Source organism: Manis pentadactyla, chromosome 5 (genome assembly GCF_030020395.1).
Source record: "Manis pentadactyla isolate mManPen7 chromosome 5, mManPen7.hap1, whole genome shotgun sequence".
Taxonomy (NCBI): Eukaryota; Metazoa; Chordata; class Mammalia; order Pholidota; family Manidae; genus Manis; species Manis pentadactyla.
This window is the reverse complement of record NC_080023.1, coordinates 35434251-35722608: the sequence shown is the minus strand read 5'-3', so window position 1 is coordinate 35722608 and position 288358 is coordinate 35434251. Positions and strand designations below refer to the sequence as shown.

Genomic DNA, 288358 nt, shown 5'->3' with positions numbered 1-288358 from the left:
TTAAAAAGTATACAAATTGGCACTGCCCCTGAAAAACATTGATAAATAAAGTCCCTAAAGAAAACTATTAAAAGGTTTGGCAGAGATTACTAACTGTGTTCCAGTATTCATCATGCCCAACTTTTTTGGTAATAGAACAACCAATTTTTAGCTAGGAATGAGGTTGCCCAGAATAAAATTTACATTTCACAGTCATCCTTATAGGTAGACATGGCCATGTGTCTAGATTCTGGGTAATAGCATATAAGCAGAAGAGGTCTATGCAAACTCCAGGAAGTATCCTTTCTTAGAGAGAGGGGTGCACCCTTCCTCTTTCATGCTGGCTGAGGACAGATGTGAGATTTGTATCTGGAGCAGCCATCTTGGACCTTGAGTTGGAAGGTATGTGTTAAGACAAAGAGATCTGATAGAAGGAATCCCTCGCAATTGCGGAGTTTCTTCATTATTTGTGGATTTCCCACTCCTGCTTCTTGTTTATGATAAAGAGAAATAAATCTCTACCTTCAAGTTACTCTCATTTTGGGCTTCCTGTTAATCCTCAAGGTTATAAATATTAAAAACATATTGTTCTACATTCCCAAAAGCAACAGAAGGGAATGTACACAATATAAATATCTACTTCTATGAAAAAAATTAATGCATAATTAAAGGACTTTCTTGGAAATCAGCATCACAGGTCAGTAACATTCACAATACCTCAAAAACAATGGTTAGTTATTTCTTTCTCTCCTGTTTTAGTTCTCCAAATTACTAATCCTGTGATCCATGAAAGTTCCTCAGTCATATACTCTTTCTTGATTCATTAAAAAAGCAGTGAAATCACCAGTTTGTTATTTTATGGTGTACTTTGGAGAATTAACTTAGCCTCTTATGTTATAAGAGAAAATTTAAAAATATAACTACTTTCAAAAATCAATTGTAAAGCTTTACAGTGCCATAACAAATCTGGCAATTGGCCCAGATTGAAATGTATTGAATATTTTATTATAACCAGAAAACATGCTCCAGCTGGATGGTATGAGAAGAGAAGGAGCTGATGTATACATTTCCTACTCTCTCAATGCTTGAGTTCTAAAGAGAAATTGCTTGATGAAAAACTAATTTTAAGAAAATATTGTTAGGTACCCTAACACTTGCCTCAGGCATATGACCCACTGAAAGTATAAACAATGGTAGAATTCAGGCATGTCTCCAGGGTAGCATGTTAGGCATCAAAAAGAAACAAGACATCTGGTCTTTCTGGTACAGTAATGAAGCATTTGGAATGGAATGGAAATGGAACAGACACAGCCACTGGAGAGTAAAAAGGATTCAGGAGACTGAGGGAATTTGGTTGGCTATAAATGACCTACACCTAGAAATATTACACTTACATATACATAAGGAAACCAAAAAAAAAAGTTCAACAGGCATGTTTAAAAAACAGACTATTTTCAGTGAACCACCATCATTTCCCAGATTCTCCTTAAAGAATTTAAACAATTTCAGGGTAATTTTAAGATTGTGAAACCCATCAGCAATCACTCTTAGCAAAACAATAATGGCAATACAAATTTTCACAAAAACTGGTTAATTGTTAAAATATCAAAGTCTGATCAAGAAATAGACTAGTTAGCTCTTGCTTTGCCTTGCTTCCTTCAAAAGTAATGAGTTTCAAATTAAGAAGTAATAAGGAAAATCAGCCACATTAATAACAGTCAGCAATGTTTGAAACTGAATTTTAAAAACCTCATTTAAAATGGAGTTGGAAGGCCAAAAGGTGGATCTCTCACACTATACCACTGTCATCACTTGCAGAATCCAACAGAAAGGAAAGAGACATACCTTATATTTCCAACAGTAAGAAATCTACTTAACTACCCCAGCAGGAGGAAGATTTTCTCCTTGCCCAGCAACATCACAGCCAATGAGAGACTTTCACAACTCAGCCAATGAAAAGTTACTACACTTTGAATTCCAGTCAGATGAACATTTTGTTTATAACAGTCCCTCCCAACTCCCCCATTTCCTCTATGAAAGAGTGTCCCTCTCCTTTGTTCTCTGGTCTTGTCTATGGCTTTTACTAAAGATTGTCCTAAATTGCAATTCCTTTGCTGTTTCCAAATAAACACATTTTGTTGGTAATATAACTGGCTGTTTTACTTCTAAGGTCAACATTACTTGGTACCAGAAAAGTGCGATCCAGAGAAGTCCCCCCAAAATTCCAAGGCTGGTGAGCAAACAGGTGCCTGTAACCCCTGTGCCCACTGAGATCACTGCTTTCTCCCTGACACTCAAATTTTGAGGCTGTTTTCTCCTGGACTTGAGCTCCACTCTTTTTGCATTTTGAGCTCTGCAGGCTTTTGGAATCTGTTCTCCCCCTTCCCCTCCCGCTCCTTAGAATTTGTACTTCTTGTGAGTACTCATTTGACATTTGACCTGACTCCACTGGAACCTAGCTGTTCTTATCTGAACTCTGCTAATATTTGGCCTGACTCTTTTGGAATCAAGATGTTTTTAAGGAACTCATCTTTTGCTCTAGATAAAAATCTCTGGGAAATGGGATCTCAGTCCTCTAAATACTTTGAGGGCACCTCCTCTTCAGGGACCCCAGTTGGCATTATGTTTAAAAACTATGGTTCCTCCACATACACATTCTTAACAAAATGGGTCAATTTAGCTAAAGATAATTTAGAACTGCAATGGCTATTATGAGGAACTTTTCATCTCCCCAAACTTGTTTTCCCCAAAATTAAAGTATAAAGCCACAGCTGAAATTAAAAAGAAGAAGAAAACCAGAATGGGTTGCCTGTTTTGATCGGTACTTTGAGGCTTCCAAATGTTTTCAGCATTTTAAAATCACCTCTTTGCAAAATACTACAGCTGACCCTTGAACAACACAGGTTTGAATTGCATGGGTCCCCTTATAGGTGGATTTTTAAAATAAAATATTGGAAACCTTTGGAGATTTGCAATTTTGAAGTTTTTTTTATTTTCTCTAGCTTACTGTATTATAAGAGTACAGTATATAATAAATATACAAAATATATGTTAGTTTGACTTTATGTTATCAGTAAGGCTTCCATTCAACAGCGAGCTAATAGTAGTTAAGTGTTTGGGGAGTCAAAAATTATATGTGTATTGGCTGCAGAGGGTTCAGTGCCCCTAACCCCCATATTGTTCAAGGGTTAACTGTATTTCTAAATAACCGAGGCAAACGATTGAATGAAGTCAAAATGTGTTCTGAGGACCTCTTTTCCCATCCCCCATCTTCTCTATCTCCAGATGTGCTTCAGCTTTCTGGTGCTCAGGCCCACCTCTAGCACCATGTCCATCTGTGCCCTCTATACAGTCCCCTCCTCCTCTATACCCCTGCTGCCTCACTCTGATCTTTTCCCCGAACTTCCCTTTTCCTCGCATACCCCCCACCCGCTCTGCTCCTTTACCTATTAAACATGTCTCCTTAATGTTGTTTTCTGAGGACCCAAATAAACCCGATTTCTTATATTCCCTGGCCTAAAGATGAGCTGTGAGCCATAACTAAAGAGTTTCCTAAAGTAACTGAGGGCCCCATAGGTTTGCTGAAGAATTTGACAAGAGTCGCTCAAATTTATCAATCTGGTTTCTCAGATTTATATCAGTCCACATGCATGTTGGTGAGGATGGGCCAAACATGGGGTGAAAATAGCCCAGTGGAAACATCTTGGAAGGGTTTTAGAGAAACTGACCCCTAACTTTTGGCAAGATGCTAAAACACTCACTGAAAATCTCCACTGAGCAATTACGGTATGAGCAAAAAAATGATGAGCAATTTTCCTAAGTCTGTTGACGGGAACAAAAGCCTAATGAGCCTGTTCATGACTATTACAATTGACTCCAGATTATCTTCAAAAAAAATTGTGTTCTTTCTTTTGATGTTAAATCCACTCAGGTAGCATCTAATTCTATGTTTATTAATGGGCTGAACTGGGATCTTTTGTCTTTCAGTTTAAAGGACCAGGATGGAATGTGAAACTATATCCACTCCAGATTTAGTTAATTTGGCAAATCAGCTCACCCACACCCCAGATGATTCAACTAAAAGAAAAATCAATAAATTCTTGATTTTCAGCTCTGGCAAATGGAAGCCCCTACAGAAAACCAAAACCATGATCACTGCCTCTGCTACTATTGCAAAGAGTCCTTTTGTTTAGGTTATTTGAGAGATACTCACCCTTTTCTAGTTCCTCTGCCTTGTTCATATAGTGGACACAGATTTCTTGGAGAATTATCATGCTGGAATTTCTTTGCCCCAAAAGGGGGAAATAATTCTGGAGTTTGACAGAAATAATCAAAATAGCCAACCAAGTGAATTAAATGATGCTTCAATGTCTTTTATTTGCTCCATCTCTGACAGCACTATGGCCAAGTCTGAGAACACTGATCTGATTAGCTACCATCCTCCTTATGCACAAAATCTTCATCTGCTATTGGCAGAACTCATCGTGCACGTCCCATCAAGATTCAAATAGATCCCTCAAAAGCTCTCCCCAGGATTAATCAACACCTTATTAATAAAGAAACCCTTCAAGGCATCAAGCCCATAACAGAAGATTATGAGGCTCAGGGCCTCCTTATGTCCCATACTAGCCCCTCCAATACCCCTCTTGTGCCTGTGGGAAAACCCAATGGCCTAAGATGAAGTTTGTCCAGGGCCCCCCATCAAGTAATAACATTATGACCCCCTCAGCACCTGTTGTTCCTTACCCCCATAAGTTACTGATATCCATTCCCAGTGAAAGTAAATTTTTCACTGTAATCAATCTATGCAGTATGTTTTTTAGTATTCCAGTCTGTAAGGATAGTCACTGTCTTTTTGCATTCGCTTGGGAAGAACAGAAATATACCTGAACAGTAAAGCCCCAGGGTTTCACAGAGAGTCTTTACTTTTCACAAACCTTAAAAGATGATTTGGGTGATATAAAATTTTTGTTATAATATATATGATCTGCTGCGCTGCTCTCCTCTCCCAAACCTCTTCACTGGAAGACAGCATCTACCTGTAAACTTTAGACCTTAAAGGGACATAAAGCCTCCAAAGAAAAATTATACTTCTCTCTAACTCAGGTTTGATACTTAGGGCAACTGATCTTGGAACAAGGAGAGCATTTGGATCCAGGTAGGGTTCATGGCACCCCCAAACCTAAAACTAAATGTCAGTTACAAGGTTTTCTTGGACTAGCTGGCTGCTGTTGAAATTGGATTTCAAACTTCTCTCTTATAGCCTTACCTCTATATACTTTACTAAAAAACAACAAACTTGACCTTATTATTTGGAAAGATCAGGATTATATAGCTTTTGAGACTTTAAAGAAAAGCCTAATAAAGCCCCATCCTTGAACAACCTAATTATCAACTTCCCTTTTTTCCTCTTTATGTCAAGATTGGCACAAACCTCATGTGCTTCCTAACACAATGCAACAGGAAGCATACAAACAGAGTGGGACATTCTTCTAGACAACAGCCTGCACTCCAAAAATGTCAAGGGCATGAAAGCAAAGAAAAGAAAGAGGGGCTGCTTTAGATAAAGGAGATTAAAAAAGACATGACAGCAAAATGCATAGCATGACTTGAATTAAAGAAAACATATAGGACTTTTTTCCTTGATAATTGGGAAACTTTGAACATGGACTACATATTTGATTATATTATTGAACCAGTCTATTTGATGTGCTAGTAATATTGTGATTGTGTAAGAGAAAGTTCTCATTCTTAGAGATAAATGCTGAATTATTTAGAGGTGAACTGTTTAATATCTGAAACTGACTTCCAAATAGTTCAGAAAAGTGTGTGTGTGTGATACACAAACATATACACATGCATATATACACAGCAAGAGAGAGATAAAGTATATGTGGAAAAAATGTTACCTGAAACTCTAGGTAAAGAATAGTGTTGCTAATTGAATTATTCTTTCACCTTTTATAGCATTGAAATTTTTCAAAATAAATTACAGAAGAAAAAGAGCTAAAGGGAAAAGGAAACAAAGTTGGTTATCTGGAAGCTCTTCCAGATAGTTCTACATACAAGGTGGCTCTTCTATGTTAAAGGCAAAATAATTATAAAATGTGATATATGATATGACATTATATGACACATTGCATGACATTATGTGATAGTGTGATCACCTCTGGAGAAAGTGTCCAAACTGAAAGATCAAATTCAGTTAACAGGAAATAGCATGGTGCTTGGACTCTACAACCATATAATGGTGAATTTTAACCTCAGTTTTGCTATTTACTAGTTGTGTGATTTGGAACATTATACTTAACATGAACTTGACATTTCTTGGATTTCTTTTCTGTGAAACAAAGGTAATAATACTTAACTTGTATGGCTGCTCTGACAGATTCCATAAAATCAAAAATCCCTGTTAATGGTGCCTATTAATACTGTTCCCGTGAGTAAGTGAAGTTGGCCTCCCTCTGCTTATGACTCTCCCAACAGCACCAGCTGATAAACTCCCTCAATTCAACACTCCCTAGATTCCAACCCAAGGGGATCAGCTGGAAATACACTTGGGAGTGAATGAGCTCTGGAATTAGTCTGTTGCATCAATGCCTGTGTGTAGGGTGTTCAGAGTGAACTGCCTCTTGTGGTTCCTTCATGAGCATAAATCCCAGAGCCAGTTCACCCACATAGATGTCTGCCCTGATTCTTAATTTTCATCTGTTTCTTGATGGACAAAAAGTGTGCATGTGACTATCAGCCTGATTGTATTAGATCCTTCTCACCCTGCCCCAAGGGCATGATCTCAGGGTAGTCAGAGGAGTTAAATTCCCAGGACTGGACTGCGTGAATCAGAAAACTCACTGCTGTAGATCTCATGTGGCCCAACATAGACCTCCTTTTCATACCACAGCCCAGATCAGTTTCAAGCTTACTCTATATTCTGACTTGGATTTTTGGACCTTGACTCCTCGTGGATGCTTATCAGAGGAATAGCATAACACATTGTAAAGAGCATGGGATCCAGAAACCCAAAGACTTGTTAGAATCCTAGTTTATTTACTAGCTAAGAGGTTCCTGACCAAATTACTTAATGTCACTTGAGCCTCAGTTTGCTAATCTGTGCAATGGGAAAAACAAAACTTCTTGATTCATAAGATTAAATGAGTTGATGTATATGAACTCAGTTTCTGACTACAGTAAGCATACAATATGTTATATTTTAAAAATTATAGTGATGATGAAGAGGATAATGGCAAATGATAGAAGGACAGGGAAGAAAAACATTCCTATTACGAAGTTCTTTCTCTATTCACTGGCCAGCTTTTGCCCTGCATTTAACCCTCCACCTTAAACTCCCACCATGCATCATAGCCCATATTAGGGCTTTGAAAACTAAATTAAAAAATATTTCCAATTGCTGTCTTAAACCTTAAGATCTATGAATGAGTATTCTGTTCTTTTAATTGTAGAAAGGACTTTTAAAAAGTAATGGAGACAATTACTAGGCTTCATGGAATTTCTTAATGATGGAGTGTAGAAGAAAGTCATCAAGAAGATGTGCCCGCCAGGTGACCCATGAGCTGGATCCAGGCAGTCGGAGGCCCCTCCTCCCCTCCCCAGTCCTTGGAATGTGGGTTCTGCCAGCTTCCCCTGCTTCCAAAGGCTGCCTCAAGGACCTAGCCTTGAGAAGTGATGTAGTGTTAAGACCACCTGGACTGTATACATAACTGAACCCAGTTAAAGCTTCTGAAAAACCTTTTAAGTTTCAGCAGGTGGGTGCAGAGACCTACTTGTCTTGCAACTGCCCAAGATAAGATATGTAAGTTCAATTGGCTTATTAAACCTGCCACCTACCAACCCAGAGAGGCCTGCCTCTTCCTTTGGCCTCTCCCTGCCCTCTGCATATGGGGGCTGGTTTCAGATAGCACCTGAGCAGCTCCCGAGCAGCTTACAGACCATCATGGGGATGTTCTCAAAAGCCCTTTTATGTAGGGCCTTGAGTTTGGAAGTTGAAAACATTGCCCCTAACAAAGTTAGGCCACAGTGTTCCATTCTGCAGTCTCGTGAGATGGGACCCTTAGTGGGGGACAATATGCAGTAGATGAAAGAACAATGGACTAAAAGTCAGGACAACTGGATTTCAGTCATGATCTCTCACCAATAACTAGTTGTATGGCCTTGAGAATTATTATGGAATACTCATTTGCCTGTGTAAAATAGACACTCACTCTGTAAGATCTCTTCTACTTTTCATAAGTCATGGTTATCTCTGTCTTAACTTTGGCCCTAGACTAGCCTTTCAGAAGAATCATATGATTCACATATAGGTTTGCCAATCCCACAGTTTAATTCATGAAAGTACTGACATTCACCCAGTAGCTGGCATCAAGAGCTAGAAACATCATTGTGATGAACCACCTTCAATAGGGCACAGATGAAAATAATGCTTCATTACAGTGATTTTTGTGAAAGGCAGTCAAAAACCTCATGGATATACACTTCTTGTATTGACATTCTGTAGTTCCATTTATGCCCTAAAGAATAAAAATAAATGCTTTTAACCATTAAGAAAAGCTATAATCAGTAATCAGGTAACAAAACAGGTGCACAGCATGATTTGATTTTTAAAGAACATATATAGAGTTGTACACACTAAGGTAATAATGGCATTTATCACTCAGGGATAGTTGTAATTTTTAATTTTTTCTTTTTTTGATTGTCAGTATTTTCTAATTTTCTACCATGTGCATTTTGTAATAACAAACAAAACACAATATTCTGAATCCTGCTTCACTCTCTGTCTGGCATTGTTTTATAGTTTCTCTGCCTAGAAAATAATTCAGAATACCACACTTCTCACCTTTCCATACATTAAAAAGAGAAAAGCCATTCTTAGCGCCCTAGGGTGCTTTCCAAGCAGAACATCCTTTTTTTTCATTAAGCTCTATCCCAGTGTTGAAAAACTCCCTTGCTGAGTTGCCCTTAGGTTACTATCCTTAACTGTGACTATTTCTCATAATGAAGCAGTATGTGCTCAGTCCATCAAAAAAAGGTTGCAGGTTTCAGAGCTCAGATTCATCTTCTCTTCCTGAAAGCAATTCTGGAGGTCTTTACAATTGAGTCCCAGATTAAAGGAGGCAGAAAAGAGAGAGAATTGACTACATGGATTCAAATTTGACTCTAGGTTGAATCGTGACTCTGTTATTCTCAAGCTGTGCTATCCTGTGCCCTTTACTCAACCTTCAGGTTTTCAGTTTTCTCATCTGCAGAATGTATATCCAATATTGTTAGGAATAAATGAGATCCTACTTGTAAAGAGGCATAGTTTGGTACTTGGAAAACAACAATTGCTTATTGGAGCATTTGATGGCTCAATAAATTTAACTATAATTAATTCTAAAATAAATATTCCCCTTTCCAAATAACTTCAGAAACTTACTTACTTTGTTAGTACAATACAAAATCCCATCCCATCTTCATCAGCTTTTTCCCATTTCTTACAGAAATAAATATACTTGAAGAATACTTTTGGGCAATTTTTTCTGCTTTGATTTTATTATATCAAAACGCTACCTACACAATGTCTCAATGTGAAAATCTTTTAAATGTTCAAGTTAGCAACTTTTATTTCCTAATAAAAAGATTATTATTTCTCAGAAGAATGAGTATCTAATCAATCCAACTATATTTAGAGCTGGAAGGAAATTTAGAAGTAGCCCTGTCTTTTCTATTCAGACAGATGCCTGTTAATATAAACTCATGTTTGCATATTCAAAAAACTATTTTTTGAGTCCCTAACACTGAAACACAAAGAAACACTGTTAAATGTAATATTCAAAGGGGATAGTACAGCATCTGTTAGTATGGAAACTTAATCTTTCTTAATTAGCAAGCTATTTGCAACTGAGTGGGGCAGTGCACTAGAAAATGAGTGAAGAGATGTTGAAAGGGCCACTCCCATTACCTTAAATGTCACTGATTTATTTGTAGCAGAAATGAATCTATTGATTATTCTTGCTAATAACATACTTGCCCTCCTATGTGAGCAGGGAAATTACTTAGCCCATCTTTAAATGGGTTTTATAATACCTACTTCAGAGAGATATTAGGAGAATTAAATGAGAAAATATATAAATCATTTAACAGAATCTGAATAGAATAAGGGCTCATTAAATGTTAGACATTAATATTTTTTATTACTGAGAAAATATGAGCACTGCAGAAGTTAACTTCTCAAGGTTTCTTTAAAGAAGACTGCATCAAAATAGATTAATTTTCCATGAAAATAGCAATTTACCCTGCTCTCTTTTCAAATTTCATTTCTTGACAAATTAATTCCCCTTGCTACTGCCTTGGCCTGGTTAGACGAAATGTCTTCAATTCGCTTCAGTTTTACCCTAATGGAGTTACCTTCACCTGGTTGAACTCAGCCCTTCACAGTGGGTGATTAGCAATTTTTTTTTCTTTTTAACTATGAAACCATTTAGACATGTAAGAGTCCAAAAGACAATGTGAAAGAGACTTGCAAATGTCACAAAGCTAAAATACCAAGACTAAGCATATGTTAATACTTTTGCTTTCTTTACTTCAATTCTCTTGTTTTTTAAAAAATGAAATGTTACAGATTCATCTATATCCTCAACCCACTACCTTCCTCCTCAGCAGTAACCACTATCATAATGCTGATGGGTATTATATTCATGATGTTTTTCTACTTTTATTACGTATATAGCATCCATATATATTTTTGAATTTTAAATAAATGTGTTTTTGCTTTAAGTATCCTTTGCAACTTCCTTTTTTTACTCAGCATTGCATTTTTTAAATTAACCATGTTTGCTTATGTAGATCTGGACCATTCATTATAAATCTTGCATAGTAACAGTTTGAATGAACCACTTATTTATGTTTATATATTCATTCACTGTTAAGTGGATTATTTCCCTTATTATAAACTTGCTCAAAGAATCTCCCTGTGCAGAAGTGCCTTGGTTTTTCTAGGGTAGAGAAGTGGAATAGTGAGTTGGTAGGGTAGGTAAATCTTCATCTTTTTACTAAGTATTCCCAAATTGCTCTCCAAAGTCATCAAACCAATTTACACTCCAAGCAACACATACGTGATTTCATCCTCCCCCATGTCCTCACTAATGCTTGGTATTACTATATACTTATAATGGATTTTTCCTGTATTTTGTTGATATATATTTTCTCATCTGCATGAATTATTTGCCAAGATCATAATGTCATTTTCTGGAAAAAGTCTTTTTAATACAAGAGAAAGAGCAAATGAATGCATGATGCTAACAATTCAAACATTCATGAAGGATGTTTTAAAATAAAAAGACAAAGAAAACTGAGGAATGAAGGGGATGAATCAACATCTGAAAGTATAAATATGAATCAAATAACATCTTCTGTTGTAGCCAGAGGTAAACCAACAGAAAATAAATCCTAAAGTTCAACTCCTGCTCTGAAATTTAGGATCAACTGGATTGTACTAATTCTTTAATAAATCACAAAAGTTTTATTAAGTAATAAATTACTTAATAAAAAGTAACTTCCTTTTTGTATCTTTCAGAAGCAGGGTCAAAATCTGTAAAACCCTAGTAGAAATTAATAAATATTGTCTTTTGAGATTTCATATTCCATTTAGCAGGCAAATCAAGATTAGCTCAATAATTTATACATCAGATGAGGAGAAATTAATGAGCTCTGTGTACTAGGTTGCTTTTATATAAAGGGAATTTAATCCAAATCTTTCATTTACAAATGTGCTTACTACTGGCCATAAAAATAGAAGCCACAGTGGTCCTATGAATATGAATGCCAATATTGTTTAATACAAAGGAATATTAAACAGCAATAAACTATTACAGTAATAAACTATTACAAATTCTTATCTACCAGTATTATACTCATCTCCAGATAAAATTATAAATAACCCTTGATTTGATAAATGCAATTTTAAGATTTCAAATTTGTTTTTCTGTTGCTGCTGTTATCATTTTTGTTTGGTTTTGGTATTTTATTTATGTTTGCACTTTCTACCATGAAAAATAATATTCAGATGTATAAACTGTGTCTTTATCTGGTCTAATAACTGGAATATAGTCTAGTTACCTATATCACAAATAAAATGGAAACTCCTAGAAATAATGTCTAAATAAGTACATAAAAATATAAAGCTAAAGCCTGGTACTGGCACATTACACTCTAAGGTAGCCATGAGCAACTTTGATCTTGATCTAAGTAAGACTTACTGCCAAATATTTTAAAAATTTCCTAGAGATTTCTTAATTTCATGTTAGATAAAAATATATTACATGTCTTTTCATTTTCATAACTTATTTCAAAGAGGAAATAGGAAAAAGACTACCTTGATTTAAAAATTGAAATTGACAGTACTTAATCACTTGTAATTCAATAGTCAATGACTCAACAAAAATTATATTTGCAATCATTTACTAATAATGATTTTTTAAAACCAAATGTGCATATCATTGATAAATCAATGCAATGACTTTAAGTAATAATTTTGAAAACAAAGCTGTCATTATATTTCTTTTATAAATGCCATTTATGAGAAAAATCACACACAAAATAGCTATAAGTTTGTCTTAGGTGAAATCATGTTAACTAGTAAAAGAAAACAGAATCACTGGAAAAAAGATGGCGGTATGAGACGTGAGGCAGAAATCCCCTCCCAAAACCACATATTATATGAAAATACAGCAAATACAACTATTCCTAAAAGAGTGACCAGAAATAAGATTACACCAGCCAGTCTACGTCTGGGAAAAGAGAGCATCTCATGGAAAAGGGTAAAGTAATAAAGCTGCAACCTGGTGCAATGCAAGCATGCCCCACACCCAAGCTCACCAGTGGGAGAAAGAGAATCAGAGCAGGGAGGGAGTAGAAGCCAATGATTGCTAAGTACCCAGCCCTATAAATCTACTGTGGGAACACAAAGCCATTGCATGGTGCTCTGGAGATTAGAGGGGTTGAAAACCAAAGTCAGAGACTGACTCCAGCCACATATGGCAAACAGGTCCCAATAACCAGCTTCCCTGAGACAAAAGAAAGGCAGGTGCTTTGAAAGACTTCCCAACAGTGAGAGGGCGGCTAAAGGGGCAAGGATTCAGGAGAAGGAAAAGGTGGACAAAAGCGTCCCAGCACACACAGCCCAGGAGGTTGGGAACTTTCAGGAGCTTCAGGTGCTACATCCCCTGGCTGGCAATGAAGCCCTGAGGCCCCAAACCACAATAAGAAGCCTGCCATTTCTTCCTCTTCACTGGCACCTGCATGCTAATGCCCTGCTCCTGCCATGGATCCAGAACAGCCAGAGGGCAGCCCCACCTACAGCAACTACACCACTTAATGCAGAGGCTGCTCCCTGTGCATGGCTCACTGGTCCTGACAGCAGAGGCAGGCACTGTGGCTGGGAAGAAGGAAAGGGCTCTCTCCTTCCAGTAGGCACCAGTGCCATTCACCTGCAACCACTGCCATCACTCCAGATTACTAGGCAGCTCTGAAGAGCAGAGCTTCTGGGCACTAGAGGGTGCCGCCTACACAAACCTAATATTTCTCACTATGCAATAGGATTATGAAAAGGCAGGAGAACCTTGTTCAATCCAAAATCTCTCAAACACCAGAAAGAGGGCTCAATTAAACAGAAATCACCAATCTTCCTGAAAAACAATTCAAAATAAAACTCATAAGCATGCTAATGGACCTACAGAAAAATATTCAAAAGCTAAGGGACAAATTCAGGAGGGAGACAGACACCTTAAAAAATATAGGAGCTGAAATGAAACATACAAATGAGGGATTTAAAAGCAGATTAGATGAGGTAGAGGAGACAGTAAATGGAATAGAATTAGAGAACAGGAATACAAAGAAGGTGAGGCAGAGAGAGAATAAAGGATATCTAGGAATGAAAGAATATTAAGAGGGCTGTGTGACCAATCCCAACAGAACAATATTAGCATTATAGGGGTACCAGAAAAAGAAGAAGAGAGAAAAAGGATAGAAAGTGTCTGAAGAAATAATTGCTGAAAACTTCCCCAATCTGGGGAAGGACATAGTCTCTCAGACCATGAAAGTTCACAGACCTCCCAATACAAGGGACCCAAGGAAGACAACACCCATACATATAATAATTAAAATGGCAAAGATCAAGGACAAGGACAGAGTATTAAAAGCAGTCAGAGAGAGGAAAAAGATCAACTACAAAGGAAAACCCATCAGGCTATTATCAGCAGAAACCTTACAGGCCAGAAGGGAGTGGCATAATATATGCAATGCATTGAAACAGAAGGGGCTTGAATTAAGAATACTCTATCTGGAAAGATTATCATTTAAATTTGAAGGAGGGATTTAACAATTCCCAGATAAGCAAAAGTTAAGGGAATTTACCTCCCATAAAACATCTCTACAGTGTATTTTAAAGGGACTGCTATTAATGAAAGTGCTCCTATGGCTAAATACCTGTCACCAGAGAAAATAAAACCACAATAAATGAAGTAGACCAATTAATTACAAAACAAATGCAAAACTAAATCCGCTACCCAAAAAGTCAGTCAAGGGATATGCAAAAAGAACAGAATATGACACCTAACATATAAAGAGTAGAGGAGGAAGGAAAATAAGGGAGAAAAAAAATCTTCAGATTGTGTTTATATTAGTGTAATACACAAGTTAAGTTAGACTATTAGATAGTAAAGAAGCTGCCCTTGAAACTTTGGTAACCACAAATCCAAAGCCTGCAATGGCAATAAGTGCATATTTATTGATAATCACCCCAAATATAAATGGATGGAATGCACCTATCAAAAGACAGAGTTACAGAATGGATAAAAAAGCAAGACACATCTTTGCTGCCACAAGAGAATTCAAACCCAAAGACACACACAGACTAAAAGTGAGGGGATGGAAAAAGATATTTCATGCAAAAAATAGGGGAAAAAAGGAGGAGTAACAGTACTTATATCAGACAAAATAGATTTCAAAACAAAGAAAGTAACAAGAGACAAAAAAGGACATTACATAATGAGAAAGGGGCAGTCCAATAAGAGGATATCATCATAAATACCTATGCACCCAACATAGGAGCACTCAAATATGTGCTACAAATACTAACAGAATTAAAGGTGGAAATAGAATGCAATCAATTCATTTTAGGAGACTTGAACACACCACTCACTCCAAAGGACAGATCAATGAGACAGAAAATAAGTAAAAAGACAGAGACACTGAACAACACATTAGAACAGATGGATCTAACAGACATCTACAGAACACTCCACCCAAAAGCAACAGGATACACATTCTTCTCAAGTGCACATGGAATATTTTCCAGAATAGATCACATACTGGGCCACAAAAAGAGCCTTAGTAAATTCCAAAAGATTGAAATTGTACCAACCAACTTCTCAGATCACGAAGGTATGAAACTAGAAATAAATTGTACAAAGAAAACAAAAAGGCTCACAAATACATGGAGGCTTAACAACATGCTCCTAAATAATCAATGGATTAATGACCAAATTAAAACTGAGATCAAGCAACATATGGAGACAAATGAAAACAACAGCCCAAAGCCCCAACTTCTGTGAGACAGAGCAAAGACAGTTTTAAGAGGAAAGTATATAGCAATTCAGGCCTATTTAAGAAAGGAAGAACAATCCCAAATGAACAGTCTAAATTTACAATTAATGAAACTGGAAAATGAGGCCCAAAGTCAGTAGAAGAAGGGACATAATAAAGATCAGAGAAGAAATAAATAAAAATGAGAATAATAAAACAATAGAAAGAATTAATGACACCAAGAGCTCATTCTTTGAGAAAACAAACAAAACAGATAAACTCCTCACCTGACTTATCAAGAAAAAAGAGAGTCTACACACAAAAGCAGAATCAGAAATAAGAAAGGAAAAATCACTACAGACACCACAGAAATACAAAGAATTATTAGAGAATACTATGAAAAATTATATGCTAACAAACTGGATAACCTACAAGAAACAGACAATGTTGTAGAAAAATACAACCTTCCAAGACTGACCCAGGAAGAAACTGAAAATCTGAACAGACCAATTATCAACAATGAAATTGAATTGGTAATCAAAAAACTACCCAAGAATAAAGCACCCAGACAAGATGGCTTCACCACTGAATTTCATCAGACATTCAGAGAAGACCTAATACCCATTCTTTTTAAAGTTTTCCAAAAGTAAAAGAGGAGGGAATACTTCCAAATTCATTCTATGAAGCCACCATCACTCTAATACCAAAAAAAAGGCAGACATCACCAAAAAAGAAAACTACAGACCAATATTCCTGATGAACACAGATGCAAAATTCTCAACAAAATATTAGAAAATCAAATTCAAAAATACATCAAAAAGATCATCCATCATGATCAAGTAGGACATTCCAGGGATGCAAGGATGGTACAACATTTGAAAATCCATCAACATCATCCACTATATCAATAAAAAGAACAAAAATTACAAGATCATCTCCATAGATGCTGAAAAAGCATTTGACAAAATTCAACATCCATTCATGATAAAAACTCTCAACAAAATGGGTATAAATGGCAAGTACCTCAATATAATAAAGGACATATATGACAAACCCACAGCTAACATCATACTTAACAATGAAAAGCTGAGAGCTTTTCCTCTAAGATCGGAAACAAGACAAGGATGCCCAGTCTCCCCACTTTTATTCAACATAGTACTGTAGGTCCTAGCCATAGCAATCAGACAACACAAAGAAATAAAAGGCATCCAGATTGGTAAGGAAGAAGTTAAACTGTCAGTGCTTGCAGATGACATGATATTGTACATAAAAACTCTAAAGAATCCTCTCCAAAACTACTAGAACTAATATCTGAATTCAGTAAAGTTGCAGGATACAAAATTAATACACAGAAATCTGTTGCATTCCTACACACTAACGATGAACTAGGAGAAAGAGAAATCAGGAAAACAATTCCATTCACAATTGCATCAAAAAGAATAAAATACCTAGGAATAAACCTAACCAAGGAAGTGGAAGACCTATACCCTGAAAACTACAAAACACTCTTGAGAGAAATTTAAAGAGGACACTAATAAAAGGAAATACATCCCATGCTCTTGCGTAGTAAGAATTAATATTGTCAAAATGGCCATGCTGCCTAATGTGATCTACAGATTCAATGCAATCCCTATCAAAATACTGACAACATTTTTCAACAAACTAGAACAAATAAATCTAAAATTCATATGGAACCACAAAACATCCTGAATAGCCAAAACAATCCTTAGAAGGAAGAATAAAGCTGGGGGGGTGGTTACGCTCCCCAACTTCAAGTTCTACTAAAAAGCAACATAAACCCACACATATATGGCCAATTAACATATGATAAAGGAGCAGTGGACATACAATGGGGAAATGACAGCCCCTTCAACAGTTGGTGTTGGCAAAACTGGACAGCTACATGTAAAAGAATGAAACTGGATTACTGTCTAACTCCACACACAAAAGTAAATTCAAAATGGATCAAAGACCTGAATGTAAGTCATGAAACCATAAAACTCTTAGAAGAAAACATAGGCAAAAATCTCTTGAATATAAACATGAGCAACTTTTTCCTGAATGCATCTCCTTGGACAAGGGAAACAAAAGCAAAAATGAACAAGTGGGACTACATCAAACTAAAAACCTTCTGTACACCAAAGGACACCACCAGTAGAACAAAAAGACATCCTACAGTATGGGAGAATATATTCATAAATGAAATATCCAAAAAGGGGTTGACATCCAAAATGTATAAAGAGCTCACACACCTCAACACCCAAAAAGCAAATAACCCGATTAAAAAATGGGCAGAGGATCTGAACAGACACTTCTCCAAAGAAGAATTTCAGATGGCCAACAGGCACATAAAAAGATGCTCCATATCGCTAATCATCAGGGAAATGCAAATTAAAGCCACAATGAGATATTACGTCACACTAGTTAGGATGGCCAACATCGAAAAGACAAGCAACAACAAATGCTGGTGAGGATGCAGAGAAAGAGGAACCCTCTTACACTTATGGGAGGAATGTAAATTAGTTCAAGCATTGTGGAAAGTAATACGGAGATTCCTCAAAAAACTAAAAATAGAAATACCATTTGACCCAGGAATTCCACTCCTAGGAATTTACTGTAAGAAAACAGGATCACAAATTCAAAAAGACATATGCACCCCTATGTTTGTTGTAGCACTATTTACAATAGCCAAGACATTGAAGCAACCTAAGTGTCCATCAGTAGATGAATGGATAAAGAAGATGTGGTACATATACACAAAGGAATATTATTCAGCCATAAGAAGAAAACAAATCCTACCATTTGCAACAGCATGGATGGAGCTAGAGAGTATTATGCTCAGTGAAATAAGCCAGGCAGAGAAAGGCAAGTACCAAATGATTTTACTCATCTGTGGAGTAAAGCAAGAAAGCAAAAACTGAAGAAACAAAATAGCAGCAGACTCACAGAACCCAAGAATGGACTAGCAGTTACGAAAGGGAAAGGTGTTGGGTAGGGTCAGTGTGAAGGGAGGGATAAGGCGATTAAGGGGTATTATGATTAGTGCACATAATATAGCCGGGCACGGGGAAGGAAGTATAGCACAGAGAAGACAAGGAGTGACTCTATAGCATCTTATTATGTTGATGGACAGTGACTGTAATGGGGTATGTGGTGGGGACTTGATAATAAGGGGAAATGTGGTAACCACAATGTTGCTCATGTGATACCTGATCATAAGATTATATATCAATGATACCTTAATTTAAAAAAAGAGAAAATAGAATCAACACCAAAGATAATTTCCTGGGTGTATACAGCTCATATAATAACTAAACAGCATGGTACACTTTATAGAACTATTGAATACATTCTGTGTTAAAAGAAAGAAAATAAGAAAGTACAGAAGTTTTCCATAGTCTTATATTTTAATCTGATATTTTATATTCTTAAATCATTTCAAAGAAATAAACCATTCATTTATGAATAGTTGCATCCCTGGAATAAGCCCCAGTTGGTCATGCAGTGTAATCCTTTTTTGTATATAGCTGAACTCTATTTGCTAATATTTTGTCAAGGATTTTTGCATCTATATTCATGAGGAATATTGTTTATGATTTTCTTTCTTAGTATTGTTTTTGTCTGATTTTGGTATAAGGGTAACACTAGCTTTGTAACAAATTGAGAAGTCTTCCCTCTCTTCTATATTCTAGAAAAGATGGTGTAGAATCAGTATTAATTTTTCTTTAATTGGTTAATAGAATTGTCCAGTGAAACCAGATGAGCTTGGAGATGTCTTCCGGGAGATTTTTTCATTACAAAATTAAATTTTCAAGTTCAATGTTTTTAATACTCACAGGGCTATTCAACTTATTTATTTCATATTGGATGAGTTGTGGTCATTTGCGTTTTTCAAGGAATTGGTCCATTTCAGCTAAGCTGTCAAATTTATGTGTGTAGAATTGTTTGAATTCCCTCATTATCATTTTAATGTCTGGTCTGTAGTAATAGCTGGTTTCCTTCCTGATATTGGTTATATGTGTCCTCTTTTTAACTTTGACTGTCTTGCTAGAGGATTATCAATTTTATTGATCTTTTCAAATATCTAGCTCTTTATTTCATTGATTTTCTTTTTGCCTATTTTTAAATTCATTGATTTTTTGCTCTTATCTTTATTATTCCTTCCTTCTATTTGGTCTGGATTTACTTTGCTTTTCTTTTTTCCAAGTTGTTGAGGAAGGAGCTTACACTATTGATTTGAGAATCTTCCTCATTTCCAATATATGCATTCAGTGCTATAAATTTCCTTCTAAGTGCTTTGGCTGTGTCCCACAAATTTTGATATATTGCATTTTCATTTTCATTCAGTTCAATGCTTTTTCTTTTGCATTTCTTTTGAGACTTCCTTTATAATTATTTAGAAGTGTGTTGTTTAATTGGAGTATGTTTTTAGTTTCCAATGTTCTGGCAATTTTCCCTCTTTTTGTAAGGATATCAGTCATACTGAATTAGTCATACTCTAATGTAGTACAATCTTATTTTAACTTAGTTATATCTACAAAAGCCCTGTTTCCAAATAAGGTTACATTCACATGTTATAGGGTTAAGGACATGGATATCTTTGAGGGCCATTATTCAACCTGCTACAGGGACTTCATTTTGACTCTAGAAAAAAATACTGGGAAAAGAATCATCCTCCTTTTTAATGAATTACAAACTATGTCAAAAAACATGTAGCACCTTTTACTCACAATTGCATACAGGATTATGATGGGTGAAATTAGAGAAGAGAGACAATAAATTGATAACTACCAAAGAATTCACTTTAACTAGAAAGTGTTTTCTTTAGTCAGCTTAATGATAAACACAGAATATTCCAATTAATACACAGTGTACATTTCTTTTAGAGCAACATCAAATTTTGTAATAATGCATGTATCCAAGTAATTATTATATTAAAGCATGTCTTTCCACTAGAGATTAACCTTGACAGCAGGACCCTTCACTGATGGATTCTCAGGACCTACCCTAGTGCCTAATATATATTAGGACCTAAGTTACTATGTGTTCAATAGATTGAATAAATGAAAACATAATGTGATGATAGTATTTTCATGAATTCCTTTCATAAGATCAATGAAATCCTCATCCACGAATGGTTATGGCATTGCTTCTATCTTGGTCCTAGCCCAGCAACTCTGCTCTAATTATCTAATTGTCCAATTTTAGATCCCACTCAGATCCATGACAGTCTAGCCTTTTCTGATTTAAATGCTGACATGATATACACAAGATAATCCAAATCTTATTGGATTAAAACCCTCAAAAATTCAGTCCTAAAAATGAAAATTTCCTCATCAGTTAGAGTTGTCATTTTCTTCATTTTTCACTTTTTTACATTTTCATTTTGTGGAATTTTGAAAACACAAAAATATAATGATTGAGATGGCAAACATCCATAGTCCAGCTATTCATGGTTGTAGCCAGTCATTTTTAAAAAAGAAATCAATCTAGACATAATTAATATCCACTTTAGCTTCTCCAGTTCCACTTTACTCCCCAGCTCCCCACTCTGTCTCCTCATTATCATGACGTTGGGCTGTATACTTCTAGTTCTCTCTAAATATATGTTTACATTGAGATCTTCTATCCATCTTTGTTCTTTCTTACACAGTTTGAGTAAAGAACTATTCTAATTTTTAAATATGGAGAGCCCCATGCAATGTTTACATATCCTTCACTCAATGATTTGTAATGTTACATTTTTTAATAAAACCTTCCATTTACATTGATGTCTCCTGAATTCTCTTTTCTATTTCATTGGTCTTTTAGTTGCTCTCTGGACAATAGGACAGTGCTTTAAGTACACTAGTTTTATAATTAATATTGGTACCTGGTAAGGCAATTGCCCTAATCTTGTTCTTCATCTTGGTTATTCTTGGATCTTTATTCTTCTGTGTGAGTTACTCAATCAGCTCATCAAATTTTACTGCAAAAAAAACCACATTTGGTATTTTGCCTGCAAAGGAACTTATTTACAATTTAACTTAGGAGATTTACATCATTATGATACTGGATTCTTTTATTCTGTGAACATGGCATCTCTTCATTTTCAGGTCTTGTATTTACTACATATAAAAATTTAATTTAAAATACTTTTTAATGTTTTGCATTTTCTGCATAAATATCTTTAACAGACTCCAGCCATCTTGTAGATTTTTCCAATATTGAGAATTACACTATTTTTATATGTTTTCTAAATTATTATTGGAATATTAGCTAATGCTTATTGAGTGATTATTAAGTCAGGCACTGTTCTCAGGACTTTACCTATGTTAACTAATCTATCCTCATAAAATAATTCTAAAAGATAAATAGTATTATTAGCACCCACTTTATAGATAAGGAAATTGAGACACAGAGAAGCTAATTATCTGCCCCAAGTCACTCATCTACTAAGTGGCAGAGCTTGAATTTGATGATATATATTTAGGATTAGAAAATAATTATGGTGTCCTGGCATTAGGCTATGAGAGAGTGCATCTGCTGGAAGATCTTAGGTAGCACTGGAAACAAAGTAAATGGCTGTAAATGGAGTGAGTAAGAGGGCCTTTTATTGCCCAAACACTGTGATAAAAATCAAGTTTATTGTGCTTTTTCACTGTTGTTTAAAATTATAAGCTCATATTAAAATTTTAAAAATAAAATTATAAAATGTGAAGTGATAAATAGATAAATATCGCTTTAAGATTTGTGTTATCTAGAATAGTAAATCATTTTACAGCTGCATGGCCATCCAACAAGAACTGAAGAATAGAAAATTATTTTTTAAAAGAACAAAACATTCCTAAGTTCCAAAGGTATGTTCTAATGGGAAAGGACATTATACTAAATATGCCAATATTTATTTATATATAGCAATGCATATCTTTAAAGAAGTTATACAGATTGCTACCATGTGCCGCTAAAATGGGGGAAAATGTAATCTCTTTATAAGGCAAAAATTAATTATCATTAATTATGCCTTGAGTAATAGCTAAACTCAGTATGTCCATTTTTTCAAGTTGATGTCTCCAAAATAAACATACATACTATTATTATCTGTTTTGTAATTTTGTTCAGATAGGCCTGATTTATTCACGTTAAATTTGCAGAGTTCTCTTCATTTGTAAATATAAAAAAAATATTTTCTAATCACAAAACCCAGGGTCCTTCTATGTGTTCTTTTGAAACCAGCCTTCTGGTTCTGAGACTGCCTGGCTCTTCAGTCATCATTACAAACTATTAAAGCATGTGAGCTCCTGCTGGGAACAAATTGGAGAAATGAGATCAAATTTCTCAGTAAGGCTCTGCAAAACTTAATTAAGAATAACCTCAAACCTTCATCTCAAAAATAAGCAATTGCTAGGAAGTCACACCATCTCTCTTTCTTCTTATTCCTTGCAGTCTCTCATTTTTAAGATATTTGTATTTATGCACCAGCCTTAGATTAATTCCATTATTTCAAAGAGCTCATATTATTCAAAAGGTAAAGTAAGAGTAAGTCTTCTGTATGGGCTCATTTGTAGCATATCTTCAAAGATTATTTTTAAAATAAAATATCTTTTCTAACCATAGCTTTATCTGTCTTAGGCTGTAGTTTATTGTCCTGCACTATTCTATAACATTTTATAATAACATTCATCTCCCTATTAAATTAACTTTTCCAAATACAAATTAGTTTGCATTCCTATATGTCAGATTTTCAGAATACCTGTATCTCTCTAAGGACCACTCTCTCCTAAGTGGTCCAAGAATCCATCAAAGTGACTCAGGCAAAAGACACAGGTCCTATTTCAGTGAGACACTATCAGCTGCTGTGCCAGCAGTTCTGCTTCTTCCTTCTAACAGAACCTTGATTTCATGAGTTGCCTTCCCTGTAGCTCTTTCCTTCAAGGAAGACAGGATCCAGCTCCCTTCCAGCAGGTGATTCTGATTGGTGGGGCCAGTCATGGTTGTTTCATCCCTCTTGGCAAATGTTTGGTTGGGTGTGGTCATGTGACCCAATTCTGTCCAATGAGACATGAGGAGTAATCTGTGGAGGGACTTTGGGCATTCCTTCTCTTAAAAAGAAACCCAAGATAGAAATATTTCTTTTTTCTCTTCCTCTTGACATTGATATGAAAGCATGCAATGTCTGGCACGGCTGCAGTCATCAAGCAGCCATAGGGTAATCTGCTGTCATGCAGGAAATGGAAGAATAGAAAGATGGCCAGATCCTTGGTTTCTGAAGACTTTGTTGAGTCACTGAATTAACCAACACTGTAAGAGTCCTTCCTACCTTACAGAATTCTGATTACATGAGAGAATCACCTAAGGAATGCATTCATATTAATAGAAACCCCAATGTACAGGGGTTTAAAAAAATAAAATTTTATTTTCTCTTTCAATATTAAGTCTAGAGGTAGGTACAGAGTAAACTTGGAAGATGACTGCCATAGGGTATTGTGGAAGGGGCCTGTGTTATAGATATTTAGTGATATAGAAATAAAAATAGAAGTTTACAATAGGAAAGTAAATGTGAATTAGCCAGACCACAAAGTTTGGTCTAGAATGGTGACTTGGACCACGGTTAAGATTGTGTTTACTTCAGTTTACTAAATAGCCAAAAAGGCAATTGAAAAGATAAACATGAGATCAGGGGAAGAAGTGAGTCAACATAGCTCCCTGTTATGACCCTGTTGCTCCAGAAGGGCATCCAAAGTTATCCACACTTTAATAGAGTGAGGACTCCATCACACTGCAAAAGGTCAGAATCGTGAGCTTTCTGCCTCTTATATTATTGAGCTAAGAAGGAGAAGCTCAGAAATCAAGGATCTACTCTGTTATAAAAGGAAAAAAATTCTACCAAGAACAAATATCTTGCTAGACCTAATTCTGTCAGTGGCCATTTCAATGGCTTACACAGGATTTTAGAACTATATTGATAAAAGACAAGACTAGCTTCTAAGAAATAGATATACAAGAAGGTAGATCCAAAAACACCAGGTCCTTGGAACAAGATTCCTGAGTGGAGGAGGCTAAAAACCCAAGTCAGTGGTGTGCCAGAGTTCACTGTGTTGTATTACAAACTGATGGGTGTAAAGCCCTCAACATTAAGAAGAGAGAAAAGTGGCATTTGATGGAAATTTTAAATTCATTAAGCTTAGTTATTCAATGCTTTTTCTATGTTAAAATAAAAAGAAGTAACGTGCAAAGAAATAAGCAAGCTCCTAGCCTATTTAATGAACCAAAATACACCAGGGAACTGAGCAGTTAAGTGAAAGGAACCTCTAAGTGGCAGTTGTTGCCGTAAAATACACAAATTCAACACCACAGGAGGTGGGCTACGTTAGTTTTGAACATGTGTACAATAGTGTTTGAAAGCAAAAGAACACACTCGTAGCTTCAAGTGGCAGCTGAGAGGAGAGGGCAAAAAAAAAAAGAAATTGTCATTAAAAATACCGTGGAGTCATTTTGTGTAGAATAGTAGTTCTCAAAGTTTGATCTCTGGGCCAGCAGCTTCAATATTACTTAGCAACTTTGATTTAAATTCTTGGCTTCCACACCGGAACTATTGAATCCGAACTTCAGAGGAAGAGGCCACCACTGTAGCAAATAGGCTAACAAGCCCTCCAGGTGATTCTAAGATACACTCAAGTTTGAAAACCACTGGTGTGGGGCAAGGAGTTCTAGCCACCAGGCAGTGTGGTGAGGTAAAGAACACCAGCTCTGAAGTCATGCAGCCCTGAAGCTGCATCTCAAACCTTTCCTTCCAGCTCTGTGCAGCTGCGCATGTATTTAAAACCTCCTAAGCCTATTTATAAATATATATATATCTTTACAGTAGAGATTAACAATAATATTCATGAAATCTGCTCAATAAATAATATTAATATTTATAACACCAATAATAATAAACACTACCAGCTAGTACTTCACCATCAAGGTTGTGATAGCACTGCCTGAAGGCATAACTATATTATTTCTCTATGTATGAAGCCACTGAGTACTCAATGCTCAACATGTCCCATAAAATTAAAAAAAAAAGGTGGGTGCTATTTTATAACAAGATTTGTACATGAATGGTTGAATTAATAATAACTCTTCTATGATTCAACATATTTGGCGTTGTTCTAAATGCTTTACATATACTAACTCATTTAATCCTATGTTTCTCAATGATAAAAACAAATCTTGATTTTTAAGGCAGAAGTTTGAGCTATCTAGAAGACACACTTACATGGCCTATCTCATTCTCCAAGGGATCAGAGAAATAAAACATTCTATCCCTATTTCTGCTACCTGTTCCGTAAGCATCTCTTCTGTGTGCATCAAATGCACCCAATTTGTCCATAGACAAGCTTGTAGCCTGAAAAGTAGGATGCCTGCTCCCCCTAAAATGGCAGGAAGAAAGAGAAGCAGAGTGAGTGGGAAAATGCACTGAGTTCCTCAGCTTCTAATTGCCTCAGTGCAAGGGCACTGCGGGATAACAGAACAAACCATTACCCTCTGGCCGCAACAGTATGTCAGCTATGTCTGAGTCAGATGCTCAGACAGTTGACTGCACTGTAAGGAAATAAGAGAACAGAGCTCAAGGGAACAGACTGCACTGCTTCGAGCTGCACTCTACACACCTGAGCAAGATGCCTGGATGCCTGCATCTGGTGGGAGGAAGCAGTTTCCTTGACCTTGCTTGACAGATTTTCCTGGGGATGTGTCAGTGCATTAAAAACTCTTCAGTGCTCCAAACAAGAGAGTTTGGACTCCACAGCTGCAACAAAAGGAGGCAGCCTTTTGGACAGAAAGCTACAAGACAGATCAATTTTACCTTTACCTCGTTCCCTCTCTGGCCTTTGAGTGCCTGCCAAATCCTTAGGCTTCTTCAAGGGGACCAATCCAAATCATTCACTCACAGTTTCAACACTCAATTGTCAGTAGTTGCAAGTCACTACTGTATTTTGTTAAGAAAAAACAGAAATAAAAACCTCCCTATTTACTTCCTGTGTCAGAAAACAATCCAAAATGAAACTGAGAAAATATGAGATTAGTTTTCCTCATTATTTAGGATGAAACATTCACTGGACCAGGTTTTTGGCAGAACAGAAATTTCAATAAGCATGCTGCTCCTCTTTTACCTCTAAAAATAGCATCTCTCTTCTCATATACACATTTCCTGAACATCTTATCTAATACATTATAGAAACAGACATTAAAAAGGAAATACCTATGCTTTACTCTCTAGGCCTTTCCACTATCTTGTCTATAAAGAAAAAACTAAAAGCAACAAAATTTCTTGTCAGAGTAAAATGTTTCCTTTCACTATGCTCATTTATGCTAACACTGAGAGTTTTTCTTTGATGAGAACATGTTCCCTAGCTTTACATCCAACATAACTGCAAATTGTGGAAAGTAAAAGAATTTTGGCTTTTATTATATATATAATAATACAAAAAATTACTTTTAATTTTTAGGTGTGGTAATAGTATTTTTCAAGTTCAGTGACTTGGAGCTCATTGAGCAGGAACTAAGTTTCCCATACAACCAAAGAGGAGGAGTTTGTAAGGTCTACAAAACATTGCCTCCATATCTTTTGCAAGAAAGGTATTAGTAAATTATTCCTAAGAAAAAAAAATTTTTTTAACTTTTTTATTGAACAGTTGACAAAGAAAAAGCTTTCTTAAATGTCATAAATTAAAAAGAAACATCCTCTATTTTTCACTTTATATTACCCTTTCAGTAACCCCTGAAACTCCACTGAAGTATATTTCGTGTCATTTTTTACAGTTGTGTTCTGGAAACTGACAAGATGGTGGGATAAGGGGATTTGTGGGTCCCCTCTCCTCCCTCCCAACACTCTGCTAAAGTCAGTGTGGACAGGCCTGGATCAGAGAAATACAAGGTGGGCACCAGTGATAGAGCTAAGAGTAGGCATGTGGACAAGGAGTAGATCTGGGGAAAAAAGGAAAAGAAACCCAACATCTTTTTCTCAATATGTACAGTCGAATTATACTGTATGACTTATTAAAAATGTAAAACTAGTCTCTCTACCAGATACTACTAACTACAAAAGGGTGAATAGTAACCTTATAGTGGAGCAACCAGGAAGTCACCACCTTAATTAAGTGATCAACATTAACATTACAGTAATGGGGTATCCACATCATGTGCCTCCTGATGGGATGCACTGAGAAGAACACAGCAATACTTCTGTAGTATTCCTGCTGAAACCACAAGGAGATGTCTGACAAACACAGACTGAGGGAGACTGTATTAAACAACTGGCCTGTACTCTTAGAAATATCAATGCCAGGATATACAAAGAAAGACTGACGATCTGGTCCAGATTAAAGAAGAGCAAAAGGAGACTGTAATATGCAATCTAGAGTACATTAACCAGACAAATGACAAAGTCTGAATAAGGGTGGTAGATTATACAGCAGTATTACTTTAATATTAAATCCTGATTTTAATCATTGTATTGTGGTTTTATAAAAGTACACACTTGTTTTAATAAAAAACACTCTGAATTACTTAGGACTTAGGTGACATGTCAGCAAATTACCCTCAAACTGTTCTGAAAAACAGCAGATAGAAAACATAGTAACATGTTCTTTGTTATATTCTAACAACTTTCTGTACATCTGAAACATGCCAAAATTATTTTAAAACTTTGTACGTAAAACAAATAAGTATGATGTTTCCATAGTCCAAGGAGAAAGGGGATAAAATAGCCAATCCCCTAGCTATTAGGGAATAGCTCCTAATCCCTCCATGGGGAGTCTCTGTGAGGAAATCCTACAGTTTTTAGACTTGCTTCCCTGTTCTGCTGTCCATTCTTCTTTTTCCCCCAAATGCTTAAACCTTTAGTGCCAACTTCCACGTCTACTTGTAGAGACCCTCACTCTCTCAAAATAGTCAATACAATACATTGGACTCAGTAACCTATTTCCCAAATACTGAATAACTCAGACTAGAATGAAATAAAGGGAGGTTGTAGATGGATGAATAGACGTACTTTAGGGACCTGCCTAGTATAACACCCTTCCATTGGTGTGAGGTAACACCAAGCTTCCTCTTTCTTACTGCTTAATTAAAAAATTAAAGTTGTATCAAACCTGCACACTTCTCTCTCTCTTTCTCACACACATTTACATCCTAAGAGCAAGGGATAACTTCAGAGACAATACAGAACAGATTCATGCTGAAGAAGAGATAATTCCCTAAAACTGAGTAATCTTCACAGTCCCCCTTTCAGCAAGAAGATAGCACTTTTCACTATTAATGTGCATTCCAACTACTCATTTCATATTCATCCTCCAGTTTCCCAAACACGGGAGGGGCCTGTTGGTAAGAAAAATCCATCTTTTCAAACAACACAGCTATCTGACCTCGTTTGCCAAATTATGGCCACCAAAAGACCCAGGGGAAACTGGAATTACAGTTTTTCTGTACCTTAGTCCAGATGAATATTCTAAATTGTGTCTCATAGGATCAACAAGAGAGCACATCATCATCTATCTCTGAGAACTGCCTGCGGGTTGTTGGGGGCAGGTGTTATGGAATGAGGGTTTGGAACTACCAAGCCCCCACCTCCCCACTGAGGTCTCTGTTCAATGTTTCTTCTAAGAACCCATCCCCACCCTTAATGTCTACTCTCTATTCTCCCTTTCTGACACCTTCCCATTTCTTTCTTTGTTCCCAGTCCAGTTCCCACCACCCTCATTCAAGGTTCCTTGACTGTAAGATTAGACCTCAAACCTAAAAGGAACCAATTAGAAAATGCCTTGGAAGACAAACAAAATCCAATCCAATGTCATTTAAAAGAACTATACACATTTGTGTCAGTGGGAAAAAAATATGAAAAGAATTAAACAAATAGTAGATTAGTTGTAAACCAACCAAAGGGAGCAAATATGGACTTTGGTACATAGAAGTACTAGGTAGTGGATGGCTTGAATCTAGAGGATTGAGGCCCATTGACAGATAGAGATGTTAAGAAAATTGAAGTGTATGTGTAGTTCAGTTCTAGAGCTTGGAAGTCCCAGAAGCCATCTCCGGTTAATATTCAACCTGAGCTAATGTGGAGTTGTAACCTCCAGAAGTGCTTGGAATGCTAACCCTAAAATTATTTGGATGATATAATCGTTTCCAAGAGGATTAGGAGCTTTGAACCTGGAAAATTAAGTATATATATGATGAGTAAATCAAAACTACTATACTAATATTTTTAGTAAAGTTTAGAACCAATTAATGTACTTAAGAGAATTTTACCTGTTACAGAAATATTTCCTCCTTGTGATTCCAAATTATATTGATGGGACTGGGTAATTATTTCATATCAAATATCTTTTGTTGAACTCCTTCAGTATTAGAAAATTTTAAAAAGCCTATGACTTATTTTTATGTTGAATTTTTCCTATTATAATGATTACTTAGATACTTGGAAGGCTCTTTCAGATCTGAAAGACTTTAAAAGAAAATAAAGTTTATCAACTTCATAAGTATAGTTCAAAATGCTTAAGGGAGTTTTAGTTTAGAAATGGAATCAAACATTAACTAACTACCTCCTTGAAAGTAGTTCTTAAAATTTGCTAGTTAAGTAGAATAAAATGATTAAGTTGAATTTCAAAGCTTAAGGAAGAAGTATGTTTTTAACACATAACTTTAATACATTGAATATTAATCTTTAAAAATAAAGATTGCTTTGCAAAGTCTTTTTGGGTTCCAAAAGTAAAGCCATCATTGAGAACATAGAAAACTCTCACTGACAAGGCGGCCACATGAGCTTCCTAATGTGTGATAGGGCTTTTCGCTCCCAGTGTCGTCTGTAAACAGCTAAAAGACTGATGTGCCAAAATGCTGTTATGTAACACCTCTCCAGAAATCTCTAATTCTATTATTTTTTTCCCTTTTCTGGTTTAAGCAGAGAAAAAGCTGCAATAGAAGATCTTTGTATGTTTTTACTTCATCCATTGCTTTGCTAAGTCTCTTATTCACCTCTAAGATTCTATTTGTTTTTAACCAGGAATTCACCTTAATAACCAAGTTACTACCTCATTAAATTAATTTGCTCCTCTATTTTTCACTGTACTCAATTCACTATCATATTCAATTAGCATTTAATAAGTTCTTTTTTAAGTCCCAGCAGTTTAAAATCTGTTTCATCAAGCCTATTTCTAAGATGAAGAAAACTCTTTCTCTTTTTTGTTACAAATATTTAAAAAACACAGTTCTAACAAAATGTAGTTTCATTACTATGTCCATGAAGAACTTAGTATATTAATAAAGCAACCTTAGGAATGATTTCTGAGATTTATGGGAAAGTATGGCAGAGAACGCTGGCTACCAACTATCAAATCTGTCCTCTCCTTCCTCACTGGTATCAGAATCCCAAATTTTATCCAGGTACATTGTCAGCTAAATAAAAAACTAAATTTACCAGCCTCCCTTTCAGATAGGTATGGCCATGTGGTTAAGATCTAGACAGTAAGATAAGCATAACTTTTATGTGAAACATCAGGAATGGGTGATTAAACAGATCTGACTCAGCATACAGGGGTCTCTTTTCATCCATATTCCTTTTCCCATCTTCCAATGTGGATGTTACGGCTGGCACAATGGATGCTAGCTAGGGCCATGAGATGACCTTGAGGGTGGCAGCCATATGTCAGCATGGCAGAGCACAAAGGGAAGCCCCTGGGTCTCTGATAGCAGTAGGGAGCCTCTTCAGACTTCTATATGACAGAGAAATAAACTTCCACCTTGTATAAATCACTGTTATTTTGTGGTTTTCTATTATTTGTAGTTGAATTGCATTCTAAGTAATATAAAAAGGCAGATTTGTTTTAACATTTAATAAATATTACTGATGGGTATTCTTGTAACAAGTCTCTTGAAACCAATAATAGAACACTGCATTAAAATTACAGATCTCACATTTATGCTGTCATACAAATGATAGATTAAGTAAACTTGTATTTTTGACTATACAAAGAAAGGCATTATTGAGGAAAATGACTCTAGAACCTAAAATCATTAAATTTTAATCACTCAGAGTAGCAAAATATGTTGGGTGCACTAAATGATTATAGTAGTGAAAATTTGTACATTGTACATTGTGATAAATTATCTCATGTACTTCCCACAACAGTCCTATAAAATGGGCATTACATTTGTTCATTTTACAGATGGGGAAGCGAGGGAAACAGGGAAGTTAGATAACTTGGCCAAAGTCATACCACTGGTAAGTGGTAAAACCTGGATGTGAATGTAGCTATTTGATTGCAAAGCTTGCACATTAACCCACTAAGCTAATGTTCAGGGAAAAAATTTAATGATATTCTCAAAATCAAACCACCAGAAAGGGCCAGAACTGAGATGCAAACCAGATCTTCTGATTCCAGTTCTTTCCATTAAGTCAGGTTTACATCAATGAGATTTTTAGATACCATAAATTTTTTTCAGACTACTGAAAGCTATAGCAGCATTAAAAGGCAAATACTCTTCCTTTAATTAAGCATATGCTCAAATGTATCATATACTTGGTATCTTTCAAAGAAAGCAGCAAAATTAATCTCCCCTTTTTGAATGTCAGAATTTTTGATTTAACAAGAAATCAACTAAACATCTAAAAAGTTCAAATAAAGTCCTATCTACATCTATACTTATATCTATAGCTACACAGAGATTATCCAGGGTTTTTTTCAGGTAAACCGGTTATCACCCTTTACTCTCCATAGTCTCAAAAGTATTACTAAAAATGTCCCACAGTACATTCAAGCTTAATTTTTTTAATCACTATTTCATCTGTTAATTAAACAAATCTTTATAAACCCCAACTTGATCTGTCTACTTCTAATCCATGCTCTGTATTCTGTTACCACCACAAGAATCATTTTTAAACACAATTTTAGCCTCTGTCCCAAGGCGTACAGTGCCTCCCTTTCATTTTGTGCATTCATTCCATTACCTTTTGTGATTTAGGTCATCCTCTATAATTTGGTTCCTGGGTATTTATTCAAATGTATTTCTCGATATTTCCCAAACTACGGGTCTCCCTTTGCCTCCTGAACTGTCATTTTAGGTCAAGAACAAGTGAGAAGCCAACAGGGTCCAGAACTAGGAATAAGATTAAAACAACTGGCATTGAAAACTTTGAGGGGCTATGCAGGCAACAGACTGCAGCCGCTTCCGTTAGAGGGTATATGGCTTCTGAAAGCAGCAGTGGCAAGCAGAATCAGAATAGCACGGATTTATGGACAGGAGGAAAGGAGTTCTAATTTAACAGGCTAAGGTCAGTTTTTAAGAGTTCAGACCACATTTAAAAAAAAGACGAGAGAGTACAGGCAGGGAAGAGGAACTGACATTTAAAGTCTGGCTTTGGCACGCAGCTCTATGCCAGAGGTCTTAGCCTCTGCCCTCACCCCTGGGACTAGCTCACTTTTCTCCTACCTGCAGTCTTCCAGCTTCCACAAACCCTTCATATCTCTTTCTTTACAGTATTTTTCCCCCTGGCTTCTTTCTTTGGGGAAAATACTAAAATGCAATCCTGAATTAAGTATTGATTCTCCTTCTTCATTTGGTGCATTTCCTCAGAGTTCAAAGTTGGCAGGATACATGACTCTTCTTTCCAGCAAATGTTGTTTCTGAGATTTTTTTGGAGTCAGGGGGGTGGGGGAAGCACTGTGATTTTCCAATAAATTTGCTAAACACTGCAGTGAATTATGAACCTGAGCAGACGATTTATCATCCAAAAGGCCCAAACACAACTGGCAAATATTTCACATTTGAAAGGTATGGCTTATTTCAATTAATCAGAAAACCATCTTGTTTAAGCCTTGCATTCTTTCTAAAGTCAAAGTTGGGAATTAAAAAATTGTATTTGATAATCATGTTTACTTATCTCATTTATTGCTATACTCAATTTTTAATAAAAATTCTGGGTTTTTTTCATCTCTTGCAATACTTTTTACCTCATTATTGTATCCTTTCCTCCTGGAAATAGCACCTAATGTGACATGGCAAGGAAAAAGTGAGATTTCCTTGGGAGTTTCTTTTCATTTCAAATATCAGCTTTCTGATCAACATCAAGGAAATAAGTTACAATGAAATTTCTTGTCTTCACTGGTTCTGCTTTCCATATAACAAACATCACACTCTTTTCAAGATAAAAGCCATAACATCCAATTTAACAAAAATATTAATGTACATTTTTAGATCTATCACAAAGTTACATATAAACAACTTAAATGAGCTCCAGATATAAGTGTGAAAGTCCAGAAATACTTTGAAGTACAATGAGTATATACCTGTGCACACTATTTTTCCTTTAAAGTAGGATATACAGTTGTGATTTTGTATTTATTTATTTACATAGTTATTTGATTAATGCCACAAGGTCTATATGGGAACCTATTTGTTTTAGCTGACCACTCAATCTCCAAAACCCAGCTCACTACCTAGAACCTGGTGAGCACTCAATAGATTGTGTTGAATGCAAGGAAAAAGGGTACCGTTAATTACTCTAGTTACATAACAACCATACCAAGGGCAAGAGAAAATTTTTGGAAGTGATGGATATGTGTATTATCTTAAATGTGGTGATGGCTTCGCAGGTGCATACATCTGTCCAACATTGTCAAATTCTATAATTTATACAATGAAAATGTATCGTATGTCAATTATACCTCCATAAAGCTGCTTTTTAAAATGTCAAAATCCATGACAATTCTATGTTAAAGGTATTATTCATTTATTCATGAAGTTGGTGAACTATTTTACAGAGAAGCAGCATTACTGGAATGTTGTTTGTTACCTTTTAGAAAAGAAACAGCACTTCTGAGAGTATTAATTTTCACTTCCTGGCTCTGGTAGGAAGGAAACTTTTCAAGTAAAAATTATACCATTTAGGGGGCGGAAGATGGCGGCGTGAGTAGAGCAGCGGAAATCTCCTCCCAAAACAACATATATCTATGAAAATATAACAAAGACAACCCTTCCTAGAATAAAGACCAGAGGACACAGGACAATATCCAGACCACATCCGCATCTGAGAGAACCCAGCGCCTCGCGAAGGGGGTAAGATACAAGCCCCAGCCAGGTGGGAGCCGAGCGCCCCTCCCCCCAGCTCCCGGCCGGAGAGGAGTGGGCGGGGCGGGAGGGAGACGGAGCCCAGGACTGCCAAACACCCAGCCCCAGCCATACGGGCCGGAGTGCAGGGCCCTCGATACTAGGAAAACAGGGCAGCAAGAACAGTGAGCGGGCACTGGAGGCTGGGTGCCGGAGGACATAAGAAAAGCGCGAGACCATTTTCTTTTTTTTTTTGCTTTTTTGCTGTTTTGGTTTGGCGAGCGCTTTTTGGAAGTCTTAAAGGGATAGGGACACCAATACTAGGGAAACAGGGCAGCAAGACCGGTGAGCAGAGGCCTGAGGCTGGCACCGGAGAATAAAGACAAATGAGCGAGCACCTTTTTTTTTTAATTAAAAAAAATTTTTTTTTTTTTAAATTTAAAATTTTTTTTCTTTTTTTTCTTTTTTTTTTTGGTGGTCATTGTTTTGTTTTGGCAGGTGCTTTTTGGAAGTCTTAAAGGGGCAGGGCGGGACACTTAATCTAGAGGTAGGGAATCCGGGGATCTCTGGGCACCCTAACCCCTGGGCTGCAGTGAGCAGGGAGGCCCCTTACGGAGATAAATAGCCTCCCAGCCGCTCCTGCTCCAACGCGACTCCACCATTTTGGAGTAGCTGCCCGAGCCAGGCCACGCCCACAGCAACAGCGGAGATTAACTCCATAGCAGCCGGGCAGGAAGCAGAAACACTGTCTGCGCGCAGCTACGCAGCATAAGCCACTAGAGGTCGCTGTTCTCCCAGGAGAGGAGGGCCACAAACCAACAAGAAAGGAAGTCCTTCCAGCTGTCACTCGTCCCAGCTCTGCAAACTATTCCTATCACCATGAAAAGGCAAAGCTACAGGCAAAGATCACAGAGACAACACCAGAGAAGGAGACAGACCTAACCAGTCTTCCTGAAAAAGAATTCAAAATAAGAATCATAAAAATGCTGACAGAGATGCAGAGAACTACGCAAGAGAAATGGGATGAAGTCCGGAGGGAGATCACAGATGCCAGAAAGGAGATCGCAGAAATGAAACAAACTCTGGAAGGGTTTATAAGCAGAATGGATAGAATGCAAGAGGCCATTGATGGAATTGAAATCAGAGAACAGGAACGCATAGAAGCTGACATAGAGAGAGACAAAAGGATCTCCAGGAATGAAACAATATTAAGAGAACTGTGTGACCAATCCAAAAGGAACAATATCCGTATTATAGGGGTCCCAGAAGAAGAAGAGAGAGGAAAAGAGATGGAAAGTATCTTAGAAGAAATAATTGCTGAAAACTTCCCCAAACTGGGGGAGGAAATAATTGAACAGACCACGGAAATACACAGAACCCCCAACAGAAAGGATCCAAGAAGGACAACACCAAGACACATAATAATTAAAATGTCAAAGATCAAGGACAAGGAAAGAGTGTTAAAGGCAGCTAGAGAGAAAAAGGTCACCTATAAAGGGAAACCCATCAGGCTAACGTCAGATTTCTCATCAGAAACCCTACAGGCCAGAAGAGAATGGCATGATATATTTAATGCAATGAAACAGAAGGGCCTTGAACCAAGGATACTGTATCCAGCACGACTATCATTCAAATATGACGGTGGGATTCAACAATTCCCAGACAAACAAAAGCTGAGGGAATTTGCTTTCCACAAACCACCTCTACAGAACATCTTACAGGGACTGCTCTAGATGGGAGCACGCCTAGAAAGAGCACAGCACAAAACACCCAACATATGAAGAATCGAGGAGGAGGAACAAGAAGGGAGAGAGAAAAGAATATCCAGACAGTGTATATAACAGCACAATAAGCGAGCTAAGTTAGGCAGTAAGATACTAAAGAGGCTAACCTTGAACCTTTGGTAACCACGAATTTAAAGCCTGCAATGGCAATAAGTACATATCTTTCAATAGTCACCCTAAATGTTAATGGGTTGAATGCACCAATCAAAAGACACAGAGTAACAGAATGGATAAAAAAGCAAGACCCATCTATATGCTGCTTACAAGAAACTCACCTCAAACCCAAAGACATGTACAGACTAAAAGTCAAGGGATGGAAAAACATATTTCAAGCAAACAACAGTGAGAAGAAAGCAGGGGTTGCAGTACTAATATCAGACAAAATAGACTTCAAAACAAAGAAGGTAACAAGAGATAGAGAAGGACACTACATAATGACAAAGGGCTCAGTCAAACAAGAGGATATAACCATTCTAAATATATATGCACCCAACACAGGAGCACCAGCATATGTGAAACAAGTACTAACAGAACTAAAGGGGGAAATAGACTGCAATGCATTCATTCTAGGAGACTTCAACACACCACTCACCCCAAAGGATAGATCCACTGGGCAGAAAATAAGTAAGGACACGGAAGCACTGAACAACAGAGTAGAGCAGATGGACCTAATAGACATCTATAGAACTATACATCCAAAAGCAACAGAATATACATTCTTCTCAAGTGCATATGGAACATTCTCCAGAATAGACCACATACTAGGCCACAAAAAGAGCCTCAGAAAATTCCAAAAGATTGAAATCCTACCAACCAACTTTTCAGACCACAAAGGCATAAAACTAGAAATAAACTGTACAAAGAAAGCAAAGAGGCTCACAAACATATGGAGGCTTAACAACATGCTCCTAAATAATCAATGGATCAATGACCAAATCAAAATGGAGATCCAGCAATATATGGAAACAAATGACAACAACAACACTAAGCCCCAAATTCTGTGGGACACAGCAAAAGCAGTCTTAAGAGGAAAGTATATAGCAATCCAAGCATATTTTAAAAAGGAAGAGCAATCCCAAATGAATGGTCTAATGTCACAATTATCGAAATTGAAAAAAGAAGAACAGATGAGGCCTAAGGTCAGCAGAAGGAGGGACATAATAAAGATCAGAGAAGAAATAAATAAAATTGAGAAGAATTAAACAATAGCAAAAATCAATGAAATCAAGAGCTGGTTCTTCGAGAAAATAAACAAAATAGATAAGCCTCTACCCAGACTTATTAAGAAGAAAAGAGAGTCAACACAAATCAACAGTATCAGAAATGAGAAAGGAAAAATTATGATGGACCCCACAGAAATACAAAGAATTATTAGAGAATACTATGAAAACCTATATGCTAACAAGCTGGGAAACCTAGGAGAAATGGACAACTTCCTAGAAAAATACAACCTTCCAAGATTGACCCAGGAAGAAACAGAAAATCTAAACAGACCAATTACCAGCAACGAAATTGAAGCGGTAATCAAAAAACTACCAAAGAACAAAACCCCCGGGCCAGATGGATTTACCTCGGAATTTTATCAGACATACAGGGAAGACATAATACCCATTCTCCTTAAAGTTTTCCAAAAAATAGAGGAGGAGGGGATACTCCCAAACTCATTCTATGAAGCTAACATCACCCTAATACCAAAACCAGGCAAAGACCCCACCAAAAAGAAAACTACAGACCAATATCCCTGATGAACGTAGATGCAAAAATACTCAACAAAATATTAGCAAACCGAATTCAAAAATACATCAAAAGGATCATACACCATGACCAAGTGGGATTCATCCCAGGGAGGCAAGGATGGTACAACATTCGAAAGTCCATCAACATCATCCACCACATCAACAAAAAGAAAGACAAAAACCACATGATCATCTCCATAGATGCTGAAAAAGCATTTGACAAAGTTCAACATCCATTCATGATAAAAACTCTCAGCAAAATGGGAATAGAGGGCAAGTACCTCAACATAATAAAGGCCATCTATGATAAACCCACAGCCAACATTATATTGAACAGCGAGAAGCTGAAAGCATTTCCTCTGAGATCGGGAACTAGACAGGGATGCCCACTCTCTCCACTGTTATTTAACATAGTACTGGAGGTCCTAGCCACGGCAATCAGACAAAACAAAGAAATACAAGGAATCCAGATAGGTAAAGAAGAAGTTAAATTGTCACTATTTGCAGATGACATGATACTGTACATAAAAAACCCTAAAGACTCCACCCCAAAACTACTAGAACTGATACTGGAATACAGCAAAGTTGCAGGATAGAAAATCAACACACAGAAATCTGTGGCATTTCTATATACTAACAATGAACCAACAGAAAGAGAAATCAGGAAAACAACTCCATTCACAATTGCATCAAAAAAAATAAAATACCTAGGAATAAACCTAACCAAAGAAGTGAAAGACTTATACTCTGAAAACTACAAGTCACTCTTAAGAGAAATTAAAGGGGACACTAACAGATGGAAACTCATCCCATGCTCGTGGCTAGGAAGAATTAATATCGTTAAAATGGCCATCCTGCCCAAAGAAATATACAGATTTGATGCAATCCCTATGAAACTACCAGCAACATTCTTCAATGAACTGGAACAAATAATTCAAAAATTCATATGGAAACACCAAAGACCCCGAATAGCCAAAGCAATCCTGAGAAAGAAGAATAAAGTAGGGGGGATCTCACTCCCCAACTTCAAGCTCTACTATAAAGCCATAGTAATCAAGACAATTTGGTACTGGCACAAGAGCAGAGCCACAGACCAATGGAACAGACTAGAGAATCCAGACATTAACACAGATATATATGGTCAATTAATATTTGATAAAGGAGCCATGGACATACAATGGCGAAATGACAGTCTCTTCAACAGGTGGTGCTGGCAAAACTGGACAGCTACATGTAGGAGAATGAAACTGGACCATTGTCTAACCCCATATACAAAAGTAAACTCAAAATGGATCAAAGACCTGAATGTAAGTCATGAAACCATTAAACTCTTGGAAGAAAACATAGGCAGAAACCTCTTAGACATAAACATGAGTGATCTCTTCTTGAACATATCTCCCTGGGCAAGGAAAATAACAGCAAAAATGAGTAAGTGGGACTATGTTAAGCTGAAAAGCTTCTGTACAGCAAAAGACACCATCAATAGAACAAGAAGGATCCCTACAGTATGGGAGAATATATTTGAAAATGACACATCCGATAAAGGCTTGACGTCCAGAATATATAAAGAGCTCACACGCCTCAACAAACAACAAACAAATAACCCAACTAAAAAATGGGCAGAGGAACTGAACAGAGAGTTCTCCAAAAAAGAAATACAGATGGCCAACAGACACATGAAAAGATGCTCCACATCGCTAATTATCAGAGAAATGCAAATTAAAACTACAATGAGGTATCACCTCACACCAGTAAGGATGGCTGCCATCCAAAAGACAAACAACAACAAATGTTGGCGAGGCTGTGGAGAAAGGGGAACCCTCCTACACTGCTGGTGGGAATGTAAGTTAGTTCAACCATTGTGGAAAGCAGTATGGAGGTACATCAAAATGCTGAAAACAGACTTACCATTTGACCCAGGAATTGCACTCCTAGGAATTTACCCTAAGAATGCAGCAATCAAGTATGAGAAAGATCAGTGCACCCCTATGTTTATCGCAGCACTATTTACAATAGCCAAGAATTGGAAGCAACCTAAATGTCCATCGATAGATGAATGGATAAAGAAGAGGTGGTACATATACACAATGGAATACTACTCAGCCATAAGAAAAGGGCAAATCCAACCATTTGCAGCAACATGGATGGATCTGGAGGGTATTATGCTCAGTGAAACAAGCCAAGCGGAGAAAGAGAAATACCAAATGATTTCACTTATCTGTGTAATATAAGAACAAAGGAAAAACTGAAGGAACAAAACAGCATCAGAATCACAGAACTCAAGAATGGACTAACAGGTACCAAAGGGAAAGGGACTGGGGAGGATGGGTGGGTAGGGAGGGATAAGGAGGTGGAGAACTAGGGGGGTATTAAGATTAGCATGCATGGGGGGGTAGGAGAAAAGGGAGGGCTGTACAACACAGAGAAGGCAAGTAGTGATTCTACAACATTTTGCTATGCTGATGGACAGTGACTGTCAAGGGGTTTATAGGGGAGATCTGATATAGGGGAGAGCCTAGTAAACATAATATTCGTCATGTAAGTGTAGATTAGTGATACCAAAAACAAAACAGAACAAAAGAAAACAAAAAAAAAGGGCAGTTCCTGTGTGGTAACCTCCAATGAGTTCTACACAAGAGTATAAAGGGCATATACAAGTGTAGGCAAAGGGTCTGTTTGCGTTTATACAGAAATCAAAGCCTAATTGGGCTACCCTGAAAATGAACTAAGATACGATATGAAAGAGAACTTCCAACATCAGCACTCTCTGGAAGACTCATGCCAGAAGTTGGTCATCAAGAAATCCCAACAAAGATCAACACACTGCTACAGCTGTAGATGCACTTATCCCACCAGCTCCTGGACTTGCCATGGGAATGAAGGAGATATCTAAGCTGGCCTATGGATACAGTGAAACAACAAATTTGACTGGATTTATACTGTTGGAACTCAACCAAGAATTAGGAGAAGTGCAAATTGTAGTGCTCCAAAATCTTACAACTACAGACTATTTACTGTTAAAAGAACATAAGGGATGTGAACATTCCCCAGGAATGGGTTGTTTTAATTTGTCTGATTTCTCTCAGACTGTTCAAGTTCAGTTGGACAATATCCACCATATCATAGATAAGTTTTCACAAATGCCTAAGGTGCCTAACTGGTTTTCTTGGTTTCACTGGAGATGGCTGGTAATTACAGGTATGCTTTGGTTATGTAACTATACTCCTATTATGTTAATGTGTGTGTGCAATTTAAGTAGTAGCTTAAAACCTATACATGCTGAAGTTACTCTACAAGAAGATATGTCAAAGAAATAATCAAATCTTCCCATGTTTTCTTCCGCCTGCTACTTCTATAGCTTTTCTTCTTCCTTCCTAATTACAACCCTTAAATAGAATTCGTGCCTCATATCAATTTTACCGAGTATCATAATTCTTCCAAGTGGTAAAGATACCTCAAGACAAATGCTGGGCATAGAAGCTACAGGGCATAAATATGCAAAGAAATAAAAAGCTAACCATTTCAAACAATAAGGCTTCTCTCTCACTTACCAACTTTACATTTCCCGGTATGGCCCCAGAAGATGACTGGTTAGCCAGAGACGGGTAAGATTCCTCAAGGGAGGAACAACCTAAGACAGGCACAGTCGCAGGGGGGCCATCAGGTGAGAAATTGGGGATCAACAGAGGTGAGGCTTAGAACCTCACCCCCCCCCCCGTTCTGAGAGAAATCTTCTGCATACGTGGATGTTTTATTGCCCTTGTCTAGCTGGAATTAACACATAGTCTACAGGCACACACCCGATCATCTACATTTGCTCTCTTACAACACTAAACTATGTTTTCTACCTTTATCTTGTATCTACCTACCACTTCAGCATTTTATTAAAAATAATAATAAAGAGAGAAATGTGGTATCCACATATAAATCAAGTATAAAAACCAAATGAGTATTCATATTTGAACTGACTGTTTATAGTTCATAATGCATGAGCAAAACCGAAAGTTTCTGTGATGACTGCCCTTGAACTGTTCACTATGTAACTTATTCATTATGTAAGAATTTGTTCTCCATGTAAGAACTTGTTTGTTATGCCTCAGAATATTGGAGACTGACGAAAATTAGGCTTGGGGTGGATTAATGATTGTGCATTGAGCATTGACTCCCCTATACAGAATTTTATTGTCGTTAACAACCATTTGATCAATAAATATGAGAGATGCCCTCACAAAAAAAAAAAAAAATTATACCATTTAACTAGTCTTTTATCATCACTTTGAAATAATAAATTTGAATTTAACATCTCAATACTAGGATTGTTTTCCCATGAATGTTCATTTACTTCATGAGTTAAATATTCAGAAATGTTTTTTCCTAAAAGATGGCATATGAATTGAATGCTATTTTAAATATACTGGAAAATATTTTTTTAAATTTCTATTAAGAGTTCTTTCATAGACTAGAATTTTTCTATTAATAGTTCTTTCATATACTAGAATTTTAAAATTCTAGTTTCATTTAAACAAGAACAAAGTATTTTCAATTTCAGTATAGCGAAGAAAAAAAAAATCATTCTACTTTTTTTGGCTGAAAATTCCCAGTATACAGAGACGATAATGTTTCAAGTCATTAAAACTTTGAATTAGAAACTTGCTAAGTTGTATGACAAGAGAATGATAACACAGTCACAAGAAATGAATCAGAGGCCTCAGAGGAAAGTACTGATTTTATCATTATGAGTAAGAAAAGTGCCTGGATTATTCGATGAAATGGATTTAGAGCTTCTGGTTGAAATCAGTTTGTTTTTAAAATTTGATCACCTAATTTTGACAAAAGCCAATATGATATTCACAAGATTTTTCTGATATCAAGCACAAATACGCTCTAAATTATTGTATGTCAATGATTCTGACAAAGTAATATAGCACAGTATATATGCTTATGAAGCACATAACTTAATATCTCTTCAAATAAAATGCTACCTATTCCCTATTTATTTCCAGTCTCCAATGTTAGGGAACCAGATCATTCACACTACACATTTTTCAGTTCACTCACTCATTCAACACATACTTATTGATCCTGTGGTATGTGACAGACATTGTTCTTAAAGTTAGACAAATTATAATAAGACAAATTTAGCAAGACTTATTTACCATAAATATGTAAACAAGCAAATAAGAAAACTTCAGATAGAGATAAGTGCTATGAGAAAAACACAACAGGGCAATGTAGTAGAGCTTGAAGTCTGGGGAGCGTAACCCCCCCAACTTTATTCTTCCTTCTCAGGATTGCTTTGGCTATTCAGGGTCTTTTGTGATTTCATATGACTTTTACAACTATTTGTTCTAGTTTGTTGAAGAATGCTGTTGGTATTTTGATAGGAATTGCATTGAATCTGTAGATTGCTTTAGGCAGGATGGCCATTTTGACAATATTAATTCTTCTTATCCATAAGCATGGGATATATTTCCATTTATTGGTGTCTTCTTTAATTTCTCTCATGAGTGTCTTGTAAGTTTCAGTGCATAGGTCTTTCACTTCCTTGGTTAGGTTTATTCCTAGGTATTTTATTCTTTTTGATGCAATTGTGAATGGAATTGTGAATTGTTTTTCTGATTTCTCTTTCTGCTAGTTCATTATTAGTGTATAGAAGTGCAACAGATTTCTGTGTACTAATTTTGTATCCTGCAATATGCTGAATTATTAGTTCTAGTAGTTTTGGGGTGGATTCTTCAGGATTTTTTATGTACAATGTCATGTCATCTGCAGTGACAGTTTAACTTCTTCTTTACCAATCTGGTTGCCTTTTATTTCTTTGTGCTAGGACCTCCAATACTATGTTCAATAAAAGTGGGGAGACTGGGCATCCTTGTCTTGTTTCCGTTCTTAGAAGAAAAGCTTTCAGATTTTTGTCGTTAAGTATGATTTGGCTGTGGGTTTGTCATATATGGCCTTTATTATGCTGAAGTACTTTCCTTTACACCCATTTTGTTGAGAGTTTTATCTTGAATGGGTGTTGAATTTTGTCAAATGCTTTTTCGGCATCTAAGGAGATGATCATGTGATTTTTGTCCTTCTTTTAGTTGATGTAGTAGATGATATTGATGGATTTTCAAATATTGTACCATCTTTGCATCCCTAGGATAAATCCCACTTGATCATGATGCAGGATCTTTTTGATATATTTTTTAATTTGGTTTGCTAATTGTTGAGTATTTTTGCATCTATGTTCTTCAGCAACATTGGTCTGTAATTTTCTTTTTTTATTGTGGTGTCTTTGCCTGGTTTTGGGATTAGAGTGATGCTTATTTCATAGAATGAATTTGGAAGTAGCCCCTCCTCTTCTACTTTTTGGAAAACTTTAAGGAGGATGGGCATTAGGTCTTATCTAAATGTCTGATAAAATTCAGTGGTGAAGCCATCTGGTCAGAACCTTAAGAAATGGCATAAACTATTTTGTGTTTTGAAATAATTGTAACTATGACTTGTGAGATGAATGGGTGACAAAAATAAAAGCAGGGAGATCAGTTAGGAATTTTTTGCAGGTGAGCAATGATGGAGGCTTGTACAAAAATGGTAAAGGTGGAAATGAAGAGAAGTAGATTAAGAGTAAGGTATATTTTGGAAAAAGAGCCTCAAGAGCTTGTGGGTGTATTGAATAGGTGTGCATGTAAGGGATAGTGACTGAAAGAGAGCAGTCAAGATGGGAAGACTTGGGGAAAGTGTAATAATATAATCATATCTTAACCAACACTATCCACTGAATCAACATAGCACTAACTATGCACCAAAAGTAAAAAGCATCTCTTCTTGTGATAACCAGGTAGCTTTGTAATTTGATAGAATTTTCTCTTAGCCTTAAATTTAAACTAAGAGATGCAATTATCTAAAATTTAAGATTAACTTACCCAATTCTTCTGTGCTTCTACAAAAGAGTTTATAGTGGCCAGGACAGTTCAGCATCTGTATTCCATGGTAGTGTGGTTAACAACCTTCCATGCCTCAGTCTCAATCAAAAGCAGAGTTCTCAGGCATGTCTCTAACTACATTCAAGCCAGAAGTTCCCAAAGGACTTCTCCAAGTTAGTAAATTATTGAACATGCCTGTCTCCCTACTTCACTGTGAGTTCCTCCCAAAGGGGACCAATTCTTAATCCTTGATGGGCCCAAACATCAATAAACTCAAGCAACATCAGGTAATCAGTAAATGAAAACCTACCAAGGTAGGAATACCTCTGAAGTTTCCTTTTGAGTTTCTGGATGTGATAATTTTGTGGCTGACACCTTTGAGACAAGTCGTTAACAGCTTTATTAAGACACAGTTCAAATAACAGAATTTGCCCACTTAAAGTAGACAGATTCCCAATGAGAACTTTTGTTGTAGTCAAATTGGTCTCATTGTTCCCCCCAAAAATATGTGCTTTCGTATCATTCCATTTATCTTAAACATTCATCAAACAATCACTATTGAGTACTTACTACATGCCAAACATTCCTACCTGGAAGTTACCTCCTTTTCATTTCTACAGCCTTAACCCCTGCTTCAAGATCTAACAACTGTGTTGACGATCCCAGTTCTTGGAATCTCCCCTTCTCTCAATGCCTGTACTTGTTGCTTCTTGTGTGTTTGGCATCAAGTGTCAGCTGTCTTGTTACATTGCTGGTTAACTTTCACATGTGCATTAAGCATCTCTGCAGTCTAGCACTCGGCTCAGCACCTCACACATGGTATGCATTCAATGTAGATTTTGTGGAGGATGAGAAGCTGTCCCTGATTAACCCTCCTCCTTCCAAGTCCATCAGCAGTGTAGTTAGAGGACCTGAAAGCATTTAAATGATCTTGCTGACATCTGAATTGTACTACAGATTGTGTAACAAGGTTATGGTGCTGGAACCAGAGTTCCCTGCCAGGGGCTGGCAGGCTGTGCTTCTTACAACAATGGAAGATAAGATCAGAGAGGGCTTTGAAATCAGGCAGATGCAGATTAGTGCAATGTTCCACTTCAGTCAGGTGTCTGAACCAATAAAAACGCATATGATTTCTAATCATCAGGAATGAAGTTTTTCAAAAATGAGTTAGTTGGGATACTCTTACCATTATGGATAGAGTGATAGAATAATCTGAGACAGGACACACAGTAAGCTATTGACTATACTATAAAATGTTCTCAGTATGAAACACTATTGTCATTTCCTGTACGAATGACATACACTGTCAACTTTCCTAATGGGTTCTTAACGGGACACACACACACACACACAAAATGGTTGCTCTATGGAAAATGGGTAAGTTCTGGAATTCCCTTCAAACAATTTACAAAGCAGAACTGACTTCAGTTGAAGGTTCATTAGGAATTACAAAGCTGATCCTCATAAACCAAATATTGTCACTACTGTGTATTGATTTTGAATAAAAATAAGTTCTGGCTTTATATGAAGTCACACTTAAAATGTGAATCATAAAAGTGCTGCATTTTCTCTGGTTTCTGTTCACTAACTTTTCAAGTTGATTTTTTAACCATTTTCTTGTTGTACTTACTCTTTGCTTCAGACTTAAGTTTATCAAACCAGGGAAGCCTGCTTTATACAAGGAAGCCCTGGACCTGGAAGGAATAAAAATGGCCAGTAATGACAGACCCAAAAAGGCTGTGTGCTCACTTATTTAGTAAGACTGTACTTATAAATCACGATCATCATTAAAACAAACACATTTATCTTGAGCCCTGCTCTACCCTGCAATGTTTTCTGAACGCTGGAAATACATTTTCTTTGTTCTAATCCCAGCCTCTGAATTAGAGCCGAGTAGAGCAGGCTCTTCATAAATATGCATTGACTGCCTGACTGAGTATTAATGTAGGGTAGGGCTCTGATTAGCAAATGCTACCTGCAGGAGGCAGAGGGAAAGCCACAAATGGAGGTAAGACGCCACTAGATTTTATTTTTTCTTGAGTCTTGGGAATAATCACTTAACTCTCTTTTTAGACCTCTCCAGATCTCTCCCTTCAGGATCCATGTGAGGCCCTCTTCCACTGGGTGCTGGAGAACGCACAAGAGGAAGGGAAGACACAAACGACTTCTAATGTAAATGTTTTCCTTTCTTGGCAGTTCAGCTGCTCTGAGTAAAACTTACATTCTAACTTGAAGATGAGACGAGCAATAAATAAAAAATGTATCATACTTATATTGAAACCTTGTTATCCTAGATCTCGTTATACAAAATAAAACGCAACGATGTTACAATAAACTGAGGTAGGAGGCAAATTAAAATTTAATATTTATGGCTTTTATACTAGGACCTCTACCTTTTTCAGGTGAAACTACTCCACCCAACTTTCCGCAGGTTTGACTAAAAACAACAAAGTCCTTTTTGAACCACCTGGCCCAATAGTTGATGTACTGTGATTCCAGAGTTCTGTCAGGCTGCAGAACACTCACTGCAAGGACGCCCGGGGCCCACACGCAGGTGGGTCACAGAAAGACCCAAGTACCGGGAAGGGCCACCAGCGCCCGGGGACCGGTCTCAGAGCCTGTTGCTCGTGGGCCAGGCGAGGGAGAACACGTGGCTCAGGCCGCAAAGGCCGCTGACGGTGCATGGAGGGTAGGCTTCTACTCGGGCGACGAACGCACCGTCCCGTCCCACGGTACCGGCTGGGACTTAACCCATGGCGTCCCACGTCCTTCCGCCCCTGCCCGCCAACAAGGACCCAACATTACTTTCCAGACCCCGGGCGACTCCATTGTTATTAAAAGCAAGAGGGTAGTAGGGAAGGGGAGAAGCAGGTACACAGAAATCAGAGCATCTCCTGCCCTTTGGCCAAGAAGACGAGTCAGAAAGGCGTTGAGGAAGGACAGAAAGAGCCGAAGTCGCGAGACGGAGCAAAGGCGCCCGAAGAAGCAGGGGGCTGGCTGCAGATAACCCACCCCGCAGGGATGGTACGGTCTGGGGCGGAGCGCAGGAGGCTCTCGCAGGGTTTTCCCCGCCCCTCTCCCGACCTCCTCGCCGTCCAGCCGCGGGAGCGAGTGAGCGCGCGCCCCGGCGTCGCCTCCCCTGGCGCCGGCGCCCAAGCTCCACCCCTTGCCGGGCCGCCCCCTCCGCGGCTGCAGGGCGAGCTCGCCCAGCTCTGCGGACGCCGCCGCCTTCGCTGCCTCTTCCTCCTCCTGCCCGCGTGCGGGGGCCGCGCTGCCCTTGGTGGGCGGTGGAACCCACGCGGCTGCTAAACGCTACGTGCGGCGCAGCCAGTTCCCCAGCCCGCGAGGCGCCGTGACAGGTGCAGGGTGCGGGCTGAGGACCCACCTGCCGCGGCCGCCGCGATGCCCACCATGCGTAGAACAGTATCGGAAATCCGCTCTCGCGCCGAGGGTGAGTAGTGGCTGCAACACGGGGCTCCATGCGGAGCGCGCACGGGGGCACCTCGGGGCCACCCTGGGGTCCGGCTGTGTGTGTGTGTGAGACGGAAGAGATGCCCGGTCTCGGAGTGTGTGTATGTGTGTGTATGTGTGTATTACGGAAGAAATGCCCGGTTCCACCTGGGTAAGTCTGGCTCTTGCGCCTGGTCCCTGGAGGACCCTTCTCTCTGCGCCCCTTCTGATGCTCTTGCAGACCCATCACGGCTTCAGAACCCCAAATTGGTGACCTGGGCTGGAGCCCTAAGGCTTTCTTTACACCGCAGTGACCGTTTGGTCCCTGTGCCTGAGCGCGCTTGTCCTGCCCACCTCCCACATCACTAGCGCACAAACCTCCCAGTCTCCCCTCACCTCCCCACCCTAGTAAACAGATCACAACCCGCCGCCCCCGCCTATGGCGCCCACCTTTTTGCAACCCGCACATCATGGCTCCAGACAACATGGGTTACCTTTCCCAGGCTGCAGGATCCTTCTATCCACAGCCCCTTGCCTGTCAGAGCGCGAGGAGCCCTAATTGGGGTTGGTTGCTCAGTGGATACTGTGCATTTCAGTCTCCTCAATTCTGCCTTCTGCAGCGGAGTCTCATCCAGCTCCCCTCCGAGGTTTTGTTTTCTTTTATTTTGTAGGTGTTTTTAGTTTTTTGCTTTTCCCTTTGCGGGTCCTGTGCACTTTGACCAGATGAGCCGACTTCTTAGCAAAGGTGTAAGGCGTTTTCTTTGCTCCACCCAAGATCAGCTGTTGAATCGCTTCACCTGTCCGCATTGAGCAACAGATGCCTGAGGGTATATAGCAAGTAAGCTTTTGGGGGACTGAGACACCTTTTTCGTCCTGAGGAGCCCTCGGTGTCCTGCCTGGCATGGGCAGACATTCTGTAAATATTCCTGGATTTTGCTTATGGCAAAGCCAAGATTGTACATATTCCAAATTGTACTTTTTTTTTTCTTTCCTATAAACCAGTACCTGAATCCTGCAAAGGGTAGGATAACATGTTTTTGAAAGCTAGTCTATCTTGTCATCATCACTGATTGCCCCCCTTCCCTCTCACCTCACCCTTTAATGTGAGGCAGGTGGTAAAGTAGCTTTGGGGGGAGGGAAGGGAGAATAGGATTCCAGGATTTGAGACAGAGCATTTTATTATTTTTCCTCCTTAGAGTCCTCATGTGAAAAATGGGGCCACTGGGCTCTAATAGCTATGATGTTCTGATTGCAGTACTTAGGAAGCCCTAAATGAAACTGCTCTGAGTAGGTGGCTATGCAAGAGTCAAAACTGACCTGTGTCCTACATAGAAATTTAATACATAGTTATTTCATTTGTAATATAACAAAAACTGTATAGGGCAATATAGTTTTAGATGCACAGTTGAATAAATTATAGTGTTACAATAAAATACACAGTACAAAATGTATTCCTTTTTTTTACACTTCTGGTGAAGTGAAGTTTTCCTAATCATTACTGAGTGAGCCATAGAGGTAATGAAAACATAGTGGTAAAAATGGGAATTGTCCTTTCATATAGTAGCAGAAGATGAATCATATATTGTCAGAAATAAGGAAGAGAGAAAAGACCAGAAAACAATGCAAAACCTGTGGCATGTGAAAGGATTATATTAGTATCGAGAGGCTATAGTGTTGTTTTTGACTGGCATTTCCACAAAGAGTGCTGTATGGACTCTTACAGCACTCCTGGGGGTTGGTGAGGGTGGTGCTGTCTGATGGTTCAGGGAAAAAGCTAGGTTCAGTGACACATTTGTATTAAGAACTCTGGGAAAACAAGAACAGTTTCTTAGTTATTCTTTGTATTTCCACGCGTCCAGCACAGTGTCGGGGGCATAGTGGCACTTGGTGAATGACCCTTCCCTCCCCTCTTGGCTGGTTTCAGTTTATTATGTGCTCAGCATTTTGCTGGGGACTTTGGTAAGGACAGCATAAAAAAATGACTCCTAGGGCTAGAGATGTGGCCCGTTGCCTGCCCTGCCCACACTTTTCTTTCTTAAGGACTGTTCTCCTCTGACAGCTCCCACTGGCTGAACAGCCTTGTTCTGAACTGCAAGCCCTTCAACCTGAGCTGATCGGTATGCTCCCGACCCAACAACAGACAATCCGTAGGTGCTTCAGACACTTGTAACCTTGTGTTTTGGCTCAAACAGATTCTCTGTGGTGATCATCTCTCTTGTGGAAAGAGTTAAGCTTAGAGACATAGAGTGAAAATTGAAGCAGAAAGAACAGAAGGGAACAGGCTGGTAGAGGAGAGAATGGCAGGCTCTAACAGGTCATGTGAAGGCTGATAAGAGGAAGCAGAAACTATGCATGAACAGAGAAGGCTGGAAGAGACACGAGAGTGGGGCAGAGAGACAGCTGCTGAGAGAGGCTAGCCAGCCCTTGGAGCACCTCCCTCGCTGAGTTTTCTAGTCCCAGTTTCCAAGTGATGTTTAAATAGACTCTCATTTTACTTGAAGTGACATGAATTCATTTCTGTTCTCTGCATCCACATTGGCCACATGCATGGGCGTCCTGTGTGCAAGTTATTTACAACCAAACTGGGGCAAAAGGACTTACATGAAATAAGGAATAAGTAGTTAAGAGGAGCTATTACTAACTGAACATTGTGCTTGCTCTGAGCAACCTGTGAAAGGTCAGGACATAACAGCATGAGTCCAGCCTGGCGAACATGTCATTGAGAAAGGATTTGAGATGAGTGCTCACACAAATGCTCCTGAAACTTTCAGTACACACGATTCACTGAGGATCTTGTTACATGCAGATTCTAAATCAATAGGTCTGGGGAGGGGCTGGAGTTGTATTTCTGAGAAGCTCGCAGGTAATTCTGGATAATGCTGACTTGCAAGTTACAGTCGGAGTAGCAAGGTTCTAAAGGATATTCCATCTTTTTCAATAGTAGGGAAGGTGTTAAAGATAGTGACCAATTGACAAAATGGTGAAAGTGAACATGGCTTATTTTAAAGTTGTTAAGGAAATTGGCCAGGAGCAGAGGGAAACTTGGAAGGAGGATATACATTTGGATAGGTAAAGTACTGCTAGATTACAGAGCATTTCAGATGCCAAGATGAGTCATTTGGACATGGAATCGAAAATTTGAAGATCTTAGAGTTCGTCTAACCCAATTTCTCTTTCAAGTATGATGCCAATATATAATATCTCTAACAGGGTCAGTTGGGAGCCAACTTATTATGACATCCTCCAAATGGAGTCATCCCCCAAAGAAGTGTCTTACATAAGTCTGGAATAAGTTTTTATTAAATAAGTTAAAAAAAAGTCTAAAAATGACAAAGACCAGGATTAGTATTGGAATGGAGCAGTAAGAATGGGAAGAAAGGAATCAGATATTTCTGGGTAGAACATTAACACATTCAACAGATATCTATTTAGCTCCTTCAAGTGTTGTTCCAGGTACCCAGGATACATCAGTGAGAAGAATAGAAAAAAAAAAAAAACTCTGCCCTGGAGGTGCTTACATTCTAGTGAGGCAAGAGACAAAAAAAACCACAATAAATTTGCAAATTATAGAATTCATTATGTGGTACTTGCTGTAGGAAAAATAGAAGGTAAAATGCATAATGTTGGTGGGTGGATTGCAGTTTTAAATAGGTTCCTTAGGCTAGTCTTCAATGAAAAGTTGACATGGAGGAGGTGAAAGAGTTAGCCTGGTGGGGATCTGGGGAAAGAGTGTTCCAGGCAGAGGGAACAGCCAGAGCAAAGGCCCCAAGGCAAGGGCATCAGTAGTGGTGAAGGAACAGTGAGGGGGAGAATGGTAGGAAATGAGGTCGCAAAAGTCCCATCATAGGACACAGGAATGTTGTGGATGTGGGACAGGAGACAAATGGATTAAAATAGATGAGCTGCTCAGGATAAACTCGTGTAGGTGAAACGCATTTTGAGGAACTTTGATTTACTCTCTTAAACCTGATTGATTAGGAAAATATTTTAAAAGATAAGGAAATTGAGAAGGAAGGTCAATACCATAAGAGAAGATATACGTTCTAATTTTGAAGTCATTGGGATAGCCAAATGGACATGATTTGAAGATATTTAGAAATTAGTAGGTTCAATGTGGGAAAAATCAAACAGGAATCTTGAGTTCAGAGATAACAGTTGAAACCCTGACAGTAGATAAATTTGCCAAAAAGCAAGACAAGATAAAACAGAAAAGCTAAGATTATTAGATCTCTTCACTTCTACTCCAGCTAAATCAAATGGATCTTCGAATACATTAGGAACACTAGAAATAGGGATTGAAATAATAATGGTTTGCAAAAAAATCGTTTTTCTTAGTTAACACTAGTACGGAGGTAGGCGGTCCAGGTCAGCTATGCCCAATTGCCTAAAGTCATGAGACATTGGCCCCTTATGCATTTCTGTTTAACAATTCTGAGTGCAGAACTTCCCTAAAGTCCTAACACGGTCACTGAGGCCCCAGCCATCATGTAGCGGTTCTAGTTAGGAAAAATGGAAGAACGAGAGAGCAAAGGACTTCCCTGGAAGTACCACACAGACTAACGTTTATTTTGCATTGGCTCCCATCTGCAAGGGAAGCTAGGAAATGGAGTTTTCTAGCTGGCACATGGCTCAAAGTTTTATTACTAACAAGGAAAAAGGAAGAATAGTTCCTGGGTAGGCAACTAACAGGCAGTCACCATCAGGTTCTCAGATCGTCAAAGGCTCTTCTTGTTAGAATTAAATGTCCAAAAGCTCATAATTTACAAAATAATCATTAAATTGTCCACAGACAATACACAAAAACACATATCTACACAATGGTTTTCATTTTATTCTAGATATTATAATGGTAAAATGAAGGCATTCATTTGGTTGTATAAAACGTGCTAAGTGATAAATTCAAGAGTTGCTTAAGGGATTGTTTTCCTAAAGAGGCCTGTATAAATGGCAACTTTAAATGTTTGTGATTATATAGAATACTATGTTTGATTTACTTAAAAGGTAACAAAAGGGGCATTAAAGTAGTAATGTCTGTAAGAACTGTTAAAGGGAGAATTTTAGGAGGCTCTTTCATTAAAAGATAAAAAATGACCAAGATTCTTTGTTCCTTTAATGAACATGTATTATTCACCTGCTGTGGGCCTGCTAATTGGATGATGGGACAAAAACGTGTGAATGAGGGAAATCCCAAAGGAAACATGGAGATGAGTTTAAAGATTTATACCTGACATGGCACTGTGAGAGGGTGTGTAATAATATTTGATAATCCCAAATATATGTCATTTTGCTTAGTGTAATTTTGAAGATATTAAGGGTGGCAGAACAAACTGTTTTATGTTTTCTAACGTGAATATCCATCTAATCTATGTGTCATTCATTTTTTCATTATATCATTTCAAAACCAGTGAAAATTGAATCCTGTGCCTACCTTACAGCCACAGGAAAGTTTGTATAGATCAGAGGATACTTTTGAACTTAGATGTTTTCTGCCTGGGTCTCTAGTCACCCTGTTCCATTAGAATCTAAGTATTGTAAAGGCAACAGCTGCATTCTTCACTCCTCACTGGAGCCCACATCTTTCAACACTCTTATCCTCTGAATAGTGAGCTCTCTAAAGGATTTTTGTCTGTTTGCTTACTCACACTTTGTTCCCACTAGAGATATTGTGTGTTACATAATAGAACCAGGTATTGATTGAGTGAATAAATGAATTGTGTGACCTAGAGATGAGATGACCTAGAGATGTTTTATAATCAGACCTTCTAGATACCATCCTACTGAACTTGAGCACCGCAAAGGGAGCGATTTTTGTTTGATCTGTTCACTGCTGTATGCTCTTCACTTACAACTTTGCCTGCCACCTAGTTGCCCTCTGTCCGATGAATGGGTAACTGAACTGTATGTAATGGAAGAGCTTGACTTTGTTCTCTTGATTGTAAAAGTAACACCTGCTCATTGGCAAAACACTGCAAAGGTGTCAGGAAGACTGTAAAAATCACCCCAAAATATACCATCCAAATATAACTACTGTTAACATTTTAATATATATCCTTTCCAGCTGTTTTTCACAAGAGGGGAAATATATTTATTTAGAAAAATGAGATCATACGCTTCATTATTTTTAGGTTTTTTTAATCCAACTTAGTATTTCATGGACATCCTCGACTATCAAGTATGGATTTATGTGAATTCCATGAAGGAAGAGGTTTTTGTCTACTGTCACTGTTTATATCCTCTGCCTAGAGCAGAGCCTGGTACTCAGTAGGGGCTCAATAACTATTTGTTGGACATATAGGTTATTAATTTTATGGCAGCTCAGCATTTTTAAGTTAGTGTGTAATATGTTACTAAGGAATCCTCTATGGGTAAACATTTAGGTCATTTCAGGATTTTTTTAAGCAAACCAATCTCAAATGCATTTTTATACCTTTTATATTTTTCTGATTATTTCTTTGTTGAAAGTCCCTAGAAAGTGAATTTCTGAATCAAAGGTGTGTACCTTTTTAGTGACTGTTGATACATATTACAGAATACTAGTTTACACCCCCACTGAAAGTGGACAGGAGTGCCTATTTCTCTACCCCTTCTCCAGCACTGGGTAGATGCCTTTTTTTATCCTTTCAAATGTGCAATGCAAAAAATGAATCTCTAAGTTTATATTGCTTTAATTATTAGGTTGAATATATTATGGTAAGCTTTGTGATTATTTTTAACTTTCTCTGAATTGTGTTGATGTTTTTCATTGAATTTAAGACTTCCTCATTTGTTAAAGATATGACTTCTGTTTATGGTTTATCTTTTAACTTTTCATAGTATTTTCTAGTGTATATAAGTTTATTTTTTCAAGTATGTTTCAGGTTTTATGTTTCTGCTTTAATATCATTTCTTATTTCAAGAAAATGCTAATTATTCACTTATATTTTTCTTCTAGGACTTTTAGGTTTCATTTTAAAGTTATATGTGTAATTCCTGTGCGATTTATTTTGTTGAGCTATAGGAGGTAGGGACCTAATTTTATTTTTTCTCAGATTATAGTCCAGCTAACATAATCAATTATTCATTAGTACATTCTTCCCATTCTGATTTTAAGTGCTTCTTTTATATACTAAATTAACATATATAGTTGAGCTATTTCTGGAGTCAGTCTCTACCTCACCTTTTCTCTCCCTCCCCCTTTTCTCTATTTGGTCTGTTTCTTTTGCCTAGGGTATCAAATTCCTTTATTGCAGTTAATAAAAAATATACTCATAGCTGGCCTACTCCCACTACTATTTTCTCTAATTTTTTTCTGGCTCTTTTCATGCTCATTTTTCCACTTGAGCCAGTGAATGTATCACTAAAGTTTTAAAATGTGCTGGGATATTTGTTGGCATTGCATTAAGTGTATCAATTTTTATTGAGAGAATTGACATCTTTCACATAAGTGAGTCACACTTTGTTTTTCTCTCTACTTATTGCTATTTCTTTCATGTGCTGGAGAGTTTTCTTAAATCCTGCCCATTTTAATGATTTGTTCCTATGTGATTTATAGTTTATGAAGACATTGTGAATGGGATCCTTTCTAAAATTATATGCTCTGGTTTGTGATTGTTAGCACATGTAAGGTGGAAGCTGTTGATTTTGAAACTGACCATGAGTCTGAAGTCTTGCCTTTTAAATGGTTTTTCAGTTAATTTGCATCTCTGTAGGTTTTTAAATTATACTGCATGCCAGAAAACAAAGTATTTTTTAATGAGGTTTCAATTAATTAGACGTGACCAAGTATTTTTGGTCACACTATTTTTTTTAGCAAGCTTGGTTCATTTTTATCTGCTCAAGAATTTTGGGCTCCAGTTTCCAATATACTTCTTTGAAGGTTTCATATAGTAGCCCTTACAAAAGAGCCAAGATACTACTCTTTTTTTTAATCCTCTGTGCTAGGAGTATAGTTCAAAATTTAGACCAACTGGAACTTCACTAATGATTGCATGGAATCTACTCATATCAAATTGTCATTTGCATTTCAGATCAGCACCGAAAGAAAGAAAATACAAGCTATAAATACTAGACACATATGCAGTTTTAAATATGCTACTAGCCACAGTTTAAAAAATAAACAAGTGAAATTCATTTTAATACTGTATTTGCTTTCAAATATATCCAAAATATTATTTCATATTATCAATATACAAATTAATAATGAGATAGTTTGCATTCATTTTTTTGTAGTATGTTTTCTAAATCTCCTGTTTATTTTTTATTTATGATACATCTCAATTTGTATTAGTCCCATTTCATGTTCCTGGTTCCCATTTCATAGGTTAGGGGCTGCCACTCTAGACTGCACAGCTGTAAATTATACCTCCAGCATGTACTAACATGTTAGAATTTACTAGAGTTTTTCAGAATATAGTGATTTTATAATGGAAATCATGGCTCAAAGTATGCTTATTAAAAATACATGTGTGGATATACTTCTTTCTTAAGTAGACATTCAAGCCTTCAACTTCCTTACAAGGGAAGGCAAACACAAATATCCTCATAAAACCTCACACATTATGTTAGTGCCTAGATAATACTGCATTTGACATGGCCCTTGGGACAATTTAGAGGTTTTATATAATCATGGCGTCTTTTGAAGTCTGTTATTTGTTCCCATTTTGCAAAATTCTCTTTTTGAATAGACTTGGTAAGTGAAAACCATCCTGACCTACCTTCCTGTTTTTATTTAAATGTTAACATGAAATGTGTGTACATAGATGGTAACTTCGAGTAGTATGCTTGTCTGTGCAATGATGATCACTCTTGTTGATCTAAGGGACTATAGAACTTGGCTTCATTGGTCATTCATTCACACAGCAAATTGGTCAAAGGGAAATGTTTGTTTTCAGTTGAGCTCCTGTTCATTTTTGCATGTGAGCTATCTCTGAAGATGACTGATCTTATCTATTGGGGGCTCTGCTTAATGTGATCAGGTTAGTTTGGTGGTAGTTTCAGCAGCCAGTGTTCCTAAGAAGGCCAATTCTAGCCTGAGTTCTGGACCAGGAAAGCATTTTAGTGGGCCAGATCTTTTTTGAATATTAGATTGGCTTTCCTGAGTGAAGCACTTGGTAAGCAAACAGTGGTATACAAGAGTGAATCAGAAAGATGTTTGACACCAGTCTAGGATAGTTAAACTTCTGTAATTGGCTTAGGTCTTTGTGCCTAACTCTGCTCCTGAAGGCAGTCCAACTTGATGTAAAAGAAATCCCCTTCCAGCATCTGCAGCTCATCTTCTCTCTTTGCCTCTCTCTCACCACCATGGGGATTTAGCCCTCCTCCAGCCCTGAAAACCTTAGCAGTGGGAGACATTTAAGAGGCTCTGACTTAGCATTCTAGGGGTATGGCAGGAATCACCCTGTCATCATTTCTTGGACCCTGAGTGCCTGTCAAGCAATTCATAGAGCTCCAGAACTGCAGTCCCTGCCTTGGTCTGGGAGAGGAGACCCTGGTCACTGACCCTAGCTTGGACTCCTCACCGGTGAGCAGATCTATGCCAAACTGGGCTTTCCATATAGGGTTCTGAATTTCATTGTGTTCCCTTTCCCCACTGTTGCTCTTGGCCAGCTGGAGCTCTTTAGTTCTGAGTGCACCTATTGTCCTGACCATTTTTCTTGGATCCCCACTCTACCTTTTTATTTTTAATCCAAGCTCTGTACTGTCTGTGACCTAAGACATGGAACAGATCTATCTGTATAGATTTTATCCAAATTTGATGTACTGCTCCATATCGTAAGCTTAAGTTTGGTTCATTCCACCATCAAGTCCAGAATGGTTGTGATAAATGCTCTCAAGTGAACTTACTCAATTTTCATCACTTTATTTTCACAGTTGTGAGTAATGGTTGCAGAAATGACATGAGTAAGAATGACTCTCCATCTTTAAATGCAAACTGTATCCATTGTGGTCAGGGCAATGGGAGACTTATATAATGTGGATTGTTTTATTGCCATGTTGTGTACCTCAGTGCCCAACCATAGCTGTACAGTGAATCAACTAAAGAGCTTTTAAACAACAGTAATACTTGGACGTATCCCAGACCAGTGTAATCAGTCAGTCTGGTCCTTGGGCATGTGGTCCAAACATTGATATTTTATCTCCTGGATAATTCCAATGAGCAGCAGTGTTGAAAATCACTGGTGCAGATCCTTGAATTTACTTGCTTGCAGAGAGGATGAGAAATAGATTGTATAAAGCTGTACAGGTTGACAGCCAAGAAAACAAGAGCATATGGATATTTTTGGTAAATTTCTTTTTGTCTATTGCCCAGTTATCTAAGGGTCTAATTACACTCCTTTAGATTTCCCTTCTCAGAAATGGTGATGTTCATATTATGCTACTCGATTATTAGGTTTCAAAGACTTCCCTTAAAATTCTAAATTAAATACTTAATTCAGTACAACCAAATGAAGAGTAAACATTTATTTTTAGTTGGTGTAATATCTACTCTGGGAGCTTGATGAATTTGAGCCTTTCAGCAGTGTCATTACTTGTTTTTTGCTAACCTACTTAGTTTTAGTATGTTATAGTAAGTAATCTCTTTATTCACCCTGTATTTGTAGCTTACGTATGAAGTCATTTCCACCTGGAAGAAATACCTTATCAGCTTAGTAAAAATCTCTGAAACTTCTGTAACAACTTTATTTTCAAGGAGTCTATTTTCTTTAGTTTACAATTATTGATACATCTTATTATGAAACTAAGTCTTTTGCAGGTTAATATATAGAATATAACTTCCCACAAAGTCCCAATTTACCTGCCCTCCCTGGTTGCTGAGGTGATGCTCGTTTTTGAGACTCTTAATCTAGGCAATGTGATTTCTCTGGCTGCATGGGTGGGTGCTGGGTGTCTGGCTTCAGCCTGTGATTATTATTTCCAGCTCTGAGGGTTAGAAAACAGGCTCCACAGTGCCTTAGATCAAGTGCCTTGTGTCCAACCATTGTGTGAATGTTTTTTGTCATATAGTTCTGAAGTATATGGTAAACTGTATTGCATAGGTTATTGTATAGTTCCTCTATAGTTTCTATTGTATAGCTCTCTAAAAAAAAAAGGGCCACTTTTTTTTTAGGCAGTGATGTGATTTGTACTCTACAGATGGAAATGTTTTTTACAAGGCAGAATCTGACCTAGGAGGGGAGGGAAAGTTCTGAATCACTGGCCAAGTTAACCCAAAATGGCTACTTATTCTTGTCTTTTTGTTTAAAGATCAATGAAATCATTACATGAAGGAGTTTTTTTGTTGTTGACTTCTAAGTAAATATAATTAGCAAAGAAGAATTTTTAAAAAAAAGCCCTCTTAATTTCCCCAGGTGCTGAGATGAATCTCCTGTAATCTTAAGTAATTTTCCCTGTGGAATTTATCCTTATGGTTGGTGAACTACTTTCTATATTTCAGTTTTAACTAAGGCCAAATACCAAGGCCTCAGTCTGAATTAAAAGTTTTCTTTATAAGATGCCAGACACTTGTCCATATTTTAACTGGAATTGTCCCTTTTTCTTTTAAATGCAATTAATGCAAACCAGAATCACCATCTTTACTGTCCACCTGTGCATTATGTTTTTAGTCTATTCCGTACCAGACTATTTGACATAAAAGCCACTTAAAAAGTAGAGTGGCTTTGTTTTGTGACACAGCAACAAAACTTGAGACGACAGCTCATTTAGAGCTGCCCCTACTCTCCTGAGCATCTTAAGCTAACCTTATAAATAATTGAGTTGAGAGCACATGGAATGAAGCACTTGAGGCACCTAGGAGGCTGGAGTGACATCTGATTTCTGGCTTCTCCCAGCTGTGTTTCCTTGGGCAAGTCACATAACCAGTCCAAGACTCTTGTTTTCCTTTGGCAAAATGGTGGTGATACCTACCAGTAAATAATCTGCCTGTTGGGTGAAAAGTAGACCAACCCTGGCTGCACATTGGAATCTCCTGAGGAGCTTTAAACATGCTGATCCCAGAGCCCCACCTTCAGAGGTTTTGATTTTATCTTGGGGGTAGGAGCTGAAACAAGAGCTATTGAGAGTGGCTTGGATTACTAGGTATCAGTGGAAGTGGTAAGAAGTGGTCAGATTCAGGATATAGTCTGAAGGTATATCTAACAGATTTATTGATGGATAGGATATGGAGTGTTAAAGAGTAGAGAATGACTAAAGTTTTGGGCTCTGAGCTCAAAATGATAGCACCATTTACTAAGATAGAAAATACTGGGATGAAAGACTGAAAACATCCTTTGCATCTTAGAGAAGATTGGGAGGATATACATGTGCCAAAATATGTATGTTTGTGTACATTTGTTTTCTTAGAAAGTATTGCATTTATCCTGAAATCAGAATTTCCATTCTCTACTTCCTCCATCTTTTTCCTGTGAATATTCCTTAGAACCTCAGTAAATATGATTATTAGCGTCTTACCTGTTCCCCATTGCCATGAATTTCAGACATGTAGGAACTATGTGGATTTAGTCCACTTGGGATTGATAATTCTATTTCAGAGACTTTCCACTCCATAATCAGTTGATGAGAACAATCTTTCATGTCATCACTGTGTCCTTTTGGCTCTTGGGGTGCTACAGACTACAGGGACATGTTTGGGAGTGAAGAAATTAATGAAAGCACTTGCTATAAAGCAGGTGCTAAGCACATGCTACTTTTATCTGCATCTGGTGGGTAATCAGGATAAGGGCATGCTGTTCACATTTTAGAAGCTGAGCTTTTACCATGCTGGGGTGGTTTGGTAATCCCATGGAGTTTTCTTGTCATGTACAACAATAGGCCCATTGCACTCGGTTCAACAATGGCCACAGGTATCCCAGCAGATCTAAGGGGCTGACTTCACAACTCTAATTAGTAGTGGTTAGCATGTGAGGCACAAACATGGCATAAAGAGGTCTTTTCTGCACTTGTTTATTTATGGTGTTAGAAGGTTCTTGAAGCATCTCATCTGTTAAACCCATCCTCTCATTGTTCTTGTTCCTCCTTTGAACTGGGTAAGGCTGACAGCAGTCTCACACGTGTGTAGGTGTCATTGCATTGATGTCACCCAGCACTGTGTTTAAGTCTTTGCAACCCACCAGCTGTCATTCACACATCCTGGTTATCTGCTTAGAGGAGGTTTCTGTCTTCTTTTTAGCCACATCCTGACAAACTGCAGGATGCCAGCCTGTCAGTTTCGTGCCTTACTTGCTTTATGCAGGTGACTCTTAGATCTTTGAGCCTAGCTCATCTAACCAGTCGTTGTGGGTTATTAAGTACAAGCCATCCCAGAACCACACCCATTCTCAGGGTCACTGTGGGACATGCTTGAGTTCTCTGGTGCTCTTTCATGGATTTCCTATTTTTCTGGACTTGCTCAAATGGACTTGTTGGATATTTGGCATGCCACATTTTTGGACTGCTTGTCATCAATAGGCAGATAAAATTGTCACCCCTTTCATTACCCTAGGCAGTGTCTGGTTCTATAGAGTAAAAAGCTGTTCTTGCTTATGGGCAATTTATGTTGCTGTGTGCACTGCACTGACTTTTCTGCCAAAGTCATAATTAACAAGTAGGTTTTAGGTTTCTCACTGGGTGAGAAATAAAGGTGAATTATTTTTTCTCTCTTGAAAAGTCACAGTGGAGGTAAGAACCAGGTGCCTGTCAGACGCCACTGATTCATTCTGAGAATAATGCAGCAGCAAAATGATGTTATTTGGGTATTTCTGCTGCTTTTAATAAAATGAGAGCTAGTCTGTTGGAACCAATCACGTATCTCCCTGTTTTTATGTTATAAAATGCATAAGGTGATCAAAAAGGAAAAGTTGTAATAATTCAGATATCTTCCATGGTTGTTTATTAGTATTTTTTTCCCCAGTGTGTTTTAAGGGTTCGTTCAATCAGAATATTATTTGTGTCATCCTATGAACACTTTGCTACTGGGATCAGTGGGGTTAACTAGGCCACAAGTATTTTTATCAACTCTTCATGCTTTTTTCTGAATACAAAGTGATTAAAACTTGCTTGTGTATTGACACTGTACCGGTGGTTTTCTGATGACCTCATAATTGCCTTTCAAAAAAATATTTTTTTTCTTAACAGATAGTATCATGGAATTGCAGACTTGGAGGGAACTTAGGGATCCTTTGGTGCAGCATAGTCCCTGACACAGCCTGCCTCCCAACTGGTTATCCAGCTCCTGCTTGAATAGCTCTCGATAAGAATAGTGCCCCCATTGTAAAACAGCCCTTTCCCTCCTCAGCCACTTGTAATTCTCAGCAAGTCTTTTCTTGCTAAGAAAGCAATAAAACCATGTATTTTGCTGGGCCAAATGTTCCCCATGTTGTTTTTGTATAGTTGATTTTTTTAAACCTTAGTATAGGCCCTTCAGTTTAATCAACCTCTTAGAACCTCCTTGAATTCTGCTTCTCTCCTGTCATTTGCACAGTTCTTAGTCATGTCATGTATGTCCTTATACTACCATTGTAATCCAGTCAGGCTGGCTCCAAAGCCCTCTTAAAGTTACATATTTTCTTTAACTCTCTAGGGACCCTCTTGGATCACAGCAGAGCCTCATGGGATTCACTCTGGGGTCACTCATTGTACCCGGTATTGTGTTGTTATTTTCCTCTGTACATCTGCTCTGTTCTCCACTTCATACCTTTAGCATGCACATGGTTTCAGGGTGCTGTGACCCCCCCTCGCCAGCCCCATCCTCCATGATGGGCCCTGCTTAATGCCAAGTCTGCCTGCATCTCTGGAACACACCTCCACCTTCCCAGAAGGGAGCCCATTGGCCTGGCTGGTCAGGTGTCCCGTGTTGGTCCTGGCACCTGTGGCCAGGATACAAAGCCAGGAGCAGAGAGGAGGGGCAGGAGCCAAGGGTACCCCAAGTTAGACTCCTTCAGAAGGGTTTGCAGGCAAGGGGGACCCAAAGGAGAGCTCCCGTGTGAGTCCCCTCTGGATGCTTGCCAGCTGGTTGTGAATCCACATCAGTACATATTCATGTAATCGTGTGTCTCTGTTTCTTAAGAATAGATACCTAGCTGAAAGCTTTGTTGAAATCCAGATGCTAAAGGCTCTATTTTAGGGAGAAAAAAAAGGAAAGAAAGTTAGTCTGTGGAGGCTTGCTGATCCCCAGTGGGCACCTTCCTTTACATCATTCTTTTAATTGTCTACACGTAATTTTTTATTGGTATTGACCTCAGACTCATTGGCCACTAACAGTGTTGTTCAGGCTTAGGTCATGTAAAGGAGCTTTTTTTAAAGGGGGAAATTAGTCTTTGACTAAACATACTGTTTGAGAGCCATATCACTTTTTAAACCATGAAATCATATTCAGTGTTAACTGAATTCACCATACTAAAGTGAAATGTTCTTTTTAACTTTTGAAGTATTTTCAAAATTGTACTGTAAGTCCTTTAGAAACTGTAGTTCCCCTTATATAGATAGGTGAACTCAGGAAGCACATCCATAGTCCGCCATTTTCATAAACAGTAGTTTATAATGTCCAGGACCCATCTTCTTTCCTGCTCAGAACACGGGGACTGTAGTTTCTTATCTTTAGCTCTTGGAACCTCTCTCATTCATCATGGTCCTGTGGTTAGTGACAGTTCACTGAATTCTGTAGATTCTCACGGTTTTGTAGGTTCAAAATTTGTATATATCGTGTGTGTGTGTGTATTTACAAGATATGAATTCATTTAAAGCAGCTGGGTGTTGGCTTTTCTCTTTTCTTTCTTAAAATAATCTCCTACCTTCTCTTTTGCTTTAACTCTTCCAACTAATGTTTGTTCTAACCTTTCTACTCTTAAGATGAGTACCCTTAATGGAGAATAAAATGAAGTAGGAGAGGTAGGAGTGGAGACCTTATGCTTTGTACTTTATTATGTTAACATTGCACCATCTATTCCAAGCAGCAGACCTAGCTCTTCAATTCCTTGTATTTCAAGTGGAAGGAAGAAAACATTTTTGCTTGTCTCTAGCATTTTTAAAAACACCTGTCTTCCATTCTCAGATGTCTAAGCATCTGGTATTATGTACTATTGAATATGTGAGCCTGTTTCTAGCCTTTTCGTGATCATCTTTTACGTGTTCAGGGACTTCCTGAGCAGCAGCAGTGGTCTCTCTGAATTGACCTCCCTTTTCCCCTTTGTCAGAACCTTTCATAATAAGCATCATTAGCAGAGGACTGACATGCCTCTGCTAAAATTCCATAACACAGAAGCCTTTGACAGCCTTCTGGACTTCTGCCCATTTAGGGTCTGGATGACAACTTGAAATATGTCCTTTCAAAGTCCAGAATACATGTTGGGGTTAGGCTGGTGTTCCCCTCTTTGACTGTCAAAAGCTCTTTCATACAGTTTTTTTTCACTATCAATTCTTCTTTATCACTTTTGCATTGATTAGAATCCAACCCGTAGTGACAATTCTTCATCCTGTTTTCTGTACCTTCTCAGAGATGAACTTGATGCCAAAACAAGTCAATGATGCTTTTAGGTAATTGAGACTCCTAGAAGATGCCTTGTAGATGTTTAGCAGTTGAAACCTCTCATTGTTAGTGCAGTCTGTTTCTGTGCCAATTTTTAAATCTATGTTTTAAAACACACTGTTTATTTCTTCTATCTGACCAAGTGATCTATGGGATAGTCCCAAGGGGATATCATTAAATTCCTTTCAAATTATTGTTCTTCTTTTCCTATTAAGCATGACTTGGCATTAATAAATTTTATCAGTGTTATTTCTAGCAACTCAGCATGCCTGAGATGATTATCTTTCTAGGTTAGTATTCCAAGGCTGGCAGCCAGGGAAATGGAGTGCTTATTATGTGCAAGGCCCAACATGAGGCATGCCATAGATTTTCATGTAATGCAGCCTAAGGACAACATTTCATCCTAATGTTAGGAATACTTTTTTTAGTGTCCACCATTTAGAATTCATAGTATTTCTTTTAGGTCTTGCTGCAATTCAGTAGAGTTCAGGACTTGTGAAGCTGTTTTTCTCTCCCTGTTTCAGACAAATGCTGTTAATATGTTTTCACATTTATTTTTAGATCAGCTCCCACCAAAACACTTAAAGAAAAATATCATTTACCATGAATGGTAAAGAGAGGTCCTGATAGGAGAATATATAGCAGGTACCAGGACAAGGACAAGAATATAAATTTCTTGAAATTGTTGGATGCCTGATAAAAGAGAAATTTTAGTAAACATTTATTGGATGCAAGAGACTTGCCTGAAGTATTATACTTATTAAAGTAACATACTTGATAGGTATCTACAGGTGCCCCCATACCTGTCCTATCCTCAGTACATAAGTTAGATACATCTGTGCATCTATTATGATGATTCTCAGTTGCTATATACCTGAGTATATAGATCATAAGGTTAATATTGGAGTGGTCAAAAGCCCACTATTTATTCAAAATTTTATAGGTGAAAACTTCAAGAAAGAATGGTCAGGGAGGGTACTTTGACATCTAAGTAGCATCTGACAAGGCCATGAGGGTAGGAGAGGGTTGTGGTTGGAAAAACCATTGAGATGGGATAGAGCCAGCAGAGGAGAAATAGAGTCAGAGGAAGAGGTCAGGTCAAACTTTATTGTTGAGTGAATGAATGAATGCATCCATCAGTGTTAAAGCTTTAGAACTAATCTGGACTTTATCCATTTCCAGATATTGTCCTGGCTCAGGGACTTACTGGCTCTCTGACCATGAGCAGTTCTCCATGTGAAAAGTGAAGTTTCCTTATCTTCCTCCTTTATAGAAAAATTCTTTTAAAAATAAAACCCTTTTGTAAGATGAAAAACAACCAGTTTTTTTTTTTAGCAGATCACCAATATCAGAGAAAATGGTTATTCATTGTTGTAACATTTTTGTTACACCTTAGATGGACTTGAGGGTAAGGAGCTAGTATCACAGTTGCAGGAACAAGAAGGTAAAGGAGAGGAAGCTAGAGATGTGGAAAGCCTTTTGACTGTTGTGTAAGTTTCTTAGGGTGGAACCCATAGTTATCCCAGAACATGCTGGACTCAGGGCTTGGTCAGGGCAGCTGTTACCATCAGAGGAGATCTGATCTAGCAAGTAGGTCCTGTTGGGGAAGGTTCCAGACAGCTTGGTGACTTGGAAGGCAGGTGGTTGCACTGTGGTTCCAGGTAACCATGCAGTCATAATTCCAGAGCAGAAATCATCCCAGCTATTTAGTGGTTGGTGGCCTGGTCTAGGCATGTTGTCAGTGCCCGTCTACAATAGGCAGGTTTGGGACAGGACTTGGCTTCCAGCAGAGGACTAACATGCTTCTGCTAAAATTCCATAATACAGAAGCTCTGCAGATACTTCAGGTGGAGTAGTTACCAGAATCAAATGAAAAGCATTACAAAAGGGTCAAGAATGATCCAAGGCAGCTTGGCTAGCAGACAGTAACTTTCAGGATACCACAGAATCAGTCATCTGTGCTCAGTTTTTCCCATGTCCAGACTGCAAATTGTGACTAGCATAGAATGGGCCATGTGCCTGCCCACCTTTAAGTCAAAAAAGGGAATGATATTTTGGTAGACCCATCCCTCAGGCTGCCTACAATTGTGGCAGGGGAGTTCTCCAGAGAAAACCAAAGAACTGTTTTCTGGAGAAGCAGGTGCTGAAATGAGCAGCAGTTGTTCACCGCATAGAACCTGAATCAACACCCGGTACAGGGAAGGAATATTGATGCAACTGAAGATTTCATTTCCTCTCTGGCTGTTGCAGTCATTGTCTAGAAATTTGAGACATACCGCTGAATAGTTTCTATTTAATTGCCTTTTTTTAGGAGTGTTAGATTTCTTCAATGCCATATTTGTAAATATAATATGTAAGTCATAGCCTTTGAAGCACCCAGTTCATTGTTTCTGGAGTGACGGTCTCTTCCTTTCATACCCTCTCTGTCTGAACAGCTGCTGTCAGGCTCACGAACATTTGAAATTGCCACTCTGTTACAGCAATGCAGAACACGGGATTTCAAGTCTCTTTTGTAGCTCTAGTAATTGCTTCTGTATTTCTAATTAAATAAACACTATGTATGTAGTAAGATACCATTAAAAACCACATAAGTAAAATACAAACCTCTAAATTATTTAGGCAGAGATTGCTTTGTTCCAGGAAGTTGAGCCAAAAATAATTACTAGACAAGGACTTTTAATTATTATTATTTTTCTGAGAGGACAAAATAAAAACATATTAAACCTTTGGAAAGGACCATGGGTAATACTCATAATTTCTTACTAAGTAGCACCTAATTCTGATCACACCTAAGTTCTATAGTTGTGCCTCTAAAGTCTCTGGCTAGTTTTCCAGTTAATATTCTTTTATTAGAATCCATGGCTATTGCAAGCATGATTGTTTGATGACCTTATTCCAGGTAAAGAAATATGGGCAATGCTTATGGTCTCTTAATGTCAAATATTGGAGCCATTGAGTAAAAGCATATATTAGACTCTCCTGAATGTATTTAAGAGACAATGTAATAGATACTCTGACTTCAATTATAGCTTTATTTATAATTGCAGTGAAGTTGAGTCGGCAAAAACTGAGTGGTTCTATAACCATATTACCAGGCAACAGAATGATTTTGTATCTTGTTCTCTTCTCCCTCCTACTTACCCACCCCTGCTTTTCTGTTGCATAACCCCCACCCATACAGATGACAATTTGGGGAAAACATGTCCTTATTTAATATTAATTAATAAAATTGTAGGGTAAAATCCATTATTTTACTGTCTAGATTTAGTCACTGGTCACAGCTTTAATTAAATATGTAAAAAAATGTAAATGTTAATATCTACGTTAGTGTCCTTAAAATTTCTGTCTTTTCCCATCACAAGTATTTTGAGGGGGAGATTAACTTTATAATCTCTGTGTATAGGATAGGGTGACATTAACTGTTTGAGCGAACAAATATTGTGCTACATTGATAACATAATTTCATTTAATGCTCATAATAGCTACATTCATGCATGAGGGCACTGGGGCTCAGAACATAAAATAATTTGCCCAGTGTTATGTAGAAGTGTCATATCCAAATCTGAACACAGAGCTGACTACAAAGCCTATTCCTTGGTCCTGCAGCCTGCCTTTCTGATTTCAGTAATGAAAATAATAGCTAGGATTTTTGTATGTGCATAAGGGCAGGCTCTGTCCTGAGCGCCTTACATGCTTATGCATTATCTTATTTGATCCCCACAAAACTTGTGACGGTAGACAGCTAGAGTTAAGTAATTGTCTAAGATAGACATGGCACAAAACTGATGGACCTAAACTGTCTCTCTTACCCCATGGTCTGTGCCTGTAGTCACAATTCTGTACTACCTTCCTTGAGTATACCTTATGTTTTCAGTTTTATCAATTAGCATATTATAAAGAGTAAAGGCATGATATTTAAGGGCACAGTTGTTTGACTATAAAGAGAATTCTATTAAGTGGTTTATCGTTTGTTGTATTTAAAATCCTAAATCTCTTTCGAGGCTTGGGCATTTGCTTGCAGGAGCATCAGACAGTGGGTATGTGTGGCATCATACAGTGGTGGAACCATGAGAGATTTGGAGAGGTTATAAAGGTCAGACCAGCTCCACCTCTCACAAAAATCACGCACACATCTATTTCACCTCTGTCACCACTCTTTCATCTAGGCCCCATCATCTTTTACCTGGATTTTCACAAGAGCCTCAAAATGATGTTCCTGCCTAAAAGTTTTCGGTGAAGAATATAGATTCAGGTGTCTTACTGTTTTTCCCAATCTGGCCCTGCCTCTGTTGTTTGATGCTCTCCTGTTCACTGTTTCTGGTCCTCATGTTCCTGGAAACACCAAGCCTAATTCTGGCCTCCAGGGCTCTGTTCCTGCTCTTCCCCAGTTGGGATTACACTGTCCCTTGTCTTTCCTTATTGAGGTTCCAACTCGGCCTCTTCGGAGAGGTCTTCCTGTACCACTGGGGATAAAGCAGGAACAGCAGGAGTGGTAACAGCGACACCAGTAAGGCCAGCTAACTAAATGCTGGGCAGTGTTAGCTACCATGTTAACTCACCAGGTCCTCATACCCCGCTCTGAGGTTGGCACTATGATCATCTCCATTACACAGATGATGAAACTAAAGCACAACATTCTACCTGTCATTCAGTTAATCATGTGTTGTATTTTCTTCACACTTACCCTGATCTGTAAGTATCTTGCTCTTCTCTAGAAAATACATTTCTGAGAGATGGGACCTTATCTTATTTTCTGCATCTCTTCAGCTTTACAAAAGAAAAAAATGCCTGGCACATGGTAGGTACTTATTTCAACTTATGTTGTAATTCGTTGAATGAATGAATGAACTAATGAACAAAGGGTCTTACTGATTGGGTCATGATGTTTGTGATGAAATGGAAAATTTCAGAGATATGTTCCTATAGTGACTGAAAGGACTAAAAGCTTTTCATTTAAAAAAACACTTCCGTGTTTCTCTTCTCTGTTACTTTATACTATGTGCATATAAACATGTGCCCATGAATCTGAGCAGGAAGACTGTATGTCAACATGGCAGGTAACCCAATCACTGGTCAACAGGCCGGTGCCAGAAAGTTGCTGGCAGCAGATTATAGTCCCTATTTATCTTTTCAGATAAGGAGATTTAACCATGATCACAAAGCACTGTTTGACTTTTGACTGAATTCAGGCGACATTATGTAAGGCAGTTCTGGCTGTGAAACATCTGGCTCAAGTATGTAAAAATTTTTTTTTGTTTAATTTCCCTTTTCTGAGCAGATAGGGTATTGACATTTTTTTTCCTGGTGCCTAGTAGATATTAATTTTACAGAATTTCAGGGCTGGAACAGGACATCAGATTATTATTCTACCCTCCTCATTTTACAAGGAAAGAGACTAACCCCGGGATTAAGTGGTTCACACAGGGTCACATAAATCATCAGTAGAAGAGCCGGAGCTCACCACACACCACAGAGTGGGTTCAGTTATCGAGCATTCTTAGAGGAAGATGAACACTTGCTAACTTCAGGCCTGGCCCATCAGCATCCTACACTTTCTCAATAATTAAAATTATTGATGGAAACTGAGATGGTCACCAGGAGGATGTTCCTTATACACCCTTCTTTGGTAATACAAAGTAATGTCTTCCTGTAGCACATTCAGTGTAGTGTAAAGATATGTGACTCTTGATTTCCCTATATTGAAATTATTGGTCCTTCAGAAGTCCTGAAATAGTGTTTGGTCATTTTATAACTAAGAATGCAGAATTGGGCTTGGTTTGGTGTGTGCTCATAGTAGGTCATTTATCATATAAATACTAAGTAATTGTGCCCTTAATTGAAGTAGTAAACCACAATTCAGAAAACAAAACTGCTTTCCTGCTGGGGGAAATAATAATCAGGGGAGATACTACAAATGCTAAATATGGAATTTTCAAGATACCTGGAATTCTGAATCACTAACTCATTATCCACTCTGTTTGGCCTAAATAAGGAAAAGTCTCCTTTCAGTAAAAGCTAGTCTAGAATAGTTTATTTGGGGAGACTGGCTTGATTCTGGCTGGTTTTAAGACATTACAGACGTTGGCGGGCGCAACACTGAAAGAAGCTGAGGAATTTCAGAAGCCACCAGTGAGCCTTGCTCATTTCTGTTCCTTAAAGTCATGGATGTGTGAATGTGCCTCCCAACAGTTTCCCTGTAGAACTTTTAGTTTAAGAAGAGTTACGATGCTATTAGTGGATGTCCAGTGACTGAGTACGCATGGAGGACGCTGGGGTGAATGTCTAAGTGACACTCCTCGGGAATCCAAAATATGGTGGGGAGTGTGTGTCTGGTGTCACTCTCATCATTAGGTTTGTGTATCTGTACTTGGGGCTCATACTGAGATGCCCCCAAAAACTTGAAAGTGAGGAAACGAGCTTGTCTTCTTACAGTTTTATAAGACTGACACACGAATGAAGCAGTCTCCTGCAAGAGGGGCAGATTTGAGTCTAGGCCTGTAGGGTTTGAAGGTAATCCCACTGGCAGACTGAACGTCAGTCAGAATGGGAGGTAGTCAGGAAGGGGTGAACCGGAGGGGTGGCGTTGGCAGCACTGCTCTCAGCTCTGCAGAAGAGAGAGAAATGTTGGCCACCAGATTTGAAGGATCGTGGCCCCATGGCCAAAGTGTTCCAACAGACTGTGAAGATTTTGGTTCTACGGGCCCCTCTACTGCTGTTGTGGAATTGGGTCCATTAAGCTGTGCTTGCCCAAGGTTGTTAGAGTCATATCATCTAACTACCAGTGGCATAGGTAATTCATCAGATGCTAAGGGAGTCTGGAATGATATGTCCAGACCTAACTTGCCTATTTCTGCAATGTAAGGTAAGAGTCCATTGGAAATTCTAATTGTAACAAGCTCTCAAATTCCAAATTAGTATGAATGCCAGGCTTTTTCCCAGATACCTTCACAGAACATTCCTGAGTATCTCTGAGGTTGGGTGTGTTCACTGACATACTCGCTATACCTGCTCACTGCTAGCTTGTACCACCTGCTAGGAGCAGAGAATCAGATGCAAGCACAAGGTGGTTCCCGCAGCCTCTGGCTGTCAGACATCCCGCAACAGGGCCTCAGGTGCCTGTGGGTGTCTGTTACTGTTGATGGAGGAAGATATGTGGCTGAGCTTTCTGGGGCCCTGAGGAGATGGGGTGGGAGTGGCCACCAGTTCCCCCTGGCTGAGTGCCTGACTCCCTGCTTTCAGGGCAGACGACCTTTCCCCCTTCAGTATCACACCTGCTCAGGGAATCCCACTGCCTGAGCCCCAAGGGTTTTGCTTTGTCAACTCAGCTTCATGTGTACCATCTTTCCATGGCACCTGAATGAAGAAGGCCTACAGAATAAGCAATTTTCTTTGCCTGGAACCACCCAGCCCCTTTACTGACCCTACTCTAGAAAATAAGTCACCAGTTTATCTAGGCTTTTCACCTCATTTTGGTGACTTTTTTTTCAGAGGTCTCTTATTATCAGACCTTGGTTGAGGCTCTGCTAGTTCATTAGGATTGTTTTAACTACTCTGTATTCCCATTTAAGGGAAGGGGTTGATTCTAATCTCTTTGTCCCAGGACAGCCCTGTATTCCATAGAAATTCTTGAATACAAATTAATATGTGTGGATGGCATGTGATGTCCATTTCCACAGACAGCATTTGAGACCCCAGTATAAATGGATATGTCAGGTGAGGAGTAACACCTAAATTCCCAGCTAAGAACATCCAAGGGACAGGCCCTCAGAAGTCCAGTTACAGAACTACAACTGAAGACATTATTTCAGAGCAGAGTGGAGAGCTGGTTTTCCTGAGGCTCTTTGTCTGGTCAAGGTGTCAGGAGCCACTATGGTCTCTGTGCTGTCATTAAGAAAAACCTAATAAAAGATTTTCAAGAATTTTTAAGATTAATGAGCCGCTATTTGATAATCCATGTTTTATTCCATTTGGACTGCTATATGAGAATACCATAGACTGGGGGCTTACGAACAACAGAAATTTATTTCTCACAGTTTTGGAGGCTGGGAAATCAAGATCAAAGCACAGGCAGACTCACTGTCTCATGAGGGCCCACTTCCTGGTTCGCAGACAGATGTTTTCTCACTGTAACCTCACATGATGGACAGGGCTGGGGAGCTCTCTGAAGTCCCTTTTATAAGGGCACTTACCCATGACCCTCATGACCTAATCATCTTCCAAAGACCCCCCCCTTCTAATACCATAACATTGGGGTTTGATTTCAGCATATGAATTTTGGGGAGACATATTCAGTCTATAGCAATCCATATGAAAAATGTTGATTATATAAAACTAGGGGGGCAAGCTTGCATCTAATTTAAAACATGATGTAGTGAAAGATAACTATTAACCATGTGACCCCCGACAAAGCTGCTGTGTCTAAAACTGTAAAATGGATATGACAGTACTTAATTTGGAGCCATGTGACCTCAAGTGATGAGTATAAAATGTGACTCTTTCTCTGTCTCTGTGCTTGGAAAGCTTTCAGTAGCTCCCTGCCAAGCCGAGGATGTGATCCAGACTTCCTCAGGAGCAGGAGAGGCCCTTGGAGCGCTGGTGTGCGTGCTTTCTCAGCACCAGGCCTCCCTGCCTCCCTGTCCTTTGTACGTCAGCACTACCACTCTGGGTGCACGCCCCTGCACACCCTGCGCCGGTCCTCACCCCCGTGGCCCCTAAGTTCGCATGCCTCTCCTGTGTAGAGAGTCCAAATTGTTTTTCTGATCTCATATAGCAACAGGACCCCACAGGCAGGTTTTTCTTGAAGAGTGTTACCAGCACTGGGCTGTCACTAGTGTCTTTATCAGTGAGTGGAGAAGCATTTGCTTGGCCTAAAAATAACGGCCGAATAAGCACTCCTTTATCATCTGGTATTTATTTATTCAGCAAACATTTATTGGGCACCTGCTGTTTGTTGGTACTAGTGTTAGAAAGATGAGTAACATCCCATCCATGGCCCCAGAGAGTTCCTGTTCGAGTGGAGGGAGACTGACTCACAAGCAGGCAGCAATAAAGCCTGTTGGTAAGTGTTTTCTGGGGACGAGGAGGGTACCAAGGGCTCTGGGAACACACAGAAGGTTCACTGCCTTTGCATCCAGAATGCTTCAGAAGACACCCCAGGTCCCATGGAGGAGTTATCTTTGGCTAGGAAGAAAGTAGAAGAAAAATGGGTATTTGAGATAAGGTAATGTTGGCCATGATCCTGTCCAGGAAAGGGGCGAGGGACTAATCTATTCCAGTCTCACTGAATTCTCATGAGAAGATTAAAAAAAGCAGTTAAAATTTTTTTCTGTTCTTTTAGAGCTTATATGTATTTTTTACAAGTGTTACCAACATTGAGTATGTAGTTAGGAAAGGTGTTACCCCACTGAAGTTGCCTGAATCTGTTGTATTGTTACAGTAATTGTGAGACTACTTGAAGTGGTCTTAGGAAATTTAAAATTCATTGTGAACATAAATTTGAATTAGTGGAAAGCTTAAGATGATCACAGTGAGTTAGATAATCATGGTGGTTGCCTACTTAACCTTAATGCTTATCTTTTTTCTGTCTCACCCAAAACAAAACAAAAACAGAAAAGCCTTAAATGTGTGTGCTTTAATTTTTTAAAAATATTTTAAGTTACCAGTCTTGTTAGTCTTATCTAAAGCTGTACATAAACCAGTTTGATTTTCTTTTTTTTTTTACTTGTGGACACATTCTTATATAATGTAAGGAAATAAGTTGGATATTTATGGGGAAAAATTGAAAATTGATATTACTACTTTTGAAATGGGTCAGTTTTTACATGGCTGTTAAATGCTGCCCTTTAAATTTAATAGAAATACTAGACGTAGGGATTTTCCTTTTCATTATAAGAGAAACAACCAGTAAGAGAGGAAGCATGTAGCTTTTAATAAATTTTAGATTCTAGAATATATAGTTATGAAATGTGTTTTTGGTTTGGATAATAAAACAAAACATTTTTTTTTTCTTTTTGAAGAAGAGTAAAAGTTTTATTTAAAGTTACTTTAAGAAAGAAAAAGTACATCTCAGCAAGGAGAGACGCCCTGAAAGTTTGGAGAAAGTTTAAGATGGAAAGGTTACACACTTAGAAAGTGTGGGTGACCTCAGAGATGGGAACACCTAAAACAAAACATTTTTGGCCAAGTAAGAAGACTTTCTCTCTTTAAGGTTATGAGAAGACGGATGATGTCTCAGAAAAGACTTCACTGGCTGACCAGGAGGAAGTGCGAACTATATTCATCAACCAGCCCCAGCTGACAAAATTCTGCAATAACCATGTGAGGTAGGACCTACCAAAGACAGATGTGGGACCAGCTGTCACAGCAGCACCCTGCTCAGACCAAGACAAAAATACTCGCAAAAAGCTTTCAGTTAAATCGCTTAATTATTGAGACCTAACTGGAGACAGTGTAAATCAGCTGTTTCTCCATCTTCTAGCCAGTAAAGAGCTGTTACTAAGAATCTGGAAGCAGGAAGGAGCAGAAAGGATAAGCAGCCATACTTTACCAATTCTACATCTAGTGTCTGAATAATGAATGCTGGTCATGGTTAAATGTCTTTGTCTTAATCCTGTTAATAGAACAATGAATTATTGTTTTGGGTTAACACATTTTAACATTTAAAGAGGTCTTTGTAATTTTTCACCAAGAACTCCTTTGTCTTAAATAGTCTTTACATATTGGCTTTTGAGAGTTCCACCATGTAGTATGATGTTGAAGAATGCAGGGCTGTGAAAATTACTTCAACTATTTTATTTTCCTTCCAACAATAATACAAAAGTACCCCTGTTACAAGCACTGTTCACTGAAGTAGCTCAGGAGCCAAGTGAACACCACCATACTAGCCCAGCGTTTCTCCACTGCAAAATTCCTAGAGTTGAGAAATGCTCATTTAAAGTTAGTATTTACAACTTCAAATTCTAGAGTAACTTCTCGGTTTGTGGAGTGTGGCATGTGCCCCTTCATCTCTTTTCTATATAATTAACAAGAGGATGATTGGATGTTTCCAAGACCTCAATGATGACATCTTACTGATGTGGAAATAGCTGGTGTGTTTCTGTGTAGTCCTAGCCACATTCCTAGAAGGACTGGGAAGAAAATGCAAACAGAACCCCAGAAAACTCCCATTTTTCTGAAATCATCCAGGGAAGGCATCTCTATTTAAAGTTTCTAATCTTTCTTACATTGCTGATTTTTTGTGGCAAGATTTTATTTTCTATTAACAAATCATTTACTATTTTTAATTAAACTTGCTCTTTTTTGTAATCTACTCCTAGTAATGTTAATGGACCAAAAAGAACAAAAGATGTTATGCAGAAAATTAAACTCTTAGTATTGTTTTACTCAGACAGTTCCTTTTACTCTTTTTCATTTAGGTTAATGACCATTTGCAGTTTTCTCATAGTTTAAAACAGAGGGCAAATATTCATCATCTAATTTTTTATATGGTAGTAATAGAATTTTATAAATGCATGTGCTGATTGTGGAGTAATTAAGTTTTATGCTACTTTTCATTTTTGTTTTCTAGCACGGCAAAATACAACATAATCACATTCCTTCCAAGATTTCTCTACTCTCAGTTCAGAAGAGCTGCTAATTCATTTTTTCTCTTCATTGCACTGCTTCAGGTAAAGTCATATCATAAAATCTTAGGTCAAAGTCAGATGTTCAGATATTAGTAAATGTTTTTGTTATGCCCAGGACCAGTCTCCCAAAGCTTATCTAAACACAGATATAAGCTGGTTTGGGTGGACCTTTCTGACTCCTGCTACAAGACAGAATTCTACTACCTCTTCAAGCCTTTTGATTCATTTTCATCTTAAACACCCTTTAAATTTGATGTGGCAGGGACTGTTCATTTTGGATGGTGAAGAGGAATGGGACTTTTTCTTAAAATACTTATTTTAGTAACACTGTCAAATCTGAACCTTAGAATACAAGAATTACCATTTTAAAACTTGTTTCTTTTTGTATTTGAGTTAGTTGTTTTTTACAAAAGTGTTTCACTTTGAGAAAAAGTAGCTTATATTTGTTGTAAAAAGAATTAGAAAACACAGCACAGCATAAAGAAAAAATTTTTAAACTCTTATTATTCTACCACCCAGAGGCAACTACTCTCTTAAAACTTGGGAGTATATCCTATATCCTTCTGATCTTTTTTTTTTCCTTTTTCTCCCAAGTATTGTTTATTGATTTTGTTTACAAAAAGAGGATCATAGAGTATACCTGTTGTATAGACTGCTTTATCCATACAATAATGTGTGGATGTTTTCCCATGTGATTCATTGTGTTTGTAAAATATCATTTTTAATGGTTGTTGATATTTTAGTATATGAATATTCTGTATGTTTTAACCAATCCCCCTTTGTAGGAGTTAGTCCTACATACAACTGCCTGCCCTGAAGCTGATAAACATGATCTGCCTTGCTAATAGGAGCAAATTGCCTCACCCACTGTCAGTCTGCCAAGATACTAAAATCAGTGAGGCATATTTTAAGAGGCACTCTTACCTTTGTTGTTTTTATATATATTATAAACTTGCTGGTTCTCACTGGATTTCTCTTTTTCCCCCCCTTCAAATAGCAAATACCTGATGTGTCACCAACAGGTCGTTATACAACACTGGTCCCTCTCTTATTTATTTTAGCTGTGGCAGCTATCAAAGAGATCATAGAAGATATTGTAAGTATTTAATTTTTTCATAAACAAGTTGTTTATGGCTGTTATTTTTATATACATATTGTAATTTAGTTTCATCTTTTGTTGTTTTATTCTTGGCCCAAACTGTTTAAATGCCTGTTTAACTTAAGACTAAGTAGAATAGACTCCCACCCTTGGCATTAATTCTTGTCAGTTTCTGTAGGATTAATATCATAGAAAGCTTGTTATAGTGTTTTCCTATCTTTGTAGTTTAGTAATGAAGAGAAATTAACTTGAATGTAATAACTGACTGAGGAAGCTGTATTTCAACATTAGTTTCAGTTATGCCCCATTTGCAAATGAAACATTATTCAAGTTAAACATAGTAATTTCCAAATTATCTACACATAAATGATTTTTTGGTATTTTTTATTTTTAAAATTATATACCATTGTTTACACCTTACTAAATACCTTTGCTTCCTTTTCATTTAATTTTAGTAGTCGTAAGTTTCCTTTTATTATATTAAAATAAGGTGACACAAATTTGCTATTTTTATTATTCTGTAGCAGTAAAGAAAAGGGAGTTAGTTCCCCTTTATAAAATAAGTTCCCCCAAATAAATTCAGGTTTTTCTCTTTCTCTATTTTATTATATTTTAACTACCTTAGTTGAGGAAACTAGTATTTTTTTTCCGTGCACTTTAAATACTTTACCTATTTGAAGTGACCTTCTGTCAAGTGTTAGGAAAGTCAAATAAGTGAGGAAAGACTGAGACATTTTTAAGAAAGCTACAATTTAAAGTATAAACATTGATGTTATTTCTGTAGAGAATCAAATTGGAATCTCATTAAGGACACATGAGCCTCAGCATCACTAGACCCATTATAAGTAGGTCAACTGACCATGCAGATCATCAGTGTCAGAGATATCTAAGTGTCTAAGAGTACAAATAGAAGCTGTGTGTGTGTGTGTGTGTGTGTGAGAGAGAGAGAGAAAGAGAGAAACATGATAGTCCTCTGGATGGGAAATGACATGCCTGATGGGGACCACTAGCTGAAAATTTAAGGGACTCTCTTCTTATTCCTGTACTGTTCCACGCAGACCTGTTACATCTTTTAATTGTACTTGGATTTGGCAGTCCATAAGGAATGGTCTTTACTGTAACCTTTTCTTTGCCTTTGTGTAACCTAATTTTCACTGAGCATCTGTTATTTACTAGGCACTTTGGTATTGTTTTTGCAAATGGTTTTCTAATTCAATTCCTTCAGTAACTTTGAAAGATAGATATTAATCCCATTTTAAAGGTAAAGAAGTTGAGGTTTAGAAAGATCATGTAACTGGTCTAAGAAATCAGTGGAATCAGAACCCTATCCCATCCAGTGCCCTTACTCTGTATTATGGTGGCAAGTCATCAACAATAATATTAATTTTATTGAGCTTCTGGATCAGTGTACTTGCTCTATGCCCTTTACATTTATTGAATCTTACAAAACCCCTTAAAGGATTATTGCTATTACCCCCAATTTATGGATGAGGGAGAGAGGCACAGAGTGGTAAGATAACTTTCCTAAGGTCACACAGCTAATAACTGGGGCTGTCAGAACAAGGCAGTTTGGCTCCAGAGCCCCACCTTATAATCACTGCTCTAAGCGGCCTCTCCTATCTTTTCTTTTACTTTTCCCTAGCAAAACTTTAAGCAGTCTCACTATGGTTTCTAGTACCTCTCTCTATGAAAATAAATAGTAAACAAAATGGTATCCCAAAGTTCGTTTTTTAAAAGAACTTTTATTGGCAGGATGTAATAATTGGATAGTATAGGAAAGAAGCTAAATCAGGCAGTTCTGGAAAGATGTAATAATAATAAAAGGGCAATAATAGTATCATTTGAAGTAGTTTTCCAATAAAATCAGTGTTAAAAATTTGAATACAAATTGTCTGTAAGAATGATTTAACAAATTTTTATCGATGTATAAGGTGATAGAAAGTTTGAAATATTACTCCTTAGAAAAAAGGAAAAAATCAAACAGCTTAGATAGTCAAAGAATGTCTTTATCAGTAATTATAATGAAAACATCTATTCATTCAACAAAAATATGTGAAGCAATACTTAAGTGTCATTAGGATATGTGGCAGGATGTGATCAACTTTTGCTGCAGTGAGAACCCTGTCCCAAATGTCACTGCCTTAAACCTAAGTTTATTTTTCACATACTCAAAGACCCTGCAGGTTTTTGTCTAGGAGGAAGGGAAGGCTTGAAGACAACATTTTTCATGTATTCACTTAGGGTTGCAGCTGAATGAGGGCTCTGCTCTGTGAAATATTGGGGTCACCAGAGCATAGGAAAAAAGAAAAGAGAGGTCTCACTACTTCTATGTTTTGGCCCAGAAATGGTGCACATCATGTTTGCTTACAGCCCAATATTAGAACTAGTGAATTACAACAGGGAGATTCATGGAAATAGAGGAGATATTGGTGGAGACTAGTAATATCTACCACTCTTACAGCAGTGAATAAAACAGCCTACATTCTAGTAAACCTTCCCTTGTAGTCTAATAAACATTTACAATAAAAACCAGTAAGAATTACCTCTATGTGAGCTACCTAAGACTTAGCCACCCCAGTGCATTTTAACCCTTGATGCTTTGGACAGCTTAATCCTATTTTTGTATGTAAGTAGCAAATGACATACATACTTACTTGAAAATACTCTAAAATTGATGGGGAACTCGTACTTTAAAAAACTGCATCACGTCAACTGACAATTCTTATGGTAAGGGTTAATTGTGGTTGTTAAATGGATAATATTCACCACTAACAACATGCCTTCTTTGCTATATGCTTGTTAACTTAAACATTGATAAACTTTATTCATTACAAAACAAATGCTTATTAAGGACCTATAATGTTCAGGGACTGAATACTGGGAATATGCTACCAAGTAAAAGTAGCCGTGATGGGGCTTGTCCAGTAGAGGAGATTGACATTAATCAAATAACCACCCCAATCATTACAAGAATTAAATAATTGAGACTGCCAGAGGGAGATGTCAGGGAACCAACTGGGTATACCTGTCTGGAGCTCAGCTGAGAATCTTGGCTGGTATATGTTTATGTATCAGTTATAACTGAAACTGCAGGTATGAGTGAACTAGGAAGAGACTGTAGAGTGAAAAGCAAAGAGGGGACAGAAGTAAGCCTTGAGGAATTCCATCGCTGAATAACAAGAAGACAAAGAGAGCCAAGGTGTACCTGGGCAATGATGTGGTAAAAAATGTGCAGGGAGGGAAGGGCTCCCAGAAGAAGGGAATATCAACATTGCATACTTAAGTATCTTAAAGTTCATGGCACTATTTATACACACACTTTATTGGTGCACTTTCAATCAAATATTGATAATATTAAATAATTCACAAACTCTTGGTGATATTAAATTAATTCTAATTAGAGGACATTGAAGGTGTTTGAACTCAGAATAACTATTTTTTCTGAGATGTTAGTTTTAGAAGGAATAATCTCTTTAGGATATAGATACTTTCTCTTTGTAGTCATAAGATTAGAATCTGCCTGTCTGTAGGTCCTTATGTATATTCAACACACTTGTTTTGACAAGTAACCTAATTTATTCTGTGATGGGAAGGTTAAGGAAAGAGGTGCTCCTGCACAAGAATTCTCTGTAGATGGAAAGTATTGTTCAGTATCTCCTTAGGTTTCACTAAGATTAAATTTCTTGTTTAAGTGGAACATTTCATTAATTAGCTTTTGTTTTTCTCCTTCAGTTGGAAGTCTAGCCATTGTCAATCATTGATGTGCAGTGTTTTAGAAATATTTGCACCTCCTTCAAATACCTAAATTTGCCTTGGACCAAAATTTATCTTGGGTTCCTTTCTAATTTTCTTAAGATCTTTAGTAAGAAAGAAAAGAAGAGTAAGTATTTTAAAGGTTGTGTCAATTACAGAATATTCTCTACAGACACTACAAATTTAATAGAACTTTAAAATTCATATAAGAACATTTGTTGGTCAATCAAATGCTTACTTTTAGAAAGCAATAGTTTGCCTCCAAAAGTCTATATTATGACATTTTTATTAGTGAGTGTTTTATTCTGGACAGGAATTGTAGTATGTTCCTGCGTATGGACATGGCAGAGAATCATTTTCAACAAGCCTTCCACAGAGGCATTTCAAATACTGTTTGAATTTTGTGCAGCTCAGTGGCTGTGTTTGAACTGAGTCCTCACTGCCGGCTGTTATGCCACTCCTGAGTGTTGCTGTCTTGGAGGAGTGCTTATCCACAATTGTAGGCTTTTCTTTTGGAGAATGTGTTCATATGTGCTCTGCGATTCTAAAAACTATGTTTCTTCTCAAGTGGAAAACTTAGGAACTCATTTATTTTACATTCTTCCAACCCCCCTAACAGTCAGGTATGTGCAGCTAAATCTGATCTTGGGCCTTATATAAGAAAGTTTGAGCTCAGAATTAATTACACTCCACACTTTTCTGCAGTGTCAGAGGAGGCTGATGTGTCAGACTTGATGCTGGAAGTTCAGCCAGAAACCATGGAAAACCTCGCTGGCCACTCATATTCTCACCTTTCCTCTGACCTTCTGTTTCTCTCACTGCTATAAAACCCTGGCTTATATGACCCCCCAAATTCACCCACCTAGACTTAGACTAAGTCACCTGTTCACCATTTAGTTGTTTTGGTACCTTTAGGAGGAAGAAGAAAAGGATCATATAATTCAGTGGCTTTCCTTGGTGGGGAAAGAGGGTCAGCAGGGGGCAGGTAGGGGATAGAAGAGGCTTCATGCAAAGGGTACATGTACTTGGTTCTAGTCACTGACAGACATCAATGTATCATTAAATTATAGAGGATCTACTCAGATAATGAATTTCATAAGAAGCTGAAAATATTTCAGTACCATTATTAAATGGTAGCTATTATAGATAATTCCCAGTGGTAATCTTTTTTAAATGAGTTATTTAAGCAAAAGACTAAAACAGCCTTTCAGTTCAAACTTTTCTTGTATGTTAAAATTTTAATCTTACCTGTACAATACAGTTCAATCATAAATATATAAGGTCCCCCTGAGGACCACGCACCTGTGCTCCCAGAAGAGGAGTATATCAAGATGCTGTGGGTTGCACTTACCATTTAAAAATCCCTGTATACCCTATGATTCTTTCCATCACCATAGCCCCAGATGCTTATAGAATTGATATGGGCATGGAAGGATGAAGTCTTGAGAAACATAAGTTAAAAGAAATCCTTCTTCTGTTGTGTTTGGTTTATTAACCTCATCCACTTTTTCATGGTTTTTCTTTTTGCTTTTAAACTTTAGAAACGACATAAAGCTGATAATGCAGTGAACAAGAAACAGACACAAGGTAGGAATTTTACATTTTATTTCTTGTATCTGTCAAATAGACCCCTAGTAATTTATACAAACCACTTCAATTAAATGTAATTCAATTGTGAATACTGTGCATCTTTTAAGTATTTGTTCCAGGGTGGGTTCTTACTTTGTAGCCATTTATTAGCATGACACTTAAATTCGCATTGGAGTGATTTAACAGTGGTAACACTTTGGAAAGGAACATTTTTACTATATGTAAGCACCTCATAGCAATGTGCTCCCAAGTACTGTCAATAAAATCTTCAGTTCTTTTGACAGTGTTAAGTGCTGCAAAATGTCTGTGTTTTGTTTGTGATCTATAGATGTTACTCTAGATCACATTTACAGAAAAATAATCTGATGTGATGTTACTTGGATAAAAGGCATATTGGAAGCACTTTGAGTTATACTGTACATGCAGATGGTATATATCCTCCAGAAATAAATACAGCAATTAAAATCAGGCTAGCTTCTAGGAAGTTCATGGCATTCCAACACAGCTCTTTTGTCATGGGTCTTATATTGAGGTAGCCCAAAACAAAACTACCTTTAACACAAGCCAATAGACCATTATGCTTTCAGATGAAATATACATATACACCCAGGAACATGTGAAATAGAGATGCTATCCCACCCCTGAGCCCACCCCATCTGAGGATCTTCTCTCTCCCTGAAGTTCCCTGGCATAACAAGGATCAGCCATGTCTGCCAAAATTAGCTGGGATTAAAAACAGTATTTTTATACTGCTGTGATTCTTATGGGACCCTGTCAAAATGCCCTGCATCTCCTCCTCCAAAGTGATTATCTGCTGATATTTTGTTCCATTTGAGGAAGGTAATTTGTTAAAGTATCATCTAATAAATTCACAAAATATTTGCTGAGATTATATTACCTATTACGTGACAGGTAAAAAAGTATAAGATGAGAACTGTATAAAGCACAGGTAAGAAATTATCTTGTGTAGAAAATGAAGGGTTTAGATTGTGTGATCTCAATGTCTCTAGATTTTTGTGCAAGTAGTGGTTCCTATATCAAATGCTATGTGGATTTTAAAGAAGGAGAGAAAATTGTGCTATCTAACTTGAGCTAGATCTTGAATTTTGGGAAAACTTTGTGTGGGCAGAGGTGTCTGAGAAGGATTTTACATGTGGGTTGAGTGAGAAAAGGGGAAAGAGAGTTTATCTTGAACAGAGATGAAGAAGGCTATTGGCCGCTTTGTTTGAACCATTATCAGAGCACCAGATGAAGTAAGGGGATTCACATCAAAGGGAAACAAAGGCATGATTAAAACAGTCAAATTGTATAGGACCCTGAATGCCAAACCAAAGACATTCCAACTTTCTCTGAGTATACTCAGTCACTGTTGAAGCTCTACGAGCCAAAAAGAGACAGGATGGATGTGTAGATTAAAGATGGAGAGCAGGATGAAATGGAATAGGCACTGTTAGAAGCCTAGGAACAAAGCTACTCTGGACTTGGGGTGGAAAAGGACAACTATAGAAAGTAAAAGGGAAAAAACCCAGATGTTTCAATATTGGTATTTTTGGCAATATGCAGTTTTTGCATTTGTTGCTGTGTTGCTCAGAATATTCAGTAACAGCTTTTGTACCAAAATATGTAACTATTTTTCCAATACATAATGTATCCTGTAGCAGCATGTCCCTATCTTCAGAGACTAGCAGTTATTTATTTTCAGGCCTTGGTTCAAGAAGTCAACATTGCATGACGGAAGAGTAACCATAATAGCTACAATGATTTCAGGCCCCCATATCTTGTACTGATGGCTTCTCCAATTTTCCAAGTACTTACCTACTTCCAAAAATACTTTGTGTACTATTGAAAGAAAATATTCTTTATCATTTCTTGGTTCATCAGTTCATCCTGGATTAACAGGATTAGCTTTATGGCTAAAAATGAAGAATAGGCAAGTGAGAGGCAAGTCGTGTGTGTGTGTGTGTGTGTGTGTGTGTATGTATAAAACTCATGTCAGAAATAAAATATTAGGGCTTTACATCTATAAAAGCCATTTCAAGACAGCAAATACTTGGAAATCCCATATCCAAGAAATTATGGCTTTTAGTTTGATTCTTGAAATTGTTTTCTATGAGAACAGTATCTTTCTATTCTTTGACTAGTTTCAGTACTTGTCGTCTTTTTGGTTTTGTAGTTGATAGCAGATAACAGAAATGTTTGAGTAGGATACTGAGTAGCTATGAGGTAACTCAAATTGCTTAATAGGAAAGCCATCCGTTCTTAGAACAGAATGAAGTTCAGTGTGCTTTTGTGAGTTGAGGCAGGAATTGGTGTAGGAGTGGGAAGGGAGATACTTTTGACAGATAACTAATTTTTTAAAGACATTTGAAGTATTTAACTTAAATTTTCATTTTCTAAATGTTTACTGGGACCATGTAATATGTAAGAGAATACCTTGCCCCTCAGATTCAAGTATTAATTTTTCTGTAATCTTAGAGAAATGAGTATTTTCTCTCCTTATTTTGCATTGAGTCACCAGAGTGATTTTTTTCCTCTGTCACTCCTTAGTGACCTCATAACTATAAATCCATCATTGCATTTATGGTGCAGTCATTTAACTGTAGACTAGTACTGCCTGATGCCTCATTTTCACCAAGTAGTGAACCCAATCAGGGGTTAAATGATGGGTTTTGGACCACACTTAGGATTTTTATAAAATTTACATTTTGAGCCTATCATCAGCACTTTTGGAAACAAGCCATTTCTTATCCTGGAGATCTGTAAATTGGTTAGGTATATGGTTCAGTGAGCTGGCAAATGCAGAATTGTGTCTTGTTCTCTGAGGACCTAGTTGTTGAGGGAGAGCAGAGTAAACTGATGATGCTTCAATGTCTAGGGAGTATGAGTGAGTCTGGATGAGTTTGTGGTCTGCTTATCCCAGTGAACTCTGACTGCTGCTCTGCTCCTGTCTTTCTGTTGTGCAAAGGTGTGTATGCACAGATAGGAACAATGCAGAGGGCTGGTCAGCCCTCTTACTTATCTTTGTGTTCTGCATAGCTCCTAGCCTATATGACCATCCTTAGCAGATGCTCTGTATGAGTGAATGAACCACTTTCTGTATAGATACTTGAGTATAGATAAGAAGAGACTAGAAATGAAAGTAGCTTTCTTGAAAATTCGTTATCTAGGATGCAAGCGATATTTTCAAAACACAGTGTCTCAGACTTTTATGGGCACTGATAAAATACTAAAGTGATAGACGTTCTTACCACCTCTTCACTTTCTCTGTTGAAGTCATTATGTCATCATTTTATTCTGCTTTGCTTTCTGTGTCCACTTATCACTTTCATTACCCAAACCCCCAGAGCACTGCCATATTCAAAATGCACTGATTTTCCTTGCATCTAAACTTACCTTCATTTTCTCTGATTTCTCCCTCAATATTTGAACTCACAATATTGGATGTACCCTCTTCCATGTGTCTACATTATTTTCCCTACACTGGGTTGTTTTGCCAAATTTAGCTGTGCAAAAATTTATAAAATATCAATTTGTAATTATCATTATGAGATTTGAATTGAAGCCAATCCCCATAGGAATTTATTGGGTGGTTAAGCTAGTTCTCTCTTTTCCCCCATTCCCCCTCCACCTCCAGCTAGTTCTCCTTTTAAATTGTAAACATTTGCTTTTATTTTTTATGAAATGCTATTATGGCTTGCTTGACAGTATTTCAAGTGGAGTGACAGTCTCACATGAAGGTCTGGGAAAGGATGGGATTCGAGTGCAAACCAAGAAAGATATTCAAGATCTTAAAAATTACAATTAAAAAATGCCTCCTAATGGGATAGATTTGCTTTTTTAAAATCCCAGGTTTGTATATGGTCCCTGCAGGATGGTATGTACCCGTCCTGCAGGTACGACTATATGGGAGGCACCTGTGCCATCCAGCAGCCCAGTGACAACCTGATTTGATACTGTAGTTGAAAGAAGGGCCACCATTGCTGCAGTTAGATTGTTTAATAACTTGTTTTATTGTACAGCAGAGGATTAGATTAGAATGTCTTTATTTGATAAAGGAGTTCTTCTCTGTTTTAAATTAATTTAGAAAGAACAACATGAAATTCTTTTAAACTAGGCACACACATAGCTAAAAATAGTAATCTCTTCCCCACCTACACCTTCCTTCCCAGGAGCGACATCAGCCTTTTCACAAGTGAAATTGAGTGGGTGGTGGCTGATAGCCAAGAACAAGCCTGCTTCCCTGCAAGGCACAGAGTTGCTTCTCTTCCACTGGAAACCATTTCACCGTAAAGTCATTTGTGGAAAAGGTGTTGAGTTGGTGTGGCTTGAATATGTTTTAAGTTGTTAAGCCTAAAATTAACAGGGCTGACTCCATCTGGTTGAGTTCATTCCTTTCTAAGGGACTTAAAATAGCTTAAGTTTCCCAGCTTATTGAAGAAGTCAGGGTGCTGCCTCTCTGTCTCCCTGGAGGTGTCCCCACATCTGACCTACCCAGTAGGCCTGAACATATGTACTGCCACGTATACACTGACTTACCTATACTCTGCTACATGTACACTGACTTCCTATTACAATTCTTGGAAAGTGTTCCATGATCTTAAAGTTTCTATGATCTTAAAATTTGGACTTCAAAATTGAGCTCATATATGGCTTATGTAAAGTATTCAGACCCTGTAAGATTGTTAATATTTTCAAATTATTGCAAAGATTTTAGGGTTATATAACAAACTGATTAGATATTTTCAGCAATAGCTCTGGATGGAGAAGAGGTGTTTATTTGTGGGGAAATACAACCCCAGATTGTCTTTCATTTGTCCTATAAATAAAAATTGCACACTGAGAAGCAAAACCTCCTGAGGAAATTTAGGGACATAAAGGAAGAGAGGAAAAACAGGTGTGACTCAAAGTTAGAACATTTGTTATTTCACATCAGTAAGTCTTTATTGAACATCTCCCATGTGTAAGACCCTGTGCAATCAAGGCAGAAAGAAACCAGTCTTCATTTTGCTGTACAGGAAATTATCATCTGGTAAGGAAGATAAGATGCTCGCTAATAATGTAAGATAGGAAAACTAATAAAGGCTGAATGAAAGAGGTGGGAATTCAGAAATGTCATCTGAGTTATGTGAAGGGCAAGTGGACTTGAGTAAGCAGAGCTATCATCAGTATGGTAGCACTGGGTGATCCAGAAAGAAATGGGAAGGCTGAGATATATTCTGGAAATAGCCAATAGTCTATTTTGGCTACAGCATAGGATACATGTCAGAGAGCAGTGGGGGCAAGGATGGGAAAGGCAAGTCAGACTCCTATTTTGGAGGCATATGAACACCAGGGTGAAGGACTTGGAGAGAATTACTGCAGGGTGTGGCCGGGTTCCTGGTTGTACTTTTGAAAGAAGAGTTTGACAGCTGTATGGGGATGGGGCAGGATGAGGCACAGAGAGAGAGACTGACTTGATTAATTAGGGAGGGAGACTAAGAGAAGGCAAAGGAAAATACACAGTGGAGAGATACAACAGGACTTGGCAACAGAGGGGAAATGCTGTCAAATGCCAACAGCTGATGAATAAAAGAGGACCAGTACTTCAACACCCACTACATCCAGCATTTGAGAAGTCACACTTCTCAACCTGGAGTGGAGAGTGGCTATGGAGCTATGAGGACTAAAACCTGATTTCAAGGAATGGTGGAATGATGGATTGGGGAGGCAGTGGGTGGAAAATTTTCTTTCAAGGAATTTTTCAGTTAAGCCAAAAGCAAATAATTCATAACTCTGTAAGCAAGATTGAGGGAAAACATTTTGAGAAAAAGGGATTGCCTGACCTTTGTACACTGACCATATCATCTCACCCATACTTTTTTTTTTTTTAATACTGGTTCTCCCACAGCATCTTGGGACTCACCCCTAGAGCTTCTGGAGACCTTGCATGAGGCCTCAGAATCTCATTGTCAAGAATTCTTAAAAGTTTTACGAGTTGATAGACATTATATCAACTATTTGAAAATGTATGTATAGAATATGGACAAGAGCAGAATTTAGGAAGTTCCCTTTGTCTCTTCAGCGGGTAGATGCCAAGCAGGCTGTTGTTTAATTTGACCTTTAGACAAGTTCATGCAGGAGACTTTTGTGTAATGTCAGTTTGTGCTATAAAGAGGTTTTTGCCTTAAAATTGTCTCTCAAAGTAAGGGTCTGCATAGTGAATTGAATTGATGCTTTAATACGGGTATGCTTGTCTTCCTTCTTTGCCCCAGTTCAACTCTGTAGTCTTAGCGGCACTCTTACCTTCTCGATGCACTAAAGTTCCTCTTCTCTGCTTATTCCCAGATGGGAATTGGAGCATACTGCCTTTGCTGTGGTTTCTCTGTCCTCTGTGACATTGGTAGTACCCTGTATCCTTTTGGGTAACTTGCTTCTGTGACACACTTCAAGAAGAGGCTTGATTGCTCAGGAATTGCACCCAGTGACTGGGTAATGGCCCCAGTGGCAGACCATTTGGGGGATGACAGCTTCTCTCAGAGAAGCGAGCCTTAGACCTCTGTGAGCATCTGTACACATACAGCATTTGATGGAGGCCAGGCAGCCTGCCTGTCTCTCCAGGGCCCTTGACTAGGGAATCCCCAAGAGATGCTGGCAGACTGCTTTCATTTCAGAAAACCCATTACAACAAAGCTGTTCTGTGGTCTCCTGCTAAGTAAAAACAGGCTACATTTGAGGTATTTGTTTGAAGTCTGAGCTCTCCCATGCTTACTCTCTGACTAATTGGCCTGTGCGGGGACTACAGCAGGTATGTTTGGCTGGAACTGAGGCAAGGTGAAGGAGTTTCGCTTTTAAAAGGAGGAGCTGTTAAAGCACCGTAAGACAGGCCGTCCTCCTAACTCCGTTATTGCTTGCCCTCGGTCCCCTTCGCTGGGCATCACTAACCTTCTCCTCTATGCCTCACCTTCTCAAGCTCTTACGCTCTAGAGGTTAAAAGGTGTATGTCTGGCCCATGCGAGCCAAATGCTCAGCAAAGGACCTAGCATCGTTTCTTGCTTCCTGCAAACCTGGTTGGAGCTGGGTCAGAGATCAGTGATTAAAAATAACTAGTTTGCTAGTCACCAGCATAGTACATGCGATGCTGTTTCTTTTACTTGTGCTATGGTTGGACGTTTAGGAACTATGTCTGAAGTAAAGACAACAATGAATTGTATCATTGACTTACTCTTGACCAGTATGCAAGCCTTTGTACAGAAACCTTTTTAGTGTTTGTGAGCTGATTTTTAATTTCACCAGAATTCTGTATTGTTCTCTAAAGCCTATGATTAATCTAGCCTCCAGTTTGAAGAAGCTATGCCCTTCCAGTCTTTATTTCTGCGTTCCAGTTTTGTATTTCAAGAACAAAGCAAATGGGGATTAGAAAGGGTAGAAACATAATCCTCAGTTCTAACAAGCCTCCAGGTGACACCACCCATTGAGTAAGCCTGTACTACGTGCAAAGAAATGTTACTCTGCATAGTTAGACTTATAACTCAGTGCAGAGAGACATAAAGGTAATTTATACTTTGATTAATCCAGGCCACTGTAGCCTTCAGAATAAATACCAGATACCATCAGAATGTCAACATTCAAATGATTGATAATTTGTGCTTATCTAGGTTTATAGTCAGTGGAACTTCATGCATTGCCAGTAAGCATAGATCGTAGTAGAAGAGCTCTGGTGTGGCTGATAAAGTACAAATACCCTAGAGTCAGCAAATCTCTTTTGGGATCTCTCCTGTAGAATATAATCTTGTAAATATATTTCAGTGTTGTTTGAGGTGGTAGAAAAAAAATGCAAATCAGAATTTCCATCAAGAGGAGGAGAGTGGTATACATTATGATATAACTGTTGTATAAAACAGAGTTGTTTTACAGCTGGATGGGAATGGCTCTGTGCTTCTCTCTGGGACACCTAGAAGTGTGCTGCTGAATCCTGGCCTAGAGAGGAACAGAATGGACTAACTGGTTATTTATAATGTGCTGTATAAGGTTTGAAACTCCCCTGAAGGCACCCAAGACCAGCTCCTCTACCTTATTTAAGGATATATATATATAGTTAGATGGCTTTCCTGGTTTAACTGTTACAGTCTGACTTGACTAATTAACTATGGGGCATAAAAGACCCCCTGGAAACTTTTCCCCAGGCTTCCCTGAAATTAATGTTTATCAGTCTCATTCAAAATCCATGTCCTAGACAAATAAGAAGGGACCCTGAGGTTTCTCAGGCCCCTCATACTTGCCTGGGCTTTCATTTTCTTACTGTATGTATCCTCTACTTTAATTAAAGCTTTTTGTGAATACATCCTGTGTCCTTCAGTTATCTGATCCATTGTAATGGATGCATCCATACAGTGGGTTATTCTGCAAAAATGGGTTGTCTCCATGCTTTGTCCTAAAAGCATCTATGGTATTTTAAGTGGAAAACCAAGTTGCAGAGAAATTTTTAAAAGGAAAGAGAACAAAGGTGCATATGTATCTGTTTGTGTGGAGAAATTATGTGAGGATGCATTGGTTAGCATTCCTTACCTTGGCAGTGGTGTGAGATGAGGAGAGAATGTCAGCTTTTCCTTTATAAATCTGTTTGGCTTGTTACAAACATACATTGGGTTTGTAGTTTGGTAGAAAACTGTCAACTGAATCTGTACCCAAAAGTTTCTTAGACTTGTAAGTTTTTGCAGCAGGCCACATTTTCCACTGTATATTTTCAACAATGAATTGAGAGGACACATTTGGATGAAGAGTGAAGACACTTCCATCCTGTTAACTCGAACCCAGTAAAGTGGTTCAGGGCTATTTTTAGATGTGAACTAGCAAACATCTGTGAAGTGGCAGCATTTCAAAGAGGGCTAGTTTAGATTACAGAGCTGGAAGGGGTGGCCCTGAGCTGACATCAGAGGACACTCATGTTAGTGCATCCATTGGTTATGCAACCATTTCCAACTGCTCTCACTGGAATTCTTTTAGTAACATAAAACTGAGAAGTCTATTTTCAGCAAATGTTTTAATAGTTCGTTGGCATCTTTTTCTGTTAGTTGTTTTTTATTGAGTTGTAATTCACACACATGAAATTCATTATTTTCAAGTGTACATTTCATTTTTTTTCTGGTGTATAGCAAAGTTTTGCATTCCAGCACCATTATCTGACTTAAGATATTTTCATCATCCATAAAAGAAACCCCATACATGTAAGCAGTCAACCCTTCCTCCCCACTTCCATGATCTAATCACTAGTCTACATTCTGTCTCTCTGGGTTTGTCTGTTCTGGAGATTTTATGTAAATGGATTCAGACAATATATGCTTTTTTGTCTATCTCCTTTCACTTAGCATATCTTCAAGATTTGTTCATGTTGTAGCATGTATCAGCATTTCATTCCTGTTTATGACTGAATAATATTCCATTGTATGTGTGTACCCTATTTTGTTTAACCATCGATCAAGTTGGTATGGTAGCCATTTGCATTGTTTACACTTTTTGGCTCTTCTGAATAATGCTACAGTGAATATTTGTGTACAGGTTTTTTATGAACATATGTTTCCAGTTCTCTGGGATATACAAGTAGGTGTGGAATTGCTGGATTATATGGTAGCTCTGGGATTAACTTTTTGAAGAACTGACAGGGTGTTTTTCCTATATACCTGTTTTCTTAAACATTGTGTGTATGTTGTTTTTAACATGAGATCTACGAGGGAGCAGAGTATATCTTTAGTAAATCTAGTAATGATTACTATGGCTTCATGTGGCCCCAAACACACAGGCACATCAGTGGATCCAGCTTTCCATCCAGCAGATATTTACTGAGCACCTTTGTGTTACTGCATCATAACACTGGGAATACAGTAGTGAACAGAAAAGAGAAGTTTCCTGTCATCACAGATCTTACAGTCTGGGGGAGGAGACAGTCTTAACATAAATCCTCTCTCAACTAAATATGCAGTAAAACTGTCATAAGTGCTCTGACAGAAAAGGGCACTAGGGTAGTAGTAAAGGAATAGGTGTCAAAAACACGTCCCCTGAGAAAGTGGTGTTAAAACTGAGATCTGGAAGATATGTGTAAATTATCTAGGTGAGGATGGAGGGAAAGAATGTTTCAATCATAGAAACGAGTGCAAAAGATTTGAGGCAGAAAAGAGCATGTTGTTTTCATCATGAAGGACATAGGAAGGAGGCATAGGGAGTGGTAAGAGGTGGTGATGGAGAGTAGGCAGAAGCTGCTTCATCAAAATACCTTTTAGATGTTTGGACTTATTTTATGAGCCACGGGCAGCCAGTTGAAGAGTTTTGAACAAGAGGTGACCTAATCTTGTTTATGTATGTATATGTGTAGGTGCAGCTCTGGGAGTAAGGGGGTTCCCCTCCTGGGACAAATTCCGCATGAAGGAGGTGAAACCGAAATAAGACAGGCCGGGTTAAAGGGTTTTATTTTCTCACAGCTTGCTTGGGCTTGCTGGCCAGGCTTCACAGTCCGTTCCCTCCAGCTGCAGCACGCGCGCCCCTCCCCCTGCCCTCCTTTTCTGGTAGGAACTCCATGGGCGGGTCCATGGTGACTGGCAGGCACCAGACCAATTAGGTACCAGGAACAGAGGGGAGGAGAGAATGGCTGTTTTCTCTCCACCCCTTGCCTCGGGTTGACCAGAGGCTCTGCTGTGGTAAATACACATTGGCATTTAAATGGTCTAAGGCCATGTGGGAAATTCTAGAAACTCTGGGTAAAAACTTCCAATTACCCCACAGTAGGTAAGAATATGTGGATTGAAACATAATCCATAATTGTACGTACATGTAATACACTAAATATAGTCATTATAGCTACATGTAGAAACTAAATTTGCAAGAGATCAAAACTGATTACAAGGAACTAGTGGTAAGGCTAATGAAGTCTTACAGCTGGGAGATGATGGTTGCTTAAAGTAAGGGTTCTGGTATTGTTGCTGGTGGGGGAGATAAAATTTGGCAGAACGTAAGATGCTTAGGGCAAAAATCAGGATATTTTTAGTAGTAAAAATTATTCCCAGTTTTCAAAGCTGTTGTATTTTTTTTGGCATAAGAACAGAAGAGTTTAAGAATAGAGAGATGAACAGTGAGGCACATGAGCATAATAAAACTGCCAAAAATAATTTAACATTGTTAAACAGAAATTAAGTTTCTTAGAAAATACTGCTACAAAAACAAAGGAAAACCCTACCCAAACTAATAGTGAATTTAACAGATTTACAGGATAGCAAGGTTATTGTATAAAAGTTTAACTCATTTCTATATACTACCTGTAACCAACTGCAAAATGGAGTAAAAAATACCACTCACAATATAATAAAAAAGTTATTAAATGTCAGTGAAGGAATCTAATGAAAGATCTGTAAATGGCAAACTATGAAAATGTACCTGAGATAAATTCGTGAAGATGTAAATTAATGGAGAGATATAGCTTGTCCATTAGGTAGACTCAAGTCCTAAGTCAAAATCCCAGGCAGGTTTTTTTTAAAGAATTGGTTATGTGATTCTAAAATTTAAATAAATGGCAAGATACAGCTTGTCCGTGAAGTGAAAGACTCAAGTCCCAAATCAAAATCCCAGTTTTTTTTTAAGAATTGTTATGTTCTAAAATTTATTCAGAAGTTCAAAGAACTGAAAATAGCCAAACAATATTGAAAAGAACAAAGTGGAGGAGTTAGCTAATATCAAGACTTACTATAAAGTTACAACAGTCAAGGTGGTACATATTGGTATGAAGATATGCAAATTGATCATTGGAGTAAATATGGAATCTAGAAATTAGTCCACCATAATACCAGCTCCATTTCATGGGGGGAAGAAAACTCAACAGAATCTCAGATATGCTGATGGACAGCTCAATACAAAATGTTATACATACTGTTTGATTCAATATACTGAAATGCAAGACTAACTATGGTGTCTAACTTATGTTTGCCTCTGTGCATGGAGGGATAGATTGTAAAGGGTCATGATGGATCTTTCTGGAGTTTTATATCTTATTCTGAGTGGTGGATTCACAGTTATTTATTATTTTCAAAACTCACTGAAATTGACCTATCTTTCTAGATAAGCCTGACATCTTCATTTTCATGGCAAATCCCTTCATTTTAGAAATATTGAACACTGATTTTTTTCAAAACCTAAGTATTACAATTGGGAGTACATTGATTAATATGAGGTAGGATCAGAAGAAAATAAATGGTAACAAAGAGCTCTAGATATTATTGAACAGTGTTTTTCTAATTACATTAAAGTAAATTTTAGCCCCATCATTCAGTGTCAGTTAACCTAGGTTACAGTTGCTTTGAGTAACATTTGACCAGCTATCTTTGTTGAGTTTTTATTATTTTGTAGCCACTGAGTTACATGATTAAGGGCAGAGTACTTTTATTTATTATTTATTCTTTGTCACAGCTAATTTTGAGGAAAATACTGCTAAGCAGTGACAACAGGGCATCTAAACCCAGGGCTTTTTTACTCTTAATCTCACGCTGTGGCCCCTTCATACTCTTGGGAGCAACATCGATGAGCAGGTTTATTCCTGGGATCAGTTTGGGTGAACTCTGTAGGCATGAGAGTTTTGTGTATTAGAACACAATGATTAGTTTTGGATGCCTGTGTTAGGGATGCTTGATCTTGTGTGAGTACTATAAAAATTGGAACTTGAACTTATTATACTAGGAATACTTTAGTGTTAGCTCTGCAACTTGGATTTATTATTTTTTAACTTAATGAAGTTGATTCATCAAAATGCACTATAAGATATTCATGGTTGCATTTATTTATTTGTTTAACAAGCACTTGAGTGTCTTCTGTGCTAAGAGTGCTGTCAAGTGCCAGAGGTGAAGAAATGAATAAGCACTGTGTTCAGGAAACTTCAGAACACTAAAAGATTATACTTAGATTAAAATAATTTATATTGTAATACTGGTTTCAAGACCTATAGGTATGTAATTAATGTTAGGTTTGCTATTTAACAAATTTGGGCCTGATTATCATTGTTATTTACTATTTCAGGCGTTTAGGCTTTGTCTCTTCTAATATCAAGAAAAACTGCATCTAATGTTTTTGTACCCATAAGTTATTCATCCTACAACTATTTATTGAGTAGCTACTTTGCTCGAGGGGCAGTGCTGTTTCTAGGGAATATAGTGTTAAACAGTGCAAGTATTAGCTTTACCCTCATGGAATTTACTATTGGGATAGTTTGTTGACTGCTCTTGACTTACCCTTTTCTTAAGTACGAAGTATTGCGCCATCTACCTCACACTACTCTCTTTCCTGTTTGTTTTATCTTTTGTGTCTATGGTACATCCAGTATTATACCATAGACACATAGTAGGAAAAAAAGTATATTGTACTGAGTAACTTTACTATTGCAACGCAGTAATGAAACACTAAGAAATGCCAACCCCTCTATCATAATTTAATAGGAGCCTCTTCTTCCATTTCTTTCCCATAAACCACAAATGGAAACTTACTGCTCTTTAGTATTATTATAAAGCTAAGGATGCAGATTCTTTGTTGGTTTATGTGTTAAATTTTTACTAATTTGAAATCTATTCCTTCTGTGCTTGTGATTTTTTTTTTAAATAATGTTACAACTGTTGTGGCTTCTGAAAGCCCTCCCTTTTTCACATCAATTCTGTGGCTTTCTCCTTCAGCCCTGCCCTGTAACTCCTCTATGTGCAGAAGAAAGCCTTTGGCAGCACTGATGAGATCAACCTTTGTTAGTAATGTGTAATTGTGGTATCTCAAGTGTAAATTCGTTGTTGCTAATTCTTTATATAGTGTTACATATCCTTGATGTCGTAATTAGTTTTTTAAGCCTGTGAAAATTGCTGCTAGTTAATTTATTTGAAGCTATTCATTTAAAACGATCATTATATCACAAGTAAGCTTTTCCTAAGTAATAAAAATGTTCTTTAAACTGTCACCTTTTCTCTTCCCAGTGTTAAGAAATGGTGCTTGGGAAATTGTGCACTGGGAAAAGGTACGCACTGATTTTTATTTTGTTCTAAGGGAAGAAATGTATAGACGTATGTGCTAGTAGATGCAATTTTCATATATAAGCAGATGTCAAGAATTCCACTAATATGAAAGCAATTTAGTCATTAATGTAAACATTTGTGGAGTCTTCAGTCACTTCTATTTAATAATTCTGCAATATACTCAAAAGACTATTATCTTGAAAAGTACTATTTAGAACTTTTTGTTTCTATCATAGTATATTTTGAATACTGTTTTCATAGATTTCATTTACCCATGAACTGCTCTGTTATAATTTTTTGCTTTAATCATCTACTGTCCAAGTAAAAATAAGACTTCAGATATTTCACATGTATATATTTTGACTTCAGATATTGTGACTAATCACATTTACATACTGCTAATTCCCTTAAAAAGAAAAAGTCTTACTAATTCAACATCATCTTCTAATGAGCTAGAAATCAGTTCCATAACATCAAGAGGTTACTTTGCTCACAGGACCTCTAACATGGCAGTGAGTTGAGTCACAACTTAACAAATGCTGATAAAAAAAAATAAGTTACCCAAGTTTTCATATACTTTTCAGATCAATTTCAAAAGGTAAGCAATTATTGTTAGTACTCCCTTTGTTCTACAAGACCATTTAAATTTAAAGTCATCCACAAGTGAATAACCTTTGTAACTTGGTAAAAGACTTTTGGAGGTGAGGTCCCTTGATGCAGGGGACTTTGTTCACGAAGACTGCTGGGATGACAGAGGTGTAATGCTGCACTCCAGGTTTTCCCAGTGGACTAAAAGCCATGCCCTTGATGCTACTTTGTGATGTTCATAGTCACTTTGCATCCCTGCAGAGAACAGGATTGCCTCTGAATTCACTGTGTTTTTGTTGATTTTAAACCAGTGGCCAGAATTTTGACATCTCCTTTTCCAGATATTTAAGAACTCACAATTCTCTCTCTCTCTCTGGGTTTTGACATAAAAAGAACAAAGAGGAAAATACCTTGATTGTGCTTTCCTTGTTTCTGTGATAGTCACCTCTTTCTCAGAGTAGCAAGATAACAACGAAAAGAGCCCACAGTACTATTTCACAAAAGTTTCTTTTGTGCTCTTGTGTGTTTCAACATTTTAGAAAACAGGTAAGATAGAGTTGAGTGTGATAAAATGAATTTTGCTTTAAATATATCTAATTTACTAGGTTTACCAGGGTAATTAATATAAATGCATATCCTAATAAATTGATATATCCATTTCTTCTCTTCCTACCTCGAGTTTTTGTTAGAAAATAAACAGTTATAAAGTCAGGAGATAACATCTACTACTTCACTCTAAAATTAGCCTGTTAAAATGTCTAGTTTTCCCAACAGACACTCATTAATTCAAGACTGATTGGATTATTTTAACTCTTACTTTGCCAGTTTTCACAGGCAAAAAAATTAAATTACCAGCCCATGATTACGCATAATGATAGCATTCCCAGTTTTCTTGGAGATCAATGCAGCACTTTACCTGAACATCCCACTGTGAGATACAGAGGGATAGAATTTAAAGTGCTAGCAAAAGTCAGCCAGCCAAATAAATTGTTGTTACTTAATAATTAGAATTAGATAATTAATTTGAATTAATAAAACTTGGTTCAATGATGAATTCAAGATGAATTTAAAAATTAACAGTCTACAAAATCAAGTTAGAAAAATACAGTAAAAAAGAGATCTCATTCCGGTGGCATGTGGGATCCTTACAAATAAATTTAAAATATGTACCTGACCTTTGTAAAAAAAACATCTAAACTTGAGGTGTTAAATAATCACATAAGTGAATATATGTCATATCCTAGGAAAAAAGCATCAATTGTTCCAAAGTATTAATGTTACTGTAATATAATCCAAGGAAAATGATCATCTTTTGCCTCAAAAAATAACTAAATTATCATCTTAATTTGAAAAATGAACAGTTGAGGAAAATAAAATAGTTTGGAAAAATGAACAGTGTTCAAGGATTGACTCCAAGTAAAATGGAAAGCAAAAGTTATTAAAATAATGTGAATCTGCAAAAATAGGCAATGAAGAATAAAGTAAAGTAGAATAGAAGAGAATAGAATACCCTGTAGTAAAGCCCATTTAATATTTGGTAAAGGAGGCAAAAGTCATTAACCAGAGGATTATTTAATAAATTATGTTGGAATCACAGAGTAGCAGTTTCAAGAAATAATACAGTTTATATCTAAGTCACAGCCTATGATAAAATAAATTCCAACTGGCTAAAAGAGTTAAATGTTAAAACATTGTTTTTGGAAAACATACAAATAGAGTAAAGAGCTTAATAAGTATTTGGAGAAGAGCAAGATCTCAAGGTCTATGGACTTTGATTTTATACATTTAAAACTAATACACAAGAAAAGCTACCACAAACAAGTAAGCAGAATATGGGAAATATTTGCAGCAAATATGACAAAAAAATGGAAATTGTTGTTATATCAATAGGAAATAAAAGTTGGCAATAAGCAAGAATATAACAAAAAACTAGACTCAGTATAATATTCAACCTAACAATAAAAGTTACAAATTTAAACAATATTGAAGTCTCATTTGCTACCTAGTAGTCTATAAATTTAAAAAAACTCACTTATATCTCAGAATTTTTATTTTTATAAAGCATTTCATTCATATGCTGTTGTGGATTATCCATTTAGGTTTTCATATTGAGAACTATAACAAGGGAATTCTGGGAATTTATCCCAAGAAAATAATCATAAAGTAGGGAAAGACCTGTACATGTACAAAAATGTTTATTGTAGCATTATTTATAACAGTGAAAAGTTAGAATAGATGGATATCCAACAAGAGGGAATGTGTTTTATAAATCATGGCATTCTATATTCTGGTATATTTTGTGACAAGTAAAAGCTATAATTTCAAATTTTGTGGCAAAACAGAAAAATTGTATACTGCTCATTCAACAAATATTTATTGAATTATGTGCCAAGCAGTGAGCTCATAGCAGCAATCAAGACATATGAGAGTTCCAAAGGGACAGGCATGAACACAGGCTTGCTTATTGGGCTAGCTAAATTGTAGGGCAAGTCTTTTCTTTAGCCTATGTAATATCTCATGCAATAAAAAAGAAAATCAATAAACCAAATCAAGAGTCTGACTCACATGGCAAGAAAATGTGATAAACCTTAGTGCAAATGGGCTTTAGTTCAGGGTTCTTTCTTTGCCTTTCTAAATGTGTGGCTTCTGTGGTTGCTTTTTAATGGTTCTCAAAGGACCTACAGTTTTGCATAGCATTACTTCCGGTCATTCACAGATGAGCAGACTTTAGCTCTCAGACATTACTAGTTCATCCCTCCAGTTATTGCCCTGAAGCCTTTACTCTGTTGCACAAAATTAAGTTGCCAGGATCTGGTTTGTAAAAGTATTGCTTACAAAGCCCTGTACAAGGCAGGTATCTCCACTCTGGAAGTATAAAACAGCTGTCTTTATTGTCATTACCACAAAGACCAGTTCTTCAAATTGAGATGCAGCTGGGATAGGTTTTTGAGATAGTTGCAGGTGGAGAATTTAGGTGAAGAACATTAAATCAACTTCTGGCTTTGTAGAGAAGCATGGAGTGATCGGCTATGTGCGTGTTTAAAAGTCACTCTATAAAGCTGCTTGTTTTGCCAATGGGTTTCAGCCCCGGGCAAGTTCACTATGGAGTCAATATGACCAAAGAAATTGATAGCAAAACGTTCTTGGGGTGAAAGAGTTATACCCAACTTTATTTCCAGGTGGCAGGTCAGTCACTAAAATCCCCTTCACTCAGAGTGAGTGCTTGCAGCAAGCCGGTCTCTACCTCTGGGCTCCTCTGTCTGCACAGCCATCCTCCGGGCCTCTCTGCACAATCGTCCTGCACAGCCGTCCTCCAGACCTTTGTCCTTGGTACTGCCACCACTCTAGCCTCTGCTCTGCTGCAGTCTTGCAGCCCTGCCACCATGTTGCGCCCAGAGCACTGGGCAGAGCTCTTTATGTAGAGTCAAATTTCCCACAGGTGTGCAGTGGGCTAGTTAACCAGGCCAGGTGAGAATACTGGCCACAGGAACTCTCATTTAATCCACACTGCTTTAATTCATGAAGTTTCCAACATGAAATGTGTGTCTTTGGATTAAGAATTTCTATCTCCAAAAATTCCTCAGTAAAAATATAAATGTGCTGGAGCCTACAATTAGACACAGATTTTAAACCAGCCTATTACAGTTTGATAAGCTTACCCTTTTATATAATCCTCAATTGTAATCACTAATGTCAATGACTTAAGAAGACTCAATAGTGACCTAAAGCCCTAAAACTTACTTAACTTCAGTATTTTGGGGGGAAAAACTGCCTTGTTATGATGTTCCTCCAATTAGAACATGTGCTCACAGAATTTTGGCCATCTGTTGCTCTTATGCACAAACCAGGCTGGTAGGGAGAAAACCATATTAGGAGCTCAGAACTCCAAAAGAATGAGAGGTGCATGGATGTGTTTGAGAAAGTAATCCAAACCGTAGGCCTCGTGAGGAGGGAGTCTGTACCTGCTTTCCTGACAGTGCTGTGAAGGGAGCTATTTAGAGTTCAGTAAGCCCTTAGTTTTCCCAGGCCACTAAGGTAACTGCCATATAAAGTTGTAGGGAAAAGGGAAGTTACCTTGGCCAGAATCCTCACCTGACCTTAATCTATTTGCCCACTGCACATATGCAGTGCTCACAGGCTCATGCTTGCACACGTTAGCAATGAGATATTTGAGTGTGTTGCTATATAAAGAGCTCCGCCCAGTGCTCTGTGTGGAGATGGAGACGTGATTCTAGCACTTGACCTGCCACAACAAGACTAAAGCCTGGTATAGACCTTTTACCCACAACGTTATGTTTTTGTTATTTGGTCTCATTGAATCCAGAGTGAATTTGCCCAGAGCTGAGACCCTCCACTGAGACATAGGTGCTAACATTTTCTTTTAGTCTTTGGTATAATAACCACAAGCTTTCTTTTGTCTTACGATGAATGAAGATGTTGGGAAACTGCAGTCAATTAGGGATTTTCATAAGTCTGTTAGAGTCTAACACTGTAACGTAAACAGATATGATCCTGATCTTATGAAGCATATAGTCTAATTGGAGAGAAAACATTAACACACAGGAGGTGATTAAAGAATAATTAGTTGGCAACCTGGGTAGCTTTCTCTCTTAGTGCCAAGGCTGCAGAGAACTTGCTTTTCTTTCTCTTGCTCTCCGAGGGTGCTATCAGAGTACTCTCACAGCACATTACTTTAAGGGCCACTTTATACCTATATGTACTTGCTGTTTTTTATTTTCACAGTTTGCCCTTTTTTTTGAGGGAGGCGGTGTTTGATTCAAGGCCCTTGGCAATTATTTGGTTTCAGATAATCTAGAGTTCAGCAGCAGTAAAGCTATTGAATCAAGGCATCTAGACCTTCTGTGCCTGGATAACCAGCATACCTGCTACAGATGAGAAGTCCCTTCCAACCTTCCCTAACCTGCTCCTCTGCCTGGATAGGTAGTAGACAACAGTGGGCTGGCTCTGCGATGATTTCTTACTGTGATTCCCACTGAAGACACCTTCTCTCATTCCCCCCAGTAAAGTGTCATTTTAGAGTTCAAGGCAAAATAGGGAGGAGAAAGAACAAAAAGTCCTTACAAAAAAAAAAAAAAGGCTTTTATTCTAAGTATTAAAACTTATTTTTAGGTTCATGCAGCTACTAAGACGGCAACTTTCGTGATAAAATGGGGGTGGGTGTCAGTGTGGCTCATTCGACTTGGCCAGCAAACCAAGCTGTCCCTTAGTCGGAGGGGCACTGTTTGCCCAAAGCTCTATGACAAACCTATCTTTAAATTACTTCTAAGTTTCTAGCCATAGCATATCCTTAATTTGGCTTCAGGCCATGCTCACAAAAATGCTAACAGGTAGTGAAATGAGAAAGATATTAAACTGATTTTTTTAATTTAAAATACAGTGATAGTTTCATTATATTTACTTCTGCAAAATCTAGCTTCGCAGGCAGAGGTGGGTTAGAGTCTAAGCTCTTCCTCTCACTGATATTGGACGAACAACTCAGATTCTGAGGTTCGTTTTCTTCCTCTCTAAGTCATGAATCATAACTAGCGCATTTCCTAATGTCATTGTTAGGCATAATAATCATATGAATATGATAGTTTTTCCAGCTGTATTGAGATTTCCTTAAACAAGGTAAAGATTTCTTTTGGCAAATTCCTCCTTTTTATTTTTATGTCCGAAAGAGAGAATATGAGAGTTGAGATGTCAATTAAGTGGATAGAATGGATAGATTCATTTTATTAAATAAGTTATAAAGCTGATAAAAGATAGAATGCTCATTTTGTAAAGGATTGCCCCATTCTTGGCCTCACTCCTAGATAATTTTATGACATTTTATGAAGATAAATGGTTCTTGTTTGCCAATAACCATTTTTACTGTATTCTATGCTTAAATACAATGGGTTATATATTTGTAACTATCTTTCCATGCATATAATTAACCGATTCCCAGTTTTCTTTCAGGTAAATGTTGGAGATATAGTTATAATAAAAGGCAAAGAGTATATACCTGCTGACACTGTACTTCTCTCATCAAGGTAGAGACACCTACTGATGCTCAAACAGTGTAGAGGATGTTTTCTCTACCCTGCATTGACCTTGTGATTTCTCCAAGGAAATAAGGAATAAACGAAGGATTTTAAGCCTCTCTAATGATTTTGAATTAAGCATTAAAAAATTGATTGGACTCAAAGGACTCTTTCATGTTTGCCATACAGAATAAGTGATAGGTGCTATATTTTATAATTCAAAAGTTACAATTACAATTAAGAGTCTGCTGTCCCTCTAGATATGTCCAGATACTTTCCTGTGAACCATTAACTCTTATCAGACTTCCTGTTATTTATTTTATATAATACATGGAATGGGTTCTATTGATTTTATTTTACAATTCTTGTCATGATAAATTCCTTTTTGATGCATTTGTATATCCTTCCAAGTTTTTTGATCTTTGTGGTGCTATGGATACAAGAAAAATGAATGACTTCTTTTTTGTCATCATATCTTTTGAAAGGCCATACTTTTCCAACAAAAAATTACTTTGCACTTTCTTTTAAGTTCCTTTCTGTTACTGAATTTAGCTATTTTTGTTTCTCATATTTAAAATAGTCATGAATTAGTATTGAGAACATATGGCACTGTTTGTTACCCTTTAAAGAATGTGACTTTCACATGGTTTTAGGTTTAAAAACTGTAAAGCTAGTCATGATATAAATTAAGGAAAAAAATGTGTATTTAATATTTTAGAGGTTGTTTATCATCATTTCCTTGGACAGTTTTATTTGTAAAATCCACATATAAATATGGACAGTGTCCTTTTCTCAAAATCTGTTTAATCAGGTCACTATTTAAAGTGATTGGATTTATGACAAGTTAATGAAACTTAATTGAGCAAGTAAGAGTCATCCAGATATTCATGGAAGGAAGGAGGTTCAATTGCCACATTTTAGTACTGGGAATTTTTTATGTCACATACTTCTAAATTTTCTTTTCAGAAAAAATTAATATTACTAGGTTTTTAACCCAATCTTTTGCTATTAGTTGCCTTTACTGAGAGCTTTATCAGGGCAAGTTTCTAAAACTGAAGTACAGGTAACGGTCCACACACAGCTGGGTGAGAATGAAGATAACCAGGCTCACCGTCTGTGTCTCAGGGACCAGGTAGCATCAGGTACAAGAGAGCTGTGTTTAGGAGGCAGGAAACTGGGGTTCTAATCCTGCCGTGGTGACTCTGAACAAAATACTTCATCTCTGAGGCCTTGATTTCACATCTTTTAAAGTAAGGAAAATGGATCAAAGGATCAAATTCAGATAGTCTCCTGTTTTCCATTTTGTTTCAATTCCTAATCTTTCATTTAAATGAACCAGCAGAATGCCTAACCAACAGAATGGTGTGCATGTGGTGGTACTAAGTAAAAGTTTGATAAATGTGATGGACGATGGACCACCTGAATGCCATGTAACAAAATTCAAGGAGATAGTAAAGCAGTCCAGCAATTTAAAAAAGTGTTGCTCTTTTCCTGATTAAACTTATCAGAGAGACATAACTTATGGAGAGCATCATGTATGCTGAACTATTAATTACAGTATTTATTTTTTGTATCCTCAAAATATGAACACAATTGACCCTACTGGCCTGAGTTTACTTTATTCTAAGTTGAAAGTTTTCTCCAAATATTTTTCATCTGCCTCTATTGAGTCCCAGAAACCAGAAACTCCCACTAACCTCTATGCTTGTATTTCTTAAACTTTAGAACATTATCACAGGATTTATTTCTCAGCATTAAAAGCATTCACTGGTGGATATAAATATTGGTAAATCAAAATAGTTTCTACATCTTAATAGAACACCTACAATGTTTAACTTCCTTAAAAGATTATTATTTTTAAAAAGATTATCTGATTCATTGCTTTGTGTTATTTAGTAGGATTCAAAGTAAAGTATAAAGTTCATGCTGTTAGATATTTCTACCCAACTGGCAAAATACCACTTTGCAGTTTTTGTTTTTGTTTTGTTTTCTCAAAGGGTTTTCACATTACTTGACACTTTTTTGAATCTACATTAGCCTTAAGAAGTAGGGAGAAGTTTTGTCATCATTTAATAGAAAGAGGAATTTTGTCAAGTCTTAAATTTTGCCATTTAACTTTAGCTAATGACTAGGTCAGTGTTGGAATATTTAACTCCTAATCTCATATCTTCTTTATGCCACATTTTTCACTATCAGAATAAGAACATAGTGATTTTCACCTACAGAAAAAGCACCACTTAGCAGCAAGCATAAACAATGGTTTATAATACTTTAATTTCCAAGCATTTTTTGGTTACATAATAATAGTGCACCTTCTTTGAGATAGTATGAAATTAAAGCATGAGCATGGTTGAAAGTTACTGTTTCATTGATTTTTCACTTTGAAATGAAGACACTGAAATTTTACAGGTGCTTGATATTCTATTTCATTCTCTCTCTGAAAAATTTCTCCTGAGCTCAAAGGCTTGCCCTCCCTAAACAATACATTAACTAGACTTTGTTAATTATTAAGTAATTCAAAAGGCTGCAGTTATGCCTTCTAATATCCTACGATCCATGTTTTTTCAGCTTTGCGTAATAAGATATGAATTCAATTATCTTTGAAAACATTTTGGAATCAGAAAACTTCTAATTTTGGGGTTTTTTTTAGCTTGTGTGTAGGAAGAACTAGTATAGTATACTTGGTTTTTCAAAAGCATAAAAAATAGTTTCCACAATCCTTTCTTTCCTTCTTGGGTAGGCGTGGACATAGAGTGGATGACATGAGAGTGAGGAATTGAAGAAAGGAAAATCTGTAAGATAAAGTCGCTCTGTCTATAAAAACATATTCTTATTTGATAAATGCTTGTGAGTAAACTTTAAAAAGTCAAAAGTTTCATATTAAAAATCGAAAATTGGGCTTAAAAGCAAATAAGTAATCCTTAAATATTTCTTGTGCCTTTAGACCTGATCAAAATGGGTTTTGAAAAAATTGGCATTAGACGTTTCTATTAACATGTATTATTTTCTATAATAATTTCAAACTTTCTGTCTCTTTTGTCCATTTGTTTTTTTCCTCTGTTATTCATTTTTTTTTTCCATTTTAATTATTTTAAACTGGGACCTGTAGGTGGCAGTAGGGGAAATAGTGAAAGTGACCAATGGGGAACATCTCCCAGCAGATCTCATCAGCCTGTCCTCAAGGTTAGAACCACTGAGTCGTACAGGCTGTGTGTATGTGGATCCTCACCCTACACCAGAGAGGAGTTACACCCAAAGATGGCTTTGAGTTCTGTCTCTTCCTTTAAAACACAAAATTTTTTATACTTCTTGGTGATGGACATTTCATAGATCTTTTAAAGGCCTTTTACGAAAGAGGGCAGATTCAGCTCCTATTGTTATCAATAGGAGTCCATGAAGCATGCCAGTAAATGTAGATTTTAGTTTCCTGTGCATCATTAATATATATTCATACTTAACGTGTCTGAATACCAAGGCTTATTTTAATTCCTCTCCAGGATATTGTATTTAAGCTTTTAATGAAATGAATTATTGAGAAATTTTTAAGATTTTCAACATTTGTCTTCTTACATTTGAAATTTTCTGTAATTTCTACAGAATCCCTTTAGCAATTATGACTATAATTGGGCTTGTATAGGGTTTACAGAGGACCCCCTGCACAAAGCTGGATGTTGTACACTTTGTACTGCATGCTTTGGGATCAGTTTTTATCCCACTTGTAACTAGTGACAGAGTGCATGTTACTGTGATAAATTTCAGCTATCTACTAGTGTCTGTATTGTGATATGCATCTTGTTTCATTTTTCCACTTACTAATCAAAAAGCCTGCTTTGCCTCTCTCACTGTAGTTTATGTTCTGGATGTCACCATAGTTCACTGAAATGTCTATTATCTGGCATGATTCCTTACCTGAGACTTCTCACTGCCTTTCATAGCACTGTTAAGAACTGCTTCAGCAACAGCTGTCTTAAGGGATTAAGAATGTTCTGAATTTGGATGCCTATTTTATTTACCTCACTTCAAATAGAAGTCAGCTATTTAACCTTCTAACTTCCTAGCCATTTAAAGTCCTAGAAAATTTGCTCTTTGAGGAAAAGTAGAAATACAATTAGGATGTTACTCTCTTTTAATATGAGAATGGCCATGGATGTATTGATCAGAAATGTTTTAATACATTTTACTGCCAAAATATGGAATCAACATCATTCATGTAGTGTTTGTCTTCATGCTTTTATATTATCAGAAAATATGTTTTATAATTTCATAAACCATTAATGTTTCAAATATATATGTAAGTTATAAATTAAGAGCAATTGCCAGAGCCAAATTACTATTGAGGCAGTAATAAAAAAATATAACTTTGAATAATTAGAAGAGTGAAAATATAAATATTGAAGAACTTCTACAGTTGGGAAAAAGTATCTTTATAGAAAAAACAAAACAAAACCCATGGAGTACATTGAAGAACTTGAAAAGTTATTTTCAAATGAATCTGTAAAATATTTAACCAATGAACATGGGTTTCAGTAATTTTCACAAACCTTTAGGCCATAAAACTAAGCCACATACTCATTGCAGAAAGTCAGGATGGTCTGTTATGCACATGTAAAAATTGGAAGTTGATTAGAAAATTCCAAGTGTTTGTAACTTAGAAATTTCTAACTTTGAATACATATGCTTATCAGAAATTACATTCATAGATACTTAAATGATGTAGGTTAATTAGGCTTATTATATACCAAGTGCTAATAAGATTGATTTAACTTCAGAATGCTTTTCTTTATAGTTGAGGATCATATGCAGTTGTCCTGCAAACACCTTATTTATAATTGCTGGGCAATTACAAACTCAGTATGTGAAGGGGAAGGATGTAAGCAGTCCAGTGTATGGTACCTGTGATAAAACTAAAGAACACAGACCCCTTTCACCAGCCACTGTACAACAGACTTTACTAAAACACTGATGGCCACCCATAAAGTGGATCTGCAGGTTCAGGTCAGACAGCAAGGTGGCAAAGTTGGCTGATTTTAGTTCTAGCTTTTTCTGCCCCAAGAATCTCTGAGACAGCTTTAAGAAATAGCAACTTTAAAAAAAAATAAGGGGAGAAAGATATATATCTACTTTCATTGTAAAATCTGTTCATGCAGTTTTTAAAAGTAGCCTTGAACTTTAAATATTATGGTTCATATGATTCAACTCATCCTTTCCGAAAGGGGAGTCAATGCAAGTTTGTAGAAGCAACAATCTGGAATTTTCTAATCAGCCACTCTCCTTAACCAATTTGCACATGGGCTGTAAGCATGAAATCTCACTTGATATTTTTGAGCTAAAGAGGAATCTGGACATAAAACTGCTTTATATTTCAGATACAGTCTGTGCTATGTCTATATGGTGAGCAATTCAAGTGTAATGTGACAAATCTAATTATGTACATTATCTTGAAGATCAGTACTGATTGTTGCCAGGAAATTGCTTTTGGGTCCTTCTGGCTGAAAAGCTGATCCATGAGTTGTCATGCATGGTTCTGCTTCACAGCATTTTGCAGTTAGAATGAATTTCAAGAAACTAGGCAACTAAAGCTTTGTTTAGAACAAAAGGCTTCTGTGAGCTTGAGCATTTAAATAAGCTGTTATTAAGTTCTCCTTCCTCCACTAAATCGTTTTGCTTTTCAATTTTAAACAACAGCGAGCCCCAGGCCATGTGTTACATTGAAACATCCAATTTAGATGGTGAAACAAACCTGAAAATTAGACAGGTAAGATCAGTACAGGTTTATATCATTGTTGCTGTTTTATGATTTGGAATCAGGAGCTTTATTTCTTACTCTTACTGTTTTGAGTTGAAGTAATTCTGTGTAATTAAGCCACAATGAAGGGGTTTTATAAACTGGTATCCTTAAAGTATTATGGAAGATGCAGATGTGCCCCCCTGAATAAATTTAGTCCATCATGTAGATACTATTCATAATATTTTTAATATTTTAGGTAATAGCTAACATTCTGATAATAATGCTATTAGTAGTTCTAAGTGCTTTGACATGCATTAGCTTATTCACCTGGCCTGCTATTTGGCTTGGCCATATTGTAAAGATGTAGTTTCCATCGCTGTTCTAAGTCTCGCTAATCTCAGGGAATAGTGTAGTTTTTCTACATTCACTTCTCATACTATCCCTGACAAAGCAACTACAAAATTTTTACTTTGACAGTTTTAAAAGGTTTTTAAAAAGGTATTCTCTTGGGTTCTAGGCAAATGGTGAAATGGTATGTGGCAGGTTGGGATATGGTGGGAATAGGTCATCACAGCACTTGAACTGAGTACCATAGGAAGCGGGGACCTGTTCAGTTCCAGCCAGTTCTAGCTGGCTAGAGGAAGGAGCTCCTTTGGAGTTTTCCTTGTCAGTGGGCTACAAGAACAGAAACAGCACTACTCCTATGGAATATAGATTCTATTCATTGTGCATTCCCTTTCTGAGATTCAGCAGACAGACTGTATAATGTTACATATCTTATTTTTGGAAGCAAACAGTTCTTTGAGGACTTATTTCAAAGTATCTGTGCATACTAGATTATAGCAATCACTTCAATATATTTAAAAACTTTCACAAAAGCTACCCTATGCTTGTGCTAAAAAACTGTGTTGGAGTAAAGAGGAAGGTATTCCTCAACTATGATTTGACAGAGTATCATACAAGATGGGAGAATTGCTTATATAATAGTGGGATCTCTTAGATCCTAAGGCCTAGATGGAGAAGTCCCCTAGAGGCAGAATTCCCCTTATCCTTGCACACACAACTCACTTAATATATTCTTTGCTTATTTAAAAATTTCTAAAACAGGGCTTACCAGCAACATCAGATATAAAGGACATTGACAGTTTGATGAGAATTTCTGGCAGAATCGAGTGTGAAAGTCCAAACAGACATCTCTACGATTTTGTTGGAAACATACGGCTTGATGGACACGGGTATGTAAAATCAGCCTTCACAAAAAAGCACAAAATTCACTGGGTCACCATGTGTTGCGAGTGTCTTCCAAGCCTGGGTACATATTATTTTCTTATGCTCTAAGTTTGAGCATTTAAAACCTTTTTCTTAAACATTTCTATATTACTTCTACTCTGAGTTGTCTCGTGAAAACCCTAGCTTCTAACCTTATATATAAAGCACAGCTGAAGACTTCCGCAGGGTTCCTGCCAACCTGACAATCGGATGTTTTCAGGGATATGCCAAGCTTCTGGCACATTGGTTAGTGGCTTATTCTTTGGCCAGAATATTTCTGTTATATAGGTAGGTCTAACTGTGCAGTCCCCATGGCCTGGATCCTTCCCTGTGATCTCTAGATGCCTCAAGGAGTTCAGACTCTGCCTGCATTGTCCCGGATAGTTTCTTTTATTCTTCTCTGCGTAATTGCTCTTTTATAGGCCATGTTATCATCTGTAATCATCTTCGCTGTTACATGCTTCCTGTCCCTCTCCTCTTTCCTGCCTCTCCCCTCATTGATTCAACCAGTATTCATTAATCACCTACTGGGCTAGACTAGTTACAGATATTAAGGACACAGCAATAAACAAAGTAGATCAATACACCTGTCCCTGTGAGCTTACTTTCTTGAGCTAAGGGAATAGCAAACAAACAGTCAAATAATAAACAAGAAAATTCTGTACTCTGTTAGAAAGTGATAAATGCTTTGGAAAAAACTAGCACAGGAGAGGGGGGATTGGGGATCTTTGGTCACTTTTAGGTAGGGAGTTGCAGTAAGCCTCATTCGGATAGCAACATTTGAACAAGGTGAGTATGAGGTGAGGAAGTTACCATCTGAATATGGGGGGAGAAGGTTCCAGATAGGAGGAATAGTCAGAGCAAATTATTGGTTATATCATTGCATCATCTTAAAGCGGGAAAGTGCCAGGAGTAGTTAGGGGATATCAGACAGGCTAGTGTGGTTGAAGTGGAGTGACCAGCGACTCAGAGGTAGTAGTGGGCCCGACCTGACAGGCCTCATAGGCCATTGTAAGGGTAGCATTCTGAGCAAAGTGGGGATACATTTGAGGGGCTTGAAGGGGAATAGCAACAGTTCAGTTTTGGACTTAATAAGTTTGTAATATCTAAACAGACATGTCTAAGAAGCAGTTGAATATATAAGCCTGGAGTTTGGGATAGTGGTATAGGTTCATGAGATAAATTTGGGAGTAGTTGGCATAGATATTTAAACCCATGGGGGGTAGAAGAAGTCACCAGGAGCAAAAGGGTACAGACAGAAAGGGGAAGAGCACCAATGACAGTCCTTTTCCCTCCAACAGCAAGGGAGGGAAAAGAGGGGGGACCAGTGACTGAGGTCAAGGTGATAGGATGGAAACCAAGAGAGCAGAAGAGACTGTACCTTGGTGGAGGGGGGTAAAAGTGGGTCAGATGTTGCTGATAGTCAAGTACAAGGAGGCTGAGAATTAACAGCTGGATTTAGCAAGTAGAGATCCTTGAGCTTCATTAGAACAGGTGGAGCCTGACAAGTATAGGTTTGAGGTAATGGAACAAGAGATAAAAAGAGCAAGTTATAGTCACTTTTTCAAGGAGTTTTGTTGTGAAAGGGAGCAAAGAAGTGGGGCAGAACCTGGCATAAAAAGTGGAGTCTTTCCTACCTCCCTTCTCTTTCCTCTTGTCCTCCCCTCCCTCTTTCCTTGCCTCCCGTACTGTACGGTGTACCTTATTTACCAGGCTTTTGTAGTGGCCGGCAAAATGCAGCTAAATGCACTAATTCAGCCCACCAGCCTGAGGGATTATCAGTATTTTAGTTATTTTGTAATTGCATTATTAGAGCTTTTGAATTCTAAAGGACATTTGAAGTATACCCTGAACTGTCATCTTCGTTCAGATCTACCAAAAGCTTTCCTTCAGTTCTTGAAGTACTGTATTTTGTTCTAAAATTTGCAAAAGTGATCTTTCCATGAACATATGGTTATAGACTAATGATAGATTTGGCCATTTATACAAGTAAAGTTTCTGTAGTCTGACATTCCCAACTGGCCAGCTTCCATTTCTTATCAGTTCTCATCAAATTAACAAGCAAGTCCATGCAGTGAAGGATAAACTTTGTGTGATGGTGCCAATATTTAGGGTACATGCAGAATCTATGTAATGTGCCTTCATTTATTTGAAAGGTGGAAACAGATTTTTAATACCTTAGTATCTGTAGCACATCTGACTTTTACAGTGATTGCCCAGAGGTCTTGGAGCCCCTTTGTTTGGAATGAGTGTTCCTTGATTCCACTAAGGATTAGGGTCATCATCTAATCCCAGAAGCTTTAGAATTCCAGCTCTGATGAAAATTAATAATAACTACCTCTTGTTGAACCCCTGTAATTGAAAAGTAATATTTTAGCTTTTGAAGAATTTGTACCCAATTCCAATCAAGCCATACCACAAATGGGGTATAATGGCCATATTATACCCCATTGCACATATGAGGAACAGTTGGCATATACATGCCCCTGTGCAGTCCAGCAGCTTCCCAGGAGCTTCCTGGAAACCTGCATTAGGCCTGAGGCCCCCTCCCAACTTGCACATGCACCCCAAATCTTGAAAGAGGGGTTCTCTTCCAGATGGGCCTAAAGGCGTGCTGTTGTGCATAAAGAATGAGAGTTACAGTTGCTGTGTTCTTTTTCTGAATTGGAATATGCTATGGAAATACCTAAGCATTTACTCACTTAAGTGGAAGGCTTCAGGTGTTATTATCATCCACCTGGATTGATTTCACCTGAGCCTGTGACGCTTGTGTAGTTTCTGAAAGAAGAGCCCAAGGCCCAAGGTGCTCGTGGCCTTAGAAGCCTGCTGAACCCTGAAAGCTCCCCAGAAACGAAAGCTTCAGTCTCCCTTTGCCGCCACTGACAAAGAAGTTCTGTGTTCTCTGGAGACTTTTCTGGAAGAAATTATTTCCTTCTTTTCCTGGAAGGTTTTTTTTTTTTTAATGTATTTTTCTTTATATTTGACATTTCTTTCTTTTTTTTTTCTTATTAAAATGGAATCATACTGATAGGAATCTTGGAGCCATTAAGTTTTATGTAATGTGTTTCCATCAAGAATCCCACTGTATCTGTAATAGCTTGGACCGTTCTGGTAACTCAGTATGAGGTGGCACCTTCCAAAAACATACCATAGTGGATAGCCTTGCAAAAAAAAAAAAAAACTATGGAAGATCCAACTTGACCCTTATTTGTGAAAAATATGGCTTAAATTGGAATGCATAGCCTCAATTTGCTGTTATTTCAGAAGAGTATTTAAGACTTGTTAGATGCTTACCATATATGGAAGTTTATCCACAGTTTGTGGTAAACTGATCTTCAAATACAATAAAATGAATGTCCGAGAGATTTTAAATACAGGAACTTATGTTTAGAGAGTAGGGGTGGCAGTGCAAATGTATGATGAGTTCTTTATTTTGTATATTTTTTGAACTGTTGTAATGCACAAAGCTGTTTTTAATTTAAAGGCAAGTATGGATGAGGGAACAGATCCCCTAACCTCACCACTTCCAAACATCTCAGAAACTTAAAACAGACTTACTAAATCAGGAGAAGTCTTAAATGGGTTTGAGAATTAGCCTCCTCATCCCAAAACATTGCCTACCAACATGGATAGGGAAGTTGTAGGAAGTGTGGCTGGTTTGGTGTTTAGTAACTGGAAAGCTTCCCTCCAGCTCTCCTTGTGTAAGAAAATTATTCCTATTGGTAGGAAAAAGTACTTCTTTTCTAAAAATAAAGCATATGTGGGAAGGGTTATTTTAATAACAGAACCTTTTTTGGAATTATATAGTAGCTGTAGAATTCTTAAGCATTTCAGAAAATGTCGTTCCTAATGTCAGCATGATCTGCCATAGCACTGTTCCCCTGGGGGCTGACCAGATCCTTCTTCGAGGCGCTCAGTTGAGAAATACACAGTGGGTTCATGGAATAGTTGTCTACACTGGACATGACACCAAGCTGATGCAGGTGGGATTTTTTTTTATCTATGAAAATCTTTTGGACCTAAGTCTTTTAAAATGTGTCATTTGTAGCTTGTAGTCCCAAACATAGCAGATCATCTGTCACAGATTCCTGAGCCCTCCACTGTACCTGCAGGCTGTATGGTGAGCAGCTCAGTGCACACAAGAGTATTAGAAGGTTCCACCAGAGGTCACCCAGTGCATGAACTCTCCATGATTTTGTGTGTTGGTCCATGGGTAACACTGCAGGGATCAATCTGAGTTATAACTGAGTTATATACAACTGAGTTATAATATACTGAGTTATATATATAATATATATATATAATATATATATATATATAATATATATATATAATATATATAATATAATAATATATATATATATAATATAATATAACTGAGTTATATACAACTGAGTTATATACAACTGAGTTATAATGCTCTGCATTAAAGTGTTTGTCTCATATTTTTATTTTAATACAGTGATCATATTTTAGAACTTATTTTCATTTTTTCACACCAGTTTTATAAAAGGCTATTTTTAATCCACTTTAATCTTAGTACTCATAATGTTTACACATGCATGTGGATGCTCCTTCTCTGTTATAATATCATGAGTGTCCAGTGGTTAGATGAATATGACAAGCTTAGTTGTAAGATACTAAATGAAAATCTGCTTTAAGGACTGATAACTCTAAAGACACGAAGATGTTATCAATGGGCAAGCAGGACTACAGTGAATGATTCCACCCCTAATCATTCTATAAATTCTCTACATTTTATACTGATTATGGCAGATATAATTGCCTATTCTACAGATACCTTGGTTAGCACAGATCTACCATAACCATTTTTTGTCATATATACAGATAAGAAAATTTGCCTCTATTATTCCGTATAGCCAGGACTGCTTCAATTACAGCTGTATTCAGTACAATTACTAAATGCCACCAGAATTCTAGAAGCCAGAGGTTCTTTAAAGATTGCCTTCATCCTTTGGAATGTCCAAGTCTGTGCTGTGGATGCATCAGCCACCTTCTCTGCCTGTCTTCCTGAGCAGAGATGCTAGATACTTCTAGTCTACCCTGTCAGCTGAAGAAGTCAGCTAATACATTGTTCATCTTACCTGCCACAATGCAAAAGCACTGTCTACAAATGGAATGTCATTTCCTTACTGTTTTACATCCTAGCCAAAGGCTTGGGTTATATAGTGGCCGTCAGAAAAAAAAAAAAAATGGTTCATCTTTGGCAAGTTATTACATCTATGAATGTTTTCTGTATAATTTTCATGTGTCTACCATGTCTAGATTTTAAGTTGTGACTTATTTTATCACTCTCATCAAATTGCTAAATTATTTGTGCACACTTTTTTTTTTTTAATTCATCTTGTTTCTTTTTCAGAATTCAACAAGTCCCCCACTTAAACTCTCAAATGTGGAACGGATCACAAACGTACAAATTTTGATTTTATTTTGTATCCTGATTGCCATGTCTCTCATATGTTCTGTGGGCTCAGCCATTTGGAATCGAAGGCATTCTGGAAAGGACTGGTATCTCAGTCTAAACTGTAAGCGTTAAAGTGGTTATTGTACTTATTTTTTCATTCATTAAAATGTGTATTTGCTTCACAGCTATTCTTGGAATTTCCTATGATTTCTAAAAAGAAAACTTAGGTGCCAAGATAATTAGGCACTTAATCTTTATTTTTCAATGCAGTTTCTAGTGAAAGTAAGCCAAATCCTAGAATCTCTAAAATTTCAGAATCCTTAGAAACATATGAGCTCTCCGAAGAAAATATAAAATGTTATTTTACTTAAATTATTTTAATTAATCTTATTCTTTAAAAATATTTTGATGCAGGTAGTTAGATAGCTATCTGATTTTTAAAAAGCAGATTATGTCTATTTTATGCACCAAAAAGTAGTTTAAATGCTTTTAAAGGGTTTAAGTTGAATATACTTCCCTTTGAGCCCATGAATGTAATGAATTCTGTGTTAATAGTCATCTTATCTTAGAGAAAGTACTATTATAGTTCCCTTTTGGAGCGTTTATCCTTTTAGTCTTGTGGGACTAATGTACCCACTCTGAACACTTCTGGAAAGTAAGTTGGCATTTTCTTTTGATGAGTACTTAACCAATATATACTTAATTTCCAAAAGTATAAAAACAAATTCTAGTTAAATCTTATAGCAAAATTGACTTTTTCAGCTTTTTTTATTATATTGATTTAGCTTTGCAGCTATTCCAAGTATTTTTTTTTTCCAGTCATTGATATACTATTTCTACATCAGAACTGTTACGACTACCATCAATTCACTTTGTCATATACTTCACAGTGTTTCTGGGATGGCTGTTTTATTTTCATTATTGAGGAGGGAAAGTAAAATTCACCAAAGGACTGAATTTAATGGGGGTTCAGCCCCGCACTGCTTTTTGCTGTTTGGGTTTGTTTTGTTGTTGTTTTGTTACTTTACTTTTAAGGCATGCTTTAAATTGGAAATGCCTTCAAGAATTTATGTAAAAGTGATTCTACCCAATTGAGATTTTTACATCCACAGCCCTCAGTATATCCCTAATATCTGTAAACTTTGTTTTTGGAACAGGATTTGAGATAATTGCTAATACTTTCACTTTTTTGTACCATTATGCAGTCCTTAATAGGATTAGCAATATGTTGAACACAAATACTGCTATTCCAAATAGCAAAACTGTATTTGAGACTAAGGATATGTTATCAAACAGTGTTCCTCCAAAACTACCTAGATATGCTGTATGAGAAATTCTTGTTATGTTAAAGTTACAGTCAGTACACACAAAATATAAAGCATAAATGACTTTCTCCCCACCTCCCCCAACAGATGGTGGCGCTAATAACTTTGGACTGAATTTCTTGACCTTCATCATCCTTTTCAACAATCTCATTCCTATCAGCTTGTTGGTTACATTAGAAGTGGTGAAATTTACCCAGGCATACTTCATAAATTGGGTAAATATGAATTATTATTGCTTTTGATCATTTTAAATATACATTTTATCTTTTTTTCCTGATAGGGTCTTTTGATCTCTCAGAGGAAAAAAAATCCTACTTACACTTTACCTTTTTTTGACTCCACAGTGACATTTTCAAAAAATTTTGAGCCTTATTATGTACTTATAAAAAATTCCTTTGACATGTGAAAACCAGTAATAACGTCTCTCATCTCAGAATCACATAGGTTTACAGTCCAGACATCCTGGGGAAAATAGGTCTCTAGTTCAGGACACCTCTTTTGGATTACAGTCTTGGAGAAAAGGAGAACCATGAGGTTTGGAGTTAAAAATCTAGATTGTAGTTGCTGTTCTATAATTTATGAGCTATGTGCACCTTGCCAGACCACTTCACTTCTTCAAGAAATATTTTCTTGGGCACTCACAAAGGAATGATAAAGCATGCTTAACTACATCTCACAGTGGTAGCACAAAGAAACCTCACAACAGAGCAGACAGCTTCCTAACCAACTGAGCACTGTAGAAATGATACTGTATTCACTACTTGTAACAACAGGGCTGTCTAACATGTTTTTTATATACCCCTATGTAGTTCATTTTTCCACACTGTAAATAATTTCAGCAGTGCTTGAATTTTTCTTAATTTTTTTTCTTAAATTTTTAATCTTGGAAAAATGTTCTGGACATCTGTTTCTTAAATTTTTTGTTTACAAAATAGGTTCTTCCATAATTTTTTTCCCAAAGTTAAAATAATGAATTTATGTAAATTAAATCTTTAGACCTAATATACCAGCAAGCTCAATTTTTTTTTATTTTGAGAAATTTTGGTTTTAGTTTTTGTTGTTTCCTTTTAAATCATTTAAAAGTCACTGTAAACAATATTAGGTTTTTTTTTTTTAAACTGACAATATTTTTGCAAAATGCTCATTATTTTCCCATGGTAAATTGTCCACTCAACTGCCAGTCTCTTAATTTATTGGTAAAGATCAGTACAATTTAGAAATCTAAAATGAGATGCAGGCGTAGCTCATTTCACATAGGAGATATGTTGTGTTGAAAAAATGGTGTAATAAAACTTGTGTGAATAAAAATTAAGACTTATTCAATGTTTCCCACTTATAATAATAAGAAATAACAAGATAATTCATTGTAAGAATCAAATAAGCAGTCCATCACTTTATTATTTTCTTATTTGGATTTTCAAAAATAGTATTTACCTCAAATAATTATATGATTTTTGTGTTGAATGAACCCAGCAGGCTTGTACTTTCTAACCACCTTTCTAATACAGAGATATTTTATAACATTTCTAACAGGTCTTGCCTTAGCCAGGCAGTTTCTTCCTTCTGTGGAAATGAGATGGTAACTGCCACCCTCTGATTCTGGTTGTGCCCACTAGATCTTTTATGAAAATGTCTAATTTTGTTTCATAGCAACAGCTCTGCAAAATATTTGAACTCATGCCTATTCTCTATCATATCTTTCCCCGCCTAACCAAATATCCTCCATCTTCTGTTCTGCATTTGACTTGATTTCCAACTTAATCCCCTTTGTGGTTATTCCTCTCTGACCACTGCCCTGTTGTTTAAAATATACCTCTTAAAACATGGCCCCTACAACTCAATAACCTATTCCAGAACCAATACTGATCATTCTTGAAGTGGATGTCAGAGAGATTAGATTTGACTTTTTCATTTGACATGTGAAAATCACTAGACCCTGACTTGTCAATAAAATATTATACCATAGAAAATACTAATTTTTATAGGATGAATAGCCAAACCTCATAAATTCTGGATACAATGCAAGTAAATATTGGTACTTAAATGATACATTTTTGTTGTTTGGGTTTTGAGAAGTGTTCTCATTTTTTTTTTAAGTATGTGAAGTGTAAGAAACTTGGCCAATAGAGTACAAGTAGATAGAACCCCTTAGGTAAGTCTTTCAGGGGTTTAAAGTCTTAATTATTTGGGCAATGTTTAGTTGTTGTTATTTTAGTCTACCTTAAGCACTTACATTGTACGAGAGCCCTTAGGAAGCTCTTTATATGCATTATCTTATTTAGCCTTAAATAGGTCTCATATCCAAAAAATGGTGGAATAATAGTAAATCAAGATTGTCTGGTTCCAGAAATATGTTCTAATTACTATAGTGTCCTGCCCTTACTGTGAAATATAATATTCTGTACTCCATACTTTCCAGGGAAGTCAGCTGAAGTGGTGTAGGGGTGGTGAGAGATGAAAGTGGTTACATACTTAGCTCACTAGTTAAATATAATTTCACTCGATCTCTTATTACCAATTGTAGTCAATGATTTCTTTTGTTTTTTGTGTTTTTTAAAAAAAGGATCTCGACATGCACTATGAACCCACAGACACTGCTGCTATGGCTCGGACATCTAATCTGAACGAGGAGCTTGGCCAGGTAAACTAAATTTCTTGTTGATATGTTGAATTGGAAGTCAGATTCATTGTAATTTCAGCCACATGTGGCAACTTCAGATGAATTAGCTCTTAATTTTCCATTATTGGAATAATTACATGTTAGTACACAACTGTCAATTTTCATTTTTATAAATGAAGTTATTAAACTGTTGTTAAAAGCATAGTTTGCCTCCATATACACCATACTGCGCTGAGGGATGTGCTTCATTTAGAAACTGATTAGTAGTAAAGTGTTGGCTGTTTTAATACGAACTCTCAGTATGAAAATTGTTCATAACTTCTGACCAGAAAGGAAAAACACGTTAGATTCATCAATGAAGTTGTGTAAGTCGAAGTATAATAGTAGTCAAACAGGAATTTTAGGTTTATAATTAATACTATGTTCACATATGTGTATATTTGTAATCTGTTTATGCATACTAGCTGAGAAAAATTTCTGTTTTTGTGTCATTGCCATTTGCTAACTCTTACTTCTCAAATAGCATTTAAGCCAGAATTATCCTTCCTCTTACCAATTCAGATGGTGTATGAAACTAATTGCACAAGCTATTGTCAATTCTATAATTGTTGTTTTGAGAAATACTGAAAGATGGTTAGTGCTCCATAAAATGTTCAGTAGCAATAGTGGCACTACCTAGTGGAAATCCAGACATACTAAGGCCCAGTTCTACATGGCTGTACTTTTTCTAACATCTTTGTAATATTCAGTGTTCACATATGAAATGCATCATTGCTAAAATACTTTAAAAAAATACTTGAACATTCCTTAATCTATGTGCAGAAAGTAGTCAATTAATAGCATTCATTGTGTCCCTGCAATGTAACAAAATTGATAAAAAGAATAAGGGTTTCTCCCCCCTCTATAAAAGACTGTCATAAAAAGACTTGTGAAATTTTAATGAGAAATTTCAAACTTTTTTAGGTAAAATACATATTTTCTGACAAAACTGGTACTCTGACGTGCAATGTAATGCAGTTTAAGAAGTGCACCATAGCTGGAGTTGCTTATGGGTGAGTTTTTTCCCTTTAATTAGAATATGAAATGCACATTTAATTAGTGCTTACAGTTAGGTATATTTTGAGATTTTTTTTGTTAGGAGAGTTTTTTTTTTTAATCTAGAAAGCAGCTGTTTTAATTTCAGCATGCATGTGTGCTTTGTATTTGTAGTTTGGTATTGTTTTTCATTTGGAATTACCTGTGAATTGGGGTCTCTGCCCAGTAATATTTCAGTGTTTAGAATTGCCAAAGATCTTTATTTGACTCTGGTAATAAAGTACAAATATACTTCCCTCTGTATTGCCATAAAGGTAGAGTACAGCTTTCATGTGGTAAGAAGGTACAGTCTGTCCTTGGGCAGTTTTTAAGTTAAAATGTTGTTGTTCTCTGCTAGTTATCCTTTTGATTTGTCTCTTCTTTTATCATCTCTCCTCTTAGCAATCACAGAGCAATCGGAATTTCTGACGGCAGAACGGAGGCAGGGACGTGAAACTCCTAAGGCCAGAGGATAGGGAATGCCTGCAAAAGCTTTTCTCAGACTCTTGATGTCCTTTAGGATGTACTCGTTGTGTGCCCAGTTGTACCTTCCAGATATGCTTGCCAAAACTTTGTCAAAAGCCTTCTTCTTGAAGTACTTTATAAGATAATGTGAGAAAATTAATTTCTACATTTCCTAAAAAGACATCAAAAGGTGAAACTCCTGGTTGATTGACTGACTATCAAATTTTCCATCTTTATCTACAGTGAGACTAGTAAATACCAGTCTCATAGCCACACAAGCAAGAGCACTTGCTTTGGGATTTTCTGGCTTGTACCTGCTCTTTCCCAGTCACACCCTGCCTCCAAGCAGTCAGCTGGTATAAAAATGGTGTATTGAATTTTGAAAATGCCTTAGTTAAAATTATAAATAAATAACCATTTGGTGAAAATTTCCAAAAGCATGCGGTTACTGCTACACTGTATATCACAGGGTCTACAAAGGGAAATAGATGGAGGCAGATATCCTTGTTCTTTGGGTTAGCAGAGGGTGTCACTAAAAATGACTTCAAACTATGTAAAAATGAAACTGAAAAGACATTTGATCAAGTGGCTTTTTCACACAGTAAAGACAGGCTTAATTTAAGATGCATACGTACTGTTTCCAGGGCTGGATCCATCCATCTTTCCTCTTTCTCTGATGATCTCCTAATTTCCTTAGACAAAAGAGGCTCTCCTCACTCAGGTCGCTACAGGCCTGGTAGTTTGCTTAGCTGCTGGAGCAGGAGAGGTGCCGCACTTTTTGTCATTATGTATATTCAACCCACAGTTACCCCAGATGAGAGAAGGGAAGGACTGTGTGATTCTAGAGTCTGTTGCATCATACTTGCTGACAGACTTATGGTGGTTTGTTCTTACACAAATCCTGCAATCATAAATGTCATTTTTAGAATGATCTGTCTGATAATTGACATCCTTTTTTATTTTGTCTGGTTCCTGAATGAATAAGTAAGTTCTTCAAATTAGTAGTTATTGATTGTGAACTTAAGAGAAAGCTAGAATGAGATGTAGTCTCTCTTCTGCATTTAATCTGTTTATTTCTTATTCTTGAAACAAGTCTTTAAACACTTCCAGACAGTAGTTAAAGGGCAGTGTTCTTCATGGATCTTTTGATGATATCATCATTAACAACTCTTACAGGATAGGAGAGATTTGAGACTGGAAAATATTAAAGTAGTATTAAGAGTTAAGAACTGTCATCATATTAAATTTCCAGTGAAACAGATTTCCTCGTAACATCTCTTTATATTGAGGTGAAGTCATAAGGCATGACATCTAGTCCCAACTTTGTTGATAATTCAGTGTGACAATAAACAATTCCTTTCAAATATTCCAATTTCTTTAAAATGAGAATAGTGAGATCAGATGTTCTCTAAGGCTCTTCTTCAGATATAAAATTCTGATATGTTTAGAAATAAACAGGTGTTCTTTGTTTACAGATTTTACCTACATAAACAGAAACATGTCTCTTTCTTGGATGATGTATCGTGTTTTCAAGAATAGCTTTATTGACTGAATCTAGTTGTTAAACTGCTTCCAGTAATCATGTACAGGTTGTGTGTGCTTTTAGGATCCTTAACCCTGCTTGAGTTTTTATCAACCTCCCCTTCTGCAAACATCCTGATGGACAGGGGCAGTGTCAGCACTGCAGAGAGTTGTTGATGTATTTGGGGAAACTGAGACTTCAGACTACTCAGGTGTTCATAGTAGATGTACCTCTGTTAATTACACCAAACTCTGCAAGAAAAAGTAGTCACTCCCAACCACTTTTCTGTGGGAATTTCCTCTGGGCTATCTTGGGTTATAGGAACCCAGACAGGGATATAACATGGTTTTGCTCTCCCATTGCACCATAGCAGTGTTTAACACTTGATAATATGGGGCACGACTATATACCTGTACTTCAGCTCCAGCAGAAGAAAGCATGGTGTTTATCCCTCCAGGACTTGGCAAAGCAAGGGAAAAAAATACAAACTTTCATATGCCTTTCAAACTAACAAATGCCTTGGGGTACAATTTCATAGCTAATGCTTCTTCAGCATTTTTTAAGAAGTAAGATAAAGCCTAATTTTACCCAAGATAGAGTCAAACATGTGTTCTGTTGGCTTTTATCAGTTTGAAGGACAAGATTTGAAGTCTCTTCATAGTGTAATCTTTGTCTAATATTCCGTAGATTTGTAAGAAATAATATTGAATACTTACTGGTTCAAAATGTAGTCTTGGTAAGTTTTCTCTCATTTCACATAGCCATTGCCCCAAATTGGATTCATAATGTTCAGTGAAATGAAAAGATTTCTACACATTTAGCAATGATGATTATTTTGTAGAGGTCAACTTTGTCAGAGATGCCACTGTGCTTAAACTCTTTAGATTCTTTCATTAGATCTTTTCTCAGTTAAATGTAAATTAATCGTGAAGTCATAAATTTAACTTCTTGCAAAGTAGAAATTCTACTGTTAAAGATTGATTAAAGTATCATTACAGCATTTTGCTGTAGGGATGTAAGCCAGTTTTATACCAGGTATAGGTAAGGAGCTTTTGTGTTCAGTGGCTAGAATTCCCAATATAGTGAATATTCTGGACTATAGTCCTAAATACCATCTTTGTCAATAATTTGGAATGAGCTGATAATCTAGGTGAGGCATAACATGGTATAATCTCTGAAGTTAAAAAAAAAATTCTATTAAGCAAACTACACAGTGCTTTCTGTTGAACAGTTCAGTATTAAAAACATTTCATTGACATTCTCCCTTTAGTAAAAAATGAGTGTTCTTAAAAACAATCTTTATATATGATTACACTAAGTGAATAAATTTACTTAATAATATTGTTTGGCAATATGTTTGCTGAAAGGATTGATAGTTTTTTCACATTGACAAGAGATTCACCATGAGAAACCTTAAAATTACCATCACACTTAGCTCCAAGGTCTAGATTATAATCAACAAAATTATTTTACTGTTCACCATGACTTGTAGTAAAAGCTGGGTGAACACAATCCATTTGTTCATTCATATACCTCAACAAATGTTTATCTCCTATTTATGTATGTGGCACTTCATTAGATGATGGGGATATAATGATCAGCAAAAGTTCACATAGTTCCTCTCCTCATAGTTTATAGTGTAATTGGGGGTTAATGGGTGCTAATTGAATATCCGTACAGACAAATATAAAATCCTTACATAGTGCAAAGGTCTATGTGAGTCTGTGATTGGGGATTTGATCTAATCAGGAAGGCCAGGGTCTGCTCCCTGAAAAAGTGATACCTGAGCTGAGATCTAAGAATGAGTTTGACCAAGTGACGAACTTACCAGCACAGATGACAGCAATATCAGGCACACAGACAAATAACCAGACCTTGCATACACACACCAGAGCTGCTGGAGCAGCAATCAAGGAAACTCATGCAGACAGGATCAGCCATAGGTATGTTGGTCTGCTGCTGATCATCACATCCTGAGTAGTGCTCAGTATCTGCCAGGGCTGAATCAGAAGTCCCAACCTGGGGAGAGGGACCCTGTGCGAGCTTTGCAGCTTGGAAGTTGCATGACTTGAGAAGCACTGGCCCCTCTCCCGGGGTGATCAGGGGCTGCTCTACAACACCAGTGCAACTGGGCAGAACCTCGGCACCGCATTTTGCATGGGAGCACCATGCCCTCCCCTGATACAGTCCCAAGGCCAGACTCTAAGCCTTAAGGTTGATCAAAAGTGATTGCTTTAAACATTGGGCTGTAACCAGTTTCTACAGAGCATTGCAGTAGGTCATCACCTCTTCTGGGAGTCCAGCCCACAAAGGGCTTGGTTAGCCCTTCTCTCAAGCATCTATAAAAGGCCTTTTGTAGAAGAAAGAATAGTGAATAAAGGACTGACTGCCTCCATTATGATTGGGTGGAAACAGTGGCACTGCCCTAGGGGCAATTTACTGCTTCGAAGGTGGAAGAGGTGCCTTGGAATGATAAGACCCATATAATGGCCAGTTTAGTGGAAGGGTAAAGACGGTGAGGTGGACATTTAGGGAGTGAAAAGCTCCCACAAATTTTCAGCAGTTTATATTTGTGAAAAAATGATGAGTTTGCATTTGTACCGAACTCTGCATTTTTTAAACCTACCTATGTCTGATAAATTTAATTCAAAGGAAAAATATTGAATAATCATATATAACGAAAGAAATAGGAGATTAGAAAATCTGTTCTAGCTGCAAAGAGAATAGATCTGAAATGTTCCCTCCACCAAAAATAAATGGTAATTATGTGATGGAATGGAGATATTAGCTACCCTATGATGGTTACCATTTTATAATATGTAAGTGCAGGAAATAATCATGTTTTACACCTTAAACTTGCACAGTGTTATATGCAAATTATCTCTCATTAAAGCTGGGAAGAAATTGACAGTAAAAAAGAAAAAAATTAATAATCCATAAATAAAAACTGCTCTTTTATGTATTATGGGACACTTCTGACAGAATTCATGACTGGTTGAAAAGGAAGCTCTATGCCAATCAAATTTTTCTAGTGCTCAAGTGAGCTAATGGATGAAATTGAAGTATTGATGAATGTGTTTTCTATTTGAGATAACAAATGGTTTAATAAGTTAAGTATGGTTTAAGTGAAATTTTTGAATTTCAATCTTTTAAAATGTGACTCAATTTAATTATAGAAATGTAGGTTTACATTAATATACCTGTTTATAAAGAACTCATGAAAATCAAATTTACTTCTGAAATGTTCTTGGCAAATTTTATCAGGTTGATGGTTTATTCCTAGGTATTAGAATGTTTGTTCCCTTAAGATACTTTATTCTGATTATACATGTGATTAACTTTCCATTGGCTTTGGCATGTGTTTAAAGCTCTAATTTCAGATATTTCCTACTGAATACTGAATTCAGTGCATAAAATCAGTAAACTTCATGGTGAAAATCCAGTTGGTTATCCAGTTATAAAATTACTTTGTAAACCTGCCATAAATCATCATGCTGTTCTTATACTAACTGCCATTCTTTCAGAATCAACTAAAAACTCATTTTCTTAACGTTTCCAAGATCCATCTTGAAGTACTTCTTTTATTCATACTTGTATGTTTCCAGCCTTTCTGTGATTATTTTTCCCTCTCTTTCTGCCCCTGCTCTTGCTTTCTGAAGCCATGTCCCTGAACCTGAGGATTATGGCTGCTCTCCTGATGAATGGTAAGCTGCATGGACCTTTCTATCTCATTGATTCCTTTAAAAGGTTTGCATTTTATTCTTTTGTTAGACACATTTCCCTACTTTTGAAAAAAGTGTAACTGGGGACTCCCAATGCTGTAAAAGTAGGTATTTCTCGAATCCATTGAATATCCTTGATTTCCTATTGAATATACCTTTACTTGTTTTATAAACATTTAGTTTAAAGGTTAGGTTTCTCAGAGTTTTACATTATGTATCCATAATAAAGTCTATAATGATCAAAGTGGCGTCCCTGGTCTGTGGACAGCCTATTTCAGTTACAGCTCCCATGCTTTATGTTTTATAGCTCAGCACTGCCACCTTCTGCTGTTATTTACATATTCTACAGAGCTACAGAAGATGCTGGTGAAACATACCCAAGCAATGGAAATTTCCTTTACATTTCCATTCATATGTTCTCTAAATCTGCCTGCAGGCTATAAAATGAACTTTTTTAAATGAAATGTCTGGGACAAATGTTGGAAGACTATGCTACCAAGGAGTAGAGTTAACTCAAATATAATTAACTTTGTAATTGTTGAAGCATTTTATAGGTTTAACATCAATACGTCAGGGATTTGGGGGTTGTTTTACCTTAAGATACCCCGCTCCATGGGTTTACATTTTCATTTAGAATAGTATAAGTTTATTTTAATATTTCTGTTCATAATGATTTGGGGCAAGTGAAATTTCAGAAAGCAGGTTCTTGTAATGCTAGTAACTGTGGAAAACATTGTGGCTTTGTAAGTGGTTACATTTTTAGTTTCAGGTTGCATGTGTGTTTTATGAAGAAGCCACTTTTCTAATTTGCATGAAATCCAGTAACATCATGTAATATTTTTCAACTGGAATTTTAATTAAGTTTCTAAAATGGAGATTTCATAACAGTTTTCAATAAACTTCCTAATACTTAAGGGTTAATCACAAAGGCAGCTTTTTGGTTCATGTGATAAGTGATGAGTCTGGGAGTGTCATACATTTTGACACCTAATGCAACTGAATAACTTTTAGTATTGTTTAAATGTGCCAAGGTATCTTACTCTTGGTGGATCATTCAAGTTTTGATATAGATATCCCTTTTATTTAATCCTTTGAGAATGTAGTTAACATTTTTACTATCTTTTGATTTGGTGCTTTTCTGTACCATTAACATAATTTTAAACACTGTTCATTCGTGTTTGCTGTTCAAAAGTATGGTCCTGGTTGAATCCTGTGCCCTAGGCGCCTGAGCATATCTTCATGCTGCTGGTCTTCACGGTTGATCTAGAGAGTTTAAACGGGTTAAACTAGAGAGTGTATATGTCTGTATAGATTCAGAGTCTAAAAGTTCATTGCTGTCTGTCAGCAGCAGCATCTTACACTGTGAAGTTCACTGAACTCCATACAACAGCCTGTATATATTTTACTGCCCTACTTGAACCGAATTCACCACAAAAATGTTAAGTTAAAAAAACGTAATATTTAACACTTAAATGTATGTAGCTTATTTTACATTGAATTGAATTTGAAGGCAAACCTGTAATATAGTAACTCTTTCAAACATGCTCTCTTGACATTAAAGATAATTGGATGATGGTTCTTGCTTTACTTGCTTAAAAATATTAATGTAAATAATTTACAGAGATAAAATCATTTCTCAACCAGCAGCCACTTACTCTAAAATTGGTATGGTTTTCCTGTTATTGCCAAGAGTCATATGCCAACATATAACCTTACAAATTAATTATTTCCTATCAAAAATCTACCATTGGAGGAAAATAATGTGCTTATTCTTACCAGCCATGTAGCCCTAAAATATGGTTATTTTCCAAATTTCTGTAACCATTTTTTTGTTTTTCTAACATTTATTGTGGAAATTTTTAAGCTTAAATAGAAGTAGACAGATGTACCTACCCATCTATCTACTTTGATAATATATACTCAAGACTAATTTGATTTCATCTATACTTCTACTATTATTTTGAAGCAAATCCCAGATGACATGTTTATGTTTCCTAACTATTTAATACAATTCCGTATTCTCCTTCTGACAGTATCTTTTAAATTATGGCTAGTGAAGATGATGCTCCAGAAGTATTACCTTAAAATAATCTTTTATTTATGACAGACCCTTGAGCAATGTATTCTTATTTACTTTTTCTTATTTGAAGTGTAATCAATATACAATCTTACATTGGTTTTAAATATACAACACAGTGGTTCAACAGTTACCCATACTCTTAAATCCTCACCCCCTCTTGTGCAGCTACTATCTGTTAACATAAGAGGATGTTACCGAATTATTGGCTATATTCTCCATGCTGTACTACCGTCCCAATGACCGACTTGTATTAGGATTGAGAATTTTTGTATCCCTTTATCCCCTTCACCCTCCCCACCTGCCCACCGTAATCCCTTCCCCATGGTAACCACTAGTCACTGTGCTTAGGTGTTTCACTGTCATTTTTGTATTACTATAATGCCACTAGATAGTACTATTCTCTGGCCTTATTTATCTTCTTGTTTCATTCTGGTCTATAATTATCTGTGGAATGGGTGGTATTTATGCTTCTGCAACAGCTAAGGCTCACTAAAACATTCTTCCTGCTGTGATGTATAATAATGAGAGCTAACACATCCAAATCAGTGTTAGTCTTAAAAGTAGTCACTTTGACAGGTAATTTATTTATTCCACTGGTGCAGCCATTTCACAGAATGTTTTTGGAACTACTCTTTTGTAATTGCTTTCAGAAATTCTTTGAGCCACACCAAAAAAGCAGGTGTCATTACCTTAGTTAAAACCAATGTCTAACAAAAGTATTGTTCAATTCAATCACTTGTTCGTATTCTTGAACTTGACTGCACCTGACTCTAAGTAACAAATTCATTTCTAAAAGTTAGATTTCCCTTTAAGGAATTTTTCTGTGTAACCAGTAGCACTATCCAAAACCAGGAGGTACAGATCATTCCAAAAGAAACAGTGCTTTACAGTCCCAGTGCTTTTGTCTTCCTGTGTGTGCACGTGTGTAGCATGTGTGTGTGTTTAATGAATACATCTAGTTTATATGCAGGTGTATCAAGTTTATATGTAGGGTGTGTGTATCAAGTGACTCACATGAATTTCATTCTTGTTTCTAACTTTAAATTTGACTTATTTTTTAAGTTTGTAATACATTAACATGTTACATATTTGAAGAATATAAAGAAGGTTTTCCTTCCTTATCTTAGCTCCCTCCGTTTCCCCTCCCAGGAGCAGATGGCATCACCAGTTTCAGGTGTATTCTTCCAAATTGACTCTACCCATACACATGCATGCGTTTGTTCCTCTCCTGTTTTTACAGAAAGTAAAGCATACAGTGCACACTGTTTTGTACCAGTTTTTCTTTTGACAATGCAACTTTGAAATTTGTCCCTATTCCATGAAGGGCTTCCCCATTTTTTATATAGCATAGTATTCTGTTATGTGTATTTAAATTTTTAAAAAATTTTGAAGATACATGCATTTTAAATTTTGATAGAAATTGCCCAATTGCCCTTTTTAGAAGTTGTATTCATTTTCATTCTCAACAGTGATAAATGATTTCATTTTTTCCATAATCACAGAGTTGTCAAACTTCATTTCTGCCAAGTTGATAAAATTTAAATTTCATCTCTCATTTGGCGATAAAGTTGAAGTTATATTAAAAATAGCCACTTGTATTTCCTTTTCTGTTATCTGTGTTTATATCCTTTGATCATTGTTCTATTGCACTGTTGATCTTTTTCTTAATGTTTTCTATGAGTTCTTTGTGTTTTATGGAAATCAGCCTTCTTTGTATGAGTTGGCAATAATTTTTCCCAATTAGTTGTTTGGCTTTTGACTTTCTTGCAGTAGCTTTTGCTATGAGGAAATATTTTAGCTTTATGAAGTCAGATTTATCTATTTGTTTTGTTTTCTGAATGATGTATGATACATAAGTCCTACGCACTCCTAATCTATTCTAAAATTTTTTCCACATTTTTATTAGTACTTTTATTAAATTGTTCATTCATCTGGAGTTTGGTTTAAGGTGAAAAGTATGGCTCCAACATTTTTTCCCTTTTTTTCTGATAATTCTCTTGTTGACATGGATTTTAAATTTTTAAAACTTTCATAGTCCATACTGTTATATATAAAGATAGCTAATTTTAAAATACTGTTTAAGCCATATATAGTCTGAATTTTGCAGTAATTTTTGCTGTTATAAGTATTCTTCATTGTAACATGATCAAGAAATAATTATTTACAGTGTATCATAGCTTCTAAATCAGCCTGCAAGCCACAAATTATATGACTTTGAGGGTTGCCTGCTCCTTGTTCTCCTTACCTTAATGTGATACTCCCTGTGTTAAGCTACTTCTTGCTACACTCCAGAATTTGACTCCTTGTAAGCAATGTACCACTTAAAAATTTCTATGGAATTTTTTTTTTTTAAGTTATGCAGCTAAATTTATTTATTTATTTATTTATTTATTTTTTGAGAGGGCATCTCTCATATTTATTGATCAAATGGTTGTTAACAACAATAAAATTCTGTATAGGGGACTCAATGCACAATCATTAGTCAACCCCAACCCTAATTCTCAACAGTATCCAGTCTTCTGAAGCATAACGAACAAGTTTTTACATGGTGAACAAATTCTTACATAGTGAATAAGTTCTTACATGGTGAACAGTGCAAGGGCAGTCATCACAGAAACTTTCGGTTTTGATCACGCATTATGAACTATAAACAATCAGGTCAAATATGAATATTCGTTTGATTTTTATACTTGATTTATATGTGAATCCCACATTTCTCCCTTATTATTACTTTTTTTTTTTTAATAAAATGCGAAAGTGGTAGGTAGTTGCAAGATAAAGGTAGAAAACATAGTTTAGTGCTGTAAGAGGGCAAATGTAGATGATCAGCTGTGTGCCTATAGACTAAGTATTAATCCAAGCTAGACAAGGGCAACAAAACATCCACAGATGCAGAAGATTTCTCTCAAAACAGGGGGGGTGAGGTTCTAAGCCTCACCTCTGTTGATCCCCAATTTCTCACCTGATGGCCCCCTGCGACTGTGCCTGTCTTAGGTTGTTCCTCCCTTGAGGAATCTTACCCGTCTCTGGCTAACCAGTCATCTTCCAGGGCCATACAGGGAAATGTAAAGTTGGTAAGTGAGAGAGAAGCAATATTGTTTGAAAAGGTTAGCTTTTTACTTCTTTGCATATTTATGCCCTGTGGCTTCTATGCCCAGCATTTGTCTTGAGGTATCTTTACCACTTGGAAGAATTATGATACTCGGTAATTTCGTTATGAGGCACGAATTCTACTTATGGGTTGTAATTAGGAAGGAAGAAGAAAAGCTATAGAAGTAGCAGACGGAAGAAAACATGGGAAGATTGATTATTTCTTTAACATATCTTCTTGTAGAGTAACATAAGCATGTATAGGTTTTAAACTACTAATTAAATTGCGCACACACATTAACATAATAGGAATACAGCTACATAACCAAAGCAGACCTACAATTACCAGCCATCTCCAGTGAAACCAAGAAAACCAGTTAGGCACCCTAGGCATCTGTGAAAACTTACCAATTATATGATGGATATTGTCTAACTGAATTTGAAGTTTGAGAAAAATCAGACAAATTAAAACAACACATTCCTGGGAACTGTTCACATCCCATATGTTCTTTTAACAGTAGATAGTCTGTAGTCGCAAGATTTTCGAGCGCTGCAACTTGCGCTTCTCCTAATTCTTGGTTGAGTTCTGACAATATAGATCCAGTCAAATTTGTTGTTTTACTGTATGCACAGGCCAGCTTAGATATCTCCTTCTTCATTCCAATGGCAAGTCCAGGAACCAGTGCGATGAATGCAGCTCCAACTGCAACAGCGCCAGGATCTTTGTTGAAGTTTTTTAATGATCATCTTCTGGAATGACTCTTCCAGAGAATGTTGATGTTGGAAGTTCTTCTTCATATCGTATCTTAATTCGTTTTCTGGGTAGCTAAATTAGGCTTTGATCCTCTGTATAAACACAAACAAACCCTTTGCCCACACTTTGATATGCCCTTTATATCATTGTGAAGAACTTATTGGAGATCACCACACAGGAACTGCTTTTTTTTTTTTTAAGAGAAAGGAATATTATCAGAAAAATGTCCTTCCATAGCTGATCATCTGACACCCTTTAAATGATCAAAATTAAGGATATTTAAAGCATGCATTAACCGTTGATTTACAGTTAGTTTTATCCTATCAGGGAATAATCCCCCTTTTCTTTCTTTTTTTTTCCTTTTTGTTATCATTAATCTACAATTACATGAAGAACATTATGTTTACTAGGCTCTCCCCTATACCAGGTCCCCCCCACAAACCCCTTTACGGTCACTGTCCATCAGCATAGCAAAATGTTGTAAAATCGCTACTTGTCTTCTCTGTGTTGTACAGCCCTCCCCTTTCTCCCACCCCCTTCATTATGCATGCTAATCATAATACCTCCTTTCTTCTCCCTCCCTTATCCCTCCCTACCCACCCATCCTCCCCAGTCCCTTTCCCTTTGGTACCAGTTAGTCCATTCTTGGGTTCTGTGATTCTGCTGCTGTTTTGTTCCTTCAGTTTTTCCTTTGTTCTTATACTCTACAGATGAGTGAAATCATTTGGTATTTCTCTTTCTCCACTTGGCTTATTTCACTGAGCATAATACCCTCCAGCTCCATCCATGTTGTTGCAAATGGTAGGATTTGTTTTCTTCTTATGGCTGAGTAATATTACATTGTGTATATGTACCACATCTTCTTTATCCAATCATCTACTGATGGACACTTAGGTTGCTTCCAATTCTTGGCTATTGTAAATAGTGCTGCAATAAACATAGGGGTGCATCTGTCTTTTTCAAACTGGGCTGCTGCATTCTTAGGGTAAATTCCTAAAAGTGGAATTCCTGGGTCAAATGGTATTTCTATTTTGAGCATTTTGAGGAACCTCCATACTGCTTTCCACAATGGTTGAACTAACTTACATTCCCACCAGCAGTGTAGGAGGGTTCCCCTTTCTCCACAACCTCACCAACATTTGTTGTTGTTTGTCTTTTGGATGGTAGCCATCCTTACTGTTGTGAGGTGATACCTCATTGTGGTTTTAATTTTCATTTCTCTGATAATTAGCGATGTGGAGCATCTTTTCATGTGTCTGTTGGCTATCTGTATTTCTTTTCTGGAGAACTGTCTGTTCAGTTCCTCGGCCCATTTTTTAATTGGATTATTTGTTTTTTGTTTGTTGAGGTGGGTGAGCTCTTTATATATTTTGGACATCAAGCCTTTATCGGATCTGTCATTTACAAATATATTCTCCCATACTATAGGGTACCTTTTTGTTCTATTGATGGTGTCTTTTGCTGTACAGAAGCATTTCAGCTTAATATAGTCCCACTTCTTCATTTTTTCTGTTGTTTTCCTTGCCCGGGGAGATATGTTCAAGAAGAGGTCACTCATGTTTATGTCTAAGAGAATTTTGCCTATGTTATTTTCTAAGAGTTTTATGGTTCCATGACTTACATTCAGGTCTTTGATCCATCGAATTTACTTTTGTGTATGGGGTTAGACAATGGTCCAGTTTCATTCTCCCACATGAAGCTGTCCAGTTTTGCCGCACCATCTGTTGAAGAGACTGTCATTTTGCCATTGTATGTCCATGGCTCCTTTATCAAATATTAAGTGACCATATATGTTTGGGTTAATGTCTGGAGTCTCTAATCTGTTCCACTGGTCTGTGGCTCTGTTCTTGTACCAGTACCAAATTGTCTTGATTACTATGGCTTTGTAGTAGAGCTTGAAGTTGGGGAGTGAGATCCCCCCTACTTTATTCTTTCTCAGGATTGCTTTGGCTATTCGGGGTCTTTGGTGTTTCCTTATGAATTTTTTAATTATTTGTTCCAGTTCGTTGAAGAATGTTGCTGGTAATTTGATAGAGATTACATCAAATCTGTATATTGCTTTGGGCAGGACGGCCATTTTGATGATATTAATTCTTCCTAGCCATGAGCATGGGATGAGTTTCCTTTTGTTAGTGTCCCCTTTAATTTCTCTTAAGAGTGACTTGTAGTTTTCAGGGTATAGGTCTTTCACTTCTTTGGTTAGGTTTATTCCTAGGTATTTTATTCTTTTTGATGCAATTGTGAATGGAATTGTTTTCCTGATTTCTCTTTCTATTGGTTCATTGTTAGTATATAGGAAAGCCACACATTTATGTGTGTTAATTTTGTATCCTGCAACTTTACTGTATTCTGATATCAGTTCTAGTAGTTTTGGAGTAGAGTCTTTAGGGTTTTTTATGTACAATATCATGTCATCTGCAAATAGTGACAGTTTAACTTCTTCTTTACCAATCTGGATTCCTTGTATTTCTTTGTTTTGTCTGATTGCCATGGCTAGGACCTCCAGTACTATATTAAATAACAGTGGGGAGAGTGAGCATCCCTGTCTTGTTCCCGATCTCAGAGGAAAAGCTTTCAGCTTCTCGCTGTTCAGTATAATGTTGGCTGTGGGTTTATTTTATATGGCTTTTATTATGTTGAGGTACTTGCCCTCTATACCCGTTTTGCTGAGAGTTTTTATCATGAATGGATGTTGAATTTTGTCAAATGCTTTTTCAGCATCTATGGAGATGATCATGTGGTTTTTGTCTTTCTTTTTGTTGATGTGGTGGATGATGTTGATGGATTATCGAATGTTGTACCATCCTTGCATCCCTGGGATGAATCCCACTTGGTCATGGTGTATGATCCTTTTGATATATTTTTGAATTCGGTTTGCTAATGTTTTATTGAATATTTTTGCATCTACATTCATCAGGGATATTGGTCTGTAATTATCTTTTTTGGTGGGGTCTTTGCCTGGTTTTGGTATTAGGGTGATGTTGGCTTCATAGAGTAAGTTTGGGAGTATTCTCTCCTCTTCTGTTTTTTGGAAAACTTTAAGGAGAGTGGGGTGTTATGTCTTCTTTGTGTGTCTGATAAAATTCCGAGGTAAATCCGTCCAGCCCAGGGGTTTTTTTCTTGGGTAGTTTTTTGATTATCGTTTCAATTTCTTTTCTCGTAATTGGTTTGTTTAACTTTTGTGTTTCTTCCTTGGTCAGTCTTGGAAGGTTGTATTTTTCTAGGAAGTTGTCCATTTCTTCTAGGTTTTCCAGCTTGTTGGCATATAGGTTTTCATAGTAGTCTTTAATAATTCTTTGTATTTCTGTGGAGTCTGTCTTGATTTTCCCGTTCTCATTTCTGATTCTGTTGATTTGTGTTGATTCTCTTTTTCTCTTAATAAGTTTGGCTAGAGGCTTATCTATTTTGTTTATATTCTCAAAGAAACAGCTCTTGGTTTCGTTGATTTTTGCTATTGTTTTATTCTTCTCAATTTTGTTTATTTCTTCTATCTATGATCTTTATTATGTCCCTCCTTCTGCTGACTATAGGCCTCATTTGTTCTTCTTTTTTCAGTTTCGATAATTGTGATGTTAGACTATTCATTTGGGATTGTTCTTCCTTCTTCAAGTGTGCCTGGATTGCTATATACTTTCCTCTTAAGACTCCTTTTGCTGCGTCCCACAGAAGTTGGGGCTTTGTGCTGTTGTTGTCATTTGTTTCCATATATTCCTTGATCTCTATTTTAATTTGTTCATTGATCCATTGATTATTTAAGAGCATGTTGTTAAGCCTCCATGTGTTTGTGAGCCTTTTTGTTTTCTTTGTAGAATTTATTTCTAGCTTTATACCTTTGTGGTCTGAAAAGTTGGTTGGTAGAATTTCAATATTTTGGAATTTACTGAGGCTCTTTTTGTGGGCTAGTATGTGGTCTATTCTGGAGAATGTTCCATGTGCACTTGAGAAGAATGTATATCCTGTTACTTTTGGATGTAGAGTTCTATAGATGTCTATTAGGTCCATCTGTTCTACTGTGTTTCTTCAGTGCCTCCATGTCCTTACTTATTTTCTGCCTGGTGGATTTCACCCTTTGGGGTGAGTGGTGTGTTGAAGTCTCCTAAAATGAATGCATTGCAGTCTATTTCCCCTGTTAGTTCTGTTAGTATTTGTTTCACTTATGCTGATGCTCCTGTGTTGGGTGCATATATATTTAGAATGGTTATATCCTCTTGTTGGACTGAGCCCTTTATCATTATGTAGTGTCCTTCTTTATCTCTTGTTACTTTCTTTGTTTTGAAGTCTATTTTGTCTGATATTCGTACTGCAACCCCTGTTTTCTTCTCTCTATTGTTTGCCTGAAATATGTTTTTCCATCCCTTGACTTTTAGTCTGTGCATGTCTTTGGGTTTGAGGTGAGTTTTTTGTAAGCAGCATATAGATGGGTCTTGCTTTTTTATCCATTGTATTACTCTGTGTCTTTTGATTGGTGCATTAAGTCCATTTACATTTAGGGTGACTATTGAAAGTTATGTACTTACTGCTATTGCAGGCTTTAAATTCGTGGTTACCAAAGGTTCAAGGTTAGCCTCTTTAGTATCTTACTGCCTAACTTAGCTCTCTTATTGAGCTGTTATATACACTGTCTGGAGATTCTTTTCTTCTCTCCCTTCTTATTCCTCCTCCTCCATTCTTCATATGTTGGGTGTTTTGTTCTTTGCTCTTTTTTAGGAGTGCTCCCATCTAGAGCAGTCCCTGTAAGTTGCCCTGTAGAGGTGGTTTGTCGGAGGCAAATTCCCTCAGCTTTTGCTTGTCTGGGAATTGTTTAATCCCTCCGTCGTATTTAAATAATAATCGTGCTGGATACAGTATCCTTGGTTCAAGGCCCTTCTGTTTCATTGCATTAAATATATCATGCCATTCTCTTCTGGCCTGTAAGGTTTCTGTTGAGAAGTCTGATGATAGCCTGATGGGTTTTCCTTTTTAGGTGACCTTTTTCTCTCTAGCTGCCTTTAAAACTCTTTCCTTGTCCTTGATCTTTGCCATTTTAATTATTATGTGTCTTGGTGTTGTCCTCCTTGGGTCCTTTCTGTTGGGAGTTCTGTGTATTTCCGTGGTCTGTTTGATTATTTCCTCCCCCAGTTTGGGGAATTTTTCCACAATTATTTCTTCAAAGACACTTTCTATCCCTTTTTCTCTCTCTTCTTCTTCTGGTACCCCTATAATACGGATATTGTTCCTTTTGGATTGGTCACACTGTTCTCTTAATATTGTTTCATTCCTGTAGATCCTTTTATCTCTCTCTATGTCAGCTTCTATGCGTTTCTGTTCTCTGGTTTCAATTCCATCAATGGCCTCTTGCATCCTATCCATTCTGCTTATAAACCCTTCCAGAGTTTGTTTCATTTCTGTAATCTCCTTCCTGGCATCTGTGATCTCCCTCCGGACTTCATCCCTTAGCTCTTGCATATTTCTCTGCATCTCCGTCAGCATGTTTATGATTTTTATTTTGAATTCTTTTTCAGGAAGACTGGTTAGGTCTGTCTCCTTCTCTGGTGTTGTCTCTGTGATCTTGGTTTGCCTGTAATTTTGCCTTTTCATGGTGATAGAAATAGTTTGCTGAGCTGGGACGAGTGACGGCTGGAAGAACTTCCCTTCTTGTTGTTTTGTGGCCTTCCTCTCCTGGGAGAGCAGCGACCTCTAGTGGCTTGTGCTGGGCAGCTGCGCGCAGACAGGGCTTCTGCTTCCTGCCCTGCTGCTATGGAGTTTATCTCCGCTGTTGCTGTGGGCGTGGCCTGTCTCGGGCAGCTACTCCAAGATGGTGGAGTCGCGTTGGAGCAGGAGCTGCTGGGAGGCTATTTATCTCCGTAAGGGGCCTCCCTGCTCCCTGCAGCCCAGGGGCTTAGAGTGCCCAGAGATCCCCAGATTCCCTGCCTCTGGACTAAGTGTCCCGCCCTGTCCCTTTTAGACTTCCAAAAAGCACTTGCCAAAACAACAACAAAAAAAAAGCCGCTCGCTTTTCTTTGTCCTCAGACGCCAGCCTCAGGGACCCGCTCACCAGTCTTGCTGCCCTGTTTCCCTAGTATCCAGGACCCCACACATGCACTGTGTCTGCACTCTGGTCCGGATGTCTGGGGCTGGCTGTTCAGCAGTCCTGGGCTCCGTCTCCCTCCTGCTCTGCCTATTCTTCTCCCGCCGGGAGTTGGGGGGATGGGCGCTCAGGTCCCACCGGGCTGGGGCTTGTATCTTACCCCCTTTGCAAGGCGCTGGGTTCTTGCAGGTGTGGATGTGGTCTGGATGTTGTCCTGTGTCCTCTGGTCTCTATTCTAGGAAGAGTTGTCTTTGTTGTATTTTCATAAATATATGTGGTTTGGGGAGGAGATTTCCACTGCTCTACTCATGCCACCATCTTGGCTCTGCCCAGCTATGGAAAATTTTTTTTTTAATATTGATGTTGGCTTGCATTTTTTATTTGTGAAAATTTGGCAAATTCAAATCATTTTGTCAACTGACAGTTTAAACTATCACTTTTAATTGGTTGAATCTTATTTTGAAATAACATGAACTTCCTAATTTAATCAGTTTACTTTTACTAAAAGCGAACATTTTGTAAGATTTCAGAGAGGAGCGGTGAGAGCTCAATGCCTGGGTTCAACCCAGGCTATGTGATTAGTAGATGAGTTGATGAGTTTTGTGTTCTTGGAAAGGAAGCACATTCTGGGAGAAGATTCTTATTTTGCATTATCCATAGCGGAAGGCTTCCTTGGTGAAAGGAGGGTGGGATGTAAATATTTCAATTGCATATCTATTGTTATTTGTTATAAAAATTTGAAAGTTATATCAATTATGGTAACTGTAATTTATGAAAAAATTGCTGTTGAGATTAATAAGACATATCCTCAGATTAAAGGCTTTTAGTCTGGAATTCTTTGGAAAGAGAATAGACCTCCACATGCACAATGTTACTGTGAATATTATTTGACATTCCAATTTATGTAACAAATAAGTAGGAAAGTTTTACTATGAACCATTAATGAATACATTGTACTAATAAGGACATTTTATGGAGCCCCAAATAATAAACTCTTTTTAAGAAATGATAGTATTTAGAGGAGAAATGTAAGCCAATTTTTTTCTGTCTACCAGTTGATAAATCATTTAAAAGTTTTTAGATTTTTTTTCCTTCCATCTTTAAAACTAGAGAAGGAGGAAGAGTAACAATAATAATGTGTTTATTCTACATCCTACGGATGTTTTGAAAATTCTGAACTACTACATGCTGATAAAAATGTGTTATTTACATTATAATTTTGGATATAGGCCAAATTACTACATGTAAATAAAGATATATTTTATTATAAACATTCTAACTTCCTCTTTTGGCTTATGGGAAAAGCATATTTCATTGAGGATATTTTGTGTGTTCACTTCTTTGAATTTTTTTTTCTTCAATGATTTCTTCTTCCTTTCAATCTGATGGCTTTAAAGTAGGAAACTCACTTTTTGGTACATTGACATAATACTCTTTGTAACCTGTAAACATTTTGATATGATGCTTTCTGGATTAAAATTATTTAATTATTAATTATTAAAATTATTAAATAGTGTATTGGACACTTTTTTTTTTCCCCTGGTGAATTCTTTAATTTTCTTCCATGCACAAAAGCTTAGATGTATATATTTTCACTGAACATTGCAAAATATACATTGGGTTTGACATTCCGACTTACATGTTCCTTTTTCTTCCTTTGAATCTCAACATCTTGTTTTTAAATTGCACAGCCATGAGGTTAATAATGGCTAGATTAAAGGAGCAATTCTGTCCCCGTTTGTTTCATATGAGGTATATGATGTGTTTGCCGATCTGAAAATAGCCACAACACAAAAAATACGCATACACTTTTATGATTTGTTCTCCTTATGTATATATACAGAACACATGTGAGTTGTACATAGATGTATCAGATATTAGTGATAGATGTTGATAAAAATGTATATAAACAGCTTATTCATAATTTTTGTATTTCATATGATCATGTAGTGTTAGTAACTTCAAATAAAAATGTCTCATAGGCTAGAGTAAAAAAATTAATATTTTATAATGACTTTATTCTCTAAATTCTGAAAACTTGAAAAAGTTAAGGAAGTAGAAGAAATCCAATTCCATGTATTTTAGCAGTTTGTTACTTTAATTAGATTTTTTTAACACATGTGGCTGCAATATAATTTCACTCCAGGAAAATGAATTATAGAATACTATTTTTAATTACACTGCAAGTCTGTCACATTTTAGAATGCTTGAAAATATTTTATGATTCAGTCATGAAATCTGTAATGTCTTATTTAGAAATGCAGACTATATTTAATCTATTAAGGGCTTACAGGCATAATGATTTATTTAAAAAGTAAGTTACAAATAGATCAGTGAGCTTGTATAAATTAACCTCCTTTTTTTTTCTCCTCTTCAGGCAGAGCTCACAATTTGGAGATGAAAAAACTTTTAGTGATTCATCATTGCTGGAAAACCTCCAAAATAATCATGTAAGAGATATAAAACCATTATCTTTTCATTAATGACTGAAAACTAATTTGATCTCTGTGAATTATCTTCCATATTTATACATATATTTCTATTATATATATGTTCATATACATACATCATTTTTAATAATTTTCTGAATCTATTGCTAAGTTCTTTTTACTTGGTCAGCATGAATTTGTGGTAGTTAGAAATTTAATTTTAATATTATTATTAATCAATAATCTACCTTCCAAAATATTTTATTAAATAACTATAGAACTCAATTTGTATGAAACAACTCACTATTAATAATTTCAAGATATCTTAGAAATGAATTAGCTCAAAATGATATGCCAGTGCCAATCTATGCAAGCAGAGCTTCAGACATCTGTCACCCATTGTGAACATTACACTTGTGAAGTTACTAACACTTATTAAAATCCCATTAGATCAAATTATACCATTTCCAGGTGTTTAAACCCCAGAACTTTTTCTCACAATCACTTCAAGCTCAATATGTCAAAACTTAAACACATACTTATTACCCCAAAGCGTGCTCCCTCTCTAACACAGGTGGACTTACCCACTGTGCCCCTGGGTGGAGCTCTAGCAGTGTGTTCATACTGCATTTTTATGTATCCATTTTTCTTAAGAGAGCCTTCAACAGAATAAGAGCTTTAGGATCCACACATCCTAGACCTAGACCACCTCTTCCCTCTTGTGTTCTCAGGTTCAGTAAATTGCACCATCTCTATCTTGTTACTCTTTCTAGGAACTTAAAGGTTGCTTTTGATACCTCCTTTTCCTCCATCTCCAGATCTATAGAGTTCCAGGCCCTTGTCAAGACTAACTACTAGAATATATGCCAAAAGGCTTCACTTCATTCTCATTTTGACTGCCCAGTCTAGACCGCCAGCATCCCCCAGCCAGTCTGCTTATTTCCATTGTCACTCCCTCCAGTTCTTGGTGCACATGGCTATGGGAGTGATGCCATGGAGATCAGATCCCACACTGCCCTGGGCTAAACTGTCCTGCAGTTTACCTCTTAACTTACAGTCCTGCCTAGGTCACCAGCCTCACTTGGAGCCACTCTCCCTTTCTCCTCCAGTCGCGCTGTCTCTTATTTTCTCAAGCATACTTCATTCTTTTCTTCTTTAGGACCTTTTCAGTCACGTCTGATTCCTGCCTGATGGTAAACTTTTTACTTAGTTCTTAATGAGGCTGAAAAATCATCAGATTAAATGCCACATTATCTTGAGAACAACCCCAGCCTGTCCCAAATCACATTACATGATATTTATGCATTCTCTCCTTTATAGCCCTTTATACACTATAAATATTTGAGTATTTATTTGTGTTCTGTTTCCCCCACAGAAGTCTAAGCTTCACATAGCAGGGACCGTGTCTGTTTTGTCTACTCTTCTAACCTGAACACAGAGTTTTCAAACAATGTTCCGACTTACCTTTCCAATAACTTCACTTTTTTTTAAAGTCTAAGAACATAGAGGAATATTTCTCCTTTATTAGTTTGAATGACATTTCTCTTCATCAGGAGCCAGACAGGAAGATGTTTAATTTAATGATCTGACTTCTTTTCTCTTATAAATGCTAATCTTGTAGAAAGGATTCACTTTTCCTCAGTAAAACTCCATTGTTCATAGGAATTGTTCAGTCAATTCTTTTTTATTTAGTAAAACACGTATCAGGTTAAGGTTGCCGTTTTTGGAGAGTGGGAGAACAAAGCATTACAGAGGAATCTCTGGCCATCATCATCCCAACACAAAGTAGTGGAACCTCAGTAGGATCAGATGCCTAACATGCAAATCTGATCAGGAATTAGAAGCCGCTGAACATTTTAGAATTTTATGTCTTCTGAGAACAGGCTTCGACCCTATCTACCTTTTTCACTGTGCCATTTCTACTTGACAGCGCAAGTTATCTTGTACAGGTGTTTAGAACATGAATGAGAGGGTACAAGAATGAATGAGTTTAAATAAAAATATATTTTCTTCGTTTGCTGGCTTCTTAGTTGGCCATAACCTCATGCCCTCAATGTTTAACAGCTACGCTCTTGTAGAAAGATGTGAAATAACATTGCTGTCATTAGTGTTGAAATGTCTAAATGAAAAGGCCTCAGTTATGTGTCTATTTCTTACAGCCAACTGCGCCTATAATATGTGAATTTCTTACAATGATGGCAGTGTGTCACACAGCAGTACCAGAGCGAGAAGGCGATAAGATTATTTATCAAGCAGCATCTCCTGGTACAAACAAAGCAATTGTGATATATTTTTTAAATGGAAAATTGTTCTGAAATTTGAGATTGCCTAGAAAAAAATCAGTTTAATTTGAAAAAGTGAAGTAACCAAGTTGTTGTTTTTTTAGAAAATTTTATTTATACTGATTAGAAAAACCTTGGCTTTCAGAATTAAATATATGTATGTTAAAATATATGACTTTGTTTATATAATTTTTGGTATATGACATAAATAAATTGCATGAAAATTTTGAATAACAAAACTCACACAAGTACTTTTTTATATGCACATAGTAAGTTCTCACTTCTTTATAAATAACTAAGAATAAACTCTTAGTCAAAAACTGTTTTTGCACATAGACAGGAAAAGGAAGATCTGTTTGCCTAATATTAGTGTGTATTTTAGAACACATTTTACTTTCCTCTTTTGGAAATGGTAATCATGGAACTTGTTGTATTTATTTGAATAAGGAAAGTTTACACATTTGAAGGGGTTCCATAAAACACATACTAGCACAGTTATCAATATTTAATACTTAGGCTTGATTTTAGACCTGCTGTCAATGTAAAGTTGGGTAAATAGTTAATTTGGTGAATGTAAGATTTTAGTAAAAACAGAACACACTTTGGAGAACTTTGTCATAAGTGTTTTAAACTGTATTCTAAACCAGCACCTGTGATCCTGTAGAATGCACCAAATTCCTAAAAAGTGTAAGGAATGTTACATCTCATATTGTTAAGATACAAGCTATGTGAATGTTCTCTTATCCCAAACCCTACCTTCCCCAACAAGGTTTGATGTACATTGGTGATGAAACTAAACAATATGTGATAAAGCATCAGTTCATTTACAGCCATTTAAATTTTATCCTCGGGGAATAAAATTTATTTTTCTACATTCCATGTTTTATGAGAAAAAGCATTACTCATAAGAGGTTAATTTTGTGCCATTCATTTTGAGAAAGGTTTCCTAGAGAATATGCCAGATGAAGGGGTACATTTAAATTTCCTTCTTAGGTGTGTATGACCAACAGTGAAAGTTAAGTTTCAGAGACATGAATCTGGGGTCTATGCACACCTCAGACCTTGAAGGTTATTCTTATCATTCCCTTGGCATTGTCATATTCAGTAAAAAAAGAAATGGATTTTAATAGCAGGGGCCAGCATACAAATAATTTTACTTCTTTTAAAGTTAAACAGAAAATTATATCACAATAATGTATTTCTCTTGTTTTGGGGATACTTTTTTTTTCACCATGTATTTGCTTTCATCCATTTTCCTAAAACAGATGAAGGAGCATTGGTCAGAGCAGCCAAGCAACTGAATTTTGTTTTCACTGGAAGAACACCTGACTCGGTGATTATAGATTCAGTAAGTTCTTTATTTTTAAGATTCTTTTTCATCAAAGCAATATACGTTCATAGCTCCAAAGATAAGATAAAACCAAAAAAGGCTCATAATAAAATAGGGGTTCCTTTGCCAGTTCCCCTCTACAGAAGCAATTACTTTCTATTCTTCTATCTCTTCAGATATTTATGCATCTCGTATTTTCAAATAATGTTATTAATGGTACACATCTGATTCTTCAATTTTAGACATATCTACTGACTATTCTATTGTGTTAAATGAGAATTTCTCTTGAGTCACCATCCCTTTCCAATGATATTAGAATTATGTCACAGTGTTTGGTTAAACAAGTATTCACACCCAATTTTTTAAGTGGGCAAAATACCTGAACAAACATTCCGCAAAAGAAGGTACATGAATGGCCAGTGAACATATGAAGAAACATCATTAGTAATCAGAGAAATGCAGATTAAAATCACAATGACATGCTACATATCCACAAAAAAGGCTAAAAGTGAAAACATTGGCAGCATTAAATGTTAGTGAGAATGTAGAGCAAGTGGGGCACCCAATTGTTGCTAGCAGATATGTGTAAAAGGATATGAGCCCTTCAGAAAACCTTTTAGAATTTTTTAATACAGGTAAACATACACTTCACCCAGCAATTGTACTTATAGCTACTCAGGAGCAATTAAAACTTAGGTGCACGAAAAGATGTCTAATGGAATGTTCATAGCAGCTTTATTCATAGTAGCCAAAAACTGGAGCTAAACCATAAACATATTGTGACATACTTATGCAGTGGAACATCTAAACAATAAAAAGGGAGGGATTATTGATTCATCAACAGCATGGATAAATCTCAAAAACATGTTGAACAAAAAAGCCAGACACAAATGAGCACAACCTTTTTAATTCCATTTCTATGCAGCCTGAGATTAGACAAAAGTGATTTGTGATGATAGAACAGAACAGTGTTTGCCTCAGGGTCTGGGAGGAGACTGATTGGAAGCACAAAAAATTTATGGGCTACTGAGCGTGTTCTGTCTCTCAATTGGGAGTGGGGTTACACTGAGTGTACCTTTGTCAAACTGTACAGTACATTTAAGGTCTGTGTACTTTATTGTATATAAATTGTATCTCATTCAAAAAATCATTATTTCATGTTTATATTATTAGACCTGTACCAGTGTTCATAGCTGATGTTGTTGTATTCAGTAATTACTTTCTTTTTTTAACGTTACATCTCCTGACACAGAATTATTTCCTGAAAATAGTTTTGCCTTTAATTCCTAAAGATAAGTCTTTTGTCTTTTTTTAATTGCTTAATTTTCTCTGTACCTATTGCTAATTGTTTCTTACCTTCATAGGACCTTTGATCAGTGCTGTCACACCAAATAATCTGTCAGTCGGCAGTTCCCTGCTGGAGACACCCCTCTTACAGTCCTGCATTCTCCAGGGCAGCTTTGTTCAAAGGCCAGCTTCTATGTCACTTCCTTCTGATTTTCTCCTGTTTGAAACTGTTTCTTGTATCTCAAATTTTCCTTCTTAGTGAACTCCTTTGTTCTGATGGGACACATTTGCCGTCAGTTTCACCAGGTGAATCAGTTGCTACAGAAACAGAGGACACAGTAGTGAAAGCCCTCGATAAACCCAGCTTCAGACTCTCAGGGCTCTGAGACACACTCGGTGGCAGTTCTCAGTCTCCTTGACAGTTGTCATCCTGGAATTGGTTTACTGTCTTCCTGGAAACTTTCTTTACTTCTATTCTGTGTTAGATCTTTTATTTTCTAAATCCCATTTCCAAGAGTATAAAACACTGCAAAAAGTTTTATGCCACATATGAAGCAAATGCCAAACTACTTCAGTCTGGTGCGGAAACAAGTGAAGACGCATCCAGGACCCACTCACTGGGCCCTCGTGCCCATCAGCAAACCCAGAACCTGAAACTCCAGTGGCTGACATGAAGTTGTGTTTTTAAATTCTCTTGCCTCCAAATTGCTTGTTTCTGTTGGTTTGCAGTATCTGTGTTCCGTGTTGGTGGCTATACTTAGATGTCTGTTCCTCTTTAATAGTCTCATGGTTAAGAGTGAGGAACTTAAAAGCTAATCTGGGAGTTCTGAGCATAAGAGGGCATTTTTGTCAGTGTTGAGCTTCAGTGTAGGGTGGTCTGGTGGGCTTAATTTGGGAAGTTGTGGTGTCTCTATGTTTAGGGCTTCTCTTGAGTTTGTTGGAATCCCCAGAAAATTTTCTTCCTGCAAGAGTCAAGCTGCTAGAATGTGGGGAACTCAATGGGTTGGGGTAACAGTGCCCAGCATTTAGTATGAATATGATAAGAATGCCATGTCTTCAACTGTGCCAACTTCTGGACAAAAGAGCCTCTGTTTTACCCTTTATAGAGCAAAACCTCTGGTCTTCTGCCAGCGTGCAGGAAGGGGAGGTGCCGGGAGCTGCCTTTCCAGTAGCTCTTTCCCAGTCCTCCCCATTTTAGGCCCCTCCTTTACCTCACAGATCTAGAACTATCTGAAATTTCACTTCTTAAGCCTTTTAAGGGTTATGTGATACAAATTAGGTTTTTTCTCAGCTTTTCCTGTGGCTACTGTAGCGTCTGACCTTTTCGGATCTACACAGTAGGATACAGCTCACGGATCAATTTTCTTGCCTCCAAATTTTTGTTGCTATTTCTCTTTTCTTATCTTCCTGCCACTGCGAGTTTCTCCTTTCTTTTTCAGTGTGGCCTTAGTTTCGGTGATGCTTTGGAAAGGACAGAAATTAAATGTATATGCTTACTCTTCCATCTTAACTTGAAAGTTAGTAAGTTCAATTTAAAATGATGTATTTCAGAAGTGGCCATTCGTGTTAATATTTTTTACATTAAAATTCCATGTCTAGGGTTTATTTCCAAGAAGTCAAAGATACTTAAAACTTTATATAGTTATAATAGCTTTATATAGTTACAGATAAAACTATATAAACTTTATAGAGTTATAAATATATATATATAGCTCACCAGAAAAGGCATTTTTTCTTCAATGCCAACTTTGATTGCTGTCTTGGGAGTGACCGCATGATTGTGGTTCATATCAAAATACTGGGGTCTGTGTAATGTATTAAACATTATTTACTTGTATCACTGAAAGGCTCAAGGGAAAATGCATAAGAAATTTGATGGTTAACTAGTATTCTCAAAGTAATTCCCCCATCTCATTTCTCTTTTTTCATGTTCAAGTGACTATATATATAAAATCACTTATTCTTTTTCTTCATAGCTGGGACAAGAAGAAAGATATGAATTACTCAATGTCCTGGAATTCACCAGGTAAAACATCTACTCTGTGATTTGTATCTATGAGATAAATTTCTATCCATTTTTACTTTTTTCCTTTTAAATAACTAGAAAGTATGCTTTTTTTATTTAAACTTATTTAGACAAAATATGAAAACCTTAAGTATAGTTTTTAACTGTCAAAAGTGTAGATAAATCACAAACAGCTTTCTTCAGAGTGTTGCAAGGCATGACTCCTAAACGCAGTATACAAATATTTTTTAACATGACTGTGTACATCCCAGCTGTGAGTGTGAGATATAAAACCAGGAGTCTGACAGCCAGTGATCTCCTGTATAAGGCAAATTCCCATGCTAACTTTCTTAGAAAAGGCGTTTTCTTTTCAATGCCAACTTTAATTTCTGTCTTAGTTGGGGGTGACCACATGATAGTGTTTAATATCAAAATAATAGGGTCTAATTTATTAAACATTGTTTTCTTCTATGCACTGAAATGCTGAAGGTAAAATGCATAAGGTGTTTTGTAGTTAACTGTAATAGAGTATTCCCAAAGTAATTCCCCCATCTCTCTTTTTCTCCATGTCCAAGTGACTATTTTTCCTAAACCTGCTTTTATTATATCTGTAATAGAAGTAGTATGTCAATATGTTTGTTTATTAACACACACTTAGAAGCACTGTACTAAAAGTAGTAAGTACTCTGAAGAAAAATAAAGCAAGGGGAGGAGTTTAAGCTCCTTCAGGATGCTGGGATGGGGGTAGGCTTAAGGATGAAAGTGAGAAAACTGAACGTGATGGTATTAAAGTAGTCTCTGTGAAAAACATTAGTGGTTTGGCCTAAGACTCTGGCAGTGAAAATAAAGTGAAAGTGATAGATTCCTTTTGGAGCAATGTCGGGGACTTGAGAATGGCTTGGGATATGGAAGGAGAAAAGAGGGCGTAGTTAGAGTCTCTGGCATGAACAGCTGGGTGGGTGTAGGACCAGATTACATAGATAGCAGGTGCAGGAATAGGAATAGATGTGGAGGGTGAGCTGTTTGAATCATTAAGTTTTAGAAGCCCATGAGATACACAAACTGAGGTGTCAGAGATAGGCTGTTGGATATGAGGTCCTGAAACATCAAAGAGAAGCCTGTAGCTGAAATGTAAATTCGGTAGTCATTGGCCTGTACGTGGTATTTAAAGCCATGAAAATGAGTTGGATCTGCTGGATATAAAATATCGAGTGAGGGAAACAAGAAAGGCTGAGGGTACTGAGCTATGAATAACTCCAACTTTTAAGGCTTGATTTGAAAAAAAGGAATCAGCAAAAGAGACTGCTTTGTGCTTAGGGAAATAGAGGATAAAGAGGATAACAGCACAAAGCCAAGAGAAAAGGATGACTGAGGAGAGAATAGCCATCTGTGCCCAGCTGCTGTAAGGGTGGGTGAGACAGAGGTTGGATGTGTGCATTGGATGTAGCCATTCAGGGGAGTGGTGAGGGGAGACGTGCAGTGGGAATGACTGGGGAGGGGGGCAGTTCGTGGAGACAGCATGTAGAGGAGCTGTTCTGAGACTTGAGCTGTGAAGGGGATGGGAGGCGAGGAGAGCAGGCTGAAAGGGCATGCCCCTTGTGGCCGAGGGTTGTCAGGGGTTAGTTTCGGAGCAGACAGACTAGAATATGTTTAAATACTGATGAGAAGGACCCATTCTAGAAGGAAAAGATGCAGATTCCAAGGAAAGCAACATAACTTTAGGAGTGGGGTTGCTGAGCGAGGTGAAAAGGTTCCCCTGCTAGGAAAAAATCTAGGAAAAGGTCTCTGCTAGGAAAAAAAGTTTCCTCCATTGTATCAAGGAAAGAGCCAGAGGGTGCTGCACAGAGGGTATATGTGGTTTCAATGGCAGAAAGAACAGGGATTTATTGTCTGAGGCATCCGTTAAGATGAATTGCAAAAATTCACAGTCTGGAGTGACAAGAGTGCATTGGAGACTGGGAGAATGGAGCAGGTGTTTATAATCCTGTAGAGAGAACAAGCTTATTAGTTAGACAAGTGGGTTGCTGGGCAGTACAGAGACCATGATCAGTTGACATTGGTTTCATGTGTTTACCAATCTTTGTGCCTGGTGACTTTTGTTCAGCAATGTCCACTTACTCTGGTGTTCCCCAGAAAGAGTTCCCATTCACCCAGGATTCAGGAGTTTTGCCAGGAGAACAAAAGAGCAAGGAAGTTGATGACTTTGAGATCATGTCACGAAGCTGAATTAAAAGAGGCACGAATTAAAAGAGGCACAAATTAAGAACGTCTGAGATGGAGTATAGAATATCCAGACATCATTGCAAAGGACCCAAATAAGTGTGTTCCTAAAGCACAGGGATAGAGATCACACCCACTACTACAGTGGAGATTATAGATGGAGAGTAAGCAAGAACTGAGTACTTCCAGATACTCTGAAACTCCTGATGGTACACCATGATGTAATATCTAACTGCTACTTCATATTGGTCTCGTCTCAGTATGTTAGCAGCAGAGCATCATAAGATAAAACAGATGGATGTAAACACTTGGCAAGTGCTTTCTCCCTTTCATTTTTGGAGAGGCTGCTTTACATGCTTGGTACCAAATGGCGCCCATCCTATACGATGCTGTATCAGTTTGTTCTGTTCAGAACACACATTTGCTGTCCCTTTGCTAATGCATTGAAATATGTTGTGTATTAGTCTAACACTTTCTATTAATCTTTATATAAGCAGCACAATTAAAATTAAAATGTTTTTGCTCATTAGCTTAGTTAGCATTGTAATATAAACTCGGTTTTTTACATGATGTCCATGGTTTGCTCATAATCATTGAAAAACAATAGTTGTGAATACTAAAGTCAGTTTGAAAGTGCTGGTGTTTGCCTTTATGTGTGACTGGGTATGTACTTAAAATCAAGTATCATTTTATTTTTAATAAAAGCTGTAGTGAAAATTCATCTTACAAGATACTGGCTTAAATATTTTTTAAATCTGAAACATTGAAGCAGAGCTCCTATCTCCTCTGATGGGTCCTAACTCCTCCAGGATTCTAGGGAGCCTTTTGTAAATTATTGCTCTACGGCAGCAGATGGTACCCTGGTGCCTTAAGGAACATAATGTAGCTTTCAAAGGTACCCAACTGTACGTACACCCAGGGGATTGTTTGTATATGTGGAAGGACAGGGCTCATGTTTTGGTCAAATTTATTTTTTTCACTGTGAGTCTTAAAATATGTGAGGCATGACACACACATATATATGCATATTCTCAGTATGAAGACACATTATGGGAAACCTCTTTCTTTCAGCACTAGAAAAAGAATGTCGGTGATTGTTCGCACTCCATCCGGGAAATTACGACTTTACTGCAAAGGAGCTGTAAGTTTTTATTTTTGCCTTTTACAGTTTTGATTTATGATGGTTCATAATGTGTATGTTAAGCATTCTGCTATGGAAATGTAACACAGATGTTTAGCATGAAGTTGCTGACATCCACTTTTGTTGGTGTTTTATAGTAATAGTATTCAGCCTCTTCTGGTGAAATGTGAAATTCCTTCTGGGTAAATTTGGTGCTTTGAAAAAGTTTGGCCTAGGTTATTTATATAATTCAATTTCTGATACAGAATATTTGACATTTATAGTATATAAATATGTTGGAAGACAATTACATACAAAAATCTTTTTAAATGTGTTAGAAATGTAGTGATTCACAGCAGTTTGAATCTAATTATTTAAAGACCACAGAAATGGGTGAAAAAATTTAATCACAATTACTGCTATAATTTCTTCATGTGGTAATTACCATTTGTCTTGCATTGTTTTAATTATAACTGTATTTCTAACTATTGGTTGGCTTTGGTACATTGGCAAGTTACATTGACAGAAATTGTGGTATGTCATTCTAGCTGAATTTCCCTGGTTAAAATATGTTTATGCTCATGGAAAAACAAAAAATCTACTGACCGGGGCCTTCTCTGGTTCTTAAAATTAGTCAGTATTTTCCTTCTGAATTATCCTCTCCAGGTGCCTAGTCCATTTGGACTAGTCAGGTAACTTACCAAGTTGGAACTTCCCAATTTTAAATATAATCAACTATATTGCTTTAGCACATGGAACTTGGAAACTGAACTTAGTAAGAAGTCCAACCTTATTACTTAAATTTCTGTTGAGAATGTTTTGCAATGCCTTGTTTATAAAGCTTGAAGTGCAATTTTTGAATGCCTTAGTTTTAAAGCATTTTGGTAGAATTATTTTATGATGTCCCATGAATTTCATTTTAGAATTCCTTTGGTTATTGATTCAAACGTCTAACATTTATTCATTGTGTGCATTTTATCTACCAGACTTTGAACTGCATTTTGGGGATAGGAAGATAAGACCCAAGACTTGTTAGAAGCTTAAGACTAGTCAAGGAAATATATATAAAGAAAAGATTAGGATACAATATTGACGTATATTGTTAAAATCTACCAAATCCAAATGGTAACATTCAGTGATAAGGGAATAAAGAAAGCCTTTAAGACCTCCCACTTTAAATGGCCAATATGTGTCTGGTTTACTAAATCAAACTCACATTCTTTCTTAGTTTTGAGTACTCTTCTATCCAGACACTTTGGGGAGTTAAAGCATTGAATAAAAAAATAAAAACACTAGACTTCCCTTTTGGTAATTTTCATATTTAGCTTGCTTATTGCATTGTTTCACCCACTCCCAAATTGGCTGTGAAATGCGGTTAAATACTAAAAATGCATAAACATGTAAAACAGCAATGTACATTTGAGAACTACATGGAATATGACATGGAATAGCAGACTGTTAGGTGAAAAGGTAAGCATTAGGTCATGGTTTTTACATGCTCAAGAACTTGTACTATTTTTATGGATCATTCTGATGCCATTTAGGAAGATTATTTAAAGCAGAAAAGATATGCATACAGAGTTACCACTTAAGGATATTGACTATAGTCCAGGCAAGAATTGCTAAGGATCTGAGCCAAAAACATTACAGGGAGGATTAAGAAGACAGAGATTTAGGATTTAGTAATTGATTGCATGTGGGTGATGAGGGAAAATATGACTGTGGGTAAAATTGCAATATTTCCAGAATCCCTCTCCTGGCATTATTGCATCTCCATATCAATATGTGTTTCCAAGGGGTGGAGAGAAGTAGTCCATCTCCATATCAATAGGTGATTATACGGGAGATGGACAAGCCAGTGTGAGTGGGACAAGGAGAGGTTTTTGGGCCTCCCCAGTGGAAAATGGGAGAGAAACGAGCGAGTGAGAGTGACTGCCAGAGAGCGAATGGAGCCAGGCTCCTTGTAAGCAATAAATGGGTTTCCCCCACTTTATTTTTTTCCCAGGACTGATTGTGGCTTCACAGGTTTATTTTGCCCCAGGCTGGGAATACACGCCCCTGCCTCCTCACCCCCAGGGTTTCAGTGACCCAGGACTACTGTCAGGGACCTGCGTACATGAAGTGGTACTGCTTACCAAGATAGAGGGCTGGGAACTACATCTGGACCATAAGGCAAAAATATCTGAATTTCACAGTGGAAAAAAATCTGGAAAAAAAAAGTGCCAATATAAATTTAGGAGTTAACAAGTGTAGTTGGAGACTGAGAGAAGGGGATTGATGAGATCTCATATGAAAAAAATATTACATGAAAAGAGAGGAAGATTAAAGGTGAAAAGTAGAAGATCTAAAAAAGGAGATGGAAATTTGGAGGAGAGACTGAGGAATCTGTTGATTCCTTGGTAGAGTTAATAATCAATAGTGATAAATGCAACAGAATATTTTAGTAATAAAAGTTTATTAAGAAGTCATCAGTATGTTCCAGCTGAGGTAGCATAGTCTGTTTATCCTTTGATGTATCTCTTCTATTCCAAAATCATGGTAGCGATGGATATAGTATAAAGGGAAAGTAGAAAGATAAAACCAGGCTCAAAAACAAGATAAACATCTTTGTAGATCAAAATGGGAATAGAAAACCAAAGTGGTACATTGAACTGAAGTCTTGAGCTGAGTAGGATGCAAATTGCAGGCACTGGGAGCAGAGGCTGGAATTTGGTTTTCTGTGGGGCAAAGGGGGCAAATAATACTTAATGTAAAATGCTGATGGGAACCAGCCTCCCCTCTTTAAAGCCTGAGACAGTGGTGAGCTCCCTAATCATGAGAAGAGATTGAGGGGCGCTCATGCCAACCTCTGCTGGAGGGTGTATAAAACCACTAGACTGGGATGCTTGCAAAGAGGAAAGAGAGCAAGAGCAAAACTTAGAGACACATGAGGAAATCTCATGCCAAAGAGAAAATAAGCACATAAATAACTGGAGCATGAATTCACTCCAGATGAAATCATTTGTGTAGACCTTCTAACAAAGGATGTTTGAGGTTCAACATGATAAAAATTAGTTATTTTTAATCAAAAAGAAATTGGGAAGGGGAGCAGAGATCCATGTAAGATAAATTACAAATCATAAATAAATTTAAGAAAAAATATCAAGAGATGGAATAAACCCCAGATTAGACAGACTTGAAGGAGTAGGGGATAGAGTTAATGAAGGGACAAAATTACTGAAGTTAATCTAAACTATAGCATAAAGAGATGGTGGGTTGTGGGTGTGTATGTTTATGGATGACTTGTTTTTCTTGCTTTTTTTCCAGATTTTCTGCAATGAGGTTGTCTTACTTTGTTCATTTTTGAATTTAAAAAAATGGAAAAGTACACAATGCACAATTTATGTCTGCAACAGTACCATTTAGGAAAAGTTAGATTTATGCAAATAAAAATTTACTTATTCAATAAAATAAAAAATCTTATTCCAACACTTACATGCCAGAAGATAAATTAGAAACTTGACAAATATACTTAATGCTTTGAGGACCTTGGGATGATTGAAAGTTTCGAATTAAGTGCCCCCTAAATAAAATTCCCTGTGCCATATGCAAAATAAGACTACATCTGAATTATTTTTTTTTAAGCAGTTCACCACCACATCAGAGGCAAAGTATAGAAAATTCTGAATAGCACACATCATCAAAGAAAATGGTTGTCTGTATTTACACATAAATGTGTCTAATGTCTTTAGCAAACACCTGTTCAAAGGGGTCTGAGCTTCATGCAGCAGGTCTGTCTCACCTTGTTGTTTAACCTGACAACAGAATCCGATTCCTTGATGGTAATTGGCTATTTATAGCAAGATTATGTAGATAACTTTCATGTACCTTGCATTGCTTAAATAAGTAATTGTTAAGACCTCTTTTGTTTTCTGCTCATTGTCTTCTTATTGTTGACTCTTGTATTTCTTTGTATAGTCCTTCTTTATTTGGCAATGTTATATAATATGGTATTTCATACAAGAGAAATTTCAGAATGATTGAGAATTACAGCAAGTGTTTTACTTATATAACACGTATTTTTTGAACACCTGCCATGTGCAAGACACCATAGGTGAGGACAGAGCAGCATTGGAACTTCAGTTTAAAAGATGAATAAGCATGATGTTGAGCATCTTTTCATGTGTCTGTTGGCCATCTCTATGACTTCTTCAGAAAATTGTCTATTCTGGTCCTCTGCCCATTTTTTAACTAGATTTTTTGTGTGTGTGGTGTTGAGTTGGATGAGTTACTTACATTTTTTAGATATTAATGCCTTATTGGATATATTATTTGTAAATATAGTCTCCCATCCAGTAGGTTGCCTTTTTGTCTTGATGATTTCCCTCATATGCAGAAAGTTTTTAGTTTTATGTAGTCCCACTTGTTTATTTTTGTTTTTGTTCACCTTGCCTAGAAAGACATATTCAAAAAAATATTTCTGAGACTGTGTCCAAGAGTTTACTGCCTACATTTTAGTTTAGGAGTTTTCAAGCCTTCATTTAGATCTTTAATCCATTTTTAGTTTATTTTTGTGTACTGTGTAAGAAAGTGGTCTAGTTTTATTCTTTTGCATGTAGCTATCAAGTTTTCCCAGTACCATTTATTGAAGAGACTGTCTTTTTCCCATTGTATATTCTTGCCTTCTTTGTTACAGATTAATTGACCACGTAAGTGTGGGGTTTTTTCTCGGCTCTTTACTCTGTTCCATCAATGTATCTATTTTTGTGCCAGTTCCATACTGTTTTGGTTACTATAGCTTTGTAGTATAGTTTGAAAGCAGGGAGCTAGATATCTCCAGCTTTGTTCATCATCCTCAAGATTGCTTTGGCTATTCAGGGTCTTTTATTCTTCCATATAAATTTTAGGATTATTTATTCTAATTCTATGAAAAATACCATTGGCATTTTAATAGTGATTTCTTGACTATGTAGATTGCTTTGGGCAGTATGGATTTTTATTTTAAGTAAGGTATCATTGATAACAATCTTATGAAGGTTTCACATGAGGAATATTGTGGTTCCCACATTCACCCATATTATCAAGTCCCCTCCAACCCCATTGCAATCACTGTCCATCAGTGTAGTAAGATGCTATAGAGTCATTACTTGTCTTCTTCATGCTATATGGGCAGTATGGATATTTTAACAATATTCTTCCAATCCATGAGCACTGTATATCTTTCTATTTATTTGTGTCATCTTCAGTTTTTGTAATCAATGTCTTATAATTTTCAGACTACAGCTCTTTTATCTCCTTAGTTAAATTTATTCCTAGGTGTTTTATTCTTTTTGATGCAATTGTAAATGGGATTGTTTTCTCAATTTCTCTTTTTACTAGTTCATTATTAGTATGTAGAAATGCAACATATTTCTGTATATTGATTTTGCATCCTGCAGCTTTGCTGAATTCATTTATTAGTTCCAGTAGTTTTTGGTGGAATCTTTAGGCTTTTCTATATATAGTATCATATATCTGCAAATGGTGCATTGCAGAGTTGAGATTGAGTTGCAGATATTGAGCCATCCTTGCATCCCTGGATTACTTGATCATAATGAATAATCCTTTTAATATATTTTTAATTGTGTTTACTAATATTTTGCCGAAGATTTTTACATCTATGTTAATTAGGATGTTAGTCTGTAATTTTCATTTTTTATAGAGTATTTTTCTGATTTTGGTATCAGAGTAATGCTGGCTTCATAGAATAAATTTAGAAGCATTCCTTCATCTTCTTTTTTTTGAAATAATTTGAGGATAGGTATTAATTCTTCTTTAAATATTTGATAGACTTCTCCTGTGAAGCCATCTGGTCCTCATTGTTTTTTGGGAGTTTTTGGATTGCTAGTAATCAGTCTGTTCAGATTTTCTATTTCTTTCTAGTTTAGTCTTGGAAAATTGTGTATTTTTAGGAATTTATCCATTTCTTTGAGGTTGTCCAATTTGGTAACAGGGAAACAACTTTTTTACTGAAAATTCACCTAAAATGAATTATTTAACATGAAGCTGCAGTTTCTTTACATGAGTAACCTCAGCAGCCTCTCCTCCCCATGATTTTCCCACTCTTACCTTGCTAAGTACCAGGACACCACATAAGTTAGGATTTTCTGTAAATGTGGAACTCATCAGGCTCTAAGCCTGACCCTAGAGGGTACACAGGCTTTCATTCCTCTCATGAAACCTTTTTTGTTGTTGTTCCTAACAGTGGACCAAATACTTGATATAGCCCTCTGAATAAATGAGTATTACTTCGGGTGAAAGGGTTATGTCTTTATTATTCACATGTAAGCATGGCCAGTGGTGACTGTCACTTGAAAACATACTATTCAGTTCATACAGAGCACCACATTCTGTCCTCTGCTTTCCTTGATACTATAAAGAAAGTAAAAAAATTTTCTATTCTGAGCATCAGTTTCTTCCACTAGAATGCTTGGTTACATTACAGAATTTAATCTGACTAGCCTTATTACTTACCACTTTTGTTTTCACGATTTTAATATTTGAAAAGATTTTCTTAGTTGGCCTATTTTAATTTCATTGAAGATTTCATTAGCCTTTGAAAAATACAGAGTTCGTAAGTTATACCTTTCATTCTCAGAAATAGCCATGAGGGGAAATTATCATTTCCTTTTGCTTTGCCCCCCTTCCCATTCCGCCACTGAAAAATGAAAAGAAATTCATAATTGGGGACTGGAATATTCCATCTGTTCTGAGGTCACTAAGTTCTGTTTCTCTCAAGGGTTCTAAATCATACTCCATTAGTCTACTTCGAAATCTCAACCCTGAGACTGGAGATCCCAAAATGGGTAATACCACTGAGAAAGTAATTGCAGGTAAATGATTTATTTTTTCCTGGTCTAATAAAACCATGAAGGCCAAATACTAAACTTTTTAAACATTAAACTCAAGCTGAAGAATAAAAGAGCAATAGGCAATTTATAAAGGGGGGAAAAAAAGAAACACAAGTGGTGCATAAAGTTAAATCTGAAGGAGACTTAATGATAATCCACTAATTGAATATTACAACTAAGTCAGTTTCATCTTAAAGCTAAAGTGACACAGTCAGAAGTATTCAGCTATAAGGCAATACTGGGTTTCTCCAAGATTCTCCATATTCTACCCACCAGCCCACACAGTGATTTAGATCTGTGTTTCTCAAAGTTGGCTCTTTCGTGCACACCGGTCACATAAAGATGCCCTAGCCCCTGGCAGGTTCAGTAGTGACTGAACTGGGGACACATCCCATGTCACCCCCTTGGAGATGCGCTGTGCTCATTAGCATCTTAAAGGCTCTAAGAAGTATTGTAGCAGGGAAAGCTCTTCAGCTCTTTTCAGTCCAGCATTTCCCAACCCCCTTGAGGGTTGCACCCTGCTTCCTGTGGCATCTGTGAACACTGCAGTGTTCTGCAAAACCTGCAGGGGTAGGGAGAGATCTTGCTGCACCTGGGAGGTAAGTGGAATATTGACAGAATATGAGATTTTGGACGTTGGAGTAACTATGGATTTATTCAGAAAGGAGAAAGATAAAAATACAGGTCTAGAACCTTATTTCTCAGTGTTAAAAGGAAAATCGTATTATTAGGGGAAGATATTTTGTGCTTTAAACTTAGGCTAAAAGTGATTGTTTTTATACTGATTTGCTGCTAGTAATATTGCCAATATCAACTTTATTAAACTCAGAATGCTTAAAATAATATCTTCTGTTTGTTTTCCAGGACACTGTAATTTATGATCGACTGGCAGAGACTTCAAAATACAAAGAAATTACGCTAAAACATTTAGAACAGTTTGCTACAGAAGGTGAGTATAATATGGCAATAAAGCATGATTAAAAAAGAGTCATATACTGCTATTATCTTTCATTGTTATTTCACTTAGAGATTCCTAAAGATAACAATGCTGATAATTTAAATTATACTGTATACTGTTCCCATATTTTTATTTTGCTTTCCTGTATTTATTAAAAATTTGCAAGACTTCGTGCCTACATTGTAGAGAGTGTAGGACTGTAAATCTGTGTACTTTTCAGAATGAATACTATATACAGTTTAAATACTTCACTTTGTTTCTCAAACAAGGCAGAAGGAAAAGAAACAAGAGTCAAAAGAACTGAATATTCTAATCTGATTAAGAAAGTAGTTATTCACTTCAGTTTCAACTAAGGACTTTTTATTAAGGCCCTGTGACATGCCTGGCTCTCTGTGAAGCCTGAGAATCTGTGGTAAACGTGGACTGGTCCCCTACTGAATTATATGATCTGTACAGCAAAAAGTGCAGAGTCTAGGGAGAGGATCTAGATTAGATGAAAGGAAGTGAAAGTTGTTAAACATTAGGGTCAGTTACTGTAAAAATCTGTAGTCTTACCTCTAACTTAACAGAGGCAGCCAGAGCTGTACCTAAATCTCCCACCTGTTTCACACCTGTTGGCTTCAGCCAGAAAGGCTGCCAGTGGCACTAAGCCTGACCTCTGATCAAACCCTTCTCCTCTTCATCCAACCTGCAAAAAGATAGGAATGTTTAAAAAGCAAGAACATAAAGAACCTTCTCCCAATTCTCTCCCCAAAAATGCAAAAGCATGGAGACACACATGTCCATAGAGTTGAGATTCCTTCAGGCGCAACCCTTGGCGGACGCAGCAGGAGTGAGCTACCCCGCTGCACAGCACAGGGCCTTTTTTTTTTTTTTTTTTTTTGAAGAGGAGGGAAGCCTCCTCTCTGCTTGTGATGTTAAAGAGATTCCAGCTCCTAGATAATTTCAAACGGGCCTGGCCTCCGGCTCCACCCACTCTTTCTGGCCCTGGGTTGAACAACACTTCTACCCCGTGGCCAACCACATTTCCAAAAAAGAAAACATCCTAATATGGCCCCACGTATTCCAGTTCTCTTCTCAGTGATCTAGCAATAGAAAACCCTACTCCTTTCACCAGAGAGGAGTCCTCTGGGCACTTTACAGCATGTGTTCTTTGCTGGTTGTTTCTGCCATGTTCCCTGGCCTTATTTTGGCTTGCGATCAGTAGCACCTAGTTATTCTGAGAGTTAAATGACCTTCAGGGAGGGCGTGGACTTCTTGGGAGCCTAATCAGCTGCATTTGTCACGGCTGACAAATGCTTTTGCTTCTTCCTCCTCCCAGCCCATCAACTTTTTTTTCTGGCTGAGGGGAGCCTCCAGTGAGTTAGGAAATTGACAGGCACCAACACCTGGGAGTAGGTCACCTGAAACATTAGCTTTCATTGTTTTCCCAGGGTGTCGCTGATGGATATTCTTGTTCTGTCACTATCCCTCAATTTTTTTGGACTCTGGTACTTCAGATTTACAGTGGTAAAAAGCAGTAATAAATGGTAAAAATCAGTAATAAATGCAAGCATATATCCCAGGAAGAGGAAGGTGGTCTTCCCAGAGACTCCGCTGGGCTGGCTCCCTCTCCTCCTTCCTTCACGAACATCTGTGAAGCCACGACGAGGAGTCAGACGCTGTGCTCAGCACTGGAGTTACAGATAGGAAGATCTGCAGGTCCCTGCCTTCCAGGACCTTTAAGCTAATATAAGAGGTCCACGAGAAAAACAGTATAAAACATTGTCATTCACACTCTAGGCATGTTTGGGGATTTCTGTCTTGAGGTCTGGTGAAAGGAGCATGCTTCAAAGAGGTGCCTTGAAGAACTCAGTCTTAAAGTAGATACAAGGCAGACAGCAGAGGGAGGGTGGAATGGAGAAGGTGGAATGGTCTCAGCCCATGCAGAGATCCTGTTATGTAAATGGCAGAGAATGAGGTTGAAGACAGCTGATGTGTGGTGAATGACCCAGACTTTGGAGTTTGGACTTCATCCTGGCAAATGACTGAAAGTCTTCAAACAAAGGAATAACCTGATAATACAAGGATTTTAGCAGATACTGTAGGCATGGAGGATGGATTGAAAGAGCTGGGAATTAGAGGCAGGGTGCCAGTTTTAAAGGCTGGGGGAACACTAATACACATTTTATACTAAGGTTGTATCATACTTGAATCAGACTTCAGCATATTGTTTGAATTGAAACAGTCTTCAAAATGAGACTGTTAAATAAAAATGGAAATGTCAGACTTCTGAGTAAAACCTTATTTGATGTTAGTGGTCATATGCTACCCTTTTTCAGGGTTGCGAACACTGTGTTTTGCTGTGGCTGAGATTTCAGAGAGCGACTTTCAGGAGTGGCGAGCAGTCTATCAGCGCGCGTCTACGTCTGTGCAGAACAGGCTGCTCAAACTCGAAGAGAGTTATGAGTTAATTGAAAAGGTACGTGGAAAACTATTTTGGTTGTATAAAAAGTTTGGTTTCCAGAAAACTTCTACCTTCACTCAAGGTACCAATTATATAAAATTCAAAATATCATGGCAGACCACTTAATGTTGAATCTCCTCTAATCTAAGCATTGACAAATGTTAATGCCAATTAGTTTTGCTGAAAAGTGTCTGTAATTACTTTGTATAGACCTTCACTTTCCTCACAATTTTGAATCAAAGTAAGGTAGCCCAACAATCTCCTTGCCAGTGCTTCTGTATCGCTGGAGATATGCGGATGCCCCTCCACACATTCGTCACACATGCACACAAGTTACACACGTGTGTGTATGTACATAGAGTAAATAAAGGTATATAATGTGTAATACAAAATAATATAACTATACAGCTTGTATGACTCTATAGCTAATAATAAAGAATATATGAACAGTCCAGCACTTACACTAGGCCAGTCATTCATTGTACATTTACACACACACACCCTTCATTTCTGTCACAACTAAAAATCCCCTCATTTCACATATAAAGGAACCAAGACTATTCAGCAAAAAGTGATGGATATGCTGTGATTGATGCTGTATAAGTAGTCGGAAATCTTGCTTTCTTAATTAAGAATAGCAAACATTTTACTGTGTGTCAGGTGCTCTTCATAACACTTCAGTCTACTAACCCATGTAATTCTCACAACATCCCTTTGATGTAGGCTCTGCCAGTTATCGCAGTTTTACAGGTGAAAAAATCAAGGCAACAGAGAGGTTAAGTAATTTGGCCGAGATTACACAGCTCCATAAGAGGGTGAGCCAGAATTCTCACTCTGGCTACAGAGTTCTTATTTTTAGTCACTCAGGTATCTTCATTCTAACCCTTAACTTTCCATTAAATAACTTCCTAATTACATAATCCCTGCAACTATACTCATGTTTGCCCGGCATAGAATCAAGCTTGCCTGCTAGCTACAGTTTCCTTGATCTTGCCTTTGGTGAGTAAAGGCCCACATTTTCTTCCTCCTTTCTCTCCAGCAGTGTACCTCCTGGTACTTCCTTTCTTGAAAGGCAGCCGGCCCCACTGATGCCTCCCCGGACTCTTTCCCTTTCCCGCTCCCCACGTACCCTCCCCACGTCCCCTCCCCACGTCGTGCTCCAGCTACAAGGGGTTTCTGTGTTGTACACAACTGTCACATGTGACTCGAGATGCCATTCTCCTGCCTCCTTGGTGGATTGGGATCACTTTGGGAGCTCGTTTGTTTCTCCTATCTTGCTTGAACTTATATTTGTCTCCTGCTTATTTCTCAGAGGACTTGATAGCATGTGTGGTACCTTCCAACTTGATATGCACTTCCCAGCTTTAGAGGTACACACCTAGTCAGGGGCTCGTTATCAGTCAACATACTGAATTTCTCTTTCTCCGTTTTTTCCTAATGTGTATATATGATATGTCTTGGGGTATTAGGTGGAAAAATAAAGTAATATTTTATTATTTATGAGGCCAGACCATATTTTCTTTCAGTCTTTCAAGCCAAAGTCACATGTTGTCTTGAAGTACTAATGGTATTGATTTTTTTTGAAGTATAGTTGATATGCAGTCTTACATTGGTTGCAGGTATACAGCACAGTGGTTCAGCACTTCCCCATATTATTAAATCCTCACCCCCACTAGTGCGCTTACTGTCTGTCAACATAGGAAAATGTTACAGAATCTTTGGCTATACTCCACATGCTGTACTACCATCCCCGTGACCAACTTATTTTATGATTGAGAATTTTTGTGCTGATTTTTAATCTTTTGCTTTACTTTTTCTTTTGAGAAGTAAAAAAAAAATTTTTTACCACATTTGGAAATGATTCTTCTCCTATGTCCTTTTCTACACAACCTTAATATAATGTAACCTCCCCCACCATGGTAGTGTGATAGAATTAACATGTAATAAGTGACAATAAAATATTTGGAAATTAATTCTAAACACTAAATTCTGTTTCTTTGTGAAGCTAGTATAGAAAATTCTGGAGGGACTCTTCTCCCCTCCTGGCGTGAGCCATGAGCTCTGTCCTTTCACTTTATCTCTAAATAAAAGCCTGTACCTTGCTCTCCTAAAAAAGAAAATTCTGGAGTTGAATATTTAATGTGCCTAAAATATTTTCTCTGAATATCCTAGAGTTTATGGATAAATTTTACAGGTTTAACAGTTGTTGCAGTGTGTACGTGCATTTAATATCCATTACTAAAAGCCTTGTGACTTTCATCTTTTATGTGGAACAGGTGTTCAACCTTTTTCCAGCAGATGGCGACCGTGAGTCACAAGTTGTCTGGGGAAATCTGTTACATGCATATTTTTAGTTTAGAAATATCGAAGCCTCTCTTATGACTGCCTCTTATCTAAATAGAATAAAAAGTGGAATTTATAACCAATTCCTTTTTACTTTATGACAGGGCATAGTCTCTAAGTTTTATTGAAAAATGTAAGACCTAGAAAGGTGAAGAGTGGTTCCCTTGCTCAGACAGCTCATTCCAAATAAGTACTGGTTTTCTTTATCTATTCCTACCCCTGAAGTCATAGTTTCACTCAGTTATTCACTTAATTAACTTTCATTAGGAGTTAATAGATGCTGGGTATCAGGGATACACAAGCAAAAGGGAACACTTGGCTGAGGCCCTCTGAACCCGAACAAAATCCTTAAGTAAGGAAATCTGAAGGAACCAGATAGTGACCCAGTCCTGGTCCAAAGTAAGCGTTCAGAGAAGTGGTAATTTCTGAAATGAGCCTCAAAAGATTATTTTACCAGTTAAAGGAGATCAGAGGTCTTATGGGTGTGGCGGGAAGAACAGGCGTAAAGATACAAGAATAAAGCCTCTGCAACCAACAGCTATTTTCCTGAAAAAATACTTTTCATCCCTGATTATTTGAGGCCTGTAAGGTTTTTAATATGTATAGAGCCAGGATGATATCACTTCTTCCTTGGCCTGAGCTTCCATTCTTTGCTCAGATCAGCTGGAGTTCGATAGGACTTGTGAATGACGTCCATGAAAACCACCCTCATGAGGCAAGTTCTACCATGTCCGAGCCCAGGTTCCACTGGGATGTTACCCCGGCTTAAATCTGGCTGTCATTGCCTTAGCATGCATCCATTTTGACCTCTTCCTTGGCTTTTTTAAATAAGAAATGTTGATTATGTAATTTTTTATGTAAGAGGAATCTCTTTTTTATGTAGGCCATAATACTGGGCTTAGCATATAAGGTAAGGAATTTTAAACAATGAGTGGTTTTCAAATCTTCTTAAGTGCAGAACCCATTTTCCAAACAAAATATTACCTGAATCATATGTAATAGACAAAAGCAGAACTTCTCTGGTTAAAGAGTGGAGTGGGTGGGGAGAAGCCCCTAATTACCTCCCCTCAGCCTCCACCTTGTCCTCACCATGGCCTGTGAGGAGCTTCTCACAATTCTGGGGCTCCCCTGAGCATAGTTTGAACTTCCAGCTGTGCGTGAACTTTTTAGGAAATGTGCTTCTCAAAATTACCATAGATATCTTCCCTTTTCAACAAAAGAATTGGACATCATTGTGGCTGTATACAAGATGTTCCTGAACAAATTTGAATTAAAGATGCAAAATGCCATTGACACACTGATGATGTCACATTAAAAACATTCAAAATTTGATAGATTTGTGGAGCTCTTCCTGAAAACAAGAACATTTTTAATATTTTATAAAATAAGTGAAAATTATATAACATGATTAAGCCTGTACTTTGAAACCCTGCTCTCTACCTTTTCCCTCCAATATTTGTTCAAATAAGCCATTCAGTTTTTGAAATTTAGTTAAAGCCTCATTTATTTGAGGACTATAACTCCTAGCAAAGCTGAAAAAAATAGGCCAAAGACATCCAGGAGGGCAACGACATTTTCCCCCTGGAACATGGCTTTGTTACTTTAATACCCCAGCACATCTGAGCGCTAGACCCATTTGCACACCCTTCACTTTCCAGGCACACTAAAGGAATAGTCCTCCAGTGTTGTTAGCCCTACTGTCAGTTATCGTTAGATGAAAGGATTCAGGACTTTTAAATGTATTTATAAAACATCGTCATCATCTCTGTTACAAGGTTTTATGGTTGGACTCCAACATTTGCACTCAGGTGGTAAACTTTTCAGGATTTAAAAAAAATTATTTTAAATGCTGATGGTTGTTTCAAGATAGTACTAAAACATCTTTTCTCTGCTACTAAATATTGGCCAAGAGGTGACAGTTATTACAAGAAAGGCAAAATCATTCAAGAGTAAGAAGGTTCACACAGTTAAAAGGCAAAAGGATTATAGACCCATATCAGATCCTTAAGGTGTCTTGGCCCAATTTGAGAAGAACTGTAGCATCACTTATGACCGTGAGGACAGTAACACCTCTTCATGTCTGCTCATCCCCACTTGAGAGAATTTACAGTTGTCTCATTCTTTCAGACAACACACTTGACCTGTTTTACCTTCTTTAACCTCATTCATTTGAAAGACAGTGAATATATTTGGACTTGGAGTTTTCGGTTGTGAAAGCACTTACAGTGTTGGTCTATATTTTTAAGAAACATATTTTTTAAATAAAACAAAACCATTTTTGGCCAGGAAAAATTGCAAATAAACAACAGAATCATTATGAAAGTTTATGCTTCTTTAGCGGTGGTTGTGCTAAAATATATCTCGCCTTCTCTGGTCTGCCACTTTACATTTATTCTAACATCTTTCTAAGACACATAAATATTTTTCTTCTGCCTCAGGTTCATAGTATGCTGCTGGGTTCCTTTCAAAATTAGTAGTACAGAGGGCTCTGATCTTTATCAGGGAAGATTCCTAATTAAACCATAGGTTGAAAATATGAAGGTGTGGCCATCAGGGTAAATAGAGCTTTTTGAAATGTTTTATATTTATTTGCTTTAGTAGGAAAGTGCAGTTATATCTTTAGAATTGCATAATACCTACTAATTGCTTCTCATGTTTACAAAAGCAAAATCTTTATCTTGAGCAGTACAGAAAACAGAGTGACATATAATAGCTGTCTTGACTGGGCAATGATTGAAGCAGTATTTCCCTGGTGATAATATTGTTCATTTCTTTTGTTATGAAGCATAGATTGCAAAATATATGTTTTAGAAAATGAAAACTTTTATCTGTTAAAATTTTTTTTTAATAGACCATGGGTCTGAGGGGATCATTTCTGAGTTTAAAAGTAATCAGAAAGCTGTAATTCTGGCATCATCTACCTCTCCTTTGAATCAGATAGCAGTGTTGTCATTTGTAATTTAGGATTGATGTATACCCTCCTCTGGGTTGATGTTTCATGAGAGCAGGGACCAGTTTTATGGTATTCATCACTCTGTCTCCAGCACCTGCCTGTCTGGTTTATATTAACCACTGAATAAATAGCCAGTGAATAAATGATTCCTTAAATCATTTATTCAAGAGCTAAATTCATTTAGTAGGTGCTTGCTTAATGAAAACCTGGCCCCTATTACCAATACAGTTCATGCTTTCTTCACATGGAAGATGTTGATATCAAATGTGTTGTCATTAAGGATTAAGGATATGATAGAAAAAGAGCTAATAATTTCAGTGCATTATATAGAAATGTAGACTCAATCATTTAAGAAACCTGTCTTCCAAATTATTTAATATATGAATGTGAGAAGTACATGGTTGGAAAGATTAAACAACAAATGCCTGCACACGTGGCACACTCTGTTCTGGGCTCTGGGCACAGCAGGGGAAAAAGACAGAAAAATCCTTGTCTTCCTTTTAGTGGTGGGAGAAAGGCAGTAAACTGGTAAACTGAAAAATGGAACTCCAGACATGGCTTAGTGCCCTGGGCACTGAGATTAGGAGCTAAAATAGGACGGTGAGGTGTAAGGATCTTTTTACATGTCCTTAACTACCCCCCTCCCCCCCCCCCACACACACAAATGTGGTTGACATTTCTGGGACTTTTTAAAGACTGCCTTGATGTGGCATCCTATAGATCTATATAACCATTACAGTCAGTGTGACTAAACACAACAGTTTAGTGCCCTTTGCAACATGTGGCAATGAGCGGTTTAGAGGGTTCCTAGAAAATGTAAAACTTAATGGAAAACAGGACTTTTCTTGAACATTCATGACTGCCAACTTCACAGTAACTTCTGTATTAGAACAGAATGCTTTTTCAGATAAACTGCTACTTCTATTCTTAGTAGCTGCAAATATCACTTTCATTTGTACTAAAAAATGAAATGTACTAGTTGAAAATTTTACATGATGTACTGGTGATTTCATGGTTTAAAATTCCAGTAGTTTCCTGTTTTACTGTTTGCTTAAGAACATTCAGAGTCGGCCAGTTCATCTGCTAATAAGACCTGCAATTTTTGAGCGCTCATTCAACGCCAAGCCCTCTGCTCTCTACTCAGATTGTTTAGTTCAAGGACCTCCAAAGTGGGGTACACAAGATGATCCATTGGGGTGAGCCAGAAGACATTGTAACTTCTGTTTCTATGTTTTATCTCCTCATTTTTTATAGTTTCTGTTTCTGCAATTTGCAATGTACATAATTTATTATTAACAGAACAAATACGTTACATAAAACCACAGCGGTGTCACAGAGAACTACCCAACATTTCTGCCTAACTCACTACTCAAAAAGTTTGAGATAGTTGATTTAATTTTATCCTCAGAACAACCCTGTTGAATCCATATTACTAGCCTTATCTTGCTGTTGTAGAAATTCTCAGGTACGTCCATCACTGAAGAACAAATACCCAGTGGCTGACAGAAGAGGGATTCAATTCCCAGTTCTGTCTTAACTCCAAATCCCACGTTGAGAATCTTAATGTTACTTTGCACATGTGGTTTGGAATAAAGCAAGAATGTATGTAATATGTCGTAGACTTGAGAAGTAAAAGGTAACCAAATAGTTACGTAAACACTAGATCATCACTTGGGTTTGGGAGGCTGTGGCTGCTCAGTACATGTCTACTTAGTAAATGAGGCAGCCTCTGTGTACTCTGTTTTCCTTTAAAATGAAGTTAGAAATATGTTCTTCTTGATTTTCCTTCAACTTGTCTTTAGAATCTTCTGATTTTAAGTACTTAGAATTGCCTTGGATCTCTAATGACATGCTGCTTCTTTCTAGCCTCATATATTCCTTATTATGAGCAGTTCATGATAGACTCTCCACACTGGGTATTGCTGTCTTCTTACTCAGATAAGATGGACGTGTTGTTTTTGCGAGCTACACCCAATCTCGTCTCAAATCCTAATTCTTTTCAGCTGGGTGTGTGAATTCTGACCTTATTTGGCAAGGCTTTGGCTGTGTGAGAGTTCATATATGATTTCTGTGGTTCAAAAGCACCAAGTTAAAACCTACTTCTTGGTCTTGGAAACAGAAGCAGGCAAATGAGCCATCCAGCGATTTAATGCTCTTAATCTTAGCATACCATAGCCCAGTTTAAACTAAAAGGAAGTATGAGGTTCTCCTCTTTTAAGTAAAACCCCATTGTTGTGTGTTAAAACATGTTGAGAAGAAAAGGCACAAGAGTGAATGATGCCCAGTGGAATGCAGGACAGAGAGGATCCAGCAATCTTTGAGAGCCAGCATTGTAGAATGACTGAAAATCCCGTAGCCCCCAGCACATCCATATTCCAGGGTTATATTTTAAAGGTAAGACAGTGGTGACTGCAGTAGCCCCTTAACTGGTCTTAAGGCCTCCATTTTTGCTCTTCCATCCCCAGTCAGCCACTAGTGAACTTTCTGAAACACAGATCTGATGTCCTGCCCCTCCCCTTCCAAAATTCTTTCCCAGACACCTTTTGCCTTTGGAATCCTCAACATAACACACAGACCCTTCACTTCCATTCTCTGCCAGCTTCCAGCCTCATCTTTTTCTTAGCTTACTACTCAAAGTTTGAGATGACTGATCCAATTTCATCCTCAGAACAACCCTATTAAATTACTATTATTTAAGTCACCACTACACCTCATTTCATGTATTGTTTCCATATTGACTAAATGGCAACTTCTCAAACACAATATGCTTTCACATACCTCTGTCTTCGCATGTGAACTTCTGTTTGGAATTCCTTTCCCCATCCCTCCTAGTTGCTTGGCTAACTCTTACATCTTCATTCAGGATTTAAGGTTAAGTGTTAACTCGTGTTTGGTGGGTTTTTTTGAGCCACCCACACTAAGACGATACTTCTTTCCTGGGTTTATCCTTTGTACCATAAAATTTTTTATTTCCTTGTACTGGATAGCATATAGGGCTGTAATTATTTTGGAAGAGCACTGACAGCACTCCTATCTTACAGGTAAGGCTTTGCCCATAGTTTGGGATTGCAAGGAGAGGAATAAGCTTGCACCAGGGGATCTAAGGCCATGCTAAGAAAGGCAGGTAGCAGTTGGACAAGGAGATGTCCAGAACAGTCAGTCAGGATGGAGCCCAGTGCAGAGATGGGCTGCTCACAGGTATTCTACATCAGGCATCTGCAAACTTTGGCACAAGGGCCAAATCCACCCACTGCCTATTTCTGTAAATACAGTGTTACTCTAACAGAGCTAAACCCATTGTTTTACACATTGTCTTTGGCTGTTTTTATACTACAGTAACTATACTAACTAAGTAGTTAGCGGAGAATGCCCAGCCCTCAAACCCTAAATTACTTACTACCTGTCCTTTTATAGAAGAAGATTGTCAGCCTTGCTCTACATAAGCAATTCTTAGGGTTGGTCCTCAGGCCAAAAGCACTGTCCCCATTGCACATTTCCTCTCCACCTCAGACCTACTCAGCAATAAAATGGGGCCAGAATCTAAATGTAATAAGTCCTTCCAGGGACTCTGAAACCACCTCTAGGTTCTTGGTCCCCTGGCTAATAACTTGGGGCTTGATGACAGCCAGGCGGCCAGGGTCTGGTAAAAAGGATACCAGTTAAACAAAAGGAGATACGATCAGAAAACAAGGCAGGAGGGAATCCAAAGAAGAATTTCCAGTGGAACATTCTGAAATATATAAACTCCATGAAGGAGGGAACTTGTTGATGTATCCTACCATCTTGCCCAGAACTACAGGTGTGGTGTATATTTGGGAATAAATGAATGCAAGCATGCATGTGTGCTTGGAAAGGTGCCATTTCCAGACGAGGCTCTGAGGCCCAGGTGGGAACAGGCAACAGGTGCACCTGGCAGGAGTGGCTCAGGACTGAGGCTGAAGCCTATTCACAGAAATAAAGTTGTTACTAAAGACTGAAGGACAGAGACAAATGCTTAAATACCTGATGATTTGAATGAAATTCTAACTTTCATTTAATCTCAGTTTTATTTTCCATTCACTGCCTTTGGGTGTTTATTGATTCTTGGGTTTTTGTTCTTACCATCATAGCTCAGCTATACCTCTTATTTGACCTTCACTAATTTACTCAGCCTCCCCCAAGTTGTTAACTGAATTAATAAGTGTTAAGCACTTAGCAGTCTCTGGTACATTTTCTCTCTTTAAGGTAATATTTCTCCATCTTCCAGTCACAATCTTATTTCTTATATTGAAATAAAGGTTATCAAATGTTGCTAATATTTATCCATATTTACTCCAGTGGGAAAATCTTTGCTTATAGATATGATTTCTTATTTGTCTTTGAAGAAACTCTGCTAAATAGCCCGTGTTGTAATGTGAAGCTTAAGTTGACATGAGTTTGATTATTATACTTTTTCTCATTTAGGAACAGAGCACAAACTTATTAAAAATCCAAAATAAGTAATAATATTTGCTAATTTGGAAATAAGCCATTGTAAGTTTGTTATTTAACAAAATACATATGTACCAAGAAAAACACAATTTCTAAATCTGTCACATTACAGTTTACCATATAGTTTTTAAATACTCTGCATGAAACTTTTTATCTTCACTAGGGTAGAAATTTTACATTTATATGCCTGTTTTTAAATTCTGCATACATTATGAACATCTGAAGAAGAAAATAAAATTATTAAGGGCTTTACCAGGTGAATAAATATTATGTCATTACTTTTTGGTGATAACTAAATCTATATTATGTCCAAGAGTCATCAACCTGGAACCTTTTTAACTTTTAGCATAGTGACATTTTGAAAGTAAAATTAGTGTTTGTTTTTTTTAATTCCATAAATGCCATGGGAATTTTATCATGTTTCAACACTTTCTGAATATGTAATTCCCATAGTGCCCATTAGTGGCCATCTGTGTAAGGGAATACATGTTTGAGATGAAACTGATTGCAGCCTAAACTCTTGTGTTATGATCAGGAAAAGCACGCAAAGTTCACATTTTTTTTCTAATTGTCATGTAGCTAAAGGTATTAATTTCCAGAGGCAAAACAGCTTTTCACTCAAGATCCTAATCTCACAATCAGTGACACCAGGGCAAAGGAAAGGAGGCTGCAGAGCCTTCCACTAATATTAGTAAGAGCTGTACTCGAGGAGCTCTTAGGGTAGAAGGAAGATTAGCAGGCTTAGGAATGCACTTTTTCCTTAATAGGTATCAAAGTAGACCCACTGAAGATTTGCTGAGTATTCAGAAATCTTTCATTACCCTTTTTAGAAATTTCTGTTATCCAAAACAAAATGAACAGAAGAGCAGTAGACTCATAGACACTGAGAAGTGACTGGTTGGTACTATGGGGTGGGTGGATGGATGGGGTGGGGGATGAAAGGGCATAAGAATTCTCAATCATAATATAAGTTGGTCACAAGGATGGTAGTACAGCATGGAGAACATAGCCAATGATTGTGTAACATCTTCCCACACTGACAGACAGTACCCATACTAGTGGAGGTGAGGACCTAATATGGGTAACTGTTGAACCAATGTTGTATACCTGACACCAATATGAGATTGTATATCAATGATACTTCAATAAAAAAAGTGTGTGTGTGTGTGTATATATATATATATATATATATATACACACACATATATATATATAAAGAAATTCCTGTTATCATAGTCTCCAACACACTCTACATTAATCTACTTGTAACTTTTCTCAGCATACACATTGCTAACCCTATCTCTTTGTTCCTTTATATTACTTTTGCCTGGCTTGAAAGATGTTTTTACCTATACAAAGCCAAGCGCTTTCCTTCTTCACATTAGGTTTCAACATGATCTCCCCTTCACGTTCATCTTTTTTTTATTAGATTTGTACGTGATAACATATACATGTGTACTTGCTAAGCTCATTTCTCCCCTTAGAGTAGAGCTAGAAAATATACAAAGACACTTGTTTATATCTCTCCATTGAAAACATTCACCACATGGCTCTCACATTATCTAGGTAACCCAGGGTTTTGTGAAACAGATTACAAAAAAAATTTTTAGTTTAGAAAATTTTGAGAGCTTGTATTACTGAACTTTCCCCATGATCACTTAAAAATCTCATCACACACTCTGCAGAATATTTAATATTTGAATGCAGCTATATTCTGATCTTCCCTGGGATATGGGCCAGAATGACTTAGCTGAGCTGCAAATACCCTAAATGGAGCTGAAATAATTGGTAGAATTGCTGTCTAAAGATTGAAATACAGCAATTGTAATACTGGCATAGTTGATGCTGAACTGCTCATTCTTTTCATTCTCGAACTTGTTGATAATTGCTCATCAGGTTATGATAGGTTTCAAATCTGCTTCTCATTAAAGATAATAAAATACTACTCTCTCCTTAAAGAAGGAAATTTGCCTTCCTTATGTATTATATACTAAGAAGTCATACATCAAGTACATCTAATAGCTGAATAAGTTATTTGGAATGTATTGAAAAGAAAATGGTCTAGATTGCAACAATACTTTACAATATTTGGATTTTGAATTTTCTTTTTTGGTTATTCACTCATTCAGCAAACATTGAATGCTGACTGTCAGTATTCAGATTCATACATTTAAACAGCTCACCTTAATATGATAAGATGTGTAAAGGTTCTATCATAGCACAGCAGGAGGGAAAACTTCTTTTAAGAAGCAAAGGAAGGCTTCAAAGAAGCAGTAACCTTTGAGTTTGGCCCAACAGGATGAGCCAAGTTTCACCAAGCAAGATGGGCAATGTGTGTATGCATCGATACATATATGTGCACAAGTAAACACACAGGTACAAACACTAATGCCTGTGCATGCCCTTCTCTATTGAAGCACTGTGGCAAAAACTGTTGGTTGGCTAATTTAGCATCCATTCCTCTTCTCCTTTTGTGTTGCCACATCCATTGTGGAAGCTGGAAAGCTAAATACTAATAGTTAGGGATGGCCACATAACACAATCCAGCCAGTCAGCAGTATTTGGAAATTTGCTGAGGCCTTTTAGAAACACTTTTGCTTTTCAAACAAGAGAGGAGTACAGTTGGTATAACCCCTTTATTCTTGTCTTCAATGTAGCTGTTATAATTACAGCTGTTGACAGACATTTTGAGACACTGAGAGAGATCTGGGGAATTAGTAGAGATGTGGTTGAGCCACCAATCTAACACCCACAACTACCTGCATCAATACTACTTATGTAGATGAAACTAAGCCCTAAGACATTGTTAGATTTTTGTATTCTAGCCAATAGCATTCCTAACTAATACATTCATAAACTACATACACACTCACTCTTACATGTTTGTATATACACTTAACTTTGTTTTCCATGCCTACCAAGACTTGGGACTAATTTTAGACTTACATTTTCGTGAAAAGTAAACAGGACATAAAGTTAGAGGAAAAAGAAAATGGAAAGCTTTCTTTGTTACTACCAACCCAGACACTATCCTTAGCACTTAAACTTCCCTTTTATCTATGCTGACCTTGTATGATTATTTTTTTAAAAATGAAGGCAAGAAGGGAGAAAAAGCTTGAGAAGAAAGACAAATGCAGAAGTGGATCAAATTCCAACAGTTAGGTTGGAGGGAAACCCTAACCGGGGATAGGTTGGTTGAGGTCTGCAGAGCCCCGTTGGGAAGGATTCCTGACTAGTGACAATGCCTGGCCATGCGGGGGAAAGAAAGGCTTGAATCTTAGTCCATCACTCTGCATTCCTGTGTATTTAGGACCAAAAACCATTACCTGTGTCTACTTGACAAGCCAGGTTTCCCTAACAGCCAAGAAGTTGTTCTCCTTTTCCCCTCCATTTAAAAGGGTAAGAGTAGAAACCATTTTTTTGGCTTTATGAGATTCAAGAACAGTTTTCCACAGAACAGCTTTTCCGTAATGTTTGTGTTGGATCTTGTGTGAAAGATACCATCCAATGAGCAAGCAGTCCTTCTGGACTCTGGCCCGTCGCTGTGCCCTCGGTCTGTTCCTTCTTACAGAGGTGAATGCTGTCACTTTGTTCGGTGCTCTTGACCTCGATTTTTCTGATTGCGTTATGTGGATACCTTTCCTGACACTGCACCAAATCACGACTTAATACTGTCAATATGTATCCTTATTCTTTTTTTCAGGCAGGTCAGCAAGATTGCCTCTTTACTGTGGTGATCTTCCAAAGTTTGTGTTTTTCTTTAGCTATTTTTTAGTAGCTACCTATTCCTTTTTTCGATTTCCACCTTCTATTTGTGTCTTTACCATCAGTTCCTTACCCTAGAAAAGAGTAAGGTAAGACAGGTAATGCCAGAAGTACTGCATGAAATGTGTCCTGAACAGAAAGCTCAGTGGGGTAGTTGGAATTTACACCAAAGTCTATGAATTACCATTTAGCCTCTGATTTTGAAATGCATACATGCTTCAGTTCTTGAAGAATCTAATCCAGTTTCCTTCTTAAAATGTTTGCCACTCATTTTCCCCAGAATCTTCAACTACTTGGAGCTACAGCCATTGAGGATAAATTACAAGATCAAGTGCCTGAAACCATAGAAACTCTAATGAAAGCAGACATCAAAGTCTGGATCCTTACAGGGGACAAGCAAGAAACTGCCATTAACATTGGTAATTCACCTACTTTAAGCTTTCGGTTGTGATGCTTTTTGACAGGTTGATACATTTTACAGGATAGATTTGAGATATTCAAGATTTGAAAGAGTTGATATTTTAAAATTTCCATATTTATAATGTTACTGGGCTTTCCTGTGTACTTATGGCCCCTTGTCCCTTTAAATTTGGAGTGATTATATATACAGCTGAATTTTAGCTCTTGGAACCACGTAATATCCTCTCACACCTTTGTTTCTCTGACTGCCCCCCATCCATATTTGACACGGGTAGATAGCATTTCTGCAGTTGCCTGTGAAAGTTGAGAGACTGAGATTATGGCAGGCTTGCATAAGGACAGTTGTTCACAGGCCCAAAGGTTATTTCTGAGACAGGAAGTAAGAAGGTTGCCAGCTTTGATTCATCCAACAGCTAATTGCAATTTTTGGAAAGAGGTTGTATTAGTCAGCTCATGCTGCCATAACAGAATACCACAGATTGGGTGGCTTAAGCAACAGATTTATTTTCTCGCACTCCTGGGAGCTAGAAGTGCAACATCAAGGTGTGGGCAGGTTTGGCTTCCCCTGAGGCCCCTCTCCTGGGCTGACAGGGCCCACCTTCTCCCTGTGCCCTCACCCGGCCTCTCCTCTGTGGACACTGACTCCTGGTGTCTTTTCCTCTTATAAAGATGCCAGTCCTGCACAGTCAGGGACCCCTGGAACGACCTCACTTAACTTTCACTAACTTCTTGAAGGCCCCATCTCCAAATACAGTCATACTGTGGGTTAGGACCTCAACAGGTAAATCTGTGGGGTGAGGAGGGACACATTCAGTCTTTAACAGATCTTCTGAGAAAAATGTTAGTTTTTGGTGTTAGAGGCCTGTAATACCAATAATATGCAAGAAAATGTCACCCTTTTTTTAAATCAAATTCAGTAATAGTAGGTTGTCTGAGCACTGCAAACCCTGACATAGATTCAACCTCGGGATATTAATGATATAAATTACATACAAAGCTGTCCCAAATTTGAAGAAACCATGTTAGAGGCATTCACAGCAGGAAACCACATTTTTAGAAAGACATTATCAAGTATCATCTGTCTAAAAATTATGTAGCTAATATTCCTTTAGAAGTGTAGTAATCCCAGCATTCTGTAAATATAAGACAACTATAGTAAATCAATCAGTATAGTAAATTGATATTAATAGAGGAAAATTAATTCTTAAGAAACACTGGCTAGTAGAAGTTTCAGTCTGTAAGCCACACAAGTGAATTTTGATGATAAAATCTATCGCTGGTGTTAGAAATAACCTGGACAGAAAATATACAAGCATGTGGAATGTGCTAATGTGGTAACAGCACAACTACAGGTAGAGGGAGAATATATGGAGGCACAGAGTGATATGTGAGGAAAATTTAAGCAATCCTTAAAAGACTTTAGTCTCTGGAGCGACTACGATAGTTCCTAGGAAGAGTAGTATAGTAGTGGTTGCTCGTGACATCTGAGTCCAGGTCCGTGATTTTTAGGGGCCTTTTTCCTAGAAAAAGAGAGGTAAGATTCACTCATTCAGCAAATAGTCATGATGGTACCTATGTTATAGACACTAGTTAAGAGCAGGGAACAAAGCAAACCAAAATCTCCGCCCTCCTGGAGCTCAGATTCTATTCAGGGAAACAGACAGTAAAGCCAATGAGAAAAGCATGTAGTACATCCTGTGGCAATGTTGATAAGGAAAAAATAAGGCAGGAAAGAAAGATGGGCCTTACACAGAATGATTCAGTTTAAATCTGGAGGTCAGGAAGAACTCACTGAGCAGGAGCCATTTGAGAACAGCCATAGGAGAGGGAGCTTGTCACTGATGAGTAGGGAAAGCTAGCTTCTGTTGGAGAGTGAGCGCGGAAATGAAGGGGGTGGCAGGGAGGGGCGGTAGGAGAAGAGGCGGGCAGCTTTAGCACACCCAAAGTTGGATGGGGCCTCCCAGGCCGTTTGTGGACTTTGCATATACTCTGAGTGAAGTGGGAAAATCACTGGATGGTTCTGAACGGAGCCAAGACATGGTCTGACTTGCCTGTGAAAACATTCTGGCTGCCAGACTGAGAATGGGAGGGAAGCGAGTATAGAAGCTGGGAGGCCCATGAAGGGGCTGTTACCTTAACCAAGGAGGGACACGGTTGTGGCCAGCCCCCAGGTGCTAACAGCGGAGGTGGTGAGAAATGGTGGGGTTCTGGATGTATTTTAAAGGCAGAGCCACAGGACTGATCAATAAGCTGTAAGCTGAGAGCATAAAAAAGGAATCGGGGTAATGCCAAGGATTTTTAGTCATAGCAAGTGAAGAATGGAGTTGCCATTAACCAAAATGAGGAAGAGGAAGGAGGAGCAGGATTCCTGGGGGGGAAATTGGGAATCTGGTTTTGGGATATGTTAAGTTTGAGGCACCTATTTACTACCTAAGGGTCTGCTATTAAGTAGGCACCAGAGTGTAAGAAGAGACCAGAGTTCACAAAAGAGGTCTCAGTGGGAGACAGGAGTCCCAGAATGGTCAATGTTTAGATGGTATTTAAAACCATTGGATCAAATGAGCTCACAAAGGAGTGAGTCCAAGTGATGATGTTTTAAATGTGGTGGCACTATTTTAAATGTGAGACTGGTCAGCCACATTCAGCTGCATGCGAGCAGGTTCAGAGTAATCGGAGTGGGTTTAACCAGCTGGTGAATTTGCCCAGCAGCCAATACAGCAAAGCAGGAGAGAGCAGGTAAGTGGAGGACAGGATGGTAGCCAAAGGGCAGGGAGATGGTGGTGGGATCAACGGCATCCTTCTCCAGAAACCACCGTCAGCCCATCTTCTGCCCTTCGTGTTGGTCATCGTGGATAATTTTGTCAGCTTCCAGGATACTGAGAATCATTACCACAATGTCTTTCCCTACTTGTTTATCAAGACTCTCTTAACACGGTAGCTGCTGTCGTTGTACCTCTCCTATAATAAGCAAGAGCACCTAACTTCCTGCAACCCTGGAAAACAGCTGCCTGCCACCATGTCTAACCAAATAGATAACATTTTACTACTAAATAAAATTTCTAAAAATAAAAAAATTATGTATTTTTGTAGTATTATCACTAATATCTTTACTGCTTCTCTCCAGGAAAATTAGTTATAGTGATTAATGTACTCTCTGTTTGGACATAGGACACTCCTGCAAGCTTTTAAGGAAGAACATGGGAATGATTGTTATAAATGAAGGCTCTCTTGATGTAAGTAAAATTACATATTTTTTTTATCCTTTAATAACTTAATCATCATGTAGTATTTCATTTTATTTTCAGATAGCTGTGGAACTATTTTATCTTCCTGAGGTTAAAACATACTATATCACCATTGTTCTGTGACATAATGTACACTGTTTTGAACCATATTGGTGTAAATAGATTCCAACTTTGTGTCTGCAACAGCTGAAAGAACTGCTGAATGATTTGCTTAATGTTGTGAGACAAAACTGCTTTACAAAAGCATTATGTGGGAAGTTTCTAAGGAATGCAACTTATTTGTATCTATCTGGGCATTTTGTGTATTAAGCACTTAATATCTCCTTTAGCTTCCAGTGTTAATAAATATTTTGCTTCTTTTAAAAAAATTATGAAAGCTATTGAACAACACTAAACAACCCTTCCTAACAGGAAAGTTGTTTATTTTTTTAAATGTCATAACTTCTGGGCTGAAATATAAGTTCCTAGGATGTCTTTTTTCTTGGCTATGGTTGTCACATGAAATTGTATTTGGGAACAGGGGGAGGATTTGTTAGGTGTACAGTATAAAATAGAAATTAATAGAACAAAAAAGTAGGTCAAGTGACCTGTAAATACTTTAAAGTAAAGGTGACTCTTCAGAATTTAAGGTGGAAGACAGAACAGGAGAGGTGATTATACAACTGCTTGAAATAGTCATTATGACGCAAAGAGCAGAGCAGAGAAAACCTGATAATTAGGGATGTTGGTGAAGCCGAGAGGCCAAGTACGTAGCTGAAATGGTGAAAAGGCAAATGTTCAGAAGTCAAGTATAAAACAGAAATTATGTGTAAGAAGTATTCAACTTCCAGTTTTTAAGTTTTAAGGAGTGATGATCTCTTCATTATTGATCCTCAAAACAGTCTTTCTGGTACTTCTCCCCTTCTTGTGAAATCTGTAAGCAGTTTCTAACCTAAAGAAGAATATATGACTTTGCAACCGTGAAGGTGGTTTGCACCTTTAATTATTGAAGGAGTACATTTTGTGAACCAAGCTTTAATCCTAAAAACAAACCCAAAGAAGTCCCCCTGCAGTTTTAAGACTTACCTTTTATTTATTCATTCGATAGGCCCTCTGCCAGATGCTGAGAACATGCCAGAAACAGTAGCCCCATGAGTTGGCCCCGTATGGCTTACAGTTGGCTCCTTCCTACCCCCTCATATGTATTAATTTTTAGTTTATTATGTCCAAGTTACTATGTTGTGACAGTATCACCAAGACAGCCCAGTCCTCTGAAAGCTTATTACAAATAATAAGGGAAGTAAAATGCATACAAGTAACATTTACGTAAATATAATGGATAGCTTGCTATGAAAATGTTGTGAAGTTTAGGGACGTACTTACAAAGTAAGTGGTGTTTAGCTAGAGGTGAGTAATTGAGTAAGGGAGGGGTACGCAACACAAGGGCATCGCAAGTGCATTCAAGGTACAGTGGGGCATGAAAGAGGAGCATTGCACTTGAACGTTGATAATATTTTCAAGTATATTTGTTTGAATAAATATAGCCACATAATGTAAAATTCAAGTTACAAAAAGAGGACAGTACAGATGTTAAAAAGTGAATCTCTTGTCCTTATGCTCAACCTATCAAGTCTGCCTGCCTAGTGACAGCTACTAATTGCAGTTTCTTGCCAATTCATCCAGTGATCTTCTGCGATACCTAAGGGATATGTGTGTATGTCCACACACACGTCTTCTGTGTTCAACACAAATTATAGCATACTGTCCACACTGCTTTATACTATGTTTTTCTCACTTAATGTATCTTAGCAATTGTTCTATAGTAGTAGTTATGAAGCTACCTAATTCTTTTGTAATGGTGGCACAGTTTATAAGGTACCTAGAAGAAATGACAGGAGAAGTCAAAACTGAAAAGGTAGTCTCAGGTCAAATGTGGAAAGCTGGGCCAGGTCTGAAAATGCAGCTTTACAGGCAGGCAAGGAGAGCAACTTCATCAGCCTCTTAAAAGAGGTGTGATGTATAGAAGCCATTTCACACAGATATGTTTGGAAGGGAATAGAGGCCTGGGGAGCAGATAAAAGGAGTAGAGTAAGAGTTAGGTGAGAGGAAACGGGGGCACCAATGCCAGCAGATGCGGCAGAGAGGAACTGAAGGAGGCGTACCCATGGGGTCCCTGGAGACGGACCATGGAGAGCCGTGAAGGGTGGCTCCAGAACCGGGCTGCAGTTTGTCTCGGTGCTGGACAGCCATCAGTGGCAGCAGGCCCACAGATCCTGCAGATGAGTGGGCCTTTGTCAGCACCAGAGGTTCCATGTGGGACAGTTTTTCTGACACTTGAAGAAAATCAGTGGTAGGACCTCTGCTGACAAGCCAGGCTTGATTTCACCCGTGGTCCTTTGTGTCTGGACTCGGGTTTTTCCCTTATGTAGAGGGTGCTAGCATTGCTTCTGTGTTTTCCTCTGTTTTGTCATTTTTCTCCAACTCCTGGATAAACATGTTCCTTAAGTGTTTTAAGTGTCAAGTGATATATAATCTCAAGAAAAACAAAAGTGAAATACCAGAAATATTCAGTGTACTGCATCATGTATTATTGAGAGTGGCATTTATTTTCATTTTAAAGGTGCCAAGGTTTATTACTCAAAAGTAATAAACACTTCAGAGGTACTTGCACTACCCGTGTCTGCAAGACATAGAGGGCAGTCTCAGGGAATACTCATCTGCACTGGAAACAGGGTACGTGTCTGTTGGTTAACCATTTTCTCTAGATGCCCAGCAGATTGCCTAGCACATAATAAGTACTCCAAAAACATTAAAGAAATTAGTCACTGAGGAATTTTTAATTAAGGACTTCCATCTTTAAAAAAATTGTGTATCAATTTTAAATTTCATAGTAATTGATCTTATCTGATATTTTAAAAGTAAAGTGGGTAGAAATGTCTCTAGCAATTCAAGTGACAGTTTGGTGTGGAAGATCACAGGCACACAGTGGCTGAATGGATTAACGCTGATTTGTCCAGCTGCATGCAGACTGCCAGGCATTCCCTCACTGCTGTCTGGGGAAGGTTTTTCTTCCAAGAAGTTAAGTGGTGACTTTACAAATCTGCCTGTTTGGGGTCAGACCCACTGTGGTGCACTCATTTGCTTCTCAGCAGGAAAGGAAACATCACTTTGCATAGCTCCTTCAGATCTTGTGTCATAAAATCCACAGCTGAGATTTCAGACAGATCATTAGATGTGCTGGAATGCCTGTAGGTAAATCATTATTTGTTTTTTTCATTGCCATGGAAAAGAAAAGCATCCTATATGTGCAAATTGTGCTGATGATAATAAAATACGAGATTACTGTTCCATCAGCACAAAGAATAATTAACATTCAGGTAATATACTCAGGAGCATACTGTCTTAGGGAATAATATAAAAGGAAATAAATTGTGGGTGGGTGTTTTGTCAAGAGACAAATTTAATGAATATGCTCAAATTATTCCATGAAATAGCATAGTGATTAAGAGCACAGTTCTGCCCTCAACTGAATGTGGGATCCTGGGCAAACCGAAATGAGCTAACTTCTCTCAGACAGTTTTGCTGCCTGTAAAGTAACGATAATGTTACCTTTAGTATGGGATTTGTATAGACAGGACATGATGCATACACATAAAAGGGGGATGTTATAAAATTTTATAGAAAAATAGTATTTGAAGAGCTTGCAAGTTGTTTTACATAATGATCATTTTTATTAAGAATGATACATTCTTTTCCCATCTTTTAATTTTTTTCCTAAAATAACAAGTTATAAATGTAGATCCTCCTTTGCACAAGTGATGCAAATTGCTATGAACTGTTCACATTTTCTACCAAAATGCTATTTTAATACTGTTAAAATTTTAAAGTTGAATCCCTTTTTTTTTAATGTTTAACTTGTACAAATAAAGTAGCATATTTGAGACTTAAATTTCCCAATAGAAAAACCTTTCTCCTGGAGATCGCAGTAATAGAAATCTCTGTTTTCCCATAATCTAGCTCATTTCAAAACAATTGTCATTTGGCTTTCTAATTTTCTCCCTTTGAGTTTCAATACAGTCATCCCTCTAGAAAAGCCAGCGGCTGTTCAGCATTTTTTAAACCCTTGAAATAAACATGTAAACCCCAACTGCAGTTGAAAATATAACCAGAATGGAAGCCTTACCCAACAAGTGCAACGTGGAAATCTGGCAGGGGAGTGTCTGCCTCTGCCCAGTCCCAGCTGCTTTCGTAGCAGGCTCAGCATCCCAGGCTGGCATTGATGCCTGGGAGCAAAGCTGGGTGTTCTTGTCCGGCTACCACCATGCTATGGTCAAATGCTGACACAGCAAAACAGCAAGAGAGTTTCTTAGAAAGCTTGAGCATAGTTTTGTTTAATTTAGAAAGAATTAAGCATCATTAAGACTCATCTAAAGTTGATCAGAATCTTTTAGATATTTATAATAAATACATAATTTAAGTAATTTGCATAATTTTTTACCATGCTACTTCGAACCGCTTTAGTAGGTAAGGGTTCTGATTATGTTCTTGGTAGGAGACATTCCCTTAAGGATCTGCAAAGGAGTAATTCCAAGTTACTGGCTTCTTCCCTAACTCCACAGCAATCCCCGGAAAGTATCCCACAAACTCCCCAGAAACCCCTTCCCACTCAGTGACCTAGATCCAGGGGATTCTTCTGGCATCTCTTCTGTATCTTTATTTAGTCATGAAACAATTTGTTAAAAATGGAGACATATAAAAATGTGAGCCAAGAACTAGGGAATCTCGTATGTGATCTATCTTTAGCTCCCAGTGTCTAATAAAGGTCTTTCAAAATGTGTTAAAACAGTTCTGGAAGGATTGGGTTTATGTTATATTAAAAAGTGTGATTGTTATATTATTCAAATTCCCCATAGGATACCAACTCTGTGCATCTCTGGAAATACTCTCAGGAGACTCTAAACTTTTTTTTTTTTAATCAGTATTGTCCAACTTTCTTCTAATAAGAAAAATTTTGAAGACTTATTTAACTGAGATAACTCAGAATTTCACGAACTTAGTCTGTCAAATCTCAGGTAGGTGGGAGGGACCATAATTTCTTAAACCATTGCCTCTGCAGGTGCCAAGACAGTCTTTCTTGAGTCTCACATGATATACCTTAACCTTGGTTCCCCTTTCTGTCTTCTCTTTTTATAGAGAGTTGTGGGGTCTGTTCTGGGAGTAGGGCTGGATCTTAAATCCACTCTTACTATTTTTCCTCCTCTCTTCAATTGTCTAGCTTCCCTAGGAAACAAAAAAAAGGGCTGAGAGGAAAATTATTTACTATGTATTTAGTGAATCAACAGGAATGATGGTTAAATAAGTGTGTGGAGAGCTTGGAGAAATAAATTTCCTCCAAAGTCAAAAGGCTTCTAGGTTCCAGTCTAACTCCTGGGAAGCCCTGCCCACCTCTGTCTCATCAGCAGGGCATAGCGCTTCTAGATGGTCTCTGCCACTGTTGTTACTCACGTGCAGCCTGATGAGGAGCCAGTACCTGATATATGGGAAGTAGTGTATGTGCTGCTTCCCAAAACGAAAACGCTCCTTTCTGACTTGCTGTGAAAAGGGAACTCTGCTACTCCTGAAGCATTCTAAGCATTGTTCTTACAAACATAAGAACATACCAGCTTATAGTTATGAAGTGCTTAGTCTATGAACCAGGTACTAGATAAAGACTTTATAGGAACAATCACATTTATACCTGAAAACAGCAGTAGGCAAATACTCTTATGCTCTAGAAGGATTAGCCTGACCTCCAGGCCTGGTAGCACGAGAGGAGGTTTCTAGGTCACTGGATTCCAGAGTCTAAGCAAGTAGATTTTTCTGGACCTCCAATGCCAACTACTCTTGTAAAGCAAGAGTAATAATAATAATATCCATCTCCAGGGTGGTGTTGTGAGGATTAAACAAAATAATACCTTTTAAATACTTAGAAACAATGCCCAGTATTTAAAAAGCATGTAAGACATATAGAGCATTATCATGAGGGGCATTATTATACAGCAGGGGTGCAGAGGGGGAAAGGTTCCTCCTTGCCAGCTGCTGGAAGAGGGTTAAACAGCCACCCTTCTCACTATTTAAATGTCTTTGTTCAATTTGAGAATATAACCCCAAACCAGCCTAGGTTTGATTACATTGGATACTAAGGTTTCCCCTCACTGATATTATTTTACAGAAAATGAATTGGTAGCCACATTGGATATTAACAAGCATAAGAACATATATTTTTCAACACCGTGGTAAAAGAAAGCCCTTTATGGGAATTGCTTTTTCTTTTTCTAGCTGAATTTAATTTTCTAACACCATGTAAGCTTCAAATATAACTTATGGGGCATTCATGACTTAAATGGTGCAATTGTCATCTGTATCCTTTTAAGCTCAACTTACATGTATTATGCAGACAAACCTCACTGCTTGGGGAACCAGCCACTGTTGTACAGCCTCTGAAAGAAATCCAGAATAAGCAGGTTATTGACTTGACTCCAGAAAAGTGGGGGAGAAAGAAAATTGGGGCTACTTCAGGTTTTGTCTTGATATGTCCCATGAGTCTAATACAATACATTTTACATTGCTTTGAAAAGTAGTTTCAGCAGGTTTTAAACCACATTGAGTTTTCTTCCACTGCTGGCATTAGAAGTTTAGTGTTGTGAATTTTCATTTACCATTAGCAAAGCTGTTTCAGCTTTTTGGCCTGAAAATTTTAGGGTCTTAGTTTAACTTTTAAGGCATTAATGTATCCCTATCAGAAGCAAAGATATGTTTTTATGAAGTCCCACTGCAGCACGATTGTTCAAACACTGGCATGCTGCATACTCTAAGAAGCAATCAGTGAAGCCAGCTTTGTGACATTTGAAAGAAATGGGTTTGTAAAAAAATGTAAACATTACAAAAAAATGAAAATAACGTATGAACAAATAATCTGTTCTCTTTTCCTCGAATTTAAGACAGTGTCTGCCACAAGTCAAAGTATGTGGTTGAGACAGTTCCATCAAACCCATAGTCTGGTCTCATAGGAACTGAACGTATCCCATTTTCTTAAACAAAATTCAATAATCTTGGCCATGTGTAGAGCTCTAAGTGAAGTTGTTCACAAATTCATGCTGTTTCTGTTTGAAGAAATTCTTCCTCTGCACAAGCCTGAATATTCTTTATCTCTTTTTGTGGGCTAAACATTTGAACTCTTCCAAAAGCTCCCTGAGACCTAGAATTACAGATGAATGCTTTCTACCCAGTCGGCCCCCTCCACCCTCCCCACAGCTTGTTGACAGTTCCGAAGGGAGCAAGCCAGGCCTTGTGACTTTTCTGCATCTCTGCTACCTGTATCTTTCGGTGAGTCAGCACAACCATGAAACTGACAGTTTGTAGGAAACCTTCCGTGTGCCAGGTGTATCTGCATGTATTAGTCTCTATAAGGCTGATGTTTGTCCCAATTACAGATAGATACTTTGAGTTCACATAGCTAGCAAGTACAGGATCCTGAATTTCAACCTAGATTGCTCTCAGTCTAAAACATTTTGTTTCTTTTTGTCTTTAAATAACCAAACCTTCTCCAGTGGCAGGAGGAACTCAACAGAAGAGGCTTTCTGGGAGGCATCTCCCACATTTTCTAACTTGTCCCCACTTTCCTTCCCAATTACCAGCAGGACTGCAAGGCTGCTGAAAGGGGGATGCCCATCTGGAAAATGGTGGTGTTTGGGCATCTGGCATTTATGGAGTTCAGGAAAGACCCTGTATTTCATTTTACTAATGCAGTTGTACATAAGATTTTATTGAACATACATATGAAATAATGGAAATGCATTTGGGACTTGCCCTGAGCAAATAGAGCAGATAGTGATTCTTCTGTATTTCTACATTAGTTCATTCAAATCATTAGGAATAGAGACCCAACATTAGCTTTCATTGTGGTCTGGGTAACAAGTTCTCACAGGCTCCATTTGTTACTTTCTCCAAACCATTGATTTGTTAATTTGCTTATTAAAAAAAAACGTCAAAAACCAGTTGTATATTCTGCACAGCCTCTTCCTGGCTGAATGAAGGCAATGTGAGAGATTGGACCTCTGCCGACCCCGTTCCTCCAGAACGCTTCCCCCTGCGTTGGAGTCACTGCCTCCACTGGAGAACATTTAATACCCAGCTCAAAATAAGTATTCAGGAGGCTTTCAGTGGTAGTTTAAAATAATTACCATGAGGGCTTTAGTAAAAGCCTTTATCCACAAAACTATTTAAATTATATAATTGTATGCCCTACCTCATTCTGACTCTGCCTGGATGTGTCCCTCTTTGCTCTTTGCCCCCACTCCAACGCCTTGGACCCAGATTCCACAGTTCTTTGCCTCTCTCTCTCTCTCTCTCTCAAGGGATACTAGATGCCTCACAAGGAGTTATTTGCCTGATGGAACCCATCCTAATCCCAAATGCCGAACCTCTGCCTCGGGACCAGGAGCCTTTACCCACCACTGCAACTTCCTCTTCTTCCCTTCTATAACCCTTGACCTTTTCCAATGGCATGACCCTCCTGGGAGAAGGGACCATTTCCTCAATTACAGTGTTTTATATCTGTTCTCGCCCTGGCCATGTCTGTGTATCAGCAAAGCCTGAATACTTTTTTTTTCTCATCTGTTTCCCTCTCCATTATATTTAGGAATATGTATTGGTGAAATGCATTTGCTTGGCTGTCTTCCACTAAGCTTGTTTTGGAGGACTTCTTTGACCATATGTTTTTAATTATTTCACCTTCTGTCTTCCCTTATCCATTTTGGAAAAATCACTTTATGTTGGTTTGGTTCTATATAAATATGGTTTTAAAGGTTATGTTCTAATATTGTCTGGGAATTTAGAAACACCAAAGCTTTTCGTCCAAAACTAGGTATGTCCAAGACACCTACTGATCCCAACTGGGATGAATACTAAATGGACCAGTTATACAGAAGTGTCATTTCTCTCCACTCTCAGGCATACATTCTTCACAACTTATTACCGCCTGCAAGAGCTAAAGGAGTCATTGATGTATGTGATGCATAGGAGCATACGGAATGTCCAGTGTTCCACTGAATCAATAACAGACTGTTGACAAATAAGTAATACCTAGTGGCTTATCCACGTTGCTATTATGGGAGTTATAACTCAGTCTTTAAGAATGTGCTAACATTGTCCATGCTTCATATGGTCATAATGTATTATTAATAATGTCCTTGTAATATTCTGTTAATTTGTAATTTTAGGGTGTGAACATTTGGAGAGTGTAAAAGTAGAGAAAGAATGAAACATTTGGCTGTTAATTTGTAAATCACTCGTCTTAAATGATGATTAGGTGGGGCCTCAAACCTCTCAAACAGCTAATAAAATATGTAAATTTAGGATTCTTATATATATCTTCATAGTTGACATTTTAAATTAACTCATAGTAGTTTTTAAAACGTAAACTCCTGGCAAACTAAAGGTTTATTGACCCTCACTTGAATATTTATTTCTCTGCTTTTTAAAAATGATCAGTACCTAAGAAGTTAAATCGATGATATTACATATGAAGAACATGCCAGCAAAACAGATCCTCTGCATTTCCTTCATCATTAGTTATTTTAAATCTAGTATTCATGAAGTGCTCATTTGCATGAACTGCTATTTTGTGTATATATGTATAATTTCACATTTATAGGAGCTTACAGTCTGACATATATATATGATGTGGTCATTTATGCAAAAAACATAGTAAAAGAGAAACACCAAATCACTTTGTAAATTAAGTTATTTTCCAGTCAAGAATTTTACCAAGTTGGAGACAGAAATTAAGAGATAAAGAAAAACAGTCTAGGTTAGTTATATAAATATTTGTCCTCCTACCATGTGCCAAGAGCTCTATGCCATATGAGAAGAGATGATCTCTTCTAGAATTGAAGGGAAGACAGGTTTCCAGATACTGTTTATGCAGTAGAAGTAGCTGCTAGAGTTGAATGTTAGCAGTCAAAAGGTGGATTGAAGTAAAATTTCCATTAGGAGATTTCAAAAGAAAATTTAAGATTATCTCAGTACTAATGCCCCTTGGATTATACAAATGTTAGACCTAATGTCAGAGGAAGAGAACGACCTAGTCTTTCTTCCATGTCAGCTCTAAGCCAAGCACTGGGCAAGACACCTGAATCACAAGTAAAGGAGTCAGCACATTTTGTCACTATAGTAACCCTGCAAAACAGATAAAAAAACCAATCTTGTGGATGAGAAAAATGTGATTTAGAGAAGTAACCTACCTGAAGAAAGACAGCCATATGTGGTGGAGCAATGATTCAACCCAAGCCATTCTGATACCACATTACTGCCTTCTAGAGTCAGTCAGATGAAAAAAATAAAATAAAATAATAAGGGTTAGATTGGAATACATATATATAAGATATTCCTGGCAAAGAAAAATTTATTGATAGGCCATGAAACCTGTGACACCGTTTTGTATAATGTGTGATATGATCCTTCCTAGACAGTGATCCTATGTAGCCACCTGGTCCAAAAGTATTTCGGAGTTCTTGGTGTCTTTACTTAAGTAAGTGGTTGAAATGTTTCCTTATTTCTCATTTATTTTTTCCTTTCACTTCATTAAAGAGGATTTTGTTTGTTTTCTGTCTTCCAAAAGGAGACATTGAACCTTTCCTTTTCAAGAAAAAGGGAAAACGTTTGATTAGCTTGTTTTTACCTTACACTCTGCTTCCGCAGGAAGGTGAAGAAAACCTTGAGTTCTGAGCCAGAGAATGTGTTTTAGTTTCTGGAACTTTAGTTCTTTACAATGTGTCTTCATCATTTTGCCTCAAATGTATCAGTGCTCAGAAACATCATGTGAACCTCAGCCTTGACTTTCTAAGAAAGTCCCACTTTTTTTATGGCTGCCCATTTGTATGTTACATGTTGATGGCTGCTTTCTCTACACTGGCTGGTGACTTGTGCACATCAGCTGACAAGTTATGAAAGTTAATCTTACAGTGGCTCAGCCTACAGCAATTTATTTTGTTTCAACAAAGTCTTGCTGAATCTTTACTCAGCAAGATTCCTGCAGGTGTTTTCCTATAGCACTGTGTTACATTTTGCCTTTTTATGGAAAGTGAAAACAGAAACCTGTGGTGCTGATACTAAAGTAAGAAGTACAGACTACATAAACTTACGTCCTTTCTAACAAAAGTGAAAGTTCTGTGTGTTCCAAGAGTGCTTCATCATTAGCCCCAGTTGTATGCTTATTTCCCTTCATTGGTGCTGGTGGGGAACTCATAAAGGAAAAACAGTCCAAGAATAATGAAATGCATTGTCAAATAGTGTGCCTGAAAGTCAAAGTGTCATGCAGAATTACACTTTATTATTATTAATAAATATATTATTAAGGTGTATTTAGACATTACTAAATAATTTAGATGTATTATTTTTCCCTTCCAGTAGTAAAGTCTTCCTTGTAACATAAGTTTATCATTTGACCTGTGCACATTTAACTGATTTCCAGGAATAAATATAAATGACAAGTGCTTGTTTGCATTCAGAGCCAAATGACAATATACACTTTGAACTAAATAAGCGTATGTATAATTTTTTCCTTTAACTTTTGCTGTTTGGGCCTAGCCTTTTTGATGACACCCTCTGGAATATAGATGAGTATCATACATTATTTACTGTCACAATCAGTAACTGTGGCCCTAGGGCAAGGTGTGGAAGTCACTGCCACAAGGTGTATGTTAGACTATTTACCTGTAATCTTCACCTTGTTTCTGCTGGTTATACTTGTCTAACCATCCTCTAGTCAAAGTCTGGGGGCTTTTATTTGCCTTTCCTTAGGGATATTCCCACATTCTGCTAGGGTGTTCCTTGGATATGTTCCTAAATGAGATTATCTGTCCTGTAAACCTCTGAAAGGAATCAGTAAAAAACAAAGGCTAGAAGCTGAAAAGGGCCATTTTCTGCAACATTACATTTCAGGCCACCAAAAACATAATTCCTACTTGGCCTAACATATTCTTTGCACATTTGACCTCTGGGTTCTTTAGGCTGTTCCAAGCAGAGTTTTTGCCAAAATAAAAATGATGTCTTTCTTACTATGATACTTTCCAAGCAAATCAGGGCTTTTGATTTATTTCACTACTAAACTGTGTCAGTTTTCATTGTCTAAGGTGCCCTCTGTAACTTTTATCAAGGGTTTCCTTGGTAAAGGTCATGTAAAAGTAATGAAAAAGATTACTGTAATGTCTCTGATTATCTTAAAGATTTTTGTCTTGTTTTACTTTATTGCAGGGTATTATATGAACATGTTATCTGTTTTGCCAGGCTAAACCCTACAGATTCAAATGGAACTTCATTAAGGCCTTCTGATCAGAGTTATCTTTGTCAAGAATTCTACTTGGACTAATTATCAGGCATCTTTATTTATTTTCTTTTCCAAGCATTGCCTTATAAGCCAAATAAATATTGTTTACTTCTCACAGGCCCACTTACATAACCTGGTTTGATCACTAAATAGCTAGTCTAAATGTTCATTCTATTATATTCATTGGACAATTTATATTACTTAAAGCAGGAGAAGTTAGATAACTACCACTTTGTTCTTCACCTTTATAATAAAATAAGCACATTAATATTTTATTTATTGTTCTAATTAAGAGTATCCAATATTACACAGGAGTTTTACAGGCATTGCAAAACAATCCTCAAAATGGACACACAAGAAAATCATTGTGACTTCCCACAAGGTGTTCTCCAGTCATGAATCACTGGTTATTTTATTTTCAAGCTTTTATGCATTTAATTTCATCTGTTCATCCAGGGCCTCGGTTCCGAAGGGAAGTAGAGATAGAAACAGATAAGCCACTATCCATCACTTCTACATCATACAAGTATAAACAACTATTTGAAAAATTCAAAAGATGGAAGTATTCATGTCACCTCATGACTCAGGAAAAATAGGGTCAAGGGAAGATTTCTTGGTTTATTTATTCATTCATTGTTTTTTGTAGGCAGTCTTAAAGGAGAAAAACATTGAGCCTGTGGAGAGAATGAAAGTTCAAGAGAGAAGTTGGGGGACAGAGATGAGAAAAGAAGACAATTCTTCCCCCTCCCTCAAGAACCAGAGAGGATTAGGGAAAGGGAAGTTTTGAAGTTAAGAGCAAGACGTTGAGGGAATTCTTTCTGGTATGAATGTTCTCAGTAAAGCAGGTTGATGTTAACTGAAGTGACAGGGGCCAAATTTGGAATCTTGAGCAGAGGCCTGGAGTAGCCTCTGGGAAAAGTGGAATTCACTAAGCACGGACAGAAGTATGGATCAGCAGTAATGTGCACCCATAGCAGACACCTGGTGGGGAACCTGTCCTTGGGGTGAGGTGTTTTTTTCCCTTCTATGTTGTCAAGACTAAGAACTGAGGAGAATGTTGGTTATGGCATAAATTGTGAATTGGCAAAACAGGATGGCGTGGTAGGAGGTCCAGGGGCTGAGAGCTCTAACGTGCCCTTGGTGCATGCAGGGCTTTGGGTCTGGAGAGTAGAATTGAAAGATTGACTGGAAGGTGCCCGTGGGATGTAGGTTGGAGGAGGTGCAAGCAAACCCCACTTCCCTGTGGCTCCCTCTCTTCCCCAGACTGGTGCCCGAACCCCAGCCTCTCCCGTTACCCCTTGCCTGTCGCCCCAGATCACCTTTGCTTCAGCCTCTCCCTGATTTTAGCAACACAGGCGCCTTCTCTTTCAGCCTACAAATAAGACTCTGTAAAACGACGAGATACAGAGCTTTTATTTTGTTCTACTCTGTGTTCTTTGATCCTATTTCTGATTTAGCTTCTCATTTATATATTTTCATTTTCACATGTCACTAAGTTTAAATGTTTAAACATTTCCCCCTTCAGTAGCCAAAAAGAAAACAAAGCAACAGCTAATATAGTAATAAATTTATTCCTAGCTACAGGAGATAAGCTTCAATGCAATATGGCCATAAAGCATGGCTTCCAGGCTTAAGGGAGAGGCAATAAAAGTCCATAAATAAAAGAATTTTCAAACACTCCTGGAGGTATAAATAAGGGTAAAATATAACTTGTAACTGGCAGCACACAGCCAATAACAGAACTATTTACAAAAGAAAACTATAAACTAAAAAGAAGAAAAGGTTCCTAGCTTTTGTGGTGGTGTCCCCGTCACACCCTAGGTGGGCTGATGGGAGGACTGTCTGTGGGAAGTTTTTTACTCACCTGAAATGTTCTCTCGTTTTCATCTCCTGACACCTTTTGATTTGCTGAAGATCTGTGATAATCACCAAGGAAACCCAGGGGTACTGATGCCACAAATAAGAGAGTTTTCAACAAATCGAAGGTGTTAGAGAACTCTTGAGGAAGGAAAGGAGGGTGACGAGGGGCCACAGGTCGGTCAACGAGGGAGCTGCTCGGCTCAGGGGTTTCCTTGACTTTCAGTCTTGCTCTGCAGCTGTAAGTTCTCCTGAGGTCTATCTCAGGTTTCATTTGGGTCTTCAGCCCAGGAGTCACTTGGGTAAAAAATAGTGGCGTTTTAATGAGCAATGCCTCAGTTCAAAAGGTCCACTACTGCTAAGTAGTAGATTATTTGTTCTCTAAAAAATTAAGCAAATAAGATAAAGACCTGCCTACCTGTGTCCCCACCTCTCTCTCTCTAAGCAGAAGTGATAATAGAGGGGGAAATGAAATGTTGCCAGTAGGATGCAATCAGAATTTATCATTTTTCTTATTCAATAAATGTGTTTTCCCAGGCATCTGTGATTGCAGGCACTGTGTTTCTTGCTGGGAACTAGGTTAAACATGGTCTCTCGCCTCCAGGAACTGAGAACCTTGATAGCATGGAGTGGGTCTGGGAGGGCTCGGTGTGGGGTGAGCTTGGTTTGGAAGGTAGCAGAGCCTCCTCTGGAGAGAGGAGCATTTCAGAGAGGGGATAAAAAGGAGTCAAGACTGTGAAGGGAAATGTGAATGAAAGTTAGTTGGGCTTAGATTGTGGAAAGCCGTAAGTGCCGTTTTAAGGAATTTGGACTTTCTCGTGTAGACAGCAGGAAGCCACAGAAAAATTTTAGGGCAAGAAGAGACATGATTTGTGTTTTAAATTTGTTTTATGAAGAGAAGCCTCTGTTGGTGGTAAAGACAGGACGAGAGACAGATGATGAAGGCCCCAGGGAACCAGCACGAATGGTACGGGCATTCCACTTAGAACTGGCTGTGCCTCGGCCTATCTAGAGGCAGGCTTTCTTTTGCTGGGTTATGTAGAGAGAGACAAGCTAGCACAGAGATTTAATTCTGAATTTGATTTCACTACTTAGTAGCCATGCGTTTGTAGGCAAGGAACTTAAAGGCTGTCCTGTGTCTCTCACCTACAGAGTGGGGCTAACAGTAGTGCCTCCTGCGTAGGGTTGTAATAAGTGTTTACTGAAATGTTGTAGGTGATGTGTAGCCCTTAGAACCATGCCTGGTGTATGGTACATGCTAAATATTGCTTTTTATTCTTACTGTTTTCATCAATTCATTCAGTTTGCTTGTTTGTTCACTTAATCTTTTTAAATTTGATTTTCAGATAATCCTGGGTCATCTGTAGATTGTCATTGGTAAATTTTGTTTGCCAGATTTTACTGACAATTTGACCTCCTTTTCTTAAGTGCTCTTGGGTCAAAAGTTTCCAGCGGGAAAGAGGAGGGTGAGGCCTGTAAATGAAAACCACTGCTTCCTCCCACCCCCATGTAAAGTGTGAAGAGAAATGTTCTCAAGAAAAGTGCTGTGTGGTGGTCCCTGGTGTCACTGCGTATAACAGGGACCAGGGGAAGCATTAGGTGGAAGTCAGTCTGGGGAAGGTGTGAAGTCTTACTTTATAGTACAATGTGCTGCTATTATTTTGATAAACAGATTCTGAAATTCCAGGACATAATGTGAACCGCATTTGAATGCAAATGCAGAAACACCTTCAGAAACTCCAATATAAAATTCTAATTATTATGGCTTGGCTTCCCCTTTGTGCAGGTAACTATACCACATTCTTAAATTGGAACAATGATTATATCTCCCATAAAGATAATAAAAAATTATTATATGAGCACTACTTTCATTGTAGGTATATTTTATTATATAAATATGTATGTGTATTTATTGCATAAATCACTGCAGGCTCAGATATGAGCACCAGAACAATAATCAGAGGGGAATTGTTCCCTTTTATTTCCTCGTGCAGAGCCAGTGTTATGTTTCTCCACAATGTTGGGGCTCTTGTGAAACAGAGAGTTGACCCCAAAAGGTTAGAGGAAGCATTTACAGGATTTGGGGAGAAAAAAATACCTTGAAACTTTTTGTCTTTGAAGAGCTGGGAAAGCAGTTTTTGACAGTGGGAGACAAGTACAACCCCTCTGTATAGTGGAAGTGAACAAAGCTTTCCTTGACACCAGAGGTTTTTGTTGTGCCCAAAAGTGAACTCTTCATTGATGGAAGGGGTTCTTTTATTTGATCCATCAAGATTACCAAGTCACATTACCATCCCTGATCGAAATACAGCATCATGAAGTCATGATTAAGATTGTAGAAGCCAGTTCATGAAGTAGCAAGAGATTACAGACACTGTTTCCTCCTCTTGGTCACTGGGAATTAAGTTTCAGTAGCATCAAGGACTTCTGAAAGACTACTGAAAATTATTTAAATTACATTCTCCAACTTCTCCCCTGGATTCATGGCTAAGAAATTTTGACTAGTTCATAAAGTAGGACAGTGTTGTTGTTCTGTAACAAGGAAATGTCCTGAAAACATGGTTGCAAGATGGTGGTTGTGTGGTTAGAATAACGAGTGGGACTGCAGAGGATGCCTCATGGTCCAGCCCGACGCTGGTAGGCGCAGAGATGTGGCTGCAGGCGAACAGGTTACTTTTTCTGCTGACATTTGTCCAGTCTCCCTTGAGAAGCTTTTGGGAGAATCAAATGAGGGGAAGTATGGGGGAGTAATTTGAAACAAAAAAGCACAAAAAATAACTTGAATGCAGTTGCCAAACACCATAGGGCATCTTAGTAGAACAAACTGGGAGTAAATGCTGAGGATATTTTTGTTTAATTTTACAGGGAACAAGGGAAACACTCAGTCGTCACTGCACTGTGCTTGGTGAGGCTCTTCAGAAAGAGAATGATTTTGCTCTTATAATTGATGGGAAAACCCTCAAGTATGCCTTAACTTTCGGAGTACGACAGTATTTCCTGGACTTAGCTTTGTCATGCAAAGCTGTTATTTGCTGCAGGTAAGATCTTAATACCGACCAGCAGGTTGTAGTAAACAGCACCGTGATCCTTCGTTCTTGATTTTTAAAATTCCTTGAAGTTATTCTCCCCAGAATTTGTAAAATATCAGGTTATTATTTCACAAACTGGTACAGAATGTAGTAGCAGAGCTTTTGAAAGTGAGTCCTAACAACTATTAATTACTGTTCGTACTTTGCATCAACATGTTTCTTGCCAGTTTCGGTATTTAAAATGGATTATTTGCCTGTATTTCCATCTAGAGTTATTTCTCTAAAGGTGCTGTTTTCTACACTTAAACCTTTGATCCTGCCGTTGTTTGTGGAGTGACATGATGGGAGATGCTAACTGAATCATTTTCCAAAAAGCTGAGCATTTTTCGTGAAGGCTATATATTGACTGTATAATCCTGTTCTCTCTAATTTATAGCATTGCCTATATCCTAAATTAAAATAAATACGTTTTGAGTTATCAAGCCCTAATCCATAGAATTGTATTTTTGTAAACTATTTAGCTCTAATCCTTCCTGAACTTGTCAAAGAGTCTTCCCCTGCTCCACACTATGTCTTCCTAAAATTAAAAGTGTATTTATGGTTATGCACAGCCCCTTCACCATGAAACCTAAAGATTTCCCCCTTTGCCATCCACTTACTGAATCTCACCAGCTGGTCAAACTAGGTCCAGGGTAGCAATTTCTCAAATTGCTTTTTCTTCCTGGGAGATGAAATGTTAAAAGGGCTTCTGAAGAATTTCTCAGAATCTATTCTCTTAACACTATCTTTAAATTTTTTCTATTTGCTTTTATCATTATCTATAAAAATATATTTACTAATAAAAGAATGTTATGCTTTTTAAACCTTTTTTTTGTTGTTCAGGCTTATTCACATAAATATCCTGTATGTATAATGTATCTTCAAAGTTGATCTAAATGTCAATTGGAATATACTTTGTGAAATAGAATTTAAATCATATTTAATAAGTAGCCTTTGTAGGCATCATATCAGCCTATAAAATTATACTCAGAGAATTAAGAGTTGCTTATTACTATTAGTAATAATCAGGTTCTTTGCTTAATCATCAAGAAAGAATTAAAAGTTATTTTTTCCTGACTGTCTCATTTGCACTTGGTATCTTCATGCTTTTCAAGATCTGCATTTCTGGTGACTTTTATTGATTCCTTGCTAATCTCTTGACCAAGTTTTAGTAATGTTCAACTCCAGCATTCTTCCATCAGGGTAATTTTGTGCCAGACATGGTTGTTTAGTGACTTTCACTAATGGGATCACAAGGATCAACAAAAGATTGCTCAAAAGCACATGAAGAGATACAACTGTTAGCTCCTATTTGAGAACAAAACAATACAGAACTCTTAAGATAAAATAACCAGTTCCCTTGAGTTGACATCGGTTCTGTGCCTACTGTATGCTGGACTCAGATGCCCCACATACAAGAATGAATGAGACTTCCTGCCCACTCTCCTTCGTGTATCTTTCTGTTTCTTTCGAGTAGAATCACAGTTGGCTTAAAAGATGTGGGAGGCCAGTTCTCATAATGTAGTTCCTGCAGCTGAGCTTCATTCTTAAAGCATTGCTTAACACAGTACCTCCCACCCTTCTTCAAAAAGTTGAACCACAAAATTAAACAATAGCAGACGGAGAGAAAAACTAGGAAGCAGAATCAAGGAAGAAAAAATATGTTCTGTGCTTGTGCTTGTGAAATTCCCTCCCGAGATCCTTGTTCTGGATGCTCACAAGTCACATGGACCTCAGGGCTCCTCCAGGCCCCAGGCCCCAGGCCCCCGGGAGGGACTCACTCTGCCATGCACGTGCAGCTTGGCTCTGAAACTGAGCTTATAAAACTGTGTGTGGCCCTTCCTCCCTCCATCCTGTTTTTATGCCTGTTGGAGGACCATGAAGGTCCCTATGCAGACACTGAGTTTTTATTTAGAGGGGTTTTCTTTTTGGTGGGGGTGGGGGGTTAAGTAAAATATCTTTCCTCGGCTTTTTTCTTCTAATTACCTTCATATTCTCTCTTTTCCCATAAGGACTGTGGTCCAGCTTCCTGTTTGCCTTTGAGAATTCATCTAAGCCCATAATTACATCAGTGCCAGTGCCGGATTTATGTCTGTGCACCTTCTCGGCCTGGTGCCTCTTGGCATTTAAACTACCGGCACAGACCGTCTTCTTTTCATTTAGCTCACTGACCTCGAAGTACAATTTCAATGATAATGCATCTATCACTGGTAAGGAATAGATGGGCAATTCTATATATCATTCTTCACCGTTTAATGTGTCACTCCAGGTTTCTCAGATCATTACAATCTCCCAGCCTCAGGAAATTCTCTATTTTACCCCATTAGAAGAGACACCCCAGATAAATACTGAATGTTATTTTGAAATACAGTGCAGTACTGTTTCCCAAATTCATTTATGTCCATTCTGGCTTTACGAGTTTTCCCTTCAAACTACTTTTTAATCTGTTTCTTGTCAGTCTGCGTCTGAAGATAATTCAGGATCTGCTCTCCCTCTGCAAAGTCTTCTCTTTGCCATAGCTAGAGTGGAAGTCGAGGGGAAAGCCTTTCCGTAATGGATCATGAGGTTCTCAATATTAGCTCTATCTCCAGGATTACATCAGCCACTTTCTTCCTGGACATCATCAGCATAAAGGGCAGAAGGCAGTTTTTAGTGTTTGCCTAATTGACACAGTTATAAAGATGAGCATTTTCCCTGAAGAGGCCGCAGTTGAATTTGAAAGAAACAGTTGTTCTCAGTCAGAAGTCATTACATCTCTTACTTACCACCATTTCTGAAGACATATTCAGAGACAGAAATAATCCCCTTGCCCCAAAATTATTCAGGGCTTTGGAGTCCTGGTTTTGGTTTACAAAGTGAAAGTCACATGTTATACCTCAAATAATTTTTTCTAAGTATGTAAGACCCAAGAAGTAAAATGAAATCCATTTTTATCAGTCTAACAAGTAGTGCACTTTCATAGATCATGCAGTTGTTGTTTTTTAACCTCTGTGAGCATTTTACCTGTTTAACCTGAGTAGCTTAATAGGAAACGTGCATCTGATGTTAGGGCAGGTTTTGGTAAGTTTTCCCGGTTATAAACAAACTGCTCCTCTGTGGTCCTTCTTGCCTTTATTCCCTTGCTCACATATACTGATTCTTAGCATTTGGTTCTTCTGAAAGCTACAGGCCATTTCCACCACCCACCAAAAAATATATATATACACTATATATATACACAGACACACACACATACAAACATGTAAAAATGATTGCACCACTTAAGTTTCACGACTCCCTGAAACTCCTTGGACAAAGGGGAGGAAAGCTTGCTCCAAGACTCACAGAGATTTGTATCCACAGCTAAACTCAAGAATTGTTCTGCAAAGCAACTGTACCAAATAAATAATTCTTCGTCTCTGTTACCAGTATTTTATGCCATAAGGTCCCACAGCTTGTGTAATCGGTATAGGGTGTTGTACCGGGGGCTTCACAAAATTCTTACTCTAACATCACCTGTCTGGCACATTGCATACCAAACGGAATCTCCCTGGCTGTGGTTTTGATGACCTGCGAACTGAAGAGCTCGCCAGGTCATGGTGATTCCGAACCTCCAGGGGGCCTGCTGTCTAACGCAGCTGAGAGTGAAGCTTCTCTGACTTGGAAAGGTGGGAGACCCTTGCACACAGGCACACTTCTTAGGTTTTCCCCTTCCAGCTTGAGAGCTTCTGGCCAGAGGATCACTCCTAGCCCTTCGGTCTGGACAAACCCTACATCTGTAGGCCGCTCTGAGCTGGGAAAGGTCTGTCGGCTGCTTGGATCAGCTTCACTTTGGGAAGCATCTGTTCCACCTCCTTTAATCTTCCCTCCAGAAGGGAGTGAGAATGTTGCAGTGAAGTATTGCTGTGTGTTAAATAGCGTGTGGTTTCTGAGATCCTCATCAGTTCACATAACCCAGCCTTTCAAAGAATTTTACATTTTTTCTGTAGTTGTCAGTTTAGTTTAAACATATTTTGAAACTTATGTTCTGTGACAGTTGGTTGAAAATTGGCCTAGAGCCTCCAGCTTTTAGACTGTCTAGTAATCACTGTTCTTCTACATAATTTATGTACTCATGTCTTCTGAAAAGCAGAAGTTAAATTGAAGTAAGCATTTTTCCCTACTTGCAACATCTCTAATCAAAGTTTAACCCCCTTGTAGGCCATTTTCCCTGTGGTGCTTAAAAAAACACTTGACTTCAGTGAGTGTCATCACTCAGGAGTGGCATTCCAGGCAAAACCTTTCACCTTAGCCCGATCAAGGGGTCCTCCAAGAAGAGGTCTACAGGGACATTTTGAATACTTTCTGTCATAGCATGAGTGCATTAAATAAAGGGTCAAGGCAGATCTATTTCTTGAATCTTGCAGGATTGTCTTAAACTTTAAGGATTTCTCTAAATGTTCTACTTAAAGGGTAATCATAAAGCACAAATGAAGCTAATAAATGTTCAACAGACATTCCCTTAAAGAAAAAGTTTGTGAACACCCTTGGATGCCAAGCAGATGTTTGGCTCTGCAAAGACTTACAAACTGTTAATGAATGTCAACCCCGTATTTGCTTCCAAGAAAATATGAATAAATGTTGGATATGCTGAGAGAATATTTCTTTCATATATGTATGGCTAAAAGAAGACATACTGAATAAATTCTATAACTTCATAAAATGCCCATATTTGGCTTTAACATACTATAATAAGCTCCTGAGCCCTGGCCATCTCATTTGCTATTCTACCTGAGTAGTGTTAAAGGAACATGGCAGGCCATATTATAGCCTGGTAGCCAGTTATGATGTACACCACCAGGGAAGACCATATTTGACAGGAAAATATCTGAGAATATAAGAGAAATCTAAATACTGTAGAACTCCACTGTCATTCAACATTTTATAATTTTAGATGTGACTCAATTTAGATAAATCACCATCACCAGCACGCATGCACACCCAAGTCAGAACTGCAGGTCATATAATTCTGATAAAATAGTTAACCTGTGCCAGATAGTACATAATGTCTAAGTGTGCAGCTCGGTGAATTTTCACAAAGTAAATGCCCTCCTGTATCAGGCCACTGGGGATGACCAGCTTCCTGAAGCCCCTTGTGCTGCCTTTAGTTTTATCCTGCTCCCAAGGGTAACTGCTGTCTTCATTTCCATCACTATCCTTCTTTCTCTTTTGTATCTTGCCAACTTGGAATGAACATATGTATCTTCTATAACTACATTCCAATTCTTGATGATTCTTTTCTGTTCAGCAGTTTTAAATACAGAGCTCTGCAGCTTTCCAGTAAAGACCTTCCTACAGCCTTTTATAAATCAACACTCTAATATATGCTTCCGTCAAACACAAATCCACCAAGTAGATGGCTCAAGCTCTCCTTCAGCTCTACAGTGATAGAATGAAAGTCCTTCATTTTCTTACTTGCTGAGGACATGATATAGGGAACCCACAATGTTTCTCTGATCAGTCAGTCTGTTGACCTAATTGTGGGAAAGGAAAGCAAAGTTACTTTGTCATTAACTGGCTCTCCTTGAACCCGGATGGCTTTTAGTGATTACCTTCCTGTCAGTAAACCTGTCTGAGACACCCCATTCAGGATAAGTTAAAGGCATGGCGTTTTGGGCCAGGAGTCAAGGCTAGGTAAGATGCAGCCAGGACCGTGAAAAAGCTGTTGGGCATGGAGTACAGAGAAAGGAGAACTGCCATCCCAGGGGAAAGATGGCCTTGGAAAACAAAAATCAGGTGGCCAGTGGTGCAGACAGACAAGAAATGGACATAAAAGGATGGGCTTTAATTTGAGGTATGAGAGAGGAGGTGATTCCAGGAGCATTCTCCAAGAGGAAGGGAATATTCTATAGGGCAAAGGTGGGTAGACTTTTTCTGAAAAGAACTAGATAGTAAGTATATTAGACTTTCTGGGCTATACTGTCTGTCACAACTCCTCAACTCTGCCACTGTAGCATGAAAGCGGCTCTAGACAAAATGTAAATGATGGGTGTGGCTGTGATTCAGTGACACTATATATAAAAAACAGGCCGCTGTCCAGATTTGGCTCCTGGGCCGTAGTCTGCCAGCTCTGTTACGAAGTGTCTGTAGCTCATGAATGAGCGATAGAGGGAGTCAGTGCTGACAGAGCTCTCCTGGAATATTGATGCGTTCACCATGAACTCCCTTGTCTATAATATCCGGACTCTTTTCTTTTCTTGAAAGCTGAGACATATGCCCACCTCTCCTCTACTGATACGCTTCCCTTTCTCCATGATTACTCAAAAATGACTGACATTCTTTCTGTGGTGACAACTGCCCGTTCTGGAGGATCCATTAAATTTCTCCGTGCCCTTGGATTCAAGAAAAAAACCTTAAAATGTGGGTATTTCCAAAAGCTGATTTGTTTTAAAATGAGGTGTCAGTAGACAATTACATATCTCAGCAAGAGACAGATGAGGAGCCCAGGACCACAAACGTCAGATCCTGCTCTGTCACCGAAATGCCTTCCTTCTCTCCTAGGGGGGAGTGCCAGCAAGGGGCCAAAGGACAATCTCAGCAAAGGAATCAAGAGGAAGATGGGCTGGCCTTCTCCCTAAGCTGGAAGCATCCTAGGGTCTTAACCTAAAGCAAGTTCTTCCTTAATTTTTATATACTATTTTAGTTTTTGCCCTTCATCCCCACTTTCACTTCACTCCACCCTGGGAAACATTCGCAACTATTTAATATGTTCCCATCCCATCTGCCATACTTTACTTGTAGATATGTATACCTATAAAAATATGTATTATTACATCTGTGGAATTGAGGGATAGATGATTTTTAATATTCCAGCATAAATTTTTTGCCTTTTTACTTTTCTATATTTCTGAGATCTATCCATATTGCTATTTGTGAAACAAGTTGATTTCTTCTCACCACTGCTATTATCCTAATGCATATACATCATTTTACTTATCTATTCCTATGGTGATGGCTACAAAGTTTGTCTCTAAATCTGTGCTACCACGGAAACTACTGAAATGAACATCCTCTGTATGTACCCATGCAGGTGCTTTACTAGGATGTATGTTTAGGAATGGGAATTTTGTTTCCCTACCTTAACATCAACAGTTGGCATTCCTGAATTTATAACTTTGCCAGTTTGGTGGTTGAAAAGTGCCACCTTGTTTTGATTTTTCTTTCTCTGATTACTAGGAAATTTGCACATCTCTTCATATAACTGTTTGCTTCTTTAGATTTCTGCTTTTGAAGTTCACTCACTCACTTATTCATTCATTCATTCAATAAATGTTTTTTAAGCACCCATTATGTGCCACGTTCCTTATAAGTGCTGTAAATAGAGCAGTGAACAACAGGAGAAAAATCCCTGGCTTCACACTGTAGCTATTGTTCAATAAAATTAGAAAACAATATTCAAAAGACAGTAATTGCTGTGTGAGTGTGAATGGTAACAACTGATGTATTATAATATCAGACAGATTATATGAAGTCAGTGGTAGCAGATGCCATGAAGAGAAGTAGCCCATCATACAGGAGAAGGAGATCTACTCCTTTCTGCTCATCTTTTTTTCCTGCTTATGGACAAGAATTCTTTGTATGTTCTGGATATTGATTCTTTGTGGAGTATAGACATTACAAATATCTTCTAGTCTGGCTCCCTTCTTAATTCTGTCTGTGGTATTCTTCCTTGAATTGAAATCATTCTTACCTTGAGATAGTCAAATTATATCAATTTTTCCCTTTTTAGTTTGTGTGATTTGAATGGTAAGAACTACTCACTCACAAAGATTTCCTCCTACATTTTCTCATGGTCACTTTACAGCTTTCTGGTTTCCATATAGATCTTTAACCTATATGAAGCTTATTTTTGTGCATCTTATGAAAGAGAAGGGGTACAGTGTTATTCATTTCTATATACTGAGCAAACTCTCCCAATATCACTCACTAAACAGTCCACCCTTTTCCCTCCTCTTGTGATGCTCTTATACTCAGGCTCTGGGGCTGGACTTGCCAGAATCTAATGTCAGGCTCTACCTCTCTCTAGCTCAGCAGAATATTGCTTAATTTCTCCTGTTTCACTGTCTTTATCTTTGAAACAGAGATTAAAAATAATTGCTCTCATACAGTTATCTAGGATAAATGCATTAATATATGTACTCAAAGCATTGGTAGCTATTATTAAAAATTATGTTACTCTTAGAAATACTATCAAATATTCTTTATATATTCTAATCAAATATTTCTGGTGAGAGGAATGCTGTCATATATATTTTCTCTGGCCATTATGGCTTTTTCTGTGGCCTAAATTCTTTTTGGTATTAAAATTACTAATCTGACTTTCCTCTCTTTTACATGTGCCTTGCATTTTTTTCCCTAAGCCCTTATGTTCAACCCTATATAACATAGTAGTTAAGAATGCTGTCCCTAATCCACCCTGCTTAGGGTTAAATCCTGGACTCACCATTTACTTGCTCTTTAACCTTAAATTATGTTATCTTTCTGTGCCTTTTGTAAAATAGCAGTAATAATAACCTATCTCATATAGAGTTCTTCTGATAATTGAATGAGTTAAAACAAGTGAGGAGCTTAGGATATAATGAGCAAATAAGTGTTAGATTAGCTGTTATTATAAAGTGTCTCTTTTAGGCCCCATATTGCTGGATTTTTTTTAATATAACTTGAGAATCTTTCAATCAATGGATTTAACCCATTTATATTTATTATAATTATTGCTATATTAGTCCTTGTTTCTTCGGTCTTATTTTGTTTTCCATTTATTATGCCTTTTCTTTCTTTCCCTCCCCATACCTTCCTCTGTCTAAAACAGATTTTCTTCTGGTGTGAAAGCTTTATAACCTAGATCTGTTCTATGTCTAGCTATTTCTAAAGTTTTTATATTCATATTTGTGTTTATTGTCTATAGTATTAGTATGTCTTTCTCCCCTGCCCCCCCAAAAAGAGATGAGAACTGAAGTTACATGTTTGTATACAATGTTAGATCTTGTTTGTTGGTAAGTAATCCACTTTTTCTCTAAAAACTTTTAGAAATTTTTCTTAATATAACAAGTGTGTCTATGGATAAATGCCTTTTTCTTAAAGTCCTTTTTAGCATTATATGAGCTCTTTTAATCTAAGAACATTACATCTTTCTTTAATTTGGGAAAACTATTAATCATTCTTTTTCATTTTTCCCTTTATTCTCCTCTTGGACTCCCCTTATGTATATGTAGCCTCCTCTATTCCTCCATTTCTTTTCATTTTTCTCACAATTTTTCATTTACTTTCCTGATACCTTTTGGGACAGGTATCAGACTCAGCACTTTCAGGCTTTATCATATTTACTACTCAGTTTACTATTGGCTTTTTTATTTCAGCAATTACATTTGTATATGTATATGTCTTCTTTTCAACTGTTTCTTCAGTATAGCTGTTTGTTCCAGTTTCATGTTTCCAGTATCTTCCCACACCTTTCCAAGGTTTTTTTTCAGTCATACTTCTTTTAAATTCTTGTTGTATCTGTTTTCTTCTACTTCTGCCTACTTATAAGTTGTCACAATTTCTTTTGTCCTCCTGATCTTCTCCTGCCTTAACTTTTCCCTCTGAGACCATTTTTTCCATTTTTCCTTAATGGTAGTAATGTCCCTTGGGGAGAAAGGTGAAAGCTAAGTCTTACCTCTTAGGAAGAGTTGGAGATAGGCTCAATCTGAACTTATGAATCCCTCTTTTACCCTAACTCCTTTACCAAGCACCATTCTTGTTAGAGGATTTTCTGATGGAATCTCCTGGATAAGATGATGTTCAAGGGTCTGTCAGCATACGTGTGGTACCTGTTCCTTCCTGGCTTCATGCCCTGAGGTTGACCAGAAAGCTCTCAGTTCCCTGTTCTAAGGTATGAGATGGAAATTTTCCTGGGCTCTTAGTTTTAGAGCATTGGGGCTATCCCTGGAAATGGGGTGTTTCATATGTCAAGCATGTGTTTTTGGAGGTTTTGAATTTCCACAAGCTCTAAGCCTACACCTAAGTTTGCAGTTGCAGTGGGAGAAGACCCCATAGATCTCCTCTTAGGGGAGCCCCTACTTACCCACTCACACTGGTCAGCCTGCACTTGCATAGGACACCACTGAGTGACGGTATACCCAAACAACTTTCACCCTGTTTGCTCATCTGTGACCCCTGGCACACCACTTTTTACCTCTATACCATTCACCTATTTCCCAAATATTTCTCATAGGTTTTTGCTAATTGTGATCCTTAATTGTGAAAATTACTGAACTCCTTCTTTAACTCCTGGCATCTTCAGAGTTTTATTCGAATTTCTGTCGACAGCCTGTGCTACTGCTTGTTCCATTGTACACTAGGTATGTCTAACATGAGAAGGTTCCTTGGAGAAACCCATTCACATAGGAGATAATTCAGAAAAGGAGGCAAGAAGGAAGATAGGAAGGGCAAGCTGATTTTCCTTCAGCTGAAAGCAGCTCCGCCCTTCCTTACCTGCCCAGAGTCATGGGAAGATGAAAGAGAGCCAGTGCCCTTGTGCACTCCAGCCCGGTACCAGGAATGGGAAGAGATGGAGACCACAGATCTTACCACCCTGGGAGCAAGATCACCAAAGGGCAGAGCTAGAGGGGTAGCACCCTAGGCCTTCTTGAGCAGATATGCTTGGGAGCACCTTAGTCTCCTGAGACAGAGGTGGCTGGGTCTTGTACCACTAGGAGAAATTTCTGTCTCCCTCTACCACTTCTGTTTCCTTGGAGCAAAAGTCCATAGAGAGATCACTGCCAGATAGGCCGTTAGTATTTCAACTTGTGGTACAGTAGCTCAATAAAAGTCCTTAAATTAATAACTCTTAAGGGCAGAAGGAAGGCCCTAAGACCTACTTTCTTTCTGCTCCTTACAGTCTTCTATAGAAATTTCATCACATACTAACAAAATCTCTAAACACTTGAATGAGTGGCTCCAGAATACACATCCCTGCCTCTGCATTCTTTTCCAAGATCAGTTCTAACTTTTCAGTTAACATGCTTAATGATTCCACTAGGATATCCTACTATCTAGACTTCCAGGTGTCTCAAACGTCCCTGATAATCTTCCTCTGTAAATCTTTCTGCCTTTTTAATTTATGTTTAGACCATCATGTTCCCAGTAACTCAAATTTGAAGCCTCAGGGTCATGTCTGATCCCACTTTCACGCAAAACCCCCTACGCACCCCTACGTCCTTCCTTTTCATTTTTATTGCGCTTATCCTAGGTAAAATTCAGACATGTAAAGATGGACAGATATCTATACAAACAAGGTAGATAGATGTAGATATCTTCTCAGCAATCCAAATTAATATTTTTAAGGCATTGCTACCATGCCCCTTTTTGGCTTAAAAGCTTTTAACATATCCTGTTGCTTAGTGCTAGCTGTGACATTCAAACTTTCTTATCATGACATGCAGAGGCCCCGACATCTGGCTCTAATCCATTCTGAATATACCCACTTTCCCTTGAAGAAGTGTGTTTCTTTATCCACCTAATAATTCTCACCTTTCTTTCCTATCATCTGAGAAAGCCAATATCCTATATGTAATTCTACTGTACTCTAGATACAGAACAGATTAAGCAGACTGCCTCCTAAGCAAACAGTCAAAAATGAATAAGGGTTATGGTGTTAATATCATGGGATAATGAGTTGCATTTCTCTTTCTCACAGAATTTCCATTTATTTTTTTATTTAGTCCTACGACCATTTTTACATCTGCTCTGTGCTGAGAGTATCGTGTTAGGTTCCAGGTAACTAGAGATATTTTTTATTTTTAAATGTACAGTAGTATTGTGGACAAACTGTTCTCTGGTTTACTAGAAGGAATTTTCTTTTTGGTGCCTTTTATGAGATATAAAAGCCACCTAGTAATTTGGGTGCCCGTGAGCACACTTACATACATGCATATTCAAATATATATTATCAATATGATCAGTCCCTATTTAAAATATTACCCGAACCATTGAAACTGAAGACAGTAGTAGTTTACCTATAATAACATGAATTCTTCAAAAAAGAAATGTTTTGCCAAAGAAAGCCTTTTTAAAGTTACTTCCTTTTTTGTCCTGAGAGAAAGCTATCTGCAATTTATTTCTGTAGCCTCAATCCCTATTTATAGGCTCCCCTTGATGCCTCTGACTGCACAGTCTATCAAAAGATGTTGCTTTTGAAGGCTAGAAAAGCAGTGACTCATCATCCATTTGAATAACACAGCTCTCTTACCTAGAAGTGGTTGAATGTTTCATTATGTGCCATATACTCAGTATCATTTCTATGATGCCCTATCAGCTGCTGTTTTCATTCCAGTAAGAAATTGATGGTGAGTTTCTAAAAGTGTTATAATATTTATATAATTTTGGTATGTGTGATACAAAATTTTTGGGCCAAATTATAGTTCCTTCTCAATTCAAAACTTTGTAAATCTGAGCCTAACAAATTTTAGTTCAAAGAAGAGTCCAGTTAATACCTCCTAAATTTTTGTTTTAGATTTTTCTCTCTTTTTACAATTTCTTTATTAGTCAGAATATGACTCATTGCAGAATAGACTGATATTCACAAGGAGAAATCTTAGGAAGTGTGTTGCAAAGGAAAGTAGGGCAGATCCTCACCACCGCCACGACCGACTAACTTTCCTGAGCTCTTAACTAGACACCAGGAATAGCCCTCAAGTTCAGTAAATACAAGAGCTCTAGTAGGTCACTATACAAAGCACTTCTGGGTAATTAGAAAATACTGTATTCCTTCATGTTCTTAAATTTTTCTCTAGATTTACCTTTAAAGGCAACTTTATAATAACTTTGAGGTTTACAGTAGAAGTTTTTGAGATATTTTGTTATCTGCATAATCTTTAGTGTATAAGATTTTTGTTAGGTTGTTAACCTAAATACACAGTACAGTAAGATAAATCATTGTACTCCTTTTGGCTAACTATAAAAAGTCCTTTAAAATATTCTTTATTATGTGTGTGTATACATGTGCATATAATCTTTATCCATATTCCATTCAAAAAGGTGGTTCATTTAGCTAACTCCATTAAAAGAGCACAAAATGAGGCTCATATAAGATGAACTACCCTATATACTCGCCAGATTAAATGGTAAAAACATCGAGGACTCCAATCTAATGTTCACAGGGCAGTGTGAGTTACAACATAACAAATAAGAAAAATAATGAACGGCACGTGCAGAAACTACAGCCAAAATAATACCTGAAAAGCATACTGCACTCAGTACACTACCAGGATGCATTGCAAAGGGCCACCTCTGTTTGTGGAACCACAGGGAAGAAACCCAGACCTTTACAGCACATGCTGGCTGTGTAGTCTTTCTCCATAGAGGATCTGATTTCTTCCAAAGAGGAAAGACCAACAGTGGAAGAGAAGAGGTGAATGATTTAAGTCCTGATGCAGGCCCATGAGTGGGTAGTAAAAAAAAAAAATGTGGGGTAGAAAACAGTACACTTACATTTCCAAATTTTCCATTGGGTCATTGTTGGCATTTATAAAATTCAGATGTTTGGTGCTCTTAACTGTGGACATGCACTTTGATAGACATTAGGAAGAATTAACTTGTGTGGTAAGGTTGTTCTAGATTATCCTGGAAATTGTACAAATAGAGAAGCAAGTGTACAAAAGTCAAGAAAGTAAAAATAAACTTTAATGAGTGAAGTAAATGACCTTTCCTGAGGTGGAAACACATTAGAAAGAATATATTCTGGGTAGTTTTGAACATGAAGCTAAAGGAGTTTATTATATGCTATTTATTTTACCTGACATGAGCTCTCCTCTCCTTGTCAAGGTCAAGCCAAATTCTAGCCCATCAAGAAAGCCTCTTGCAGCCCATGCTGATTTCTACATCCTCTGAAATTATGAAATACTAGCAATTATATCAAAAGCTTTATGCTCACTTTTAGCATTTTATAAGTCTGTTTTGCTATCGTGTAACCTCCCTGTATCAAGGAACAACTTTTAAAATGAACGCTGTAAAAACGGCAGAATATCTTTCTAAGTCTTGAGTCACGTTTCCACCACATTCCACCCCTAAGACATGCTGTCGGTGCCCACAGCTCGTCATGCCCAGAGCTGAAAGGACACTCAAGTCAACATCTACCCTTGTGCTTCCTTGAGTTGGCTTGGTCATACTTGAAAGCAGTGAATGCTTGTTCCCTAATCTGTGTATTCCTATAGTAGTGCCTAAAGGAATCATCATTTAGTTAAATGTTTCATAAGTCATCAAACTACAATCTAGTCAAAATTGTACTAGGGAAACCAGGTATAATTCCCTAGAAAGACTTTATGAGTTACTAAACAATTTGCCGTTGAATTTGAAGTGTATTTTTAAAAAAATAGTCAGAGAGCATCATTACATTCTGGTCTTCTCTTAATGAAACCCCCCATAGGTGGGGCCTTATGAGTGAGGTTTCTGCAACAAAAATATGCAGAATTTCAAACAGCAAACCCCTATGCAGTGTAAAATTCCTTGCCCTATATCACAAGTCTATATGTTTGTATTTTGAGTTAAATATTTTAAGTATGTGTATTTTCTTTATGAATCCCTACTTAAATCTGGTGTCTTTGTTTAGCAACCAACTATTTTTTCAGATGCATCAGATACAAAGGCTCCGCTGTTTCTTGAATCTTCTTCCAGGCCAATTGTCTACTTTAACTTGACTGTGGAAGCAGAGCCCCTCATAGTAGCAGTTGCAGTGTGATTTGGGGAATGCCTCTCACCATATCATCTTTTTTGAAACAGGCATTGTTCTTGCCAAGGGGATTCAAACTCTGTTTTTTTAACACCTGAGTTAACCACACCCATGGAGCTGGTGAAAATCCCCAGCCAATTTTGATTTGGGGATATGGAAAATTGCAGTAGAGAAAATTTAACAAGTAGAGAAAGCAGTGGTTGGTTGTAATAGCCTCAAGGAAAGAAAACAAGGTTTAGTCCAGCTCTTTTCTGATGCTTCATTAAATATTAATATTAACTCACCATGCAGAGATTTCTCCTTTATTACCCATTCAGCTTACAAAAAAATATATAAGTTTTCATTGATCCTGTGGTATAACTTCACAGTATATTTATACTGTGATCCTGTTAAATTGTGATGGGAATTTGACATTTTCAAATACTTCTCTCTTTCCATGCCCATTTCCCATTTGCTTTTTAGATCGTTTTTTGGTGAGCATTCCTTTTTGACATCTACTAAATGTCAGCCACAGTTCATGTTTAAAACGTTGGCCTAGAGCCAGCAGGCTTACCAATTTATAACAGCCTGTTAAGAAAAATTACATAAAATGTGAAAACAAAATGAAAATTGCTTCAAAGAAAAATGAGGGCAAACAAGTGAAAAAGCATATTAATGGCCTGATACCCATCCATTCCCTTGCTTCAGTCACAGTTGTCATTATGTACTGTTGCCAGACTCTGAAAGGAAATTCAAAGAAAGAATCAAAAATAATTCTTCCATATAACAACCGTTTATTGAGTGCCTATTCTGGATCGGCACTAGGAATACAAGGAGACTGGTTCACTCTACAAACGAGTCACCATCTGATGCAGTGATTCTCAAACTTGAAATAACAACCTGCTAATATTATTATTATTATTATTATTATTATTATTATTATTATTATTATTATCCAAAGTTAATACCAAATATGATTTTAGTCTGGATGCCTTTCAGAAGGGTGGCAGGGCCTCCAGAAGGCACATATCTAAGCAGAGTATCCACTGCTAGGAATTTTTCCTAAGTAAATAACAGGAAGATGTGCATGATGTTGTCTTTCAGAGTAATGACCTTTATCTGTAAAGAGAGTAATAAATGGTTTAACAGGCATTCCAGCAAGTATTTATTAGACACCTACTCCACTTAACCTTGATCAAGCATTTAGCTGAGTTGTTTTTCTTGCCCACTAACATTGTGTGTGTTAGTTGTTTCTTCATATTGAAGTACTGTCTTAACCATTTCCTGAACCAGGTCACTGATTCACTTTTCTTTCTTACTCTTGAATCATCAATATCTTAAGTTAATCACGCTGATGCATTCTGTCTTGGGACCCTTCTGTCATGGTCATGGGGTTTGTTTTTTAAGTGGCTTTTAAAACTCTGATAAGTTGATCCAAAGTTAATACCAAATATGATTTTAGTCTGGATGCTGGTGTTCTCTGTTCCTAATCCATGTTTGTATAAAAGGTTGCTTGATTCTACTTGGCCATTAGTCACTAGTTTTGGCAGAAAATTGTGTACATGAGCTATGTAATCAAGCGCATGGTACTTACTTCAGTTGACTCACCATGGTGTCTGAGAGGTTAGCCAATTCCCTATGTTAATTTAAGTGGAGTTCTAAGTTGGTTTAAAGGTATAGTACATTATCTAAGATCAGCTTGAAGGGGCTCAAAACTTTCATTTTCTAGGTACAGTTCAAGATTTAGTATTTGAACTACCACTCAGCAGCCTTCTGGCCTTCTTTTTCACTCAGAAGTGAAGAATTAGATATTCTGATGTGATTTGTTAGGAAGTAATGGAATTTCTGAACTCACACATTATTTCTTTAACAAATTAACATAAACATACTAGTAAACCAGTGCTTAACAAGGCATTGTCGCTTCAGCCACCTAGAAGTTTGCTCCTAAGACTTTATTTTTCCCTTGAAGTGACAATCAATGAACAGAGCACCAAACATATGCAAACCAAGACTTTTCCACTCGGGTTCTTCATAAAACCATTCTTTTGGATCTTCTGCTTCATTTAACCTTAGAGACAATGACATCTCAAGATTCCTTTATTCAGAAAACAAAGATAACTGATAATTCGTTGTTATTTAAGGGTGTCTCCTCTTCAAAAATCTGAAGTCGTTGAGATGGTTAAAAAGCAAGTCAAAGTCATAACCCTTGCGATTGGTGATGGAGCAAATGATGTCAGCATGATACAGACTGCACACGTTGGTGTCGGCATAAGTGGCAATGAAGGCCTTCAGGCAGCTAATTCTTCTGACTACTCCATAGCTCAGGTAAAGCATCATCTTTGCAAAACACACCGTTTGGTCTCAGTCGGCTGACACTGTGAAGTGGAAAACACTGATTTTTTTCTACTTCTGTTTTAGTTCAAGTATTTGAAGAATTTGTTGATGGTTCATGGTGCCTGGAACTATAACAGAGTCTCCAAGTGCATTTTGTACTGCTTCTACAAGAACATAGTCCTCTACATTATCGAGGTAATAGTCAGTTCAGTTTAAAATACTTGTCACTTGCATATATATATATATATATATATTTAAATAAATATTCTCAATGTTTTCATTAATCCTTCATTTGCCCACTTTTTCTAATGTCTAAACAATGTTGTTGGCCATGGAGAATAATTAAGGTTTAAGTTCTGGCTAAAAACGTTATATTGCTTTGGTAAGAAATGTTGGATTAGAATCGTTAATGAAGTAATATCTTTAGTTTTTAAAAGATGACAAACTATTTTTTTGTACAGCTCAAAATCATATTAGAGAAAGCAATGCAGTGTTTAGGGCTGCACACATGGAAAACTATCTAAAAAGGAAAGTAAGGGAATGACAAACATGAAACAGGATAGTTCAACTAAGGGGTAGAGAATCAGGAAGGATACACATAGTTTTGCTACTATTGGTCATCTGTAGTTGTTATAATGTTTCAAACTTCGATACTTATATCCTCGCTATCCAGCTCTGTTTTGGCTTCTGAGTTTGGTAGATAGCAAGAGTTCAGGTAGTAATTTCTCTACAAATTATCAGAATATTCAGTTCCTGTATTTGGATAGCAAGGAATTTTTATATTCCTTTTCATGTGTCATATATAACATCATTTTTTAAATGAAAACTTAACCCCAGTCAGGAATATCACTTCTAAAAGGATGTATTTTGCTCTACAAACATTTCTGCAGCACCTACCAGGTGCCAGATGCCAGGCACCAGGCTTAGTTCAGCAGCTACAAAGTAAATCACACATGGCTCCTGTCCTGCAGGAACTTGCCAGTAGAAATACAGCGCAAGCCAGATGTGTAATTTTACATTTTCTAGAAGCCGTATCAGCAACAAGTAAAAATTAAAGCCCTAGATCATTTAAAAATGATATTTGATGTAACTCAGTATATTCACTATTGTTTCAACATGTAATCACTATAAAAAGTTACTGATGTGAGATTTTACATTCTTCATACCAAATATTCAAAACTAGTATGTATTTTGTACTTACAGCTCATCTCAATTTGGACTAATTACATTTCAAGTGTTCAAGAGCCACATGTGGCCAGCGACTGCCACACTGGACAGTTCAGCCCTGGTAGACAAATAATGAACTGAATGATTAATCAGGCTGTGATTAGTTATTTACCTTTTATATATATATATCATAATATTTAAACTCTGGGTGTTGCCATTTTCTTGCTCCTCTTACAGCCCCACAGAGCACAGCGATGGGCTCTCCATAGCTTGTTGAGAAAACCTTCCATCTTCCATTCCTGTTAGAGGACCTGACTGCACCCTCATAAATCTGCCCGGGCTCCCTTACGGATGTTGGTTTATGCCACCATGCCCTCTAATCTGTTGACCATTTCCACACATCTGTCAGAAGAGACACAACCTAACCATTTGCTGTATGTAAATGATATTCCATATTTTACACCATAGAAGTAACACTAAAAACAAAAACAAAAATATCAGTGGATTTCACATTCACCATCTTGGCACATTCATTGGGAACTGCTGTATGTTTGGTTCAGCTGTTCTCTGTTCCTCTGTCAGAATGCTTGTCTTCTAAAGTGTTGACTGAACATTCTTTTTATTATGTAAGGCAGACTTGTACAACTGAGTTCTGAAGTATGCAGGCAATTTTGTTTAATGGTCACTAAAAATGTACAGGATACAATCCATTAGGAAAAATAACCAAGTACTTGAACACATAAACAGAATAATCAATGTATTTACTCAAATGGTTCGTTACTGGTGAATTTGGTCTGGCATAGTGTGTGTTTTAAAAAAAAATGCACTTTCAAAATAATTTATGAGATCCAAAAAATGTGTATTCTTTGCTGTGTATGTAAATTTGTGATTGTTTTCTAAAATATTTTTCATTTCCGATCTCCTCTATAGTTCTAGCTTTTCTAATTACATTTTATTCTCACCTGACAACATTGGCATTCGAAAGAATAGCAATTATACCGTTTATTTACATATACTTTTTAAAGACACCGTGAGTTTATAAAGCCATGGGCAGCAATAAATCTGCTTACAAAAATTTAATTTTGTAAAATGAAATGAGTACTCAACTTGCTGCTTTTTAAAATCCAGATTATTTGAAAAATCAATAATGAAGTGGCCAAAACTTATGTACTAATGGGGGAAATAAAATATATAAAACTCCAATGAGAAACTAAATCTGCACGCTCTGTTTCAAATTCAGACTGACGTGATCTGTGGTTGATTAGCCCTGCATTTCACTTGGCTTTCTTTGAATTTAAAACCTCTTCATGAGATATTTAGCACTGATCAAATTCTTTACATGTTGAAAAGGAAGTAAGTCCTAAACTTTACTGACAATCTCATTTTAAAGTTATTTTTCTTTTAGCACTTTATGGAAATATATTCTGAATATAATTCAACTATCTTGGAAACGAATTGACCTTTTAAATCAATTCCCAGATACCCAACTTTTGCCAGCTAAAACAAGTTCTGCAGATGTTAATGGCTCATGTCAATACTGTGAATGAATAGTCAGAAAACACATCATTGAATTTCTCTAGTGAGGACAACTGCCAGTCTCAAATCTCTCCTTTCAGTTTTTTGTGCTGATCAGGCGTGGGAGCAGAGAACTCATTGACTATTTGTAAGCTGCTGCTTAATATGCAGAAATGCTCCATCAGGAAAATGTCTGTGAAGCTTTAACTACCACGCCTCTACTGGGACGTGGAACTTAGAAAATAATACCAGCAGAGGCAGGTCTGAAGTTTCTTCCCTAATAAAGGAATAATCTGGAATACTATGGGTTTTATAGATTATCTGCAGAAACTACTTTTTCCATTGATACATTGCCAGGAATGTCACTATCTCTAGCTACTCCATTGCCATAAATTACAGCCAAACAAATAAACAGATTTGGCAGGTGGCAATATAAAGCACTTATTTATGGTGGCTGCCCAGCAGCAACTCTAGGTGTTCACTGAAATTACTGGCTCTTTCTAAAGAGTGTTTTATTATTATTATTTCTCTGAAACACCTGATTCCTTCCCAGCAAAATAAGAACTTTGCTTTCAAACAATTGGTTGTATCCAGGTTTTCTGATAAGATCCCAAAACAGCGTAGTGTCTCTAATTTCTCAGAGCTTTGATTAAAGTCCACGAGGTGATACTTTTTCCCAGCATGTTGTGTTGAGATAGTGGATTTCCTGTGAATTTTAATAATCTAGGTACCTCCCCAGAGGAACTGATGTTTTCTTTTTACAATCCATGGTTTTGATTGAGTCAAAAGAGGGACTTTTATGTGTTTTTAGTGATTAAGGTGTTGTTTTATTTAGTTGAGGTATGTTTCTAATATATCTTTTAACCACAAATCTCAGACTAACTGGAAATCAGCCTTCTGATGCACTTCTTCACTATTAAAGATCTCCTCCTTTCAGATATATGAACTTGAATGCCAGAATATTTGTGTGAAGGTTAGGGTACTATTTTGGAAGGCTCTGTTCTTATTCTGGTCATGTCTCCCTTTTAAAAAAAGAAATTAGAATAATTTTTTTAAATGCAGGAACAGAATTTCTAAAAACATGTTCATAATAAAGCAAAAACTGAAGAAACAAAATAGCAACAGACTCACAGAACCCAGAATGGACTAATAATTACCAAAGGGAAAGGGACTGGGGAGGATGGGTGGGAAGGGAGAAAGAAGGAGAATAAGGGGTATTAAGATTAGCACACATAACGTGGGGGTGAGGGAGGAGGGCACAGAGAAGGCAGTACAGCACAGAGAAGACAAGTAGTGACTCTATAGCATCTTACTACGCTGATGGACAGTGACTGTAATGGGGTATGTTGTAGGGACTTGATAATGGAGGGAATCTAGTAGCCACAATGTTGCTCATGTGATTGTATATTAATGATACCTAAATAAATATAAATAAATAAAATACATAGCCTTTATCAAATGCCTTCTATGAAGGTTTCTTCTCCACAAAAAATAAAATAAAATAAAATAAATAATAAAATACATGTTCTTTTTCTTCTCAGTAGGAAAAGCAAAGAAATTTAAATGTTGGTAGTTTTCCACTTAAAAATTTCTGACATAAAGCAGTTAATTTATTCATTTTAAAATAAACTTTAAGTGCAGACATTGGTTTATTTGTAAATTATTTCGAATTTGAAACTTTCTGTAAAAATTTATTGATTTGAGAGGTTCTTAAATTTCAAGTTCATAGTAACATTCAAGTCAGCACTGACTGTTGCGTACAAAGAAGCTAGGAGACCATTCACATTTACAAATGTTTACTCGCAAATTAACATAATTTTCCCATGGTATGCAGTATTGATTGCGAATGCATTTATGATCATAATCTTTAAGCCAAGTCATATCTGTTAGACAAATTTGATATGTATGTAGCTTCAGCTTTCTTTAGACCAACAAAGATTGGACTGCATCTTCATAGACTAGTGAGGCCATAATTGGAAAGTTTGTGTTTAAAAATTCTTTATATTTCCATCATACCCTAAGAAATCTGAAAGAGCTTCTTAGCATGTCTTACTGCTGTAGATCGCAGTTGTCTTTGGGGACAGCATTACTATCACCAAGAGTATCACAAATATGTATTTACATAATCCACATCTCAAAAAGGCCAAATGTGAAAACACAATAGCATGAAAGTCTGTCTTGTCAACTTGTGTCTACTTCTGGTTCTAAGAAAAAGAGTCTGAAGTCAGCAGCACCACCCTAAGGAGTAAAATTGATTTCACATGAAGATGCTAAATTATTTTTATGTTTGCATGCATGAAAGAATGATCTGGCTCCTAGTCTAGAGCAAATGTTCAAATTTTTCCTCTTAAAAATGCAGCCAGAATTTCAGATTTGACGCAGATCTCTATGCTTTTGTTATTGTTGTTGTTAATGCATGTTACAACCCTGACACGATTTGGACTTATTTTTCATGTGCTATTGCTCCTTTGTTTTCTTTTCCATCTCATGAAGCAGATACTCGTTTTTATATATGCTCAATCATTCCTTCCCACTATAAAAAGGAAAAAGATCAATGTGGGCACGGAAGCTGTTCATGGGGAGGCCAGCCTGGGTACATATTGATAAATGGTGAATTTGTAGCAATTCATGCTTCCATAATGAGGTTAAATGAAACGTGAAGTGAAGCAAAGTCCCTGCAACTCTGATTCAAAAATTCACTTGACCCGCACATCAAGACTGCTTTCCTCTTAGAGGCTTTTTTGTTGTTGTTATGTTTTGGTTTCATGTATGAGTTTATGTAATCTCATTGCCAGGCCAGATTTTTTTACTCTTCCAGATCAACTTGATTTTTAATTACATCTTAGATCTCCTTTTCAAAACATAATGTAGATACTATCGATTTTAGTAATACTTTAATTTTCCAGTTGTTTTAAAAATGGTAGAGAAAGTTTCTCTAAATTGCCCTTTAATTTTGTATTCAAAGTTAAGGTTTCTGTTTTTCAGAGTATCCCAAAATATATAAGAACATAATGCTGTATTAGTGAAGTTTTTCATCAGAACGTATGTTTTAGTTACAAAATATTTTGCATATATAAATTCAAATTTCACATTCTGATGGCTGTAATTAACAAGAACTCTAAAAAAAAGCTTATCTATTTTTATCAGTTAATTCTAAGCACTCATTCCCCCCACCAAAAAAAAAGAAAAACAAAAACAAGGAGACAACAAGGAAAGTTTTGGAGGTGATGGATATGTCTGTTAACCTGATTGCTACCTAAATGTGTGCGGTTGTTTTGTGTGTCAGTTGTACCTCAATGAAGCTGTTTTAACAAAAGAAAGAATTCATCCTAAGAAAATAGAGATGTGTAGGGTTTCCATACAGGAATATTCAGTTCAGAATTAGGTGTAACAGCAAAACCTGGCAGCAAGGTAAATGTCCAAAAGTAACTATAGCCACACTGTAGAGAATATACATCCACTAACAGCATTTTATGTATTTAACAACTTAAGAAAATATGTATTATATAATGTTAAGAGGGAGACTGTGACAGCATGTTTAGCAGGTTTCCAGTAAGGTAAATTTGTGAATGTATATAAGTGAACTATATGAGTACGACAGTGCAGAAGAAAATAAGTAGTGGTTGTATTTATTATAGAAAATCATTTTATTTTCTAAATACACTAGTGTTATTTTATAATAAAAACTACAATAATCTTTAACTACCAGGAGATAAGTATTTCCAGAGGAAATTAAACAGCTAAAAATTTTATGATGTAAAATGAATTCCCTAGAGTGGCTTCTAGAAAACAAGGTTATATTTAATTTTTTAATTCTGTGATTGCCTATTGATATAGTCCTTTTTTTCATTCAATAAGTAGAACCAGTTCTGCCTAAAATAACAAATATCTTATGAAAGCACCCCTTCAACTAAAAAAATAAAGCAAAGAAATGCCATTTTTCAAGAAAGTCATGAAAATAATATGTTAATGCCCCTATTATGCAACAGCTGGCTATTCACCAGAGTCTGAGCAATGCATTTATGTTTTTGTGTTCTGATTTTGTAGATTTTGTGTTTTTTCTTCCTAGATCTGGTTTGCCTTTGTGAATGGCTTTTCTGGACAGATCCTCTTTGAGAGATGGTGTATAGGTCTTTATAATGTGGTAAGTTTCGGATATTTGATTATTCTTGTTTTTCTGAATACTTTGAGGTATACATTAACCCTGCATTTGGCTGCTTGGTGTAATGACCAGTTTGTGCACTTTAGATGTTTACAGCAATGCCTCCCTTAACTCTTGGAATATTTGAAAGATCATGCAGAAAAGAGAATATGTTGAAGTATCCTGAATTATACAAAACATCTCAGAACGCCCTGGACTTCAACACCAAGGTAGGACACGATATCCCAGCACTTTTTTGGGGGCAGGGGAGGGGGACTTGCTTTACTGCAGGGGGGTGTCATGTCTTCCAAAGCGGAGGAGGGAACGCCAGAGGGCCAGCCGTGGCAGGTCACATTTGCCTAAGGTTCTGGTATGGACTAAGATTTGCTTGTTTTGTTTTGTTATAAAATTAAAATGTAACTTACCTGGGATGTGCCAGGCAGTCGTAAACCAGGTCTGGAAGACAGACATGAGTTTCTTTGGCCCTTTGACTTTCTGCCTTTGGGGTATTCTAGGGAAATGCTCATTTCTCACAGTGTCAGTCATCCGGGACTGACAAGGACTGTCTATACATGTGTAAAGGGGTAAGATACATTATATCACTTTTTCCTTATTATTGTTTTGTGAAATAAAACATTTATCCTCATTAGAGTATTAGATTCTTTGTATTGGATATTAAAATTATAGCCTCTGGAAATAACTCATTTACTCATAATACTCAGTATCTCCAAGCCGTAAAATTTAAAATACAAGATATTCAAGATTTTATCTAAAATCATGTTCTGGGTTTATATCTTACATGACACACCATGGACCATGTCATGTCTCTGATTCATGGTATTTATTCCTCCCAACAATACAAATAACTCATTTTCCACATAGTTTACTTTCCTGCCAGTATATAAAGTGTTTCCACTGGTATTTGTTAGTAATTCAGGTTTCTGTTCAGTGTGAGGGAAAAAAAATTTTAATGTTATGACACTCAAGGTAGATGCCATTAGAAACCACAGTAAAAGCAACAAATACAATACAACTTCATGGAATTTTTTCCATCTACTGTAGTGCATGTTTATTAGTAGGTTACTAATAATTAGATATAACCTAAATTTATTGTTAATGGATTTAGGACAGTTAATGTAGGATGTTTTTAGTATTTACTAATTTTAAAGCTCTTGAATGACATTTATTCCCAGTGTACCAAAAGAACAGAAGGCAACAGGTGCTTCAAGTGCCTCTGACCCCCCACTGTCAATGCCAGTCCCAAGTTTACTGCCGGGATGTCATTCATCTTCTGAGATTAAGTCTTCACAAGCACACTGTGCAGCCATGTCCAGGAGTATGCACAGCTTGACGATGGCATTGTTTTAAATAACTGATTCGGTTAATTTTTTTTTTAATGAAGGGTTTTTAGATTTACACATTGGTTCAGTATTTTTAGTGGTCTCTTAAAACTGTTACTATCATAATATGCAGTGTCTGTGCTTTTATTTTTTAATGTTTTCTTTTTGGGTCTTTTTTTTTCATGTATAATGTCCTGTTTGAATTCAGTTCTAACCACCTTACTGTAATGTTTTCCATTACCTGTGATTGGATATTTCAAGTAGTGGAAAGTCAGTTGGGCAGACACAATGGACTGTGAGTTCTTGTTTTTCCTGAAAATGTGGTCTGAGAGCTAGAAATTTCCAAATCTACCACCATAGTAATGTAATTCTTGCTGACATGGACAGTTGTATCAATGTCAGCCACAGGTCTCCCTCTATTGTAGCTCAGGCTCCACAGTGTTTTCCAGAGAGTTAACTTCCCAGCTGCAAACTTGGCCACGACACTCTTGGTTATAAACATAAATTGATCCTCACAGGATTACCCAAAGCCATTCCTGAAAAGTCCCATCCTGTCATGCCCTATGCACATGGCGACTTGGATATACTTTTGTAGCCAAGGAAAAATAGTATATAGTTTTAATGTGGAAACATCATTCCTGGTATCATTTGCTATTCTTTTGTTGTTTGCAAAGTATTTCATAATCTGCAAAGCCAATGCATTTTGAAAAGTTATTAGATCAAATAGATTATACAACTTCTGCATCCATTTGAATATATACACACAGGGTGCCAACGTCTTTTACAGGGTTGATGGATTTTTCTAATGACTTCAACGAAAATTCTTTGATTAAATCCCAAAAAGTGTTTTAAAATTCAGGGACAAATGGCTGCAAAATGCATAGTTGTACACACAGCAGTTGCTGTGGGTTCCCAGTGTAGAAGCATTGTTGCCCTGAATGGTGATGATTACGTTTGTTATGGTAAAAAGGGTCGGAGGTTCTGAGGTCATGACAGGGGTTAAAGGATTAGCATGTGACAATAAGTATCGGTCAGGAAAATGGAAAAGTAGAACTAATTTTTCTTGCACCCACCTGTGCTTTCTGTCAAATAAAAACTTGTGGTAATGACATAGTGAGGAGAAGAGACAAAGGTTAATGAGTAACACAAGTTCAAATGTGTAATGTATTGGAGCGTAAATTGGATCATACAATCCAGTGTGGCTGCATGAACTAACAAAGGAGATTGAGATCACAGTGGAAAATTTGGGGAGGCAGGCAACTTAATTTCTGTTGTTTGAACAGCTTAAAACTATTAATACATGCCAATTTTATTCAGCGTTAAGTTTTGCTTGCAAGAAACACTTTTAAATGGTAAAACTGCAGCTCTTCAAAGGACCATAAGAATCCTAAAGTTTTTCTATAACTTAATCTTTCACAACCATGTTACCAAGAAAGAACCAATGATATATGGTCTCCTGTTCTGAAAATACAATAGCTAAAGAAAGTAATAACCCTGAAATGATGTTATAACTGTATGAAATTTGTCGGCAGGTGTTAATTGTGAATGCCTTTTATAAAATTCAGCTCTAGTGATAATACTTTAAGAAATGAAGTAACTTAAATGTTATACTTGCTATTTTTAGTATAGTGTGTGTGTGTGTGGAGAGAGAGAGAATGTATTATTATATCCTTACCATTGAATGTTGCAACCATTACTGCACATGAGAAAGAGAAATCCGGGACTTCACCAAATTATAACCTTTTACAAAGTCTCTTCTTCTGTAATTATGAAAATAGTCCCACTTAAAGAATTTCAGCATCTGTGTGTGTTTTAAATTTTCTTTTTTTTTTCAGGCAGAAATTTAGACTTTGAATACTTCGTTTTTAAAAAGCAGAAAAAAAATTTCAGTGAAGCTGAAAAAACATTTTGAGAAACATAAAAATAAATAAATGACCCATGAAGGTCTAAGAGGCAGAAAGTGTCTGTCAGTTCTGTTAATTCACAGTGGTGGCCCGACAGAAACACGTTTTGTGAATCTAGCTCATAGATAAAAAGAAAGGTCAGAGTTCACAGAGCTAGTTTATCGCAAATGGTTCTCATGGATTTTTGTTTTCCCTCAGGTTTTCTGGGTTCATTGTTTAAATGGCCTCTTCCACTCAGTTATTCTGTTTTGGTTTCCACTAAAAGCCCTTCAGTATGGTAAGTAGAAAGGATATGAATTCTAAGAGATGGCTTTTTACTATTTTAGAAAAATAACTCATTGTCAATATATGTTAAAAATTATAGCTGGGTTTCATTTTATAGTATTTTCCTTAACCTAAAATACATGCATTCAAAAGTTGTACACACTTTAAAGATTTTTATTATTCCATTGGGAGCAAAGTGATTTAATATATGCAAAGCCTTTCTTCTCTACTCCTCATGTTTTCCAAACTTGCAGAGAGTTAAATTTAGGGCTGTTTTTTTCCTCTTTTGATGTATAGTTTGAAAACAATACTGCTAATAGTTTATGTAGTCTATTTATTATACCTATGAGACTTGTATCAAACTCTTTATACTGAACCTAATCAGACATGCTAGTATTTTCAAATACACTTGAGCCAATGTTTTCAATGAAATTTTTAATATGGTTTTATGTTGGCCTTGAAGTGTAAGCTTTTCTTCTGCTTGTTTTGAGGGAGTGATTTTATCCCGTCAGTTTTGAAGGATAGGATCATGGTGAATTTCCTATACACATAAAAATGATTAAGTAGCCACTTTAGAAGAGGGATCCCTGTGCTGCTCAAGCAGGTGCCGCCCTGTCCTGGAGTGGACCTTGCCTTAAGATTCTGAGGACAGCAGCTGACCCTTCAGCACCTCTGCTCCACCAGAGGATCTATCAGCCCTTTAGAAGCACAGGCCATACTCACTGACTGTGAGTTAATGATTGCCAACAGAAGAGCGTGCTGTCCATCCATTCTTGCCCACCTACTGTCTATTCTGCACAGGCAACCAAAGTCATTCTTACAAAACATAAATCAGACAAGGTGCCTCTCTCCTACAGTTGTATTTATAATGCTTAGAACAGTGCCCAGCTCATTGTCATAGGCCCTCAGTAAATTGTCAGTGAGCTAACAAGGGCACGTGGCATGAGTAGGGTGTATGCATGTTACAGAGAAGGCAGTGGTTTCATGTCCTAATCAGACATTTTCATCTCATTTCTTGATTAATTGCTCTGCCAGTACAACAGTAAATACTTCTCATTTTCTAGGCCATGGAAATGAGTGTGGTAAGAAAATCTAACTAAAGTATAGAATATTTCCCAGTAGACCAGGAGAACCACAGTGGATTTTTTTCTTGAGACATAATTTACATAGCATAAAATTGGCTCTTTTCAGTTATACAATTTGGTGGGTTTTAGTATATTGACAGAATTGTGCAAATTGTCACCACTATCTAATGCCCGAACATTTTCATCACCCCTTAAGGAAATCCACATCCATTCACATAATTCCCCAGTCCCTGGAAACCTCTAATTTTTGTGTCTTTGGATTTGTCTGTTCTGGACATTTCATATAAATGGAATCATAAACTGTGTGACCTTGGTTCATCCATATTGCAGCATGAATCAGTACTTTATTCCTTTTTATGGCTGAATGATATTCCATAGTATGGATAGACCACATTTTGTTTATCTGCTCATCAGTTGATGAGTTTGAATTATTACTCTTTGGAGCCATGGATATTAGAATCCAGAAGAGAAGGAGTTGGGGTGGGTGAAATAGGTGAAGAGGAAAAGAATTAGTGGTAATGTTTGATATCTTAATCTGGGTAATAGTTACATGAGTGTATACACACATCAGAATTCATTGGGCTGTATACTACGGTCTGTGCTTTTTATTATATGTACTTTGGTAATAATAAAAATAATATTTCATGGTCTCATACTGATACTTCCTATACAAATTTTAGAATACAAGTTTTTTTTTTTACTTAAAATGAAAAAATCCAGGGTACAATACAGGACCTTAGACAAGTTTTCCAGGTAAAGTTTATTTTCAAAATGCAAAATCAATATAGGTATGAAAGACTAGACATGTCCATCTATAAGCTGCTATTTCACCATTCTAAACTAGAACAAAGGAACTTAATATCAAAAGTATCTCAAATCAGATAGCATCAAAAACACCTTAGCAGTGACAGGGTTTGAAAGGAACCCCCAAGCACTCCAGCTTCTGGAGAGCCAATCCTATGCCTCCTTTTGTATTTGTCTGGGAAACTGCTGGAGCCAACCAGCTTCAGCAAAGGCAGTTCACAAGGGTGCTCCCTGTGGGGTCCAAATCTAACTGAGTCCAGAGAGCACATGTTTCCTCTTCTTAAGATGTGAATGGCCTGTAGCATAAACAGCATTTTAACATTCTAATGTTGAGGGTTTTGTCATTTTTTTTTGCCTTGTTTTTAATTTTTAAATGAGAGGTTTTTGTTTTCCTAGCTTTCTAGATTAAGCATGCCATGTAATGTGTAGCTAAATACTCATTTATTCACTTGCCTAGTGGTCCTCAAAGTATGACCTAGAGGCACCAGCAAATACCCATGACCATTTTGAAGTACATGAGGTCAAAATGTCATTGTTTCAAAATGTGTATAATATTATCAAGAGCAAACGGGGTAAAACCGCTGGTACCTTAGCACAGACAGTGGTACGACTGTGCTAGTAGGCGTTATATTCTTCACTGCTGTGTGCCCTCATTAAAAAGAACAACAAAAACTAGTTGCACTTAAGAATGCCCTTGAAGATAACTGTAAAACTAGTACTTCCATTAAATCTTGAAACTTGGTATACATCTTATTAATATTCTGTTACAAAACAGAAATTGTGCGAGAAGCACCGCTGCTGCATACCAGAGGGCAGCAATTCCAAATAGCTCTAGTGCCTTGGGAATTGTTTGTGTTGGGAGCTGGACCAGCTGCTTTCATGAGGTTACAGAATCATGTGGGCAAAAGATCCATTCAAATGTGAAGTGGACCAGTGGATTTTAATGGAATAGAATAGAATACTAAAAATTCACTTATACAATTTCAGACTCCATACTGCAACTAACCTTTAAGAAACTATCTCTTCTTCTTTAGGAAACTACTTGTCAAAGAATATCCACAATTATCAGAAAACATTACTAACATACTCCTTTCTTTTATAACCCCCCATCTCTCTGTGAAGTTGGATTTCCCTCATATATTTCAACCAGAACAATATGAGAATCCAGCTGCCTTCTATTAGGCTAGAAGTTAAAAACACTGTAAAAATTTTTAAAAATTTAAAAAACAGCCAATTTTCTCACCTTTTTTGGCTTTCAAAAATATTATTTTTAAATAAAGTCACTACATAGTTTTTAATTTTTTCTCTTAATTTCCAACTTGGTAAATATCAATAGATATAAACATGAACAAAAGATTTGGGAGATTGTCGATAATTTTCAGTGTAAAGGGGTCTGGAGACTAGGAGGTATGCAAACAAATGATTTACTTCAATCATCCAAATGCTAAACCCGACAAAACCCAACAAAAAATATCAAAAGATATTTTAATTTTTTTCTTCAATGTGAGCTTGAAACAAATCTCTGGAATTACAAAATACTTTGAACCAGTTGTGAATAGAAGTCTTAGTTGGACCCAAGAATGATTGTTTTTGATAACTTGTTTACATTGGTTAAGGGACCTGTGTTGAAGCATGGAATTCAGGAAGCAATCATAAGATATTTTCAGCTACTTAGTAGATTTCTGAGCTTGTTAATTTGGTTCCATGGAAATGTGCAGATTAATTGCAGACCTTTGTATGTTTGTCTACAAGAAGCCCATAAGACATAGCACATCAGACCCTATGTCCTTAATCATGGCATTACCCCCATAGAGAAGGCAGTCTCCTGGATTGTGGGGCTGACTGTTAAGCAGCCCTTCCTGTCTACTTTTAACTGAAAACTTTAGAGAGGAAAGGCTCACACTACAGAGCGTCTGTCATGCACCAGGCGTGAGCTTGGTGCTTTCCATATGGAACTTCATTTTAACTTCACCCTCCAGGGTAGGTAGTTTCACTCCACCTTTCAGTGAAGAAATGGAATACCGTGAACATTAACTGTAAATAATCCAAGGTGACCCTACTAGCAACAGAACCAAGCCTGGTCTATGTCTCTAACTCACTGGACTCTTTTCTCTTCATACCAGAACCCATCTTGTCTCTTGTCTCTGACGCCCTCCCTGTCTGGTCACATGCTTTATTCTAGCATATTTTGTCCTTACCCATAAGGCTCTGAATAAATATTGAATATGTGCATAGATAAAATATTACACATACCATGGGTTTTATATTTTGCAATAATGTCAATGATTTAATTATCCAGTTATTTTTAATTGTCTTTTCTTTTTTATCAGTAATAGTGATTTTTGTTTCTTAGCTGCCACTCCCTTCACCTAAAACCACATTTGTTAATCATTGCTGGAATTACAGAATACTTTAAAATATACACCTAAGTTCAGCCAGACCTTCAAAGAGCCATACACCTGGAATCATATTAGTGCCCCTCAGCCTTCTGTGACTTGCTTTTTTGAATCCCAGTTGGTCTGACACCAACAGCTTCACTGGAGATAGTAAGAAGGCTCCCTGAGACTCCCGTGTGTATGTTAACAAAGCTCTTCATTACGGGTTCAGAATGCCTTCTCCTGTCAGAATGCCTTAATGCCCAGAGCATTAAGCTTTGCTTGAACAATTAGTATGATTTTTTTTTTTAATTTTGTGAACCCTGACAATTGGTTAACAAATCAGGTTTCCTTCTTCTTGTTGGCTATTGGAAATTTGTTTTTAATTTGTGACCCATGTCTATAGCAACTTTGTGAGACTCACAATGTTTTTTGTTTAATTAGCCCTACATCTGGCTCCATTTTGTGGCCCTTGGTTCCCCTTCTGTTGTTCAGCACTTCTAAATTGATTCATCTTTGAAAAGATTCCGGAAAGACTGCATTTATTTTCTTTCCTAATAAGCCTCTCTTCCTTTTATACAGGTACTGTATTCGGAAATGGGAAGACCTCCGATTATCTGCTGCTGGGAAACTTTGTTTACACTGTGAGTGCAGGGCATTCGCCTAGTTTGTATATAAAATCAAATCCTTTCATACGTGCCCATTTAACTTTCAGATTTAAATACATTTCTGGATTTAAGGGTTATTTAGCCTCCTCTTTAAAAATAAAATAAGGTGTTTGGACTATTTAGAGATTATTCTATATTAGGTTATTAAAACGTCAGTTAGGCTCCCTGACTTTATAGACTTGGGTGGCGGTTATTTTCAGTATTCCCTCTTCACTCTGCCCCTCAGCTCCCGTTTGCTCATTTTCTCTTCCTTGTCCCTTTTTGCTCAGTTTTATTTTGCAGTCCTTATTAATATTTTCTTGCTCTTCTGAACCTATGGCAAATATTATCATTCTATTCTTGGGTGTTTAACCAGGAATTATCCTGCAGTCTCATGATAGCTAAAATGGGAGAGAAATCCCCACTCTTTGGGGATATTTCACCCATGCAAGATACAGAAGCCACTGTGTGAAGCCACTGTGCCAAATGCGTGGGGAGGGTGTACGGGTGAGTGTGAGCCCATTCCTGCCATAAGAAGACAAATAGTTTTTCAAAACATTCTTCCCTGAAAAGGGAAAGCACTACTTGAATGCTAATGCCCTAGTCACAAAGTTGGTATCTGATAAAAGCTGACTTTTTGTCTTTTATACAACCTTCAACTCCAAATTCTCAGACGGGGGTCTTTTATCTCCACCCATGTGTCCTTCTCCTTGACCCCCGAATGGGGGCAGTGTGCTGGTTTAAGTACCAGTGGCTATCAGTGCGGCAAACTTGGCTGGTAAAAAAACCATGATATGATGTTGAAATATCAAGTATTTAAGTGGTATGATGTTAAGGATATTAAGTAACAGAGTGAGTAAGATTTTCTGGGCATATCTCCTTTCCATTGACATCATTACTGAAGTAGTAACAGAAAGGAAAAATATGTTTGGGAGGCTGGTGACTTGTTCCCATTTCACATGAGTGCAAAATAGAAATAAGTAAATACCTTGATAGAGTAAGTTTAGAAATTAATTAGTATATGTTATAGAAGTTTCCTAGGGACAATTAAAGTACTCAGGTCTCAGGAGGGTGTTTTTCTTAAATTTTATGTCAGACTGTATCTCTTATTTCAGAACTGTTTATATAGCTAAGGTTAATTAATATTTGCATTTTCATATGAGTTTTATTTGTACAGATTAATATCCTAAACTGCCATTAAATGTCCTGCCAAAAAAAGCTCAAATGCTTCACTTTAATCGAAAAAAAAGACTTTACAACCTCACTGGGAAGCATCTAAGCAAATATTATGTGCAAACCCTTAAAGTGCCCAAAAGTAGGACTAGGCACTCCAAGAACTGGTTGCTCGCCAATGCTAAGCAAACATCACACTTCCATCACTGCAAACTACTAAAAGTACCCAGAGTTCCCTTGACTACTAACAATATTTAAAATTTTATTATTAATTATAAATAGGTAACAGTGCAACCCTAAGCACTGTTCTTATTGTTTTACACTCAAAACCCTGTGATGTAGATAAGCTTTATCAGTCCCAGATGAGGGAGCTGAGACACTGATGTCATGTAACTTGCCTGTTATTTAACCAAAACAGCTGGTAAATGATGGAGTCTTGAATACAAATAGTCTGACTGCAGGACAAATTCATTTAACCACTATGCTGTCCTGTGGAAAACGCCGGGCAGTTCATTAAACCTGGTTCCTTTACTTCAGATTTAGTAGCATAGTTACCGAGGATGATGAGTCTGTACATCATGGAGGGTGTAACAGGCTCTTATATTCTCATGTACAGGTTTCAAGTAAGTAAATTTAAAAGTAAGTGTTTAGATTTCTAAATATCCAGTTTTATTACCTTTAAAATCTATTTTTAACATTCAGAAAGTAGGGGCTTTTAAGTGTTACCATTGATAGAAAATATAGACACCTGAAAACCCAGGTTACCACAGGTGTTCATTCTCCGTCACTCTTAATGAATCCTCCAAGAAGCAGGCAGACGCATGCTCAGAAGCCACCTGCCTGTGAAGGGGAGAGGCAGGGCAGGGCGACAGAAGTGTGATGCTGCTTATAGCAGTCCGGACTGGCCCCAGTGGTAACATTCAGCCATCCAGCTAATTCACTTGTTTCTTTGCTTGTTTTACGTACAAGGCAAGCTATAAATAATCTACCAGTCCTGTAGGCTGGTGCAGAGACATCCGTTCTTTATAAACTTCACTTTCAATCATTTGATGTACTATCATATTTATACAGTATACTAACATTTTCCATTTTTGTCTCAGTTTGTGGTAATAACTGTGTGTTTGAAGGCTGGACTGGAGACATCATCCTGGACATGGGTAAGCATATCTCTAGTCACAGCCAAGACATTTACTTAGGTGTTATCACCAATTTTTTGGTTATTTTTCATTCTAACTTTATGTATGCCTGCACCCTAGTTCCACAGGTGGTTAGGTGGGGGGAAGAGGAGAGGCGGAGATTCTAGTTGTCTAGTTTAGAAACACTGAGTAAAACAAACAAGTTTATTTACCATAGGACTTCTCAAAGCCTTGAATATATTATTGATTATTATATATTGTAAATAGCCCAGGAAGGGGACAGGCTTTAAAACTTGACATGAATCTTTTCTTAGTAGAGTATGTCACAAGACTGGCATTCAGCAGAACACCCATTGGCAAGTGATTCTGAAGACAATATTGTTAATAAAAGACTTGTCCTCAGACATCTTTAAATATCCAGGCTGGATAAAACAAGTTCCATTTTAGATTTGTTAGTTTTGAAGAAACACAGGAAACAAAAAGAAATGAAATTTTGATGTTCAAGGGAAAGATTGGCACAAGAAATTTGGATTTGACAGTCATCAGCATACAGATAGTATTCTCACGAAGGTCTAGTGTCTCTAAGCTAGCGCAGGTGGAGCAAAAGTAAAGGAGATGTAAAGATGGTTAGGGGTAAGAAAGATAAGAGAGAACTAGCAAATCAGGTAAAGAGGCCAGTTCCAAATGTCAGCACCAAAATTATCATAACAGTTGTGGGAGAGAGAATCACTTAATGGAAGATCCAGGTAGAACATATACTCACACAGTCATTTAGAAATTCTTATAAATAATATTTTGTGGATGTAGTAAAAAATTAATATGGGTTGGAGGGGATTAAAGACATTGGCATGAGAGGTGAGACAGAAACCTCTTCCCAAAACCACATATAATATGAAAATATAGCAAATACATCAAATCCTGACAGAGCAACAGGAAAAATTAATATGGGAATTTGTGAAAGCCTTGTTTGTGGTTGCATACTTTGTCTACATAAAAGTTTTTGACTCTGTTTCCCTTCATCCACAGTTCAGCCACATAGCGATTTGGGGCAGCATCGCTCTCTGGGTGGTGTTTTTTGGAATCTACTCATCTCTGTGGCCTGCTGTCCCGATGGCCCCCGATATGTCAGGAGAGGTAATGTGTCCTCACAATTCATGACCCAACAAGCCATGAGAGTTGGTAGTCATTAAAGAACCTTGATTATTTGGCTTGGATTTGTATTAAAATAGTAGCCATTTAGAAGCTGTTTTTTCAGTTCCACAGTTGCGACTGATAAATCTCAAGAGAGTATTTTAAACTTGGACATTTTACTTAAATCTGATTTATCCTTCCATAAACATAGCTGGGACAATAAAATATGGTTATCAAGAGCTTGAATCATGTTAAGAATATCCACAAAGAGATGCCATTTTAAAGTTAAGCTGTAAATCCACAAATATATTTTGGATATAAGATTTGGGGAAATGATGAGCTATGTCTTTGGGACAGTTTATTATGTCTTCAATTATCTCTTATTCTAAAGAAAAGTCTACTGTCACTAGATTAAATGCACTTTCAGAGTTGTCTTAATGACATCTGTTTGGTTTTCATTTTGAAAGAGGGCATCTGACATTTCAGCCTTATCATAGTACATTTTCAATTCTGTCTCTCAGTTTCTTGTTACACGGGTAGGGGTTGAGTTATTAGGTGCTCATGGGGGAGTGTCACACGATCTCCTTTCCGTCAGTAGAGATTCCAGCAGTAGGAGGGTTTATGATTTCAATTGCAGGAAATTTGACATAAAATGTATAAAAGAAAATGTGGAAAACATTTCAGGATTTCCTGTGACCTCACAGTAACTTGCAAATCAAGGTAATGTGAGCTCCGTTACAGTACATTGTTTTCCTGCAGCCACAGGAAACCTTTCCAGTGGTTTCCATGTATTTGTGGCCCCTAAGTACTGCCTGAGCACCTTTCACTTTTGACAGTCTGGTTTATAGATCATTTTCATGAAATTTTATCTGACAGCATTCTGCTTTTTATAAATTAGCAGAATGCAGACACATTAAAAAAAATTTTTGTGGTTAAATTTATTAGAGAAAGGCATTATATACGATTACAGCAAAACCAGACATATTAAGGAGCATATACTACTTCCTTCTACCAAAAGTGAAGGCTTCTTTTGAAACATGTACTGTGAACTCTAGAAAATTTACAGCATTTATTTTGAGGAGAACAGAGAGAAAGCTTAAATGCATCTTCTCTTTACCTGGGTTTGAGTCTCTTTTTGTGAAGAAATAAAATCAAAGAGTATATATGTTGCATACCCCTTGGAAAATCCAATTCTATTCTGTTTTTATTTGATGTACTCTGTCTGTTTAGACCTGCTTTTCCCTGAGGTCAATTCCAACTTAATGTCTTTTTCTTTAGGCCTCATTTTATCTCATGTCTTAATGTTTTATCTTTAAAATGCATGACATGAAAGAATTTGAGATCCAGATAGTTTCAGGAACTCCAGTAAAGACCTTTGATGGCAAGATGGAGTTTTTAACCACCTACTTCTAGGACAAGTGTGAAGTTTGATTGGCTTCTTGCCAACCAAATATAATTCTTTCCTTGCCTGTAGAATTCCTGGTATTACCCAAACACAAAATTTAATATCATCTCTTGAGGTTTGCGGTGATGCCGTGTTAAATTCAAAGTGAACCGAATGTCAGTGCTCCATCACATTTCTGTTCACTTCCTGTGCAGTGGAAGGCTAACAGGGGTTCTTTTTCTTGTTGTTTTATTACTGCTGATACTTTGAATATAATGTTTAAATAGCTCTACTGACAAATATGAAGAATAGATTGATTCAACTGTAGGCTTGACTAGCTCGTCCAAAATGTCAGTCTGCTTAATTTATTCAAAGAAAAGAATAATACTTTAAATGTCCATAATACTTAGTGTTTGCAAAGCATTCTGATATATATATGTGTGTGTGTGAATAAGCCTCAAAACGACTTCAAAAGGAGAATGAGAGGCCTCTCAGCTTCTCAAGACCAGTCTACACTTACTGTTCCCTGGGCACTAGGGTATTAGATCCTCCCAGAAAATGTAGCAATATTCAGTATTTGAACATTTTTATTACACGTAGAGAATCACTAGTTCCATTACAATCCAGTTCATTTCAGAAAGAAGTAACTACCCTTAAATTGCTAGTTTTCTAATTATAAAATTCTATAGTTCAGTCAAAAGTATATGTAGCCAAATGCATACATACATATATATATACATACAAGCATGTATATGATAATTTCATTTATGTGCCAGTATTTATATCTGTGTGGGTATGTGTGTATACACACACATACAAATAAGCCAACCATCTTGAATAAAGTTTACTCATTCATAACAAAATTCTATTGTAATATATAACATATATATTATTATATGTTACACATCATAATACATTATCTTAAATAATACCAGGATAAGTATAAATATTAGCATTCCTTGATTTTCCATGTTTTATGTAATCCATATAACGAAACGCAGCCCGGGGCAGCCCTTAGAATTTAAGGCTATTCCTTGTGTAAGTAAGTTTCTGCCACCAGCACTAAGCAGGTCAGAGTGTCTAATCCAAAGGCCATTTGCCTAGGACACCAGTCCTTTCCTTAATTGATTTGGCAGCAGTTCCTCTCAAAACTAAGTAACTAATTAAATACGTATGTAAGTTTTCTAGAAGTTTGGTAAGGTCCTTCTACTGGTGCATCCTTAATAGAGATGGAGGAGACAGACTGAAAGTAGCAGCCCTTCTCCCTGCTGTCCTGGCTCGGGTGATATTTTGGAGGGTGAGATATTGTGTGGTTTTAAAGAGGTGTCAACACAAGAGAGAAGTTCTTCCAAAAGGCATCCAGGATCTAGGAAGAATAACACCACAAATAATACCTAATGGATTACACTTTATCGCAGGTATTTCTCTGAGGCCTTTATATGACTTCATTAGATTCAGCAACTATTTGTTTAGATTATTTTGTGTGTCAGGCACTGTTGTAGACAATGTGGATTCATTAATGAATAAAATAGACAAAAGCCCATGCACTTCTCAGCTCACTTTTTCTAGTGAAAGGAGACAGTCAAGTTAAAGCAATTAAGTGAATACAGAGATGGATATAAGTGCTGTAGACAGAAATACAGCGGGCAAGGGGACCAAGAGCTAAGCTTTCAGTGGGTTCCCCCACAGAGCCTGTGGCTCTTACTCATGGTCAGACCAAGAGCCATTGAAGGGGCTTAAGAGAGAGGTGTCACGGCCTGCCTTAGTTTCCACGGCAGGGGCATGCTGTGTCACGAACCATTTAGGAGATCATCGCGATAACCCAGGTGAGAGATAATGGTGGCCGGGGCCAGCAGGGTGGCCATGGGAAAGGGGGTCAAATTCTGAATCTAGTTTGAAGGTAGAGCCAGTAGGATTTGCTGCCGAGTGGAGGAGTGAGGGAAAGAGGGCAGACTCCTGTGCGGTGGCCGTGAACATCGGCAGGGCATGGTTGTCCTCACTCACTGAGTCCTCACAACAGGCTTGTTGTCATAACCATGTTACAGATGAGAAAACAGAGACACAGAGAAGTTAAGGACCTCCTGTGACATCCCACTAACACTAAGTGACAGAAATAAGATTTTGCCGTAGATGTCTGGTCCCAGAGTCTGCTGCCTTAAACACTGCTCTGTACTTCCTCTCTGCTCGTAGTTATTCAGAGGGATCCATGATATGTAATCTGGAAATTGGAAGTCTGAAGGCACTATTACTCCTTGCAGGTATTTCAAGGACACGTGTAGTCGAGGAAATCTCTGTTTTCTGTTTCCCTGACAGCCCTGCCTCCTCTGCGTTTCTTCTCTCTGTAGGCTCTTCAGCGGCCTTGTTCTTCCCCCACATCTGAGTCACAGGAGCCGATCCAGAGCACTGCAGTGCCTCTTCCTTTCTTTACCTGTCCACCCCAACACAGCAGTGTCGGGCGCCAAGTGTCCCATAAATAGGTGTTAAATAAATGAGTGTTAAGTACAATTTTGGCTTGCATCCTTGTTTTGAACAAACAAGTGAGAAACCATCAGGTACAGGTAGCAGAAAGGCAGATAGATAGGTCGTGAGATAGAACATGTTTCTAACATCTAGAGATCCAACAGGTAGTGATTTATAGCAGCAGGACAGGATACTGATCTCCTTCGACCATTTCTGTGCCCCGGCCACTGGTGACGCTCAGGTAGAGCCTCAGCCGTCATCACCGGTGACCCTGCCTTCCAGCTCCTAACATCCAGATTCAGTGTGTGCGCCTCTTCACTGTGTTCTCTCTCGGGGAGCACCTGAAATGTTGGAAGGACACAGACTCTTTTACTCTAGTTAACAGGATCTCAGGGTGCAAATTATATATAAATTAGGCAACTCACAGGTACAGGTTCCATGCTTTTATACTCAGTGGGACCCATATTCACATACAGATCGATTTTTAAAGTCATTTCCAATTTATATTCTTGGTCCATCTTTGCAACCTCCATCTGAAGACAGAGCCATTTCTTTCAACATGTTGAAAGAAAGTCCTTGCTCCCGAAGACAGGGAGGGAAGGGAACCAGCATTCATTGCACACCCTCCATGTTCTCTAAGCATTATGTTCGATCCCAGTCATCCTTGTTTTATTTAAATCCGTGTCATGAACCTTAGCAGTAAGCAGAGCAGTAGCAGTGACCCGGGGAATTCATGCTGGGTTTTCTTTTCACATCCCATTGGTTTCCTCTACTCTCCTGAGGAATTAAATATCTTCTCTTTGGGGCCCATTGCTATTCCTTACACCTGGGTGCATCTCTTTCTCCTCTTCTGGAAGCCCTCTTTCTTGCATTCCATTGATTTCCCTGATTTATCTGCTATTTCCCAGGATATTCAGGGCCCTGATCCATTTCCCTAAGTTTGCCAGGTATAAAAGTGTTCCCATCTCTTTTAAAAACTGCACAGATTTTTAATTCTCCCTTTTCAGTGTCCACCTAATAGTCTCAACACATTTATAGAATATTCTGTCTCACTTCATATCCTGGCTTCTTGCCTAATATGAATTAGCATAAATAATATCCATCTTATTAAATATACATATATATTTGAAACTGCAAACCCAATCATCCCGCGTCATCAGAGAATGTGCGGCCGCCACTTAGACTGTGTGTGGTAGGGCTTCATTTACTGAGGGCCAGGCCCTGTGACAGCACTTTTCGTGTCTTCACTTAATTAGCACTGTGAGTGCTCAACAGCAACCCTGTGAGGTAGGTCAGTATATTATACACGTCACAGACTCAGAGTGGTTAAATAATTTTCTCTAGGTCACACAGCTTGCCTAAGTATCGGAGCTGCAGTTGGGCCCCAGCCAGAGTCTGTCCCCTTAACCCTCACACACACAGTTCTCCATGCCTTTTACATTTCTTCTCTTGCCTTTTCATTCCTCTCCATGGAGGCCTTTTTCTAGCCTTATCAACCTTAAAGGTAACACAATCCTTTAGTGTCAGGGCCACCTATCAAACTGTTTACTGCCATCTGGTTGGTAAGCTAAGCAAGCCGTTATCTTCATGTAATATTTCTGTCTTCAGCTGTGCTCGCCTGCCTTTATCACTGATCAGAGGTCCTTTTTCCCACCATCAAACAATCTCTTACATCCTAACCTCAGCACATTCTGCATGCCTAAAGTTACCAGAAATCCATTCCCCAAATATCTCAGTGTTTGGAGGCGTCTTCAGTTATTCCAGCCACACCCAGAGCGGGTTGCTCTCAGTTGGTGGGCAGAGTGCTCCCATTTGGGAAACATTCCCTCCTATATAGTTTTGAGATTTGTTTCTATTACTGTAATTCCTGCCCCTATTACATCTCTGCCCATAATAATGATTCAGCTGATAATGATTAACAAGTATCCCAGTACCACAAATTATTGAAATATTTAGCTATCAAAGAGGAATGCTGACTTTGGGGAACAGGGAGGGGAGTGGATTATACAAAGGTAGAAACAACAATAAGACTATTTAGGAAGGGAAAATAAAGAGAAAGTAGTGTGACAAGCTTGGCTACGACTTTAAATATGTTGCTGTCTTCCTCTCCTCTCGCAAACATGGTTGTGATTTAAGAGGAAGACTTTTCTTTCAGACCTGACTTGTATTTTTTCACACCAGTACAACAATTTATGGGGCAAGGTAGGCCCTGGGGAGAAGGGCTGTGTTACATAAACATACTCCAGCCTGCTTTTCCTGCAGGTCTACATGATGGTACTGGGGATTTTTTGGATTTCTAGAAGAAAACATTTTAGCCACTGTGATTAGCACACCAGATTAAAAAATAAAAAGTAAGCCGCATCCAAGATCATTTCATATCACCATTAATACCAGAAGCTTAGTATCGGCAAAACTTTTACATTTATCGTGCCATTGCAGACACGCGCTATAAAGTCCCCACCAGCGCCATCTGGTTCTGCTCTCCCGGGCCTCAGGGATCTATAAAACTACTGAAGGAAATTGAAGTTAAGGAACAAGCATGTGTTTTACAGAATTTCAGATCTCTTGATTGAGGTTTGTAAAATCCCTCTGAAAAACAATAAAAATCTTTGTTGAACCCTTTGGTGTCACCCCTGGAGGAAAGGTATTAATAAACTACATTAGTGATATGATTTTATTAAATTGTGCCATCACCCATTTTACCCACATAAAAAATTACTTTACATATGAGGAATTTCCAGATTCAAATAGTCCTTATCTTATTCATCTACCAGCTTTTAGTCACCTCGGTAGCATGTAAGAGTTCATTGGTCACAAGGTGAGCCCTGGCTTATGGGGTGGGGCCATGTTTTGATATGATGGAGTTTCATCCAAGATCACTGTGTCTAGGCAAGTGGCCTGGAGGGAGCAGCCACCCTGAATTCTGTCAGATGTTCAATGAGCCAGTGGTTGGGAACCCATCCAGTAAAACATGGCATTGGTCACAGTCCACAGGTCCCTGACAGTAAGCAAGACAGGCCAGACCTTCCCAGCTCTTAAACAATTGGCTGCACAGCCACGTCCACCCCTATTTTATAAAGAGAAGCCTGTGTAGAAATGCTGAGAAGCAAAACGAGACATGAATATGACTATGTAGTGGCAAATCAGGACATTTGCACACATTTTAAAGCTAGTGCTGTCTTTAGAATCATTCCAAGAACTGGCATTGCTTTTTGTAGGCACAGCATCTTTTCTTGACAATACAGAGTGAATGTACATTGAGTATCTAATGTTGCCAGGCTCTGTTTTAGGCAATGGAGGATGCAGAGATGAACAGAATTGGTCCTTGCCCTTAGGAAACTTGTTGCCAGTGATGGGGTGTTGAAGACATAAATGTGAGGGGCAGTGCAGTGCGCCCAGACTACCATGGCAGTGAGTACGGATGGCGTAGGAAGCTCTTAGTATGGCAGCACCTTGGCTGTTCTCTAGTCAATTCATTCTCATATTGATTCATTCCCTAAATACATGCTGAATGTTGAGGTGGTGCTGGGCACTGTGTCTAGGTATCAGGTTCATTAGGCCGAATCTCCATTAGCATTCGGGTTGAGGGGACCAGGGAATGGGAGGGAGAAACAGCCACTAAGTCAGTTAATAAGGGACTAAGTGATGGATGACTAAAGATAATTTTCACAAAGTTATAGGTAGAAAACAGGGTGATACGGTAAGGGGCAGGACTAAATGGCTGCTTCAGGAGCATCTTTTTGAAGAAGGGATAGTTAGACTGGAAACTCAGAACAATGTGGGGATACCTGTCATGTGAGGAAGAGTATCTCAGGGCTGAAGGAACAGCAGGTACCCTTGTGCTGAGGAAGGAATGAACCTGCCAAGTTCAAAGAATAAAAGATCAATGTGGCTGGAGCAGGGCAAGTGGGAAACAGAGCTATGAGATGGTGTCAGTGAGACAGGCAGAAGGCATATCACTCCTCCAAGCTTAGTAGTCTAGCTCACAAGACCAAGACAGCTTGCTTTTGAGTTGCTACCAGGGATTCTATCAGAACAGCTCTTAAGAGAAACCATGAATGTCCCTGTGCCATCTGCTCGTAACTAGACACAATTCTTGCATTCTGTGTTATGGTGGGATAAAGAGATCATCAGGGAGAGGGAGTAGTCAAGAGCTGCTTTGCAAGTTAGCACTTAGGCTCCCTGGCATGTGTCATCCAAAGCAAGTTATTTATGGATTATTTTTTTATGTTAAAAAAAAGTGTGAATTAAACAAGATAAAACTTATTTCTCACTCATGTAAAAGAAGTCCAATAGACAGACAATTGCAGGACTGATAGGGCAGCTGTGCAGTCATCAGGGACCAGGCTTCATCTATCTTGCTGTACTGTCAACCTTCGTATGCTGCTTAAATGCTAGCCATTTTACCAACATTCCAGCCAGCAAAAAAGGGGGAAAGGAGGATTAACCCTTTCTCTTTAAGGCTCTTTCCTAGATATTGCCTACCACATTTCCACCTAGATCTCATTGGCCAAAAACTAGTCCACATTGGCCATACATAGCTGCAGCAAGAGATCCAGAGGAATATTATGAGCCAGAGGACAAGGTTTCCTGCCAAGAATCGACTGGCTGCATCTAAGAAAGGGACAGAGATATATATTATGGGGAGAGAGGGGGGAAACTAGAAGTTTCTGCCATGAAAGTCAATGATTTTTCTAAGCGATATACCAACATTTATATGTCTTTCTTATAGCTAAGTACCTTTTGAAGTTTTGAGGGTTTTTTTTTTTAATTTTTTCTAAAAGATGGTAATTATGTGATGGGGTGGAGGTATTAGCTAATGCTATGGTGATAATCATTTTGTTAATCATATCAATACATTATACACCTTAAGCTTATGTCAGTTATATTGATAAAGCTGGAAATAAATTTAAAATCTTTTAAAGAAAAAAGTTATGAAATACAGATTACTATGTTTCATTTATGATTGAATTAAAATTAGTAATCATATAACTGATGCTTTATGAGATGGTTTTTTAAGAAGACAAAATGCAGAACCACTGCAAAATTATAAAAACCTGTAGGAATGATACCATAACAAGTAAACATATTGAGCACTGGGATAATGTACCCTATCTTATGAACATATACTAGTAACATCACAACATTTTTAAATTCTATTTCTCATAATAAGAAGAATATTTCGTTACTATTTCTGTCCTCATTTTTCTGGCACTTTTTAAGGTTTTTAAATAGCACAATAAAGAAGATTAAAATAAAACAAAACAAATTCTGTTCTTAATTATTTTTACTATGCTGGGAACTGTATCCCTAGAAAATAAAGCTTCAGAGCCACACATTTCCTAGTGCTCTCATTCCTTTTGAGAAAGACTATTAAAGCATGTTTAGTTCTCAGTATATATTGATATGTAGTCAAATTTTACTTTTTATTAAAAAAAAGTTAAAACTTCTGATTGATCCAGGTCCCAGGCAGCTCTTTTTCCACTTCCTGTGAACATCTTTTGTAATCATTTTCTCGTGATTCCCTTTGCCAGAGTAGGGATGCAAAGGTCCTTTCTGGCATCATACAGCTAGGCTGAATATTGGTTCTGAGTCCCACACAGTGATCGCCACTTCATTAGTCCCTCACCACTTCCCAGAAATGTCCAAGGAGGAAAAAAGCACAAAAATACTGTGGGCTGGTATATAATTTGCATATTTTCTAAGATTTTTCTTTGTTTGCAACAATTTGCATATTTTCTGAGATTTTTGTTTGTTTGGGATAATCTAAGCCAAGGGTTTTCTTTGTCTCTGAGTCATCAAGAGCTTCTGGGAATAATTGCAAACATATTGGGGTTTTATCCAAAGCACCCTTCTCTTTAGTTGTTTTCTGGGTGTTCTGCCCTGTCTATTTTTACAGGGAAAGTAATAATTCATCCTGTATAAGAGTCCAGTTCAACTCAATTCAACTAAGATTTATGGGGTGCCTCTGTGTCAGGATCTACACTGAGAGTCAGTGGATCATAAGTCGAATAAAGTTTTTCTAAGGAGCTTGAGTCTCATGGAGAAAACCAAGAGATCAAGAGGATCATTAGAATGTAAGATGCTAATTATTACTATCAGGATGCACAGGGGCTAGCAGAGGAGAGGGCACTCAACCCCCAGGTGATGTTGGTACAGTTTGGAAAGGTCTCTTGGTATTTCCGTGCCCTGAGCTGTCCAGGAAGGCAAGTGGAAGAAGCACTTTCCAAGTAAAGAACAGCCCAAGCAAAGGAGTTTGGAATTGCTCAAGTAGTGAATGGCTGGAGCTAGAACTGAAAAGCCAAGACCAGGTCATAGGAAGTTACCAGAATGTCATTAACATCTTTACTTTCTGCCATGGCAAATGGGCTTTTAATTATGAAATACCTAGTATTCCAGAAAGGACCTGAGGTCATAAAATAAAGATTTGGGTCAGTGGATATGACAAATAAACGCTAGTAATAGAATAATGAGTGATAAGAACACTTTTATATTTTAGCAAGAATCTGTATCATATACTTGAAAATTTGCAAGAATTCTGTTGAGCTAAAATAATACATCAAAGACCCTTCTCAATGATAAGCAGCAGAACATAGAAGCTGGCATGTGTGTTCCCCTGTATTTGGATCTTATCAGAGAGAATTTTTATTTTGGGTGTTTCTTTTCTGTCAAAAGGGAAGTTTTGAGCCAGATTGCCAAAAATGTATAGCCACTATAGAATTCAGTGCAAGTTCATGTCTTCAAGCCAAAGTTCATATGAGCTTGAAATTTGTCTCTGGTTAATGTTCAGAGTGGTGAATTCACCACTTAGTGCTGACTGCTGTGATGCTTGTGTACCTCCAAATTCAGCCCCCCATGCCCAGATGCCATAATGAATTCAGGCACAAAGACTCAAGCCTCTAGGAAGGCTCCCAAAATCTAGAGAGCTGAGCCACACCATAGGGTTTCCCAGGCCTTAGATACAAAGACATTTTCAGAAGCATTTGCAAATTTAAATTCAAATACAGTTATTTCATTGTCTGAAAGCAGAGCTGATTTTGATGGGCTGATGTCAAGTTCCCATATGCCAGTGGTAGTACTGCCAGCAGAAGACACAATTTTGACACAGTAAATAGCGTTCTGTTTACATGAAATTTATGTTTTGCCATAAAAATATGTTAAAGTTGCATGCAGATTTCAGCTTTCAAGGTGATCCAGCTCTTCTAGTCTCCTAAGATCAGGTAGTTAAGAAAGAAAACTTGAGAAAAGATCAGATGGGTAGCTGACATTAGTGAGATGGGCCTGGAAGTGGAATCCAGCAGCACAGAGTCTCCCTTTTCCAAAGGAATGTCTAGCTGATCAAGCAGAGGTAAAACCCTGAAGAGCAATAGGGAAGCAAGAGCCACAGTTTGGTTGGAAAGACCCAGAAGTTTGTATGAAGAGAAACAATACCTGAAAACCTGAAGTTGAGCACTGATTTTCTTTTTTTTTTTTTTTTTTTCTGAAAATGATTTCATGAAGGAAAGGTTTCCAGGGTAGACCAGAAGGATTAACTGAGACATAGGAGGAGGCAAGAGAAGTTAAATGGTGTGGTTTTAAAAAAAAGAGAGAGAGAAGTGGGAGTTACAGGATTTGAGGATCACCACACCATAGTACAATCTCGGAAGTGTTGCTCCATCAGGAAGTTTCAAAGGAGCCATAGCTGGAAAGAACAATGAAACTCTTGGATCTGCACCTGACAAATCCTAAGGAGCACGTAGTGAGATAGATAAGCTATACAGAGGATAGTAAGCCTTTGGAGTTTTCTCCAAAACTTGATAACTCCCTTGGAAGAGCCCTAAGTCTTCAAAGATAAATAACCCTCCTACACAAAGAAAATGAACAGTCCCATTCACAGCAACAAGGAGAAACTTCTACCAGATATTTGTATGGTGAATGGGAAGAAAACCAGGAAACCTGACAAAAATGAGAGAAATATAACAAATCATTTGACTAAATAAACATACCATGTCTCTGAATAGGAAGGTCACTATTGAACTGTCAGTTCTTCCCACTTAGAGAACCATTTGGGGGAAAAAAAAAAGAAAATGCATCTTCTCTATGTGATTATAGTCCGGCCTGGGAAAATAATCGTAAATTCAGAAAAAGTGGGTAGGGTCTGACTGAAAATAGTGGCTTTCTTAGGACTACTTTGAATGCTTCTCATGTCATTGAAAACTGACATTTTTGCTTTTTTAAAGAATTAAGTCAGTTATATGAGTAACTTAGATTCATTAAATAAGCTTTGGAGAAGAGAGGAAGAGGAAAAGGAGAGAAAAAACAGCATCCCTACTACCCAAAGATAATCACTGTTAACATCATTAGTCCAGTCCTTTCCTACCCTGATTTTGTGAACTCAGCTTTGATTAAACAATATGTTCTTTCAATAAATACACATCAAAGGACTATTCTAGTTTGTTCATTAGTGAACAAAGGAAAATTCGGCCCTCAGGATCTTACGTTCTTGAAACGAAAGAGAAAAAACAAATATAAGTATATTCTCTAGCACACTGCATAGTAGTAAATACCATGGAAAACTAGTGGGCAGGATAGAAAGTAGGAAATGGGGAGTTCTTTTAAGCAGGCTAAACAGCATCACCAGGAAAATGACCTTTGAGCAAAGACCAAAGAGAAGGCGTGGGACTAGGCCAACATTGTAGGGCTGGGAGGACCAGGATTTGGGGGGAAGGGGGTTTTGACTGTAAAATCTTTTCAAGTCTTTTAACTTTTGATTTGATAAAGTATACATGACTTACTCTTTCTCTTTTTCAGGGTAGTAGTATTAAGTGCATTCAAAATGTGCAACTCACCACCACCCATCGCCAGTACTTTTTCTTCATCCCAAACAGAAATTCCGCATCCATCACACAATTACTCTCCATTCCCTCAGCCCCTGGCAACTACTGTTCTTTCTGCCTTGGATTTTGGCTATTCTAGGTACCTCATGTAAGTGGAAACATGTAACGTAGATCCTTTTGTGTCTGGCTTATTTCATTTAGCATAACGTCTTCAGGGTTCATCTATCTTGCATGAGTGTCAGAATTTTCTACCTTTTTATTCCATTAGCTTTCAAGGCTGAATGCTATCCCATTGTATGAATACACCACATTTCTTCATCTGTTCTCCTGTCAATGGTGTTTCCACCTTTCGCCATGGGGAAGAATGCCGCTGTGAACATGGGTGTGTAGATTTTTTTTTTAAGTAGAGCAGATCAGATTTGCCTAGGGGATTTTTAGATACACGGTTTGAGAGAAAAAGGGGGGAAACATGGATGACTCCTGAGTCTTGGCCAGAGCAGCTGGAAGGATTTGCCAAGATGAGGGAATACTGGGACTTTACCTTCAACTTCCTTTTACTTAGCTTATAAAGTATTTGTGGTGTATAGTTAATAAAAGTCATTAATGCTGGTAGGAGACTTTCTCTTCCTGCTCATTCTAAATCCATTCTCTCCAACCCCCCAAAAGTTACATAATTTCCAGTTATCATACTTTCCCTGATACACTCATCCATCTGTTGACTCAGACCTGGGTGGGGGAGGTTGTATAACATGCTTAGCTTTTAATGTATGTCACTCAGCTTTTTTAACAGAAAAGATGGCCTCCATTGGTTAGGGAGCTGGGTCAGCTCTTCTCCACTCTCCCCAAATAATATAAATATCTAGTTATAACTGGTCTCAGTCTAATCCATGCCAGAACACAAGAAAACCAAGCAAACTGTAATTGTCACATCTCAGGAATGTAGTCCCAAGGATCTGGTGTTTTGACTTTTAATCTCTCTAAACACTAGGTTGTAAAAACGTATTTATTCAACAATCATTTATTGAACACCTGTTTGGTAGTTAAGCACTTGGGTCAGGAGAATTTATCATGATACGTTTCTTTCTCTTATAGAGATTAGATAGTGTAACAGTAAGACAGGGGTGTAACTAGAAAATGAGTGGTAGGTGCCACCAAAATGGAAGCCCAAAGTAGGGTCAGCTAACCCAAGTCTAAGGAAGGAAGTGGCATCGAATGTGATACTTGAAGAGCAAACAGGAGTCAGAGATGCAGGGGCCCAGGGACAAGAATAAGCATAAGTGTACCCCCAGGCCTGAAACACATAATGTGTACCGAGAAACAGGGGCTGCTTGAGAGGTGATTGGGGAGAAGAAATCAGACATCAGAAAGGAAAGGTCTTGAAATCATATGAAGGCTTTTGTACTCTGTCCTGAGGGTGATATGAAGCCATTGAAAGGGTTTTTTCCAAGAAACACTAAAATCTAATTTGCACTTAGGAAATATCCTTCTGGCTGCAGTATGGAGACCTACTCGAAGCAGAGCAAGACTGGAGTCAGTAAGTCTAGCTTGGAGGCAATTAGGAGGATAGGCAGATTTTTAGACTGGGATAATGGCAGCAGGGTTGGCAAAAGTAGGTAAGTCAGAAGAAACTAAAGCACAACAGAACCCGGTGATACATTGGATGTGCAATGAAGAGACAGCTCAGGAATAGAGCCGAGTTTTCTGTCTTAGGCAATTGGCGATTAAGCCATTGCACAAAAGAAGGGCAGGTTTGATGAGAAGAAAGTGTGTTCCATTGGAAATGTATGAAGTTCGAAGTGCCTGTGTGCAGTCAAGTTCAGAACTGGACAGTCTGAAGTACAGGCAAGAGACCTAAGTCACAGGGAGAACTTGTGACTGATACCCATACAGATAATAAAAACCACTAACCTTCCCAGAGAGTGTGTTTATATAAGAACCAAAGGTTTCTGGCAGAACACCAGGGTATTTTACCTTCCCCTTTAGGTAGGATTCTTGAGATAGTCATTTTTCTAATGATTACATTCTGTGAACAGCATCTTTAACAGCCTGGATAATATTCTCTCATAGGGATGTACATGCTTAGCCAGCCAAATAGAGTCCTGTTCATTTTCACTGTTTTACTATTTAAAAGGACCTGCAATGAATTTTGGCACTCCCCCAAATTAGCTCTATGGGATGTTAGTAAGCTGTATGTGGGAAAAGTAGTCCATGGTCAGTAAGTATATTTGGCTTAATAAATTTTAATAAATACAACTTGGTTTAAAAAACTGTTCATTAGGGTTCTTTGCAGTGATTTGTCAGAGCCTTAAATATGCTGCTCTTCTCTGTGACTCTTCAACATGGTGCTTCTGTGGTCGGTTTATTCCCTTACTAAGCCCTGGGCCCTGGTGTGCTTTCTGGGGGGAGTACTTTCAGGACTAGGGACTGAGCATAGAACAGTTTCATGGGTTACTAACCTGTGTACAAAAGCTGTCCCAAATTCCAACACATAGTTTCAGAAATTGAATTATCAAAGGACAGGAACGGATGCGTGTGTCCTGGGTCCACCATGCCAAATACCCTTCCCAAAGGTGACTCCATTACCATGGGAATATAACATGTTACAAAGACCTGTTTCACCATAGTCCGGCACCAGCTGTGGTGGCAAATGGTTTAAATGTGATCTAGCCTGGTAGTGTTTCTGTGACTACGAAGAGGAGGCTCAACACTTTTTGGTGTCACCAGTTGCTTGCTGCTCTTTTGTGAGTACCCTCCCAGGTCTTCCACCTGCCTGTTAGGCTCTTAGCAAGTCATGGAAATAATGGTCTATTTTTATAGTCTGGTGTTAGTGCAGAATTTAATATACTTGTGACAGTTATTCCCCCAGCTTGTTGTTTATCATTAACTCATAGTTCTTTTCCAACATGTGGAACTTCTACATTTTCATGAATCCGTCCTTTAAAGCATTTCTTTTTGTAGTTTTCTCACTGTTTTTAAGTTTGGAAAGTTATGTGCAGCTTTATCTAGACACTTAATAATCACTTCCTGGTTTTTTGTTATTAATTCTTAACACCCCCACAAAAAAAATAACTTTTACAGCACTGTTTTCGGAATAATTTTCCCTTCCCAAATTAATAATGTTACACCCACAGTCTTTAATAGTTTTTATGGGGAAAAAAATTATTTCCGTGTCCTAAATTTAGCAAGCAGAGATGAACGGTTATTTACTAGTGGTCAGTACCTTTAGCCAGGTTTAGTCTTGAGCGTACTTTTTGATATTGATGTGATGAAAACCTTGACATTTAGAAACTGACTTATGCTTAATCTGATATTGTGATAAGCATTTCCTTCCCTGGAGCTCTTGGGGGAAATCACTAGACAGAAAAGGCTAGCATGTTTAAAGAAATATGAAAACTAAAATGAAGAAAGGACAATTCTTAATCATCAGTGTCAATAAAAGCAGCCACTTTACAAAGATGATAAGGTTTAATTCTTACAATTCATTTTACAGCTGAGGAAGTTTCACAAGTTACTTAGCTTAAGTCTGCACGCTAGCAAGGGCAGAAGCAGGACTACTTCCAGAGCTGTTAATCACCCATCCTGCTCCTACCGGGTCTGCGAATATAGTCTTAGGATTCCCCGAAGGGCGTTCCTTTTTGGACAGTCTCTGTACTTTATCCAAGAATAAGAGTCATAGTTAACCACTCTGACATTTATAGGATGAAAGGAGGGGTAGCCCTTCAGAACCGCAGCGCTGAAGTTTTGTAGGCAGGTAGCACATTGAAATTCTCTCTCCTACAAGACTGAACTTGGGGCCCCTGTCTGGTGCGAGGACGTAGGTGCTGAGGGAACGCTTCATTGTAGTCAGAAGGTAAGCAGGCGCCTCTTAGCTAGCTGGTCAAGCCCCTGGGCTTGGCTAAATGCACGCGAGCTTTTTCTTTTCTCAAATCTTTCTCTGCAAGTTCACACAGAAACTTTAGAACAGTTTCTCATCCCTCTGCCTCCACTTGCCTTCACAGGCAGAGTAGGTTCATTTTTGAAGCGCGCGTGGTCCGATGCTGAGCCAGCCTGGCTCTGCAGAGACAAGCGGTTGTTTGTTACCCAGGCAGGGCCTGTGCCCTCCAGTTCCCTGGCTTTGCTGCTCCCTCGACAGATCCTTTCCCAAGGCCCCCGGGAGCCACTTTTGTGGCAGATTCCATTTGGTTTCACAGGGCCTCTAGGAGGGGCGGCGGGGGCCGCTTGGCAGGGCCCACTGATCTCCCACGTTAGCAGTGATTTGCAAACTGCTCTCGGAGGGAGCGGGAGCCCAGCCCCGCACAGGCTGCTCCTGGTGCCCCCATTGTCTGCGGGGGTCGGGCGCCTTTCCCCGGCTGACCTGCCTGTGAGGGGAGAGATGTGAAAAGTTAGAGACAAAAATGGTTTCTACAGACAGAGGGGGAGCTTTCTCGTACAGAAAGGAAGGAAATACCTCTGAGGGATTTTATTTTTTTTTCCCCCCTCTTCATCCAAAAAATACAAAGGGACTCTCTGTCTTTAATGCGAATGTCGGCTTTAAATCTTTTAGGTTTGGATTAACTCTGCAAAAAAAAAAAAAAATCTGACAGGCTTTCAGATATGACGCAGAAAAACTTTTTTCCCCTCAATTCATGTTGTTCATTTGTAAAGCCAAAGGCTGGTGGACTGAATAGTGGGCGCCAGTTGTTCCCCATTCATAGTTAACATCACAATGGTCAGAATTAGCAGCCTAGAGTCTCTGCCACCACTTTTGCCTTTTCCTCCAACAGACATTTAATGGAAGGTGGCAAAGGCAGAAATAAATCTTTCTTCTCTTGTCCCCAAAGTTAAAATAGATTAAAATTAAGCCAAGTAAATGAGGTATTTTCAATCACATGACTTGGAATCTTAGCTTACCTTTTTCCCCCAAAAGGAAAAGGAAATGTGGGGGATTCTTAATCATTACCTTACCAAAAAGCTTCCTTCAACCTAAACAAAACCCACCGACCTTATAGACATTTCCTATTACATAGTTATTGTTGGTTTTCACTATTGAGGATGTCAGCAAACACGTCGAAGATCATGTTTTGCTTATAAAATAAAGTGACTTTTATGTGAATATTTTTCATCCTATTGGTGTCTAGAATAAAGGTGCTATTTCATTGAACCCACATGGCAACATGTATTTTCTGAAATTTTTTGTAATAGCACGTTTTTATTTTAAATGTGTTAGGGAACAACCTTAGCTTAGCATCCTTGCACTGGCAGTCTATAGCAATAAGCCTGTGCTAATGTACAAAAAAATTTAAGCAGCAATTCCTGGTCTTCAGTCGGAAGTCAGAATGAATAGGTGATCTGAGACATCATTTAAAACCAGTGATCTTTGTATTTCAGAAGGATTGATTGAGTAGAACTGTTTGTGTGTAATTGTGAACTGCCTATAAGAATTAAACTCTAGATCATTTTTAATTCATGAACCATATGTAGGTTTTGGGGGTTTTTTTTAAAGTCCTGGGTGATTTTTAGGACAGTGTAAACATGCATGCATTAGTTGGCTACTTTTTACTGGAGTTATAATACATTTATGTTTTTAATTGTACCACAAATTTACTCTTCATAAAGAGATGTGAAGTGAAAAAATATTTCTTTTACTTTTATTGTATGACATTTACTTTTTAAGCTTTGTATAATCTAATTATATTACAAAGGGATTTTTTTTAATTATTACAAATAACTAATGGAATTTCAAAGGGATGATTAAATTTATTTTTAACACACTTTTATTTGGGTTTTACATTCCAGGTACTTGGTCTGAATTTAGCAATAACAGGATTCATGAATACAAGTTATATGAATCTTTGAAAAAAATTATTTTTCTACCTAGTATCAGCCAAAAATAATCAAATTGTTATTTTCATAGATACTTTAATTTGATTACACCTATCATGATTTATCTGGATGATTTCTTTAATATTGCACAATATTTTATAAAAGTAAAGTTCGTTTTTATTTGCCAGAAAAGTAAATTTAGTTTCTATTACAACTTGTTCTCCATGTTGTATTTTAAGAGAATTTAATCCACAGTATATTTGGAGTTTGCTCAAAATGATTTTGATATTCTAAGTTATAAACGGTCACAGTTTAATACTCCATGTATTGATGACAATAATAAAAATCTCATAAAAATACAGAAAGATTTGGCACATGATAAAACTGCCATCTTAGCTCTTTGAGGGGGAAAAATAGATATAAATACATATTTTAACATACTTGATTTATAATTCCAATATTTCACAAGTTTGAATTTAGAATTATTGTACACCCTCTTGCAGAATGAGATTCTTAAAATTATTTTACTTAACATCATATAAAAGCTAAATGTGAATGATGTATTTCTTGGTTTTTGAAATAATATTGTTTCTGATGGCTTACCCAGGCAGCGATGTTGTTTAGTTCTGGCGTCTTTTGGACGGGCCTGTTATTTATCCCTGTGGCGTCTTTGCTTCTTGATGTGCTATACAAGGTGTAAGTATGATTCTCAGTTATGTGTGTTAAAATACAGATGCATGTGTGTTTTAGTCCTCAGATTTCTCTAGTTGTACCATGAACTCAAGAATGTAGAGTTTGCAGAATAGGAATTAGTGATATTAATTAATTCTACCTAAATAAGTAAAGAAGAAAGGAGTGATTTGGAACTAGAAAACTAAAGCGTTTAAAAGACTGAACGAGAAGCAAAGCAGGTAGTCTCAATTAACATTAGGGAGTTTATCTTTAGAAATCAGTCTGAAAAAACCCATTCAAGGTAGAAGAAAAATATGCTATTATCTCCAACACATCTCTATATATATATATTTTGTTAATGAGCAGTAGTTGTGAAAAGTGTTTTGCCTGCCTGATGAAAACATCTATAAAATACAGAATGCAAGAAACTAAAACTTTACTAATTTTCCTCAAGGATTATAAGTTTGAAAATGTTATCTCTTCCAACCAAAAACAACATCTTTAAAGTTAATTATATGATGCTTATGTAATAACTTTGAGAGTTTTAATATTAAAAGCCTAAACCATTTCTTTTAAGACTATTATTTCTGTAATCATACTAATGCTCAAAATTACTGTAACTTCTTAGATTCTATTGAAAAACTGTTGTTTGTTCTCTGGTTACTGTTGTATTTAGCAGCATGATAATAAACCAGTTTTGTAAAGTCTTAAGTCTTCACACGGGTATTTCCATGTCTCTCCTTTTTTTTTATAGTATCAAAAGGACTGCTTTTAAAACATTAGTAGATGAAGTTCAGGAGCTAGAGGCAAAATCTCAAGATCCAGGAGCAGTTGTGCTTGGAAAAAGGTAAAATACACACTGATATGTTCTTTTCCAAATGAACTTTAAATGTGTCTTTTACTAGTGGTTGCAAGTAAGTGGCAATATTTATATTTATTAGTTAACAGGGAGCTAAGCAGTGTTGTTGACAGATTTTTGGAATCATACAGATGTGAATTCACATCAAATCTGTCATTCATTAAGCTGTGCGTGACCTTAGCCAAGTTGTTTAATGCTACTGAGACTCAATTTTTTCATCTGTAAGATGGGGGTGATAATACCTACCTCATAGCTAGTTGTAAGAATTGAATAAAATACTATTGATAAAACAGATAGCTTGATACCTGGTGCTTACTGAGCATTAAGTGGTAATTATAAATATCATTGTGTTATTACATGACACAGGAAAAAAAAGACTTAGCTTGAACAGTAATGAGCATTAAATAGTAATTATAAATATTATTGTGTTATTACATGACACAGTAAAAAAAAAAAGACTTTTAGCTTGAACAGTATGCATAATAAAATAGTATGTAATGAAAATCAGAGGTTGACACAGGGCCTGCTGCCCTACAATTGCATTTATAGTTGAGTGCGTCAGGAACTGACCTAGGCGTATATCATATATGAAGTGAGTTGTATCTTCCAAGTCCTTTCCTCATACCCCACCCCTACAAAAAGCAAGGTTATAAAGCTAATCAAATCTACTAAATTCATAAAGCATTATAAATAAGAAGTTAAAATTATTTAAAAGCAGTCTATAATGAAATATAATTATGAAGGTAATACCAGAAATTTGTTTCTTCTCTCTTTCATCACACTGAAATGAGTTAAAATTTTGTCTGAGCCATCAGAAATGGTTTATGTTGCCATGGTATGATTCAGTGTTACTCAGTTTGACAGAAAGGAGTGAGGGTCAGACTGGGACTCAAGCTGAGACCTTGGTGTCCAGCCCTCACTCGCTCTCTTTGGGCTGAAGGCATGTGCCAGGCCTCCACTGGCATTAGTTGGGCACTCAGTCCGTGCTGCTTACCGTGCCCCACTCACCACTTCATATGAGTATCACATTGAGTTCCTATAACAAACCTCTTTAAATCGATCATCCCCATTTTTTCCGGATGGGGAAACTGCAGCTCAGAGAGACTAAGTTCTCAGGTCTGTAGGGACTGAGCTGGGCCTTGAGCTTATGTCAGTTGAGTTTAGAGCCCTGCTCCTATCCATTCACTATTCTGCCTTTTGCTGCTTTTTGAGAATGTGCTGGAGCAGCAAAAATAGCCTACACTACCTGCACACAGTTCATGACCGTCCTGAGTCAGTGTCCCTGCATGTGCGGGGTGATCGGTCCTGCCGTGAGGGGGCTTTCCTCCTCCCTCTATCTCCCCTTCGTCTAAACATCTCCACCTATTCCGTTGCCTGGCACAGAGAGACCCTCAGTAAATATGTTCTCTTTCTTTAGCCGTAAGAAAGGGTGTGGTAGGAGTTCTGGCTCACAAAATTGTGAGCAAACCCATTTATTAACAACTATTAAGGAAAGGCCATTGATAACACTGTTACCACCTTTAGGAGAAAATTTTTTTGTATTTGTAAGTATGTAAATAAAACTTATGCCCCTCTACATGACATTTTGTTTTCATGGTTTATAGCGTTATCACTGACTTCGACAATTAACACATCAGGGTGAGGGTGTGGGTTCAGTGTGATGGCTTCTATATCCAGAAGATCCAGTGAGTCTGGGATTTAAGTAGCCCTTTCCATTAAGTAAGTCAGAACACCTTCGAGGGAGTGAAGTGAACTCCACTGTAAGTGACCACCGACCTGTCCAGTGCATCGGGTAAATTTCCTGCTGCTGCTGGACTCATTTGCCTATAATAGCTCTTCAGCTTTTCTCAAGAACTCAGGAATGAGTTAGCTGTTAGCTGAATACTACAGGAAAAAAGCCTGATCCAACACACACCCCATGTTCCCGTGGCTGCCCGACAGTGATCAGAAGGGTGGTGGTGGGTCCGCGTAACCAGTGTCTTCCTGCTAGATGAGAGCTGGAGGACTGGGAAGAGCAAGGCTCTGTGAAGCTGGAGAAAGCAGAAGGTTGGAAAAGTCCTCACGATAAACTACTTGCATTCAAACACAGTTAAGGAATTATCAGATTGATTTTACTGCCAGGATTATTTTAGGAATCTTGGGAAATGAGGTGTCAAATTTCAAAAAAGTTAGGTAACTTAATATCTACATTTTCAGAGAAGGAGAAATTGTGATTTATTTGTGTTCTACCATTATCAGACCTCCTTTCATTCCAAAGCACTGTTATTTTATGCGTCCCAGTCTTCACACATGCCGTCCCGGTCTAAAAGCTGATATCCTCTTGGAGACTAGGCAATACAATTCCTAGTTTTCCAAATCCAGTTCAGATGCAATTGCCTGAACTCTTCACAGATAAAATTAATTCCCGCTCTGCTGTCTCTGTACTTTGTCCTTCTGTTGTTACATGTATTGCTTTGTCTTGTAATGTGTTTGTTTACCCTGTGTTTGTTCCCCTACTGGACTGAGCTCCTTGAAGGAGAGACCTTTGTTTTAGTCTTAACTGCAACCCAACACCTAGCACAGCACCTGGGACATGGTAGCACTTGATAAATATTTGTTGAACACATAACTGAGTGATCAAGAGAAGGAACTAAGGGATAAAGGAATGAATGAATGAGAGGGTGGGTGAAATTATAGGTGAGTAGTAGGTAGTAAATAGATGGTTGACCTGTGGGTATTTAAAAAATGATGCATAAGAACATAAAATTATATAGGTTAACACTTCCCAAACTACCAACATCCCAAGTCATCATAATGTGCTTTGTTATTATAGAATGATGCAATCTTGTGAGTTGATCATCCCCAATTTTTTTTAATCTTCACTAACCATACTGTGAAGTTAAACTATAATATACATAAATAAAACTGTCTGAGAAACTAGAACTTGTATCCACATGAGCATTTGCAATAATTTATTTCTCATCTTTTCTCATTTTCAAAAATTTAAACATCTTGGTTAAAATAGTTTTTTTTAGCACAAATAATATGTCACCATATTATTCAGTGAATTAAGTAAATCTCAACTTTACATTGAAATTTGGGAGGAAAGGTGTGTTTCATCCTCAGTATATTGCTTTTGAGCTATGGTTAGGGTATGGGAGAAATCATAACCTAAGTCTAAAGTGGTGGGAGAATAAACCCAAACCTCAGTCCTGATTGCTGTCTAGCCATGGCTTATTATTTTTGGTTAAGAAAATAACTTCTACACTGTAAAACTCTGTTTTTTTGCTGTAACTTTTATAAGGACAGGTTCTAACACCAGGGAACATAAGCATCTACAATTCTAAAATCAAAAAACTTCAATATCTTTCCATAGGTTTATAGCAAACATTTGCTGGAAAAACCTAAACCTTTTCTTCTATAAATAAAAGGGAGTAATAGTGCTTATATTTTCCACAGTGTAAATATTTATACATTTGATAGAAAAAATGGCCTCTCAGATCCCACTTGGGGGTTTTTTATCTCTAAGTTGTGTGTAACATCTTACCTTTTCTAAAACAAAATAAAGCAGTAACAAAAACAAATGTGAATTCAAAAACTCAAAGGTTTAAAATAAGGGATTATAAACTCTAGGCTCATTGGAGATAGCCACTTACTTTAGGATATCTTTCATGTGTGTCAAAAGCAATACATCTTCTAGACAGGCAAACATAATGAGATTCACAAGTTTTTATATCTAACTGTAGACATTAGCCAGCATACCATCAGCAGCCATTTCTTAATAGAATTTTAGCCTATGATCTTCAAGTCAGTCCTCATTAATTTGGCCCACCACTGTTTGGCCCACAGCCCTAGCTTTAAAGAAGAGAGTAGGGAAATATGGAGGTCAGATAATCAGGTCATGTGGATGGTAATGGTGGTCTTTCCCAGCCTTTCTCTGTACTGTTTATCTTCATGAAAAGCAATTGCCCCGGAACTAATAGAGAAGAAACTATATTTTTCAATTTCCACACTGGATTCTATATCAGTATTACAAAAATATCTTGGTAAGGATTTAGAATAGAAGGATGTATCAAATGTTTCCCCCCACCTTCTCTTCATCACTCTCATAATGGTTCTGTCCAACATTTGTGAAGAAAGTGACAGAATGATGGAGTGTTATCTCCTCCAGGGCAGAGATCAGACCTGTTATAATCACTGTTTGTCTCCCCAACACCACCACCTAGTACAGGACAGCTGTCATAAGCTGTGCACTGAAACATTCCATGCATAGATGCTTCTTTACTTTCTGGAGGTAATTTTAATGAGTTAGTCAAAATAGCTTGGCAACCCAATATAAAGACAGATGCAAATTTATCACTCTTCAAAAATAAGTGAAAATACCTTAAGACAACATGTTCTAGAATAGTAAGTGGGTTTTTACCTATACTTTTTCTGTGTTTCTAAATGAAGTATTATTTTAAAACATGATGTATTTTCACCACCACCAAATATCTAAGTTTCGACATTTCAGTGGGCTTGGTAATAAGGTAACAATATTTAAGTGGCAGTTGTATAATTGCATTAAGCAACCTACAAACTAAGTAAAATTACTAACAGTTGTGAATAAAATGTGGTTTTTAGTGAGAAGTTATCTTAAAGCCTTTTTTCTTCACATGCTGTGTTAGGCTGTTGAACAAAAACTGAACTCTAATGTATCTCCTAATGTTAACGTGCTATGTGCATATTTTATAATGCGACTTGGTAGTAATATCAGTCCCCATAAACATCAGTGGCACCGAACTGCCTACTTTGGAAATGATGAGTAGTTCCCTAAAGGTAAGTTAAGATAAGAGAAATATAAATCCTCATCACTTATTATTTATTAAGCACTCTTATATGATGTGAATGGCATTTATATTCTGTAGAAGGGACTCTTTGCTCTACAAGAACTAAAGCAGGAGGTTCAGCATAGGTAACGCAGAAAAAAAAGAAAGAAATTTAATAAAAACCTAGTCCTTGTCCTACTAAGGAGGAGGAATGGGGGCATTAGAAATTAAAACTTAGGTGCAGCAATAGGCCATCTCATTTTGAGCTAATGTTGATTATAAACCAAGGCCTCAGAAATGATCCTCACAAAGTATCTTTTGTTTTGCGAAGATCCCTGTTCTAGTTGATGTTTTTATAATAAGTTCCTTGGGATCTGGGGGATGGGAAGGGTGGGAAGGACTAGCATTTGTTGAGTGTTCCCTAAATGCCAGTCACTGTACTGAAAGCTGTACACTCCCTGAATCCTCACAGTCAGCCTGACGGTTAGGGGTTGTCCTCCTGTTGTCTATGAGATGACCAAGAAAAGTTTGCCTAAGGTGACCCAGCTAATAGGTAACAGACTCAGAACTAAAGCAAAGTAAGACTCCAAAGCCCATGTTCTTCCCACAGGAATGTGTACCTTTCCCAAGAAATAGTCTTTATTATTGCCTTTTTTTCTTTTTTTGAATACTAAACATTAACTTCATATAACAGCTGAGTGAAAGTATTTCCTTATATTAAAACAAAATGACAATATCTTAAATGCTTAAGTTGCCCTACATGAAAGATAAAATTCTCACATCTACTATCTTAACACTTTAATGGTATAATATTGAAGTATTTATGCATTTAGGAAGGCCATCCTGAAAACTGGAAAATGTATTTTGGGAAGAAGCTACATCATAATACGTTGCCATCCTCTGTCATCTGTAGTCATTTCAGTTGTGAACACCAGAGACTTCCCTGCACCCCTTCCACCCTGCTCTGCTAACACAGTCAGACCACCTGCTGCTAGAGCTGCCAACTTCCTCAGAGCAGTTACATATTTTACTGTTCCTCAGGGTCTCAGGGTTTGTAATGTTAGATCATTTTAAGAGTAAAGTAAGAAATGTGAATGTAAAAGTGACCTCTTCTCATTCTCCGCATCTGTTTATTTCACTGGCAAAAACAAGTTTTATAACTATTTACAAAACCACTGGAGTTTTAGATTAATTAGCTTTCTTGCCTTAATGCAGCTAATTTGCAGTGACAATAAAGTATGTCTAATAAGTACCAGTTAACATGCCTCAGATTTAAAAATATGTGTGGAAGATAACTACAAATGTCAGCATTTCTAAATATTTTATTTCAGCAAAAGCCTAAATGTCTGTGTAATTACAATAAGTTCATTTTGCAGATGATCCTCTTTATTTTATTTTATGTTTTTTTTTTGGTATCTGATGAAAATTGTTCCATTTCAGGGTCTTAAAAATTTTGGCAAAATATAGAACTGACATAACTTAGAGAGATTTAACTAAAGCTTTTATAGTGGGGAAAATACAAGATGGAAAATTTTCAACTGAGTCAGTTCCAGTGATTAAAACAAAATTGCATAAACATTTGCTGTAACACATGTGGATTACTTATTAGTTCTTCATGCTTATTATATTCTTTGATATCAAAGCAAAGTTTTATAAATCAGCCAAGGGAGAAATGGCATGATTGGAAGGACTGATGATGTTTAAAGTATGTTTCGGAATTGTTTTTCAAATTCATTTCATTGATAAGTATGTGAGTTCCTACTGTGTGAGACACTGTTCTACATGCAGTTGAAAAAAACAGATGCATTTTATCTTGCAGTGTGCTTTAGAAGTTAGTTGAGAAGACTATTCTAAATGTTTATTGAAAAAATTAATATTTTCCTTGTAATTTTACCTAATAATTATTTTTTTAACAGACTTATTTTATAATGAAATTAAGGAATATATATTTTGTACTGCGTTGGTGTGGTAATGGAGTTTTTCTGATTTAAACATCTATGAAATCTCTTCTTTGTGTAATTTTTAGAATTTATTTACATAAGTAAAAATATATTATTTTACACCGAAATATGTGCAAAGTAGGAAAAAGATGCAGTAAATTTTTATTTTTTAAAAATGCCATGCTTAGAATGTACATAATAAGTCAACAAAGATTTTAGAAGCTAATAACGCAACTGGCAAGTTCTGTATTTTTGTATTAATTATATTGTATAGGTTCAGCATCTCCATTTGACTTCAGTATAACTGAAGGGTAGGGAAATCCTTTGACTGATTTCCTGGGGACAAAACTCTTCTTAGCTATGGCGGAAAACATGGCTTCAGAAGTAGCTATCTAAAACACTTGAAATTTCATTTGCTATCTGAGGAAATGGGGTGGAAAGAGTTGCTAGACTACAGACTCCTCAAGCAATCTTTTGTTTTAAGTCTCACTCTCTCTGGTGGTCCTGTGGGCTCACTGGGGTCTCTGCTGAGTTGAAAATTCATTTCACACGTTTGCACCTGCTCTGCAGCCTCACGGAGAGGGCACAACTGCTCAAGAACGTCTTTAAGAAGAACCACGTGAGCTTGTACCGGTCTGAATCCTTGCAGCAAAACCTGCTCCGTAAGTATCTGAGGTCTGATTTTGAAACACAAATTCTCTGCCATTACTTCATAGCATTTATGAGAGCATCATTTTGACATTGGGATCTTTAACTCTTTAAAATTAGAATACCTAAAATGGATTTTGCATATCTGCAATATATTATGTCAATAACAAATGTTTAGAGAAGGCTTTGACCACAACCACCTCACGTTCAGCAAAAGAGAGCATTTTAAAATCTCACTGCCTTCACTTAAAGAAAAATAATACCTCCACATGCCCCTTCCTTCCTTAAATCTTAAAGAGAACCAGTAAAATAAATCTTAACTCCTAAAAGCTCCCTCTGTATTGTTATCTTTTCTACTTGAATAAGCTTGCCAGAGCCTTTGTAGCTGTCATACAGCACAATGAAACATATATTTTCCCCTCCAAAAATATTTATGAATATTTAGGGTTGTAAGAAATCATTAGGTATCACACCCTCTTAACATTTCAAGGATCTAAAAAAGAATATGATATATAAAGCCCTGTAGTAAATGTATTTGTGTTGGTAATATATCTTTTGTTTCATGTTGTTTCCACATATAATTTATTTTCGTTTCTATATGCTCATGTTTAATGCTTTTGCTCTTTATACTTCAAGAGGCCTTTTCTAAAGATGTGACTCCCTTGGGGGTCATTTCTTATCCCCTTGCCCTGGCCCACTGTACTGGGGCATGAGTGAGTTTATTTGCAGATGCTGAGAGCCAGGGAGGATGTGGTGCGAGAGAAGAAAACCACTTTCCCACCGTTTGCAGTTACATGTCCTTATCTCCTCCTCCTTTTCCTCACTTGTATTCTTCCTCCATCTCATCCACCTGCCCTGTATGGCAAAACATGTGCCCACTTGATTAGACACCCCCACCCCAGCCTCTCCAGTGGTCAGGAAGCAAAGATTAGATGGGTTGGATTTGAGATGCTGAGCAGAGCTGCGCCTGCTCATCCATTTGGGAGCAGAATTCATAGAATCTCAGCTGGCAACCTACAGTCTTCCCACTCTTCGCTTTACAGTTGAGTCTGCATCTTTTCTGGATATGAAAAATTCATGTCTTCGTGCTGTTGAAGGTGGGAGGGGTGTATCTGTTCCCCAAGTTAGAAAATGAGTGCTCAAAACTCAGAATGACAGAGACTTCCTGTGACTGCATGACGACCATTTCTGTTTTACCTTTAACTTCCAGACGGGTATGCTTTCTCACAAGATGAGAATGGGATCGTCTCACAGTCTGAAGTGATCAGAGCATATGACACCACGAAGCAGAGACCCGATGAGTGGTGATGCGGTGGGTTGCGTCTCCACAGAGAGCTCCCAGGTCTTCACCGGAATCTGCTGGCCAGGTCCAGGCTGGCCCAAGGAGGAGAGAGGTGGATCTGAGCTCACATCGTCGATTGACATTCAGATTCATGTATGTTATAGACATAAGCACTGTGCAACTATACTGTAACACCATGTCTTTCAGACTTTTTAAAGTATTCGCTAAGTCTTTGCAAACGTAAATGGGAAATGACCATGTATCTTGCCGGAGTGCTTTCTTAAACTGAGAACAGGTCAGTATTCTTATGCCTTTACTTTGGGGCTAAAACTGTCCATTTGTTGGATATACCAGAAGGCAACCAGCCGTTAAAAGCTCTAAAATGGTAATAAAGGAACTCTTAACATCAGACTCAGATTTCAGAATATGCTGAAAAAAAACCAGCACTGTTCTCTAAAACTGACTCACCTTACTGAGCAAACTTCCTAAACAAGACATTAATAGGTATTTGTGTCAAAAATTGTCTCGATAAATGTTTGCCAAAGAAGTTCAGTGAACATAATTCTCATTCTGTAGCCATTTGCCCAGAAATGTAAGAGAAAGTTCACCTCCAGTTCTGCTGTTACGATCTGCATGCCCAACTTTTCAAATGTAAGAGTGATGTGCAAAAAAGTATTTCAAGGCATTTGCTACTAAAATCTGTGATGTTGCACCTTTGGCCTTACAAATGCTTCCTTCTTGTTTGTCTTGTTTATTTGTTAGAGGACACACTTGGCAATGTGGCTCTGTCATTATGCTGATTTTTAAGGCTGTATTTATGTCTCAGTCATGAGACATTATGATGAAGTTTCATCATTTAGGTTTTTCAAAAAATCTGGCTTCTGTAGATTGAGTGATGTCATTTTGTCTTAAAGTTCTCTCTCTTAAGAAAAATACGCTTATGTATTTATGTGAGATCTCCAATGCTTCTGTCGAGACATTTGGACAACCGTGTCGGATAAATGCATGGGCTTTTGTGCTATACGTAGGCTTGGCTTCTGTCCTGTGTTTTGTTCTCCCTGTTAGTTCCCACTAGAGATGCCTGCTGCTTACACAGCACACCCCGTGTTATGGTGACTGCCCCTCTACTTAAGACTGAGAATTACTTCACAGCTCACTTGTCAAGCAGCTCCCAAAATTAGTCACAGACTGCTAATTGGGACAAATAAGTAGTACATTCTCCCCCCTTAGAAATACCTACTTTACTCAAGCCTATAACTTCATAGTCAGATAACACTTCATCGTGAGTACATTTTGTTAATATGTTTTAAGATGTATGCTCAGTTCAATTATTTTCAGCATTTCCAAGACATTTCCTGAAAATGCCTATTTTTGCTACCAAAAATAAATGGTGAAGGGTCTGTTTAAAATCCATAACCAGTTTTCTACACTCTTTTTAATATAATGCTTTCATTTTTAAAAAAATAGTAATTCTACTTTTCAGATCTACATCAGAGTTTGGAGCAAAGTTTTTTGCCTTTTATTCAAAGCCTGTTTGCCTTTAAGTGGACTTACCAGCAAAGGAGAGAGAGCTTCCTCTTTTAAAACAAAGTCAGCTAGAATTGGAAAGAGAGATGATTTTCCAAGTCACTCCTTGAATTTAATAATTTCACATTCTTCTCACCCTTTTTCTCATTCTAGATTTAAAATTAGGTTATGTATCATTTCCTACTCTGCATTTTTAGGTATTTAGTTACAAGTATGCCTCCCACATTTTCTACAAATAAGAGAGGTTATAACACATACATAATTCTAAAGGGGGCAAGGAGTTGACATACTAGTTCTCAGACCCTTCCCATTTGGGGTTCAGTATAAACATCCAGGAAGACCGCAGGTGAGAGTCAAAGATCATCTTCAACATTCTGAAGTCACAGACTTACTGTCTAGCAAATGGATATTCAGAGCAGCTTTTCCAGGCCTCCCAGTACTAATAGTTGAGGTCAAACCACAAAAGTCAAAAAGCAAGAATGAAGGACATCCCTATAGAGGAGCGCTGTATAGCATTTATAGAGAAGAGCTGCTTTCCCTTTTGCCCTTATTAGATTAATGGCATGCTTCTCCAAAATTTTAATATCAAATTGTGATGGATAATATAATAGAGCTGAATTTGAATTTTCTGACTTAATGAAACAAAGTTGTATTTTTATCTTGAAACATAGATTGTTTCTGTGGAGCTCTTCAATGTAGTAGAATGCTTGTGGTTAGTAAGTTAATGTATGAGATCATGAACTGAACTATGACCATGCCTTTTAGTCCTATGGTCCTTTTTTAAATTATCAATATTAAGTCAATTTCTTTGATTCTTGGGTGGGAGTGCGGGTTGGGCAGCAGAGAGTGACTTCTTGGTAAAACTTAAAATATAACATTGCAATTGCATGATGTAATAGTGTTAAAGAAAACCCTCTGATTTTTTAACCTTCCTAAGGACAGAAAAAGTTACACAATTTTACCAGGATTACAATAAACAGTTGAAGGGGTTTTTAATGAGTATTTTCTGAAATAAAGGACAGGTACTCTTGGACTAAAAAAATCCCTCATAGGGGCTCTGGCAAATGCTAATACTGTTGCTTTACAATGTTTACAATTCAGAAAATACTACTTAACACAGCAGAAAATCCTCATTTGTTTAGCATTGAAAAGCTGAGAGTTGCTTCTTTAATGTTGAATAGTAGACAGTGATATTGAGCATGGACTTTCGAAGTGTATTATATATACATGTAAAAATATATTGGTGTCTCACACTCAGAAAGATACTATATGGTAACAATTATTAGCAGGAGATGGTGTTTCTCAGGAATGTAGTAAATCTTAAATGATATATGTGCTGCCCACCCTCCCACTCCTGACCCTGTATCTGATGTGAGCCTGCTTCAGCAATGTTGCAAAGTTAATGGAAAACTTTTTCTAATCAAGCCAGGTGATCATGTATGCTACTCAGTCATATTAGCCACTTCATGAATTGTGTGGTCATTGAATGGAATCAGTGATTCCTTTTAATTTCCAGGGGAGAAAATAAATTTAAGAAATCAACATTTATTCTGGTCATTAAAATTTATATTTTAACTTTACAATTCAGCATTCTAAATATCAAATATGAAAGTCACATAATTTGTTCTGCATTGTGTGTACTGTACATCTCTTATAACCTGTCATTTAAAATGTTCTTTCAGGAAATGAATGCTAGTCTGAAAGCAATAGATTGTATATTTGTAGTTTTTAAATTATTTATAAGAGGTTGTAAGTATTACCAGGCTAAATAATAATCAGTGTTTATTTTCATGAGGTTTCCCTTTAACAGTTCCTAATTTTAAAACTTATTTCACCAAATCTACAATCTTATAAATAATTGTCTACAAAATTATTTATCAAGAAAATGCCCACCCCATTTATATCATATGGACCAGGGCTATGAAATTTCTTTTGTAAGTTACTTAATGTAACACGATGCAGTTCAGTGCCTAATAATGCTTTTTAATGATGAACATTTCTACAATGCCTCTTTAAGAGACCACGTTGTGACTTTTTTCTCACATAAAATAGCTGAAGTCACTTGTGAAACTTAGTTATACTTTGCTGCATTTTAATTAACCTTCGACAGCTATTAAAGTGGAATGTAAGTTAAATCTTGAAGGAAAGGAAATAAATGTTTTCCATTTTTGTGTTGATTTACTTTCTGTATGAGAGCAGCTGTGTTTTTGATAGGTTTATGGTTTGCATGAATTAATATTTAAAGTGGTCGAGGCCAATGCATGGCAATTGCTGTAAATCTTGATGTTTGTTTCTGCCTTATAAAATTCTATCATGGCCTACCTGGAACTTAATATTCAGTAGACAAATTAATTGGTCCTCTTACAACTTTGTTTTTTGTAAGTAAACTATTTTACAAACAAATGTGAACAAATTTAATTGAAACTCTTGTTTAGCTGGCCTCTAAGAACTTTCTTAATAAAGCTCACAAAATTTCTCAGCAAATAAATCTCCCTTAAGTAGGAAAAAAGCTAGATTTCATACTTGCTTACTTTGAATTAGCAGCAACTCTCCATAGGTAAATCTGCTCTGGCAAAAACGTGAGCAGAATATTAAAATATATGTATATTTTTTTACATTTTGTGGTTCTAGAATAGAGGCCATTAATGCAGTTTACACCGTTGGTTGTTTGCTTAACTACTTCAAGCTTCATTTTCGCCTTTTCAAGTTTATTGGGTTTAAAAAAAGGCAGCCCTTAGAAGGCAGCTACTATGGAAAAGTGAAGTTTGCATTCAAGATAAAATAGTATTTTCAGCTCTGTGAAGAACCAGTCCTGCTGAAACTGCTGTAGAAATTGTGAAGCTGCATGAGTGGAGAGTTTTGAATCTGTGATTATAGTAGTTCTCTCAGGTTTGTTTATCTTGATGTTCAATGCACTGTGTTCTGTAAATAGTTATTAAAGTTGAGTAATATTCAGTTCTATGCAGTGTTCCTTGTCACTGGCCTTTTGTGAACGTGCATGTTTTAAATGGCAAATTTTAAACATTCTGTCCTCTGTTATTAAAATTGAAATAAACTGTACCATTACATAAAGAAAATTGTTGAAGTGTGAATTGCTAGTCTTGGAAATTCTAATCTTTATAAAACCTTCACATCCAGATAACTATAGTCTGAGAAGGTATATCTGTTTAAGAGCATTTTAACATAGTTTGTTTACAATCCCAGTGATATACAAAATATCCCTTCATTTTAATCCAGCTAAATGAAACATGAAATGGAATATAGTAACTCTATATGGTAAAAGGGGTAGTTTTGAAAATTAAGTATCAAAAAAATTGTAATAAAATTATTGTATTTTGATTCTTTGGTCAGAAAAGCCCCCCAGATTGTACTCTTGCACATTTAAATCGGCCTGCAAGTCAACAGCATGACTCCATCCTTTCACATAGGATGAATTTCTTAAGTTTTCTAAACCCACCAAACTTTTTTTAAGTTCATGAGAAAGTGGCCAAGTTTAGCCAGTAAAATTTGAAAAAAGTATCCATAAATTATTAAAATTGCCATGTGAGACAAAAGCACAGGGAACACTGGAAGTGAGGACGATAGCTTTATCAGAAATAAGCATCATTGGTTAAGAGGAAATCTGCAGCTGCAATTCGGTGAACTGCTAGAGTAGGATTAGTGCACAGAGAAGCACTCGTGAGGCAGTGTGAGAAGCCTCTGGTTTTAGAGTGAGGCAGCGAATACTTAGCTGTCTGAGGGCCCCAGGTCCTTCTCACAGTCTTCCCAGGGACAACAAAGGAAGGTGTGGCTCCCCCAAGCAAAATCACAGCAAAACAATGTACAGAAACGTTACTTGTGAATTATAGCAAATGATTTTCACATTCAACTCCATTCCCCTTAAAATAAGCTAAAATAAGCACTGTTTATACTGACCGTGTACTTTAAGTTCTCTACTAATACTACCTAAATACTAAAGGAAACAGCAAACTTCAAATACATTCCAATAAATTCAATACATCCGTCATCCCCATTTAAAGTTCATTTTTGCATGCTATGGCATCTCCAATCTAAAGCTTCCATTTCAGTAACACAAAGCCACTCATTTTAATGAAGAAAGATCTTCCTAAACCCAGATCATTTCACTAGGAGGCTAATAAAAATTGTTGCTGAGAAATAAGAAATATATTTACCATCCAGTTTTTCTTTCAAGTACAGACTATGTAACTAGTAATTCAAATAAGAATTCTCTATTAATTTCATTAATAACAAATGTTTAACTGAAATTTCAAAATAGCCATCTACATATAAAAATATTTAATAGTTCTCTTAATAGTTTAATATGCCTGTAAATTCTTGTTTTTCCCGAACATACTAAATAAATGTTTTAGGTTATGCAAAGGTACACCAATCTAACCCAATGCATCTAATTCCTAATCGTGATTGTAGATACTTTCAGGAAACATTTTGGTTATCTCATTTTAGAGAGAAAATCTCCTAGAGATTGAAGTCAGTCTGCACCAAGAAATTCTCCACCATAGAAAGCAACTACTAATAACACCAGTAAGGATAAAGAGAACAATTTATCCATTTGGACTATTAAAAGCATAGTCCATTGGCTTTGGAATTAATGGTTATTTTAAAGCAAATTTATATCAACTATATTCCAATTAAATAAATATTAAATATGTTTTTCTAAAGCAGATGATAAATTTACAGGCCATGAATACCTAACGGAGTGAGGGTGTGCTCTACCCCAGGCAATAGTGGGAACTTGGCCAGATATCAGAGGAAGCTGTTTTCATGCACTAACTCCATCAAACTGCCAGGCCATTTTCTCTGTTCCTTGCATTCCAATCAACAGGTATATCTGCCTTCCCACAATACTTAGCCTTTCGTTTTTATTCTAGGGTATTTCATCATTAATTTACTACACAGCTCCCTCCCTACTAGAATGTGATTTGAGACAGTGACTCTAACAGCCTATTTCTCAAGACAACCCTAAGCAATAAGGCACCATTGATAATTTCCATTTTACACATGAGAAAACTGAGACACAGTGAAGTTAAATGGCCCAAAGCTACTCAGCTTATTAGTGACAGAGCCAGAAAACTAACCCAGACACTGCAACTCTAAAATCCATGAGTAATCACCTGTTCTTTCAACTTTGTTGTGTGTAAAGGGAGAAATGTTGTATTTCTATTCTTGCTTCATATTATCCTGTCTACAGGATATATACAATATTATACAATCCCTTTGCCCCAATAGATTTTATAAAAAGTAAGTTGGATATTTTTTCCTGAGAAAATAAGGCCTTCTAGGTATGTGTCATAAAGAATGTAGAGTTTTTTCAAAGCAGATCACCTGGGTTCAAATCTTGGCTCTGCTGTTACAACGTCTGGTCTTGGGCACCGTGTTTAACCTTTCTACTTTGATTTCTTCATCTGCAAAACTGGTGTGATAATGGTCCCTACTTGAGGGTTTTGAAAATTAAATGCTACAGTTCATAAAATACTTGGGACACACATGGTGTTTAATAAAAATATTACCTGTTATGTGTATAAGTAAGTTTCTAAATGTAGAACTTCTGTTCTTCAAAATAATTGTAGTTTAAAGATGTTAGGACTCAAAATTCTTTGTGAAAGTGAGAAAGCATTAATCACAAGTTTCCACTGTATTTTGTTGTTATAGCAGGTTGTGGTGAGCATCTGCTTGGAAATATCAAGGGATTTGATTTGACCCTTGCTGTCCAATCTTTCTAAAATGAGTATGTGATAGATAAGGTCACTCTCCCTTAAAAAATCCTTCAAGGCTCCCCTTTGCATTTGGCATATATGCAACCACCGTGTTGTTTAAGTTCTCTGATCTGATCCTGCTTATCATTCCAGTCTCACTCTTCCTCTCAATTCTTTGTCTAGTTTCCAGAATGTTCCCTGTTTTTTCACACTGATGGGTGCTTCCCTGCCTGTGTATGAGTTCTTTACTTGTCATAATACACTCTTGCCCTCAGTCCAGCACTCCTCTCTCCCTCCCTGCACCCAGTCTCTTCACTCAGACCCATTCATTTCTCAAAGCCCAGGCCCAATGTCACCCTCCTGGGTGAGTAAGGCGCCTTTTGTTCTTGCTTCCAGGGTACTCTGTGCTTGCCCTAGCATTGCAGTTACCATAATGAATCTGAGTGTTGATTTATGGGTTCATCTCTCCCTATGTGACTGAGCTCCTGAAAAGCAGGAAGGATAACATGCTGCTTTTATTAAACACCTAAGACATCACAAGTATTTTCTGTCATGCCTGAGTCCCCGGAGATAGTGGCTCCTTGAACCACAACCACAGTTGTCCGTCTTGGTGCTCCCAGCCCCCCGCACAGTGCCTGACCCGTGGGTGGTGTCCAGTAAATGCCTGCTGAATGGCCATATCTGGATACCTGCCACAGGATGGCCTAATTACCCTCGGGCTGTAAACCACAATAGCAGTAGCTACAGAGCTTCCAGAGAGAAGTTCTAAAACATGTCCTATAGGTCAATAAGTACATGGGGATATTATTTGGTTCAGTGTCACAGAATGCCACTTTACAGTGAAGTACACGATGTCTCCCTTATATTAAACAATTTATAGCCGATTGGCTTGATTGGAACATCCTGCTAAGGAAGGGAAGTTTACAGACGTGAGTTTTCTGAATTCCTTAGGGTTATGCTGCCTAATGGATATAAACTGTTCCCCAAAGGGATGGCAGCTACTAGAGAAACCTGACAAAAGAGATGGTTTCCAGTGGGGAGAGTTCTGCCCACTAGAGGATGTTGTGGAATTGTTAGGGGACATCTCTGGCATCTGCCTGAGGCAGACATGCTATGGGCATTTGTTGCGTGGGACTTGGTTTTAACAGGCATCCTGCAATGCGTGGGACAGACACCCCGATACCCGATAGACTTGATGTCAACTGGCCTGACTTTGGAATGCCCCACCATTCCTTTTGACGCAAAAACCTAATCCCTTTTTAAGCTATAAAATATTTTTTGCACTGCCTTAATATACATTGACTTCTCCAGATGTACAACTACTGTGCGTAAGTTCTAACATTCTTTGTTTAGAAAAGGTACGTTAGCAGCAGCAGGGCAGCTGTGGCGCATGAGTTGTCCATCTAGCAAACCCACGTTGGTATGGATTTGGAGCTGCCACATCTTGCTGGTTCTGCGTAAGAGGTTGGCCTCTGAGTCCATTGTTAAGTCTGCTGAAGCTGTTGCATTTTGGAATAAATTACCCCCCATTTCTTTCTCCCTTCTGTTTACCACTAGGATATTGTACTGATTTTATTTTTTAATTATATGTGTATTGAATCATATTACCTGTGAATTCCATTTTTGGAAATTAAAGGGAGGGCACCAAATATTTGATTGTCAAACGGAGTTGACAATCACTGCCTCAGAGAGAGAGGGACTGAGCCTCATGCTTTACTGTCCAGTGGATTTAGGGCACAGAGCCATCAAAGCTCCCAAACAGGGCAGTGTTCCCTGAGTTGGATCTGGTTTTACATCCGGCTCCCCTACTGATTAGCTATGGGACCTTGGGCAAGCCACTTTACTCCTCTGTGCCTCAGTTTCCAAATGTGTAAAATAGCAATTATACTGTTTCCCTGTTGCAGTTGTTTGAAGGATAAAGTGAGTCAGTGCATGTAAATATTTAGAATAGTTTATTAAAGATTACCTTTAAAATATCAAAAGAGTATGTAACAAACGTGAGTAAAACCAGTCTTGTGATGTAGGAGTGTGGTCCAGAGAATGCTCACAAATGTTTATCCTTTCACATTCAGGCTTTTTCCAGTCCTCCCTCCCTCCCTTCCTTTCTTTCATCTCTTAAGCATTTGGGCTAGTTTGGGGTACCTGGAAGTCAGGCCACGTTCAGTTTCAGGACAAAGCAGGAGACTGGAAGTGAGAGTTCCCCTGCCATTAGACCAGGCAAACACACAGTATCTTCAAACTTGTTTTCTCAACTAGAAAACAGACAAGACCAAACTCTCTTGGGGCAGCATTCTACCTTTATGTAGCGTATTTGAAAAGTGCTCTTGTGCATGACATGTGATAATGTGTATTTATATAGACCTGGGTTCCTGAACAACACCTGTGGGGGTCAGGTAGGTAACAAAACTAAGAGATGCGCCAGGAGGAGCAGACCAGGTGGGAGGCTGGCGAATGGCAGGTATTTGGAAAGAGCCAGCCTGACCCCAGGTAATACAGGACCCTCAGTACCACATCTTCCTAGTGTCACAAGAAGCCAAAAATTCAGATTCTTAAGAGAAATGTCCCAATTTTTAAACCTATACAAACCAAATAACACATTCCTGAGGGCTGCGTGTAGCCACAGGCTGACACCACTATACAAATTCACTTCCCTTTGCTGCTTTCATGAGCCCCAATGTAGAAATTAACTTTTTAATGCAATTCAACACCAGTGCAGAATCTGTCTTTTGTCATTTTAAAACATGAAGTGTGAAGTAAAGACATTTCCTTTTATTCAATAACAAATATCGCTAAGGAGATAAAACAAAGCACTTGGATCCAAATCTTCAAATAGATTCCACAAAAACAATGTATTTTATGTATTCTAACCCAACAGGATATATGCCCAAATATGTAGTCATCGGACATGGAATTCAATGGCACTTAAGACATGTAATATTAAATGATTATAAACAATAGCTGGACTTTGAACTCCACAGTTATTATTAACATAAAAAATTACAGTGTGACTACTAATAATTAGTACCATTGGTGTGGTAAATACATTAAATTACAAATCTTTACATTTATACATAACTTATTTTACAAATAAATGTTTTAAGAACCACTGTCCAACTTTCATTTACATACTAAATGTTGCTGAACAAAAAGCCTGCAATAAATATTCCCTCGGGGGAGGAAATTCTTTTATATAGGATTTGTGTTACAATGAATATCTGAGTAAATATTTAAAACTTTAAACTCCTCATGTGGTTACTGAAATCTTGTACCCTGAAAAAGGTCTTATATGTTAAACAAAATTTAGTTATTAATTTTAAAACAACTGTTCTCATGTGCCAATATTATCCATGATTAGATTGCCCCCCAAAATCATAAATAGGTTGTTCACTGTCCCCTCAGTTTACTTAGTAGTTAATTTTTTTAAGTGAACCTTCATTAATTACAATCAGGTATTTTTCTTGCTTATTTGTGTTTATATTTGTTATATATATATATATAACACACTACAACTTAGAATGAAAAAGAGAATGTGTAGACCTTTTCTACAAATAGAGCCCAGCTGTCCAATAAAACATCTTCAGCCAATTTGCAACTTTAAAGTCAAGCTGCTGCATATTTTGAATAGAAGCAGCATAAATTGAAATGCAGTGGTCACCATGTTTTCAAAGCCAGTAACCCATTATCTAACACAGCCATTGTGTTTGGAGACAGGAACCTTAGGACGAGAAGGCGTGGCATTTCCCCAGCACTTTCCTCCGTGATGTTGCCGGGTTCCAGGGAAATTTCCTCAGAAATACTTGTAGCACTGGCAGCAGAGCTCCACCTGTCTGCCCTTGTACTACACGCTGGATTTCAGGCTGAGGCCTGTCAACTGGAACTGAAGTCTGGACAGCTCTTCCCAGGCAGCGGCGGCTCCTGCTGGAGAGGGTAAGCGAAGTACTGGGGGGACACCAGGAAACCGGATGGCTGGGTCAGGTGGATTGGGTGGCCTGTGGTGTAAGGCGGGGGTGGTGAGGGCACCAGGCAGCCTGGCTCCGCCCTGGCGAAGGAGAACCTGCGGATGGAGCCCCCTGCGGAGCTGGAGCTGGTGGCTGTGCTGGACTGCCTGGAAGGTGCCCTGAGGCTCGTGGAGGTCAAGATCATGGGCAGGGTCTCTGTCTGATAGCTGCGGAGCGAGAAGCGGATTGGCTGCTGGGAAGGCTCCTTGGGTCTCAAACAGGTGCAGCAGTAAATCGCCACTAAGGAGCCCAGGATAATGAAAGCGATGAAGATGGAGCCCACGATCAGGAAGGGAACATAGACAGGCTCTAAAAGGCAAAAACAGAATGCATAGAAGTTCGGATAAATGTATCCCAAACTCCAAGTAGCTCGGGTGGGAAGAGGGCGGCTCAGTATTACCATTGGTGTGGGCCCAGGTTCTCAGAGCTTACTTACTTTGCTCAGCTCTAAAGTGCAAACCGTGAGGCTGGAATATTGTTGCTCCTAGCGGGGAGGAAGCAAACTGATACTATAGCCTCTGTTAGCAATTAGCCATCATATTGTACATCTGGAAGTCAGAAAGAACAGAATCTATCCTGTTCATGCACTGGAGGGAGGGGAAGGGTGGGTCTGGGGATACTATAACTGTGGGTTTAAACCCAGGTTTTGGTAGTTTTATCACGGTAGGGCACTTGAGGCTTTGACCTCCAAGGCTGAAAATTCATCCCAGAGACCCAGAATCTCCAATCTAAGCAAAGAGAACCAGGCCTGTTAAATGAGACTCCCACTTACAAGACTTCAGAAAGAACAGTGTAAAGAAACCCACGGGGGCCCCAACTACCCAGGTCTTCTACTGCATCACAAATTGTCATCTCGGGATGCTTCTTTGCACAAACACTCCTGGCTGCCTGCCTGTTCCAGATGCCCCACCTCTGCCTCTAAATTCCCCCCGCCAAACTCAGGGAAGCTCCGGCTCAGCCTTAGATATATTATGATGCATCTCTTGGCGTCTGTGGCACAGACTCTTTGTGAAAGAATCCCTGAGGCAGAGCAAACCCAAGTTTCCTTCTCTCTACAAGGAAGACAGAAAACTTCCCACCCCAGAGGCACTCGGCAGGGCTCCAGGTGTGTGATAGCTCTGGATGCAAACGCCAGCTGAGAAGCAGAAGGAAGAAAACCTGCCTTGACATAGGCCCTCCTGTGTATGTGGCTCTTTCTTATTTACTATCTGATTCAAGTCTCCTGGAGAACCTGTGAGGTGGGCATGATAAGCTCTACTTTCCAGATGTATTAGATAGTTTTTTACTTTCCCAAAAACACACAGTCAGTGAACGACAGGTAACTATCAACCCCCAAGATTTGTGGGCCTTTCGAGCCACCCATTCTGCCATGTTTAGCAGCACAGTGCGGAAGGTCCGGCAGAAGGGACTAACACTTACCCAGCACAAATGACTAACCACTTAACCCTGCGCAGTGCTTAAACATGCACATTTAATCCACCACCTAAATCCTGAGGACAATATGCCCATTCTGGAGTTGAGAAGAGGCCTAGAACAATTAAAGAACTTGCCCAAGGTGACACAGATGGCAAGTGACAGAGGCACAAGTGGGTCCAGGAGAGTTTGACTCAGTGAGGGTGGAGGCAGCACCCTCTCCTGCTGTCCTCTGGCCACTGAGCAGAGCAAGGAAGCCAGAGAGGAGCCTCCTCCGCCAGAGTCAGGCCGACGGGGCACTTAACTTACGCTGCACGGAACACCGGGTCCCCCAGGGCGAGCAGAGCAGATACTGAGATGAGTCTGCACTTTTCTAACAGGCCAGGACGGCCTAGAGTTCCCTACTTTCCACAGAGCATCTTTCCTCCAGATTGGGAATTTTGACCCCCAAAGTTAAATTCCTTGAGTGTCTAATGGAGTTTGAAGAAAGAGCAGAGCAGGCTCCCCTTTCCTCTGGGATTTCAAGCTCTTGGCCGGTTGGGGGTTGGGGGAGGGCTCAGCACCATCAATTCTCTCTCCAGCCTTTCCTTGCCTTCCCCCCAGACCTTCTCTGGCCCTCCTCTGACCTCCGCTCTGGAGTTCTGGTCTGTCACCCGCGCTGAGCTCTGCCCACTCTCCGGTTTCCCTGCCATAAAACCATCGCCTGGAGCTCTAAGGAGTTTCCCTCCTGTTCCTATTCAGGTGGAAAGCTTTTTCGCTTTCTTTTGTTTATTTATTTATTTAAGGTTTAAAGTTCCTCTGCTGAGGTTGTGATTTATTCCGTTCTGAAGTAAGCGGAAATTTGACCCACGTTTTCCGACGTGAAAATAGGGGGCAGGGAAGCCCCCGCGACCCTGGTTTCTAAATCTCCACCTCGACGACCTGGGCATTTCTGAAAGGCGTGTGACAATAGAGGGTGGGCCGCAGAGGGTAATTTGATGCAGAGAAATGAAAGGAAGTCGGGAGAATGGCGCAGCAGCTTAGAAAAGCTACCAAAGGACCTTTAAAAGCGGGTGTGCGGTAGGAGCGGCTGAAGCTCCGTAGCCCCGTGGGGCTACAGATCACCTTTCCGCAAGAGATGCGTTGCGGCGCCATCTGTACTTCCGGAGGTCGGGGAGTGACCAGGGCGCGCAATGGGGCGCCCTCACCGTCCCTGAAAGGCGAAGTCCAGCCTGGCACTCCCCCCACGGCCCTTCTCCACACCTCGAGAGCGCCCGGAAGCTCCAGCTGTCTTCCCCAGGGTCACCCGATGGTCCTCGTGTCCCTTGCAAACTTTCCCTTGCGGCAACCCGCGGAGACCGCGTGTGGCGGGAATCGGGACTGCAAAGAACAGGGCCTCTGACGTGAAACACGACCACCCACTCCTCCCTTGATCCCCCACACGCTGCGTCCACTCTGCGTAGATCCAGGCAGGCCTGGCGCTCCCACCGCGCGCGCGCCAGCCGGCACGCTGGGCAGCGGCCCGCCGCGGGACGGGAGTCGAGCGCCGAGGGCCCGCACTTACGCGCAGTTATGCCCGGGTGCTCCAGCTCGCCGCGGTCGTTGGTGCAGCCGCCCTGCTCCAGCCTGGCGTCGGCCGCGGCGCAGCAGTAACGCAGCGCGCAGGAGCCGCAGCAGATGGTGGCGTCCAGCGTGTCGAAGTCCTCCGGGCACTGGAAGCCCTCGTGGTAGTTGCCCTGCACGTCCACCCAGCCGTGGCAGTATTCTCCGGGCTGCTGGGCGCCCGCTGGGCCCCAGCACAGCCAGCCCAGGAGGAGGCAGAGCGCCCGCAGCGCCCCCATCGCCGCTGCGCGCCCTGGGCTGCCTAGAGGGGGATGCAGCTGGAGAGCAAAGGGCTGAGCCGGGGCCCCGGGCGCACCGCGGTTCCGCCTCCCCGGGGCGCGGCGCGGGCGGCCGGCCCCTGCGTCCGAGGGCACTGCCGCGTGGGTTAACAGAGGCCGCGGTGGCGGCCGGCTCTGCGCTGCGGGCTGTGCAGACCGGGGGTCGGCATGGTGCGCGGGGACGAGTTGACGAGGGCCCGCAGGAGGCGCCGGCAGAGGCTGCTGGGACTGCTGCTACCGGCCTTCGCCAAACTCATGCTGCCTCTGGCGCGAGGGGGGCGCCGTACTCTGGGCCACCTTCCTCCCCACTCCTCAAGGGAGCCATCGCGTCCGGGCCGCGCAGCGCCCCGACTCGTGGCCGTCGCCGGGTCCCGAGCGGAGCCCGAAGGAAGAATCTGAGATCCCCACGTGCAGGTCCCGAGACAAGCGGCCTCTCAACCCCCGCCCCTGTCTGTCAGGGGAGCAGGAGTCAGCCTTGCCGCGGCCAAGTACAAACGGCCTCCGGCTGCTGACAGCTCTGCCTGCAAAGGGTCCTTTAAAAAGGAAGAGGGAGGGGGAGACAGAGAGGGTTAAGAAAGAGTCCGCCCTCCCGGGTCGCGTCGCTGGAGCTAATCACGGCGGGCTCGGCGCGGGCTGCAGGTCCTTTGAGCTTTCTGGTTCGCGCGCCGTCCTCCGCCTTTCCCGGGCCACCCCCGCCCACTGCGCTCCCCCAGGACTCGCCCCTCCACCTAAGGGATCGGACCCTCCCCACACACCCCAGCTCTTGCACAGCCCAGAAAACTGGAGAGTGAGGGAGAAGGCTGCCTGCTGGGTTTCTGCGTGTAGCCACGCTCTTTGGCTCTCGGTGGAGACGCGGGTTTTGCTTTCTCTGGATGTTATTTAAAAAGCCAGAGCGGTGACTGTCGAATCTTCTGTCGCTTGTAGCGCAGATCCGGATTCGTTCCTACGACACCTGTTCTAAGGGTTCAGGACGGACTACATGATTTTTACGGGCAGCCAAAATTTGCACTGAGTTTTTTTTCCCACCTCAAGTTTCCACTTTTAGGAGGAACGGCACATTTCCATGCATGAACATTCGCACTGCTCCCTCGCCCCCTAACCTGCGCGCCGCAGGGTGAAGAATCGCCGGTCCCATCCACCAGCCGAGGGCAGCTCGCAAACCCTCAGAGAGCACGACTTCTCCGTTCACGCCCACAAAGGAAATAAAAGAACAAAATTAATGATAATTGAGCAGATCTGAACTTCTGTTCGGGCAAAGAAACACATTTATTTAAATGATGCGTCCCCTGTGCGCTATTTTCAGGGGGCACTGCTCCTTTAGCGGCCTAAGTGCCTTGTGAAAGTAGTGTTATGTGAAACCTGGCTGCGCTCAAGACTATTTTTACTGCATCCTGAACTTCCTCTCATCGTTTATTGGTATGTGAATATGTTCCGCGCATCTCAACCTATTTGTCAAACATGCTGAATGCCCGTGTCACTGATTTAGATGTTGGCAGGTTGGATGAAATAGAAGACAAGCTGTGCTGTGTGTGCATCAGCAATTAAAGCGTGCGGTCAAAAGCGTTTATTTACCATGCCCGCGGTTCCCCGATGGGCCTAGGGGGTTCATAGAACCTTTTTTTAAATCTTATGAATAACTTAATAATATTGTTTCTTTCTCACAATTTAAGTTAAAGTACACTCCAAGTAAAGAATTATTTCTGACTTTAAATATTGCGATTAGCGTTTAGTTATGAGAATGTAAAAATAATGCCCCAAAATAATGCCCAGATGTTAAGTAGGACTGTGTAAATATTCAACTTTATTGCTCTCTTAGAAATACGTATTTCTTGGGACAATAATAAGCTCATACGTAAAACCAAATTAAGTTCAGACTTGTATGAGCAAACAAACAATATGACGGTGTTGCTTGACTGAATTATACATGTGGAAAATTGTTTTGCAGCAATTTCTCAGGTACTGTGTTTTTATTCACAAAAAAAGATATTCTTAACAGATTTACAGGTTTTTGTTTTAAGTTGTTTTTTAGGAGGGCTGTTTGGACTGTATATAATATTCTGAGCAATGAAGAGGAAAAGTCTCTTAGAACCACAGCAACAGTGAGAAATAGTTATCTTAATAAGATGATAAAACTACAAAGACATGTTTATTGTTAATAACTTTTCCAGAACCACACCTCTTTATATTATTTTTGTTAAATGTAGAGGAATTCCATTACATCACAACTGCACCAGGTTCTGCAGCAGAAAGCAGCTTGCTAGTTCCCCAAGGGTCGAGTTTCTCTCATTATCCAGCTGTTCTTTGATAGCATTAATATTTTAAGGAGTGATTTGTTGCCGCTTACCTCCCATTAATTACCTTCTCCATGCCACAGTGGGATTCTTTTCCTTAGGACACCAGCTATAATTAATTCCTTCATTCAAAGCCCCTGTCTATTTGACTTATTTAGAGGGCATTTTACTCACATTTAGTTGCATATTGACTAATGGAAAGTAACCAGACCTCCAAATTACTTGATACTCCATAAATTTGATGTGTATGAACATTAAAGCAACTGTGTGATACACTTCCATATCTCTGTCCTGATACAAGTGCCTTTAAAGCATTACAGCAATCAGCTTCAGGGTGTGCTCAGGGGAAAAAAGTAATGTATTTGGTTCCTTGTCACAGAAGAGCTCAAGTTTTACATCAACAAATTTTAACCTCAAAAGTGATGTTCTCAAAATGCCCTTTGTGATCAGTAGACGAATATACACTTCTTTTTAGGGTTATGAACATCCAAAGTTTCTGTTTTTCTGTTACCATTAATAGGAAAGGAAGATGAAGAAGTTCTCGTTGACCACCCTCAAAGACTGTAGGGTGAGGACATGGAGATGGAAAATAAAATCCACACCGCCAGGGATATTACACAGAGGTTTTAGAAATTCTATATTTTTTCTTATCTCAGTAACAGAAATTCCATATTTTGGTGAAGAACACAATTGTAAGGGGTGATTTCCTCAGCCTACATTCTCCTGTGGCCCTGCTGCCAGGAAACTCAAGGAAATGAGTTAAATGATATGATGTCTGGGATTTGCTTTAATAAACGCCAGCAAAAGAGAAAAGGGGTGGGTTGGGGGTGGTGAGGGGGGAAGGAAGAAAGGAAGGGAAGAAGAAGAGAAAAAGAAAAGGTACAGGAGAAATGCAGATATGGAGATGGGACAGATGAAACTGAGACACAATCGGCAAATGTTGCTAATTGTAGCTGGCAGAAGGGTACTTGTCAAATGGAAATGCAAGTCTATTTTTCCTGTATGAATAAAAATTATATGCTAAAAATTTTTAATCAATAGGAATCAATCGTGGTATGAAACTAGCACTGGACCATATATTTAAACCTTGCCTGTTCACTGCTCTTGGTTTTTCATTTTTTGAAATGAAAAAATGGTTTTACATTTTTTGATGAAAGATTTGAGAAAAACAAAAACAGAGAAGAGAAACAAAGCCAAGGATGCATCAGAAAGGGCTGGAAAATAAAATGTACTAAGGAAAGGGGGAGAAAAGGCCAAAAGAATACCGAAGTGAAGAAATAAATAAAAAGACAATTAACTTCGGCTGTGGAAATCCTGTCCAGTTCATCTGCATTGGACCCAGAAATAAAATAGAAAACAACAAGTTTCTCAACCCTCCCTCGAGTTTCTTTCTGGAGTGAGTCCTTATCACTAACCTTCCTTTAATTATTTTGCCCATGACTAAATGCAATTCTCTTCCTTGCAACACACACTATAAATCTTATTCCAGGACCCTGTCGATCTGAGTTACTGGAAAGGTCATTTTTTTCCCCTCAGTTTGCACATAGTCACTGCCAGAGAAGAGCAAGGTGCCCAGAAGTAGACTCCCAGATCCTAGCTGTCCAGCCCCAGACTGGCCCCTCCTCCTGCCCTGTGCTTTAGCTGGCCTCAGACTCTTCATTTATAAAGAGCAGGCCAGACATAGGGCCCTTAGAGCAGTGTGCCTCAAACCCTCCAGTGCATACGAATCACCTGGGGACCTTGTTAAAATGCAGATTTTGATTCCCAGGATCGGCAGAGGGGCTGAGATTCTGCATTTCAAACACGCTCCAGGTGATGCCAAGGCTGCTGGTCTGAGGATTATCCTCTGTGCTCCTCTGGGCCTCCTCTGCTCCTGCCACCACCCACAGGGGCAGGAATGACCAGAGCCAAGGGGACGTGCCCACCCAAAGCCCATTTCCTCACTTTCTCGACCACTCTCTGGGCCACAGGATTCCAGCACTCCCTGCTCAAACACACCCAAGCTTTCTTCTAGGATTCATGGAAGCCTCTTCCTGGTCATAAGTGGTTCTAGAGGAGACGTGTTTAAAAACTTTGTCAACACAAACTAAAGTGTCCAAAGACATACAGGACAGGCTCCCTGCAGTGCCTGGTAGAGACAGTGATAGAAGAAGGAGGTGGCAGGGCAAACTCAGGCTGATGGCCTCCACGTCTGTCCTTGCCCTGGCTCACACACGGTAGAGTGGGCCTGTTGCCTCGGACAGCACAGGGGCTCAGAAAACAGTCACAGAGAGAAGAAGTGAATGATTGAGTAAATGAATGACTGTTTTTCCTGACTAATTCTCTAGCATTTACCATACCTCACTGTAATTTTGTAATATCTTTCTCTCTGCACGTGACCTACTTTTTCACAGTTGCATCCTGGAACCTAGCAAAGCCCCTAGGACACAGTGAGTGCTCAGTAAACATTGAGTAAATAACTGACTGTAAGCAATATAGGACCGGTTGAGAATTTGTGAGGACTGAGTGACATCCATCTCTACTATAGAGACCACAGCAAGTATCTGGGAATGTGCCAGTGCAGAGCAGAGTAAATTTCCAGGGTGGGGGTTAGGGGGTGGGTATTGTAGAGTCAATGGCTGGCGGTTTAACCGTAAATGTAGCTCTTCAAGAACTGTCCAGTGAGTCAGCACTGCAAGAACAAAGCAGTCGGCAGCCAATCCCCCCTGGAGACAGTGGCGACGCTCGTCCAGGAGAGCAGAGCTACGATGCAGAGAAAATCAGCCAGCACCGAGAAAGAATGTTCACACTTTGAGTCAGACAAATCTGGGTTTGAGTGTGCCTCTGTAGGACTACGTGACTTTGAGCAAGGGCATTTCAGCTTACCGAAGCTCAGCTTCCACGTCTCTAAAATGACGTGGGGGTGGGAGGGAACGAGGGAACAACCCCTGCCTCAAAGGATTGTTGTAAAGGTTTAAAATAAAACAAGGCAAGTCTGGCTCAAAGTACGGACTTCAGAACCAGCAGGTATTACCCATTTGACTGTAGATTCAAGCCAGCTAGTCAAAGCAAGTTTCCTGCTAATCAGAATCGGCCTATGCTCTGATTAATTTGAGTGGATTGTTTACAGTTCTTCATCATTCGTTCCCATATTCATTCAATGTGTCCATTCATAACCACTGACAATTGAATACTGATTATTCATTTTTAGATTGTTCTCCTGAGACATGACCCAAAACCAGGAGTAGAGGGCCATAGGGTGGATGTCAAAAGATCATAGTGTATAGGGACAGACATTGCTGGACAGACCTTACTTCAGCTGGAATTTTACAAGGTGTAGCCCCAAGCACAGGTGGGCATTTAATAAGTATCCGATTAGTCTATGATTCCATATTATGTCAGTAGAGATGTAATTTATTAACCTGGGCTCCTGGCATCTTTCCAGGGCATGTATAATAGAATGACATTTTTCATACAGAAATATAAATTAAATTAATTGGCATCCATATTTAATTGAAACTTCCTTGACAGTAGATGGATTCTCCCCCAACACCACCCCTTTCTCAGCAAGGGGCATTTCCTTCTGAGTGCTTGCAGACTGAAGAGAGGCCAGCCCCAGTTCCTGGGGCTCCCCAAGGAGCTGGCTTTCAGCAGGGTTTAGAGCAGCACGGAAAGTGAGCTGACCCTAGAAAAGTGGAAAGTTGCTGCTCAGTGACCGTGTGTTCTTTTAGTGGGGAAAGTTCTTCAGAGCAAAAAGAAAACACAGAGGGTTCTTGTCTTTTTTTCTGTCTTCTTACTCCCCTTCGCACCTTTACCAGCCACACAGAATGTTTTGAAAATGTTGAAGTCACCCTTTAAGTCTGTAAATCATACAGAAGTATTTTGAAAGCTACTATATAATTGCTGTCAAAGGTATCTTTTATTTTAATTTTTCTCCTTTTCAAATAGCCTGAGTTTGGCTAGCTCTGTTGGTAGCATAAGGGGCCAATGAGGCAAAGGCCCTAATTTCCACCCCTGTGGGCCAACTAAGTTTCCTCTCTCAGTAATACAGAATGCACACTTGCCCTTGGCTTGCAGACACCTGCTACGAGTTATTTGAGGGCATAAGCCAGAGAACTTGGGTGTAACAGACACAGTCAAATATGCAGATGGGAAATGAACTGAGGGTTATACTCTCCTAAAGCAAAATGGGTCCACAGTGTTATATTTGTAAGTATCAGTGATTAATACCCAGCACTCAGGTGCCCTTCACCCTATCCTCAGGATTGTGCTTTGGAATTCTTTCTGCTTTTTCTGCTCCACCACTTGATTGTATCAAACCATCATTCTGTACAATCACTCCACTATTACTTCTTTAACATACTTTCTGTCATCAAGGACATGAAGAAAACTTGTCCTATAGGCTTTTTTCGTTGTGTTTTGTTTCTCCACTTGAATTGGGTTTGAAGTAAAGACCACATTTGTAGCTCTCTGCATCGCTGTTCTAATTAGTGTATAAAAAAATAGAAGTCAGTAATTCTTTACTTTATGTGCCATTCTGCCTCTTCCATCTACAACTTAGCTATCTGGAACCTGTCTCTTGAAGAAAGGAGAAATCAGGAAATAATTTTCACTGCCCACATAATATCTCCCTCCTTCTCTACCTAAGAAGGCATAACAACTCACAAAGTCTGATTTTAGTTTTAGTAAACTAAATTTAGTTTACTCTATTGGTAAGAGAGTAATTTACATCCTTACTCAGGGGCTATCTCTCTGTATCTATCTATTCTATCTCTCACTCTTAATTTTTCTTTTGGCCTGAGCAGAATCCCCCCACCCCACTCTTATTATACTAGTAGTATAGTAGTATACTAGTACTATACTAGTACCCCACTTTCCCCATTCTGTATGGGCTTGGAGGGACTGTCAGTCATGGCGTTTCATTCTTGGCCAAGGGTTGAACATGAGATCTTAGTGAAGCAATCAGAATTCCTTACCTCCCTGGACTTTGTGATTGGTTGAGGTGTGTGCATGTGACTCAAACATGGCCATCAGGGTCTTTCCATGATATTTGTGGAGCACTTCCCTTTTTTTCAGATTGTGAACTATGGAGATGTTGGTTGGGGCAGCCCAAGACATGACCCCTGAGTTGTGGAGTAGGCTGAACTAAGAAGATGGCCAATACACCGAGGAAAGAGAAAAATCAAAGGGAGAGACCTCAAATGTTTGAATTCCTGGATCCAGATGTGCTGGAAGTATGCACAGTCCTGGTCTTCCCTCTTACATGAAACTATATGTTCACTGTTGGCTTTAGACAGTTTGGCTTGGATTTTGATTACACATAACTGAAAGCATCTCTGACTACTACAGGAACTATTATGATGGAGACACCTTTAATAAACAACTGCTGCCTGCAAGCAGAGGGTGGGGGTGAGTGAGACAGAACGATGTGAAAGCACAGCATCTGGAGCTATATCAGGAAGGGTGAGGGTTTTATCCACCTTCATTAGGCCTTTAGGATTATATATTTCAAGCTGTAGTTCACAACACATTTATTTGGTGGGACATGAAATCAATTCACTGGACATGAATGACATTTGTTAAAAGATGGAATAGAATACAAAATAGGGAGTACATCAAACCTAATAAGGGTAGGTTTGATTTCATGACATTTTTATTTCAGGTATATGTGGAAGTATATATGTTCTGGGAGTGATATAAAATATAAAATATCTTTTTTTGCTGAGGGGCATGATCAAAACATTTGAAAGTCAAAGCTTAAAACAAAACTGCATCACAATGTTCAATACAGCAGAAGAGTCTAAATATTTAGCACATCACTATTCCTTTGTTCTAGGAAAAGGTAGGCACCTATTTTCATCTTGACCCTGCTAGGTAGACAAATGGGAGAAGGATGGGTGGGAGTTAGACGGAACCAAAGTTGTTAAAGATGTGTCAGGCTCTTCTAGTTCCAAGACTGCTTCCTTTGAGTTATATATTGAGTGAGTTGAAGTTCATCTCATTATCAAGGCTGTTTTGCCCTCTGGTATAAGGGGTAAAGGTGAAAAGCAGCTGACCTCAGCTTGTGAGCAGCACAGGCTGTTCTCCAGATCCTCACTGTTACCTTTTGCAGGGGTGCTGGTCTGACCTGGCTTCCAGGGTGAGTCTACTGAAGAAGTTTGTGGTTGGCAAGCAAGTAGTTTATTCCCTAGGGAGAAGGAAAAGGCCCCTGGCCCTCCCTTCCCTGGCCCCATCTGGGTCTCACTGGTGCTGGAATATCTCTATCCTCCCCCACCCCTGCCTCAGGTCTAGCTTGCCCTAAGCAGTGGAATTCCTGCTCCTCAGCTATGAGGTAAGTCACCCTCACCGGGGAATGCTGCCAGCCAGCACCATCAGCTTTTTCCTGTCTTTCCCCATACAGAATGAGGGAACTTTTAGATCCCTCCACAATACATAGGGGCAAGAGCGGTTCTGGAATGCTACCTAATGTCTCTCTCTGCTTGTCCTGCTCACTGCTGTTTTAACTGGCTTCCTCACGTCACAGCAAGATCACACACATCAAGGCTATCCGCCCCCATGAGTTCCAAATAGAGAAAGGGGCAAACCCCACCCTGCTTTTGACTTCACTTAATTTCCAGACACCCTCCCAGCTCCCTACTCCCTCTGGAACTTGGGCTTGGAATGGAATAACCAGAACACACTTGTTTCTTAAATGTGTACTCCTCTGTCACCCACCCTTCACACTGGGGCCTGTGGGGGCAGGCTTCCCCTTTTTCACAGTGAGGAGAGACTTCCTTACATCATTTACTGGGTCCTTTCTATCAGTGGCTTACCTTAAGTCACAAAGGCAGCGGTCTTAATAAATAAAGGAAAGCTTATGGAATTTAGAAAATCCTAAAGATTCTCAAGACCACGGTCTCTCCACTTTTAAAAAATCCCACTTGGGTAGTCTAAACTTGAGCACTGAACTTTTCTTTCTCTTCCTTTCCTGTTTCAGCAAAATCTGAGCACCCTGGGGTAAATGGTTGCCTTGGCTGGCTAGGGGGAAGTTAAGAAAATTTAGATACGTTGTTTAAATTATTGACATAATTTAATAAATATTATCCTTTTGCAAGAATATTTATGTTCATAATTATCATCACATGTGGTGGTCAACTTGAAATACATTTAAGCATTTTAAGTTCTTAATGTCTGTACACATAAACACACACATACACATACATTCTTGGCATTTCCACCATGAGATTTTGGGATAACTCCTCACCATTATTTATAAGAGTGGGTGGGCTTTTGTAAGCATGGAAATAGCCCTACTTCTCAGTCCAAAAAAATAAATTTCAAGGCAGAAGACAAAGAAAATTTATTCTTCTGAACCAGTGGTCAGCAAAAGTTTTCTGTAAAAAAGCCAAATAGTAAATATTTTAGGCTTTGTAGGCCATATGGTCTCTGTCGTAACTATTCAACTCTAATGTTGTAGCACAAAAACAGCCATAGCTGCACATAAATGAATGAACATGGATGTGTTCCAATAAAACTTTATTTATGGACTCTTGAATTTGAATTTCATGCAATTTTCACCTGTCACAAAATATTCTTCTTTCAATTTTTTTCAACCATATTAAAACAAAAACCATTCTTAATTGTGGGCCATATAAAACAGGCATCAGGCTAGATTTGGTCCACAAGCCACAGTTTCCCAATGCCTACTCTAAATCCCCCATTTAAATTTGGATATTTTAATTTCCTCTCCCCTCCCATTTATGCTGCAAGTTAATATTGCAGTGGCAGCAACCAAGGCTAGTTTTAACTTACTGACTTTACCACCCCACTTAGAAGAGAAATGCTATCACACGCTCGAGCTAACCAATGAGTATGTGACCTGAACATTTTGGGTGACATCCTTCCAGATTCACAAAATACAAGTCAACTGTCCCATAGAAGCTGTTGAAGACAAGGGCCTTGGTTCATGATGCCTCCCACCAGTCCCCTGAGGTCTTGTTTGCTGGGTGACATAGGCGAGAACATGGAGGATTCTACGTAAATGGTGAGAGGAGTAGGTGGTGCGAAATCTCAGTCTGCTGAGACCTCCATATTTGCTGACCTGGATTATTCCCATTAGAACAACACTGTAGAACAGGGTGGGTAGAACAACATATTCCTGCCAGAACAATGTCTTGTGATGGTCATTAGACTTATTATGTCTTGCACTTTTGGCGAATTCCTAAGAAGAAAAGTGAAGCCAGGAGTGACATGGAGGGAATAATTCCAATACCAAGATCTAGATCTGATTCCTTAATATCTGGGATGCAAAGGATGCATCATTAAGAAAAGTTTACATCACAAACAAAATTGAAATAGACTCATAAGCACAGAGAATAAACTGGCGGTTACCATAGGGGAGGCGGGTGTGGGGATGCATGAAATAGGTGAAGGGGAAAAAACAAATAATGAGAATGTTTGCTATCTTAGTCTGGATGATGGTTACATGAGTGTACACATATGTCAAAATTCATCAGTCTGTACAATAATATTTGCACATTTTATTATATGTGCCTCAAGAACTGAAAAAAATATTTGCATCATTACTGTATACAATCTGTTTAGAAAAAAAAGTTTATGATACAATTAGAAAATTTTCCAGTCCAAATAGTTGAAGTTTTGTTATTTAAATCAGTTACCTGCAACAGTCAACTATCCTCACTCTAAGTAGGTCTTATTTTACTATCAAATTGCCTCCTGGGAGATTTGTCACTGTCACTCAGAGTGTAGGATTTGCAAGAGTCATTTATGGCACTGTATGTGAGGTTAGATAAAGTAATTTCTATATAACATTATTTTTATTACCCAAAGAAAATTCTAACTAAGTAAACCAACGTGTGAAATATAATTTCTCACCAGAATTGCACTGGCCATCAGCCTCCTGGCCATCATTCATTTTCACATTACATAATTTAAGTTAATTGAATGAAAATAATCTAACATCCTGATAGTATAGCTAGACCACCGAGGTTTCATTTTAAGAAGGAAAAATAAGTTATTCACACAAGAAATACTCTGTTTAGGAGAATTTCATATAAAAATGGTCATAATTAATGAATCTGAACATTTGTGATTCATTAAAGGTAATTTCGTGGTGACTTTTTTTTGCAGATGAAATATTAAATTATTTGCATTTATTTGTTCCTATATGCAAAAAAATAAAAGACAAAAAAAGGAGAGGAAAAAAACATGAATATAAACATCACAAAATAACAGTTAATTTTATATTACACTCTTTGGTGTGGAGTATCTTTCTGAATGTTTTAAGTTTCTACTCTGTGTTAGGTACCATAGGTGTTTGCCATGTGGTCCTTGTATAATGGTCACATCAACCCTATGAGAAGACTCAGAATTTAAGTCTAAGTTTCCCAATGCACCCATGTTCTCACCAATTCTAGAGTATAAATCCATACCCTGGGTGGTCTTCTCACTTTGAGAGTCACTCCACAGTTTCATTTTTTTTTTTTTAATTAAAAACCCAGATTTCAAGGATCACAACTGAATTAAGCTTTCATCCTTGGCTAATTTTTTCTGCAACTGAAAACAACTTTTTCTGGTAATAGACTGGTTATATATTATATTAAAATTTCTTCTTTCAAAGAAAGAAATATCCAAATCTCACTAAATGGGAGAAAAAGTGATTGGCCTCTGGAACAATTATTTCATAAGAAGAAGAATAAACAGACTTCCAGGCAAAGGAATATGATAACATATATGACGTATATGTAGTCAGAAATCATTTTGCCCTGAAAGAAGACAGAGAACTCTCTGTGAGAAGGCCATGAGGATGGCAATGCCAGAGAAGGGGCATATGGGCACCTGAGGAGCTACAGGGAGATGGAGACCTGTGTACCTGCTAAGGAATTTTAATTTTATTTGGAATATGATGGGAAGCCATTGAATGATGCTTATCAGGGAAATGGCATGAGGAGGGTCACATTTTTAAAAGGTCACTCTAGACATGAAGTCTGGTGATACTGTAGAGAATACAGTAGACGGTATAGAGTTAGAGAAACAGAGACTGGATGGGTGATTCTGGGTCATCCAAGAGAACCTACTCAGGCCAGGCGTGGACAAGGTGAGGCAGATACGCTTGAAAGTACATCTAGGATAACAGTGAGGTCTACTTTACTGACATTTCCTGAAAAAGCAAATGCCAGTTTGTGTCCTATATGGTGTGCTAAATACTCTGCAAGGGCCTCCACTAAAGTAAGTAGAGCATGCATGAAACATAATTTTCCATGCATTACTGGCATCTCAAGATGAGGGAATATTTTTGAGAGAAGTAAAAAAAAAAGGCCTCAGCAGAAACCACATGGAAAATTTGCCTTCAAGTCTTGTCTTGGTGAGTCCAGACCTTGGGCAAGTTATAAGGTGAGAGAGCTAAACTGGAAACTTTCACATTAGTCTGGAAAACCTTGAAGGAGGCTAAAGTTGTCACAGGTAATTTAGATCCCCTAGCAACTAAAAGAAGGAAATGCATAACCTCTCAGAAAAATTGTCTTCAAACAAAAATGAACTCACAATCAAAATAAACATACATATTAAGGGGAGAAATGCCACAAGTAAGAGTCAGCAGATACAATAAGATGTAGATTTAGACCCCTTAAGACTTCAGAATTATCTGAAACAATGTTTTTTAAATGTGTATGTTGAGTTTAAAAAGATGGAATGAAAAAGTAATAACGAGAAGAGCCTATTAAAAATTACCAGGTAAGGGGCAGAGCCAAGATGGCAGCATGAGTAGAGCAGTGGAAATCTCCTCCCAAAACCACATATATTTTTGAAAATACAACAAAGACAACTCTTCCTAAAAGAGAGACCAGAAGACACAGGACAACAGCCAGACTACATCCACACCTGCGAGAACCCAGCGCCTGGTGAAGGGGTTCCTGTGTAATGGTCTCCAATAGGTTCTTCACAATGGTATAAAGGTCATATCAAAGTCTGGGCAAAGGGTTTGTTTGTGTT

The 288358-nt window shown here is 37.9% G+C and overlaps 2 protein-coding genes and 1 long non-coding RNA gene across 6 annotated transcripts; 2 read left to right on the top strand and 1 right to left on the bottom strand.

Moving 5' to 3' along the window:
• The first annotated feature begins 48209 nt into the window (after window positions 1–48209).
• Window positions 48210–265192, top strand: ATP8A1 (ATPase phospholipid transporting 8A1). 4 transcript variants are annotated; one of them, XM_036905468.2, is made up of 37 exons: window positions 48210–48505; window positions 75189–75303; window positions 76548–76647; window positions 77603–77701; window positions 82999–83044; window positions 97012–97052; window positions 106774–106847; window positions 109350–109419; window positions 110500–110627; window positions 114533–114644; window positions 116042–116207; window positions 117499–117626; window positions 119975–120052; window positions 120995–121083; window positions 126752–126796; window positions 141183–141255; window positions 143394–143499; window positions 144782–144864; window positions 148110–148159; window positions 151430–151499; window positions 159212–159296; window positions 161627–161766; window positions 175563–175701; window positions 178871–178935; window positions 196016–196188; window positions 213064–213247; window positions 213341–213451; window positions 220008–220082; window positions 220187–220309; window positions 223522–223600; window positions 228434–228495; window positions 230772–230828; window positions 231834–231941; window positions 251008–251096; window positions 251827–251919; window positions 259229–259320; window positions 260517–265192. In XM_036905468.2, exons 1-37 carry the CDS (start codon window positions 48457–48459, stop codon window positions 260612–260614), a joined length of 3495 nt encoding a protein of 1164 aa, XP_036761363.2. In that variant the 5' UTR covers window positions 48210–48456; the 3' UTR covers window positions 260615–265192. The 4 variants fall into 4 exon arrangements, with proteins under 4 accessions (XP_036761363.2, XP_036761364.2, XP_036761366.2 ...); XM_036905469.2 differs by lacking the exon at window positions 106774–106847 and adding an exon at window positions 103600–103673; XM_036905471.2 differs by lacking the exons at window positions 106774–106847; window positions 126752–126796 and adding an exon at window positions 103600–103673.
• A 4572-nt stretch (window positions 265193–269764) lies between these two features.
• On the bottom strand, window positions 269765–275194 carry SHISA3 (shisa family member 3). The gene is made up of 2 exons (XM_036905467.2): window positions 274784–275194; window positions 269765–272136 (listed from the first exon to the last, which is right to left on the bottom strand). Exons 1-2 carry the CDS (start codon window positions 275058–275060, stop codon window positions 271697–271699), a joined length of 717 nt encoding a protein of 238 aa, XP_036761362.1. The 5' UTR covers window positions 275061–275194; the 3' UTR covers window positions 269765–271696.
• On the top strand, window positions 271655–278393 carry LOC130683782 (uncharacterized). The gene is made up of 2 exons (XR_008997726.1): window positions 271655–271756; window positions 276132–278393. It is a non-coding gene; the product is annotated as an uncharacterized LOC130683782 (long non-coding RNA).
• The last annotated feature ends 9965 nt before the right edge of the window (window positions 278394–288358 follow it).

Bases quoted from the DNA above. Each gene is read 5' to 3' on its own strand.
- ATP8A1 (XM_036905468.2), top strand. From the start codon at position 48,457: ATGCCCACCATGCGTAGAACAGTATCGGAAATCCGCTCTCGCGCCGAG. The intron at 83,045-97,011 runs GTAGGAATTTTA...TTCTCTTCCCAG, and splicing joins GAACAAGAAACAGACACAAG to TGTTAAGAAATGGTGCTTGG. The intron at 143,500-144,781 runs GTACAAACAAAG...TTCCTAAAACAG, and splicing joins TTATCAAGCAGCATCTCCTG to ATGAAGGAGCATTGGTCAGA.
- SHISA3 (XM_036905467.2), bottom strand. From the start codon at position 275,060: ATGGGGGCGCTGCGGGCGCTCTGCCTCCTCCTGGGCTGGCTGTGCTGG. The intron at 272,137-274,783 runs GTAAGTGCGGGC...TTTGCCTTTTAG, and splicing joins GCACCCGGGCATAACTGCGC to AGCCTGTCTATGTTCCCTTC.